This window comes from Sebastes fasciatus, chromosome 16 (genome assembly GCF_043250625.1).
Source record: "Sebastes fasciatus isolate fSebFas1 chromosome 16, fSebFas1.pri, whole genome shotgun sequence".
Taxonomy (NCBI): domain Eukaryota; kingdom Metazoa; phylum Chordata; class Actinopteri; order Perciformes; family Sebastidae; genus Sebastes; species Sebastes fasciatus.
Window position 1 is genome coordinate 20,984,351 of NC_133810.1, and position 234,429 is coordinate 21,218,779.

The following is a 234,429-nucleotide window of genomic DNA, read 5'->3' on the forward strand; positions in this document are numbered from 1 at the left end:
AGTATGTAACAATACAGTATAATCCCGAAATAAGACCATGAAATAAGGAATATTCCCTCATTATTCATATTAAACATTAATTATTTTGAGTTATTCTCAGACGGATATTGCTGTTTGTTGTGTGTAGAGGTGTGTGTTTGTGTGTCCCGCTCACTAAAACGGGGGAGATGGAGACAGACAGAAGAACATGTCAGCCTGCTGCACCTCGAAGCTTCGAATACCTTTGGAAATTTTTCACCGAAGCTTCGGAGAACCAAATGGTATTCGCGACAGTCCTTATTTAAACAGACATCTTTGAAATAAAAATATCCAATTAGTCACAAAAAAAGAAAAATATGAACACAACAAAAATATTTAATTATTGTGCACAGAAATATGCAAGAGAATGGCAACAAGGTGTACGAAGGCAAAACAATTTGTTCAAATTAGAGGAGTTTCATGACATGACATACAACTCTAAACAAATTATAATAAAATGTTCTTAATTGAAGGTTTAAAAGTAGTGATCCTGCTTGAAAGATACTTTGAGAGAAAAAACAATATTATAAATTAAAAGCTTCCTGTGACTAAAAGGGTTTTAAAAACGCATACATTGCAGATCCAGCAGATTTCTTTTATCTGTCATCATCTACCGATTCGCAACAGGACACAAAAGAGAGCACATTATGCTCTTGAAAACAGTTTTAGAGTAAACAGCCTGGGAAACGGTGGGGAATTAATCCTTTGGACATTCAAGACAATATCGAAACATCCTCTTTGAGAGAAGTATGGTTAAATAAATGTTATTTATCTAGGGGAAGTCTATTTCAATCAGCCACTTCAAAAGATAAACAACACATTCATGTGACTGATGTGTCAAAGTGAGCTGTCTCATCTGGGAGAGGTCTTTTTGTAATTCTTCATATTATTATTTCCTTTATGCCCCAAAGTTAGGGTCTAGTAAAAAAAAAAATTGTAAATTAATTGTCCAATAATATTTAAAAATTAAGCAGTATGGACAATTTGCCAATAAATTACATTTAAACAACTGATTTTTATGTCTTCTCTAAGCAGGCCCTCAGAGTAACATTTGCGCCCTCAGAAAGTTGTGAGAAATGTTAGCAAGACTGACACAATGACAATAATCATGTCCTCAAGGGCAGAAGTGGTTCTCAAAGTGGGGTCCGGGCTGTCCCCAGCAAAAAGGGCAATCATTTATTTTCAATGTAATTCCATCCATAAATAACACAATGACATAATGTATGACTATTTCAGTCATGGATTTCATACACTTTCTGTATAAGCAAAAATCCTATCAGATGGGGGACCCTGGGACAAAATCTTATCAAATGGGGGTCCGTGGTCTAATTTGTGTCAGTTTAGGGGTCCATGACATTAAACAGTTGGGAACCATTGCTCAAGGGGATAATACATTTAACCGATGATAAACAATGACTAAGGAGGGCTTTTTTGTAATAGTAGAGGGGAAATCGACCATGAAGAACTGACAAAGCCAAGTTCCAGTAAACATAAAATAAAAATCGACATGTGTGTAGATACCCACTGATTCCTATCATTTATTTGTCTAAAGATAACAAAGGATCGTTAGTTAGTCCCACTTAAAAGCCTGTCTACAATACTAGTACAGAATGTGGTTGTAAATGTGATCATATCAATGTATTCTGAGCAATAAAGTGAACTGATTGCTACATTTTCTGCAGGAACTGACAATTTGAAATTCAGATCGTCAGGCAAGGCATGTGGACACATGGACAGTACTTAATAGTTCATTTGGCAGGTTATTTTTTAAAATGTATTTATTAATTCTAGCAGTAATTCTAGCAACCACTCATTTTAAAAAGTAATGGATTAAAAGTATTCCTGACTCATTTATTCTGGCAGGCCGATGATTTGTAGTCACCTATGCAGGTCCATCAGTTGTTGTTGAAGGCAACAGTCCAGTCACTGCACTTTTCGGTACCTCCCCTCCTTGTACATGATATACTGTATGATGTCTGGTCCCAGTGAAAATTCATTGTACTACGCTAGTAGGATAATAAATAAATTCAGCAGACACCCTTCTAGATCATCAACATCCAAACATCCTGGCAGAGTCCTATTTTGCAATCTAAGATGATCCAAACTTTACAGCTGTTACCTTCTACACAATATAAAAAAAAGTTAAAAATACAATTCAAACAACATACATAATAGTATAAATAAAGCGATAATCCACACTGCCCAGCAGGACACAGTCTGTTCAGACACGGCCACCAGAGCCGATCTGGCATGAATAACATACATAACAAATAATAATAAATTCCTCCGTCTCTTGACAACGTAGTTTGTTCATCACTGTGCGTTCATCTCTTCTCTCCCTGCCATGTCCCAGTTCATGGCAGTAAAGTCCATGTCTGTGAGTGTGACCGTGAACGGAGCCTCCACTCTCTCGGGCTCCATGCGCTCCGCTACTCTTGCGGTGTTATTCAAGTTGTTCACCCTCCAGGAATTCAGAGGTCGAATCGATTTCTGGAAACGCTGCAAAACGAGAAGCAAGAGACAGTCATATACCTTCCTACACAGGCCATTTAATTTACCAATGTTGTATATTTAAACAGGTACAGCAGTACGAGCTCTATGGTTAGTGTGATCATGTCACAGGTGCAACCAGACTTCACAGTGATAGAGTGACATTGTGGTGATACTGACTTCTTTCAGCGTTCCAGTTTCATTGCAGATTGCCACAACGGCCCAGATGGGGATCTGCAGACAGCAGGTCGTGGCCATGCACACGCCCAGCGCTTTACCCCACAGTGGATACACATAGGACCCGTAGTGGAGCGACGTTCTGTACATCTCAATGAAGATGTAGGTCAGGATAAACTACAGCCGCAAGGGGAAAGGCACAGAGTGAGCGGAGGAATGTGTCATCAGAACAACAACAAAAAGCCACAATGGTGACAGAAGGGTGAATGAGAAGGCCAGCAGAGAAATGCTACAGGGGGGACACAGATTGAATGTCAGTTTCTCCTCTTGAATTATTCACAACTGCTGTTTTGAAGATTTCAGCACAGTTGGCTTCATTTCAAAGTAGTGGTGTTATTTTAGTTTCCTCCTTGGTGGAACTTATGTAGCAGCTGATAACTGAGTTATCCCACTTTGTTCTCCCTCAGTTTAGGATAAGTAATTTAACGGGATGTTTTTAACTCACTGGGACCGCACAGTGTCTCACCCCTCATCAAATTACGCTTTGACTGTAAGTGCAACATTTCTAGATCAAGTAGCCATGCTGTAAATGGAGCGGCAGAAATAATACAGGGAGTGACGTTGTGCAACTGATGCAAACAACAATACTGTAAGGCTAGAATATGAGCTCAGCAATAACACTTCAGCTGGTAGTGAAGGTCATTGCTTTGATGTAGTCAGAATTCTTAATTTAGACAGACTGACAGACAGACAGACAGACAGACAGACAGACAGACAGACAGATAGACATTCTTGTGTTACAGCAGCAGGTTATCCAGGCAATGCACAGGAACAGTAAATACACAGTAAATATACATATTAACACTAGAGTAAAATATCTACAGTATACACACTATCAAGAATATATTACAATACAGTATAAATATACCAGACTACTACAACTGGCTTAGAAAATATAAAATATAAAAACATTGAATAAAAATAACAAACTATATACAATGGTAAAGTGTGCAAGTTACAATTTTTGTTTTAAAATAAAAATCAAATGAGGGTTAAATGAGGCAATTTGGCAAAAAAAAACCTTGACCATGAAAAAATGATCATCCTTAGTGCATTTGGATTTTAGAAAATAGATAGATTCTGAAAAGGATAACCAATGCTGATGTCACATTGTACCTGCATTTACTACCAACAAATATCAATATTAGTACTGATGTTCTTACTCACCGTCAGAAGAAATGGAGTGCAGAATACCCAGCATGCTTTGAAGTAAAGCAGCACTTTGATGCACCATGGAGGGCAGGGGCAGATCATATCAAGTATGTCCTGACAAAATTGGTTGACTCCTAATGGAAAAGTTCATTAAGAGTTGCATGTTAGGAACCCTGGAACAACAAAGATATCATCGAGACAATAGAGCATAAGATAACGTGTTCAACGTGTTAACAAAATGGTGAAAACTCAAACAATGAAGGTCAACACAGCAAGTCAAGTTTCTCCACTTTTACAACTCGCTAAACATGACGTGTCCTGGATGACTGAGACTCATATGGAGGAATGACGTGGTGTTAGAGGAGTTTGATGTGAAGGCTCAGGGTGTGCGATGGGCTACCGTAGAAGAAGGAGATGCCAATGCACATGAAGAGGGTGATGATGATGAGGCCGAAACTAGTGCTGAAGGAGTCAATGAGAGTGAACCAGTAAATCCCTCCCTATGGAGACACAAGACGGCATGGGAGATGTGAGAGGGATCACAGAGAAGACACATTTGTCACTTACTACCGCTATAGACACTCACATCAGTCACCAACAGGAGACCCATCAGGTAGAAGGCAAAACACAGAGCGCCCAAGAAGAAAGACTTGTGCAGCGCGTTTGCCCTGAGGTGCGGAAACTCATCCAGCACGGCCGTACAGATGCCCTCCATATTGCCAAACTGTGAAGAAGCAGAGCAGAAGGTTTCAAACAAACGGAGGCGGACTCTTTATTTCTGCTCATATCTTTGAGTGGTGTGTGGCCTTACCAGCGTATCGATCCCCAGCATAAAGAGCATGATGAAGAACATGATGGACCAGAACACCGAGCCTGGCAGCAGAGCAAGGGCCTCTGGGTAAGCAACGAAGGCCAACCCCGGACCTGAAGGCAAATAAGAATACATCAAGTTTAAGAAGGAAAAATATGCATATATGCATGGAAGTTTAATACAAAATGCAGTATTAATGTAAGAAATTAAGTTAAAATTTGTATTTGCTCTGTAATAGAGGTCGCTTTACACAAAGAAATGGAGCTAGAAGTAACTAAAAAGCACAAAAGTTACAAAGAACTAACAGTTACATTTAGAAGTATTTTTTACAGACACAAAAATGCACATATATCCCATAAACACCATTTCCAGTCTCATTTTAAGATTTTTAAAAATTGCACATAGTTAAGATTCAGATTATTTTTCAAAATGCTTTATTCAGCCTTGCTGGACGTCTGTATTAAATAGGGATGGGGAACAAAAATTGATTCAGCATAGTATCGCAATATTTTGCGTGGCAATACTCTATCAATACACGGACGTCAAGTATCGATCTTTTATTATATAAACTATTAACATCTTAATCTGACGGCCGCTATTCTGTCTTTCAGAGGTTGTAGCGGGCTCAGTCTTAAAGCTAGAGTGAACCAACCATGTCATGTTAGCTTGCCGGAAGAACGCTAAATAACACTACAAAGGTAAGCTAAAGTTTGGCGAGGAAAAACTGGCGTGGCCATTTTCAAAGGGGTCCCTTGACCTCTGACCTCAAGATATGTGAATGAAAACTGTGAGATGAACAGAGTGTAAACTGTGTCTTATTAGATAAAACGGATGTTGACAAAACTGCATAATTTGCAGTTAAAAAAAGGTAATAAATTGCAATATATCACAATACTCTTATCATATCATAAAATGTTTAAAATTGCAATAAACTCATATTGTGACTATCATATCGTGTAATATCGTATCGTGGGGCCTCTGCTGATTCCTACCCCTAGTATTAAAGAAGATCCACAGGATTACTGAACAAAATGAGCACAGTAACTACCTGTATCTGCCACCTCACTGACAGGCACTCCCTTCTTCCATGCCATGTGGCCCAGGATTGAGAATATAGCAAATCCCGCAAAGAAGCTGGTGGTGCAGTTTCCTGTGGTGATAATCAAAGTGTCCCTGAAATCAAAAGAACCAGGATCAACAGACTGAACCCATCATGGCTGCAACAACAGAACAAATGGTACGCCGGAGCACAAATTCACCTGATGACATTGTTGTCAAACTTATTGTAGGAGGCCATAGAGAGCAGCCCTCCAACTCCAATACCTAATGAGTAGAAGACCTGTGAGGCTGCATCATTCCACACCTGCAATGTATCAGATAGAAAATGTCTTAAACAATGAAAATATCGTGTTATTTTTAAAGCAGCAACACATCATTGGTTCACAGACTCCTCAGCCTCATAAGTGCCAGTCTACCATCAGAAGTACCTGTGCGTTAGCTAACCGGCTCCAGTCTGGTGTGAGGTAGAAAGCAATGCCCTGAAGAGAGCCCTCCAGTGTGGCACCTCTGATGATCAAGACAATGAGCACAAAGTATGGGAAGGTAGCTGTTACATAAACCACCTGAAAACACAGACAGCACACACACATTAGACCAGATATGGCAGCAAAGGGCAGGATTGTGTGTGTGTGTTTTGTGGGAGCTGACAATAACAACATTGTGTCGACTCACCTTGCCAGAGCTGCGGATGCCCTTGAGCATACACAAGAAGATGATGATCCAGGCAGCCAGGAGGCACAGGGCCAGGGGCCAACGGACAGGGCCCGGGTCGTGGAGGCCCTCGCTGTTCACTACACCCAGCACACGCTCACTGCAAGATACACAAACACAAACATATAAAACAGCATGCCTCTTACCACACTTACTGCCACACTTGTAACACATTAACTGACGCACAATAAACAAGGCACAACTGTTGGGTTGTATTTATTAATGACTATTAAGACATCTGTCTGAAGAAAAAGGCCATTATTCATACTAAAAATCATAGCTTTTAGGATTTGTAAAATTGGCAACATTTTAGTCCACAAGTTATAGGGCATTACACATATGATCATAATACTTTACAATGTCAAGTTTAACAATAGACTGTATATAAGAAGTGGACGTAGTCACCATGACGTCACCCATTGGTTTGTGGACTGCTGTTTTGAAGCCTAGAGTTTGGCATTTTGGCCGTCGCCATCTTGTTTTTTTGCAACCAGAAGTGACACGAGAGGGGAGGTAAGTACAACCGAACGCTGAATAAGACATTTTTAGGTGACCAAAAAGGTTATAATTAACTTCCCTGAACGGAAAACACACTGTGAAAGGGTTACAGTTGAAAGTTGCTTTATAGTCTTATCCTATTTTACTCTAAATGGGACCATAATTTACTAAATGAACACCATACTGTTTTGAAGAAGACTTGAAACTAGTGATTGAGACCATAAACTCATGTTTACAATGTTTACTGACGTAATAAATCAAGTGAGAAGTAGGCTCATTTTCTCATAGACTTTTATACAATCAGACTTCTTTTTGCAACCAGAGGAGTCGCCCCCTGCTGGCTATTAGAAAGAATGCACGTTTAAGGCACTTCGCTTTGGCCTCACTTTTCTGACCCGGAGTTGCCCACTGAGTGTAACAAATGCTTATAATTGCTTAATCAATTTTTACATGAAAAGTTCTAAAGTCTTCTGGTTGTAACATGTTGTAATTCCTTCATGACATCTCATTGTCTTCTTAAAGGTAATTAAAGCTAATGTTGTAGTAATATCTCCATTGTGTTGTTTTGGATTAGCAGCTTTTCAGCAACACATCAACATACTGTATACAGTATATTCATGAATATTGTCATGTGTTACACGTTGCTTTGCAAACTATGATGCAGTATGAGGGGAGGAGAGAGATAGTCAAGGCCTATTGAAGGAGGCTGGGACACGGGTGGACACGGGTCTTGGGGTATGGGGTATGACACACGTGCAGTGTAACTGGAGCTGCAGTGGTGCGTTGCGATTGGCTAAATTTCGGCAAGTGCAGACCAGATTTTACTGCGCATGTATTGTACCCCGAAGATATGACGCGTTGATGACGCGTGACCCAGCCTCTTTCAATAGGCCTTGGAGATAGTCAGGAAGCAAGGTATTACTGTCGTCATAAGCATTCAAGTTTGTGTAATCTGTTCTGACGGTCCCACGCAATTCATTAGAGATGTTCTAACAACAAGGCTGTGGTTTCTGTTCTCTTTGTGCCGCTACACTTCTATTCATTAAATCAATCAATCAATCAATTAAAACGTATATGCAGCAGAGCATACACATGTCAGTCAGTAGTGGGAAGTGGGAATGGGAAGATTCACAGAGGAGAGAGTTCACTAGAGAAATAGCCTTTCTCAACGCCTGCCATGCTTTCTGAGAGTAGGCTCTGGTGATGGGGTTAACAAACTGACATAGATATTGTATATTGCCTCAGTCTGGTTTGTTTGCTTTACATCAATAATCCCTTACTTTCACTTGAAGCAGACAGTAAGCTGTCATTGAGGCATTGTGTTGCTGAATAACACAAATTTCACCACGTTCACAATACCACACAATCTGTCACGCAAAATGTATTCAGAGAGCTGAGGAGTAACTGTGATACTTAACTTGTAAAGTATTACAGGTATAAGTTCTTACACCTGTTACAATCATAAGGATTTATATTGGCAAATTGGAAGTCTTATGTATTATGTAGGTATTATATAGTATAATGAATTATATTTCCAGGCCACATGTAAGGTATTGCAGGAAAGTTTTGAGTCCTATTAGCTGAAAAGGTGACAGTTGAACCAGTTTGAAGAGTTCAGTCATTGTAAAGAATAGTTGTTTGTTAAAGGAACACAAGGTATTTGAACAAGGTTTGTGTGCAGCATACTGCTAGAGCCATTTACAAGTCTGTTAAAAAGCAGTGGACAAATATGCGATATAAAATACCACTTACATGAATATGAATAAAGATAAAGATGCATGGAGATGTACAGTAGACATTTCACAGTCTAAAGAAGTCTACGGTAATGGAACACTTTGGGTTATTTGTTTGTATACATTTTTTTTTTACAAATAAGAAAGACAAACTTACTTCCAGAACTTTTCTGTGGGGCTGAGGGTTTTACCAGTGGAGCTATTGCCAATGGTGGTGTTTCCACAGAGAAGTGCATTGGCTACATGATCACAGGACCAGGGCAGAGGGCTCTGGAACGAGCTGCCCAGGTAGTAAAATGTCCACGCTATAATGATGTTATAGTAGAGACACACCAGCGTGGACACACACAGCATCCCGATGCCAATACCTACAGGAAGAGACACCACAGCCTTAAGTATCTCAGACAAAAACAGGATAGACATTATTGTGTAATGCTACCGTATGAGATATCAGTTGGATCAATTTACAACTGTAGCTAGTAAGGCTGTGTATTGGCAAGAATCTGTCGATATAATACAGGGGTTACGATTCAATATATTGCAATATATTGAGACACAATAAGGAAGGCGATATATTGCGATTTTTTAAAATCTAATTTTAGGAAAACTGTTATAGTATAAAGAACAAATCATTATACTGTATGCATAAAATCAGAGTAAAACAATGTTAATTTTTTTATGCAATTAGAACAGTGGGATCTGCATTTGCCTTCATCAGTCACTGTAACATCCAGCATCATAGCACTACTTTGAGAGGGCACATACAGCGAGACGGTACATCTCTTTGCATATGAAAAAAAATAATAACTGAGTTCATCTTTGCATGTAAACTATTAAAAATCAATTTGTCTTCTCCGAATGCATGTTTCAGCTCCTTCCACAGATGTTCAATAGGATTTAGATCAGGGCTCATAGAAGGCCACTTCAGAATAGTCCAATATTTTGTTCTTAGCCATTCTTGGGTGTTTTTAGCTGTGTGTTTTGGGTCATTATCCTGTTTGAGGACCCATGACCTGCAACTGAGACCAAGCTTTCTGACACTGGGCAGCACATTTCGCTACAGAATGCCTTGATTGTGTTCAGATTTCATTGTACCCTGCACAGATTCAAGACACCCTGTGTCAGATGCAGCAAAGCAGCCCCATAACATAACCTAGCCTCCTCCATGTTTCACATTAGGTACAGTGTTCTTTTCTTTGTATGCTTCATTTTTGCGTCTGTGAACATAGAGCTGATGTGACTTGCCAAAAAGCTCCAGTTTTGTCTCATCTGTCCAAAGGACATTCTCCCAGAAGCTTTGTGGCTTGTCAATATGCATTTTGGCAAATTCCAGTCTCGCTTTTTTATGATTTGCGTCCTCCTCGGTTGTCTTCCATTAAGTCTACTTTGGCTCAAACAGCGACGGATGGTGCAATCTGACACTGATGTACCTTGACCTTGGAGTTCACCTCTAATCTCTTTGGAAGTTGTTCTGGGCTCTTTGGTTACCATTCGTATTATCCGTCTCTTCGATTTGTCATCAATTTTCCTCTTGCGGCCACCGTCAGGGAGGTTGGCTACAGTCCCATGGACGTTAACTTCTGAATAATATGTGCAACTGTAGTCACAGGAACATCAAGCTGCTTGGAGATGGTCTTATAGCCTTTACCTTTAACATGAAGGTCTATAATGTTCTTTCTGATCTCCTGAGACAACTCTCTCCTTAGCTTTCTGTGGTCCATGTTCAGTGTGGTACACACCATGATACCAAACAGCACAACGACTTCTTTTGACCCTTTAAATAGGCAGACTGACTGATTAAAAGTTTGAAGACACCTGTGATGCTATTTACAGGACACACCTTAGTTTAATATGTCCCTATGGTCAAATTATTTTCAATCTTTTCTAGAGGTACCATAATTTTTTTCCAGGCCAGTTTCATTAGTTTGTTTTTTAAAATGATTCTGTTGAACCACAATTCAAAAACAATAGCTGATTTTCATTAGTTAATTTTCAGTGAATTTTTATTTATTATTACTTTTGTCAGTTTCAACTTATTTCAGTGACCATTGTGGGTTTTTCTTTCTTTAACGGAAGGGTACCAACAATTTTGCCTACGTGTGTATATATATGCTGTGTGTCACCACTTAAATACAGCATTACTGTTGTGCATGTTAACCTTAAACTGTCCATTTCCTTTTTGTAACTCCATCTCAACTCTCTCATAATTCAGCATGCTGCTGGCATTTCCAGTTTAAAATAAAAACTATGATAAAATCTTTAACAGATGTTTATATTTAGCAACAGAGCTGCAGAGCTCTCAGGAATTCTTTGGGTTAGCTACATGACGTATTTCACTGAGGTGGCAAACTGAGACAGTTATTCCTTAACTATATGTTAGTCTGGACTGACTGGTGACACAGGTATTTTGCTTACTTCAAACTGGATGCTCAAGATTACTGGAAAGTTAATATAGAACTGTGATCCAATATTTCTATCCTATCTAACACTATCTAACTAATTACATTAAGTCACCTCCCTGACATAATTATCTCTAAAAGGTTTCAAGGTTGTGTCACTGAATTACAGTGTGTGTGTGTAAGTGTGTAGATACTGGGATAAAAGCATGATGATAGAGGAGGTTGTTACCTTTGAGCAGAGGGCAGCATTTCCACACAGTGATGGGGCCAGCTGCTCCGTACTGGCCTAAACTCAGCTCCATGAGGAACAGTGGAACGCCCGTAACAAAGAGCATAATGAAGTAGGGGATGAGAAACACACCTGTGGAGAATGGAAATACGGCAGTTTAAGGGAGGTGTGTGGTGCTGAGGGAGACATCCACTGCAATTACTTCTTTTGTGCAGCTAAAAGCAGACGGCCTGTAGAGGCAGGTTAATTTATACAATGTCTGTCTAGGTGGCAGCTTCACAGACCGATGTAATTCCGCTTTACTTTTAGTCAAGCTCCAACATGTTTGATTTCAGATGGAGATGCATAGTGGGTTAGGCTAACAGGCAGACCTTGTGTCTGGTGTGTAATCAAGGAAAACTTATAGGATTAGTACATGTTTTGAGTTCTAGCTTCCAAAGGCTGCCATGGAGAGCTCTGGAGTGTGGAAACTATGCCAGCATGAATAGGAGGAGAGTGCACACCCAAGGGCAGGACGGAGAGGGCCTCTTGCCCAAATGAGTGTAACAAATTACTATAGACATATGTTAAACCCAGGCATTTAAAGCATTTGAGACTTCAGTGAATAAGCTTGTAGACTCCTCACCTCCTCCATTGCGATAACAAAGGTACGGGAACCGCCACACGTTCCCCAGTCCCACGCAGTATCCGATACAGGAGAGCAGGAACTCATACTTTCCTCCCCACTGCTCCCTCGGGATAACCACACTTGGAGCAGGACTCGGGGTACGGGGGTCACACTGTGGCGCAGGCGTATCTGTAGAGTTGTGACCATTTTGAGTGAAACTATGCCCGTTCAAGTGAACTGAATTCTAGAGAAAATAAAATAAAGAGTTAGAGAGGAGATACAGTAATACAGATATCAATTCAATTTGCTTTTTCATGACAAGGTAGTGAAGTTGTTTATATGTGGATTATATGGAATAGTGCAAAAACGATTAGTCGATTATTCAATTAGTGAAGCAGCACAAAATGAATCAATGACAATTCTAATAATTCATTACTCTTTAAGTACATTACCAAGTAAAAACACCAAACATTTGCTGTTTACAATGTAAATATGACATTGTTCCTTGGTCAAAATAACCACATATTAGTATGGCTGGAAAATCCAATGGAAGTAATATAAATAACACTAAAACTGTGTCAAAATAACACTTTTTTTGGGGCGTGATTAGTGACCCAGGGGTTTTATGCTAATGGGTACTGGGTAAGCTTTACCAAGTACTGGTTCGGTACTAGATTGACCCAGTACTGGGTACCACGATTGACCCAACTTGGGTTAAAATTGACCCATTACACAAAGCTTGTTTTACAGTTGAAACAATTTTCAACTGTAAAACAAGCTGTGTGTGAGGTTTATCAAACTCGTGAGGTATTAAAACCACCAACTGCACTTCTTCTTCCTCTTCCTTCCTGCAGGCCATTAATCTCTAAACAAGAGAGGAACTATTTTCTCATGTCTCTTCTCAAAGTCAGATTAATATAACAGCAGGGCTTCTGCCGTGCCATTACTGTGTTTAAAGATGAATAATTCATCAATTATTTCAATGACACAAATACATTAACCATAGTTTCATTAAAATGATGCTCAATTTTTCAGTCATCTAAAATGTAATGTCTTTCTGAGATTGCTTGCATTCACAAATTTTACATGCACAAAGATGATATATGTTAATATGTAACATATGGAGGCATTTCAAAGTAGCACCCAGGAAGTTGAGGTACTGCACAATGTAGTTGTGTTGACAAGATAACTTAACAGAGGAATGTTGCAATGCCAAGAGGACTGAATAAGATTCAATGAACAACATGTGCTAAAAGAGCAAAATACTATATTCATCATCATCTGGTAGAAGATCGTATGTAAATGAATAATTCAAGAAGCATTACATCTCTACTAATTTACGATTTTTAAAAACATTTTTTAAATTATTTTCTCAATTATTTTCTTTATTAATCGATTTAATCATTAAAATATACAGATAACTTAATTCAATCGGAAAAAGGCCCAATTGAGATTTAAAATCTCGGGCAAATCTCCTGGCCAAGATAGCAACACTACAGAAAATATATAACACAGAGAAGCTGGAGCTAGGTAATGTTTGGTATTAATGCTTGAAAAATGACTGCAACAATTAATCAACTATTTAAATTGTTGGGGATTACTTTTCTGTCAATCGACTAATCGATTAGGCAAATCAGCTATCAATAATTCCATTTACTGAGGACTTTCTATAATTGCTGAAAAAGGACCACAATTACATAAATAAAGCTATATGAGAAAACCCTGAATATTGTAGAAAAAAGGCAAATACTGCTATTGAAGTCTGGTCAGCATTATCGATAGACCTATCTATATGGCACTAAAACTAGGCTTTCACCTTAGAGAAGAAGTTAAACTCAACTAGGGGTGTAAGAAAATATTGATACACATGAGTATATATTAGTAGTAGATATTACATTGTGTGATACTGTATCGATTCTCCAAAACACTATACATTTTTTATTAACCTAAAGCTATTCGATGTTTTGTAGCGGGCTCAGTTTTAAAGCTATGAAGTTACTGGCATCCTATAATCATCATATAAAACTACCAACAATGTCATACTAGCATGTCGTGAAGGAGGATAAATAACGCTCCAAAGTTATGCTAAATTTTGACGAAGAAAAACTGGCATGGCATTTTCAAAGGGGTCCCTTGACCTCTGACCTCAAGATATGTAAATGAAAATGGGTTCTATGGGTAAAAATATGTAGTTTTTTGCATACAGTATACATTTGTTGTTTTTGCCTATTCAAAAATGGTGTATTTCTGGTGTGTTCTTTAAACTATGACGGTTTTCCTAAAATTAAATTTTAAAAAATCACAATATTCGCCTTGCTTACAGTATCGCAATACATCGCAATATATTGAATCACTACCCCAGTATCATGATACCAATCATATCGCCAGATTCTTGCCAATACACAGCCTTAACATGTTAAACTCAAATCACTGTAATGCCAACATGCCTTGATGTTGAATGTAACATGATTAAACCAGCAGCACCAATCATCATCTGTGTGTCTGTGGAGTAAACACTTGAGAAAAGTCTGGACAAACACATGTGTTGAGTAGGTCCACCGGGGCTCAGGCTTTATCTCTATACTGTCTAACGTTATGTAGGCCAATAGACAGAAGAGATCAAGTATGTACACTATGTAGACTTTATAGAGTGTAACTGCATTGGTGTAACTAGGACAAGCCTGAGGGTTGAGAGCAATGTAGACGGACAGGTTGGACTGCTTCATTAAAGGTTACCTGTCCTTTCACGACCAGTAGGCTGCACCTCTGGAAGCCCCGGAAGATCAAATTAAAGTCTAACATGAGACCAGTCTTACACCCACACAGAGAGATATGTTTGTTGTGGACCTAGTGGTGAAGAGTCTGACTAACAAACCTCCGTTCTTACCTGCGCTGTGGTTGCACTTGCTACATCGGGGCTCCCGAGTGCTGCTTTGCCGCTTTGGTCCTGCATTTCCCCCGCGGGCCGGCACAGGTGGTGCTTCTCTGTTTTATCAGTCTCTCGTTAATCCATATTTTACACACTGGGAGAGTCCTCTCAGAAGTACACCATGTTGCTGTAGTTTTAGTGGCTGTTGAAGGAGTACACGGTCGGTCGGTCGGTCCGTCGGCGTTAACCGAGTGTGACACGGCAGGGAGACATCAGCGATGACGAGATAGGACACAGGCCGGTGGGCGGTGAGGTGAAGGACGCAGGAGGCAGGGCGCAAGTGCAGCACAGTGACGGAGGAGGAGAAAACCTCCTCCTCCTCCTCCCTGACCTGCTTTGCTTTGTGTGAGATGATGAGGGTTGATTCAATGTTGTTTTGGGAGGAGTCATGGGGAGCTACCTGGGGCGGGCAACTTGATAATTCCGTGTTCTATTTCAATGTAATATTGTTTCTGTTTCACCTGGAATGTCTTTTTGGAATAGTGTGTAAACAATTTATGTTGGAAAAAAGTTTGGACCCTCCCACAAAAATACTTTTTGGTAATATAAGGTCAAAGAAGTGTCATTTAAAATCATTCATCAATTACCCAATCAGTTACCCAGTTAGGTCATTTTTTGTTAAATTCAAACATGATCTTGATTTAAGCTGTGCTCTTTGTGTGATTCCCATACTGAAACTACTGTCCATCTGTTCTGGAAATGTACACAAATACCCGTAAACTGTGGCAAGATATTTGTAGATTTATCTTTGAAAATATTATCTGTGACTTTGAACTTCTACTGGAAAATGTTTGTTTTTTTTGTTCAACACAATATATGAGAAAGAATATTTTCGAGTCAATCTCATTATCATTGTCGCAAAGTTTTAAATTCATAAATATACACTTGCAAGAGTTAAACCTCACTTTAATGTTTTCAAGAAAGAAATGGAACTCTTCATTAAGACAATATCCTCTGCAAAAAAACAAAAAGACTAGTAAAACAGTGAATTTGTGCTCCCATTTTAATGTTTTTACTTAAGTTACTATTACTTATTTATTTATATTAACCCCTGGCATGTTTTGTGTTTTATATTAATTTTTGTATTAATTTATTTTATTTTTGTTTGTTTTAATTTTTCCCTTTATTTCATTTATATACATTGTATACCTATGTAGTTATTTAATTGTTCTTTGTATTTTTTACAAATTTATAATAAAATCTATTAAAAAAAACAAAACTTGATAATTCATAAACTTAGGACACGGTGTTAGCCAAATATCTTTTTTTAAGATCACATTTTGAAAATGTCAACTGCACAAATCAGTATATAGCCTAAAATAAATAGATTATTGATCTTTTACTGAAGATATAAAAGAAACACAAATAGCCTATCCATCTATGTATAAAAGGCCAGACTTGGTGTGAACATACATGAACTCTATAATAGATGCCCGACAATTTTCAGCTGCTTCACAGTAAAAAGATTTTGTGAGGTGAAATGTAACATCCCAAAAAACATTACATGCTACTGTAAATGCAGTCTCTTTAACACCCATGTTCAGTTAGTAGGTCAGTTAATTTAGTGTCAGTGGCTTCAATATAACTATATATTTTTGTAGTTATTAGTCAGTGTTAAAAACAAAAACAAAGAAGCACTTGATCTTTGGGGTTTGGGCAAGTAAGGAGAAGAATTTTAGGTTTCACGTGGCTGTAAGGGAAGCTCTAAATCTTGTGTTAATCTGCTTGTGTGTTGTGTGTGTGTGTGTGTGTGTGTGTGTGTGTGTGTGTGTGTGTGTGTGTGTCTGAGAGAGAGAAAGAGAGAAGCATTAATCTGCCCACACTTCTCAGCACCACTTCCTTGGGTGTGACGCGTGAGTCAGGTAGGCCTATATTTGAAAACAATCAGCCACAAACATTCCGCAATACAATTTAATATGAGAGCCAAAGAAACTAGCTGCACAATAAAAGAAATAGCTCCCAGCACCAAATGAACATAAACTGATATAGTAATTTCCATATAGAGGATAATACACATCTCATCTACCAATTACAGAGAGAAATTGCTCCTTGGTTCGCTGATTGTAGACTTTAAATGTCCTTGATAGCAATGTGACATATTATATGACTCAACCAAGGCTATTACTGTGGTTTTCCTATAGGTATATACTCCATATTAGTTTTGGTGGTGTGATGTTGAGTGGCTCTCTTTCTTTCTTAGTAGCATGGACTCTTTAATCCACATAAGCTCATGATGCTTCTGTAAATCCATCCAATCTGTTGGGTGTCTATACTTAACAGCCCTACTCAGCAAATCTGGGTCAATAGATGGAATGGTGAAGCTACACAGTGGCTGGTTGTGCAGAGCAAAGTTACCACAATTTTAACTTTAAAGAATCACATTTTTGAGGATGAAGATGAAGATCTAACATCCTCATTATGGAGAGGTGAGCTGGAATAAAAACACAACTGGACGAGAGCTCAAAGAAGTGAAAAGATCTGAGAATTTCATTGAGAAAATGGAACTCCAAAACCAATTGACAGGCGATTGGAGACGGTATTTTTGCAATCAGCCACCAGTGGAGTTTGATACAAGTGCAAACCATCATCTTCTCTGCAAGGAATTGAAAAGCAGCTCTGTAAGGCTGGAGGGCAATTCAGATCCATACTACAGCGTCTGGACGGACGCTGAGCGAGCAAGGGTCAAGAGTTGCAACAATCGCTCATTTGCCATGGACGCTAGAATAAGACTAGATAATTTGAAGTCAGGGTGTAATAATTCGCCTTGCTGTGCCACGGATGGGATGTTGTACAACTACAACTGTCAAAAAGACCTCTGGGACAGGGAAGAGTCACAGGAAGAAGAGTCTGCTTTGGACTTGGTAGAGCTCCTTGATGTCGAGGATGATGTGCAGGATGAAGAGAGCTGGTAGGTGCCATCAGATCTTCAGTAATCTCTGAGAGTGGGACTTGAGGCTAGAGAGAACTATTTCTTTTTTACTTAGTAAGGGTGGGACAGTGTTAAATGTAAAAAAAGACACAATTGTCCATGTCACCAGACACTTTAAAAGAGTGGTAATTGAGGTGGATGCTAATCAGGAGTGCTAACTTCTCAATCTGATTCGTATTTGACATGAAAACTCTTCTGAACAGTTCTGGGTTTTTTTTATAGAGCAGGAGTGAGATATGTTCATAGTGAATGAAGTGTTCCTCACAGGTTATATGAGTCTCCAAAGAAGCAGGTGTTTGTGGAGAGAAGTGAGTCTGCTCTTAGATGGTGTCGACACGTCCTGGATAACCCTAGTCCTGAGATGGAGTTGGCATGCCGATTACTGATAAACAGGCTGGATCAAAGTAAGCAAGCAGCAAAGACTCACTCATTGTCCTGCTATAACTTTTTGATAAGAAAAGATTCTTCTAAGAGTGGTCAGTTTTGCTCAGAGGTTTACCTTATGTCCACTCTATTGTCAGGATCAAGCGGCCATTTCTACAGAGGTTCTGCAGTTTTCCATCATGTGGGCTCCTCTATGGACAAAACATCTGTCAGCACAACACACAATATCTCTGACAGTTCAGGTAATATAATAATGAGCACTTTAAGATCTTCTCAACTTGTACAATACGTAGAAATATTGTTTTTTTAAGGGCAAATTCATTTCTACACAGAAAAAAAAAAGTAATATCGGATATTTTAGTAGTACATGTTTTGCATTCATTAATCTGCACAGATAACTATGAGCTGGGCATCTTCCATGACTCCATGACCACAAGCTACAGACTGCAGGACACCACAGATGTCCACTTTATGGCTCGTGTACAGGAAGCCAGTGAGTACAGATTGATGATGATGAATGATTCAATGAAGGTTGGATTGAGATAACCTTCCATATCTTTCAGGTTTAAGACAGGACTATGTTCCTACGCCTGCCAGGAGAAGGCCTGAGTCACCGGTGAAGTTTCCATCTTATTTTAACAAATATGTTAAAATATTTATAATAAATAATAATAATGAGAAGGAAATAAAGGAGGTAAATAAAACTGAGGCTTCAATCTTCCTCTTGTTGGCAGCCTGGCCTCTCGTCATTGAGCGCTTCCCCTCGCCAGTCACCAACACCAGTAGCTAAGCGGGGCTGTCCAAAACTGGCCCGACTTCACCAGCAAGTCACCCAGTTCAAGCTGCTAAAACTCGCTCAGAATCAAGGTACACCGAGAAGGCGAGAACACAGTTTTTCTACTTTATCTGTATTTTTGGTCTGACAGCTACAGACATTATTAATTTCCTTGTGTGATTATGTGAGGAAAAGTGAACTTTCTCTTCTTCTGTTGAAATAAAGATACTGAATCACTTCAAAACACAGGATATTAAATTAAAAAAGTACAATTAATGAATATTTTTTACAAACATACTTTCAACTCCGATTCAACTTTAGATTCTCTCTAAATTAGCAGCACATCAACAGTACTTGCAGTTTAAATTGTGTGTGTGTGTGTGTGTGTGTGAACTAGATATGACCCTGATGTGTTTTGCAGCAACATCACCAGGGAGGACCAGGTCACCTCTGCGGACCAGCCTGCGCTCCCTCCAGGCTGTTAGGAACAGCCGAAGTTTAGACACCGACAACTGCCCATCTGCTGACCAAATCACTGACCCACCATCAGGTTTGGATCTGTTTCCTCACATTAAAAAAAGAAAAGAAACCCAAGAGAACATAATAGACTGCAATGTCTTTTATACCTTGTATGTCTGTCCAAGCAGTACAAATTGGTCCTAATTGTTTTTTCAGGTGCATCATCTGTCAAAAAGGGGTTGAGTTGCTGGTCTCCGTCACTTTGTGCAGCGCCCATGAACTCCAATGGCTCATTGCACTCAGCAAGAGACTCCTCAGACCGGGCGACAGCTGTGAGGAGACTGCTGAGGTCTCAGTCTCTCAGCCCCTGCAGGATCCCTCACCTGTCTGTTCATGGACGTGTTTTTGCCTCACCTGATAGGTCGACCAGTGAAGCTTGGGGCAGAAATGTGCCATCCACTCAAAGATGAAAGGTGTCACCAGTGAATCCCTGATAGTAATATGATGAGGTAGAATTAAAACATTTATGTCATATCTTGTTTTAATTTACCTGTATGCTTGCCTGCATAATCTTATAAATGGCTTTAGATTGTGAAGGAATTGACATCTTTATTAGAATCATTTATAGCATGTTACTCTGGATGAAGACCATCCACCCATCAGATGGGCCAGGATCTGAGTCGTCTTCATATGAATCAGATTGTAGATAAAGACGCCAGAATGTGTTGCTGGCAATGCTGTGAACAACACCTGACAGAAGCATTCTGGAGGGCTGGAGTTTATATTACCGAGACATCCTGTGCAGTGAAGTCAGACAGTGTTGTGTTGTTTGAACAAAAATTAATGTGGACAATTGTAAAAATGTAATGTATACATGTCAGGGGATATTTGGCTGTTGTGCAGATAAATCCACCTGTCTGAGATACTCTTAAAACAATGAAAAATAATGCTCTGTGCTTCAGCAGTCATTATGTGCTACTGTACCATCAGTGGTTTTGCTGCATTGCAACTTCTTAACAATCCACATTGAGGTACTGGTACAATGTGAGGAATTCAGAGTTTATCAGCATGGGTGATATGTGATTCGTGTAGATTTCAATGCTCATTTCAATGTGGAAGTGCAGTCAAACTTCACTTTAGTGCGGCTGATTGCAGAACAGGCTGTTTTTTTTGCAGAGTTGTTGCAACAGGAAGTGTGAAGTTTGCCTTCACGTAAGCACAACAAAACAGATTACCTCTGCACAATAGGAAGTGTGCACGTTACCAAGAAATAGGTGTGGTTTTTGTGCAGTTTCTTCCTTAAACAGATTAATCGTCATGTGTTCCAGCACGTCACCTGACGTCAAATGCTGTTTACTTTATTGCTGTAGTTTCAACGTTTCTTTGATTCATAGCAAATCAATCAAAAGTCAGTTTTTGTTCAGCTCTCTTTGATCTCTTGAATGAGATTCATTAACATGCAGCACAAAGGAAATGTTTAAGGGATGAAGTCATTGTACAGATGTTTATCATGGTGAATTGGTAAAGAAATCAGAAGTTCAGATGATACATGTGGCATTTTTGAACAAAATAACCAAAATGTAGTCAGTCCAGAATACTTTTGGAACCGAGACATTTAATAGTCTGTATACTGGCAGTACAGTTTGGTGTTGGAGTACCCTCTGCTGTTCATAATGTTTGGAACATGTTTTATTGAGTTTTGATTATGAATTTATCCAGTGACTGATGCTGAGATGGTCTGACTGAACTCTAGACAACATATGCTTCCTTATAACTGATGATAGAGAAGAAATATCTGTTCATATCTTACACTTAGAAAAACTGTGAACATTTGTTTATAAGAAAGTGATGAAATAAGCACAAGGAAAGCTCAGGTGTACCTAATAACATTAATGATGGCTCCTTTCCGTTTAAGTGTCCCAATGAGAAAATGAATCTGCAACAATTTTGATAAGAAATTAATTGTTTAAGTTTTTCTGTTTAAATCATTGTAAATATCTTTGGGTTTTGGACCAATTCATTGAAAATATTGATCAATAGTCAAAATAATCTTTTGTTTAAGCCCAGGCCAGCAAGCATAATACCCTATGCTCTGGAGTTGGCACTAAATAAAATGCAGCCATTAATTACATTATTATGTACACCTGTGTTGCCATGTCAGAATGTCTGCCCTGATTTTCAAGACCACTGTCAATAAAATCCTAACCCAACCCAGTCGTGTTTTAACATATCTTTTGTTTGTTGAGATTCTGCGAGCCTTGTGGTTTGTTACCACACCTGCACACAAAGCATGTTACAATTTGCTTTAAGGTGTAAATAAACTGAGCTCGTCTCTAGTGGTGTGTGTCTATTTTTGATAAAACATGTCAATATGGAAACTGAACTGCATGGACCTGATCTACTCCTGACTGAATCACTGAGACAAGAGCAATTTTCCATAGACCAGAGTTACACCTTTAAACTAAGTTAGTTAAACTAAACTCAATGAGGTTTTAGAAATTGGAGAGTTAAAAAACTATCGAAACTAAATACAGACTGTTCCTGTAATGAATGTCTCGTGTAAATTTCAACAGAGGAAGAGGAAAATGTTTTATGATCGTTAACTGCAGCTCATTGTCTGTTCGGAATAGCTTTTTAAAGGAAGAGCTGTCTGTCAAAGCAGCAGTGGTTAGAAATGGAGAAAATATGATTAAAAAAGTTATTGTTATAAAACGGTCCCTATATCCTGACAGTAGTGCATGAGACAGGTAATCTGAAAAAAATCATGTGCTTCTGTGTCCTCTGGTGCTCTTAATGGCATCTGCAAGATTTCACAGACCTGGAGCCTGCCGTTTCTGAGCAGCTGTCAATCACTCGCAAACTCCAATCAAATGGTAAAACTAGGCAGCGCTGATCAAATATGAATCAATATTCTGTTTTCAGAAACACCTTGTAATGTACTGTTTAGCTGTAAAATGAGAAAGTTTATGACCTGGCAGCCATGTTGAGATCAGTTGAGGAAATACCAAGCACCGCCTACCAGCCGGCGCACAGCCAATAGGAACGCTCTCTCTGAAATGCCCTGTGATTGGCCAAAGACTCCTGTCACGGGCTAGATTTTTTAAAGCCTGTAAATTAGAGCCATGAGGAGGTGCAGAAGTCTAGTTTTCTCTCAGAGCTCTTGAATTACAATATGCTGAAAGGTTATTATGGAATTTTTGCCCAATGATGACAAAAACCTTCTGCCTACTGCAGGTTGAAACTTCAGTGTGTTTATTCTATTTTTTAATCAGGCACTGGGATAGAAAAAGCAGAGTTGCTGAACTATTAGTGAGCGCAGGATATGATTGAGTTAAAACGGTACAAAACAACTGTACACACACACACTTCCATGACAAGATACATCATGGTACATAATATTCATTGAACATATAAAAGGCAAACTGAAATTTACAATGTGCTGCATGTCCCTATACTGTAGGTACAACAGAACTAAGTAGAGCAGGAAGCTATAAACATTAACTATCATTTACAAAATAAGTATGTACAACATGTTTTCCTTCTCCATTTTAAAACTGTGATCATAGACAGTGTTTTCTTAATACTGCGGATGAAAAATGTCATTTAACTAGTTGTCAGAGTCCATGTCGCTGTCTCCCCCTATAGATCTGAATTCTTCGCTCTCTTCGTCTTCACTGAGCTGAACCTTGGAGAGCACAGCTGGGCCTCTCCTCTGTGCTTCAATATCCTCATCTTCATCCTCCTCTTCGCTAATGCCGTAGTCTTCTCCGTTTCCCATGTTCAAGGGCTGCATCTGACTCCGGCTCTGTGTCTCCTCATAGCTGCCATAACTGAGACAGAAGAGAGGGAAGTCAAACGGGACGCCAAGAGGTTTTTTAAGTCATAATCCTTAACATCTTCGTGAAATCGAACCCTGGTTTTGAAACTATTTATAGTTGGCATTTTTAAGCAAAAGCCATTCAATGTATTTACATTCTGCAATTAGCTCTCTATATAGTTATTGTTAGTGGTGAAGTCCGCCATTCCTGCGCTGGACACAAATTACCTACCTACACATGTTGGAGTCATAGGAAAAGATGAATGCAAACCACCATTACTGTCTGTATTTTTATCTCATTGGTGTTTTGCTGTTCATGCTCGTAACGAGGTATGAAAGTTATATCAAGTTACTGCTTATACAAACTGAACATTTCCTGCTGCTGCTTCACATTAAAAGCATTCAGCTGGTGAAACATGGAGTGGCTTTTATTGTGAACCAGTCACAGGAAACGCAATGGATATGTGCGGCTGCTGAAAGAGTGTTTGCTGTAGTATTAAACTGCATTTTCTTATAACGCCAGGACTGAAATCTCAACAATTCCAACTTGATGTGAACATCAGTGCAAGCCATGTGATGCAGGTATAACTGTAGATTACCTGAGATAAGAACAGTTTAAGACTTTTAGCTAGGGCTGCCAGTCAATTGAAATATTTAATCGCGATTAATCTCATGATTGTCCAAGTTAATCGCAATTATGGTTTGTATATAGAGATTTGTAAATACGGTGTTTTTTGTACTTACCTATTTATCTATCTATCTATCTATCTATCTATCTATCTATTCGCGCACATTTTTTTTCTCACAGGTACTGCATTTAGCATAAAAAAATATGCTCAAATCATAACATGGCAAACTCAAGCCCAACAGGCAGCAACAGCTGTCAGTGTGTCAGTGTGCTGACTTGACTATGACTTGCCCAAACTGCATGGTATCATCAGAAAGTGGGCATGTCTGTAATGGGGAAACTTGTGGGTACCCATAAAACCCATTTTCAGGTCAAGGGACCCCTTTGAAGATGGCCATGCCAGTTTTTCCACGCCGAAATTTAGTTGAAGTTTAAATTTGGAGCGCTATTTAGACCCTTCACGACAAGCTAGTATGTTGGTACCAATGTATTCCAGTTTTTTTAGTTTCATTTGATGCCAGTATCTTCACTCTAGCTTTAAAACTGACCCCAATACAACCTAAAAATCACAAGTTTTAATATGCTAAAGAAATTAGTGGCGTTAAAACAAATTTGTGTTTACGCTGACAGCCCTACTTTTGGCTACAAAATGAGGCTTCCACCAATATCATAAAGAAAAGGACCATCTACTCTGAGGCGGCAAGTATTATTTTGTTTTTAGCAGATGAAAAATGTAACTAAATTCTTACTTTCCCTGAAGAAAAATTCCTTAAAGAGTAACTTAAGTAAGTTCCTTGTAAATTTTTTTAATGTTTCAGACAATTAAATCATCTGCATTCTGGAGTACTGTTTTAGAGTATTATTGGGCTGTTGTACCTGACATTACTGTCTTCCATGTGAGGCTCATCAGGCCCGTCCGCTTCATATGACATCATGCTCTCGTCCTGCTCCATGCCCATGCGGGCCGTCTCTTGAGCTCTCCGTGGAGGTGCAGGTCGCACGTCCAACTCTCTGTCAGAGTCGCTACCACTCTCCGACAGGTGTATGGCTGGAGGGGGTACACAACCAATCAGGACAAATGTCACACAGAGAGGACTGGTTAATGATCAATATCTGCTCACTGTCAGTTCATATTGATTTTTGTCTATAGAGCCATTCTCAGTTATCTATATTACATAGACAGAACATCAGATATACACATTTTGTGTTTTTGCCATTAAGTGAATATTTGCAGCACAATACTGCTGTCATGTTATATTCTACACTCATGCTTATTTTCTGTATATATATTGCTTTATTCTTTAGTATAGCTGTGAGAATTTTTTGCCGCCACTGCAGGTGGACTTACAGGAGAAAGGGTTGTCGCCCTCCTCTTCGCTGGCGTCGTCCTCTCCGTCAGACATGAGCAGGTCCTGGTACAGCACGCTGGCTTGGGGTGGATGGTTAGACATCCCGTCATCTTCCTCCTCCTCCTCCTCTTCCTCATGGTCGTGCATCTGTCTGCGAGGCGGCAGCAACATGTCCTCGTCATCATCGTCGTCCTCTAGGTCTCCGTCTGCGTCCTCTGCCTAAAAAGACAGGATAGAAAAATGTCTCATAGATAAATAAGTAAGAAGTAACCAAGCTGAAATGTAAGTAAATATACAAGTAAATCAAGAACAATAAATACTTTTTTTAAAAAGTACAAGTAAATAGTGCAAGAGATGTTTTGGGAACATTCTGTCTGACAAAAATACAGAAAAAAGATGAAGTAGTGGAAAGAAATAGATTGTATCTCCAAGAACAGGGTGAGAATGAAATAAAAACACAATTCATTTGTTGATAAAAGAATATCCCATTTCAACTCAACCACGGCATTCAATTCAATTCAATTCAATTCAATTTATTTTTGTATAGCGTCAAATCACAACAGAAGTTATCTCAAGACGCTTTATATATAGAGCAGGTCTTAGACCGTACACCATAGTTTAGAGACCAAGCAAGATCCACCAAGCGCGCCAAGCGGCATCCAACTACAATTCTGAAATGAGCAGAATGGTATGTACTATATACTTTTTAGAGAATTTTAGCCTACAACAATGGCATGACCTGAAATTAAAGTAATTCTCATATAGTTACTTGCATAAATAAATGTACTTGGTGGCTAGTTGGTACATTTTCATGCGGTGACCTCATATCAGCTACATAACCTTCCAATAAACCTGTCTTTCTTACAGGAGCAGGAGTTTTGGGTTTGCCATCATCGTCCTCCTCAAAGCCTTCAATGTCCACATCTGACTCTTCCTCCCCGGGTCTTCTGCCGTGGCGACCCTGAGGGGCAGGACGATAAAAGTCTGAGATCTCTTGCCAAGAAGCAAAATAACTACACTCATTTTATGCTGTAATGTTATCTGTAATGTTCCGTCGTCAACACGACTAGGTATAACAAAAGTCTGCCATCAAGCTGGGTGCTCTGAAAATAGTTTGAGGAGAGGTGACTGATGTGGTTGCGAGCCTTATTTCTGTCTCTCTCCATACCTGCCCCCCTCTCTTCTCTGGAGCAACCACTAGAGGTCCCTCAGAGAAAAGGCTGCTGGTCTCTCTGGGCAGACTCCCTGAAGCCCCGCTGTCAAACAGATCAGCAGGCTGGCACCAAACAGAGCGCCACACACAAAGGGAGAGACGGGACAAGACGGCAGAAGCGAAGGGGAAAAACAGGGTGGGAGAAAGGAGACACTAGAGTGAAGAAACTAGATTGTAAAGATTAAAGTCTGGAAAGGAAAGTTAGTGCAGAGTGAAGAAATACAAGGGCTAGGAGAACTGCTGGGAGTGGCAAGGAGACTACTGCACGTAGAAACGTTTAGACTACCTGGAGAGTAGGTGGAGGCTTAAACTATATTGTCAACATAGCAAGAAACCCAGGAAACCACCATTTGCCAAGGTAGTATATAAAAGCTGGGCCCTGGCTGCTCTCCTACCTGCGGTGTGTACGGCCCGGGCGTCATTGGGTCCAGACACTCCAAGTCTGCTGCATCCAGAGCGGCCTCTTTAGCAGTAGAGATGTCCTTCTCCAGTTGGGTCAAGTGCTCGTCGTACTGGAGGCAAAACAGGTGATTATTACAACGCTGATTCATGTTTTTCCTGCTCGTGCTGTCATATTCCAAATGAAATCTAAGTAATCTGGCGAATTATGCAGCAATTTAATAAAAGATGTACAACTATTTAATATAATATATATTATATAATATATAAGTACAACCCTCCATGTTGTATAATTCTACACTATTTTCTACAATATTAGGATGTGAAAAACTGGAGGGATAACTATTCATTAGATGGATATAAATGTACATCTTTTAAACTCATTTTACATTGTTCCCTGCTTTGCTTTGCAGCTGTTCTGATAATATGGTAAAACCCAGTCATATGTAACTTACTACTAACATTAACATGACCCTTGCCCCTTCATTAAAAAAGGCCAAACTAAAAGGCAAAAACTCAACATACCTCTGCCAACGTTTGCTTGCACACATTGACAATATCCAGGGCTGTCTTGGTGTAAGGACTGTCTGGGCCTGTGAAAGACACACGGAGATTAATGGTGCTTCAAACATCTTTACTTAACTATAGAACTCTAGAAATCTTATTTAGTCACATGGTTTTTAAGGGCGCTTTCACCAACATTTAGTCCTTTTTAATCAAACTCTGGTGCGGTTCGACCAATGGTGCGGTTTGTTTGGGCAGTTGTGAACGCAGTAATCGTACTCTGGTGTGGACCAAAACAACCAGTCTGGGACCGCTTGCGAGGGGTGGTCTCGGATCGTTTCCAAGCACACCAAAACGCAGGCATTTAAGTTGGACACAGTTAAATGGTTAACATGAGTAGGAGAGGACTGACTTGGACTTCTGCAGAAGTCTGATGTTTATAAAATCATTCGAGATGCGCACAGTAGATCAGTGCCGATCAAAGTAAAAACAGCAATATATCAAAGTCCGCGATTCCCTGCATAGAAGTGGCAGCTCTCAAGACGAAAAAGATAAATTTGCTTCTTCGTACACGCCCCTCAGCAAATTAATGTTTTTAGTTGGTCCGCTTTATCTGTGCACTGTGGAACCGAACCAGACTAAATAGAAAACAAACCAAAAGTATAAATTTCCTCTGATTTGAACTAGCCAAACAGACTATGGCTTGTGAAAGCACCCAAAGAAAGACCGACCTCAGAGGTCACGATAACAGCGATGTTAACACAATTACCATTGTACTTGATACTGTTGGCGTGGATGAGACTGACGTCTGAAAGGAACGCATCTCGGTTCTGGTATTTGTGTTTGGAGATATACTGTTGAACCATGAAATGAAAACACACAAAGGAGGCACAGTTTCTGTTATTCGGATATTGAAAATGAGTACAGTTGTTTCAAGGGTGACACTTTGTATGACTCTCACCTTGCGGATGCTCTCCAGATCCATGGGGCTTACGATCACCTTGTAATAATCGGGCACAAACTTTTTGTTGACAGGATGGTGAAACGGCCATGACTATAGTGAAGGGAGGAGTTAAGGAATGAAATCATTAACTTATTCTGCACGTGAACTGATCAGTACTCTCACATTGATTGAGAAGGGGCGACTCACATCGGGAACCACCATCATTTTCTGGGTCACAATGTTGTCCAGGATGAAGGAGAAGGCCACCTGATCATCGTCATCCAGCAAGGGGTTGATGGCTTTCTCCAGCCTCACTAGCCTGTCCTCCTTCTGCACACACACACATACAGAGGTTTAATGGTTAATGTGAAAAGTGACAAACGGGCAGGAAGATGTGAAATAAGAAAACATTTACATTAACACTCACCTCTTTCAGTTTAGCGTCGCACAGGTCCAGCATGGACTGTGCTACCTGTGTGATTGGATGTTTTGCCCCTGGTGGAATAAAAACAGAGAGCCGCTTTGTAACACTTTGATTTAGATTAAATGTCTCAGTGAAACCAGAGTAAGACTTGAGTCTGTTTTCAAGAGAGGTGGTTAAACACGTTCCTATAACTTTACCGTTGTAGGTGGCGCTGTTTTTGACGATAACTTCCACTGCTTCACGGTACTCCTCCCTTGATGGGTACATTCGCTTACGTACATTCTCCCTCAGCGTCTGCAGGTCCATGGGCCGCGTGATGATCTTATAGTAGTCCTTCACTACCTTGGCATTCACTGGTGTGTGGAATGGATATGTCTACATAGAAGAGGCAGAAGTAATAAAGATGAGACAGAGCAGTAAAGGAGGTGAATGTGAACAATGAAATGTTGTTGAGGTGGATGAGTGTGTGCCTGCAGATCTTACATTGGGGTGATCCCGCATGTCGTTGATGATGCTCTCTAGCACAGAAGACAAGGTAACCATGGGGTCAGTGCGTCTGCGGTGGATGGCCTTGTGTGGTTTCTGTGAATGTTTGACGAAACATAACAGTGTCAAAGATCAGCTATATTCATATACAGTATATTCAAATGTTTTGATTGGGTTTTCAAACCTTTACATATTGTACATTATACAGTATGCCAACATCAAAAGTAAATAAAATTATTATTATCAATAATAATAATAATAAATATTTTAAAGAATATAAATAAAATAGGGATACAAGAAAAGAAGAAGAAAAAAAAAAAATCACATGGTAAAATAAATTGATAAAATAGATAAAATTCTACAACAATTCCATATGGTTATCAGTTACAGACAGTTATATTTCTTGTAGTGTCGACATTATTATAGAGTCCAGGAATGGTTGGCATTTTTTTTTGAATATATTAATCAAGCCCTGAGTGTTATATCTGATCTTTTCCAGCTTCAAATGAAACATTACCTCCTCAACCCAGCAACTATGTACGGAGGGGTGAGGGAGCTAGACTTCCAATTATATATCATATATTATATAAAATGAGGCGTCTTGCTAAAAGCAGCGAGAAAGCCACAGCGTGGGCCTGGGATCAGGAGAGATTCAGAGTGTTTCAAAAACCTTAGCCCAAAACTGTCTGATATTTTGGCAGGCCCAAAATGAATGAATAACGGTTGCTAGGTCTCAGTTGCACCATTGATAGGTTGGGTCAAAATCTGGGTAGATTTGGGCAAGCCTGTTAAAGGGACTCAAAATATATTAGAACAGGCTGTGAAACATTGCTTACATTGAGGTAGTCACAGTGCACAGCGTTGCCCACACGTCTCTTCTTCTTTGGTGGGAGCTGTTGCTTGGGGAACTTGAGCACTAAAGACTTTCTGCGCACCTCATCAGCACTGTAAGAGAAAAAAACATTAATTTATTAACCCTGTATCAGAGTGACTCTTGCTGTCCATGGACCCAAATTTAGAAAAATACTGCGGTAATTTATAACTGGAAGAATTTTGCAGCACATGCAACTGTTAGCCGCAACTCTTTTCAATGGTAACAGAAGAGGAACGAGGACAATCCGTTACCTCTCAATGAGCTGTTTGCCCAGCACGATCTTGGTGCCCTCCACCTTGATCAGTTCCTCGTTGTCGTTGTGGATGACGGTCTTCTCCAGCTCCTCCTCCTGCTCCTCTGTCATGGCGACAGGGTTAGAAGGTGGGGCATTGGTCTGATAGTACAGCGGGCAGAACTTGTTGGTCCTCATGTGTCCAATGGCGCCACATGCTCCGCACTTTAACTAGGGAAAAGAGGCAAACATTAAGGAACACGACAAATAATCTGCCTGTGCTTTATGATAATAATACTGAAAGAACAAATTTACACAATATCTACACCAATGGAAAGCCACAGGTTTGCATTTAGCTGGGTACCAAATTATCTGGTGAGGAAAAGGATAGTAAAAGAGAGGAGAATAGTACTGAATCGGCAAGCTTACTTTTACCTTGAGGTCTGGCCTCTCTTTGACCTTCTTGGCCTTCTTCTCTGGAGGTCCCTTGATCTTGTCCTTCTCTTGGTTCCTCTTCAGCCTCCTCAGCTGCTCCTGAATACGCCGGCGCTCCTTCCTCATCTCTTCTCTGTGCTGCTCATCGAAGAGGGCAAACTTTCGTCTGCAACCACAAGGATAAACAGTGCTGGCTGTTTTACATTCACTGGTTCAGTTGTGATTTTGTTAGTTTGGTTAAAAGTTGCAGAGATATGATGTATGAACATTATCATTGCTTTCTTTTTATTAATTAGACACTGCTCAATAAAGAGCAGACTTTTAAAAATATTTTTTTGAACTATAACATTATCACCATGGTATTAAACAGTCTGATGGTTTACTTCCAAGAATCAAATACCCACTGTAAGATTAAGAAAGCTCACAGTTTGATTTCTGAGACTCACATGAAATCATCATCCTTGGTGTTTCTGATCCTGGTGTAGGCGTCGATGACGGAAGCCTTGCGTACCGTCTCGCAACGGACGTATTCCTTACCGTCCTCGTCCCTGAAGGTGCGATAGATCTTGAGTCGCCGTCCCGTGGCCGAGGAGTTTAGGCTGGTGACGGAGGACGTGTCGTCATCCTTGTGGGAGCTGGTGGATAAGGAGCTGGCTATAGAGTGAAGGGAGGTAAAGTTTACAGTTAGAGACAAACATTTTTCAACCTTACACAGCTAATACAGACTTGTCCTTAATACACCATAAAGATCTCTGACTTTCAGAAACTCACACAAGCCTTTGCGCCGTTCCTTGCGTCCCTTGTGGTCCCGGTCGCTCTCCTCGCCCATCAGCATCCTCTGCAGCTCCTTCCTCTCCTGCTCCTCCCTCTCGCGGGACAGCTGGGAGCTGGTCTTCTTGTTCTGCAGCATGTTCTCAATGTTCTTCCCCATCTCCTCAAAGTCACTGTCCTCCGCTGAGCTGCTGTCCGTGTCTGTCGAGAGCACCTCTGTCGACTCCAACACTCTGTGGTGGGGGGTGCGACAAGGAAAAGGACTCAAGGTGTGCTCAGACAGAATCTTGAATAACACATGTAAACCTAAGTAAGAGTCTCACTTGTTCTGCAGGTCAAAGATCCTCTGGCACTCCTCCTTGTAGCGCTCCTGGTGTTCCGCAACGGAGAAACGAGAGCCTCTGGCAAACTTGCTCATGGGTCCCTCGCCTGAACGCGCCTGCTCTGTGGACATGGTTCTCACCACGTCAATCACCTCCCAACGTGAGAGCTTCTTGATCTAGCACACATACAAGACACGCAATCACTTTAACAAGCCTGAAAGATGAGGTAGAAAAAAAACTACCCTAAAAGTAATCCCACATGCCTTTCCTGCATTTGTCACCATTAACAAATCTCCAAAAAAGTATCAACCCTGACTTGCAGAGTGAATAAAAGATGGGAGAATATATCACCACCGTGGACTTACCTCCTCCTCTGGAACACCAAACTTGCGCAGCAGCTGCTTGGCATTCTTCAGCGAGAGTCTCCTCAGGTCAGCATCGGTCCCCGTCACTGTCTTCTTGGCAGGCTGTGGTTCTTTGTCATCCTGAAAAAAAAGAAATGCACAGAATCTAAGATTTCATCCTCTATATTTACATAAAGCAGAATATGGGGTGGCAGACTTTTGCTTTAGATATTCAGACCTTCTGCTGAGTGGGCTTGTTGGGCACTTTGACGTAGGAGAAACCCTCTCCACAGCCTGTGGGATCGGCCACGCCTGTAACTTCCAACAGGCATTTCCCCTTCATCGCAGAAATGAAGGCTCTTGTTGTGTTCCAAGGGGCTGTCCGCACCTAAGATGTGTTACACTGGATCAGCTTGGTGTAAATTTGAATATTTTCTCACCTAACTTTGTTATGAGGAAGCACATACCTCATCGTCAATCTTCATTTGAAAGTCCTCTTCGTTCTCCTCCTCTGGCGCAAAGAAGGATTTCTCACCATATCCAGCGTCCTAACGGAGTGAAATAACTTGTAGTGAAGCCGCCATGTCACAACACTCACTTGTGTTAAGTTATCTAGAGGGAAATCCATTTACCTTGAGTCTCTGCTCCGCCACCAGCATGCTATAGTAAGCGCAGCACTGCTCTGGAGACACCATGGCCCTGATCTCTTCCTCTGTAGGCAATCTGAAGTCAGGCTTCAGCACCCACCAGTTAGAGTCCATCCCTTGCACGAAGACAAGACACTGTTAAGACATGTTCTCGAATCTGCAACCTTTCTCTTGAACACAAAATGCAGTATTAGAAGCAAAAAACGTGTCTTTGTCAGAGTTTCCTATAAGGCCCAGACACACCAAGCCGACATCAATGAACTAGCAGTGATGAAGGCCGAGTGTTGCGTCGCCTCACGTCGCCTTTGTCTTGGCCGATTAGTTGCATTTGAACACACCGCAAACACTACAGACGACGGCCAGTTAGCAAGTACGTTCTGCGCCTGCGTAAGGAAATAACTCTCCACACCAGCAGGTGGCGGCTGTCTGTATTCGTCACTCAAAAAGAGAAACCGGAAGACCAAGGATGGCAGATATACAAGCTGTTATTACAAAGAACATATATTGCCAAGAAGTGAAAGTCGATTGTTTGTTCCATTGCAGCATCAGCACCCAGCAGCAAAGCTACGCTTCCGCCATTTTGGACTGAAAGCGACTACCGGACGCTAAACATCCGCTTACAAAAAGCCATACAAAAGTCAAACAAAATTATTTCTTTTCTATTGTCATATTCTACCGAAATGGCCTGTGTTGAAGAATAAAATATTATAAATATAATTAACATTTTCAGCCCAAAAATGGCGGCTGTTGTAAAAAAAACACTGGCGTTTTGTCTCTTTGGTTGTTATGATACGTACATGAAATAAAAGGGCATCTACCGACCATTTTCACACCACTCTCGCTCACCACTTAGCTTCATTCCAGATGTCCATGTCGTTATGAAAATATCCGTGTATTGGAATGATCAGATGAGATGAAGATGAAAAATGAGACGAGCCTTCTGTGTTTTTGCTCTTGACTTTACTTGTTGGCTTGCTTTCCTCACTTTCATTTCTCTTCTCGTGCACTCATTTACATAAGCTGAACAGCCAATAAGAGTGATTTCTCACTCATTTCTCGCTCTGCCGGCAATTTAAGATGCTGAATCGGCCAAAAAGCCTCCGACACGGGCAGACTAGAGCCGACGGTGTGGGACACACAGAAAAACCTCAGCCGACAGACGCTCACTGACAGCCCCAAACTGGCCGACAGCCGACTGTTGGTTTGGTGTTGGCCTCTATAGGTACATGTATGTTAGACATTGTAGAACAAGATGTTGATGTAAATACTGTCCTTATACTGTCCTTAGACTATATCTTACCTGTAGAGTTAAATCCATAGTAGGTGTAAATAGCTCTTTTCCTGCTCAGATTCCTGTCTGTCAATTCAAGGCACACACACTGCTGAGCTCATGCACACAGTATATCTTTATAACCTCAACATTTCCCTGATATAACACAACTGGGTTAGTCCAACAAATCCTAATGAGCAATGAATGTTGTGCGCAAAGGGTTAATGAATCAGCATGGTCTACCTGTACGTTTGAAGTCAGCACAGAGTTTTAGTCGTTTCCTGATGCTGCTCTCCGAGTGTGAGGGAAAAGCTTTCTTTATGTCCTCCATGCGGATTCTCCGGGGCCGGTCCTTGCTCTTCCAGAACAAGCGGTAAATGAACACCTACAGAATATACAGACGTGACAGTTGAGCGTTTGCAACGACAGCGGCTCAAGTTTCAGGGAAAGTTCAGACACATAAACACACCTGTAGGAAGTCTCTGATGTGAGTGTTGGCTCGTTTGGAGTTGGGCCCTGGAACCTCAAATAAGGGACACTGCTGACCAGCTACAACTATGTCCACAATCTCTCTGATGTAGAGGCCGTGTCGCGTTCGTAGTACCAAGAAATCAGTCTCTGGCATCTTGTGCAGGTAGATTGGAGCACGAAAGAGGTTGTTTTCAAATGCCTAAAAGGAAAAAGATATCTCACTGTTTGCCATGATAACAGACCAGGGATGTTTCATACAATTATCTAATCTGAATACTGAATATTTTAATGTGACGGCGCTGACCTGGAGCAGCTGTCCTGGATGAAGAGAACCAAGGAAAGGGGATGTGTGGCAGTACACGGTCTCTCCATATTTGCAGTCCGGTGCTCCAGGATCCTTTCCAGGTTTCTGAGGAATAAAGTAACAACGCCATATTGTATTTGAACAACTCATCCAACAAATATGGGGTCTACAATTTTCATTAAGTTGAATTTGATTAGCTGACATTAACACCAGAATGAAATACAAATATAATACAAAAGACTGCAAATTGAAATAAATATGACAATAGTACACCTATTTGTATACAAGTCTGCATGTCTTGACCATAGACTGTATATAAAGATGGACGACATGACAGCTCCCCAAAAGTGAAGCCAAAACATCTTGATCACGGCTGGCTGCAGTATAGGTCATAAATTCCGCCCCCTCCATGTTAACATGCTAGCAAGCTGGGGCCGTGCTCGATCACTACTACGCAGACTCTGGCTCCAAATGATGTCAAAATCACAAGATAGCAACTCCCATATCCGGGATATTTTGGCTTCACTTTTCTATAGTGGGAGGAAGTAGAGATGTGTCGTTCATCTATATATACAGTCTATGGTCTTGGCTAAAAAAATGCAAAATCATGAGTGGAAAACAAAGACTAGACTCACCCTTTTGTAGTAGTTTTTGATCTTAGTGGCCATGCCAACTTGCATGATGAGAGGGGCGTATTCCTCACTGTACTCTGCCAGGATCAGATCTCCATCTTTACCGGTCAAGTCCTGCGGGGTTCGCATGAAGAACATGTCTCCTCCTCCTGATGCCTGCCGCTCCTGCTCTCGCATCTATACAAAAAAAAAAAAAAACATTAACACATACACTCATTAACCATTAATGTACAAAAATGGCAAAACGTTACAAGGTTATCTGAGTGTTCATAGAGTAATGGTGCTTGTTTTGAGCAGTGCTCCACCTTGGCCTTCTTCTTAATGTGTTTGAGCAGCGGCTGGACAGCGTGGGGACCCGGCTGAGCCAGAGCTCCAAATGAGTACTTCTTCAGAGTCGGTCGATGAAACTGGCGCAGCTTCATGGGCCCCATGTGAGTCGGGTAGAAGGGCTGCCTCAGCTCCAGTGCTGGGATAGAGTGCTGTTAAAAACACAAAATTGACTCCATTAAATTATACAACTTCTACACTTCAGCTGCTTATTTCACAGGTTATGGCTCAGTGTCTGCTCTATATGAGGGTGCAACAATATTTACAGTATAAATTACATTTCAAAGCAGATTATGTCCTGTCTGCTTTGTCTTTATTTTTATGGGCTACTGCTTACCTGAATGATGTTGCCACCGAACGTCCCCCTCAAGCCCTGCTGTTTAGGATAGTAGAACTCATCATTGGAGAGGTTCCACGGGTCCTTCATTTCAGGCTGGGACATGTTCTGAGTTGAGAAAAAACACATTTCCCACTGAAAGTAATGTCTTTTTCCTTTGTCCTTTTCTATTTTTTTAACAGAACTGTTAAAATACCATTCTCAGCCTAAAATTTCACAGTTACTGCTCTCACATGATGCTTTGCAAGAAATTTGTAGCCTCAGGTACCAAGTATTCTGTCTATTTCATTTCACCATTATCTGCTCCTTCATTATGTCGCCTTGATCTTCCTTATTACATCCCATATTTTACCATTTTCTGTTTCAAATGACTCACATCTCCACTGAAGAAGCAGACCATGTAATCTGACCATTTCATATAATCAAACATGTAGCTTTGCTTGCCCTGGAGATGCAGCATACCTGCTGTGGCTCATCTTTTATCACCCCGGTCTTCCCCAGCAGGATGCGGCTCTTTTTGATTGCCGTTTCCTTCTTGTTCTCCTTTGATGGGGAGTGGGAAGTCAAGTCCTCCTTTTCATTAGGGATTTCTACAAAGAGACAACAGTTTGTCAAAATAAGCAGACTATCATCTGCCTCAGTGCCCTGACAACATTATTTTTATTTTTAGGTCCCAAATAATGCAGACCCCCGTATTCTTCACACATACTGGTCTACAGGATTTGCATTTTTACTTACAAACTAAGATTAGATGCTCTGTTAAGATTATATAAATTACACACAGTCACATAAATCTGATAGCTGCTGGAAGTGTTTAAAGATTTAAACGTAAACTTAAAACCTACCTAGTCAACCAGGCCTTTGATTAAGAATGGTTATTATTTTATTCACTTATTTTACTGTCTTTAAGTTGTGAAATTGAAAATGTTGTCTTTTTTGTTGTTTTTGTGGTTCTGTCTTACATTTGGCTTGTCAGTCATCTGTGAAGCACTTTGAAAAGCATTAATCTGTATGAAAGGTGCTATACAAATAAAGTTTGATTGATTGATAATGAATTAAACATGAATACATATAACAGCTGTTTTGTGTTCTCCTTGTTATTGTAATTATTCAGCTTTTTAAAAACATGACCATAAGAACATTTACAAACTTCAGAAAGGTCATACGGTATATTGTACGTCAAATTCCAATGAAAGATGTTAATTTTGGAAAAAGCAAAGCAGAGATGAATACGTAGTCTAATAAGATGGGAATTCTAAATATACCTAGGATGATATTTTCATCATTGGGATCCAGCGTAAGAACAGGTGGCATGAGCATGTGATCCATCTCCTGGTCGTCCCAGATGATGTTATCTTCCCAGCGGCCATACACCAACTCCTCGCTGTCAATAGGGAAGATGGAGAACCAGGGAGAGTCTTCTTCATGAGAGGCTGCGAACAGGAACAAAAACAAATGAAGACGATACAGAAAATGAGAGGTTAGCCTGAGATAAAAAAAGGTCTGGTGAATCTATTATTCGTATTGTGACCTAAAAATAAACTCACCTTGATTATCGTGGCTGTTTTTTTCCCGCTTAGAGCCAGAGATTGAAGAAAGTTTGGGCATGGGTGGAGGCGTAGGCGGCACCAACTGGGAATTACTTCTCGTCAGACCTGAAGGATTAAACAGATTGTTATATTTCTTTTACACACATTAAATATTACAGCCTCTGTCTCTATCAAGTTTAGTAAGCATCACCCGGGTATATTTTGAGTACACAAAAAAAACATTGCAAGAGTTACTTCTGTATTTTTTTCCTGGTGTCTTACCCTGCTGTGCATTATAAGCGTTGGCATTGCGGGTCATGCTGGAGGGCAGCCACCCTGCCAGGCTGGCTCGCTGAGTCTTTGTGCCCTTATGTTTTACGTCCTCCCCATTCCAGATAATATCGTCCTCCCATTTCAGTTGAGTGACCATCAGGAAGAGCTCATTCTCAAGGGCTGATCTGTCCTTATCTCCATCATCATTAGCATCACTGTCGTCGTCTTCACGCCTCAGAAACTATTGATATATTACACACAATATCAGTAACACAATCAGTATAATGTTGGTGTTATGGCTACACAGATGTCCATGTCTGCATACCCCATGTGCAGTCTCAGTTATTTCCTCAGGCGTGTCCTGTTGATGAGGCTCATCGGTCTGCTCTTCTTTTAGCTTGAAGCCGTAGTTGAAGTTGCTTCCATCCTCAGTGACACCTAGCATGTCGTACCAGAGCTGGGCTGGACCGTATCTCCATTCTGCTACTTTAGGTCGAGACTCTGCCTCCTTGTCCCCATCACCACAAGTTTGCGAGAACTTTGATTCTACTGGAGCCATCATGGTTATCTGGATGGCACAGAAAAGCATGTGAAGTGCTGGAAACATCGAATGACTTATTGCCAGACTACTAGAAGCTGACATTCGAGCCTAGAATAGCCTATAGAACTTGTAGATTTACCTCATCATCAGAGAGACACTGCTCTGGGGGTGGAGGGAGTGCATACTCGTAAAGCCACCCAGACTTTTTCTCCTGGCTTTGCTCTGTGGGCTCTCCTTCCGGAGGAGGCGTCCCAGGCTGAGGGTCACGGTGCTTTCGCTTCTTCTTCCTGCGGGCACTCCTCCAAACTGATGGCATGTTCTTTCCAGGACCAAAAAGCCGTAAGAACCGAAGCACCTGGTAGTAAAGCCAAGAGACAGTTGGTGTCAGTACACTCCTTGATTTTAAAATGATGATAAAATAAACCTTACGCATGCGTAATGATAAATCTCAGTTCAGGACAGTGGATGTAAAGATGCTTTACCCTTCCAGGCCTAAACTCTGGGAAGAGCTCTGTGACACCTGGCAGCGCTTTGGCAGCATCTTTCTGCATGATGCCAGCAAGAGGGAGGGTGAGACTATCTGGGGGGCCTCCAGCCCCCGAGCCCTGGCAGGGACGGTCGGTTTCTGACTCAGAGTCTGAGGAGCTGCTGAAGTCGGCCTTATCAGCCGTAGAGGATGGCGCGATGATAGAGGGCAGGATGATGCCGTCACCCTCTTCTCCAACTGTGAGGAGAGACAGTGACAGATCACAGTAGCGGCAGAGACAATCAAATTTCATCTATCTTCATCAATACTTGAACCTAACCTGAATTGAATTGCTGTTGAGTTTACTATATGATCAAGTGTAGTATTCAGAGACAATCTAAAACTCTCAATAACATCTACCCTGATGAACTACCCGTAGCAATGTCCCTTCCTTATAGACTCCAGAGTTGCAGCTTAAACCTCTGTGGAGGAGGACGAGCCAAACATAATCATTATGAGTAAACATGTCTTTACCATTCGTGCCCTGAGAGGAGGGCTCCTCTTTCTTAGCAGCTGTAGGAAGAGTTGGTGGTGGCGGAGGAGGCATGAGCTTAGAATCAATATCCTCGCAGTCAGCATCATAGTCATCCTCATCATCTAAGATCAAGGAATTTGAAAATGTTGAAAAATGTTTACATTAAAGTAAATATCAAAGTAAACAGTCCAACAACGTTTTGAAGATTGTGGTAAGAAGGTGTTGTTTTGACACAATTTGGGGAATTTGGGCATTTGAATTTGTTGTATAGAAAAATATTTTATTTATAAAGATTAGATAAATAAAAAAAATATATACATCTTAAGAAAAAAATATAATAATAAATAATAAAAATAAAAGAATATAAATAAATAAAATAATTAAGACTGAGTCTAACAACAATCAAACACAAATAGGACTCTAAGGAGCTGCAAGTTGATCACCTGTTGTCCTGCTGGGCTGCAGTGACCCCATAGCCTGACAGTACTTCTTTGTCTCATCCTCAGCAACCTCATTGATGTCAGAATAATCGACTGCATCTTCCGTGCTTTTCACCCAACCTGGATGAGGAGAAATATTGAAAATGTCATTCCATCTTGTTCCTGGTTAAATTAATGCAAAGTTACTTTTTGTTATAGTTAAACTAACCATCTTCATCAACACTACCAGAGTCTCTGCTCTCATCTTGATCACCCTCCTCATTGGCAGTGATCTCTGTGATGAGTGAGCCCAGACCCAGAGTACCCAAACCAGCCAAATGCTTTTTGGACTCCTGGGTGAGAAGAAACAGCAGAAACAGAACAGAAAATTGGAATAGGCAGTGAAAATACATAATAATATATCATATAGAATTTCCACCATTAATTTAATCATCTTAGTTTAAATAATATGCATAATGATACTAATTAAAAATACTCTTAAATGTTGCTGTACAAAATAATCTTTAAAACACCCACATTGTCCAGAACACTGTCGTCCTCCAGCTGTCCATCTTCGTTGATGTTTCCAAAGAGGAAGCCAGTTAGAGAGAAAGGGCGATCTTGGTCCTCGTCACTGTCTGAGTCTGACATACTAAATAGATAACATTTATAATTATTTACAACATTTGTGAGAGGCATCACTGTGATCCTTGAATGATCATGAGTAATGCATTCATACTGAGACCCATCAAGGACTACATGTCAAAGTTATGTTTTTGGCTGCCTGTGTTTGTTTGTTTGTTTGTTTGTGAATTCCATGCCACCATTGCCTTTGATTTGCTGACTCCCTATGAGCCTGATTGCGGCTTGAGATCCTCTGGCAGGACCAGGTTCCAAAATCCAAGCTTGTCAACGAAGGTGACCGGGTTTTTGCTGCCCGGGGCCCTCAGCTGTGGAACTCCCTGCATGAGGATCTCTTCCTTTAAAATCTCTTCTTAAGACTCCTTTATCTTATGACTTTTTCTTAACTGATGGTATATTGTTGTAACTATTTATATGATTTTATCTTGTTTAGATCTAAAATTCTGGATGTTAGGTGCAACATAAAGCAAGTTATTATTGCTTGATAATGAACTGTTCTCATTCAAATATTTCACAGTATCTTACATTTAATACAAGACACATGCACATCTTTTGACATGTATTTGTAAACATATGTATGTCTTCAAATGTGCAATTGGTGTGTAGTGTGATGATGTTGCACATACAAATCCCCTTTGTTTTTTTTTTAGTGGGTGTGTGCCAATCATGCTCTTGTTTTGAAGCTGGTAGGATATGCTTACACAATACAATAATAAGGGGACAATAATGATAAGTAAATGATAATAAACAACAAACTGCTTTACTGACCATTTGGAGTTGAAGCTTTGTAAAACACAAACCAACTGTAATCTGTAACGGTACTGCGACGAAGAACATTACAGCGTTAGCTAGTTGCGTTCCTTAACGTTAGCTATCTCGCTAGCAATATGATGAAAACTAAATATGAGAAATGGCATGCATACACTTACCTTTCGTGACCTAACTTCAGACTTGGTGAACTTCGGTTTCAGCCAGCTTGCTGTATCTGCTGAATGCTAGCAGCTAACCTGCTACACTTCACTTCAGCCAGGTTAGCTGAGTTAGCTAACGTTCGCTACACAAAATAACTTAGACTCATATCTATGTAAAGATCCTTTCTACATGTGCCTTTACCAACATTATGAGGTCAAAAGAAACATCACAAAAATACATTTAATGCAGTCTTTACACAGCCAGGTTCGGTACAAACTTTTGTTTTTATTTGCGAACCAGGCACAGCAGTGTCTACCGCAGGAAGCATCGCCTGCTAAGCTAGCTAGTTAGCGAGCGGAAATTCCAAGTGACCAAGGCCTAAATAAAGGAGGCTAGATCATGCGTCATATCTCCGGGGGATACACATGCGCAGTAAAATGTTGTCTGCACTCGCCGAAATTAAGCCAATCGCACTGCGCATGTGTTTTACCCAAGACCCATGTCCGCACGTGACCGAGCCTCCTTTTCATAGGCCTTTCAAGTGAGCCGGATGGACAGGTTGATGCGTTCAGGCACTCCCCGTAACGTGGTAAACTGTCGTGTTTGCCACAAAGAAGCGGAATCTTCATTATCCAGTATGTACAATTTTGCCGTATGTAAGTATGCATAACAGAGCGCCGCTGCCAATGTAATTATTACATTGTATTGCATTAAATTATAGTGAGTTGCTGCTCCTAATTTCCCCTTAAAATCTTAAAAGTTCTATTTCCTCTACTATCATTGATACTGTTGGCTGCCGATGTCCTTCCCTCAGTTTTGTAGCTAGTAAGCAGTTTATGTTCGATGCCCAATGAATTATTAACTTACATACATTGTTCATATGACTCACAAGAAACATAATGTTTCTTATGCTGGACCATTCTCGCCTCCTTCTTGTTTGTCAGGGTCATGGTTAGGGTTAGTGCCAGCGTTTGATAACATTTAGGCATTGTTTTGCTCAGTGTTATCCACACTAACAACTTTAACAGCTGTTTTTGATTGTCTTGAAATTCTAACTTGTACTAATGTCTTTTCTATGCTTATGGTAGCCCATTTTAAACCAACTGCCAAATTCAAGCATCACTCCCCAATTAATTATAGATTAAGGTTTTGCTTTATTTATCCTAAATAAACATGTAATAAATTAAATGACCAATTCTTCGTGAGAATTGTACTTTTGTTCTTGTGGAAATTAGCTGTTAACTTGTGAGGACCAGATATTAAATATATTATGGTTTGTTTGTATTGTATAAATTAAAAAAATTAAAATATATTATCCTACCTATTCAATTAACCTCTCTAGACTGAAGACTGAGACGATTTAGTAGTACTATATTAATTGATAGTAACTGTGAGTGTCTTTATATAAATATAACTGTGAGTGTCTTTATATAAAGTCTTTATATAAAGTCTGACTTTTATCAGGGTGGATTTTTTAACTCTTCAAGCGAACATTCAGTATTCATATGACAGGATGTATTGTAAATACAGCTGTCAATCGATTAAAATATTTAGTCTTAATTAATCGCATGACTGCCCATAGTTAATAGCAAATGAATCACACAAATTTTTTTTCTGTTCAAAATGTACCTTAAAGGGAGATTTGTCAAGTATTTCATACTCTTATCAACATGGGAGTAGGCACATATGCTTGCTTTATGCACATGTATGTATATATTTATTAGTGCTGTCAATCAATTAAAATATATCATTGTGATTAATAGCATTATTGTCCACAATTAATCACAAATGAATCACACATTTTTTATCTGTTCTAAATGTACCTTAAAGGGGGATTTGTCAAGTATTTAATACTCTTATCAACACGGGAGTGGCAAATATGCTGCTTTATGCAAATATATGTATATTTATTATTGGAAATCAATTATCAACACAAAACAATGACACATATTTTACAGAAACCCTCACAGGTACTGCATTTAGCATAAAAAATATACTCAAATCATAACATGGCAAACTCAAGCCCAACAGGAGAGAACAGCGGTCAGTGCGTCAGTGTGCTGACTTGACTATGACTTGACCCAAAACTACATGTGATTATCATAAAGTGGGCATGTCTGTAAAGGGACTCGTGGGTACCCATAGAACCCATTTTCATTTACATATCTTGAGGTCAGAGGTCAAGGGACCCCTTTGATAATGGCCATGACAGTTTTTCCTTTTAGCGCAAGGTTGGAATGTTATTAATCTCCCTCGCAACAAGCTAGTATGACATGGTCTTCACTTTAGCTTTAAAACTGAGCCCGCTACATCCTAAAAATCACACGTTGCGTTAATGCATTAAAGCAAATTTGCGTTAACTTTGATGGCCCTAATTGTAAAACACCAATAACGTAAAGAATAGTAAGTAGTGGTAATCCTTCAGTGGTAAAACAGGCTAATACATACCCTGTTATGTTACCTCACAGATGATATCATAAGTTCAGTTAGGTCTTGGGGACATCGAGATAAAAAATGATCTCATTGATGGACAAAATGTGGTTGAAATGTGAAAGTTGATTTGACATCTACATTATAGATATTTCCTATATTAATACTATTATAATTATAGATGTCCCATCCGTCTAAAATGTATACGTTTAAAAGGTTAAACAGTTAAATGGTCAATAAAAACAAACATACAGTAACAGTTTAGCCAGTTTTAATAGTTTTAAAACACTTGGTTTGGAAAAAAGTACAAAAGTGATCCTGGACGCCACAGTATGAAACCAGCCCAATAATGCAAGGTGATAGGTGTGTTCCTTTAAAAAGCATCTTCTACAGACATGTTAATTTCAACTGGCCTTACCATACACATACTGTACTCACTAAAACAGATACAAGCAATAGTTTAAATACAATGGCTGACCCCAGTAATACATTTACAAGTGATTCTTAAAAAACTAATTAAAAGGGAGGGAGGAAAAAAGAAGTCTGACCACAATGCCAACCGGTGTCTGGCAGTAAAATCATGCAGTATTACAATCGTTCCACTAAAGAGAAACGGCAAAGCACTACAGCTGTCACACAGTGAGAAAGAGGGCAGCCAGGAGGTGTCTATCTGTCAGACAGCCTTTTAAAGTGTTCATTGGTTGTTTTATGAATTGTTACTGAGAGGGTTCTGTATTGACGAGCAGCAGCTCAGTCAGTGGTCGCCCTTCCCACGTTTGCATACATTGTAAAGTTGCGCCGGATCTCCATTGGAGGAGAACTTGTCTTCCACAACCGCATAAATTTAGAAAAATATAACTAATTGCTATTGAAGAAAACCCCTAAATGTGGGATGTTCTTGTAGTATGTTGTGAGGAAATAAAAAAGCTAAGAAATACAGTTGAATAAATAAATTGCATGACGTCCATAGAAATTAAGTGGATACACTGAGTTGAAAGAATGCTATCCACAAATAAACACACCATGCTTTTTTGTTTTGGCCCGGCAGTGTTTAAAAACGAGGGCTCCGTCCTCCACTCCATCCAAAAGTCACATCCTATGACCCAGTGGAAAAGTCGCCATAAAATATCTAAAATATGCTTGACATTAAGAGAAAGGTTTCTTTGATTCAACAATTGATTTCCATGTACAACATGGTCTCTGGCTTTACCAATTCAGAAGTAATCGATGTTGATGGCAATGAGGGAACACAGGAGGGAGACTTTCACAGTGTTACAACAATGAAGCCGCTCTGTGTTGTTACCCGTTGGCCGGCCTATTGTTAGGGCAACAGCAGTGAGCTTCCTGTCCGGTCAAACTTTTTTCCTTTAGAGAGGGCAGCCACTTGCTTCATCAACTCCCTGTTTTTGCCCTGTGGAAACAAAATGATATAACGGTGTTAGAAATCAGATGGGTAGTTTGGAAGTTTTTTTTTTAACACATTTACATTGCAATTTACCTGAAATCTTGATTGTGATTTTAACGGCAGCAAACGTACTAACTGGCTTTAGGACTTTTATCACTTTTATACTTCATCATTTGCCCGACGCAACAAGCTAAAAGCCAAACATGGGCTACCTTCAACTGTTTATACTGTACTGATAAAAACACCTTTAGTGCATCAAACATGTCAGCAAGAGTCACAATTACAAAAAACAGCAACCATAAAAAAAAAACAACAACACCAGAGTTTGACAGGATGTGGCTCAACTGACGCATCGTATCCATAACAACAGACTGCAAACTTATGCAACAAGTAATGAATCATCCCTGGCACATATATGACACACAACACAAGCATGATATGGGCTCAGAAACTGATTACCATTTTTAATCAATTATTTCCTGATAGCGATAGCTATACAACCTGAAACATTGTACAACCATTTATGAAATCATGTGGGCATTTCTGAATAAATCACAAACAACATTAACATAAGGGTCATTATACATTGTTTTTCCAGCATGCCACCTATGTAATGTTATGTATCTATATAAACAAAAATGCTAATGTATGCAATATTCAGATGGAACTGGTGTGCAGGACAATGCGTGTTGAACAAACAACAATTGTGATTTTAATCATTTCTAACAGTATTACTGATTACAGATCAGTTGGCAAACTGATATGGTTTTAAGTACAAATGAGACAATAATCTCAGGAATAGAAATTTAGATGGAACTTATTTTGCTTGAGGTTATTTCTATCTGGCTTTTTCTTCAAACCCATATGACCTCTTTAGATACCAAGAAAAAAGTATAAAGTATATATTAATATATTAATCAACACACAAAAGTGCCATTACAAACAGATACAGTGAACACAGTGTAACCACACCACTAGATAGCTGGAGGATGTTTTAGAGTGGTGGAAATAGAAAAAAACAACAACAACACAAGAACCTTTTCACAAAATATTTCAGAGCAAAATTTTAAATGGAGACCAAATGTGGTATTGAAACTGACTTTTGTGACATGTCACTTATACATATACGGTTTCCTACCTGCTGCTGCTCCATAGACTCTTTGTGCGATTTCTCCATTTGGTTCATCTTAACTCTCATGTTGGATTCCTGGTACTGAAAGTCTGCTTTGATCTCCGTGAGCTGGAGGGGAAATGAATAATCAATACATCAAATAAATTCATGCAACCAACAGTGATGCGACTTTGACTCATTGGCGCCGGAGGTTGAGCGAGGCTGATGATAACCCACCTTTCGTTCCTTCTCCAAAATGGTTTGATCCCTCTGCTGCAGGAGTCTCTTCAGTGACATCACTTCCTCTTTCAGCTGGCTGATGAGAATGAAGTTGTCTGTTCCTCCAGAATCCATCGACTGGGTGATGGAACTACTGATGGGAGAAAGGAGAGAGTGTGACATGTTGAAGAAAAAAAACATATTCCAAAAGGAATGACTATTTTTACATGATCAAAACGAACAATTACAACCCTTATCATACCTGTCCCCGTTGGATGGCTTCATCTCCAGTTTTGGTTTCTTCTTTGGAGTCTCCTTCTGGATTGAAGACGATTTATGGCTGCAAAGAAAATCAAAATTGCAATGTAAAATTTGGCCCCAAATACACAATCAATCCATTGTTTTCTGATGTACTGTATATCACGCAGTTCAAATGAGAAGGAAAGTTTCACCTCTGCTTCCACAGTCCCTGCTCCTGCTCAGGACTCAAGCTCCCACTCAGTCTGCAAAAGATAAGTTAAGCCGTCAGAGATGTAAACAACCATATAGTAGCATAAAACAGAAACAGATTGTTTCACTATTCTGTGTTAAGAAATCAACCGTGACTCAACAGGGGCCATACTTGTGATGAGAGCTGCTGTGTCTGTGTTGGTGGTGGTGATGATGGTGAGGTCTGGAGTGGTGGTCTTTCTCGCTCAGGGACGAGGAGTTGGAGGAGCCAAAGCCCTTCCTCTGCTCCTTGGTCTTCTGCAGGACACGGCGGTAGGACAGGGTACAGAGCCAGCACAGCAGTTTCCCATCCACCTGTAAGACAAGACGAAGACAGCAGCTCATAAGACTTGCTGTTATACACTCCCAATCAAATTAGACTGCACTATATGGTGTGTGAGGTTTTACCTTTCTCCTGCCCTCCTCCTTACGGTCAAAAGCGCACTGCTGTTTGCACTGCTCACAGGTCTGTGGAGGTCCATACTTCTTCTCTGAGTTAGTACAACGCTGGCACTTTGTCCCGATGAAAGCGGCAATGATGTTACAGTACTGGCAAGGTTTGGGCTGTAAAGGCAGACAAAAGACAATGTTAAAAGTGGATTTACACATCATGGACTGTAAAGAAATGTACAAACAAGTGCAACTTGATAAATACAACTGGAGGAAAAAACTGGAGAAACTTGTTACTCACTGTTCCAAACTGTTTGACGTTCTGAGCACACTTCTTGCAGATTGTATTGGTTTTACTGGAAGTAATTAAACATGGGTTTATATCCAAAACAAATGGCATCAAATGCAAAGACATTCATTATTAATATAAAGCATAAATAAATGCATCACATATCTCACCTTTCCTGCTGAAACTCAGATCTGCAGTATGTGCACTTCACGATTGGATGCGCGATGCGACACTCCTATGGCAGCAAAACAAAGAAATGTTCTCATGAGCGTGACTTGGGCTAATACAAAGAACACATCAGAAACAAGACTGCCTCGTGACTCGCTGTGTTTGCAACACACCTTGAAGTATGTTGCAGAACATCTCTTGGCTACAACATCTGAGGAAATACCAACACCTGACTATTTGGTGTATAGAAGACGTGAAGACTACCGTGTGTTATAACTGCTTTTGTTCAGTCATTACCCAATACATTATTGCAGTAGGGCTGGCCAATGTTAGGAAAAAGTAAGCACAGCTAACCAGAATTATTGTTGGATAACTAGGTGGCATTCTTTCATATAAAAAAAATAAATCTAACTGCCTTATAGTTTTCATCAGTTGACCTTGTGCTTTAACTATCCTGTGCAAAGAAGTTTTCAGAGAATGTGTGTTTACAACGTGATAACACTGTCCATTTTGTCTATCAGCCTTGTTTTGACAAAATATGAATCAGTGCAGACAGTGAAATAAAGAAGGGTGGGAACAGAAGGTAACAACTTTCTTTTAAAGAAAAAAAATGTTTCTCAGCTACAAGAGCAACAAGTTGGCAAGTACGTACAAAGATGGCAATTCTTTAAAAGTATAATTCTTTTAATCCCTCATGAATTAATGTTCAGCGGGTAGAGATGTGGTATGAACGTGTTATTACTTATTTCAGGATCGTCGTACAGAATGATCTCAAAGGATTACAGTGAGTGTATTAGCGCTTCCAGGTTGGACAGATAAAAGCTGTTACATAATCTGAGCCTGCCCAACTTGTCGTAACACCATCACACCCTGTCGGCAATAACACTCGCAAACATCTACACTCTTAACGCTCGGGACTGTTTTTGTGTCTTGTTTGCGGTCATCCTCGATCACACACACACACTCGGATAGAACGTTACCTTGCACAGCTGCTGGCCCTGCGACAGCTCCTCGAAGGGGTACCGCTGGTTACACTTCGTACAGGCGTACAGAGCCGACGTTGCCATTCTCGCCCAACTAATGTCACCGAGCTAGAAGAGGTTCGCGGAGTCCAGCTGCAAACTGAACGGATTAACGGCGCTATTTCCTTTCTAGCCGCTTGCTAATTGAGGACTAAGAACACACAAACAGTGTTGGCATCCAGTTTTAGCTAACGTTAGCTAGTGCGGCTAGGTAGCGTAGGGCAACACAGGAATAGCTTAGCTGTAGGGGAGCAGGCGAAGAACAATAAACTCCAAATATGTGTGATCTTTCACTGCTCTCACGCATTCCAACCAGGCGAACTCGAGATCAATACTTCGTTATTCCGCCACATAAGCAACCCGTTAACATATATCTGGCTATTTATATTAAGTTTCCACTGTTCTCGCCAAGAAAGGTATTTTCCTGTTTTCCTTCTCTCTTTTTTGTATCAACGCCGTCGTAGTCGTCATGTAACCGGAAGTGGTCGACGGCTCCAGAACGAAGAAGAAAGGAAACCTATCGCGACACAACATCCGTCCGCGGGATTCACATTTTGAAATGCGCAGAACCAATCACATGTCTGTATTCACTCAACACAGCTTCAGCATCATCTATAATCACTTTTTTGTAAACTAGTTTAATCACGAAAAAGTCAAGACTACAATAGCACTGGAGGTTAATATTATTACTCCACCCCGTTTGCCTTTTGAAGATATTTTCATGTGCAATTATTGAGTCATTAATGTCAGGTTACATCATTTCAAATTGAAACCATCCCCATTCTTTTGAAGACTTTTAAAGCAGTGGGTAGAAATGAAGCAAATATGGTAACTATATCCTGACTGGTGTCCTCCGGTCGGTGAAAGTTTGTGACCCGGCAGCCATGTTGAGATCTGCTGAGGAAATACCAAGCACCGCCCACGAGGCAAACTTTCTCATTTTACAGCTAAACAGTACACTACAAGATGTTTCTGAAAACATTTTAGGCGAGAAATAAGCATTACAGTAACAGAATATTGATTCATATTTGATCAGCTCTGCCTAGTTCGACCGTTTGAACGGAGTTCGCGAGTGATTGATCGCTGTCTCCTTTGAATGAACAGCCAACAGAAACGCTCCCCCTCTGAAATGACGTGTGATTGGCCAAAGTCTCCCATCACAAGCTAGATTTTTAAAGCCTGAAAACAGAGCCATGAAAAGTGTAGTTTTCTCTCAGAACACTTGAATTACAATATGCTGAAAGGTTATTTCGGAATTGTTGCCTAATGATGCCAAAAACATTCTGCCTACTGCAGGTTTAATTCTCAATTTTCTGCAAATGTTTATAAAAGGCTTTCATGTAACTCATCCCAGTTTAATCAACCATGCTACAGGAGGGTCACAAAGGTCCCGGGGCCCTAGATTGTCAGGAGCTCCAGAAAGTCACAAGTTGATCACAAGCCAAGATAAATTTGCAACATCTCTTAAATTAAAATAAAATGTGGCCATAAAGGATCATTACCAAAAGGACGCCAGACCCTGAAACAAACAATGAGTGGCTACACTGTAACACAGAACTGTTCATTTTGTACATGCTAGATACCTGTACTGTTGATTCATAATTTGTTTTTTAAGGGTTTTTGTAGAATTATATTTATAATTTAGTCAGCGTATGGCATAGCTTTTGTAAATATCAATTTGGCCTTTCCTAACAAGATATCATGTACTGTATATGGTGTTCAGTATCATATTAACAACAGTTATTTGCAAATCAGTGTTTATTCCAACTGATTAGATCTCAGGTCTGAACATTGTGTGACATTTTTTCAATTCAATTCAATTTATTTTTATATAGCATCAAATCATAACAGAAGTTATCTCGAGACGCTTTATATATAGAGCAGGTCTTAGAGAGAGAGAGAGAGAGAGAGAGAGAGAGAGAGAGAGAGAGAGAGAGAGAGAGAGAGAGAGAGAGAGAGAGAGAGAGAGAGAGAGAGAGAGAGAGAGAGAGAGAGAGAGAGAGAGAGAGAGAGAGAGAGAGAGAGAGAGAGAGAGAGAGAGAGAGAGAGAGAGAGAGAGAGAGAGAGAGAGAGAGAGAGAGAGAGAGAGAGAGAGAGAGAGAGAGACTAATAACAAAAATCAATAATCAATAGCAGTGGATGTAAAAGAGTGATAATACAACTATCGGAATTGATATTTGGATCCAGGTGTAACCCCGATCCATGGTTACCTGCGAGACAAGAAAGCACAAGGACTCCGGGGAAGAAATTAAGTTAGTAACAATGAATGGGACATGAATATATACAGAAGGAGAAAGGAGCTTAGTGTGTCATAGGAAGTCTCCCGGCATTCTAGGCCTATAGCAGCAGAACTAGGGGCTTGTCCAAGGCAACCCTAACTATAAGCATTATCAAAGAGGAAAGTCTTAAGCCTACTCTTAAATGTGGAGAGGGTATCTGCCTCCCGGACTGAAACTGGGAGCTGGTTCCACAGAAGAGGAGCTTGATAGCTGAAGGCTCTGGCTCCCATTCTACTTTTGGAGACTCTAGGAACCTCAAGTAACCCTGCATTCTGTGAGCGCAGTGCTCTAGTGGGCTAATAGGGTACTCTAAGCTCTTTAAGATATGATGGAGCCTGACCGTTTAGCGCTTTGTAGGTGAGGAGGATGATTTTAAATTCTATTCTGGATTTTACAGGGAGCCAGTGTAGAGAAGCTAATACAGCAGTCATATGGTCTCTTTTTCTAGTTCTTGTCAGCTCACGTGCTGCAGCATTCTGGATCAACTGGAGAGTCTTAAGAGATTTATTGGAGCAGCCTGATAATAAGGAATTGCTGTAATCTAATCTAGAAGTAACAAATGCATGGACTCATTTTTCTGCATCATTTTGACACAGGATGTGTCTGATTTTTGCGAAGTTACGTAGATGAAAGAAGGCAGTCCTTGAAGTTTGTTTTATGTGGGAGTTAAAGGACATATCCTGATCAAAGATAACTCCCAGATTCCTTACGGTGGTGCTGGAGGCCAGGGCAATGCCATCTAGAGTACAGTAACTATATCATTAGATAATTTGTTTCGGAGGCGCTCAGGGCCAAGTACAATAACTTAATAACTTCAGTTTTGTCTGAGTTTAACATCTGGAAATTGCAGGTCATCCAGGTTTTTATGTCCTTAAGGTATGCTTGAAGTTTAGTTAACTGGTTGGTTTCGTCTGGCTTGATCGATAGATATAATTGTGTATCATCTGCATAACAATGAAAGTTTATGGAGTGTTTTCTAATAACATTGGCTAAGGGAAGCATATATAAGGTGAATAGATTTGGTCCAAGTACAGAACCCTGTGGAACTCCATGACTAACTTTGGCGTGCATGGAGGACTCATCGTTAACATGTGCAATCTGAGATCGATCTGATAAATAGGACTTAAACCAACTTAGTGAAGTTCCTTTAATGCCAATTAAATGTTCCAGTCTCTGTAATAGGATGTGATGGTTATTGGTGTCGAAAGCAGCACTAAGATCTAACAAGACAAGTACAGAGACAAGTCCTTTGTCCGATGCAATTAGAAGGTCATTTGTAATTTTCACTAGTGCTGTCTCTGTGCTATGGTGCACTCTAAATCCTGACTGATAATCCTCAAATAAATGATTGTTCTATAGAAAGTCACAGAGCTGACTGGCGACTGCTTTCTCGACGATTTTAGAGAGAAAGGGAAGGTTATATATAGGTCTATAGTTGGCTAAGAACTCTGGATCAAGAATGGGCTTTTTAAGAGGAGGTTTAATTACAGCTACTTTAAAGGACTGTGGTACATAGCCTGTTAGTAAAGACACATTGATCATATCCAGTAAAGAGGTGCTAACTAAGGGTAAAACCTCTTTAAGTAGCCTAGTTGGGATGGGGTCTAAGAGACAGGTAGATGGTTTAGATGAAGAGATCACTGAAGTCAATTTGTGGAGGTCGATGGGAGAAAAGCAGTCTAAATATATATGAGGTTGTACAGCTGTTTCTAAGGTTCCTAAGTTTGAGGATAAATCGGTACCAGTTAAGGGTAGGAGGTGATTAATTTTGTCTCTAATAGTTAGGATTTTATCATTAAAGAAGCTCATGAAGTCACTACTACTGAGGGTTGTAGGAATACATGGCTCAATAGAGCTGTGGCTCTCTGTCAGCCTGGCTACAGTGCTGAACAGAAACCTGGGATTGTTCAGATTTTTCTCTATTAATGATGAGTAATGGGCTGCTCTGGCATCACAGAGAGCCTTCCTATATATTTTAAGACTATCTTGCCAGACTAAATGAAATTCTTCCTGTTTGGTGGAACGCCATATCCTTTCCAGTTTCCTCGATGCAACGTTGTCAGAATGAGGTTTTTATTTGATAATTTCTATCAGGCCCTTTTGTTTTCTGTGATGTAGCCAATGAGGGTGTTCCTGGGTAGCCTGGTTTCAGGCAAAATTCGGACTCAGGGGAAAACTTTAGACCTTTACTTGAACAGCTATAGATTTATTGTGATGTTTAGATAGATACTAAAAATATCGAATAATGTTACTATACTAATTCATTATACCCCAAAATAGGTTACAAAAGGCCCCCAAACACTTAAAAAATATGCAACTCAACTATATACTACTTACTGTGTACTTCTACTTCAGAGGAAAACATTATAGTAATTCTGCTGTAATAGTTGTACTATTAATAGTTAATAGTTTTACTTCAGAAAAAAAAGTTTTGAGTGGGCCTACTTCTTCTACCACTTGCATAGCACCATTCCCAGTTAGAGAGAGGATGAAAACGCAAGACGGCGTTTGCCTGGGGCCCCCAAATCACTAAATCCACCCCTGAATTTGGTGCAGAAGCTACATTGTCTTGTTCTATTATTTTAAAAGAACTTTAACATTTGGTGTGCTATCAGAAGCTGTAATGGTAAAGTAAGGGGTGGGTAAACCCTACTTTACTGTACCTCAGCTGCCTCGATGGAAGGAAAGCTGGACCTATCAGTTTCAGTTCCTGTCTCTTTTCCTGTCCCCTGAATCAATTCAACGTATGTTTACTGCCTCCACTTTCGCATGCTGCTCGTTTCTGTCTCCTCTCTCATGTCTTTGTGTGTCTACTTGGAATCATAATTAACAAAACACAAACAGGTATATATAATAGGAATAGACTTTCTAGATCACAAAGAAAACTCAGTGGACAACATATGCAAATAGTGTTTCCTCAAAAAAAAATGCTTTTACTAACACAATAAAAAAAGGAAGTTCACCAAAGGTTGACTACATAGTATCAGCACTTTTATTTATTAAACTTTTTAATATATTTAAACAATTGCTGTTGCCTGCAGTATATCAATATCCAGAAGCAGTGAAGTGCATACAGCACAGCAGCCTCACTTCAATCGTGTGTAAAAATGGTCATACTTTAATAGCTGTACATTTTTAAAGGGAGAGTAATGCAATTTAAGTGGCAATTTAAATACATTTTAAGTGATGGGCATAAATTAAAGTCGAGGGAATAATTACCCTGTTAATGGGTAAAGGACGCCTTAAAGCCAATGTATGGCTGTCATCTAATATTTAGGTATGAGAGTGAAACAGCTTCAATATGACCATGCTAATGTTTTCAGAGCCACTGCAGTCTAATACTACCCTCCAGCACTGTAAATTGTAATAAAAGGCACTTTTTTTCCTTCTATTTTATGGAAAGACCATAATCATAACAAGGCAAAAGTGAGCATGGCTCACATATCCCCGCTCACTGCTTGACCCCTGCTAAAGTAGGGCCAACGTTTTTTGCCCTTTTGGAAAAATGTTGGGCACCCTGGACTTCTAACCCCCAAAAGGCACAACTAAACCACACTGTCAACCATGATACCAAATTTGAAGTTCCTAAGTTAAATAGTTACAGAGTTCTGCTCCGGAAACGAAAGTGTGACACGTGAACGGACGGAAGGACGGATGGACGGACACGCGGAGCGCTATATACCCCCGACTACGTTGTCGCGGGGGTATAACAAGAGATAATTAATGCTAATGTCATTGGGGTTCTGCTATCATTTGAAACACCACTAGGTAAATGCATTTATTTTTAATTTATTTTTATTGCAAGTATTCACATACGCAGTGGAAAGGCTAGCTAACACTGTATTTACCAGTTCACCTTGGCAATTCAAAAACTGTGCACACTTTCCTCTTGTTATTCTCCCAATCAGTCATTCAGAGCAAGGCACAGATATTCATTAAACTAAAAAAAACACCCAAAGCAAATTATTAGCCGTTACACATTCTGCTGCCTATTAAAAAATAGAGGCTGATACTAGCTTTAGAAAGCATCTGTAAGAAACGTCCACACATAACATTTTAGCAAGTAGTCGACTATCAACTGGGACAAAATTAACTGTTGCATATTCTGTGTAGCTTATTAATATTGCATGGGAACATCTCTTATCAGTTTATGACATGAGTGTGTATTGTGATCCATAAATACAAGACTGGACTGAAAGGATAATAAATAGTTAGAAAAAATGAAACTTACAAAACTGAAATCACTCAATGGTAGGAATGCCGTACATGACACATTATGTATTCTTAACAAAAAAAAAGGATATTTGGCCACAACTATCTAAAAGCATTGACTTGTGAGGACCACCTGCCTACGTTTTTAATGCACTCTATATCTATAGTTTACATTAGAAGAAGCTAACATTACAGCCCTTTAACTACATTTAAAAAGAAAAAAACATTTAACAACTCCCGAACCATTTAGTTGGTTTTACTAGAGCTCAAAATAAGTTTTGCAGCAATTGCTTCAGCGGTATTGCAATATCTAAATATTTGCAGTGTAGAGGAATGAAATGAGTGTTTCTATGAAGTGTATAAGGCATACATATTTTACCAGAGTAATATTTTAGTGTACTTCCAAAAAGATCAACACTGATTGTAGGTAGGTCGATACGCTAAACAGTACTCGCTATTCTGGTTACATGTCCTCTCAACCCTGCAGGGAAAGTACAGTATGGCTGTAGTAAAGCAGTCTGAGACAGAAACTCTTCTGTTGCCAGCAGAGTCTACATGACCTGTGAGAGGTGCTAATACATCAGACTTTTGGTGGTAGTGTATTAACGCAGTGTGTCACCCAGAGAGCCACACAGGTCCTTCGTGGCACCGGGTGTGGCCTACTGATTACTATGGCACCTTCTCACAGGTAGGATTCAGCTTCTGCAACCGTTATCATGAGGGTCAAAGTTGTGTCAAACAAAGGTCTGCACTGGAGTGATGGAGCGCGTGGGGGAGCCTGTGCGTTCAGATGAAGAGGAGACGGATCGATTGGTCACCTCTCGCTGTAATTCGTCCACTCTTTTCTGCAGCTCAGCGCGCTTCGCCAGCAGCTCCTTGTAGCGCTGATGAACAGGTTCCTGACAACAAAAGCAACGTGTAAAGCTCAAGTTCAACCACTAAAGTGGCGCATGTATGGAGTGCAAACTATTTCCTTTGAAAACAAGAAACAGGTTTTCTCAAGATACCTGAGGCCTCATGCGAGGGTTCCAGCGGATGTAGTAGCCAACCCAGAGCTCCAGGTGGCGTAAGCTGACTACAGGGAACAGCACATGGTTGGAGTAGTTCACATATAAAGGATTGGTAAACTCCTCCAGCTGACTGTTTATATACGACCACAAAGATACTGTCCTCTTGGGAATCTCCTGTAAAATAAAAGGTGTGGTCGTCATGACAATGAATGCACAAAAAACCAAACAAACTTTCTACTCGAGCTCTGTCCAGTATTATTACTTTAAAAGGATAGTTTGGGTTTTTTGAAGTGGGGTTGTATGAGGTACTTATTCATAGTCGGTGTAATACCTACAGTAGATGACGGACGGCACGCCCCCAGCTTGGAGAAACAGGCAGTACCGGCACGAAGCAAAGCGATGTACTGATGTGGACGGGGCCGCCAGCAAAACATTTAGCACCTAAAAGAAAGGCCCACCTAAAAAAAATCTGTAGGCTAGTTTAAGTGTACGCTCTATTTAGAATGTTTTTGTTTACCTTGCCGTGAGACAGCTATAAAGTCTATATTTCCGACGGGGAACTGAAGCTGTTATATATGCTCTCACTGAAGTAACCAGACTCCATTGAAAAAAAACAGGTGAATCCACACTAACCAAAGTCACACAATAACACAAACAAATGAACTGATCGAAGCAACGGTAGACCAGCAACCCCCGTGTTCTGCAAGGTAAAATTACTGTTATTTTCAATGGAGTCTTGTGGCTTTGGCGAGAGCATAGATGGATACAACAGCTGCAGTTTCCCGTCGGAAAGGGCTTTATGATAACAAGGTAAAGCGGTGAAAATATTCTAAATATAGCGTACACTTAAACTGATATTGATTTTTTTAGGTGGGCCTTTTTTTTAGGTGGCTAAAATATGTTTTGCTGCTGGCCCCGTCCACAGGAGGGCTTTATTTCCATGCGGTAACTCCTGTCTGCTTCTCCAAGCTTGGGGCGTGCTGACCGCCATCTACTGTAGGCAATACACTGACTATGGATAAGTACCTCATACAACCCCAAAACACCCAAACTATCCCTTTGAAATGTCTAATTTTGCAACAGCAACATAAAATGCTGAGAGAAACAAACTGCTCTTACCTCCTTCAACCTCTGCTGTTCGCTGTTGCACAAGAATGTCCCAAACAGGCAGCTGTACAGGTGGTCCAGGATGGTGACCAGGAAGTATTCGTTAAACTCGAAGGCAGCAGGAAACTTAAATAAAAAACAGCCTCATTAGTGTCCTTGACATACCATGTTATTCTGAAGATTTTTTCCACAAATCAGCACCACTTATTCCTTACCTGGCGAGTCAACTGCCAGACACAGTCGATGAACTGTATAAAAACAGGTGAGCGGTCTGCGTCTGTGTGGTTCTTATCGCCATGACCGATACGCTTAAAGAAGAAAAAAGGACAATCAGTGATGGAACTAGAAAGGACTACGCACCTCGTGTGGTTTCCTAAATGTCAAAAGGTGTATGAAAATGTGTTTACCAACTGGAAGCGGTGACCAAAGCTCAGCCACTCTTTCTCAAGCAGCACCTCGAAGCCGCGAATGGTGCGGTAGTAGCCGTCCAGCATGAGCATGGCCAAGGACGTGAGCTGGGCTGTGCGGTCCCAGCCGTCACTACAGTGCACCACCACTGACGTTTTCCCAGACTCCACCTTGTCTGCAATCCGCAGTGCTCCTGCCAGGATCAGCTACAAACACACACACACACACACACACACACACACACACAAACACCTTAATCAACAGCCTGGGAATTGGCTCATCTTCCATTTTTTTTCTCAATCACAGTGATGCATCATAATACTCACCTTGATGTGCTCGAGCCAGTGAGTGGACTCCAGATTGGAAAGCCAGTGGGAGTCCGCGATGTTGGGGTAGATCACGTCCTTCAGCTTGCGGAGTGACTCTCTCATCACGTGGATATTGTGAATATCCAGGAACACCAGCTCAGCATTTTGATACGCATCCTCACTTTCATAACCACCGCCTTTCATCTGAAGAAAAAAAAAACAAACACAGGTGGAGACAGAATGGGTGGTGAGATGGTTCATCCATTGAGCAAGGAGAGTTTCCTTAAATAATATATATTAAAGGCGCAGTGTGTAGGATTTGGTGGAATCTAGTGGTGTGGTTGCAGATTGCAACCAACTGAGTACCCCTCCGCTCACTCCTCTCTTTCCAAGACTGCAGTAACGTGGGTCGCCGAGTGCGAAACCGTGGTAACACCGTTCGCCTCACTAAGAGGCCATCCTTACCATTATAACACTACTTTAGGAGCAACGGCAGTCGTCTGCTGGCAGTGCCCTGGTTTTGCACTCTGCGGCTCACGTTACCACCATTTCAAAAGCGTGTTGAAGAACTACAGTGGCCTTCAGGTAATGTAAAAACACGAAGGGCTCTTGCTAGAGCCAGCGTTTGGTTTGTCCATTCTGGGCTACTGCAGAAACATAGCGGAACAACATGGCGGACTCTGTGAAGAGGACTTTGGTTTGCGTCCGAAATTCCATACCAACATGTTATTTAGTACACTAAAACAGTATGTGAGATTTTTAAGTACGTCCGAAGCCTTAGTATGAATACTATGTCCAGGTGAAATATTACAGTATGCAAACGCTGGACACTACGGCGGCATAAATATCCCACAATGCAATGCGCTAGTGACAACAATGTTCATAACAGACATTGACGGACAGCTCCGTAACATCAATAATGCGTAAATTTAAGTGTACGTGTCTTTGATTCTCACAAATCGTCATTTTGGTCACATGAGGTTGGCACAGGTTACCATGGTTACACGTCGCCAACCGGCAAGGAGGCTCTCGTGAAGTGCAGACGTAAATTACTGCTAAGTGCGTCTAAGATACATACTTCTGTTTATTCACACAAAAGTACGTTGAGCGATAGTACACACATTGAGTATGTAGTGCATAGTATGCGATTTCGGACGCAACCTATGTAGATATGAAGGGCTCATTCTAAGCTAACAAAAACACAACGATTCTTTGTTTCAGGTGATTATACACCAATGAAAACATAGTTATGAATATTATATTCCATTTCTCCTAATAGATCCCCCAAAATGTTACACACTGTTCCTTCACAATACTTTTTCTTTTTTTAAAAATGTAATAAACCTTGTTGGCAGCAGCGTTGACACTGGGCCTGGCATCAAAGATGAAGAGTTTGTGGGACTGAGCATTAGCATCCATGATCGCCTGGAGGTATTTCTCATCCTCTTTGCTGCGCTTCCCGTTTACCCCAACCATGGGCTGACTGCAGCGTGTCACTGTTGCCTGGCTCTCTGGATGGATCCATGACAACACCTGCACACAGAGTAAAACAGAATAAGACCACAGACAGTCCAACGATCGAGCAGCACAGGAGAAGATTCATGCGGAAGACCGCTCACTCACAGGTATCCTTCCTTTTGCTCGGAAGGCAGCGACTCTCTTCAGCTCCTCGTCTGGTATGTTGACAGGCGCCGCCAGAGTTGATGGGTAGGTGTCACAAACCTCATAGTGATCGTTCACTTTTGTTATCCTCCAGCTTTCATTGGGTATACCCTGTAAAAAACACACAAGCAACCAATGTAATAAGCTTCCTGTAACATTAAGCTAAGCAGTCGGACCGTGGCGTTTTTTTAAATACCTGTCTTTTGTATTCCGAGACAGCGTCGTACACCTTCCATCCATTTTCGGGAAACACTTGCCCATACTCAAAGGAAAAGATTTGCTGTGGGGAGCGAGAGAGAACTTCATCAGTCGGTAGACAGTGCAGAGCTACAGTGTCAGAGACAGTGTGGCTGAATCACTCACCAGCCCGTTGGAAACAGGAAACGCAAATTTCACCAGCACTTCAAAAATGGACTTTCTGAGTGTGTCCTCCATTTGTTTGTGTGCAAATCGTAGATTACGCATATCCTGCAGAAAGATAGAGCAGCAGGTCATGGTCAAACTGAGGGGTCAACAGCTGTTTGTAATATGATTTCATAGCAGTAAAGCAACTACGCCACGTAAAAGTATGCTATGGACATAGAGGTTGTTCATAGGCTCACTCTTCTTAATGACTAGGATTTATGATAGTATTGTTTACACAGCAGAGATGAGAGGAGGTTCATTCTCTATGCCTTAGCCTGTTCACTGTATAACTGTCATCTACTGTGCTGCCTGTATGTTCTTGCATCTGTAACCTGTGGACATCTGCCATATAAAACAAGTGTACTTATTTCAGACCGTTTCCACATCATACTCACTTTGCAAACTAGCCCGTAGGACACATCACCGCGGCTCGATGCACTTCCAATCCTTTCCACACGACTCAGCACCCCAAGGGGCAGGTCCAGCACAAATGCTGGCTCCTAGAAATACAACAACACATTAACAAACAGAGAATGAATCTTCCAAATAGTTATAGTGCTTTTTTTTTTTTAATTCTCAAAGCTTACCCTGTCCATGCATTTAAAGAAAAGTCTGTAGTTGGTAACGGTCACTGTTCCCCTCAGTGCTCCAATGAAGGGACAGAAGTATGTGACATCTTGGGCTGCAGAATAAAACAAGAAAAAAAATCTAAATTTGGCAAAGAAACAACAAATATATTGCAAATTGTTTTGATGTTGGAAAAAAGCTACTTTGCCTCGAATGCATGTACGCTATTTCGATTAGAGTTGTGATTGCAGTAAAGATAGAACCTACCCATGTCTTGCACAGTTTCATTTGGAAGTAACTGTGGCTCTTCTTTTTCTGAATCTCTAAGCACCTGCTGGAAACATTAGATACAAATTAGACATGAATGTGGATCTGAATGTGGACCTGAACCCATGAAACTTGCTAAGGTAGATTATCATAAAGCACTATTTAAAGACACGTGTTGGGTAAGTATGTAATGCATGAGATGGCATACCTTGGCAACAATTTTGGGCTTAACCTGAAGGGTGCAGAAAAGAGGAGAGTTGTGCTTTGGTCATTATCATTAGTAATTAATGAAGCAGCAGGATGTCAGTGAACTATGTGCAGGCTACTAACCCTGAGCTCTGGGGAGAGCTCTGCAGCAGCGGCTACAGAGTGAGAGGACATGGCAGAGGTTGGCTTGGCCTGCTGGGCAGACCGGTCAGAGCGAGAGGTGGAAGTACTGAGGAGAGATAACATGACAAAGGAAATACTTAGTCTTAGTAGTAGGGTGTTACCACAGACATTCCTCAACTCATTTCACTTGTGTTGAAACCAGTATTTGATTAAATAACCAATTAACAAAACTATTGCATTAATATGAATCTGATTTTCATCTGAGTAACAAATTTGGGATATTTTCAAGGAACTTGAATGCATCACCTTGGGGTCTAGGAAATTGTTATGGTAATTTTTTTATTATTTTCAGATGTTTTGCAGCCCAATCATTGATTCATCGAAACCATTATGGACACTTCAGTCGATAATGTATGTTAGTCAGACGGAGTGTGCAAATATCTGACATTACTCTGGACTCTGATAACTTCTCAATTATTCTAATTATAAGGGATAATGGCCTATAATTGTGCACTAATTGACTGTAAACACCAGTGGTAACCACATGACATTATTAGTGGTTTCATTAACGGTCCCATCTCAAGGGTTCACGTTACAGAAAGTGCATTAAGATTAGACATGTTAACTAACGTGATAACACATATATAAAGCCTGCTGTTAGTTTCTAAACTTTGAGCTAACGCTAGCTTAAAGAGCGAGGTGTTGTGGTGGGTTTGGCTACCTGGACAATGAATCAACACTTGGCTGTCGAGAAGAGGAGTGCTTCGAACCCAAACTGTCGATGCTCCCGCTCTTCTCCATGTTCTCCTGCTTCAAGTGTTTGGAGAACTGTCAGTGTGAGCCCCGAGTATGCGACGGAGATCCGTGTATCTACTGGAGAATGTCTTTAAATCCCCCGTCGGAGTACAGTAAATCCCCACCAACAAAAGGAAGCTGCCATGTTTTCCCAGCAGCCTCCCAGATCCCTGTCACAAGGAAGCGATAGTTGGAGATGGCGCCCCCTGCCGGCTTGACTTGTCGCCTGCTGCCTTCACTGCTCCTCGTACGTTTTGGTAATAACTTTTGTTCAGAAACGGTTGTTACAGATATTTGGTGGGTAATAAGCCAAAAGGAATACCACGGATTTCTGTCCAATTATGAAATGGGATAATATCATATTTATTAACTATTTTGAGGAAAACATCATACGTACACATACATTGCTTTGCAAATCTTTGTACATTCCCCAAGATCCCAGCTCAATAAATGCCACATCTCTGTAACGTCATTGTTGTAGTTTTACAGTATTTATCTAGCTACAGTGGTGGTAGTAGTACTCAGATAGTCCTGCATTCAACATTTTACTTAAATACAAGTACAAAAGTTTTAGCATCAAAATATACTTAAAGTACTCATTATGCAGAATGTCCTATTTCAGAATCATATACATTATATCACTGGATTGTAATTATTGATGCATTAATGTGTTCATCACTAATGTTGCAGTTGGTGAAGGTGGAGCTAATTTCAACTACTTTATATATTGCTGGGGAGCTTAACCTATAATAATAGATCATAATTATTAGTTGATTATATATTAATAATCTAAATCTGTAAAGTAAATAGTATCTAATGTTGTCAAATAAATATACTGGAGTACAAAGTACAATATTGGTTTCCAAAATGTAGTGCAGTAGAAATATAAAGTAGCATAAAATGGCAATACTTAAGTAAAGTACCTCAAAATTGTACTCAAGTACAGTACTTGAGTAAATGTTAGTTACATTCCACCACTGTTTATCTACTTGCTGGAATAATTTTAAGAAAAGAAAACAAAAAGACCGCACTGCAATCACTGCAATATACTTGAATGTTGCTTCATTCTGCGCTTATTCCTGAACATTTATATCTTATTCATATTCAAATATTAAAGTTTGAATGTGCGCATTTAAACATTTAAAATGTATTTCCTAACATTTTAACAATAAAGAATATAATTTAAGTCAATTGTAATAAATCATATTCATGTTGGAACATAGGTATTTATTGCACTATAGCATCACGTTGTGGTGGTAATTACATTAGCACAATGGCTGTGAGACAATAGGTCTAGATGGAGTAAGAAAAGGAGGAAGTTGTTCTTCCCCACAAAAGTCCCTAAAAGACAATGTTGTTGTATTGTGTTGAAATTGTTCACACTATTCTGGATATTGCTTAGTATATTGTTGAATCAAATAATCTATGATTTGTAATCAAATTCCAAATTGTAAAAACATGATGTGGTTAAAGCAACATGATTTTAATGAGATTGTGATTATAGGTTGCAGTGAACCCAAACTGGGTTTTATACCAGCACTCCTAATGGTGGAAGGTCACTAGAACTCCACCAATCTTTACCTTACTAAAAAAACAGTAGAGGAAGAGACTTAAAGGGATCTTCCTAATCATCATGTAAATTTACTTCAGGTGAGGGAGTTCTGAAACAAAGCTATACACACGACTACCGATACCAATATAGGCCAGAAAAAAAGATAAAAAAAATAACCTGGTTTTTAGAATTTGAATGTTAGTCTTCAATCTGCGACAGTCCATATTTTGAGTATGAAGTTTGCTTCAAGATAAAAGGCAGACAACCTAAAATCTAAACTTGCACCTCAGATGACATTAATGAAATTAGGTATCTTGATTCTAATTTTGTGTATATGTAGAATATTCTTTAAAAAGAAGTACTTTAATTTTACAAGGTTCATTAAAGTTTGTTTTTATATGAATGTATTAAACCCATTCTGTTAAAACTGTTTTTAGTCTACAATCATGCTCAATGAAAACTGCAATAAATAAATGCAGTACCCAAACAAGATAAAATTAAGAAAAGGGTAGAATAAATATTTGAAAAACAAAGCTGTGAAGAGATAATTCTCCACGACATCCATTTTTCTCAAATGAATTCCTGTGAGCCATTTTAAACACAGTCTTAAGTCTTTGTTTATTGAAATTCATTATTTAAAAAAAACTACAGAAAGACTCAGATGTTCACATCAAACAATTTCATTCAACTTTTTATAAGCTTTATTCAAAGGATGTTACTCGTTTATATACAACATTTTATGTGTTGACTGTACAAATACTAATGCATTTGAATACAGAATGTATTTGAATGCCATCTATCATCCTTGGAACAGAGGGCAACAGGAGAGCAGAGACCAAAGAAATGAAATAAAAAAACAAACAAACAATAAAACTAACAAGTAAAGTAATAGTCCTTTACTTTACATATTTCTCCATGAATTTCTTGTGGAACTCAGAGCGCAGTGTGTCATTGACAAAGCGTTTCTCCTTACGTGCTTCGTCCACTCCTTTGGCGCAATTCTTGAACACGACGTCATCATCCCACCTAAAAAGATATTAACAAATTAATTGTTGATGATGAGTGGAAAGTGAAGATAACGTTTTTCTTCAAATACAACACAAATGCTGTGTATACAAGTGTGTGTTTGTGAGATACCTTCTCTTGACTCTGAAGGTATTCTGAGTCTGGGTCATCTGCTGTTGCTGTTGCTGCTGCTGCCCTGCCAAATTGATCAATGGATTGCCACTCAAGATGTTCTCCATGCGAATCCTCTCCTCCTCTGCCTTTTGCTCCCGCTCCTAAGATGGGAAAAGAAACAAAAGTTACTAAATGAGGTAACATTTGCCTCCTCACAAATGAAATCTGTATCTTAATTTGCCGATTGTGCTTTCAGCCCGGTTCAAACGTCATGTCAGTCTGAAATGATACTTTACTTTGCGTTCTTGCTCTTCAGCCCGCTCCTTCTTGATCTTCTCCAGTTCTGCCAGGAGAGCCGCAGTGTCGTCGTCATCACTGTCCTCCTCAGAGTCCTCGTCCTCATCATCCTATAAACAACCAAGCGTCGTTGGTGAGGGAGTTCAATGAGTGCTAATCACCACTAAGTGTACAGTGCAAGCACTTACATCAGTGAGAGGGTCGTCGGCATCAAGGTTGGCTGCTGGGATCTGATCCAGTCTGGGCCTCTTTGAAGATGATGACGAAGATGATGATGATGTGGTGTGCTCTGGAAAATTAGGGTCAATGCAGTATTTAAAATATTTGTGTTCATGGGTATAAACTGAGGTTAGAATAAGGAACTTGGTCAGAAATATACACTAAAAAGCATGTTCAACAAACACTAAGTCTGTACAGAAAGACCAACCTCTAGGTCCCCTTTCTCTGGTCTTTTCACGTGCAACTACACGCTCCCTCTCCTCCAGCTCCCTACGGAAGTCACGGGCACGCACCTCCTCTGGGGCATCCTGGGTAGGTTGCCTGAAGACGGGAAAACAATTGGTAAAAAAATATATATACTTTTATTTTTGCTTCCAGCATATAGAATAGATGGAAGGTGCAGTAGGAACAGTTCAGAAAGTATCATATTAGATGTAAATCAGTGCCTGTCTCACCAGGCAGCAGTGCCCTCAGCGACACACTAATTACAACCCAAAACTCAATTCCATTCATGTTTGACAAACTAACCTGTACTTGATCTTGGTGTGACCCGGAAGATCTCGACTGGAATACTGCTTGGACAAGGCACTCAAATCACCTCCACCCTCTCCTTTTCCCCTCCCTCCTCTCGCCGGCTCAAATGTCGGTCTTGCAGCTGTAGTCATCTTCGATTGGCTCTGCTGTAACAACACATGAAACGAGAAAAAACATGAACTGAAAACCAAGTTTTGTTCAGAACAGTGCACACCAAGACCTGAGAACAATAACATAGAGTGGGAAAGCTCGAAACAGGCAGCTCCTGACACAAATATCAAGTCAAATCATCAATAATGAGGCAGCAGTCCCCTCCTTTCAATCAACAGCATCCTTTATACTAGCCTTGGTGTTTAACCCAGCAGTGAGTAGTACGGTTATATTAACCATGCACAAATTGTCTGCAGGGGAAGGATAGAATCTTGTAAATTACAGATATGGTTGTGTGTGTATGTGTGGCAGGCTAATGTATATTGAGTATTTATGATTCTATCATTACAGTTGGGAGATACTGAGAAAATGAGTTAAATTACGGAAATGACCAATTTCCCAACTGAGGCATGGATTAAAACTCAATTGTTCATTCATCTGTAAAAACACAACCAAAAACAAGCTAAACAACATATTAAATCTGCCAAAACGTTTATTGGCATATCAGATTAAAAAAGCATCTGGGTTATTATCTTTGAGAGATATGTACCCTCTGATGATATTAGGCAAATAAGGTGTTTGCTAGTTATTGATAAAGTACAGAACACAAGCTAGCCAGTTAGCCACTACAGCTAATAAGTTGCTAGCATGCTAACCTAACGCCGTTGAGAAGGAAAACAATGCTATTTCGCCTCAGCGGCCTACTGTGTACCGTCAGACACAAACTATTTCATAAAATGTTTTATTTAAATAAAACCAAAATTCAAATTATGGGCATTTTAGAAACTAATTTTAGAGCAATAACACTTACAGAGCTGCTAGCACACGAGAAACGGAAGAGCCGATACAACGAGTGACATCACTTCCTGTAGAAACCTGCGTGTGGAGAAGATGCATTCAAAAATACTCGGAAATTAGAAAACATAAATCTACCTACTAACTTAAATGATTATAATTGAAATATATTTGACTAATTAATACACAAAATGCGTTGTTGTCATCAGGGATTATAGTAGTCTTACTAAACAAATATTCTTTGCTTGCAAGAATAAGTAAAGTGCCTTCATACGAATTTGCAATGTTGTAGTGAAAAAGGTAGGAGGCAGATAGTATCAGATGATGCACCAAAACTCAACTTGCCTATAATTTTTTTGTCATTTGAATGCCTTGAAAGTCACATATCATGTTTTGACTGCCTAATTACCAGATTTTTAAAGATTGCATTATGTTTACATTTCTACACAATGTGCAAACTATACAATACAGAAGCAGTACTCATACAGTATCAGTAATACAGTGGGGTGGAGAATGGCCGGGGACAGACTTAATAGGCACAGACTTTAATTGTTTCTAATTATTTAATTTTCAGGCCTATGTAGACATCTCAAGATGAGGTCTCATAATATCAAATTTTTATTGCCAGTTCTCAAAACTAAAATGTAAATGAATGACAGTGTAAACAGCCAAACCAAAATGCTTACAGAAAAACAAGGCTGTTATCTGTCAGTGACTTTCAACCTAAACATAGTTGTCTCCAAGGGGAGCTTCGTCTTGCAGTCAGGTGAAACACAAAACACACACATACATGAACATAAGAATCATAACAAAAAAAAGAGTCAAATTCCTTGTATATGCACACATACTTGACCAATATAGGTGATTCTGAAAATACATTTATAAACATAAAAGACAAAGCACACACACATTTGATGTTTAAATTTGTATTCTGCTGTGTGTCATGATACTTGCAGGGCAGTCTCAGATTTGATAGTAAAAAAATACTTTGTGTTTTTAATACTTTTTTAAAGACTTATAGAAATGTTTTTTTTTTTTCCTCTCTCTTTTCACCTCACCCCTTTTGAATGTAGGCTATATGACGAACATGCAGTTAAGATCAGAATGTACCCTCCTGTTTACGACTATTTTCATTGAGCAATACACCTGCAGTGTTCTCATTCCACTATGCCGGTTCTATATGTACTGTATGTTAACACTTTGACGACTTCTGTCTTGTTTTGATAATGTACTGTAGGAATCTTTCCTGAACATGTTGTTGGCTGGGGTTCAAGGAGGCAAAACAAACAACAAAGGAGGTTCTGCTGGATTCCTCAAATATGATATGTCTGAAAGGTCTTACTTTGCATTGTCAAGTGCAAATGCTCCCATTGCCCCAGAAAAGTGAAGACACAGTGTAGAATTTCTGCTAACAAACCTACAAACTATTCACAGTGGGATTTCCTGCAAGCTATACAGTGACCTCTTTGTTTGATGTGATCTTATTCAAAATATACCCATGTGTGCATGTGAGAGCGAAATAATGTGTGCTATTGCCTTTATAAATATGCCTTTATCGGGGCATATATTTTTAAGCATCAGCTCACCCAAATGATTAAAAAAAAGTATTTTTCTCATTTGCCTCTGTATCAAGCCATACAGATCAGTTTGGCTGCAGGTTTTGATATATCTGTCTCTCAAATTACATTAAAAAGTCAGTAATAACGTCTCTCTACGGAGACAGCGTCCCAGATACTATGAGAGCATTTCAGTTGATCAAAATGTAAAATTGAAAATTAAATGAAAAGAGTGAGGTTTAGTTTTTCGTTGTGCCTGTTTCAGTTTCACTGGAGAAGCTGCACATTTTGCTTGGATGATACTGAAAGGATAAGGCAGTAGATTAAATTCCAAGTAGTTTAAGATCAGGTCTCTCTTGATTCCTAGCATCCCCCAACTGGAACAGCAGGTATGTGAAGGAACATCTGTCTTTGGAGCCAAGAAGGAAATAACACTAATAGGTTTCTTATGAAATATCTTCAGCAAATGAGCTGCAGGGTTTCATTTATGGCCACATATAAAGTATTGATACACAGCTAAGCACTAAATTACTGGTTTAAATGGTGTAAGGTTGTCTCACACATTAGAAAAGCAGTAAGAACAGTGCATGAAAAAGCTACATTTGATTTTATGGAAAGGGTGATTGTGAAACTCTGGCGTCTCTACAATGTAACATTTCACACTTGCTGAAACACAAAACTATAAAACGATGGCACCTGCCTGGGTCTGCCCACTCACATAAAAGCAACCCACACTCCCACTCGATCAACCTGCACAGCAGTATCCAGGTGTGGCACCTCACACTAACAGGTGGTGTAACCTAAAGTGACAGGGGGGTGGGGGCTCAAGATGAAGTGAGTCTACCTGTCTGCCTGTGTGAGATACAGACCCAGACTAGGCACGACACCACTCTGCACTGACAGCGCTGACACAGCTGACCTGAACAGGTGAGAAGAACACAATATGGTGCAAGAATGTACTTCATACATTTCTGATTTCATGCTCACTGGCTGTGTGGGGGTAAGGGCTCATTACAAAGTCAGAATTGCTTTAATTTTCTATGCATAATGGATTTGACCTGGTTAATTGGCGCTGGCACATCTCCAGTGAGATTCATCATGGGAGATTAAAGCTCTGAGTGCAGGTCAAAATGTTAAGAGGAGCTCAAAGAGAATACAGAAAGGATGCACAGCGTGACAGGACATGACACTGTAAACACAGGGAGACTAATATGTGGATTAATACACAGCACTGTCAGGATGACATTGTTTACTCCAGAGTGACATTTTTTATTTTAACATAAATTGTGGTGAGCTCTGAAAAAGCATAAAAAAGTTACCTAAATATGTAATTTCAATGTTTATCAATGCTCCTCAATTCAACAGAACATATTGTTCAGAACAGTTAGTACTGTACCAAATGATAAATACTTCAATGTCACTTTTACATCCCGGGTGAGTTGTGTGCTGCAGAATGCAGTATGACGGGTTGTGTACGAGATGGTGGGTCATCAAACATGTCAGTGGGGAGAATATAGAAAGAGTAAAAGAAAACAATAAGAAGATACAGTAGATTACAGTTTTATACACCATTTGTATAGAAACATAAAAAACAAACCTTGAATACATTTTAACTTTTTCATCTTTAAATAATTTCATCAGGTTGAACATCTGAGAAAATACTAGCATCATGTCAAAAGGTAAGTCACACTTGAATCCAATATTTCATCCTTTTATAAGATTAAACAAGGTATGCAGGAATTCTTGGTGCCCCGTACTGACAGAAAATGTGTGTGCGTGTGCGTGTGTGTGTGTTGTAGGGGCTGACAAAATCAAGGTGTTTAAAACCACCAGGGTGCGGACTACGCTGAAGAGTGATGGCTTTTGGATCCAGAAATTAAAACAGGAAGATGAAGAGCAAGACAAAGCGAGGTATATTCTCAGCAATTAAGATGCAACATCAAAAATGAAGTGTTCATTAAAAGCGATACAATTATTACAAATTTGAATCTGATGCTATCTTGCTTTCTTGCATTTCACCAATAAAGGCATTGTTACTGTATTTTCAGGTCCTCTTAAGTTTAGTTTAGCTTTTCTAATTGTCCTACAACACAAGCACTGACTTGAGAGAGAAATGGTGCAACAAAGATGCTGCAAATTCACAACTTTTACTTGTCTTGCAGGACAGAGCATGTCTTGGAGACCAGACCTTCTCCAGTCAGACAGAATTCATACGTTCTGTCCACAGCCAAGATGTTCGAGTGAGTATCAGAGAGATGTCGCCACTGTGTTTAAGAACAAGCAGAAAAAGCAGTAAAACCACTGGTATTCTCACATTTAATATATCCATACAAATGCAATACCTCGGTTTGGCCAGCAGATATCACAATTTTTGACAGAATCAAATGCTTCGAAACAGTGAATCATTTTCAACACAAGTGCTTCATAGTGTGTCTAAAAGTTTAGTTTCCCACATCACTAATAAACCTGAGGTATGATGACGTAATATTTAAAAATAATATGTATCATTTGCCACTTCTTTTGTAGATTTAATTAAAAAATAGCTTATTTTGGGGTTGAAAAATGCAATAAAGCAAAAAATAAATAATTAAACCCTGTGATGTTTAAATATTAGACCCAAGTCTGCAACATCGCCAGTGTTTATATTATAAAATGTGTTGCTGCCGAGACCCATTTTGATACGAACAGTGTGGGGGCAGCTCTGCAAGTCAAACTGGAATACTCCTTTGACTTTGTTGTGTCAGTGAATTACAAAAAAGTATAAAGGCTTCAGGCAATAATCACCATCTGTGATATCAACATACATAAACATTAACTTAGCCCTGGGCAGCTCTGCTGCTGCATCCATAACGACCCACAGTGCACTGCAGGCTGACTTGTGCTTTAGCTGCTTGATGAAGCATTGATCTGAATACAATTCGTACTTGAGTGTTTCCCCTCAAGGCACACAGGAACAAACAACCACTTTAACACCTGCGTATTTGCCCTTCAATACCAAATGAGTCCTCTCGGCTTCCTAATGAACATTATAAAAATATAAATCCCCAATTTGAGCTGTACAAATATTTGACCAGCCGTCAATTTTTAGTGATCATGTGTGTTAAATACTAATGTCATTGTTTTGCTGAGCATAAAAAGTAATTATCATTTTCTGTAACTTGGTATTCAATAATCATTAAGTCACATTCATATACTTTATGTTTAAATAGATTGTAAAGATGTTCTGAAACATTCATTGACTGTTGACAGTAATCATAATCATTAATACATGCAGTAGTGTTCCCCGCCAGCTGTATTGTTGCCAGCTGTATCTATTGCATTGACATTACATCACTCAACACGTATATGACACGCACGCACGCACACACACTAAAACATCCTTTAGTAAATTATTAAGCTTATGGACACATTTGTGATGCAAACATTTTTCAAAAATACATTTATTCTGTTTTTTTCTCCCTGAGATCATACTGTAGGGTCCATTCTTCAGTGTGAATGGAAAGCATTACATATATGAACACATTTATGTTTATAGACACCCCTCCCCAAATTAAAAAAATATTTTTTTGTTATTTTAGACAACATATTCCTTTTATAACTACTTAATGGGCCAAGCACATACAGAATACTCAAGCAAAGGAACAATACGATTCACGACAGAATTGAGTTAGCTGTTTCAAAGACATGTTATCATTTCCCTTCTATCAGGTAAAAGATAACAAATAGATAAGAAAAGATAACAAAGCTATTCCCTATACCCCTCTGTTCTCTCAGTTTGTGTCACAGCAGGCTTGAACATCACGAGGAAGAAATCACTTACATGTACATCTTTTTTGCAAATATTCTGCATGAATACTGGACCATAATAAATCTTACTAAACCTCAAAATCGAATACATTTTCACAATGCATTTGTTGCCGTAATTATGGAGAGTCACAATCAAGATAACACTTGACAATGTGGCTAACTCTTAAATCTGTCCTTTTATCTAAATGTTAAGAACAATGAGGTGAACTTGTTCTCATGCTTTAATATGTTAGCTGAATACACTTTGAACTTGAATCATGTTTGCTCAGTCCAGAATAGTGTTAGAAAGCTAGCTCACAAAATATACCTTGTAGACTGGCACACTGCTTACTACACCAAAATAGAAATGAAACACAACTTTGTCTGTATTCATATTGCTCGATGTAAGTTAGCTTGACGAACTGGCTGGCCATCAATCACTAGACAAAATGACAAAGCTTGAGTTTAAAGCTACAGTGTGTAGGATTTGTCGGCATCTACTGGTGTGGTTTCAGATTGCAACCGAGTACCCCTCAGCTCACTCCTCCCTTTCTAAGACTGCGGTAACATGAGCCGCTGAGTGAAAAACCGTGGTCATGACGTTCGCCTCGCTCAGAGGCCATCCGTACCATAATAACACTACTTAAGGAGCAACGGAAGTCACACGGCAGTTGGCGGTACCACGGCTTTGCACTCTGTGGCTCACGTTACTGCAGTTTCACAAGCGTGTCTGAGAACTACGGTGGCCTTCAGGTAACGTAAAAACATAAAAGGCTCTCTCTAGAGCCAGTGTTTAGTTTGTCCATTCCGGGCTACTGTAGAAACATGGCGGAGCAACATGGCGGACTCCGTGAAGAGGACCCGCTCCTTGTGTAGATATAAAGGGCTCATTTTAAGCAAACGAAAACAAAACAATGGATCCCCCGAAATGTTACACACTGTTCCTTCAATTTGTTGTACAGCAGTACTCAATCTTTTTGGCTCGTGAAGAAATGTCTACTTTCGACCTCCTGTCACTGGTTATGGCCTTATTGTGGACATGACTGTCTCCGCTTGTTACATTTGAATGATTTTTTAGAGGCCTGTAGAGGTGAAATATTTTACAAGAAAAAAGCAATAATTAGAGAAATCTTAGCGAAAATAAAACACAATTTCCCAGGTTGGGAACTGCTAAATCTGAGCACAACGTTGAGAAGTAATTAATATCAACACACCCCTTTCTTCTGACAACAGAGCACTCTGTGAGAAGTTTTGGGGAGGTGGTGTACAATACTAAAGCTGGAGTGTAAACAGTATTTCACATGACAGAACTAGCCAGGTTTTGTTAAATTATGTTAAATTAAGGTACTGATGGCTGATTCTGATAGTCTTGGGCAGTTATGAGTCAGGAGGAGGGTCCAGCAGCTGTGAGGTCTCCTACAGTGTGCAGCCCCGGTGCTGATGTGGACAAAGAGGATCCAGCTGCTGGGCCCATGCTGTGCGATGGCATTAAATGACCCTCGTTGATGGCAAAGTGGTTCAGCGGGTAGATGCCACATTTCCTAAAACCTTCCGTCACAATCCGGACACCCTCCTCCTCCTTCACTACTTGATACGACCCTTTAAACACACCTGAGAACTCTTTCTTGCTGACTGCAAAGTGTGTATCGGTGGCACAGCCGTCGCCTATGAGTGCTGCGAAATGCTGCTTCAGGAGAACAAAGAGACCCGCGTCGAGTGGCTGCAGGATGTGAGAGCAATGAGGCGGAAGGCACAAAAGGATGACGTCCTCCTTGCGAGCTGATTCCACCACCTCGAGGTTCACGGGAGACTTGTGGCCGTCGAAAATCAGCAGCAACGGACGGTCCTTTGGTGCGTGCAGGAGGAAGTGTTTGAGGAACCATTTCTTGAAAAGGTCAGAGTTGATGCACCCTGAGTCTGACCATCCATAGAGGGCATTTGGGGGCCCTTGAGTCTTGTAACATACTCCCCCTGGGTATGCCTTTGAGTAGGTAATAAATGGGGGAATGTCCTCTCCAGCTGCGCTAAAGCAAGCCAGGACGGAGATGTGGTCCCTCGAGCCTGGCGTTGGCTTGTAGCCCAGACTGGCAGATTTGGGGAGAATCACCCTCTTCCTGCCCAGCTGAAAGCCCGTCTCATTGCAGTTGAAGATTTGATGAGGCTTGTCTGCGAGCCCATGAGCGTCCATGACAGTGCTCAGTAAATGTAAAAACTGATCCACTGCTTCCTTTCTCACACACACTGTCCTCCCGCGGACAACATTGTCTGCTGGCTGAATGGTGATATTCTTTTCTTGCCTTTTTCTAAAATTGAGCCACCAGGTCTGGCCTAGTTTGGAAAATGCCACCCTCCGATGCTGCCGCTTATAAATGGATGAGGCAAAGGACACCAGCTGTTGCTTTGTCAGTGGGAATCCGTGCTTGGACATGTATAAAGAGAACTCCACCAACAGCTCCTCGTCAGCAGATGTTATAAGCTGAGCTGGCCCGCTGCGACTCCCCGGTGTCACCCGTCCACTGACTCTGTCCCCCAGTGAAGATTTAGGCACTCCAAACTCTTTGGCAGCCTGCCTCACAGTACACCGTCCCGACTTCACCTCGATCAGTGCACGCTCCATCGCCTCCTCTGTCCATTTCTTCTTCTTCTTCCTCCCGATTTTATCAAGATGATTTCTCGATGGCATTTTTTTCTAGGATGACACAGGAAATGAAGGCATGAATAACACATTAAATGATTATGAAACACACAATTAGCCTAATCACGCAAATGTGTTACAGAAATCACATCACTTAATTGAAATGAAACCTGTTCAGACAGACTTAACACCTTCACCCTTGATTAACTTTAATATTTTTATAACAAAAAATTATTTCCTCCAGCCAGAACACATGACTTACGATCTGATGGGGTTTTAAACTGCCTTTACACTTTCCATGTTCATCTAATCCTGGTTTACTTGCATTTTTGGTCTAGACTTGGTCGTTGTCTGTTTCCAATCTTAAACAGGGTCTAAAACAATATTTGTAAATGTTGTAACTGTCTGAAAATAAGTGGCGTAACAATGGAACCCCAGCAGAGAGATATTAGCTCTGATGTGATGATGTTTCTGTCGCGTTTAGGAGGCTAACTCAGGTTTGTAACTCAGGTTCGTAATAGATCTAGGTTGGGTAACGTTAACTTACTAAAGTGATACTGTACTTGTAACGTTACTTTCTGTCACGAAGCTCTCCTTATCCGTAGGAACCCTGTTCAAATACTAACTGACTTACTGGTCTTGGGGAGTCGTCGTACTAGTTTTAGTTAGTGGGGGACAGATGAGGACTTGTCCTGTGTTGGTTTAACCTTACTTTGTAAACTAGCGTTAGTTAACGTTACAATAATGTGAAAACGGGTGTTTCTTTAGACAAAATTACGCTTAAAAATACAAACCAAGTGGTAGTGTTAGTCTCCAGTCTCCGCTACATGGCTGTCGGTTACATAAAGTTTAAATTAGGCAGTTATGTCTGATCAGAACCGCACATTAACATGTAACAGCTAGCATCACAAGCATGAAGACAGCGGAAGAAAACCGGAAGTTAAGTGACGGTGTGTTCAAAATAAAAGCATTGAAGCTCCTGTTACAAAAAAAACAAGAGTCCAATTTTACAGATATTCAGATAAAATCTATCAATTGCATCACAATGCAGGGAAATTTAAGAACAGCAAACAACATAAATAAAAAGCTTTCACTTTAATATAATTATAATATATAATTATATTTACATAATATATAATATTCTATATCGCTCCAAAATTATTGTATTTTTCTTTATTGGCTATTTGTGGATATTATTTAGTGTAACCCCACTTACCTGATAAGATATATAGCACATTACATCAAAAATATTCATGTCCTTTTCCATGACAGCTTAAGAGAAATCTTTATCTATTGCCATTTCTGGGGACAACACCATGGCAATTCATTTATCCCAGTCACATCTTTTATTTATTTTACCTTTATTTAACCAGATAAGTCAATTGAGAACCAATTCTCATTTACAATGACGACCTGGCCGAGAGGCAGCGACAGAAGACATTAGAACATAAATACGACTAGTGCAATAAAACATTAGACATAATTTAAATATCACAATATATACAGTATATACAACAATAGTTATACGTATGTGTGTTCCAGAGAGGTAAATTCAGAGGCAGGTGCAGTGATCAGAAAGCTTGTAATGAGTTATTCAAGGAGGGCAAAGGAATGAGGGTGTGGAGTTTTAGCATCTTTTGCAACTCGTTCCAGTCACTAAGAGCAGAAAACTGGCATGAGTGATGACCTGATCACATTTGGAATGACCATACTAATGAATTTGCTGGAATGTAAATTGTGGTTACTGTTGAATAATGAATGAAAAGGTTCCCATGCTTTATTTTCAGTGGTGGACCATTACCTTACAATCTATCAAGAGTTACATCATAATCAAGATGTTTTGCTACTGCAAGCATAATTGACCCAATCCAGTTTTGCGTGCCTCTCATCTGTTACCTGCAATGTCAACAGAGGAGAAACACAAACTGGGATCAAACTGACTCATGCATGTAACTGGATCACATTCCTTGTTCAAGAAGGCAGCTCCAGCTCCGCACTTCAGTGCAACGTGTTTGGTGATATTTACATCGTTAATAAACATTGTGTTGACATTTAAGGCTCTATTTGTCAGCTTTGCTTCATCAATCAATGTAGCTGGCCCTTTTTTTGCACTCAGCTTATCTGCCGGTGTCCTGTATGTGTGATTTGTTGTGCTCATCCTCCGAAGCAGGTCGGAATCTTTTGTGCAACATTTTTGTCTCCTACACCTCATCATCCCTTGCTCATAAAGTTGTATTTGTTGACATTATATTCAGTAAGACAGTAGTAAGTTACCTGTCGTAATATTGTACATGTACATTATCCCTTGCACAAAAGCCTCTTTTAACTATCCCAATATGGATCATTTGGCTTTAATGGCCACTTTGAGCTAAAGTAGTTTAAAGCTGATGAAATCTCTCATTGATTGTGAAGCCTTCATTTCCAGGATATCATTTGCTACTGTTTTGTTGTCTGCTTTAAGGTTATAAATACCAAGGTCCTTTTCAAGGTGTGTTTCATATTCCTACCCTGTAGATCAGTAGATTGTCCACTGAGCCCTCCTCACCATAAGACACAGTTTGCTCCATCTGAAGGGTATGTATGTGCTGAATTTTAATTGAAAATGCATATGAGCAACCACAATCCACTTGTCCATCCAGGTCTGCATTATTACTGTAATCTCAGTCTGAACATTTAAACCAAAAACACTGAATGTTATAGTGCCAAATGTATATATTTTGCAAGTTTATTATTCTCTGTTCTATGTTTTAGCGATTCAGCTAATCAGGCAAATGGTGAAGTAATTCCTCCCCTAAAAGATGCTCAGCCCGAGGGGTCAACAGTGGAGACCACAGACGATGCAAAGTTAGTATATGAGAGCCTCTTTCTAATGACTGCTGAGTGTAGGGAATTGCATTCATATGTTTTTTTTTTTTGCATAGTTGGGAATAAGTAACTCCCTCTGTTACAGGCCCCAAGCACCCACTGAAGAACTTATCCAAAATGATGAGGCACAACCAGAAAAATCAATTGCCGACAATGTGGAACACAATGACGGGGCTGCTGAGGTCTCCGCAGAGATTCATGTTTCAGAATGTATCCAAAATGGTGAAGCACAACCTGAATCTTCAACAAAAGAAAATCCAGAGGCAGTGCCAGCTGAGCAACCAGTTGCCAACGCAACTGCAGAAAACAAGGGAGAACATGCTGATGCAACAGTTGACCAGTCAAACATAGAACACAATGAGGCCAATGTCTCTGCAGATGCTCATGTGGAAGATCCCGTTGCAGAAAGCTCCTCTGCTGTTGCTGAAGTCCCTGCCTTGCCTGCAGTCGAACTGACACCTCAAGAGGAACCTGCAACCGAAACAGAGCCGGCAAATGCAACACATTTGGAGGATGCAGGAGTAGAATCAACTGTTAAACCTGAAGAGGGCAGTTGTGAGGCATGTCCTCCAGAACAGGCTGCAGAAGAAATTGTTGAAGCTGTAGCTGAGGTTGTGGCACAGTCATCGCCTGACACGAGTGATGTTGTTGATGCAACACCAGGAGAAGAGGATGCTCTGCAAGACAGTGTTGAAGCTGTAGCTGATGTTGCTGTGGCACTTGAGACCCCTGCTACGACAGATGCAGCAGGAGAAGAAGCTACTCTCCAAGACAGTGTTGAAGCTGTAGCTGAGGTTGCTATGGTGCCTGAGACCCAAGAAGCTGCTCTCCAAGACAGTGTTGAAGCTGTAGCTGAGGTTGCTGTGGTGCCTGAGACCCAAGAAGCTGCTCTCCAAGACAGTGTTGAAACTGTAGCTGAGCTTGCTTTGGTGCCTGAGACCCAAGAAGCTGCTCTCCAAGACAGTGTTGAAGCTGTTGCTGAGGTTGCTGTGGTGCCTGAGACCCAAGAAGCTGCTCTCCAAGACAGTGTTGAAGCTGTTGCTGAGGTTGCTGTGGCCCCTGAGATGCCTGCTGTAACTAGTGCAGCAGGAGAAGAGGCTGCCACCCAGGTCAGTGTGGAATCAGTCCCTGACTTAGTGGCAGAAATTGTATCCGAACTGCCCACTCAAACTGCTACTGAAACTGCTGCAGAGGGAAGTTGTGAGACAGGTCCTCCAGAACAGGCTGCAGAAGAAGTTGTTGAAGCTGTAGCTGAGGTTGCTGTGGAGTCAGCACCCGAGACCCCTGCTGTGACTGGTGCAGCAGGAGAAGAGGATGCTCTCCGAGTCAGCGTGGAACCAGTCCCTGACTTAGTGGCAGATACGATGTCTGAATCGCCTCCCCAAGCTGCTGCTGCTGAAACTACTGTCAAGCCTGTAGAGTGTGAAGTCGTGTCCACGGTCTCAGCAGAGACAGTTATAGAGACCAGAGCTGAAGAGGTAGTTGAGTGTGAAATCCAATCAGTTGATAACGCTGCTGTCGAGCAAAGTGTTGAGCCAACACCTGAGAGAGCAGCAGACGGTGTGGTGAAAATCGAGGATGCTGTTGAAACTGTAACAGCTTCAGATGCTGAAACTGTTCAGTTCTCTGACAGACCCGTTGAACTGTCAGAAGCATTAGATGTGGAGCTGCCGACAACTGAAGCTGCTCCTGAGCCTCTGGAAGATCCAAAACAATCCCCCACGGAGGAGACCAAGCTGATCACCAACATGTGAGTAAGCTCTCATAAAAAAAGGAACCACCTCACATTTTTCATATATTCACATTTTGAAAATACATCTTATTGTTTGCTGATTATTTTTTGTAGCTCTGACATGCTTCAAAAGTACAAAGAGGAGCTACAATCCAACCTAACTCCAGGAATTACCTGGAAAAAGACCAGGTAATGTCTCATAATGTAGAATTTCAAACAAGTTATGTAAAGAAATTACTTAAAGTCAACAACACATTTGTATCACATAGACCCAAAGTTTATACACAAAAGTTATCATTGTTGGTGTTCTTTTGGTACACTTTCTCTCTGCTGCAGGAATAGGAATGTTTGTTCATTCTGTGACAAAATAATTGATGGAAATGTCAAGATCCATCTCAGTGATCCCGAGGTGACCTGCCACCCTGACTGTCTAAAGGTTTGTTCAGTTGTCAGCTAGGAAACATACCGTACATACCGTCTATCTGCGGGTGTTGACTGACAGGCTCTTGTCATTGCATAATTATAATATTGAGTATGTTTTTGCAGTGTGGTGTGTGTGCCAAGGCCCTGGGAGATATGCTGACTCCCATGTTCTTTCATGGCCAACTGGTCCAATGTGGGCGCTGCTTTGTGAAAACTCTGACCTGAAGCTTAACTGGGTCAAATATGTTGACGGAGAAGACTCAAAGCATTAATGTGCTGTTTGGACCGAGGACCTCACCACTGTTGCCCTAACTTTGAGTTGTTTTTTGCACCAATTTCCATACTGAAAGCTTTTTTTAGGACATTGGGCTTCATAGAGCAACATTCTCTTAAATTTCTCTCATATTTTCTCTTAATTTGCTGTTACGAGAAAAAAAAACAGAAGTCAACTCAAGTAAACCAACTCCAGATAACTTTATTTGTGTACAGCTTTTTGAACGGCACCCTTCCCTCATGTTCCCATGAACTGTATTCCTATAATCAACAATTCCACAATCATTCGACTCAAAATAACTATTAACTCAGATCTCCTATGTGTTGAACATCTCAGTTACAGTTTGGTTTAATTTACTGAGGTTCAGTGATATCGAACACTCTGCCATCTCATATTTTAAAGTTGGCACCAGAACAACTTAAGAATGTTGTTAAAGGCTTGTTTTTATCTGCTCAATTTTTTCCTTATGGATTATCTCTGTAAATTGATTACTAATAATGAGTTTTTATTGATGAGATATAATAATGTGAATCTCAATTCTATTTCATCACTTTGTCTCATATGGATGTCTGCTAGTGTGTGTAATCTTATCTTTTTTCTTCTTCTCTATCTCTTTACCATCCTTTTTTAATATTTTATTGTCTTGTTATAACGGATTAAGATACGCACTGGAGAGTGCCCTGATCAAACCCCTCTGAGTTTTTTTTTGCACCTCTCCATCACATTTGTTGTTGTTGTAATATCAACTTGTACCTTTTTTTATATGTGTAAACAAATAAAATCTAAATCTAAAAAAAAAATTCAGATGCACCAAACATTTGTAACCATCCATCCAAATCTGCTCTTACCCAGGTGGGCTGAATTATGAATCCCACTTGATCATAAATTGGAGGCATGTGGTCGATTTGTTTATTATTAGCAAAGGTAATGCCCCCTAAACACGATAGGGCAGTTGTTGTGCCGTGTGCAAATACGCTGGCACATGCCAAAGAATTAGAGAGATGCTACCAAGCACAATGAACTTTTGTATGCTTTGATATAGTCATAATTCTTAATTTAGATAGATAAACAGACAGACAGACAGACAGATAGATCAAGGTACTGTTAAATAAACGTAAACAAAGTAAACATGTGTACAGAAGTAATCTTTAAAGTTATCAATTTATTCTTTTGGTAAACCTTTTTGTCCTTGGTATAGTTGTATTTCATATTTCTACACCTCAACTGATGGAAACCAGATGTGCTGCAGTCCCTCTTGCCCTGGACAGGTGTTTCACTGATATTACATGGGGAGATCATGCAGGTTTCATGTTAACGTGTGATCAGTGCATGGCTGCTTGTCAACTGGTCAGAATGATGATGACTTTGAATAAGTTAAGTAAGTTGACCAATGGAAAGGGTTTTCTTTGTCTTGGAGAAAAGTATATAACCTGTGTGATATCTTGGAGGAGACGTTCCTCTTTGGTTTCTGGTGTCTTGCGTTAAGGTATTATGTCTCCTAATTGCAGAAATATTCTTTAACTTCAACCTCAGTGTTTTGTGTGTTTATTCAAAGTGTTTTACAATTCTCCATAACGATGTGATTTTCCAGAGCCCACAAATTGAATAACCCAATCTTTATCTTTCTATATATTTTCTTTCTTTTCTTGGTAAGTAAAGAGTGCTCTCGGACACTCGTAATATGTTCTCTAAGAGAAGAGCAACAATAAGAAAACATTGGTGAGTCCCAGAGATCGATGGGTACTAACAAAAGAGGAACAAATCGTGGATACAAACAAAAATAAGAGGAAATTTGTTCGTATGTTGCTTCTTGCATGAGACCTATTGTCAGAATTAAGAATTAAAAGCTTTGGCAGCATATTATTTCTGCTAGTGATTGCCAAAGGTGCTTATATGTAATACAATCAAAATGAAAGATTTTTTATTGAGACATACTGCATATGGTTAAATAAAGTCACAAATTACTGCTTCAGATTTAAATGTTTTAATCAGCCTTCATTAAAAATGAGCACACACACAACACAATCCAGCTTGGTAAGTAGCAGGGCTACACATCAAACATGAGTCACCTGGAGGCACGTTATTGAAGCATCAACACCTCGGTAACATAAAAACAGCTTATTTTAAGCAGTAACCCAAAAACATCCAGAAAAAATGGATACGTGTCTTTGTTTCCCCTCCTACACAGTGGCATTTGAACGAAGCAAAAATGCATTATGAGTGAATGCAAAGTACATGTATTGTGAGTGAAAGCACAAAAGGAGCTGGGAGGATACACCTAACCCATACAGAGAACTTTGGTACATTCAGCCTCCCTTTCTTTAGTTCACACGATGTTGCTAGACAAGATGGTGATAATGAGGCAGCAGCAAAATCATATTCAGAACAAATATATGCATCAGTAAACACTGAACGGCGTGCATGCAGTTATGGTTTGCGAGGTGAGCTGTCATTGCTCTTAATTATTCATGAAACATCATGTATCACAATCTGACAACAGCATCAGCACCAATGAAGCTTCACAAAAAGAGAAATGCGACCTGTGAGAGGAGAATGAACAACAAAGCTAAGAGAATCATCTGAGAGGAGGATTTTGTGGAGGAGGAGGCCATAGCTCGCTGCTGGGTGTGAATTATCTTCATCTCTCTGTCTGTTGTTCATACGAAACAGTGATGAGAAACATTTGTCTGTTATTGGCCACTAAAGAAATACTATAGCAGGTGATCCAGGTTTGGAAGATGCTGTTTCCCAGAGGATGAATGGAAGTCTAGTGGTGACTGTCCATCTCGTAGCCAGAGATGGGGTTGACTGGGGACGAAGGTGTTGCACTTAGCGGACCCCTTTCCTGCCCAGGAACCGCAAGACTGCGTAGTTGTAGGTGGTGGCAGCCAGATACAGAAACTGCAAAGGAAGACATTGCGATGGAGGTGGGAAGAATGGAAAGAAAGAAAGAGTTGACCATAATATGTGCTGGGATAAACAGCACAGTCAGGCAGTTAACATACATTTGGTGCACTACAAGTGTTTGAATCATCTTTTTAAAGGATCGATTCACCCAAATTACAAAAAAACATATTTTCTTTCTTGACTCGAGTGTTATCTATGTAGGTAGTTTTAGTTTGGTCTTTTGTTTGTGGTGTGCACAGCACTGAAAACTGACCTTGACAGGTGTCCCTGTCCGGATGATCCACATGCTTTGCTGTGAACAGCGTTTGTCAGAACAATTTCTTTGGTTGAAAGTAGTTCCACTTAAAACTGTTCATAGCAAGGTCTTGGAAGAGATGCTTTTTCCCTTTCCTTTAGTGTGTTATATAGTTTTTTGTGCATGTAAAAGGTCTGCAAGTTACAAAGCCCTATTTACTCTCCTCCACAGAAACACTGCTCCTGAGCTGACTGAAACGCCTTGCTTGAAGACCCGCCTTTTCTTCCGTAACATAGTGATGTCACAAAATAAGGAATTTGCATAATACCTGCCTAGTGGCTAGTTAGGAAGGAGGGGTGCAGGAGCTTTTCGGACAGAGGGTGACAACCGTTATGAGAAAAGTAAAGTGTTTTTTGAACATTAAAGCATGTAAACATGTTATAGTAGAAATCCAAAATACAAGTATGCACCTGAAAATAAGCATGGTAGGTCCTCTTTATCTTCCATTGTAATGGGATGGCAGCAATAATCTAAGAGACAAATGTCTCAAAACCTAACCAAATAAAACCCAAACTATCTGCATGGCTAAATATGTCTTTTTGTAATTTAGATGAACTGACCCTTTATATGTGATTCAACTGGTAGTATTTACAAGAGTAATCTTAAAGGGACATTGTGTAGGATTTGGTGGCATCTGATGGTGTAGTTGCAGATTGCAACCAACTACCTATCCAATCACTCCTCCCTTTCCAAGCGTGTCGCAGAACTAAAGTGGCCTTCAGGTAACGTAAAAACAAGGGTTTTGTCCGTTCTGGGCTACTGTAGAAACATGGCAGAGCAACATGGCGGAATCTGTGAAGAAAACCTACTCCCTATGTAGATATGAAGGTCTGATTCTAAGCTAACAAATTCACAACGATTCTTAGTTTCAAATGATTATACACTAATGAAAACGAACCATATTATATATGAATATTGTATTCCATTTCTGCTAATAGATCCCCCAAAATGCTACACACTGTCCTTTTAAATGAAATATTGAATCTGACCAGAAAGCATGAAAATTGCCAAAGCAATTGCTCACCAGTGCCAAGAGAGTGATCCCGGCACCAGCAAATGCAGCTATGTACAAGTCATAGGTGACGTAGAACTGTAAGACACATCAAACACAGGTTAGTTCAGGAAATATTCAGAGAACTGAACCAATTCCTTGATTGTTTGTGTCATTCAATTATATAAAAAATGTCTGCTTACTTACTCATCCATTTAGAGTAGATTTTACATTGATTCTGCACACTGATTTTAACGTGAGGATGCTGATATGAAATACTGAACTGTGTGAAAGGGAATATTGGATTCAGCTACTCACTTCGCTGGTTTTGCAAATAGATGCCAAGGTCATCCCACAAGCCTTGCCTGGCATTGCATTCCAAGGAAGCAGACCTTAAATGAAGACATGACGTAAGTATCTCTTACCATTGCTGCTGAATCATGATGAGTTATGACGCAGCTAAGTTCCTGCTTGCATACAGCGTATCAGGGACACAGTCGTGAAGAAATAAAGATAAAGGTGTGGTTATCTTCATTATTTCATAACAAATTCAACAAGCACTTTTGCATCCACTCCCCGATGATTAATTCATGGCTTTCATTTGACACATTAACATTCTCATCAGGAGGACATGCGCCGGTCAGTCATTATAAGAACAACGCACCATACTGCCTGGCGTCCATGCAAATCCAGCCGTGCTGATTAATGCTGGGGGTTGTTTCAGCCAGGATGTTTATGTTGTGGCAGGTCTGCTCCATGTTGAACAAGAAGAAGACCGGGATAGCAGTGAAGGCAAACACTGCCAGCCAGATGAAAGCCAAGATGTACGTCACTACGATGAACTGTTGAAATAAAAAAGTGCTCAGGTCACAGAGATTTCACAGGTTTCAGTGTGATAAATGTGGCAGCTATCAACCGTAATTCATGATTCTAGAAACTGCTGAAACAAAGAACATTTCTTGAGCTCAGGAGCTAAAAGAAACCAGCATTCAGCATCTTAACAATGACGTCATATTTCCCCTCCCTCCTTACGTCCCTCCTCTCTGTTCTCACCGTTAGACTGAGGCAGCGGCCGCAGTGGGTGCTCCTGAATTCACCAAAGGTCTGCTTGACAGCGCTTGTGGTGTAGAAACCCTCAGCCAGCAGCAGGATACCATAGAGGAAGAAAAACGATGCCAGGCCGTAGATCACGTACTGGAAGTATTTGATACTGGGATAGTCACAGGAAGAGAAGTCAGGTCAAACAGTAGAATGAAACGATTCTTGAAAGGTTAAAAATAACAATTTAGAGAATTGATTGAAAGCGTCACTCACAAGGAGGCCATGACCGCAAAGTCTTGAACGTTGCGGGCAAAGTAAGTCTCAACGAGGACTTCGGTCTGGGACAACGCTTCATGCCCGCAGCCGCAAAATAACGCCATGCCGGCATAGAACAGCAGGGTGGCCACCAGGGATGGGTAGGGCACTGCCCCAATGCACCGGATACAGCAATCATAACAACCTGAGGGGGCATAATATATCAGCACACAGGCGGCACACACCGCACATATAACCACACAGCACATCTACGCCACGGTGGGGGAACTCTTTTACCCTGTGGGGGAGCTATGAAAAAGGGCCTCGCTCTTTCTGCAAATCCATGAGCATATACACCAAAAACCCCCCCAACAGGCAAGAAAGCAACAGAAAAAAAAATTAGTGACAAAAACAAGAGTTCAAGCAGCGATTCCCAATAAAGCGTCCAAAGTTAAGCAGTCACCACTGACTTCACGACAATCTCATGCACTTCTTCCAGTGTAAGCTGCGGTGTTGAAGCAGGTAGCAAATATCCACAGTGTTAATAAATGCATTGGCAGAAATGGGATAGAGGAAAGCACCTAAGGCTTTGCAAAGCCAAGGCTGCCTGACCGGAAACATTTGCTGCTTCTGATCCTGTACTCCACAAACAAGAGGGATCCCAGTGCCAACCAGTGATGTACAGTGCTGCCTACAAGCTGTCGCTACAGTAAAATAAGTCTCCGCGCTGACTTCATCTGTATGTGAACGCTCCTCTGCTGGTACCGACACCTCACAGCTCGGCCCCTACTGACTCTGGTCCTGCCCTCTTTCTCCGGCGGTCACACCAGGCGAGGGAGAGATGGTAGTGAAACGTTGGCTTCAGGGGCCTTAAGAAAGAGCTTCTCTTTGTGGCTGCAGATACAATATCCATTGTCTTTGTGCCACTATCAGGGAGGAACAAAGGGAAGCGATGTCAAACAAACAAAGACCCTAGTGCCACACTACACACACACACACACACACACACACACACACACACACACACACACACACACACACACACACACACACACACACACACACACAGTAGTGTGGCAGAAGGGGTCACCAGCACCGTCTCTACACCACTATGTCAATATAACTACTGAGGCCATCTCCCGTACCATGGCACTGAGTGTCAATGGCGGTGGGGGCTGGGGTCAAGTGTTCAGAGAGTGGGTGGAAGCATAATGAACGAGAGGGGCAATTTGAATATCTTCATAACAACAACAACCCCCACTCATATTAGAGTTTTGTCGCTACACATTTTGAAATCCTTAAACTATCTCAGTACAATAAAACACTTATATAATTTAAGGTTATGGTTACTTTATTGTCTCCCATGGGAGAAAATGGTCTTGGATTTTGGGAAATTTCTGCTCCAAAACCAAATATCACAATAGGGTCAGTAGCGGCATGGCTCGGGAGTAGTGTTGTCACGATACTGGAATTTCTAGCTTCGATACGATACCTTGAATATTAACAATATTCAATACCATTTTCAATACCATGGAGAAATATTCACACAACATTGATGGCATCAAATTTGAAATTTTTATTAAAAGATATATAGCAGAGTGTTTGTCAACTTGCTGTCGGAGACACGAGAGAGCAGAAAGCGCAGCTGGTACCCGTGTATTGATACTGCTCTATTGAAGAGAGTTGAAACCCTTTCAAATATTCAGTACTAATATGTATTGATATCATACTTCGATATTTTTGACAACACTACTCGGGAGGTAGAGTGGTCATCTATTGGAAGGTTCCTGGTTCGATTCCCTGCTCCTCCAAAACGTCCTTGAGCAAGACACTGAACCCCTAACCACTGCTGATGAGCAGGTTGCCTCCTTGCATGGCGGCATCTGCCATCAGTGTATGACTGTGTGTGTGAAAGGGTGAAGGCTGGCATGTGTTGTAAAGCGCTTTGAGTGGTCAGTAGACTAGAAAAGTGCTGTATTAATGCAGTCCATTTATCTCTCTCATGCCAATTTCACAAATTGAATTTTATTTGGAAGGAACGGAGGCTGCGAGTTCAACAAACTGCCACTAAAGTATAAATAGTAACAGACTGCTAGAGTCCCAAAAATGATAGTGCCTGCAGACGCCCACGCTTCAGCTGTGCCCTGCTGCAACAGTGGTTACAGTGATAAAGTGATACAGGCCATCGTAGCCTCTATTTGAATTGAGTGCAAAAGGCATCAAAACATTTAGAGAAGATGGCAGATAATCAATCAGCACTCAAAAGCTGTTAAAAATGTCTGCAAGATAACAGTTTGTAAGTGAGAAAAAAACGGTTAGCAGAGGTTGTTTGGGTCCACAGTTCTCATGGAAATTTGCTAATTTATGGGAGTATCTGACCTCTTTTCACCTCTTTGACCTGGTATGGCCTTGGCATGATGAGAGTCAATGCCCATCTGTGTCAGCCACTCTGATTCCACTCTTGTTTGTTGGTTAAAAGGGGATAGAGTAGGTAACGAGGAGTTCTTTCTTTATTTAAAAGCAAGCAATCCTGGATGAGCCCATGTGCTGCTTCCTTTTCAGTCTTCTGAAATCATCATTGTATGTTAAAATACAGTATATTAGGAACAAGCGGCGATAAATCTATGATCCATCTGTGGATATCAAAATACTTTTGATAAATGAAAACACAGGATTAGTTTGCAGCAAATCTTGCCCACAGTGCACAAGGGCAACATGATGTCTAAGGACAGAAAGGATATATTAAAGGCAACATTAATAAGTTATTGAAATCCACATTTTCAAATCACATAAATAATAGATGATAAGAGTTATTAAAGATTCTGTGCACTCACCCATGTCCAGAGAGAAGTGCGGGGGTTATTGAAGTTTTGCTGGGTCGCTTTGTGACTGTGATATGAGGATATGAGGAGTTATTCCCCGCCACTCCTATATGAATCTGAGTCGCGCTTTTGTCTCATCAACAATAGATAGACCACATCTCCCCGACTCACATCTTAAAGTCACAAAGTCCCATTTCAGCTGCCAGTCATTATTTATGGGGCCATGGGTTCAGTGGTGGGGACAGAGAGTGGCTTATAAATTCTAATATGAGTTTCTTTTTTTCTTGGTATTTGGTGATATCCACTGTATTTGAGCTGTTCAAATCCGTTGATTACACTAAAATATGTCGGTAATTTTGTAAGTTTTGCGTGCACACTTTATACAGTATAACAGCCACGAAGATTACAGATTAAATCAGTTTATACATCCAGTCGTAAATAGTTTATATTACATTTTTAAGGGCAAAGTTGCACAGTTTTCTTTACCTTAATATGCATAATAGAAATGAACACAACTATCCAGAGATTTTTTAACACGTTTTCACCTAAGAGGTGTTTTGTAGGGTGCATTTCATTAACTTTCAATAATTCATCAGTTTGTCATCAACATGCATGTGTTGTCTGTCTGCACACACACATGCTAGACGTCAGCAGGATACAATAAACATGTCTGAGCAGTGTCCTCAGAACACACACAGAGATAAGAGGTACGCACAGACAAAAGAGTGAAATAAATCGAAATGCCAGTGACTGACATCGATGAAGTTGACTAACAAGGGTGACATTGACGGTCGGGTCCAGCTGCTGCCCTCCTTCCCTCCCTCCCTCATGTTTGACCCAGTTGATGTCAAAGCTGGGTTCAGCACAAAGGAGCCAGTGTGGAGCGGGAGAAAACACCATGCTATCTTTTTTTTTTTTTTAGGAGAAGCCCCTCATCCTATTTTTGCTTCCCATTTTAAGGCCATGACAAACTGGCCATAACTGTTATAAAAATACATTAATAATCCCTTCAATATATTACATTATATTGCGTTTAAATGAAATACTATCAATATTTGTAAGAGACTACACCATCACTTGCTGAGGGAGCTACATACACACTGCCATTTTACCAACTGGGCTAGATAATCCACATAACAATCACTTGCTCCCCTCACAAATCAGCACATTTGAGAGACTGATCTGTTGTTGAACATAAATTCGCTCCTCTTAAGATGATGTGTTCACAAAATAATACCCTTGTGGATTGGTAAATTGTTTGATTTGAGTTTACACTCTGTAGCCTAGGGCTGTGTATTGGCAAGAATCCGGTGATAGGATACGTTATACAGGGGTTACGATTCAATATATTGTGATATAGAGCGATACTATAAGCAATGAGATATATTGTGATTTTTTATACAATTAGATAGATAGATAGATAGATATATATATAGATAGATAGATAGATAGATAGTAACTTTATTGATCCTGAGGGAAATTCAAGTTTCCAGCATCTCAGTTCCATAGTGCAAACATATTAGTAAAAAGGCAATAGTAAGTAGTACAAAGTATAAAAAAATATACAAGATATAAAAATACCAGAATATGAAGAAACTGTTCAAAATTAATATAGTGCAGGATTATACAGTTATCACGGTCCCTGTAACATCCAACATCATAGCACTCCTTTGAGAGGGCAAATACACTTTGCATGTAAACTATTAATCAAAAATCGCTAGACTTTTTGAGAATCGATACAGTCTCACAAGATATAGTATTGCGATATTTGATATTTCTGATATTTTCTTACACCCCTACTGTAGCCTTCTTGTCTCATAAAAACCAAGAGCAATAACACATCAAGTAATTAGCATGTAGAAAGGATTAATGACATCTGAAAGTGAGAATGGAGAGAGGAATGATGCCTTTGAAATCTCTGAGAAAACCATGCGAGAGACAGAAAAAAAGAGACACGAGGAGCATTAATTAACCTCGGTACTGTATGTAAGAGTGTAGAATGGTTGTCAGCTTTACTTCAGAGATGTGAATTAGCAATAATGTTGACAATCAAAGGATGGGATTAGGGGGACGAGTTTTAGAGTGCTTTCTGGCTTGGGTTACATGAAGAGAGCAATTCATTCATTTATGAATAAACTATATTCCACAAAAGCTGGTGCAGATGGTGGTCGGGGATGTGAGCAGCTCAGATGATGAATTATTGGATAACTCTTAATAAGACTGCCTAACAGTTATTAGTTAATGCATGAACTGATTTTGAAACACCACGTTACTCTCCGAGCAGGTTGCAAATGCTGGATGCATATATCAATATATGTTTTGCATAATCACATAGAAAATTGTACCTATATCATGATCAGTACCATGGACAGCAGTTTGTGAGTGTATTATATATCAACGTATGTGCAGTATGTATATGTGATGGGGCACAGTGCTCTATCTTTGAGTCATCTTTATGTTTGCTGTGTGATGGATACACTCGCCAATATTTACGCACTGTGAGTGGTAATATGCATGTGTTTATACAGGGGAGGAGGGGGCCCTGTAAAAATATTTGCACCACCTTCTATCCCCGTTATGGTAATGTGTGTTATCTTGTGACAAAACGAACAAACAGGCACCAAACAAACAAACAAACAAGCACTTGGAGGACAAAAACATGTCAGGCATCAGTCAGAAGTGAATTCAGTGGCCATGATCTCCCGTGGTGAGTGCCTAAATTATTTGTTTTACGGCATGATGAAGCAAAGGGAGGACTGTGCTGTTCTCCAACAGGGTTGTTTATTTGCTTGCGTGTTTGATTGTCTTTCATGATAATCTCAGACTCTGCTGGCTGAAGTGTTTGAAGCCTGGGGAAACTGCAACCAGGCGCTGTGTTCCAACATTTTTAAAGATTTACCCTAAAACTGCAGGAGGAGCGGAGCAACAGCCGTTAGAGGCACAAGTGGAAGATTAAGGGAAGATGGAAAAAGTAGACTGTGGTGTTGCTGCAGGTAGATAAACATAAAATTGTAAGTGATGAGCTAATACGGCAGAGAAACTCAGTGAGGTTTGGATAGTGCAGTCATTCTCTGATAGCCTCAAAGCCAGACTATGTAACTTTTACAGCAGTCACTTTGATCACAGAGACAATTATCCTACATAGCCTACAGTAATGGATTCTCTCTAATATCCAGCAGGGGGCGACTCCTCTGGTTGCAAAAATGTAGTCTGATTGTATAGATGTCTATGAGAAAATGACCCTACTTTATTACCTCAGTAAACATTGTAAACATGAGTTTATGGTCTCAATCGCTAGTTTCAAGTCTTCTTCAATACAGCATGATGTTCATTTAGTAAATAATGGTGCCATTTAGAGTCAAATAGACGATAAAGCAGGGTATGCTTTAGGGCGTGTCTACCTTGTGATTGACAGGACACTACCACGGCTTTGTTTTACCCTTTCACCTAAAAGTAATTAGGTCTTATTCAGCGTTCGGTTGAACTTGCTCCAACCTCTTGTGTCACTTCTGGTTGCAAAAAAACAAGATGGCGACGGCCAAAATGCCAAACGCAAGGCTTCAAAATGGTAGTCCACAAACCAATGGGTGATGTCACTGTGACTACATCCACTTGTTATATACAGTCTATGGTTACACAGCATTATACTTTGAAAAGGTAGCTAACATTAGAAAATAATAAGCTAACATCTTCCATCATAAGCTACTGGTCATAGCGGACCAAGTATGGCTGTAGTGGTAAACCCCTATTGCTTAATAATAAAGTTTGTAAGAGGAAAAATTATATCTTTTTTCAAAAGTTACATAGTCTTGCTTCAACCCTGATCCTAAACTACACCTGACCCAACTCCCATTTATTCCCAATGCAACCTAATTCTGTTCACGACATTAAAAGAATACTCAATTTATTTAGCATTGCACTCCCACAACATTGTCAGATTCATGATGGACAGTTAATGGAGATGGAGATCTCTTCTCTTTTATAATTCCATGCATTCTTCTTTTTTTTTCTCAAAACCTGGTGCCTACCTCATCCACAATGCCACTAAACTGCAGACAGTTCTGTCAGAAATCTGGGTGCGCTAGTAGCAGCTAATGTAGCTTTGAATCACTAACGTCATCATGCAGAGATGGGGAGCGGGCAACAGATGTCTGGTAAGCTCACTTCTTTTCACACCCCCACATCTTTTTCCAGATTTATACGATTTTATTATCAGCTCCCTCTGGAGTCACAAACAGCTTGATACAACATTTTTCACATATGCTGTAATACTCTCCATGACCTGTACACAGACTTTGATGTTTCATTATCATGCATTAGCATACATGAGAGGCACAAACTGGGGCTAATTTAACTTCAACTCTAACCCTGACCCAGACACTGTAGTATCCCTTTTGAAGACACATTATCATCACAACTTTTGACAAGACTCATCTTTAGTTCCAAAAATCTTTTAATAGGCGTCTCATTTAGATTAAACAACATTATGATAGATTCAAAGAAATCAAATCTCAAAGCTTCATGTCCATCATGTCCGTTCAGTAAAGAGTGACCCCTGGATATATCTTGGTACGAACGGGGTCCAAACCACTTGGAGTACAGTAGGTGCAATAATCTGCTGCACGACAACTCTTTTTAAAATGTGAATAATTGAGTTGGTATACATACAATTACAATGTAATTACAGTTATCTTTCCGAAGACCTTATAGTACTCATAAACAAACGACAAATGAAATGTTGGTCTAAGTTTATTCTGTACAAAGAAGCCAAGCCAAAAGAACCATGAGCTGGTTGGAGTAGGAAAACACATTTGAAGCAATTCTCTTTTTATAGTAAAGCAGAAGTTATATTCCTACAACGTATTAAGCAAAGTTGTAGACACGTGAAACAAAAATATAGCAAGGATACTCAAATAGACTACAATAGATTACACAACACTACATATGCAAATCTGAATGGTTAATTTCAAACAATGCCTAATTTACATTTTTGTAACGCACTTCTCAGCACACACCCACACACTCGCACCAAATCACACCCCCACACACACAGGAGTGCTATATTTTGCACTCCCAGTTAGAAATATTTTGGCTAAACTGGACATTTTCACCACATGTGACCAGTATTTGAGTAAAATTTCAATTTGTTGTTGTTATGATTCCACAGTAATTCCTTATGTGAGCGAGTTACAAGGCATTTTAAAGTAATTACAGTAAAAATACATTTTCATAATAAGCAATGTACCATGAGAAATATGTATAAAATTGCTTGAATAATAATAATAATAATAATAATAATAATAATAATAATACTGCTTTTCAGCTTTTTCCAGATCTCATCTCTGTCCACCATGAGATGTAATGTCACTTCGTTCCACGAGATCAAAATAGATATCACAGAGTAAGAAAAAGCTTCCCATACAAATCCAACTGTATAAACATTATACTAAGTTCTTGCTAGGTAAAGTTCCAAAAAAGCCAAAGTGGAAAATGAAATGCACTTTTTCTTTTTGTCTGCCTTTTGAAAATGATTATTATAAAATGACTCTGCAGTTAGACTTCCTATTATGAGAGAGCAAAGGCAGGATGTTGGCGGTTGTACACTTTTTGGAAAAGACATAACGAACATATTCAATCCTATTTTACCTACACATCCTAAATACAGCTTTACATTTCCATGTTTTATGTACGTCACGCTTCTCCTTCACATCTCCTCTCGTCTCCTGCCAGGCTATACCCGAGTGGTCGAGTGGGTGCTGGGCAGGCCTGCGGAGCTGTAACCAGCGGGGAAGGTGCTGTATGGACTCATGTTGGAGAGGCCCATCAGGGAGTTGGGGATCATGGTGATGTTGTTGGGGGTCATCAGAGGGATGTCGTCGGGGGAGCGGCGCTGGCTCAGTGAGTAGTCCAAGCTGGGCGAGACGTGAAGAGGATTGTGAAGGGCTTCACACTGGTTCCTCTGCTGGGACAGGGTCTCGTCTATGGTGGTGGTGTGGCTCACGTTGTTGCCCTTGCTGTCACGCTGGGGGCTGGGCTGCTGGGACGTGTCCTGCCGACTGCGCTTGTCCTTGCGGTAGTACAGAGCGGCGAAGGCCAGGACGTTGAGGAAGAGCAGTGACGCCCCCACGGCAATGGTGACACTGAGCTCTGTGGAGTAATCTCTTGGGTTCGGCATAATCAGAGGGCCCATCTCCCTCCCGCCTTCGCCGTTGTGGGCGGTGGATACAGGGGGCCGGCCGGTGCTGCCGGCCCTCTTGCCATTAGACTGGGTGGGATCCAGTGGGGTGACCTTGGTGGTGGTGGAGGAGTAGTGGAACATGTCGTGGAGGTTGTAGAGATGGGGCACGAGGTGTTTCCAGAAGGCCACCTTGGTGGCGCGGTAGTGATCACGGATGCGAGGCTTCAGGCCAATGTGCAAGTACAGCTGGTCGTAGGGGTCGTACTTGGACCAGGCCACCTCCTCAAAGCGGTTGGCCTTGGTGTGGATGAATTTGGTGTCCTGTGGCACTGGTTTGTTAGGATCCCTGCAGACACACAATAGACAGAAAAACTTGAGTCATGGGCAATAATTCAGTCTTACTGTTAATCAACTTTCAGAATATCATCATATTGCAATCATATGATCTCATCAAGATATCTATCTCGAAACATTGTTGTCCAAATTGATGATTCAGAACAAGCTGTAGCCTAATAAAAAACAGCTTGTAAAAAAAAGCAAATTTGTCATTGATTTTTCACAGTTCCTTGCTTTGAACATTAGTTTGATTATTTCATATGTGATTTTACATTTGCCATACCATGATGCAGAGGTTGGATTCAAGTCACAAGACTCAAGTCCGACTCGACTCACAAATTTGATGACTTTTTGATGACTCGACTTGACAAAATCAAAAAAGACTTGCAACTCGACTTGGACTTTAACACCAATGACTCGTGACTTCACTTGGACTTGAGCCTTTAGCCTCGAAAATACTTATAAAGATTAAAAAGTATGTTATTTAAAAAGTGTGCAACAAATCAATTCATTTCCCTTCATTTCCCGAATCAACTAATGTTAACGCTATTCATTCCCAGTAAGTCAACACTTAATTCCTCAGGTTCACTTTGTTTGAACCAATTCAACAGCATCCAAGAGAGAACCATCAAAAACTTTACATGTTACGTTACATTAGTGAGCGCCAATTGGAAAAAAATATACCAAAGATAATTTTGTTTGCGTACAACAACTACGTGGTGGTCAACAAAAAAAAGAGTTGCAGAGCGCATTGTGTCTTGTTTAAGACTCGAAAACCCAAAGTTTAGGACTTGTGACTTGAGTGCAAAGACTTGAGACTTACTCGTAACTTGCAAAACAATAACTTGGTCCCACTTCTGCCATAATGTATATTGTTATTGGTTTGTTTGTTGGTTTGTTTGTTTGTCTGTTAGCAGGATTAGTCCAAAAGTCTGCGATGGATTTGATTGAATTTTTTGGAGGGTTGGGGTGTGGCACAATGAACAATCCATTCGATTTTGGTGGCGATCCGGACCATAAGCTGGATTCAGGAATTCTTTTAAGGATTCCGATCAGCCAGAACATTAAGACCTCTGAGTATAACACATGCGCAGTGTAACTGATGATGCGTTGATGACGCATGACCCCGCCTTTTTTCTTCCGAGAGAAAGACAGAGAGAGAGCGGGGGGTGGGGGGAAAACTGTAGATTCAGCGTTTTTTTCACATTAAACTCAATGAAATTACAGTTGAGTTCGACGAAAGCACACTTGGTGATTCTTGGAAAGAGTAACAACGACGGTTTAGGTGAGTTTTATTTTGTTTCTGTCGAGTTTGAGTGAAGTGTTTTACGATGATCCGCTACGTACAGCTGATCTCAACCTAAACAAAAATACACGTGGATGATGGCGCTAGCTGAACGGAGAGGGGGGGGCAATGGTACTCGGGCACCTTGTGCTCTCCGAGTGCTATTCTAGTTCATATTGTGATACTGATTTCCAACAGTATAAATGCAATATTGCCGTTCCAAATGCAAATCAAAATAAAAGGCTTGTCTGTTAAATTGTAACTTCTTTGACATACGTCAACACAATGTAATATCACCGTCTTTCCTCAAGGGCTCAGCGTTCCCTCATTCCTACACACTAAAACAACAGCCTACTGTGACCTGTGCTGTGCTTCGTCTACTGCTGGAGTCATCATCCACAAAGACTCATTGCAGCTATGCATTCAATATGCAACAGGGCAGCAGCAGTGGAGTCCTCAGTGCAACTCACTTAGGTGTCTCTTATCTTCAAAGACACACAGCAAATCTGTGCCTCTGTATGACAAATTGTAAAACAAGCTGTCAGGTGCAGAGTTTCACTCTGTTGCACTTTCAACAGCATGTTTCCCCAGTGCTGAGTCACTGTTAGTGTAATATCAGGTCAACTGCTGAAAACTTTGTTAAGCTGAACACGTCTCCTGTCATCCTAGGAATACTTTAAAATGTCACTGCTTTTAATGATAATCCAAAGACAGCAACTTGAAGACTTCATACTCAAATCTACACAGTACCTTCAATAAAGACACCAACATTTGCTACCAGTGTATCAATATTGAATATTGCAAGCAAACATGGGATATATACATGATATTTCTGTACTGTTTATTTGTGCCAGCCCTACTTGAAAGTCCAACTCACAGTAAAGCTGGCAGAGGTTTACGGCATGCTTCTTAACTGCCTCCTTGAATTTTCTCTTCAACTTAACCTCTTTGTTAAACAGCGAGTGACTGCTTTAAACATTTATGTGAATTAAGCTGTAAATTTTAAGATCCATCACGGTCAGGAAGTCTGCCCAAAGTGATGAAACTTTGTTATATGCGTAAAGAGAGGTTATACAGAAGCCTGAACTGGCTCTTTAAAAAAAGAGACAACACAGCTTTCATTAGATGGTGTGTGCTCATTTAATGTGACTGTACAGTTAAGCATCACCAAAATTGTTAGCATTTTGCGGGTAGTGTAGTGTGCACAATTAACTATCTAGTGACTGCAAGTGTTAAAGTTAACTGAATAAATCTGTGCAAGGGAGAGCAGACCTAACTTACAGTAAGGAGTGTGCATTAATGATAAAGGTAATCTATAGATTTTGGATGTTAGAAAATTTATATTAATTGATAATAAAAACTGAAGCACCACGTTCCATATGAGAGTTCTTGTGAACTAACAAAGGAGAGCAGTAGATAAAGGCTGGGAGACACGGCAGTGGGAGTTCAGGCTGCACTTAATTAGGAGGCACTACTTAAGGCTGAATCCTACAGTCCTTTAATCAGCGTGATAAAGGAAGGGTGAATGTAGCACAAGTTAGAGGTGGAACATCTCAACACAAATGAAGTCTGCACAAGTGAGGTCAGTTATATTATACCGCAAGAAAGGAGTGTAAAATGGGATATAGAATGCACTGCAACTTTATGTAAATAAGTCATATTAATGATAAAGAGGACATATTATGCTTTTCTCTTTCCTTTAGTGTGTTATATAGTTTTTTGTGCATGTAAAAGGTCTGTCGCCAAAGGGAGTTACTCTCCCCCACAGAAACACCGCTCCTGAACTGCCTGAAACGCCTCGCTTGAAATACCGCCTTTTATACTGTTACGTGGTGATATCACCAAGTACCACATTTACTAGTTTGGCACGCCCTCAAACAAAGCTAGTTAGAGCGGAGTCTGAAGAGTTTGGTTCGGTTGACCAATCACAACAGAGTGGGCCAGCTGACCAATCAGAGCAGACTGGGCTTTTCGGGAAGGGGGGAGCTCAAACAGAGCATTTCAGACAGAGGTTGAAAAGAGGTGCTGCAGCATAGCCGGTATGAGAAAAATAAAGTTTTTTATAAATTAAAGCATGTAAACATGTTCTAGTAGAAAACCAAGATACAATATGCACCTGAAAACGAGCAAAATGTACTTTGGTTTGTCCCTGGATTTGCTGTTACTCACCCACTCTTGGCGAAGTTGGTCCAATAAGTCATAACCACAGCGCTGAGCATGATGTCGTTCCTGGAGAAGTTACAGGGGAAGAGGTCAGTTGGGCCCACCATGGGGATGCCAAACACATAAGGCACCTCATCTCCGTGCGCTGAGTCTGACCACACTGGCTTCATGAGGCTCTGGCAGTGGTGGTAGAAGGCGTAGAAGTACGTAGGTGAGCCGTAGCGGGCGTGTAGGTCAGCCGTCACCACTGAGGGCTCCACCCATTGGTGGTCGGTGAAGAGGGCCACCAGGGTCTTCCTCCTGGTCTCTGGGTTGTCCTTGTCGGCCCAGTCTGTGTACATGAATTTAATTGTCTCCCTCAGTGTGTCCTTCCCTTCTGGATAGCCATACAAACTGTCCACAAAGTCTGACACAGCAAAGTCAAAGTCGCTGCCAGACACGCCGTCCTCCAGATCCATCACATTCTCCACAAAGCGTAGCCCTTCTCCCTGATTAACACCTAGCATTATATCGTAGTTGAGGAACTCCCCCTGCTCCATCAGGATCTCCGGGTCGTCCGGGATGACGTCTCCGTCAATGACGGGACCAAAAGCCACACGGTACCGGGCAGGCTGGATGTCTTGCTCCACCAGCTCCCTTGCACTCTTCTTCTGCAGGCAGGAGACCATGTCCACGGTGTCTAGCACATTGCAGCCAACCCTCTCGGCCAGCATGCGAGTGTACTTGACTGGCTGGTAGTTGACAGCCCAGCTGGACAGGGCTGAACCGCTTTGGATGATGGCTCTGTGGAACAAACCTTGGGACGCAAAATTCAGAACAAAGAGACACAGAAGACAACAGAAGAACCAGAGAGCAGTGGTTAGCATTAGTATTCTTGTTATTATATGTTATTCCTATGGTCTAAGACAGTCCAGAATATTAGTAAACATGAACAACTGTCTCGCAAATCCAAAAACTAGAGTGCTTTAACTCAAATTTGTGATGTCAAAGAGTATAGAGTCTGGAGCTGCTCCACTCTTTAGACAGTGAATGAGGAGCGATGTTATAGATGACACTGCGAGCATCCAGGGGAATGATCTGAGTATATGAGAACATTTTCTGTTTCACAACTGAGAACACTACAACAGAATAAAGCTCATTTGGGCCAAGTTCACACTACACGACTTTCAAAGTGGTCAGGTCGCTGTACTGTTCATACTACACAACTTGCTGTCTTGTAATCGGGAGTCTTTATGTCGTTGTGGTTTTCACACTACATGACTGACCAGCGACAGGGTCTTACACCGGGAGGAATCCCTGATGAGGTCTCCAAACTATGTTTTGTCACGAAAACACACACGAGAAATACACAGTAAATGATGTGATACCATGCGCAAGACACATTGCTGATGTTGTGTTCACAAAATAGCCTGTTTCTACACTCTTTTTTTACTATTATTCCTCTAAGTGCAACAACAACTTTGCTTCGTGCAAATGCAACACATACAGTAAGTTCCTATTCTTACAGGCGACCTGTCCTCCCCCAGGTTTTCCCTCAACCCGTGTCTCGCACTCTCATTGGCTGTAGCTTGTGGCCGGAGTCCCTGACAGATCCAGATATTTAGCAAGCTACATATCTGGAATATGTCTGCGAGGCATCGGTGAGCGTCTCGGCTTGCGTCTTTGAGCAGTTCACACATGACACTCGAACACCAATGTGTGAGCGGCGAGCAACGCCGATTTGCCTCTGATCTGGGGATTTTGAGAGAAATCTCCCAAAACTGTCGGGGAGATCAAGGAAAATCAAGGCTAAAGTTTGAGACTTACTTCTCTGGTTTCTGGCTTTGAGAGAGAGGAGCTCATGTTCACAAATATTGATTGACCTTGGACACTTGGAACATTGGAATTCTTAATTTAGGTGGTGTTCCCCTTTAAGGATATGATTCATGATTGCATGATTCACTTTACACTAATTGCTATTCACAACTAGAGACCATCTTGTGATGGGATCACACCAGCCACGCACCAAATTGTGCCAGGATTGTAAAGTGGGGGGGCAAATGGCCCTTTCGCCCCTCCCACCCCCCTCTTGCTCGGACTATGCCCATCTTCGAACACAACCTTCAGTTTGATTTCAACTACTCATCTGTAAAGTTTCTTGACTGTATCTTGCACGGTTATGATGCTATTGTGTGCACAAAATCTGTCACACACACATACACAAGGTGAAAACAATACCAGCGTCGCTGTCCTGGCTGGTAATTAAATCCGAGGTTTGTTGACACACAACATTTAGGTAGATAAAAGCAAACAAGCCCACATGTGATGTACTTGGAATACTAGCCAGGGAGATAAAGCATTAGAGTAAAAGAGAGTGAAAAGGCCAGATTGAGCCTGGCTGATGAGAAGCAGCTCAGAAAAGCAGCTGGTGGAAGAAATGAGCTGCTAATAGGATGCTGTCCCATTCTATTGTTATTATAATGATGAAAAAATACAAAAATACTTGCTTTTCTCTGTTGATCCCCTTATTTCTTTCATGTGGTGTCATTACTATATGCGGATGACAGTGAGTCCAAGTCAAATTAATGATTTGCAGCATTGTTTCAGTGGAGGAGGTTCTCCTACGCCAGTTATTCACACACACAAATCATTAATACTGTGTGTCTAACAAGCTGCACAGCTTACATATAGACTTCTGATGCCAACTGTGCGGTGGAGGGTCTGTGCAGGGAGATTAATATGCAGTAACCCTGATCCTTCAATGTTGATACAGTAAACACGATGCTGTGTTGAATTGTTTATATGCAGTGCGTCACCTCTGTCTCTCGGGATTTTGTATCTACCACCTAAAAATGACAAGCGATATGTATCAAGTCAAAAAATACTCTGCTGAGGTTAAGGCATATAGCAGTCGCTGGAAAAAAGTGCAGGGACAGTGTCACTTTCTCCTTCCTTCGCTGTCATTTATTTAAATTTTTTTTAGGGCAGCAGCTAGCTAGTCTACTTCAAAGACAGCCGGAGGTCTTTGTGCATTCGCTGCAGCCGAGCGAGGGCATCAAATACAAACCTCACAAAGGACAGTTGCCGCAGCCTCCCTGGCATTGACGAAAACACACAATTTGTGCCCTTCTTGTGTCTTTGTCCAGCATCAATGGGAGAGCCGGGGCAATAATACGGCAAAGATAAGAGGTTCAATTCCCCGTGGGCCGCCCATAATGAAATACGCACCTTTGATTCTTGCAAGGAGCTTTGGATAAGTGTTTAACAAATGGCATGATATCCACTAAAAAGAAGCGGATATCAGATACCGGTTTCCTTCGGGTAATGTTTACTCTATACACAGGTATTTTAATTGAATTCCAGTTGATTTATATTGTCATTTCAAAAATAAGTGGAAGCTGGATTAGAATGTGACATTTTCAATTAAAGCTGCAGTCGGTAACTTAGAACAAATGATAAAAAAAGTTATTTTTATAAAACGGTCACTTTATCCTGACAGTAGTGCATGAGACAAGTGATCTAAAAAAAAAAATCATGTTCCTCTTTGTCCTTCTAGCGCTCCTAATGGCATTTCAAGATTTTACCAGCGAAAGGAAAACAACCAATCAGAGCCGAGCAGTCTCTACAGCAGCTGTCAATCACTTCTTGCGAAACTCGTGAACTCCGATCAAACGGTCAAACTAGGCAGCGCTGATCAAATATGAATCAAGGTTCTGTTACTGTAATGCTTATTTCTGGCCTCAAATGTTTTCAGAAACATCTTGTAGTGTACTGTTTAGCTGTAAAATGAGAAAGTTTGCTCCGGCTGGAGTTTGTGCTTGGTTTTGGCTCGACTGTTTTTAACATGGCGGCTGGGTCACAAACTTTCTAAAAAATATGTTTCTGAAAACACTTGAGGCGAGAAATAGGCCTTACAGTAACAGAATCTTGATTAATATTTGATTAATGCTGCCTAGTTTGACCGTTTGATTGAAGTTTGCGAATTTCACGAACAGTGATTGACAGACTGCTTGGCTCTGATTGATTGTTTTCCTTCGAGCGCTGTGAAATCTTGCATTGTCATTACGAGCACCGGAGGACACAAAGGAACATATTATCTGTCTCATGCACTACTGTCAGGATATAGTGACAGTGTTATGAAAAATAACTTTTTATCATATTTGCTCAAAGTTCCCGACTGCAGCTTTAAACTGCCAATATATGTTGGAAAAAAAGAAAATATCCAAAGAATTTGGCTTTTTTTTCTGTTCCTGCATCATTCTCATACCAACCTTGTCTTTAGTAAACAGTGTCTTCACTCAAGGCTTTGCAAATACAGAACGACAATGCAAAAAAATTTATGGTGTTTTTTTTGCATTGGTATTTTGTGTACAAACTTTGAAACTTTTCACCATTCACACTGTATGTAGATGGGTGGAAGAGGGTAAACAAATCTGACACTGAAAGACTGAAATATTAGTCAGCTGGAATGGTAAAACACTGATGGACGCAGGTGGACGTGATGGCATGGTGAAAACTTTATAATGCCAGTAGGCTTCTTCGAGAGCTTCACATTTTAAGAGGCAAAGCTTTTAGGCTGATTAGATTGAGTAGAGGGGTCACTTACGCAATCACTTACTTAACGAATACCCCCTTTACCCTACTCCCATATCATAACACTTCATCTCCCTGACAGACCATTTGGAGCTGCGCTTGAAACAAAGAACAAAATTCCAAAATGATGAAAAATTATTGTTCAAAAAGTAACATTGACATCTTTGAGATAAGGCATTAATACGTGATTGCGATATGAAAATTGTGGATTTTGACAATGCTTTTAAATGACTGCATTAATTACTACTTTAACTTTAATAACAAAACTGTATTGGTCAAAGTCAGAGATAACTGAGGTGGTGATTCTTACCCTCTGAGTGGTGGGACAGGGTTAGCAGACTGACACAGGAAGCACCGATTCCAGATCCAAAAACTGTGATGCGACCCGGGTCCCCTCCAAAGTAACCAATGTTCTTACTGATCCAACGGAGGGCTTGAATCTGGTCCAGGAGTCCGTAGTTTCCCTTTGCTGCCTGGTCACCAGTACTGAGGAAGCCTGAAGTGTACAGAGAGACATCAGAGCCAGTGCCGAAGTAGAGATCTACAGTATATGTCACAGCTTTGATCTAAAGTTGTAGCCCAGCAGGCCATCTGAGTGAGCTGACACCGTTTCCCCCTCAGGTGCAAATATGCCTTTGCGCTCCCACAGTGTCTCGACTACTTTAGTCAACTCCTAGCATAATAGTCTCCAAGCAGGGAAGTGATCAGGGCTCTGCTCATCGAATCTGAATTCTCTCCTCGCTTTTGACTTCATAAAATTCAATGTGCATAAATCTTTTACTTGCGCCTATTTCTCTAAATGAATTTCATAAAACCTGCACAGAGGTCAGTGGTGCTCTTACGATTGATCTTATTACTTATTCCCTTGTCTGGTCTCATCTAAACAACGCACTGTTTTGAATGTTAAACACATGGGGACACTCTTGACCTTGTGAATGCTTGTGAATGCTGCTTCCCTCCATACTGTATTTTAATCATGTTTTTTCTTTCAAGAATGGCAAAGGCTGATGATCTTGTACAGATTAGATAAATCCATCTAAAGGAAGATAAATTGTCTTTTCAGAATGGGTGTAAAACAGCTTGCGTGCAACAAGGACGGACCATGATAAGTATTTGCATCGCTTTTCCTCTGAGGACAACATTTGTATGCAAATCAAGCTATGCCATTCCACCAAGATCTTACATTTTTCTCTCATGTCTATTTTTTATAGGTTATAACAACAACACAAGTGGAAATTAATGACCATTATAACCATTTATCCTACCACATTAAACGGTCTAAGCACCCCCATTTGAAACACCATTAAAAGTTAGTCATCACCTAATATTCCAATCCTGTAGTTGAGCGTGACGACAACAACGTTCCCGTAACTGGCCAGCACGCTACCGTCCATCATGTTCCCAGTGCCCTCCATATAGGAGCCTCCGTGGATGTAGACCATCACGGGTCTGGCTTCGGAGTCCCTTATATCTGCAATGTCAACACACACACACATTTGCTGAGCAAACAACAGCCGTGGCAACAGTAATGAAATGGAGAATTAATGGAGCGCTGTTAATAAAACGTTATATCAACTGTATGAGGTATGAGTAAAGACAGCTTAGAAATAAGGTGCTTAGAAGCAGTGGTGGGCTTGTGGTTTGGAAGCTGTAATGACATTTAGAAAATGCATGGTGTAAATACACTCCGACAGGGGGTGTATGAATCAAAGGGTCAAATGTAATTAACAACAGTTTTTACAGTGCGTGTAAGCCCACAAGCAAGGAAATCTGAAATCTTATAGATTAGAGGTAGAAAGAGAGGAAAAATCTATTGATTTGACTCGTGGTTTGATGTCGGTCGAGAAGAAAATTCTGTAATGATGGAACAGTTGAAGATATAATATGCATGCACAAGCATAAAAAAACATGTTTTATGTGTGTAGACTTGGACTGAAAAGCACCACCGAGCTCTTGTTAGTACGAGCTAACAGAATTATATATTTTTTCAATAAAAATAGAAAAATGATGTTGTGGACACCAATTTGTTATATTGACCAACGATTATGACTAATGCAATCTGTGGATCAATGTGCATGGTTGGAAGGATTGCTGCAGAGCTCAATTCAAGACACTAGGTGCAATAACAGAAATCTAATGTAATCATAAATACTTTTTTTGTTATTCCACTCAAAATAAAAAAAAAACCACCGTTCTTCAGGAAAAACTAAGAATTGTAAGATCTCCATCCATTAAACTCAAGCTAAAAGAATCCATGCATCAAGACGTTGAGGTCTTAAAAAAATACCTTCAGATATGTGCGTCTCAGCATGTGAGAAAGCCGCCCCCTTTTTCTTGTGTTGGCCCCCTGGGATTCACATGAGAAAAAAAGAAGTTCAAAATTCAAAATAGCATGATTGACTGTGCCTCTTAGTTAATATATGATCCAATCAAACAGGAGACAAAAGATCCATAAATTATACTCAAAAAGAAGATCAGCCCATTAACATACTGTACAGCATGTTGCTCTTTTACCTGTGATTGCTTTCTGACAAAATATAGATGACAAATCTTTAGAGATGTATGACATAATTACATTATGAGTTAGAGTCGAGGTGCAAAATAATCAGTGTTTGTAATTGTGTATTCATCAAGTAAACACATTCTTGTTCCCTGTTAGATGTTTGTAGGAAATGGCACAGTGTGTATATGCGCCCACACACATGCACACACACACTGTTACCTTTGAATGGTTTATTATCTGTCGTTATATTGATCCAGCTGCCTCGGCCTTGACTGGAGTAATACATCTTTCTTGGTTCATTATTATCTCGCCGTACAATTATATTTTGAACACAAACTGTCATGTCGATTCTTCAGGTAAACCACTGCAGGACAGTTACTGAAGATATGAGGTGTAGGGTTTATTGATGAAGGATTAATAAACTCTTACTCGAGGGGGGCAAAAAGCCACAAAAAAAACATATTATAGTGGAAAATTTCAATAACACATTTTTTAGTTTTGGCATTGCAATACTAGAGATAAGTAAAAATGAAAACAGCAAAAGTTTCACATCAGTGGAACAAATAATAAAGTAAGAGAAAGCCCGAGGTGCATTTTAAATAAACAATGACATAGTGTAAAGAAATAAAAAATGTATAGAACGGATGTTATTTCCTTTGAAATGTGAATGCAAGTGTGAGATTTAATTAATCTGTTTGTGTGGCGGCTGAGGAGGCCTTTAGGCAGCAGCGCTCCAGAACAGGAGCTTTATAAAACATGGGCTGCACCATTTTGGACAGCTACCTCTCAGGCAGGCTGTTTATCTGTTGCTACGCTACCATAGAAAAGTCGGTCAGAGAGTGGCATGTTACATACAAAGGCTGAACACGGTCCAATTTTGAGTGCTGAATGTTTTGTGTTACACTGAATGCTTGTGAGGAGGTAATATATTCTAGATATATTCTATTAGAAATTGTAATATTTTAACAAACATGGAAAGCTGGCACTGCTAGTTTTACTAGATCTCCTCAGTAATTCTTCAGGATTACGTTTGATGCCCAGTGGTGACAGCCAAATATGCTATAGGCTCATCATTTTAAAGAGGACCCATTATGCTCATTTTCAGGCGCATACTTGTATGTTGGGTTTCTACTAGAACATGTTTACATGCTTTAATGTTCGAAAAAACACTTTATTTTTCTCATACCGGCTGTGCTGCAGCACCTCTTTTCACCCTCTGTCTGAAACGCTCTGTTTGAGCTCCTGCTCCAACCTCTCGAAAAGCCCAGTCCGCTCTGATTAGTCAGCTGGCCCACTGTTGTGAGTGGTCAACGAACCACTCTCTCCACTCTTCAGACTCTGCTCCAGCTCCACTCTATCTAGCTTTGTTTGAGTGCGTGCAAAACTAGTCGCTAGGCAGGTATTATGCAAATGTGTTACTTGGTGACATCACCACGTTACAGAAGAAAAGGCGGGATTTCAAGTAAGGCATTTCAGGCAGTTCAGGAGCAGTGTTTCTGTGGGGGAGAGTAACTCCCTTTGGTGTGGACTTTAGGCTTCATAACTTTGCAGACCTTTTACATGCACAAAAAACTATATAACACACTAAAGGAAAGGGAAAAGCACAAAAGCATAATAGGTCCTCTTTAAATGCTGAAAATGATTTCTTAGTTTAGGTGGACCAATACTTGAACAACACCTTAACTCAGCGATATTTCACTGGATGTCTATTCCGTGGGAAAACAAGCACATAACCCGGTACATTTATTTTTAGTTGTGCCTCTGTGTGTATCTATACACATGCAGAGGCATCAGGGTATCTTCGGTTGTCACAACTACCAACATAAGAATAAACTCCTGCTTATCAATGGGCACATGATTGTAATTTCAAATGAAATAGAGAGCTCCAGGGATGACATATTTTTGTAGGCCAACCCGGAAGTCAGCAACGCCCTGGTTCCCTCAACAAAAAGCCAATGGGATTTTTCCATTGGGTTTTGGATTATTGCAGAAAATAAGCTGAGTGGCAAACACACGTTTATGATATTTACATGTTTTGTGCAAGTTAATCCTCACAAATGAACAGCACTTTTATGATTTTTGAAGCGCAAATGCAATCGCCAGAAGTTAAAAGCTAACATTAGGCTATAAATAAACTACACCTCTGTTGCATGACTTTACGTCAAAACCACTAACTCATTTCTCATTTCTGCAGCATTCTATATGATTGCAACAAGTGGAACAATAATGCTCTGGATGGTGAATCAGCTCTTGGTGGCAGCAATGACATGAGGAGTGTTCGCACACATCATGCTTTATGATGAAAACAGTACGATGTCGATAATAATGACCAACAGACATGGATAGTCATTGCTGTCCATTTTACCACACCAACTCACCATCCTCTGTCGGAGCGTAGATGTTTAGATACAAACAGTCCTCGCTCTGATCCTGAATGTATGTGGCTACCGTGTCCAGGTTATAGGTGAACCATATGGGCATCATGATCTCTGGCACGGTGTTGTGGATGTTCTGAGGGCACACGGGCATGAAGTGGGTGGCGTTCTTGATACCTGACCAAGAGGAGGGCTGGTCTGGGGGCATGAAGCGCTTCTCACCCACGGGCGGAGCGGCATAGGGGACCCCCAGGTACTGGTCGACAGGCCGGAGCACCTCGCTGGGCACAGGGACCCTGAGGCCTCGCAGTTTCCCGAACTGGGTAGTCACCGTCGGGTAGAATTTCTGGCTTGTCGCCTTGGTGAATGACCAGCAGGAGCATAATATCCACCAAAGAAGAGCACAGTGGGTGATGGTTACAGTCCCTTGATGGTGTAGCAGGTGTGCAGGCAACAGATGGTCTCTAAATGTAGCCAGCCACATGGTCTGGGCCTTGCACAGCACAAATGCACACTGTAGTGTCCGCTCAGTCTCTCAGCACTGAGCCCGTCAAACAGACATCACTCACTGTGCCTTTGACTGTTATCAAATCCAAATACACCTCAGCCAGGTATGGACCACCCACACAAATCTGAAAACAAGACGAGAACACATCAAAACCATGTGAAAATAGTCCGAAATATCCCTATAATTGACTAAGTTTTGATAAAAGTATTATCTCCTTCCTGTATCTTGGGGCGCTAAAGACATACTTCTATATAAGCTTATAATCAGTATGCCACATCCACTGTAACGCTTCAATGCTAATAACCTTTTGGGACAAATTGCTGTCTTAAAAGAGCAAATTTATGCTTTGACATGTACAAATCGTTGAATACTGATCTCTGTGTATCAGTGGGGGAGGAGATGGGAGGAATCTGAAAAAATCCATCTGCTGTGATGTTGGAGCGATGCTGCGAAAAAACATCTCGAGATAAAAGGTGTTAAGCACCCCTGTTCTTATGTAAAAACGACAAAGTGAACGGCAAAGACGGACAAATCTTTAATATGCATTGAAGAGGGATTAACTGGGAGAGGAATATTTGACTTGTGATGTTTCAGTGTTTAATATATTTTAAATATCTCACACCATGTTCAGGGAATGTTTGCATGTTTTTATGTCTTACATCTAAGCAACACTGTCAGCCACTGACCATAAGATTCATAATGGAAGTGTCCCAGAACAAACATGTCTGATGGGACCAACCCCTCCTCATAAAGCAGAGTAATTGCAGGTTAATTGAAAGACTTGATGAAGGCTTATAGACAGCGAAAGACCATTTGAGTTTAATAGAAAAGAGGAAAAGGATCCTTTGACACTTCTTTTTGGGGAAATTGATTTGTGGAAGTCTTCGTCTGCTCCCTGCAATCCATTTTCCCCCCACTTTTCACTTCTTTCGACAAACACAAATGGTTAGCCTTTAAAAGAAATGGAGGGTTTTTATTCAGCTTCAAGCCAAAAATAAATTCCTGTTGATTCCACATTTTTTCTCTAATTTCTAAGTAAAAAATCCCTCGTTAATTATTCCAGTAATATTGATGCCAAGATACAAACATTTATCTCTTTTCTAACCCAACTGCATCCACCAGAGCTTCTCTGTGATGATAGTTTGTCTAGTTAGTGGTTCACCGGTGTGCGCGCTTCAGTAAACACATTCACCCCTAATCACATGTCCATACTGTATTCAAATAAGGTATCAAGTGTAAGCTCACCCATGGAGAGCTACAGAGAGCAAATTGTGTTGGTGCGTCTTCCAATTAACTCCTTTGTTATCCCAAAATGCATCCTGTCTTAGTCCTTACGGTCTAGGATAGCATAATATGCACAACATCAGGCTCTCACTGGCTCATCAATGAGCAAAGCAAAACCGAGCTTGTTAACCTAATCAAATCTATTGACGAGTACTGCCTCGAGCATTGCGAGAGACTGCAGCTAAACAGCTCTCTTGTCAGTCTGATGAACCCATCTATTAGGACGGGGGGGACAATTTCTTCCTCCTAATATGAGAAACTAATTAAGCATGGATGTGGTGCATTGGCTTTTCTCTTTCCCTGCAACATTTTGTTTACACCAGCAGGAACGTACACCGCAAATAAAGGCTGCTCACTCTCTCTTTCACAGGTGGAGCACATATGGACTCCATCAGAGTAATATGGTTCATTTGAGAGTTATTGTACATCGCTGCCCTATAGGCCGGCTTTGTCTGTATTAATTAACACTCATGAATGTTCCTCATAGCCAGAAAAGGACAAGACTTGTTCAATCCCCACTATCTGCTATATGACAATGATGTACGGCCCCCAAGACATTAAAATGGAAAAGATAGAGAACCTGATTTTTTCTTGTAGATCGGGGCACATCTCCTGGTTTGGAGCTGACACTGATAATAAATCATTTGGAGGTAGAAAAATCCTCTCTGTTCACAGAGTACTTGCTGTGAAATCATTGTCAATTATCAAATTAGCACCTACGGGCCGTATAGTGGGCATCACCAGACTTGCTTAGTTGTCTGTATCGCCTGTCACTGCTGGATCTGCTGGAGATCAAAGGGACGCTATGAATTCTTAAAAAAAGCGGCATTTCCTTTTAAATTGCACATGCATTCATGATATTAGTATCAATAGGTGTGCTTTTATTTTGCTATCTAACATTAAATCACATTTCCGAGGCTATATAGGCTACTGTTTTACTGATTGTACTGCAGACTGCCAAAGCAGCTGAATACTGCCTGGGCTGCAGAGTACTCTTTTTTTCAAACTTGTGGTCTGCAATGGGACAGATGTGGATAAAAGCTTTATAGCTTACATCAAATGGGCCCTGTAATAAAAACGAGCCATCACTCAGTCCAGTTTGATACACTGCAAGTTTTTTTGGGGCAATTTAGACTGGCAACACGCCCAGCAACAGGAAAGGAAGGAAACATGTGTGAAATATGCCTTGCCAATTAAATGCTTGCAATAACTCTGTAAGTGATAAGTTCAAAAATCAAGATGTTTTACAACCATAACATATTATAGTAAATAGACTATTTTGCACCAGCCAGATATTTATGCATCACAGAGGAGGTTTGGGTCAAAAGGTATTTCCTGGGACCAAAATACTTTAATTTGGCTGACTTCTTCGCAGTTACAGACCTATTAGAATGATTGCTATAATTTCTCTCCGACCATTACTATCTCTACACCTACATCATCGACAGGCACACAATTCAACACCAATTCACCACTAATAAAAATCTCTGGGACAACATCTTATCGATTAGGTTCTGGTAGCCTGGGGGCCCTTGACATGAAAGCATTTGAGAAAGGAGCACTATAGTATGTCAGACAACAGTGGGCTCCAAATGCCCTTGTAATTCGACTGGTGTGGATCAAACCCGTTCTAGTTGATTCCCCAAATCCCCCTTAATTTAGCAGAGCAATAAAGAGGAGCAGGGATTGACGCAGAGGAGACTATACCTTATAGAGAACATGCAGGTAGCACTCAACATAATGACCAGTGCTTTATAAATGAATGCAAGGATCCAGACCCAGAGAGAAGCCACAGCCCAGATAGCATCGACAAACTGCTGTAGTGTGTGTGTGTGTGTGTGTGTGTGTGTACTGCCTCACGTTGTGACTGAGAAGCATATTATTTAATCTAGGTCTAGGACGGTGTAATATTGGATAATATGGGGAAGAAATAGCGAGCCAATAAATTCCCCACAATTAGTCTATCGCTAAGCTTTAAATGAAATCATTAGCTTAGATGTCAGTGATCAATCTGAACAAAGATTCGTTCCACAAATAAAAAAACAATACCCAGAATCATTAGGTTAACTCACCTGCTTTTACAGAAGCTGATACGCGCTCCATCTCGAGATTTCCTCCATACCATGCCCGTCCGTTTCTCTAGGAGACAATGGGGCTGCTGCTGCTGCTGTTGTGTGTGAATATATTTCCCCCGGTTTCGGTATCAAACACACGGATCTTTACTCTTATCTCCTGCTTTGCACAGTCTGTGTGCTTTGCGCATATACGACGCCAAGGTCAGGAGCGCTAACGGTTTTAATGGAGCGCCCACCATAGAGATCTCTCTACGGCGCCCACTGCCAGCGCGTTACTAGGCAACCACCGGGATACGCCAGTGCATTTAATTCACCCTCCAACAAACCGACGAAATCCCAATTTAGAAACCATTAAGTAACCACCGTAACCTCGGACAGCACTCACGCGCTTTGTGCTGGAAACAATAACCCATCTACCTTTGACCAGATTAACAAGTGAGGCTATTGAAGAAGAAGAAGTGTGCAGTGCAGGCCTGCATGGAGAGAATATGTGCATTAGGGATGCATTACATTTCCATTGGCATAAGCCTTTTAGCAAATTGTGACAGCCATAACAAAAATTGTAAACCAAATCTCCAATATGTTTTCCCCACTGGCTTTGTAATGCATTTTAAATTAGATTCCTAATCAACTCATCTCCTTGTAGCAAAGTCTACACTATATGAATTTACTAATGAAACGTCTGTTCTCTCATCACTATGGGAATTGTATCTAAAAAAAAAAGCAGTGCTTAGAGCCTTGCAGTGACAGCTCTGAAACATTACTCCCACACTTGTTTAACAAGCAGATTGGACTGGCAATATAAGGAAAGACCTCCCCTATTAAGCCACAAAAGCCAACTGCTTTGAGGCATAAAATGACCACAAGTGGCAGGAAATTCACGTAATTCTATGATTTGACTGTTATCAGGCCATAAAATGGGCGTTTTCAGTCACTATATGCACCATAGATGTTGGTCAGTAGGGGCCTACTACACCCACTAGTAGGTCTTATCATCAATTCACATGGTAGATCACCGAAAGAAGGTATAAAAGAACACTATTTTTTTTGTCTAACCCAAGAAATTGTAGTTTTATTGCATAACTGTTTCTTTGACCTAAACCTAAAGAAGCCGATTTGTTTGTGTTCAAAACGTGACGTTTAGTTGTGACGTGTTTGTTGATGTTGTCAGAAATGGCGGAGGCCATGGAAGTACATTTTTCGGTGCATAATAAGTTAATATATTGTAATTTTAGTCGTATTTTGTTTTTCTTCGTAATTTTATAATATGTCAGAGGAAAATGTTGATGTTCCCGACGGCCTCATCTTTTCCCTCTCTCATTATGCCTTTACATTTACTGCATTATGTTACAAACTTGCTAGCTTGCTAAATTGCTAGCCTCTGTGGCTTCTAGACACCTACAGTAACGTTAATTTCGCCGTTGCTTAGCAGCGGTGTTCTAACGACTTAACCACTTGAACGCCAAGCATATCGTGTACAAGACTTCCCTTGTTGTAAACACGAGCTCACGACTTTCATTTGAAGGCACCATAACATGTTGTAAAACTGAATGAAACGTCACGTTTTGAACACAAACAAATCGGCTTCTTTAGGTTTAGGTCAAAGAAACAGTTATGCAATAAAACTACAATTTCTTGGGTTAGACAAAAAAAATAGTGTTCTTTTATACCTTCTTTCGGTGATCTACCATGTGAATTGATGATAAGACCTACTAGTGGGTGTAGTAGGCCCCTATTGACCCACATCTATGGGGCTTATAGCGACTGATACACCTATTTAATAGCCTGGCAACAGTCTAATCGGCTGGGAAATTAGTCCAGTGCAGGAACGTGAAGGTTGCTCCTCTCTTTATGAAACACTTATCCTTGAAACTGAAAATCATTGGAATCATTGTGTTGTTGCTGTTGCTTCATATGCTCTCTCCTGCAGCTTGCTGGCTGCTTACATAAAGTATTTCTAGGGATTTGAGCTCAATCTTCTGTTGCATTCTCAAGTTGAATTTGAAATCAAAATGTCGCACTGAAATCTGCCCACACTAGAAATCGACTTGCATATGCAGTATGAGTTGTGTTATGAGGCGAAGAAGTCCAGACAGTTGCTGACAGAGCAAAAATGTTTTCTCACGTATAATGCCCAGTGGCGATAGCTGTAATGCTGTGATCAGAGCTGAGGGATCGTCTTTTTAGGAGAGATGCTGCCTAGTGATGTCTGTTTCAAGCTGAACTACCAAACCAAGGGAAGCTTTCACAGAGGAAAAAAAGGCCTACACTTATTGTCTGTTGATGCTCATGCAGGGAACAATCTCTGTTTGACACACATAGTGGGTTTCTAAAACATATATAATAGATCATATGTAAATGCATGGAGATTATTATCTCCCTTTAAGCAAGTTAGCCTTATAGGATCATGCATTACCAGTCACCTGTGGTTTTAGCACAGCCTTATACTGAGTTTTTAATGAGGGAATTTTTCCGTGTGTGTGTACTGGACTTACCGGTATTACCCTTGTGGCATGTGAAGAGTTCAACAAGCACATTTTGAAAGGAAGACATTTTAATTAAAGACACAATTTCCTGTCCAGATATTTGCAGTCATGGACAGTTTCTCCACATGAACCCTACAGTAAGCGTGGGCTGAGTCAGCTTGATTGGGGACAAATAAATGCAGTTTCCGTGGCCATCGATGTGCCAGGATATTCATTGTCCTTAAGTGAGAGTAAGAGAAATAGTTTCATTCTCTGTCATAATGAAAAGATTCACACCTATAGGGTTGAAATGTAATGGGTTGAGGATTGTCAATGGGACTGATCCCATGGGCATGACAAAGGTAAGTCAATCTGTCTGGCACCATATATTTAATTTCTGCATATGTATTCCATGTACCAAAAACTAGTGTGTGTCAGTCTGCCAGGGATCCCACCTTCACCCATCAGCCTGACTATTGCACTGAACCTTAGGCCAGACCAACGTCCCAATGCTGAGCCTGACTGGGCCCCATGGTTGCAGAGCAGCTCTTAGGCGAGTGTCGGTTGACCCACAGGCCTTGCTCGAAGAGGGGATTTTTGGGTCGGGCAAACTCACACATTCAACACATCAACATATTCTCACTCCCGACTCGTCAAATACTGCCACTTAGCCAGTGCCCCTCAGCATCGGAGACCAACGCACGGGATACCCCTCTTGCGTTACTTTTGGACGGACCAGGGATGGTGTATAAATATACGCTTGTAACAGTGTTGTGTCCTTTTAAAATATACTTTCGTTTTCACAGGAAGTTAGGGTTAGGAAACTTCACTGACTAGTGACTCATGTGACTTACAGAGCTGACGATACTAACGACTCACATGACTAGCGACTCACATGACTCATGGGACCGACGATACCAACGAGTCACATGACTGACTGACATGACAAAATAAGTCAATGTTACTTTTAGTTTCACACGGGATGCGCGGTCTCCTGGTTGAAAATCTTGTGTTTGTTTGACCCATTCACCACCCCTCTGCCCGCCCTGAGTGGACTCTCGCGCTATTAATACTATGTCACTTGCTCCGACTGCCGAATAACACTGCTGGTGGGTTTACATTGGAGTTAGTTGAAAGCCCGGTTCGTCACATACTGATGCTAAAGGGTGCCTAATTGCATCAGTTTCCGAGGCACAGGGGCGCTGCCCAATCTCGGCGCTGCATAATCGGCGGTATTTGATGAGTTGGGAGTGAGATGGTTTGAGGAGTTTGATGAGACCATGGCTATAGTTCTAGACCATTTCAAAAGGGGGGGGGGGGCAACTATTACATACCTTACTAATCGGAAGGTTGGTGGTCCAGTGTATGAATGTGTGTGTGAATGGGTGAATGCTGACTTGTGTTGTAAAGGGCTTTGAGTGGTTGCTAAGACTAGAAAAGCGCTATATAAATGTGATCCATTTACCACCCTCACAAGTTGGGTTCTCCAAAAGACTATCAATACACAAATAACAATAAACACAACTCTTTCATAATATACATTTTATTACTGTTGAATTTTTACATTTTCCCCTCTGTGGGGATACATGTGGGTTGAAAAATTTATGAAAATATTTGCCACAGTCAGGGGGGCCGGAGGGAGGTCCAGGCTTAATATTATAGGGGGGGGGGGGGGCACTGGCCCCCTCTAACCCCCCCTATAACCGCCCCTGGGCCATGGAAAAGGTTAGAAAAACCTGCCAGATGGGTCAGGAAGCAGGGGTAGAGAAATGCTGACCTGACGATATAGTGTAGTGGTGGAAGGAGAACTTTGAGGAATCAAACTGACACGACCTCTGTGGTCACGAACACTCGGTAGTGACTGAAACAACAATGCTGTTACAAGTGGCCAAGGTGAGCTTCTGTTGCAGCGTGTCTGAGCTCACCCTAAGGATTTACATGAGGAGAAGATTCGAAAGTAGCTGTGAATTGAACTACTTCCCCCTCAAATTGAAAGGAACCAGCTGAAATGATTTGGGCACCTGATAAGGATGCCTCCCAGGCACATCCAACTGGGAGGAGAGCCTGGGGCAGACCTAGAGCACAATGAGGGGATTACATGTGACCTGGGAACTCCTCGGGATCACCCCAGAGGAGCTGGAGGACGTGGCTGAGGAGAAGGATGTCTGTGCCATGTTACACATTTTTGGTGAAAATTCACAAACCTGTCTCAATCTGCTGTCTGCCTTTTTCAAACTGCTATTTTTAGCTGTATGTTTTAAGCAATATAGGCAGTGAAGGTCCACCTTGATTAGCTCTTAAGTATCCTTTTAAGAAACAGAGCTGCATCTTAACTCTGCCCTCTCTCTGAAAAGGGTCAGTATTGTCTTTGTTTTCTGGATTCCCGTTGGCTCCAATCCTTCTTTTCCTCCGCTTTGTTCTTCAGGACCCGCTGCAGTGTCTGTCGAGTGCTGAGAGGATACAACACCAACATGCCCAAATAATGCACAGCACTCCCACTGTTCTCCTCCAACAACCACTTCACAAGGTCCACAGTCTTTCATGCTGTACTGGCATCAGTTGTCTGCCTTGGCAATGCACCTGTATTTTTATACATCTCTTGTCATTCGTTGAAGTATTTATGTAGCCATCCCCTCTATTCTTTATTTCTTTTATGTTATTGTATTGTCAGGTTGTATCGTTATATGTGATTATTTATGTCAAAATCAAACTAAAATGCCTCTGTGTTCATTGAATACTCCATAAATAGATTAGATTATATGAAACTTTAATGAACCCCTGGGGGAAAGTGGGTCATGGCAACTGTAGAGAGAGGAGGATATACTTTAGGTAAGAGCAAACAGAAATAGCTGCTGAAGATATCAGAGGAAAATAACACAAGATATGATGGTAGTTGTAGTGATTATAGCCTTCTGAATTGTGAATATACTGCCAATCATATGACATCAATAAATTCAGTCCTTCATTTGAAGGTGAGCTCATGTTTGCTGTTTATAGATTTACAGCACAAATGCAGTGTGTGCAAAATGTGCATCACTGCAGATAGAGTAAAATAAGCTCACAGAAAATCTGTCAACATATGCAAATGACTAATGTAAATTAGTCATATATTGATAATTTTACAGTTAGAGGTAACATATTTATAGATGCACCAAACCACAAACTCAGTTACATAACCAAATTATCACCAATTACCATTCAAAGCTGCACTTATTTGCTGTCCCGAAAGCATGCTCCGTGCTCCATTTTCTGCAGAAATGGAAATATCATGCAGTAATGGTCTGGTTGTCAGATACCCCTGGGTGTTCTTGAGGTGAGGGAGTCCCAGGCAAAGAAAGGATTTCTTAGTTTCAGGTTATAACTTCATTATGCACGTATACACTGAGTCCCTTTCCCACTAGTCATCACAATAATATCTCTCAATATCTCAATGATATCTGAATGAAATGCCTCATTCAGAAGAATAAAATGGTACATTTCCCATAATTAATTTGACATATGTGAAATTATCCCCATCAGAAACCTCCTATCATAGAAAACATGTGTCAATCAAACTCACATGCTCCACCCATGTGCAACAAAACACTGTTGTTGAGTTTTTGTTGTCCTGAACGTAGTCTGCCAGGCAAGCTGATACCCAGGTTGTGCACTGGACTTGACCTCGCTCTGCATGGATGTATAAAAAGAGAGCCCCCCCCCCGACAAACTGCACCAGCCAATATATAGCCTATGATAAGAACCAATGCAGAGGTCTTGCTATGGAGGCGAGATTTGAGAGCCTGGGCGGAAGAATACCCTGTCCGACAAAACTCAGGGAAACAAATACCCATCTCTTTCAGGTTCCTTTCACTTCCCCGTGATGCACTGCGGGATTATATTGTGTGGCAGTTATGTTCGACAAATCATTTAATCTGTATTAAGGTCATAAACTAACATATATATTGCCTTGATGCTTCAGGTATTTGCAATTTAACCGACGAGTAAATTAAGCATCAAAAGTTTGCCAGCTGAAATGGCCCAAGCAGAGAGATCCGCAGGTTGCCGTTGTAACCCGTAACTAAGGCAACCGCGAATGACGTGACTCGCGGGAGTATAAACGTAAAAAGAGCCCCCAAACAACCCATACATCCGTGAAACAACCCGGACTGCTTCCCTCTAGTTTGTGACTTTTAGTGACAGCTTTTGTGTAGAATATGGAGAGACATAACGTGGGAAAAGAAAGGCTTATAGTACCTACTGATTTTACCACACCAGCAGTTTCAAGTAAGTTTCTTGTTGTAGTCGTCTTTTTGGTTTACAATTGCTCCTAACTGCTAGCTAACGTTAGCCTACAATGTTACCTAGCTAACTTGACACTTTAACTTAGCTAGTCTGCATTTGTCAGCTCTCTAACTAATTGGCTGTTAACAAGAATATGTTGTATTTAGGGGAGGGAAGTTGTCATGTTTATCTTGGTAACTTTCTTGAAAAGACTCTAACGTTGCTTAGGAAACATGAGAACTATACATTGGAATAGGACTAGATATAGCTAACGTTAGCCTAGGTAAGGCATGCACACACATAAACAGAAATTAAGTTGTTTTTCCTCACCCGCTACTGTGGCAGGTCCCTGAACAATTCTACTGGACGCACACTTCTAAAATCGATCTCAAATGCTTTTAACTGTAAACACTGGGTCAGTGATACCAGACAGTAGATATGGAATATATCATGTAACCTTAATCCCTAAATTTTGGAATTTCTTTTTAAAAATAAGATCTCTTAATATTAGGACCTATAAACTGACCTGGAATCTTTCCCTGCCACAGCCAACATTTACCCTGTATTTGGCAGGTGGCAGGTGCTAATTTCATTCCTTGCACATAAACAGTTTGTCATATTCTGTAGGGAATAACCAGGAGGAGCTGGTACCTCCATCACATTTCGCATCAAGTGCCCAGTCTGCTGGTGCACACAGAGGCGTTCAAATCGCAGGTACACCGCTACCCATCTCCTGGATAAACCCAGGTGTAACATCAGTACCATCAGGGGATCCCAGTCCTGCCAATCCATGGCTCGCCATCACTCAGGCCCAACAGGAAATCTTGGAACTGAGGAAGGAAAATCAGAGGATCATGGTGTTACAAGGAGACAGTATAAGAGGAAGGATCCCTGTGGATCACCCGTCAGACCTTAGGGCGAGGTAGTTTTATATAGAATTACCATTATTGTCTGTCAGTTAGGTGGCATATTGGGTACATGAATAGCTCCTTTTCCTCAAACAGATGCGCAGAGAGAAGTGAGCAGTGGTCCAGACGGGAGTCAGAGTGGCGTCTGGAGTCAGAGAAGCACAAGGCCGAAGCTGAGAGGTTGAAGGGGCAGGTGGAGGCCCTGAAGGAGACTGCAGGGAGACACAGGGAAGAGATGAGAGAAAGAGAGAGCACCCTCAACAGGTAGAAGATATGCTTGTTATGCAATTGAGTAATTTTACAGTTTGTAATTTCAGAGATTAACAATGAGTAATTTTGAACAAGCTTAACATGGCATACCCTTTGTACGACAGACAGAGCCATGAGTCGGAAGCAATGCGTGAAGAGCTATGTAAGGCTAAGACTGAGCTCAGCCAAATCAGAATGGAGCTCACCCACAGCAGCACACAGAAGGATAAAATAAGCTCACAGGTAATGTTATTTACTAACAAAACATTTCATTTCGACTCTGATGTTGACGAAGATCACCTGAGAATTACTGGCATCTTGTACCCAATTTTCGCTGTTTTTGTCTGATGTTTTAGTGCAGTCTTGTAGTCTTAATAATAGCTTGCCTTACAGTTACCTAACAGTTTTAATTTAGCAAGTTTCACTATGATTAGTTTCATATATTCTTAACATCTTTGTTTCTTGCAGCTCGAAAGACTAAAGGGAGAGTCTGGTGAGGAAATTACAAAGCTGAGGAGAGATGTAGTGAGGAGCAAAGAGGAAGCCCAGGCGCTCAGTTTGAAGGCTGAAATGGCCAGGTTACAGGCCGTGGAGGAGGCTAAAAAGCAAGCTCTTACACTGTCAGAACAATTGGAGGAAATGCAAAAGAAGCAGGAGGAGGAGGTGTGTGGCAAACATCTGCAAGGAAATTTAAAACATCATAAAGTTTGTACATACTGATATGCACCCATGTCAATAAGATATTACATTATTATTTGTATGCATCTTAAAATTTCCATTATTTGGCTCTCTTTATTTTCAGCTGCAACAGTTGAATGCTTCCCACTGTGCAGAGGTGGGTGCTGCAAGAAATACAAACAGTGAACTACAGGGCAGACTTCAATCGATGACCTCAGAAGTGCTGCAGCTAAAAAGCACTCTGATGGAGGTCTCTACTGAGAGAGATGGGCTGAAAGAACATTTAAGGTGCCACATTCAATCTAAAACTGAAGAGAGATAAACATTTATAGCACTTTGTAGTCAGATTTACTGATTTCTTTTGGGGGGATGTGTTTATTTTTCAGCCAAATGGGACAAGCTTTTGAGACACAATCGGCAACGCTGCACAGCCTCAGAAATTACATCGGCCAGCTTGCCCCAGAGAAACGGGAGAAGGAACAATTAAATGAAGCTGTTGAGGTGAAGACAATATAAACAGTATTGATTGCAATCAGCCTACTGTAAAGTAATTGCACAGAAAAAAACGTAAAGGAGGTTAAAGACAGAACTGAGGGACAAACAAGTGCTAAATGTATGAGTTAATATGCCTATTATAACAATTAATCCTTTTATGTATACTTTTTTTTTTTATATTGTCCATTTTGTAGAGACTGAACAAAGAGAAAGCAGCTCTTCAGATGACTACAGAGCTTTTGACCATCAGGTTTAACTCTGTGAGTGAGATACTTGCCCTCCAAGAACAGAAAATTGTGAAGAAGGTGAGTGTCACACATACCTATGCTGATAACATATGGTGAGCAGTAGCACTGCTGCTTGCAGGCTTCCGTAGACCAAGCTGCTACCTATCATCATTGTGTGTTGTTGACTTTTAGGCTGTAAAGTTTCCAACCATAGTCTTATCTCAAAAGTCTTAAAAAACATAGTCTAAGTGTGGATGCACTTCATGGATCTTGAAGACGCTCCTCCTGTCGACCATTTTCCAAAGGAGACCACAGGGTTTAAGATTGATGATGGAGCAGCTCCAGACAGGATGGCAATGCCCTGCAGGAGTAATTCAGTTGGCTGAACACTTCACCTGAGATGCTGTATCCAAATGTTGTTTGTATACAGTATGCACTGTGGGTTTTCACTTTTGAACATGTTTTTCTTACTTTTAAAGTACATTTTGGTTAGTTTGAATAAATGTCAACTTGCAGAAACTTGAAAGTTGCTTGAAATCATTAGTGGTCACAGTAAACAACTTGTATCCTTTAGTTTTTGGCAGAGGTTGCACGGTGGTGCATTTGAGAGCAGAGGCTGTATTCTCTGATAGTTATTAATATACAGTAGCTGTGGAAAGAAAGGAAAAAAGCAATCATTGTTCTAAAAGCTTTAGTATGCGTTGAAAAACAAGGCTAATATGTATGCAATAATTACATGCTCATATGAGGCATTTGCTGAAGTGGTGTGTGCGTTTATCATATGTGTGTGTGTTTCAATAGACCTCGACAGACCCACTTGTGAAGAAGGGATCTGAAGGCCTTCGAGTGCTTCAGCTCTGGAGGGACAAAGTGTTCAAGTTATGCATCCAGCTTCGCTCGAAGGACATAGAACTAAGAGGAGAGAAGGACAAACTTCTTTCAAAAGTATGAAAACCATCATCTGGTAATGTATCACCGTACAAAGAAGTCCACTGTATTTAAAGTGTGGTACTGTATTGCTGTGTTTTAGGTCAGAGTCACGGAACAGCAGCTCCAACAGGAGCAGCACCGGGCTAGTGTGCTTCAACACAGTCTGGATGACATGATAGCTGAGCTGGACCTGGAGAGAGTAGAAAAAGAGGTTAGTACCAGAGTAAGTCATGTGATTTACACAGCTGTCTGAAATTTTGATGATGCACAATAATTTTGGGGCTGCTTAGGAAACACTCATGCATTTTTACCACAGCAGAGGATGCTGACTAAATAAACTTTGCTAGCCAGGTTTTAAGAACAGCAGCTGGGGACGAAGACATTCTCAAAACTGATCATATTTGTTTACGATACTCTATTATAATATGGATGTGTGATTTTCCTCCCAGACACTGAAACAGCACTTGGTCCAGGAGCAAAAGGAAAACTCACAGCTAAAGTCACAGAGCCAGAAGGAAGAGGCTGAACTAAAAATCCTGACAGAGGCAGTGCGTAGGTAAACACATTTATCTGAATTCAATAATGAGAAGATTAGGTTGGTAAATTAGAGGAATAAAAGGGAAAAACAAAGCAATTGTTGTCAATGTTGAAAGTTTCATTACAATTAATGCTGTATTTTCAGACATTTTCTTTGTGCCTCACAGGTTCAGTCTGGCATTTGATAACAAGGTGGCAGAAGTGGACGCAGCTCAAGCAAGGCTCAACACTTTCACCCAGAGGCTAACTTTTGCTAAAAGACGAGTGGAGACAATCCAAGGTGCAGACACTGGAGGTCTATGCACTGGAGTTTGAATTGCATATTTCTGGTAAAGAAAGTACGTCACAATGTTTTTGTTTTTCAGGTTTGATGATGAGGAGGGTGGCTCTGCAGAAAGTTCAGCAGGCCAGTAAACAGACAGAACAAGCTGCTGACAGGTATTTTTACATGATGCACCTAAACAATCTTTACCCAGTGCTTCTTTTTGTGTCTAGTTTTACAAATAATTTAGTCAACCATTACTTTAGAAAATATCCTTCTAATCTAAGTGCTCACATGAGACTAAGTGCAAAGACTTTATAAATGGCTGCAGTTGTGTATGTATATGTGTGTGTGTGTGTTTTTCTTTTCACAAATATATGAATATATATATATATATATATATATATATATTAATATTAATTGTTCACAGTAATTTACTCCGTAATGGCAAAAGTAAAGCCAAATGCACAATGTGCATATTCCAAAGCCTAAATTGATGTCTTAAAAGTGCTAACCTATTCTGATCAACAGCCCACAAAACCCAAAGTACTCACATTATAATGTGAAATGAAGAAAGTCTAGCATCTCTTTGCATTTTTTAAGCTGTAAACAGCAGATGTTTTAGCGCTTTTACTTGTCAAGTGATTCAAATGAATCATTACTGATCAGATTTGGAGTGCATTAATTATGAGAGTAGAACCACCGGCATTAATTCAGAGAATTAGTAAGAATTGTTATTATAAGCTTAACCTTTACCAAATAGAGCAGGGTAATATGGTTGAAATCACTATTGCAATTTAATTAATTAAATTAAATGAATACAAATATTTTTCTACACTATATCAATATGTCATAATATGATATTTGTATGCAAAGTCAGTCTTGTCAGTGGTTGGCTTCTTTTGTTATACACCGAACAGTTGCTTCTTCACCTCTCTGCTTGACTTTTTGCTCCTTTATTTGCTCTGCCATCTTGTCTGTGTTGCCCTGCAGCATCACAAACCTTCAGACAGAGCTTAGCTTGGTGTGTGAAGAGAGAGACAAGCTCACACAGGAGCTCAAAAGAACCCCGGAGCTCATCGAGAGAGCTCTGGCTGATCTGAAAGAACAGTGTGAGCACCCTTACGACACACAACACCTTATCTGTTGGGCATCCATGTTTTGGCGATGTATGTGTCTCAGTTTACCTTTTGTACATCTTCTTCAGATGAAAGCAAACTAAGGCGGCAGCAGCAGCTGGCGCTGGAGCAGAGCTGGATGGCTTTGGCTGGCAGAGAGGAGGCCGACCAGAGCCTGCAGCAGATCCAGGCCCAGCTGGAGGAGAGCAAGGTCAACTTGGAGAAACTCCGCTCTGAGCTGCTCAGCCAGCAGGAGCACAGCGAACGTGGTGAGGCAGCGGCTATCTTAAGCCGCATGACTGTTTTTCAGCCTTGACTTATCCAGGGAAAGCAGACTGAGCAATCCTGCTCTATTTTAGAAATACCTGGCCACTCCGGCCTCCTCGGTAGCTTCACCGGAGCAGTTGGGGATTAAGTGACATGTTCAAGAGCACCTTGACTGTAGTTGATCAGGGAGAGTTACTGAGTTTCTCTGATACGTTTTTCCAAGTTGGTTCAAGGATTCAACCTACCTTCCTTTGGAGCTTCTTACCTTTAAACCTACGTTAAAGGATAGGGTCACAATCTTTCAAGTCTGTCTTAAAACAACAGTCAGGTGGCTTATATGAACATTGAAACAGGGTTTGCTTGCTGCTCATTCCTCCTGTTCATACTGACCATTAAAAGAACCCTTACTAATGCACTTTCAGTGTAAGTGATGGGGGACAAAATCCATGGTCTTTGTTTTCTTATTTGAAGATAATATGAGGCTCTAGTTAGGCAAATCATCTTCTAAAATTACATGTTAGATGTATAACATTCCTATGTTTCCCTGTTGAGCTCCAGGGATGGTAACAGAAAGAGGGAATTGTGTAATGTTTACTAAAAAGATTAACTTTGGAAGATATCCACTTCCTTTGACTAATTTGGATGACTGAAGCTTCATATTGGCTCCAGATAAAATTTGGAAATAATCTTTGCACAGAACGAGGACTGTTGATTTAGTCCATCATCACTTACATTGAGAGTGCTTTAGGAAGGGATCTTTTAACGGCCAGTATAAACAGGAGGGATAATTAAAGCATGCAAAAACGGTTTCAGTGTTCATGTGGGCACCTAACTATTGTTTTTGTTAGGGCTGACCCAAATGCTTTGATGTTTCTAAGCTTCGACCGTTGCCATGGTAATCAAGCTCCAAGTCAGTATTTGAATGCTTCGTTTTATTTTTTTAATATATGTTATAATAAAGTTTAAATCCCCAAATAGCCTATGAAATAAGGAATAATCCCACAATTCATATTCAAAATGAATCATTATTAGATATTCTCAGATGGATATCGCTGTTTTGTGTGTAGAGGTGCGTGTGTGTACAGTAGTGCGGCAGCGGCACTGTCCCGGGTACTGAAACGAGGGAGATGGAGACAGACAGAGAGAAGAACATGTCAGCCTGTTGCACTGTGCCGCGCTGCGAAGCAAAGCTTTGAATACCTTCGAAAAAAACTCACCGAAGCTTTTGAAGCCCAAAAGATGGTATTCGGGACAGCCCTAGTTTTTATACAATCTTGACAAATTGTAAACCTATGCTTTACCTGATTGTTTGTCCACTTGGGGGCAGAAACACGTTGTAAACACAACACTATCACCTTTTAAGTTGATATGGCAAACTTGTTAGCAAACAGTTTTCTGTACACACACATCCAGCAGTCACAGGGCACCGTTAGCATTGATTTGTAGTCGTGTTTGTGTCCACCTGATGAACACAAGTCCAATATTAACTGTCTTTTGAGCTCTGTTTTGTTTTCCACCAACTCCTGAGGGAAATATCTGAGTCTTTAGCTGCTAAATGCTCCACTGTTTCCCCCAGCCGCTAACTATGTCTGTCTGCCGTTTGGTGCTAGACTGACAGAGTACAGTTGGTATCAAAACGAAAAAAACAAACAAGCAATGACCTGAAAGTTGAGGGTAACTAGAGTTGGGTGATACATTTCTCGGTGGGAATGTCATTATGATCGACTCCTTTCATACACATGTTGTCATGGGATCCATTGATAATATAAAAGTATTGATTATAGCTGCTTTAATGATGCAGACATCAAATCCACACTGTTGGATTTATTTTACTTTAAATTCCAGGTCTTAGGCTTTTCCAATCCACTCCTCTTTTTCATAGACCCATTTTTGTCTTTTTTAGGGGGGACGGGATCTTTAGAGGGAGATAGCAGGTCAACAGTAGATATTACATACATAGAAGTGGTGTACATCATCTGGAAAGCTGGGAACTTGAAGATTAATTTGAGATGCAGCTCAGTACTGTGTGTCAAATTGTTCTAGTCATAGATCAGAAATAAATAATTGATTAATTTGAATAAATAGTAAAAGTGTATAAGGGCTTAGAACATTATGATAGAAGTATATGATGACCATTCCCATGCTCTATTATGTCTCATAAGTTGTTGTAGCAATTTTTGGGTTGATACCATTTGTTACACAGATTTGGTGCTACATTTAACCATTTTTTACCACTCGAGAATTGACAAAAAAATGATAAATAATCCCTCCAAAATTCCTCATTAAAGCAGCAGTGGGTAGAATTGGAGCAAAATCATGTGCCTGTGGTGTCCTCCGGTGCTCCTAATGGCATCTGCAAGATTTCACAGACCGGAGGAAAACAACCAATCAGAGCCGAGCTGGAGCCTGTCGTCTCTGAGCAGCTGTCAATCACTCGCAATCTCCGATCAAACGGTCAAACTAGGCAGCGCTGATCAAATATGAATCAATATTCTGTTGCTGTAATGCCTATTTCTCTCCTCAAATGTTTTCAGAAACATCTTGTAGTGTACTGTGTAGCTGTAAATGAGAAAGTTTGTGACCCGGCAGCCATGTTGAGAATAGTTGAGGAAATACCAAGCACCACCCACCAGCCGGAGCACAGCTAATAGGAACGCTCTCTCTCTGAAATGACCTGTGATTGGTCAAAGTCTCCTGTCAACGGGCTAGATTTTTTAAAGCCTGAAAACAGAGCCATGAGGAGGTGCAGAAGTCTATTTGCTCAATGATGCCAAAAATATTCTGCAGACTGCATGCTAGCATGACATGGTTGAATAGAAGTGTTTTTTTCTGACCTTTAGACTACCGCCACCTTGCAGTGTTGCAGTCCTCTATCTGCTATCGTGGTTGCATCATAATAATTGATAAATCTGGAATTGATTTATTCAGCTCGAATTTTTGGAGGTCTTGCTTGTCTAGGAAAATTTGCAAACAGATGCAATAAAATCCAGTTTATCCCCAGAGGCATATACAAATACGGCATTAGACTCTGTTTCTCAGTGTGTGAGATAGTGTATTGAGGACTGGTGCATTTGTTGTTCCCCTTCAGCCCTGCAGGAGAGAGTGTCTGAGATCGAGGACTGCTGTGCTGAGAAGCTGAGAGCGATGGAGGTTCATGTCAATACTGCCAGGAGAGAGCACACCAAAGCAGGTAGCAGGATTAACGCCATGCTACCTCAGCCAACAGCAGCTTAACAACGGGGGTGGGAGGGGGGTGTTTGGGGTGAAGTCATATCTGTAATGCAGACTGTGATCTAATATGATTGGAATTGTTTACACAGTATATAGCAGCATTTCCCCGTGGCTTTCATCTGTCTGTATTGTCTCTTGCAGTTATGACTTTGCGGCAGTTTGAAAGAGAGGCGGCAAGGAAACAAGATGAGATGAGAGAAAATCAACAACACACAAAGAGGGAAGTCCACAATAAACAACTGAAGGAGATGGATACAGACAGAAAACTACAGCTGGTCAGACTTTTTAAAGCAAAAGACAGTTGTGAAAAATGTTGTTTCTGTCTTCATTTCTGCTGATGACTTCCTATGACCTGAATCTGTTTCAGGCCACCGTTGCTGAGAGAAGGCTGACAAGTGAGTATACAAGAGCTCACACAACAGCGCTACAAAACTCTGCTGCTCCCAGAGAACATGGAGAAAAACACTCAGAGAGGAGTCGCTCTGTGGGAACCAAAGTCCAAGTACCTGCAGACGGTAAGTAGTGACTCCTCATGCGTCACACACGTCCTTACAATTTAACGCACCCTCATACAATGGTTCATATGGTATCTTACGAAAAGTTATTCCTCCTTTTCCTACGAATGTCCAGCAACATGTGACGCACGTGTCAATTTCCGCTCGTTACATGCATACAATCTTTTCAAAATAACCTTTCCATCTTCAAAGGAAACAACGTAATTAGGTTTAGGAAAAGATCATGGTTTGTGTTAAAATAACACCGGAAGTGGCGTAACTTAAAGGGTAACTTTGGTATTTTTCAACCTGGACCCTATTTTCCTATGTTTTTGTGTCCAAGTGACTAATAGAGACAACACTTTTTGAAATTGGCCCAGTATTGAGTGAGAACGCTGCAGCCGCCAGCCGCTAAACGAGCTGTAATGTAATCATTTGGGGCAACCTGGTACCGTCAGTTTATGTCCACTAAAGGTGCTTGTTTTTACCACCGACAGGCTCAGATTGTTATAAGTGTCTGACAACATTATGGAAAGGACCCTACAGAGAAATTAAATGTTTTTCTTACCTTACTCTTGATCCGGTCTTTTGTTACTATGTCTTGCTCAGAGAAGTCTCGTTCTGAAATCTTGCATTGCATCCACATTGTCGAAATCAGCTAAATATTCAGCTACGACATTGAAAAAGTTTGAGATAACACTAAGCTATGCTTTTTGTACTCCAACACAACAAACTCTGACAACACCGATGCTTCCACCGTTGTTTTCCGACAAGTCACATGACACAATGACAAACAGGAAGCGAAAGGTAAGAAAAAAGTCAAATTTTTTTCTGTAGGGTCCTTTTCCATAATGTGTTCAGACACTTATAATAACAATCTGAGCCTGTCAGTGGCAAAAACAAGCACTTTTAATGTGCGTAAACTGACGGTGCCAGGTTGCCCCAAATGATTACATTATATCTCGTTTAGCAGCTGGCGACTGCAGTGTTCAAAATTGTTGTCCCCATTAGTCACTTAGGCACAAAACATGGGAAAATAGGGTCCAGGTTGAAAAATACTGAAGTTACCCTTTAATTACGGAAGTTACGGGACAAAAAAATCTAAATTGACTTCTAGTTTCACATGAACAGCAGTCTCCTGGGCGAAAGTCTGGTGTTTTTTGGCCCACCCATCCACCCCAACCTCCTCTCTATGTAGTGTTTGTCACTCTTTATACTTCCTGGTTCACAGTTACGTGGATTACATATGAATTGATTATGTGGGATATATACAAATTACAATGCATTACTTTTCGTTGGTATAACTATGAACAGTGTAAGAGAACATTCTGAACATACACATGACTAATCTGACCATTGGCCTGTCTGTATCCTGTCAGGGAGACTTCTGTCTGTTTTGGAGGAGCTCCATTCTCTGAGTGCTGTGGTGGTAAACAGCTCTGAGGACTCTGTGGAGGAGGAGGAGGGACAGAGTGACAGCGTGGGACCATCCATAGGCAGTCTGCACAGCTGATACCTGATGATGACTCACCGGAGCCAGCGAACGCACCTTTCATTTGTACAAAAGGTGGGCAGTGTTGAAAACACACAGTCAGTGGAAACAATTTGTTTGAGCCAAACATCAGACAACCACGCATGTCACAGTGCTACTGGGTGTATAAGAAGAATGATGACTGTCCAGTGCAGACACACAGTATGTTTGAATTTAACTCAAACATAAATTTAAGTTTATCAAATTCTTCCAATATGTTTGCATCTACCTCCAGGATTACTTTTAATTACAGAGAATACTGGAAATACATTGATGGACATAGTATTTAACTCAAAGTGGAATGAAAGGTTTAAAGTGGTACAATACTTAGTGATATATTCAGTAAAATATTATGTTCACAAAAAAATCAAGAAAAACAGAACAGAACATAATGATAATAAAAAAACATAATAACAAAATAATAAAAAATCCCAAATAAATAATAAATAAAAAGACAAGCTAAAAAAGGAAAAGAAAAAAAATAATTGGCTATCAGATATATATATATATACAATTAAAAACTTGCAAGACAAAGAGAGCCATATTAAGGGAAATGGCTAATTCAGATTTTTTCTTTTTGGAAGTCTGTTCTGTTGACTTTGATCCTTGAAGTTTATGTGATGGTCCAAGTATTCATTTGTTATGCAAAGATGTGTATTACTTTTCAGTAGAACTTAATAAAGTATTTTTTATTGCAATTGTGGCATATTTTGGGAAATACTGATAAAGCAATTCATGATTTGATATGACTCTCATTACTCACTGCTAATATTCTGGGAATTAAAATACACAGGAGATTGTCAAGATTATAGTTAGCTGAGAATGTGGACTTTGTTCTGATAAAGCAGGTTTAATGCAATTGGTGCATCTGCCTTCTTTATATATATATATATATATATATATATATATATATATATATATATATATATATATATCTTTATGATTTCATGTTGAAGAAATCAATATTTTCCATTTGAAGTTCCTTTATAGAGGTCAATTTTAAAATGACAATTGTAGGATAGATGATGATAAACATCATGCTGAACCAGATAATTGTGCTATTTGTCATGTTGTCATGAGTGCTAATAAATTTTGCAATAGTTCAAAGTTCCAAGCCTCTAGGTAAAAACATCTCACGGAGAACCGAGGCAGAGCAGAGAGAAAATAGAGTAGGGAAGTCTAGACTTTATTAGTGTTTTCAAAGAACATCAAAAATAATTTGCAGGGACACACTCATTGCTGAAGAGGTGATTCATCATAGCAAGCAGAGGATGAATGCATCAAATTAGATTTTTTAAAAGGAAATTATTGGATTTCAGCAGTGCACTCTTGCTTATATCTGCTGCTTAAGAGTTTGCAAAACAGCACAACACATTTTTTACATTAAGTCTCTGATACAATCAGTAATGTCATCGATGTCACAGTGAAGGAATTATGTATGGTCTAATCTTAACATGCATCATGATGGATCATTTTAAAGGAATGAGCCACCAAATTTAATATCCCACTTTGAACAGGTGTTTTTGTGAGATGTACTTTAGATCACATCAAGTATCGCATCGTACATTCAAGTCAGAAGCAGTGTCATATCAATATCACTGTTATATTAATAATTGTGAGTCATGATAGCAAAAAGTAGGTCTACTGCTGAAGGAAAAAGAATTATGCAAAGCAAATCATGTCCTCATCCAGCAGAGGGCGATGTTGTCAAAGGTGAGAGCAGCACATCCAGTGATCTCAAGCATTCTTCTGGGCTATATTTTAAGTGCTGTTTCTTCATTGGAATATTATTGGAAAGGCTGAAAAACAATATGATTTTTATAGGATATACAAGTGGTTCTTACTTCAACCTCAAACAGGGCAGTGAACGAGGGTTGCATATGTGCACACGTGAAAAGGAATCTACTATCTGTATTATCAGTTCTTAATTCTTGAATCAATCTGAAACAGGAAACCTGTCCTGAACCATTTAATGTTGTACTGCGTTTCTTCACAAATGGCAAAACAAACATGAGAACAGGATTTTGGTGAAAAACTTTCAGGACGTTGCAATTTCTTTACTCTGTTCTACATGTGTTTTTCAAAAAAAATTAATGCTAAGATCTACAGCCCGAATAAATGCATTTATACATCTTCACTGCTTCAGCAGTGTGGAGAGAATTGCACAGCAGCAAGTGAACACCGCGGTTAACCTGATGAATCATTTATTTAGTCGAGCATTGCAATCCAGACAAGACATGAAATTAATGAGGTAATAAAAACCAATCAATAAGCTCCCGACCGATTTTTATTAAAAATTCAGAATTAATGGCATGTAAAATTCAAACAAACAAAGTGAGTGCCAACCAACTGTGTTTTTACATATCTGACTCCGGGCAGCACTAACTTGGCTTTTAGAGTTATTGTCTTTTTATTGATAGATTGCTTAAGTGTATTGTGTGCTTGTGTATGAACCCTCCTCCCTCTGGTTCTGAGGCTGATACTGTGCTGTCAGAGTGTGTGAGCGTGTCAAATCTGAACATCTGCTGTCATTGGCCCAGCCTGTCATCAAGTGTCTGCGTCAAGGCTCACTTCTATACTTCTTTTTCTGCCCAAACTTGCCGATTCTTTCCACTATTTGGATGCTGTGGAAAGAATTTTTCCCTTAATGTTATTAATTTTATTTTCAACAAATGATTAATGGCCTTGCTAAACCTTGTATCAAATATTGATGAGACAACACATAGAAACCAACTCTTACAAATACCTTGAGATTGGAAAGAGAGTGCTGTGTTGTCCACCACATTGAGAATTGCAAGAGGTCAGGTGCAAAACTTCTCCATGGTCCAGATGACCAGCTTCCTATTGCTATAGGTTATGTTTATGATATTCAAGGCACAACTAGCTTTACTCTGAGCTATCAGATTTTTTTTATCTGTGCTATCCTCAATGGCCAAACGTCTGCATTGCTAACTGGCCATGGCCAAAGTCAAACTTCACATATGTGAAGTGTTGTGGAAACTTAATCCTCTGCCTGTGATACGTTCTGTTACACTTTGCCAAATGTCCCCAAAGTCGTGTCCTCCTGGGTCCAGTCCTCATTCAGGTTCGCTACCGCCAGTGACTGGAATATGCTACAAAAATCCCTAAAACTGGCCAAGTTTTACCACTGTATATTAAATCAAGGACATTATAGCTCTTCCTCAAACATGTTGTAAAGAACATCCTGGTAATCTGCCTTGTTATTAGCTGCCCCTAATATTTATAACTTCTTTTATAAAAATTTGCACTCTGGAACGCTTACTCCTGTGTGCAATTGTTTTTAGTTTAGATTGGAGGATTACAAGCTACAAAAGAACATCACATCCTCAGTCCTCATCTTTGAAAAGTTCTTGCAGGCCGGAGGTCAGAGCAAACTTGAAGCTGAAGTTGATGTGATCCAGTAAGTCAGGGGTGTCGACCACCAGTGCTGCATGCTGCATCAGAGCCTGGTGGATGGTTGTGCACTGCCGTGGCAGGCCATGCTACGGGGTAGAGCAGCAGCCACGGAGGAGCAGTGCAAGGAAATGCAGCCAAGTAACCCTATTTATAGATGCAGGCAATGTGGGGCATTGTTTGGGGGGTTGCAGTGGACCGAAGTGTCCAATCTTCAAACTACAGCAACAGTCAGTATCTGCAGTAACTATACTCCTGTTGTAGGTGTAAATGAGGCAGAATTGTATCATTCTTTTTTATATAAAAATAAGTGATACTGTATTGACCTCTGAGCACTGACAAAAATAAATGATAAAAATACTCTAAAAAGTACTCAGGGTTCTGACCAAGAGCATCAACTATTGAGATTTATCATAGAAGAAAACTCATAACCGTTATACTGCACTGCATATGAGTTTCACAAACACTTCAATTTATTCTAACATTTCAGATCAATTAAAGAAAAAGAGCTTGAAGCCAGACCTCTTCTACAGAAAACATTACAAAGCGATATCCAACATATGGTTTCTTTTCTAAAAAAGTTTCGGTAAACATGTTGTCATCCATGCCTGATGAGGTCTCCGCCTGTGCCAATCAGTCACCTCGTTTGCGGCTGTAATTGCAGTTTCCCTTTGGGATGATCAGTGTAATTTGGAATGCAGCGGTGAAATGTTGGCGGTGTTTACCAGATGCGTGAATCAATGAACAAACGTTTTAAAGGATATGTCTTATTTTGTTTCATTAACACACTGCGACAAAAGAAAAAGGCTCTTGGCCTGCATGTGTTTTACCTGCTCTAAAAACTAAAATAGAAAAAAAGTGAATCAGACAAAGTCTTGATTAAAGTCATGATTAGTTGAAATTATGATTGGTGACTCATTTGGAAGTAGCGGTGTAGATATATGCACGCTACTGTGGGTGCAGACTAAGCTATTGTAATCAACGTATGTCAAGAGTAACACCTGCACAGGAACTTCAATTCACAAGTTTCCTTAAACTGGTTTTGCTAAAAATATGCAAAAAATATGATTTGACTTGGTGTGCAAGTCATTATTCTTGACATTAATATATTGACTTATAGGGTAAACAAATGTGTGAATTATTTGCCATGCACTTTTTACTAATGCTACAGTTTTTTAAGTTAACCATAAGAGCACTCAACTGCTTGTTCTGATATAAAAAACTTTTCCCTTTACCTAAATTTGACCTGTTTTCCCCTTGCAGACTTGCAGCCCACCTTTTATAAAATAGATTTTATTAAATAGATCTTAGATTATCTTATGTGATAAAAAATAGTGTGAATCCCTCAGTCTAAATATAAAAGTTATTTGTATCTGTGTAGGTTGCAACCAGCATCATATTTTTGCCCCCAATTTCTGCTGTTTAGATCGTTGTCAGACCATTAAATAGGCGTAATCAGTCGCTATAAGCACCATAGATGGAGGTCTATAGAGGCCTACTACCCCCAATAGTAGATTTTATCATCTATTCACATGGTAGGTCACTAAAAAAAATGGTATAAAAGAACATGAAAGCCACCGTAGTAATTATGACAGAAGCAGTAGCTGAAGTCAGGCACTACACAGTAGTATAAACTGCCTAGAACTGGCAGTAGAGGTTGGAGGCGATGGATGGGACACATTCATTCAGTTTTACGTGTTAGAACGTGTAGCTTTTAAGTTTCGCTTTCACTTTTACAACACAGTAGGCGGAGTGGGCCCCTAATGACCCACATCTATGGTGCTTATAGCGATGGATAATCCCTATTTAATGAACAGTCAAAACGGGTGCTAATTCATCAGGCATCAGTATCTTGCTATCTCCATCAGTGTCACAGATGCCTCCTGTTCACCATTTAAGTTTTAGTATTTACTGAGCTTATACATATATAACCTCACTGAGCATTTAATATGCATTTAAAAAAACATCAGAGGTGCCCTGTTTCTTTGTGTTTGGGGCATTGGTAAATGTTGGCAGTAAACATTGCATTCAGAAAGTGCTTTGCTGTTTGATGAGATTACAACCAATTTAGACTGGGATCTGCTTCTACTGCATAAGCGGAATGGAATAAACCGCAGCACTTTCGAACCATATTCACAATTTGTTTTCCGAATATTGTAATTGAATATTTGACATAACAATGAAACATTAGATTATCACATGAAATACCCTGCAGTGTGTGGCCTAAAGTTTCCTCCACGGTTTTAGAGGTAATGTGAACTATGGAGAACATCAATGGAAAGTCAGCCAAAGGTCAGAAAGTCTAATGTTAGTTCTGTTCTTTAAAACATCTGTTGTTGAGATCTCATCAGGCAGAAACAGAGAAAACAGAACATCGATAATTAAAATTGCCAGGCTAATTTGTTTTGTTCTGTAAGCGCTTTGCCTGTGGGATATTCACTTAAACGTGGGAACGTTTTAATGAAATTTCCATTAATATTCTGTGCTGCGGCACCATAGCTCCCTCTGGTTACCAACATGCAGTTCAAATAAGACTTCCTAATTGCCAGATTTTTTGAATTTCGTTTCATCCTTTTCTCCATTTGTGAGCAATCTGTTCTACAAAATATAATTTGATTCAGTTGCTGCTCTGTTTGAGAGGATCGCCATGTGACAGTTTAATTACATACTCAATATAGTAATGGACAAGTGGACTTTTCCCCCCCAGTGGAATAGACTCTTTTCAATTGTATTATCACAGTTTTTCATCATGCCAAGAAGTAGTAGTACGCTGAAGCAATTCTGCCATCTGCAAACAATAAATACCTTTCACTTTTTGACTTGAAGAAAATGAGCCTAATGATTACAAAACACTGTGTTCATTCCTCTACATAAAAACATTGCCTTGAGCTTCCCTTTTTAAAACAGATATGCTATAATGTTAGGTATTAGGAAATATAAAATGGCAGATAAACTCACCCAAACTGATTTTTACAAATGCTTTATCTTTATGATATTATCTCATTGAAAAGCTGTTCATAGCGTATGCAGGTTTTGGAGCACAAAGTTGACTACAAATGACTTTCCATGGCTGGAGACCCAGTCATATACGTCATAACAGGTAACATTAAACCGTATGTTATATGAAGATACAGTGGGATCTTTTAGGGAATGAAGCATAAAGTTGTGATTTTCTTACCATGTAACAGATTGTGTTTGTCTATACTGTGTGAGTGATTTTAAAGAGCCAGTGTGTTGGATTTCGGGGGATCTATTAGCAGAAATGGAATATAATATTCACAACCTAGTGTTTTCTTCTTTTTAGCTTAGAATGAGTCCTTCATATCTACATAGGGAGTGGGTCCTCTTCACGGAGTTCGCCATGTTGCTCCGCTATGTTTCTACAGTAGTCCAGAACGGACAAACCAAACACTGGCTCTTGTGAGAGCATTTCATGTTTTTACGTTACCTGAAGGCCACCGTAGTTCTCCGACATGCTTTTGAAACTGAGGTAACGTGAGCCACAGAGTACACACTGTGGTACTGCCAGCCGCTGTCTGACTTCTGTTGCTCCTAAAGTAGTGTTATTATAGTAAGGATGGCCGCTGAGCGAGACAAACGCCGTTACCACGGTTTTGCACTTGGGGGAGGAGTGAATGAAGGGGTACACAGTTGGTTGCAATCTGCAACCACACCACTAGATGCCACCAAATCCTACACACTGTACCTTTAAGTGAATGTAGATTTGAAGTTTGCAGAACAGATACAAACTAGAACGTCATAATCAAGCAAGCATCAATGTGACTGCTATGCCAACAGTTTGGAAGAGTATCTAGATTTTGTTGTTACAATTAGAGCTGAAAGAATTTGTCAATTATTTGATTTTGTAATTTTGTCATTTTTTAAGCTAAAATGACAACTATTTGCTGGTTTCAGCTTCTCAAATGGTGAGGATTTGATGTTTTTCTTCATCATACATTAAAGTAAACTGGATACTTTTGAGTTTTGGACTGTTAGTTGGACAAAATAAGACATGTCACCTTGGGCTGTGGGAAATTATAACGGGCAATTTTCTGACATTTTATAGACAAAACAAATGAACGATAATTCGAGAAAATAATCAGCAGATTAATCGATAATGAAAATGATCATTAGTTGCAGCTTAAGTAACAGTATCCTTACTGAATGGGAGAGCATGTTCGTCATGCAGTATCAGCATCTGACCTGGAATGAATGGAGTAGCTAATGGGCCTTTCCTGGCTCATTAAAGTATTTGCCTTTATTGAAAACTAACACAGAAGTACAGTATCTCATTCAGCTACATGTTCAATTCTGAATATATTTTATATGGAGCAGCTGTTTTGTGTTAGCTTGGTGTATTTGAAGTTTCAGATTTTTTTTTTTTTTTTTTAAGTTATTTTTTTGGGGGCATTTTTCCATTTTTATTGAGGACAGTGGATAGAGTCTTGAAAGGGGGGAGAGAGAGAGTGGATGCGGAAAGGGCCACAGGCCAGATTCGAACCTGGGCCGCCGCGGTCAGGACCAAGCCTTGATACATGGACGCCCGCTCTAACCCAGGCGCTGAAGTTTCAGATTTCAGCTTTGCTCCAGCTTAGTTAAGATAGATGTGGAGGGACTGTGATCTGTTACAGTATCTCTTAAGTCATCCCGAGTCTTCAGTGAACGTCTTATCAGAGCTTTAGCCGGGTTATTCAAGGATATTCTAAGTCTTGCTCATGCCTTTGTCACAACCTGTTTAGATTATTGTGATGCACTTTCTACTTGCATAACACAGTCGCGCCTAAATCATGTTTTGAAATTCTGCCGCCAGGCTTCAAGCAAAGTCTCCTTACTAAGACTCATATTTGTCCCGTTAAAGCCTCTTAACATCGTCTCTCAGCACATTTCAAATTGATTTTAAAATCCTGTTAATTATCTGTAAGTACTTCAATGGCAGAGCTCCAAATTGTATTCTACTAATGTACAGTATATATATTTATACAGATTCACAGTTTGAAATTAAGCTTTAACACCTAAGAATGCAACAAAGTGAAATGTGGGTTAAATACTTTATGAAGGCATATACACATCATTTACTGTATTCAACTTGTCATTAAATCACTGAGCAGTAGTGCACACAGCTTGGTAATTATCTTTGCAGTAAATTTGCCAGGTGGCATATACACACTTTAGTTTCTTCATTAAGCCCATAAACAGTGATACTGAGTGTCCAGTATTTAGCAGATTACGCTGCCTGTGCGAATACTTTCAAGACTGGGCCACCATTTGTTCCATTCACTAAATCACCTATTTGCTGCAGAGTGTCTTTTTTTATTGGCGGCTTTGTTTTTAGCCATGGCCCTATGGGTGGCAATGCTATTCTATCGGTCTGTCCGTTAGTTCTGAATTTTCCTCTGGTGCCACCATGTCAATACTTTGGTTTATGACTTACAGATTAGGCGTATTTTCAGGTAAATACATCAAGAAACGCTTTACTTTTCCCCCTCCGGCTGTGCTGCAGCACCTCCTTTACCCTGAGTCCGAAACGCTCAGTCCGAACGTTGCTGTGGGGGAGAGTAAATCCCTTTTGCGTTTGTAACTTTGCAGACCTTTTGCATGCACAAAAAAATATAATAATAGGTCCTCTTTAAAATCTTCAAAATTAATGACATTCCCATCAGCCTCAGCTATACTCTGTGATAAGTGCTAATTAGCATGTAAGCATTCTAACATGCTAAACTAAGTTGTGAACATGGCAAACATTATACCTGCTAAACATCAGCTCGTTAGCATTGTCATTAGGACCATGTTAGCACGCTGACGTTTGCATTTAGCTTTACAGCCTCACAGAACCGCATAGACTCTAGTCACAATATTTTCTTCGTAGGAGTTTAGGCACATAGAGCAACTCTTACATATGCAATACAGTAATACATGAACGATTAATGACACGAGTTACTAATATGTCTCCTTCTGACCAAAATTGCATTATAACACATGCAACCCTGTCAGATAAACTGAAGATTATGGAAAAGAAATTAGAACAACCTCAAAGGAAAAAGTTTTGTTAAAAGGTATTGCAACCCCTTGCTATCCAAGTGTATTTGAGCAGAGATCTAATTGAGAAGTGAAAAAATAAAATCAGACAGTACAATAATTCGTACATTAATTATATTCACAGTTGCCATCTTCCAGGAGGTTCGACAAACACAGAGACTTCATCTGCTATGGATACGCTGTAATGGATTGATTACTCAGTGCTGTCAGCTAAAACCGCTGTCATGGTAGGACACAGCTGCACTCACTTCACTGCTCTTGTCCACTCAACTGCGCCAGAGAAATACTTTTTGTTGGCTTCCTTCTGCCCACAGCAGCCTCTGTACTCAACACTGTAACACTTTCTTATACTGATGAACTCACTGGCTCTGTACACAAATTATCACTCTTATCTGGTTTGTCTGCTTGCACTTCCTAAGTGGTATTTCTTCTGTTTGTTTCTGCTCATAAACACATTTGTTTTCGGCTGTGTCTCAACTGCCTCTGATGATGAGAAGTAAAAGACATCATTAAATAAGTGTTGAATGGTGAAGATCAGACAGACAATCTCCAAGTGAAGAGCAATAAATTGACAGCCTGTATTGTAAGACGTGACATGTTGAGATGCCCGGAGCACTCACTGTAGCTGAAACTCTGTGTTGAACCATAAATACAGGCAATTTACAGGAAGCCTTAGGAGAATGAAACATGAAAGGTTTTATCGTGAAGTTTTATAGCACTCAGCAGCGTGCTCTTTTTTATCTCCTGAACTCTCTGGGTAGCTTCAGACCGCTTACTGCAGCCCTGACCTTGGGTACCATAACACAAAGTACAGTATCATCATTTCATCTCAAGAATTTTACAGGGCATTACTTTTATTGTTAAATTACACGTAAATCCTCTCTTGGGAGCCATTTTTCCAGGCAGGCAGGCATGTTACATACTGTCCGTGCTTTTGGTTTTGGCTCTGGCTCATGTGTTGTTAATCCCAGTTAATCCACTGCACACTATTCCCTCAGGTCGTCTCTCTGTGTATGATATTGGCTGAAAGAAAGTTGTGATAGCAAAGTCTGCTGCAGTCTGATCTGCCGAGCATCCAGGAGACCAAAACGTTATCACGCTTTATTAGATTGTATTTGCTCCCTCTTAATCCCTGACCAAGAATAAATAATAGCTCTGCTTACACAGTCCACTGTTTGGTTTTGAAGACATTGTTTACAACTGGATTTCTCATCTTTAATTATCCAATGGAAACCCTCATTTACTTTATCTGCCTGAAGGAAAATGAGGCCGCGCATGCATCAAAGCACTTCTGCTGTGCACTTTTCAATTCTCCCAGCAGGCTTTGGCCCTAATGTCATTTTAAATGTGACATGCAGAGCCGCGCACGTGGCTGCAACGTTTCCACATCCAATTTCACAGGTTGCAGCACTGAGTAATGACACTAAAACAAAGACTTTTACTAAATAAACAGGAGGAGTTCCAATCACTAAAGCATTAACTATATGAATTAATAAATTGTTAAACAAAAGGAGTAAAAAAATACATAGAAAATACAAAATAAATGCATACCTAGCTCTGCTTTTTACCTGACAAATGCTACAGAAATTATGATCAGCTTTTTGTGAAATTATGTTAGCTTTGACAAATGTTCACACTTATGGAGGACGGAACCAGACAAAATAAAAAATAAATCAATAAATAGATGACTCAATAAATAAACAAATATGTCATTAAATGTAGCAAAAATAGTATAAAAAATAAATGTACAGTAGCCATTAATTAATTGATAGAATGTGACATAAATTGATACACACACATGATGAGACACGTTGAGTGACAGCCCCTCTCATTTACATAATGAGGCAGAAATGCATAAAGAAATGTAAACAGAAATGTATACAAAAATAATACAGAAATAAATAAGTTTGGGGAAATCATTAAGAAAACCATTCATAAATACATAAAGAAATTCATGCATTTAAAATGAAATATAAAATAATGCAAAAATGAATAAAACATTTTTATGAATTAATTTAAAAATTAATAAAAATAAATACATAAACAAATAAAAGGGGGATATTAAACAGAAATAAATAAATAAGGGAATTACAAAGATAAATAAATAAAGAAGCAAATTAAAACAGAAATATAAATGTATGTCATATTTTATCAACTAATTAATTGTTTTTGATATTATTTTTGCTACATTTAATGACATTTATTTATTTATCGAGTAATTTATTTGGCAGGTTCCGTCCTCCATACACACTGACTTTTAAAGCATGATTACAACTGATTCAAAATCAGTAGCCTTTTTGATGATTTAATTACTGTGAATGTCTGATGTTTCTGATTGTAACTGCATGCTCTCCGCTAACAGCGCTATGCACTGTCTGTATTTAGGCCACTATGCTCCCTCAGGCTTACAACTTGTGTGCATAATTCTGTGGGTTATAACAAGCAATCGCTATATATAAAACAAGGTTAAGTTCACAGACTTCGATAGATTGGCATTGACGAGTGATTGAACATGTTTGTTCTGTGATATCCGTGGTTGTTTTTACGTGTCACACTAGACACATTATTTTAAAACCAACCTATAACCACTTACAACAGTGCAGGGGTTTATCTTCACATTGTTCATGTTAGCCTCTTGGACTAATGCCAGAACAACTCCGTGCTATTAATTGTGCACCCCATATGGTCGACACTTCATAAATGCCATTTTTACTTAAACTTCATATGAAGTTCTGGAAAGAACCTGCTGCCATTTACACTCAATTGAATCTTGCTAAAGAGGTTGTGTATCAGACAGAGAGTGAGAGGCTCCCTGAGCGGATCTCATTTGCCACGGTGGAAAGTGGGAAGCATGCCCAAGGTGTGCTTAGGAGGCAGTGTGATGGTAACTTCAGTCCTCTCGTAAAGACTTCTAACACTTATTGAAATGCTGTCAGAGAACTTCTCACTTAGGGAAACTGTGTTATCCTGAAAGTCACTGTCTTCTATTGATCCCAGAGAATCAGAGGCTGCAGTCACACTCTCATAAATTACCATCGAAACCAACCCATTAAGAGGCAGAGAGGAAGGTATAATAACAATGGCAAATAGATCCTCTTCATTCAAACAAAGTTTCTCTCTTCATGTCACTTTCCCTGCACTTTTGTCAGAACCGTCACACGTTAGGGACTGTATGAAAATGATCAGGGTGGGGAGACTGGATCAGAAAGGGGGTGGGTATTGTTATTTTTAGCAGGCTTACTCACCGGATGTAGAGAATGTAAGAGAATGCTGCGTTTCTCACGCGGCATTCTCCTCCCCTTCCGCTATCTATTTTGCAAGGGCACCTACTTAGTTAGGTTTAGTAAAAAAACATCATGGTTTGGCTTAAAATGACTATGTTTGATACGTTATTAAGATATGGACATAAATTAAAATCAGTGAACATTGATATTTAGTGAGACGAACAGCAGTGTCCTGGGTGAAAGTTCTGTGTTTGATTGACCCATCCACCAACCCAACCTCCTGTCCTCCGTATGTGGATTTCCGAATACTATCATTACAAACTCTTTTGTGATACGTCAAAAGCAAACATAACCCGCGACAAAATATGTTTCCCTTGAAACGTAATTCACAATGCAGTTTCGTTGTATGGGAATGTAATTTTTAGGTGACAGGGTTGGTAGGTCTGGCTATGCGAGACTACGTTAATAGTTATATCAAGATGACAAACTTTAACTTGCTCATAAAGGTTCATAAAGGTGCACTTTGCCGTATGCAGAGGACAACAGTTCTGTCTCCGTATCAGGATTTTATTAATGTGGTGGCACACATTAGAAGTTCCATTAAGATATTGAGGTTTAATGTGGCGTATGCAATTTAGCAGGTGTTACCAGTCTAACATTTTTATACTATTTTGACATGTTGTAGTTGCGTTTTTATTTTTCAAAGTCAAGAGAAGGACTCAAATAAATCATGTTTTGGGTTGCAAAATACATCTCTAGGATGCGCTGCGATGCATCATTAGTGATGTTCCTGGGGTCATCGGGGGTTTTGGGTCTTTCAACATCATACCCCCTCACCCAGGTGACCCATCCGGGGTTGATCAAGTCCCGGATTGCATCCCAGCAGCAACAGTCCACGGGCTTTCTCTGCAGCTTCAGTGATGGTACGTATGGCCCCCCTCTTTGCAACTCCGGTTACTCCAAGCCCTGCCAGAGCTTTACAGGTTGAGTGACCAGCAAACCCCCGGCAGCCCACTTCAATCGGCTCGCAGAGAGCCCGCCAGCCCCGGCCTCTGCACTGCTCCACTAGCTCCTGGTATTTGGCGAGCTTCCTCTCATGAACCTAATCCATGTGTTCTTCCCAGGGCACAGTCAGCTCCCACATAATCACCTGCTTGGTGGAGTCTGAGAAGATGATCAAGTCTGGGCGGAGTCTCGTGTGTATGATGTGATCGGGGAACTTTAGTTGTTTTCCGAGATCCACCCTCAGCTGCCAGTCTGGGGCTGTGGACAGGCGGCATGGTCTTGTCTGTGGTAGGGAATGGGGCTTCTCTCCAGCCTTGAGAAACGTGATGGTTTTCTTCCTGGGGGCGGTGTTTGCTGGACTGAATGGCTGTGGTGACAGTTTCCACAACTGTCTTGAGCACCTGGTCGTGGCGCCAGCGGTAACATCCATCAGCCAAGGCTTTAGGGCAGCTGCTGATGCGATGTTGAAGGGATCCTCTACCAGCACACAGACGGCAGGAAGGTGTCTCATCTTTGCCCCATGTGTGAAGGTTTGCCGGACTTGGTAAGGTGTCATAGAATGCCTGGACCAGGAATCTGATGCAGTAGATGTCAGCCCGCCAGAAATCCGACCAAGTAATCTTCCGCTGCAGTATGTTTTCCCACCTTGTCCAAGCTCTTGCTGACTGAGTCCCACCATTTTTCTGACTCGTACCTCCTAAACACCTGCACGCACTTCTTCCTGGAGGAGATGTTGTCGCTCTCTCCCTTTTGCTTTGCTGATTTGGCAGCTTGGAAAGTAGCCCAGGCCTGATCGCCCTTTTGCCACTGTCCCAACAAGGGCCTTCTGCCTTAGCCGTGCCTCTGCCACCTGCAACTCTCTGGCAGCACTCCACTTTCTGCCTGTGCGGACCTCTATGCCAGCTGCTGCTACTTTGGGGTTCCTGGAGTCTCTATACTCCATGGCTTCTCTTGTTCGTGTCACCACAAATTCTTCTGAGAGGCCGCTGAAGGGGACCTGTAGGGTGTTGGTGGACCCGTACAGAGCAGCACTGCTTAAGCTCCTTGGGAAGCTAAACTTAATAATAATTACCAACTTAATAATTATAATAATTGATAAATCCCTTTTTCTACTAAGTACAACACAAAGTTCCACACCAAACCAATAATTTTTGCACAGTCCCTTATCTTCTGGAGGACGGAACCTACCAAAGGTTCAGCGGCAGCTAGCTGGCCAGCATATAGTCTATGCACTCTGACCCCATGACACATGTTGAGTGACAGCCCCCTCATTTGTAAAGTGTAAATAAATATAAAATAAATAATAAATAAATGCAAAAATAAATAAATACATTTACAAATTAATCAAAATAAATACATAAATAAACTAGAAGTGCACTCGGAGAGCGCAGCATCGTAAAATCACTTCAGTGGAAGTGGTCAGAAACTAAATAAAACTAACCTAAAGTGTTGTCGTCACTCTTTACAACAGTCACCAAGTGCGCCATTCGTCGAAGTAAACTGTAATGTCCCCGTGTTTCATGAGGAAAGCTGGCAGAAGGAGAGAGCTGGGTGACGCCTCATGAACGCGTCATCAGTTACACTGCGTATGTCTTAAAGCCTGTGGTGTTAATGCAAAGGCTGAGCGAAGTTATTAAAATTCCTGAAGCTGGATAATGATCCGGATCACCACCAAAATATAATGGATTGTTTATTGTGCTGCACCCCACCCTTCTAAAAAATTTCATTCAAATCCATTGCGGACTTTTGGAATTATCCTCCAAACGGACAAACCAACAAACAAACCAACAAACCAACAAACCAACAAACCAACGCCGGTGAAAACATAACCTCCTTCCTAGGCCTTCGGCCTTGGCGGAGGTAATAAAAGAGAAAATTTAACAGAAGAGTAAATAAATAAGGGAATACAAAAATAAATGAATTAATAAGCAAATTAAAACAGAAATAGTAATTTATGTCACATTTTATCAATTCATTAATGGCTACATTTATTTTTAATATTAGTTTTGCTACATTTAATGAAATATTTATCTATTTATCTATTGAGTCATTTATTTATTCTTGATTTTGGCAGATTCCCTCCTACATATATAGTACATAGCATGGAGAACTTAGTTAAGTGTTTATTGCAGGTAACACCTCTTGTGTTTTGCAAGAATTTCATTTAAACAATCAGAGTTTATGTTGTAAATAGACTGAAACTAATTGAAACATCCTTCAAGTGGCAGGGAACTCACAACAACAAATGACATACTAACAGTGGTGTACGTCTGCAAAAAGGTCATACCATCCAGACATTGTTGTCGTTCATGAAATTGAACTTAATTATAGTGCAATTGTTCGACTCGCTGTGTCCTGGGAAAGATTAGAGTTGTATGCCAAGCATTAAATCACATCCAGATCAATAAGCACGGGCTCTGTAGCTGTTCTGCTGTGCTGGTTCTGCAGCAGTCTAAATAGGAAGCTGTAATGATTTTTACCACTCCAGCACCCATATATTCTGGATATATACAACACACACACACATACACCCCTGTTCCAACAAATCACACTTTCTGAGCATAATTGATATTGTATTGCTCAGTTGATCTAATGGAATGTAAGAGTGAGTAAGCAATACTGAAGTGGATAAAGTGATTTAACTTTAATGTCTTGAAATAGATAAATGATTAAAGAGAATGAACTTCAGGCAGAGGAGTGGTCGTCCTTCAGAAACAGAGCTCAATAACTGTATTTACAGGTATATCACATTCCTGTACAGTACTGCAGTGTGGAGTACAGAAAAATGTTTTAAATTACAAATTACGGTATGATAAAAAGCCCTATGAAATGTCAAAGACTGAAAATCAGCTGTAAACTTGCTCAGGCGGTGTGATTTGGTAAAACCCTACATGCTGCATTTAGAACAGGCTGCAGACATTACAGTCTATTGATTCAGACAGAAGTAAACAGAGCTGCAGTGCTGTGAATGAGAAGCAGTAAAAAAACAAAGAGATAACAATAAGTTTATACCAGTTTACACCAAACCAGGCAGAACTGCCTTAGTAGAATTGTATCCACCGTGTCATTACTGGAGCATGTTTTGAGATTAGCTGCAGGTTCATTGACGTCGTTAAGTATTAAGGCCACAGATTACCTGGCAATGAACTCATAGAGATGACTGCGTGCTGCGGCGCTGGTGCACACTGATGTTGTCCGTGATTCCCATTCCTTTCAAGCGAGTCTGATTGCCAGGCGGAGCGCAACTTCCCTGTCACATTGATGGTGTAATAATTGGATGGACCATGTTGAACCACAAACAGTTTAAGTCTCAACACGCTCAAACATCTGTCTGCACTGCTCCCGCCCTCGTAGACTCTCCGCTGTCTGTCTGAGATTCAGACAGTTTAAAGACAAACAACTAATTGTGTGATCATTAAAGGAACAATGTATGTCATTTTGGAGGATCCATTAGCAGTAAGGCTGTCAATCGATTAAAATATTGAATTGCGATTAATCGCATGATTGGCCATAGATAATCATGATTAATCGCAGATTTTTTATCTGTTCAAAATGTACCTTAAAGGGAGATATGTCAAGTATTTAACACTTATCAACATGGGAGTGGGCAAATATGCTTGCTTTATGCAAATGTATGTATATATTTATTATTGGAAATCAATTAACGACACAAAACAATGACAAATATTGTCCAGAAACCCTCACAGGTACTGCATTTAGCATACAAATACATGCTCAAATCATAACATGGCAAACTCAAGCCATACAGGCAACAACAGCTGTCAGTGTGCTGCCTTAACTATGACTTGCCCCAAACTGCATGTGATTATCATAAAGAGGGAATGTCTGTAAAGGGACTCATGGGTACCAATAGAACCCATTTTCATTCACATATCTTGAGGTCAGAGGTCAAGGAACCCTTTGAAAATTGCCAGTTTTTCTCCGCCAGAATTTAGCGCAAGTTTGGAGCGTTATTTAGCCTCCTTCGCAACAATATTCAATTCAATTTAAATATCAATATATTTTTATGTAGCGTCAAATCATAACAGAAGTTATCTCAAGATGTTTTTGAAATCCTCCCTTCTTTCTGGGGTCTCAAGGTTGGCAAGTATGCTTCCATTGCTCCGAAAGTAGTGTTGGTAAGGATGGCTTCTGAGTGAGGCGAATGGCGTTACCACGGTTTCGCACTCGGCGGCTCACGTTACCGCAGCCTTGGAAAGGGAGGAGTGAGCGGAGGGTTATTCAGCGGGCTGCAATCTGCAACCACACCACTAGATGCCACCAAATCACACTGTACCTTAAATGTGTTGAAACGTCTTTTCACCGATGTTAGTGAAAAAGTAACCCATTCCTATATCTCAATGATGAATGAAATTCATTGATTATTTGGGAAACTTATATCAGAGAAAACATATTTTATGCCACTGTCGTTTTTTTATTTAGATTTTTACCACTGAGAAACACACCTCTACAGCATGATGAGAGATGGCTCTCAGATAAGTGCAACAAAAGTAAGTCAATTAGGATTCTAATTTATAGCATTAGTGAGGCCACTTGGCAACCAGTGATTAAACAGTGATAAATAAATGCATTAGCTCCCCACATGTACAGCCTCTGCACTCAAACACCTGCAGGGGACGGCCTGAGATTATATTGCTGGTATGTAGGACTACTGCTGCATGAGTGCGGCTACACATCTGATCCAGGATCTGATCACAATAGGGAGGGAGACGAGATGAATCTGAGAAAAAAAGATACATAGCTAGATAGACAGACATGGCCTGTATACACACATTGCATATAAAGTCAGCAGTGTACTATTGGTCCATACTAAGATGCTGGTCCGTGCTGCTCTGCCTTTGCACCACACACACCAAAACCCAGCAGAGGCTACACACCGCCTCACACACACCAACTCCGCAGTGACGTGAGGAGGAAGACGGGAGGCTGCTCTTATTATAATTCAACGTCAGACCAAGTTTGATAAACGCCCCCTCCAACCCCCTCCTCCCTCCTCTTCTCTTCCTCTCTCCTTCCCTCTCTCTGGCCCATTTCAGTGGTCCTCATCCACAGTGAGGATATCTGCTTTTCCTCTCCTCCGCCACCACCATCTTTGAGATAAAACACTGGCTTTAGGTTTCCAGCAGCAGCAGAGGGCTGGCGCTGCAGTTGCGCTGGCACACATTCAACGTGGGTGCACACAGTGAGTGAGAGAGAGAGAGAGAGAGAGAGAGGCGCCGCATCTTGTGGATTTCTTTGCGTACCAGCCCGTGTAGCTACATGGTTCTCCCTGCTCTCCCTCTGTCACATCCAGACCCGGAGTTGTTGATTTCACTTCTCGGAGAAAAATGTGGCATCGCGTAATAGCGACAGTCCTTGTTTTCTTGTGTTTTTTGGGGGACTCGCTGGCAGGGTTTCCGAACCAAATCAACATTGGTAAGTTCAACGGGATACTCTGACTACACATAGCCTATATGTCTTTGTTCACTAAATAGGACACGTCTCCGCAAGTCGCACCGATTGGGTCATTTGCATAATTCATTACCAAGTTCACTCCTCTCATACAGCACAGAAGGTTGTGGGATCCTGCGCGTCTATGTAGGCGGTTTGGTAAAAATAGAGTTGATCCAAATTGTGAAAATGTTTCATCTGCAATGCATTATTTAGTGAGTGGTATAGGCTAACATTCATTTCTTGGCTTCCTTTCTTTAAATTAACTTATCAATCATCGTGCGTAATTGTGCAGCACTGCCCCCACTCAAAGTAAAAAGTGCATTCTTCATGTATGTTGGGAATGAACCAGAGCACTGTTACATGTCACATTTTGTCTCCTGTAGGTGGACTGTTCATGCGCTCTACGGTGCAGGAGCACAGCGCCTTCAGGTTTGCCGTCCAGCTGTATAACACCAACCAGAATGTGACGGAGAAACCCTTCCACCTCAATTACAATGTTGACAACCTGGAGTCCTCCAACAGCTTCTCTGTCACACACGCCTGTGAGTAGTTATATATACACAGTGTATAAACTGGTTGATAAAAAAACCCTCATGAATTTCACTGCTTTTGGTTAAAAAAATTAGGCAATTATATATATTTTTTTTCAAATTGTAACCAGAGGTAGGCTCCAGTCTAACATACACACACACACACACACACACACACACACACACACACACACACACACGCGCGCGCACACACACACACACACAGTAGGTTAAATACTATATTTTGCTGTAATTGTCTCGTTGGCGGGCCAATAGGAAAATTACACAGATGTTTATGAGCTGAAATTGGGTGTTGTGATAAAATGGATCGGGCTTAAAAAAACACCTGCCAAGTGTCTGGCTTGATACACAAACTCTCCTCAGTCACTCCATCCAAAACTCACCAGCTGGATGATGGAGCATGATGGCCTGTAATTGGCCAAACACAGTGATTTTGTAAACCGAGTAATTCAGTAATTCCAGAGACGCTGATTATGTGCAGCACTTTAGATGACTGTACTTGAAAAGCGGGGTAAACAAACATTGCTAATCTGGTTATTGTAGTATCTTGCTGTGACATCGGATAAAGGCTTTAGGTGGTGGTCATCAGTCAGAAAGTGTATTGTGATGGCGGCTACTGGTTGGTTGTATCATGCAAATTGTTGCATTTGACCTTGTCTTGCTGCTGAAACGCCCCTGTCTCTCCACTGTTAAATGAAAACAAAAATCTTCATTTGTCACCACTAGTCAAATATAAAGCAGAGGCTGGGCGATATGGAGAAAATATAATATATAATATAATAATATCACAATATTTTTTACTAAATACCTCGATAGCGATATTGTAGCGTTGACTATTGGTTCTTTCACAAAATATTTACACAATTAGATTTTTGATGAATAATCATCAGTAATGTGGATGTAATGACTCAGTAGGTGAAGGCAAATAATAGAACAGCTAGAACAGTCTGATACATTCAGAAAATGATATCTACTATAATGCAGCCTTTTAAACCAGGAAAAGACAACACTTGTGCCATATTATGATATCCAAAAGACGATATCAAGTCTCATATCACAATATCCATATCGATATCGATATATTGCCCAGCCCTAATTAGTAGCCATCTTTTGGCTGTTACCCATTTGTGTTTGGGTCCAAATTAGGGCTGTGTATTGGCAAGAATCTGAATATACGACACGTATCACAATACAGGTGTTATGATTCAATATACTGCGATATATTGTGATACTGTAAGCAAGACAATATATTGTGATTTTTTTTTATCTACTTTTAGGAAAACTGTCATAATATTAAGAACACAACACCATAATGCACAATTAATCGGGATTTTATTGAAATTGTAATATGGCTTATTACAATGTTCAAATCGCAGTATTTGTTTAAATCGCAATATTTGTTAAAGGCTAAATGTGTGTCAAAATACCATTTAAAATTCAATATTGTGGTGCTGCGGTCCTGGCCTACACATCATATTCTGCAGCCTTAAGAAAACATCTTTGTTTGGTACAGAATGATCCAAGCAAAAATCACACCAAAATCATTTAAATATGTTTTTCAATGAAAATTAGCATAATGATGTAAAAATCATTCCCTTTAATATCGCAAATATCGTGCAGCCCTAACCATATGCATAAAATCTAAAAGAGAAAATTATTACAAAACATAATATCGTGGTACTCAAGTGTATTGTTATTTTCTTACAGCCCTAGTCCAAATCAGAAAATTTGATTGTCAATAAATACAATCTATTCAATTTAAATATCACATTACCAACAGCATAGTGGTGTACATTCTTTTTGCTACACCTTTGGTGTATGAATAGCCTGCTGTATCAACTGTAACATGCTGTAATCCATGTAGTCATCTCTCCAAACATGATGGATTTGATAGGAAGGGCTGTGGAGTGTGAGATGGCTTCATAATTGGTCTACCAGTCACTCCTTCTGCCATGTAGGGCACCGAGCTCTGCCTGGAGAATTAATTTGTTATCCTTCTTCCCACCAACTGCACTTCACACTTCACGCTTAAGGATCAGCTGCGGCTCTCCCAACTCTGTCAGGTGCCGTAGAGACGGCTGTGTAACCTAATGAAGTGAGAAAAAGGGCCAAAAAGGGAAAGGGAAATTGAACACAAGTGTACCTACCTCGTACATCTAGGGCTCGGCTATGATAAAAGGAAGGGGGAGAGCAGCAGCCTTGGGGAGAAGTTTCAGTGAGATGCAGGTTTACTCACTCACACCTTGACACTGTTCGACCACAGCCTTGCACTGTCGGCTGCTGAGTGATTACACTGGGGCGGCTGTGGGGTCAGTGCTTAGCTCAAGGGCACTTCAGCTGTTGTCGCTGAGGAAGAGATGAATATTACATGCTTGGCTTGTCCAGATCCTGTGTAAAGCACAAACTGTCGTACTTGGACCTGTTTTTCATTACGAGGAGGCCAAAAGCAAACCATTATGTAAAATTACTCATCCAGCAGAAACATTTCTTGTTACAGTGTCAACGAGCTACAGTATTTTCCCTCTAGTCATCTTTAACCCACGGGTTGTCTTTGGTCCTCTGAATTAATTATGCAGGATGATGCTTCTAATGTTTAATTTTTGGATTTATTGTCACCTCATCTTCCAACAAGTTATTGAATGGAACTAAAAAGATGCCACATGTTGAGCCCTTTAGAGTTAAACAGGGAAAATAGAGGCCTGTTGATTTAAAAATGTATATTTTTGGATCATGCACACACCATTGCCAGGATTCTTTTGGAGTAAACCTGAATCCATTGTTTTCAAAAGAAGCTTAAAGTTTTTCTTCCCACAGGATAAGCATTAAAACAAGATAATCAGGAGGATTAATTTTGCCGAGATAAACTGGTGCAAGCTAAGCTAGATGCATCCCAGTTGAAAAAGACCAGCGAGCAGCTCATTATACCGACCAGCCAGCCAGCTTGTGACTAAGACATTTCTTGAAAATGCACCAAACTCCATTATTATTCTTATTTTAGTAGTCTGGATTGCATAATGCCCTGCTTGCCTGGCAGGTGTTGATGTAGCAAATGAATGTGATGATTATGGTTTGACACATTTCTATTCTGGCAGGAATGACAGTCATTGCTGTGCTTTCCCACAGCTCACATTGTACATTTTTTATAAAGTTTTAGATTAGCAAGTGTTAAGATGACTGAGATTTTAAATCTGCTTATTGCTTGTGATCTTTGGGATTGTCTGCAAAAACTTCCAGTTTTATATATTGTATAAATGAAAGGACTTTTTGCTCAGAGCTCATTTGTTGCGTTTGTTGTGCAGACCCTGAATGGAATAAAGCAGGACAACACTGCTGTCCTCCAGCTGGGTCAGTATATAATGATTGTTACAAATCCCTGATGGCAAATGACTGTGTTATTGGCAGCGTTGATCAATAGGTGGAAGGCTGTAGTCCAGCAGTGGTGTGTGTGTATGTGTGTGTGTGTGGCTCCAGTTTGTTCTCCAGTATGGAAAAATCAATTCCCACCAAGCTTTCATTTTCTCTCTCTCTCAGTCCCTCTCTGCTAATATATGGCTGTTCTCCAACTTCCCCCTGGCCAGAGACACTGAATCTTCAGGGTGATGCTTGCATAAAAACAAACAAACCTGTGAACAGCCAATGACGCATCGCAGCAAACTATTTGCAGTCGTCGCAACTTGATTGAATTGATTCCGACAAAGAGGACTTCACTGTGCTGTTGTGTTTATTATCTCACCAATTTGTGGCTGGCTGGAGTGAAGCTGCAGGATGTATTGATGTGACACCATGCCCCAGGCCAGGGCAGACTGGGTGCATAAATGCATAAATGTGAAGGTTATATCCATTAAGACTGAGGTCAGGGCAGGAAGAGACACCGGACACAGAGCCCCTGTTCCGGCTGGACATTGAGAGAGGAGTTCAATCAAGTACATGTGGGATTGTAGTTTTTGGATATGGTGACAGTGCGGGAACAGATTAGGGCTGCACAATTAATCGAAATTTTATCGCAATAGGGCCTACTGCAATTTTCAAATCGCAGTATTTGTTAAAATCGCAATATTTGTTAAAAAAATACCATTTAAAAAAATATGTATTGCCACAAAAATAACACCATAATCATTTTAATATGTTTTTCAATGAAAATGAGAATAATGATTCAATTATTATTATAATAAAGAATATCATTCCCTCTAATATCGAAAATTATATCACAATTGCAATATCAGTCAAAATAATTGCAATTAGATATTTTTTCAAAATTGCAGCCCTAGAACAGATCATTTCAAATCTTTATTTCCAAAGCATTTACTCAGTGTACAATTAACTGTCACACTAATTTACATGAATGCTTGTAAATTAATTTTAATTTCTGAGCACATATTTAGTTACAGTAGATGTTGCCAATCTATGCAATGTAAAAAAAATCACCCTAAAAAGCAACTTCATGCATTTTTAAAGACTCACTTCTCTTGTTTAAAGTGAATCTGTTCAGACCAGAATTGTTCCAGAGACGAACTTTTGATTTGATCAAATGTCAGTATGACAGTGTGTTTCTTATTAGAGCGTCTATTATAGCCACCTATCCTCCCTCTGCTGTGACTCAACCAGTGTGATGCTGCTCAGACAGAGGCTAATGTTAGAGCACTTCACTGTGTAGGCAACGGACAGTCCTACTAATGCAGCATAGACCAGTTCATGTAGCCAGATCTCCTCCTCCTCCACCTCCTCCTCTTCTTCTTCTACTTCTTATTCTTTTGCATTATTAAGACTGTGGTGGTGAATACATTGACTCATAAGCTGTGTCCAAATAAGGACATTTTAGTTTATGCAGTGCTTGTATGCAAATCTAGTGAAAAAGTATACTTAAAGCACTGATGGTATGAGCTAGAACTATCCTATTATTTTCTGCCTTATTATCTGCAAAGAAACAGCGCAGGCAGGGGATAGAGGAGCAGCAGCACACATAAGCACATTCCAAATGTCTAATATGTCATTTAAACAACTTCATGATAAGATGTGTTTCAGTAAAGCAGAAGGGGAAAAGATCACATTCACCTTGTGTGAAAGTCATGTTTTTCATAGTTGGCTGGGGATACTTGATTATAAGATCTGATGGTGTAGTATTCAATACATTATTTAAAGGAATAGAAAAGAATAAAATAGAAATATTGTGAAATATGCATATTCGCTCTCTTGCCAAGAGTTAGATGAGAAAATTGATAGCCGTTTCGTACACTAAATATGAAGCCACAGCCAGCATTAAGACAGAAAACAGGGAATCAACAGCTACAATAGCTTGCTCTGTCTAGAGGTAACAAAATCTGCCTCCCAGCACCTCTAAAGTTCACTTATTAACATGTTGTATCTTATTTGTTTAATTAGTGCAGAAACTGGATGCAAAAACGACTCGTGGTGATATTATAGGGGGGTTATGTGCAGGACTATTACTCTGGCTCCACGCAAACACTTCCTGGTATCTTCTACCTCTCTGTGAGGTTGCCAGGCAACTAGCAAAATCTTAAAGGTACGGTTGGTAAAGATTTTAGAAACATTTTTTAATATATTAGTTGAAATTACATCCCAAAAGCAATCAATAATTCAAATTCTCTGACAAAAAAGAAAAAAGGACTACCTGCCTGCCTGTGCGCACTCTGCCCGTGCACTCATTGTGCGTCACTGGAGTCTTCCACAAGCTGCTAACTTGACAGCTGCTAACAATAACAATGTTTGTTGTTTGCGTTCATAATGATCATTTTGGGGGAGTGACTTTGGAGGGAGGCCTGAAGGGCCTGAAGGGACTGTGAGTGTTGGCAACGTTCTCGCTAGATTTAGGGTCTTTTGGAGCTAGTGCTGCTCGCTGCTTTTTAGATTTAATTTTTTGACACATATAAAAAAGGCAGTGCATACCTTAATCAATTATAAAAAGAGAATCAAATGTTAAAAAGAGATAGAGAAGAAGAAAAAAAGATAAGATTACACACACTAGCAGACATCCATGTATGAAAATAAACAACGTTATGAAATAGAATTAAGATTCACATTATTATATCATCAATAAAAACTCATTATTATTAATCAGTTTACAGAGATAATCCATAAGGAAAACATTGGGGTGATAAAAACAAACCTTTAACAGCTTTCTTAAATTGTTCTAGTGCCAACTTCAAAATATGAGGTGGCAGAGCGTTTCATGTCACTTTCATTGGAAAAAAGTTGTCAATTCTAGGTTGGGTTTTTCATTTGGGTCATTTTTAAAAATCTAGTGTACTCTTGCCAGTTTCTCAAGATCGCCGACTCTGCCTTTAACATATTATTTAGTAAGTTTAAGAGATGCTGGTAGGTAGGTTTTGTTCCCCCCTGTTGCCAGTCTTTGTGCTAAGCTAAGCTGAACGGCTGCTGGCGGAAGCTTCAGAATTCATTGTACAAATACAAGAGTGATATCGATCTTCCTCTCTAACTCTCATGTTATAGATAGAGTGCACTTTAATCTCATGCAAAACATATTTCACAAAATGAAAATATTGTAATATCTAAAGGTAAATGCCAATTTGGCAATGCTTTACATAGTTTTGCTGTAGTTACTGTAGTAAAACAAACATGCTGGAACGTAACCAAACAATACATAACAACCTTGGATCCATCATAACTCTGAGAGCTCATTTAAACCGACAAGTCATGAATGATGCATGAGCACCAGAGACAAGGTTGTCAAATTGTTTGGCCTGAGGGAGAGCATTCTGCATGATAGTTTCTATCTTAATCCACACTCTTTGGCCAGACTAATAAATGTGTGTACACACACAATAAACTATTATTGAAGCTAGCAGCATCAGAGTCAGTGAGGTCACTGATAATCAGAGGGAAAAAAACACAGTGCACGGCTAGATTAAATTATCAAAACTTGTTCAGCATGAAAAACATATTCACCACCTCCACTTAGATATTTGGACAACCAGACATCTTGTATGTGTGTGTTTCGTTTGAAAGCTTTAAATGGATCCTTTCAATTTGGGAGCCCTTGAACAGAAAGCATGTCCTTTTATCACGATGCACTGATAAAAATATCTGAGCTACTGCTACGGCAGCCAGAGTCCTGTCAGTTTGGATGACCTGCCCCAAGTTGACAAGTGCTCATCCTCACATTTGTCATGTCGTTGTCAGTGGGGAGCATAATAAAAAAACATAAAAGCTTTCAGAATGTCTTTAGTGTAATTGCACCCAACTAAAGCGTCATTTCACTTGAGGGCAATGCCGTTTACTAACCGATACTTTCGCTGACATGAATACATGGTTTGACCCTTAGTTTAATAAGAGCTTTTAGGGTGTATTGCTATGGGGCAACACGACACTCATGGGTCATCGTGCAGCATAAATGCATTCGCTTCCTTTGAACAAGGGAGCACTGATGCTAAAGAAATGGCCACAACTACAACAGAGGCTTTTAAATATCAGCTGCCTGAAGACATCAGTCAGTGCAAAAAGCTACATGTTTTTGGCCAAACAGGCTCACAGCTATTGTAAGAAAGACTCTTATTTTTCCTCAAATGTTCATAATGCTGTAAAATGGCGGACTAGCACTGAATAGGTTCGGGGGCATGCCACCGGAGATGTGTAGTTAGTCTTTCATCCTGTGCATCAGAATGTGCGTACATGTTGTCAGCGCTGTAACGGAGCGACGGTGATCACTACTGACAAGCTACAGTGATGCTGCAGCAGTTTGTTGCAGTCTTACACAACGTCCTTCAGGGAGGCTGCCGCCTCTGAAAGCTCTGCTGCTATTCACTAAATGTTACCTGAGATTAACCAAGGACAACAAGCTGTGAACTACACAGAATAACACGAAAGAAAACCAAAGATGCCGTTGGGGCAGTGAATAATTTAGGAGGGGCTGCTTGCTTTCATAGAGTTGGAGAAAGTTGTATGCGCCTCAGCTGTTGAATGTAGAGGGGCAAAATCACGTCAAGCGCATCAGTGTTTTGAATTTACTTGAAACAATTTATACTTTATTAGTTTGTTATTCATATTTTATACTATTTTCTGTCCATAGTGAGACATTTGTGTCATGCAACTTTACAAGACTGAGCACCAGAACAGATGATTAGAGTTAATGAATTGTGAAAAGGTTAAGAGTTGAGTTTTATGATTCATTTTAATCCATAAAACTAATTAATTTCTAGAATGAAGAATATTGACGAGTTAATTGAAACTACTTTGCACACAGTCATAACATTTTCCACTTTGCTCCTTTTCTTGATGTATTTTTAATGTGAATCCGTGTTCTAGTGAGGTTCTGCAGCATTACAGCCTTTTTAAATTGAGTGTGCTGTATTCCTCTGTCTCTTGTAATAGTGGTCCTTGGATGATGTTTTTGCAGTATATGCAAAGCATGTGTAGGTGGAGTGTTAGCAGCGCTTTTACTGCGGTGCAGTGAAATATTAAAGTGTATTCTTCCATAGAAGACTCCAGTAGCCACAGGCCGTGTCTGTGTATTGCTGCTGTAGATTTCCTTCTGTCATATTCTTTTAGCATGTGGGTTGAATCCAGTTGTATTTCTCAGATTAGGGCTAATCCAGTAGTGTTGCCCCGCTTTTTGCGTATAATGAGCATCTGCAGGGGGTAACCCGCTGGAAGAAAAACGTGTGCTTTTACAAAGCAAGTAGAGAAGTAGAGAAGAGGGAATTCCAGCCAACATGCAATCACACTGCCTGAGGAGAAACACCTACTCAAGCTTCAGTCGCTATATGCCCTCTGCTTTCTCCGTGGCTGGTCAACTGGGAGGAATTGCACAACAATGCAGACTGTAATGCAGATACAAATATGAAACGCTTAAATGTCATAACATAGAGATCATTTAAACCTTGTGCACTTTGCCTTCAGTCAGATTTTCATTTGCTTTATGGTGAAATTTAACTAGCCAATCTTAACAAGCCTTTCAGTGGAATGAGTGCAGTTTATTAAACTCAAAATAGATGAGATGCTGTGAAGAGTCACTACTCAAAAGCTCATGTGCAATTTCAGAAACATGCATAATGTATTTGGTATCTTTTTTTATTAGCCATATTAGTGGCTCTATAGTTTTGCATAGCCAGACATATCTCTACAGCACTGTGTCAGCACTAAAGAAAGGTCTGGCTTCACACATTATCATTCTGCTATAGGGAAAATAACACACTGGCTTGTTTGTATTTCTTTAAATCAATCACAATCGTCTTGGGCGGTGCTAAGCACAGGATGCAGCAACGGTGCCCTTGCAAAATAGATTGCTGGCGTATTTTTGTAGGCCAACCTGGAAGTTAGCATCGCTCTGGTTCCCTCGACAAAAAGCCAATTCCAGTCAGTGATGTTTCCATTTTATTTTTGACAATCGTGATGCATTTTTAAACATGAAAATAGCATGACTGAAATTTACTTTTAGATTTGTCCCACATCATAACTTACATATTCTGACTATCTTCAAAGGCTTGAAGGAGTGAGATGTCCAAATGTAATGGATCAAATCCTTTGTATCACAGCGTTGTTAAAGGTCAAACACTGTAATGGATTCACATGGAAGTTATTGGAGGATTTTAAGGATCGGCGCAGGGCAGAAATCTAATTTATGCTTTGGAAACAGTCATCAACCATGGTTAGGGCAGGGAAGTGCACCGGTTAACAGAGAGTTTATGTCTTTAGTGACCTTACATATGTATGTTTTCAATCTTGGCCTTTTATTTGACACACGGCCACTCTGCTATGCTAATTCAAAACCTTGGCTGCTTTATTCTTGCCATCCTGAGGAATATTGAATTACAGACTTTTCACCTTTTTCATGTCTTTCTGCTGAGACATTGCCTATAAATAGAGTGCACTTTAATTTGTTGATGACAACATTTGCATCGGAGAGTTACCCATAGGGCATTCATTAAAATAAAAACATAAAATGTACTTATCATGGTTATAAATTATTTAGGTTTTCCTGCATTATGAGCTGTAAAAAAAATCTTGTTGTTGAATGTTTGCCACTCACAGTCCAAAGACTACACAATATAGTATGATTCTTATGAATACAATGCCAAACACCCACAATACCAAAAGTGGGTATATATGTTTATCCAACCTCTTCAATGTCTAATTACCTCCTGCCCAGTGCATGCTGGGAGGGCTTGAGCCCCTCCATGCCTCTGTTGAAGGGTCATGTCTAGAAGGTAACCCCCAAGTTGCGAAGCTCTTTCGAGTTGGTTATGATCTGGCATTGACCTCAAATGGTTAAGGTTAGGATAGGTTGTCGGGAAGCAAGTCTTCGCACGTTTTCGCAACTTGGGGGTTACCTTCTAGATATCACCCTGTTAAAGCCTTAGACTGTATTATAAGAAGTAGATGTAGTCACCATGACGTCATCCATTGGACGTCATCCATTGGTTTGTGGACTGCCATTTTTTTCATCTTGTTTTTTTGCCGTTGCCATCTTGGGGCAGCTGTGGCTCGGAGGTAGAGCAGGTCGTCCACCAATAGGAAGGTATGCGATTCAATCCCCGGCTCATCCAGTCACATGTTGAAGTGTCCTTGAGCAAAGGGTGTGAATGAGTATTTAGATTAAATCCTGATGGGCAGGTTGGCACCTTGCATGGCAGCCTCTGCCATCAGTGTATGAATTTGTGTGTGAATGGGTGAATGCTGGCATGTACTGTAAAGCGCCTTGAGTGGTTGGAAGCTTAGAAAAGTGCTATATAAATGCAAGTCCACTTACTATTTACCATTTGTTTTTATGTAACCAGAAGTGACACGAGAGGGTGGGGCTAAGTACAACCCAACCCCGAATAAGACATTTTTAGGTGACCCAAAAGGTTATAATTAACTTTCATGAACTGAATACACACTGTGAAAGGGTTAAAGTTGTAAAATGAAAACACGGATAACTCCCAGCCGTGGTAGCTACCTGTCAATCACAACGTAGCCACGCCCTAAAGCATACCCTGCTTTATGGTCTATTTGACTCTAAATGGGACCATGATTTACTAAATTAACATCATGCTGTATTGTAGAAGACTCGAAATTAGTGAAAAAAAACTCTATGTTTGTAATAAATCAAGTGAGAAGTAGGGTCACTTTCTCATAGACTTCTATAAAATCAGACTTCTTTTTGCAACCAGAGGAGTCGCTCCCTGCTGGCTATTAGAAAGAATGCAAGTTTAAGGCACTTCCCCATTGGCTTCACTTTTCAGACCCAGATGTTGCCCACTGGTTAAAGCAGAAACTAAATTATTGAGGGCGAAAATTGTTTCTTAGTGAACTTTATGATCTCTGATGGTAACATGACTAAAGCTGTGATAGTGTTCGGAAGCACCTGCGACCCACGTGGAATGCGTCGTCGCTCAGGTGTCAGACACAGAGAGAGTCCTGAGATTATTCCCACAACATCCCTGTACAGCCTATCCAGCTGACACACTAAACAGCTGCTGGCAGAATGTAAAGAAGGCATGTTAACCTGGAATAACAGGGGAGCAACGTTGGCTATGTGCCGTGACCCTGCAAATCATAGTTCAGTACATCATTCAGTAGACGGCACAGCATAGCAGCCCAGCTCGTTTCCGCGAAGAAACACTCAATCTGCTGAGTGTCTGTCAGTCAGCATTCTCAGTCCAGCCTAGTAATGCTGTCTCATTAGATGGTCCCCTTTAAAACATAAGTGGAAAGAGATCTTGATTACTTTTAAGTTTTTGTGACACAACATTTTCAACCTGCAACTAAAAATACAGTATATCAATATTGTTGGTTTGGCAGAAATAAGCCATAAGTAGTGTAGTGAACTGGCTAAAGCTAGAGACAATCTGTGTGTCCTGATGGGAGAATTCATCACCTTGATTTACAGTTCATAGCTCTGTCCATGGTTGTAAATCATGCAGAGGTTCCATAACAGACATCAGGGGTTAATGGTCTCACATGAGACCTGATGTAAGAACCAGTGTGACATGACATAAATTATTACAGTATGAATTTGACATTGTGATTAATTTATGGTAGGAAACCAACAGTCAGATGAGATTGAAAAGTCTACACAGATCCAAATGAAGATAGGTATTTCTTTGTGTTGCATTAAATAGAGACTTTAACTTTTGCTAGATGCTTCTGCTTTCATGTACTGAAGAGCTAATTTATAGCTAAATGGGTTTACTTACCTACTTGCTTGTAGGCTTGTGATCTTCATCCTGTCCAAGCTTTTGGCCTCTCCAGTGTTCAGGTTCATTCAGTGTCTTTAAAGTAATTGTTCGGCAGAAGACGCCATGAAATGCAGTCATCATGACTGTCTGGCTGACCTTTGGTCCAGACTGAAATATCTCAACAACTATTTGATAGGTTGCCATGACATTTTGCACAGACATTAATGGTTCTCAAACAATGACGTCTAATGACTTTTGTGGATCCCCTTTTCCTTGTGGCCTTAAATGAAATGTCTCAACAAGTATTGGATGGATTGCCATTGCAATTCATGTCCCCCTCAGGATTAATTGTAATAACTTTGGTGATCCCCTGACTCCTCATCCAGTGCAGTCAGAAGGTCAAATTTTCAATTTGTCCAATACTTTGTCGATACACCTACTTAGCATCAGTATGTTAGCACTGTTATTGTGATTGTGTATTGTTACCATGCTAGCGTTAGCATTTTGCTCAAAGCACCACTGTGCGACAGTGCATCCTCACAGAGGTTGACTCTTGTTAATGATTCATGCTATTATATGTTGAAAGGTACAAGTAATTCAAATGTTTTTGAGTGCAAGGGCAGTAAAGAGGCTTTACATAATATAGTTAGTATAGTGTATATGGGGTATTTACTGTGTAAGGCTTTGAATGGATGTGAATGGTCTTCGTGCTTAAAGACAGAAGAAACATGCTCCTCGCTTGTGTCTTCTGTTTTCGATTCCACGGGGAAAAATCAACACGACATTGAGGGCATGAAATTTTCGATTTTTATTAAAAGATAAACAGCAGTGCATTTTTCAGCCTGCTGTTGGAGAAGAGAGAGCAGAAAGCACAGCTGGTACCTGTGTATCGATACTGAGGAAAATATTGGAACTGTTTAAAATATTCAGTATTGATGTGATTAATATCAATACTTCGATATTTTTGACAACACTACATGCCTCACAGTAGCTTGTTTAACTGACTGCTTGGTCATTGCACATTCTGCACATTCTATATTTGCTGAATATATTCAGAGTTTCTCTTTGACCCCATCCTTTATAAGTTGGTCATTTTGGAACAGCAGCTGCATGTCTGTGCCGTGTCCTCTGCCTTCTTTTTTTTTAATGACCATGTGACCCTGGGACAGGACAGGACAGGTATTCCCGTGTGGCTGAGACCAACAAGGCCTCCCTCTCCCTCAGGAAAACAAACTGCTGCTCTCGTCTTCTCTAGTATCGCTGCAGGCACTGCTCTCAGACAGCAGTAGAAAAATAACCTCCCACCAGGCAGCAGCACGCGCATAAACAGGTGATTTGTAATTGTCACAAAAAGTAAAGTCGTTGTCCTCACTTTGTCCAAGTGCAGTATCCAATTCCCTCAAACCTCAAGGATCTCACCAATGACTCAATCCAAGAAAACTCATCTCCTCTATCCTTTTCATCATTCTCACTTTCTTATATGCAAGTTCAATTTTCTCACTGCGTGCGGTGTTCCCTTTTCAGGCAAGGACAGCAGCTCTCCTCTATTCCCCCTCAGCGATAGAGCTTTAAGAATTCACTTTGTAGGCTCGGCTCTGCTGTGCACATACACCACATGTTCATCCCTACATCAGCAAGGTTTATGATAGACTCAAAAAAAGATTCCTTCAGCTGTCTGCGGGAGAAACCCTCAAAGCTGCAAAGCCCCGAGTTTCGGGAAGACGCAAGACAGCGTTGGTACTACTGGAGCTGCTGCATCTACCTGTTAAGTTTGACGAGACGGCAAGAGCTAAAGAGAAGCAGAGAAATGGATGAGGGAGAAAAGGAGAAAGCAGCAGTGATGACAGACCGATGTGGGTGTTTGTTAGGTGATGGCCGGAATTAGATGGAAGTGGACTGAAAGGGAAGAGAGGTGGATTTTTAATCATGCATAAAAAGTGTGTGTTAGTATTCTGAACAGAAATGCACAGAGGCCGCAGTGCAAATAAATAGTTCCTCCACTTCCCCTCTGAAATAAAGTAAATGATGCGTATCTTCATTGCTGACCATGATCAGGGGGATTTACCATAGTTGACTAGTGTTTACTGCTTCATGAGCCCAAATATATGATGTCATTAGTCCTTTAGCAGAAGGTGCCGCCTCTTTAACCTTGACAAACAAAAAGCTATTGTTCCCATTTGGAGAATAGAATTGTATGATATTAGATGAGCTGAGAAGTGTTAATTTTATTGCTGCCCTCTATTCCTTTTTTTGGTTAACATGAGCTGAGCTGAATGTTGCCTGTTGCAGAAGAATTTTGTGAATCTGCAATTTGAGGAGGATTAGTGTTGTGTTGAATAATGTTATCCGCTGAAAGAGCTACTGTGAAGCATGCTGAATCCACAACTGAATAGAAGATAATCCGCTCTGTTATTTTTCTGTTTATGAAGGGGGAGGCTTATTTAACTGTTTACGAAAGGCCCATAGTGTCTTTGAAATGAAGCTGAAAAATTATCTGTCAGATATAAAACAATGGTGCAGATTTTTGTCCTTGATTACAGCTTCATCTTTTACCAGTGCAGGTTTTATTTCTGTGGATGCCTGTGTTTGTTTAGTATTTAAACCAGTGTTACCCTGGTCTTTTAACACATATCAGCAGATCTGATGTGTGTGCTGAGTTAAGATGAAGGCTGAGAAAATGGAGGGACAGAGGAATAATAAAGTGACTGAGGGAAAGATGACTGAACCAAACTCTCAGTGTGTGGTTGAATGAGTGGTTGTCTGAACAGCTGAACAAAATCAACTGTTCAAACATCAAACATACAGCACTGAACCCCAACTTAAAGGGACTGTTTGTAACTTTTTAAGCGTATAAATGTAGCGGTCGGCACACATGCGCGTTCGCATATGCGCGCTCGCGTGTGGCCGGAGCCTCGTCTCCGCTGCCTGCTCTCCTTCACTCAGACAGCGCGCGCGTCCTCCACCTCTAGATGTGAACGCGCGCTCACTACACACTGCAGAAGAGTTAGTTTAGCTCTGAGAATATCCAGTGAATGCACAGGGGACATTTGTGCAGAAATAAATGCTGCAGCTCCTCCAGACCAACAGAGCTTTCCCGTGTCTTGTGAAGTGACGGGGCTCTTCAGAGAGTTACGTTGTCTTCTCGTTACCGACCGGGTGCCGGCGTCTCCTCTGCTCTCTGCGGGCGGAGAGAGCAGGGAGACACGCTGCAGAGCCCCGCTGCTTCAGCCTGCACTTAGGCAGGAAAAGCCAACACTAGGATCAGATCTAAATCATGTTCATGGAGAGACCTTCGTCTGGTCAGCTAACATTACTGCCCAGCAGGTGAAATATAGAGTGATATTGTGCTTTTAGCTGACGTGTGTCGCCTCACTGTTTTGAGCGACGCTCGTTCAGGTATATTTAGAGCAAGCAAGCGCGAGCCCGAGGCTGACTTTCGTTGATTTCACGGCCACAGGTGTCGCTGTTAACAAGCATTTCTGAAAGTTACAAATAGTCCCTTTAACACATGGAGAAATCACTAGAACTGTGAAATTAGTTTATTGTGTTGGTCTTTTGATTTGACCAGTCTTATCTAAAGTGCAGTTCCGCCTAGCCAATGCAATTTTTCCCAAAAGTGGTTACTCAATTTTTTTAAATATAATGATGATGATGATATAAACTCAATAATGATAAACTCATAATTAGCAAAGAATTTCATGTAGTGAATGTTCAATAAATAATTTGCAACTCAGTATCCGGATGTGACCTGAATTAGCATTCATTAACTGATGATAAGCATTAAAGTCTCTCTTACAAAATCCAAAGCATTAATATAGCAGCAAACAACTAGGCTATTTGCTATGTAAAGATGTCTACCTGAGCAGAGAATGAAGTCGCTCTCCTTCTGTATGTGTTGTAATCCGAGTTTCTCCGTACTTTGTTGACATCGCCGGGCCGGCCGCACAAGATTTTAGTGCATGTGAGCGTGCCCCACTGGCTAGCTCATGGCCGGCTCTCTGCAATGCTCTCATACGCCGTTTACAGCCGACCGCCAGCGTCGTTGCTGATGGGTAGCACCAACCCTCCGGTGTCTTTTCAGGTAAACACTCTTAGCTCTGTCAGCACTTATGCCTTTCTTTTCACTGTTCGCAACGTTAGCAACTTTAGCTGCAAGCCGCCGGCTCAGCCGTCGCCATGTTGAGAGTCGTGCAGAGGCAATAGAAATGCCTCCAATCTTGCATTTGACACCTTTAAGTGACTTGATAGTGTCTTCACCAACACCACTGATTTTACTCATCAAAGTCTGTTTGTAGGGGTTGGGGAGTACTACTGTGAAAAAGGTTGTATAAAGCCTTTTGTGGGTCCAGAGGAGTGATCCTCGAGTTACATTGTGGGTAATGCTTAATGTGGGCACCAGGTCAGTCTGGTTCTGCTGCATCAATTTTGATACTTGTTATGCCTCCGCGCTGGCGATAGCCGTGGCCAGAGGCATTATGTTTTGGGGTTGTCCGTCCATCCGTCTGTTTGGCACAAGGACTCAAGAATGAACTAATTATAATTTGGTGGTCAAGGTCACTGTGACCTCAAAAAACAAGTTTTTGGCCATAATCTAGAATTCATGTGCTAAATATGACAATTTCACACACATGTCTAAAAAGATAAAATGATGAAGTGATGACATTTTGGATAGACATGGATCTAAACTGTGACTTGACTGGGTGGTGGAGGCATACAACCGAGAGGGGGTACTTTTAGTTTTTAATCTGTCCGTCATGAATCAGACAATGTTCTAGGAGTGCAATGCTAAATCAGTAGAGTACTCTTTAAGCATGTGTTTCGTATCTTTACAATAAAGTCTTACCAGAAATTCATACAGTATTTTACAGGGTAGACTTTCCTCAGAGTGGATTTCAACCTACAGATTCCCCCAAAACACACCTCATTAAATCCAATCAGTAAGATAATAACATAATGAAACATTGATTAGAGATACTGAGCAGCTTCAGTGAACAGTGTTGGATTCAGGGTCAGAAATATCAGAGCAGCTCTCCTGGTTTGACCAACATTCGCTTCAATTATTACTAACACCAAGACAAAGGCCATATCCCTGATTCAGTCCTGCGTGGTGTTATTAAAACCATTTATTATGTACAAATAAAATCAAATGGCTAACGCCTTGTAAGACCAAGTGTCTGATGCACTGAGCGTTTATGGCCGTAGCTCATTTCCATGGGCCCGCAGATGGCGGCAGATCGGGCCTGTTATAAATCTTTTATACTGCAGCACAGCCCGGCGCTTGCACATTTGCATGCTCATGTTTCAGGGTATTTGTCTATTAAAGAGCTGTGGCCAATGCACTGATTTCCCCATTATTTCTAGTTGATTACCCAAGCAGTTGCATTTAGACCAAGGAGAAGTGAAGGGCACCAGGCAGCAGAGCATGGCCATGGGGAGCAGACATCCCACATGGCGCCCATTTATTCAGATCGCCACTGCTTCACTCTGAAGATTAATGCCATCATGAATTCCCCCACATCTCAACCTTGCATTCAAATTTTTAACCCTACATTGGCCATAAGTGGACTCAGCTATTTTAACTTTCTGTTTGTTATGACATTTTGACCTTAATATTGTTTGAAAGGCCAGTTTGTGCCGTTGGCATCCCTCCTGACTGAAGGAATAGCTGATCATAAATGACTCTGTGCTTGTCCCTGACCTGAACCTGCTCTCTTTCTCCCGCCACCAGTCTGCTCCCAGTTCTCCCGAGGAGTCTACGCCATCCTTGGCTTCTACGACAGGAAGTCCATGAACACGCTGACCTCTTTCTGCGGGGCGCTGCACACCTCCTTCATTACCCCCAGCTTCCCCATCGATGCCGACGTGCAGTTTGTCATCCAGATGAGGCCCGGTTTGCGAGGAGCTGTTCTCAGTCTGCTGGACCATTACAAGTGGGAGAAGTTTGTCTACCTTTACGACACCGACAGAGGTAAGAGTGTCCCTCTGGGAAAATAAAACACACTCACAGCTATGGAAACGCCACGAGATTTCCGTAGGTGACAGATGAGTAGCGCAGAACATCTCGTTGCTAGAGAAAGTGGGAAAAGTCACGCCAAGTCCTGCTCATGCAGAGGTGTTATTACACAGTGTATGTGATCAGTCTTTAATATGTAAATTCCTCATCCCCAATCTTCATTCTAAGTGGTCTGATACATTTTAATCTATGCCGGTAATGATCCTAAATTGCTTCACTATGTGGCTGAATGCTGCTCTCAGAGGCAGTCAATAGCTCCTCGCTTCCGAGGAATGAGTCATTCACAGGTGCTGCTGATCCGCCGCTGTAGTACGACTCCAGCCGCCTGAGCCCCTAATCCTCTCTGATTATCATTTAGCTCTAATTGGATTATATAAAGACAGAACACAACATACTGTAACTTCTGCATATGCTTCGTGGCCTCCCGCTCCCCTCATGTAGGCCAACTATTTACGGATTGGGTCTTTGTCATTCTCCGAGGTCAGCATCTGGAGAGGCTGAGTTAAGAAAGAGAACAACAATGTCTGTAAAGATTGGACCTCAGGCTGGCCATAGATAGCAGCAAAGATATGTATAATGTGATTCCATTTGTGTTTTGTTTTTTTTAACTCATGTTACTTGTATAACTGCTCTATACTGTAGATGTAGAGATGTTCTGGGTGCAGTCTCTGCTGGTAAATGTGCCAAACTGTTCAGAACTGTGCATTCCAAGTATTTTTAAACTGGCATTTCTAGGACAAGTGCACTCCTTTTCACTTCCCCCGCCTCACTTTATATATCTCCTGTTCAGGTGGGTGTCTAAGGCTCAGTTGTGAAACTTGATTCTCACAGGGCCAAACATTTTTTGGGGCAGTTTTTAAAACAAATGTACTGTATATACAGCGGGTAAAATAAGTATTGAACACGTCACCATTTTTCTCAGTAAATATATTTCCAAAGGCGCTATTGACATGAAATTTTCACCAGATGTTGGTAACAACCCAAGTAATCTATACATACAAAGAAACCAAAACAAATAAGTTCAGAAATTAAGTTATGTGTAATAATGTGAAATGACACAGGGAAAAAGTATTGAACACATGAGGAAAGGGAGGTGCAAAAAGGCAAGGAAAGCCAAGACAACAGCTGAAATATATCAGTAATTAGAAATTAATCCGACTCCTTGTCAGTGCAAATTAATATCAACTGTTTCAGTATCAACTGATGGCCTATAAAAAGGTGTCTTATTACCAAGGTGTCACACAAGAAACATCTCATGATGGGTAAAAGCAAAGAGCTCTCTCAAGACCTTCGCAACCTTATTGTTGCAAAACATACTGATGACATTGGCTACAGACGCATTTCTAAACTTCTGAATGTTCCAGTGAGCACTGTTGGGGCCATAATCCGGAAGTGGAAAGAACATAATTTCATCATTAACTGGCCATGACCAGGTTCTCCTCGCAAGATTTCTGACAGAGAAGTGAAAGAATTATCAGAAGAGTTGTCCAAGAGCCAAGGACCACTTGTGGAGAGCTTCAGAAAGACCTGGAATTAGCAGGTACAATTGTTTCAAAGAAATCAATAAGTAATGCACTCAACCGCCATGGCCTGTATGCACGCTCACCACGCAAGACTCCATTGCTGAAGAAAAAGCATGTTGAAGCTCGTTTAAAGTTTGCTGCACAACATTTGGACAAGCCTGTGAAATACTGGGAGAATATAGTCTGGTCAGATGAGAGCAAAATTTAACTCTTTGGATGCCATAATACACACCATGTTTGGAGGACAAATGGCACTGCAGATCACCCTATAAACACCATACCAACAGTGAAGTTTGGAGGTGGGAACATCATGGTGTGGGGCTGCTTTTCAGCATACGGTACTGGCAAACTTCACATAATTGAAGGAAGGATGAATGGAAAAATGTACCGAGACATTCTTGATAAAACTCTGCTGCCATCTACCAAGATGATGAAGATGAAACGAGGGTGGACATTTCAGCAAGACAATGATCCCAAACACACACAGCCAAGGAAACTCTCAATTGGTTTCAGAGAAAGAAAATAAAGCTGCTAGAATGGCCCAGCCAATCACCTGACTTGAATCCAATTGAAAATCTATGGAAAGAACTGAAGGTCAGAGTTCATAGAAGAGGCCCACGGAACCTTCAAGATTTGAAGACTGTTTGTGTGGAAGAATGGGCCAAAATCACACCTGAGCAATGCATACGACTAGTTTCTCCATACAGGAGGCGTCTTGAATCTGTCATTACCAACAAAGGCTTTTGTACAAAGTATTAAATAAATATCAGTAAGCGTGTTCAATACTTTTTCCCTGTGTCATTTCACTTTATTACACATAACTTAATTTCTGAACTTATTTGTTTTGGTTTCTTTGTATGTATAGATTACTTGGGTTGTTACCAACATCTGGTGAAAATTTCATGTCAATAGCACCTTTGGAAATATATTTACTGAGAAAAATGGTGACGTGTTTAATACTTATTTTACCCGCTGTATGTCCTGCACAAATTAAGTAATGTATATGTTCAGAGCCATGTTTGACCTTATTAACTATGGATAGAGGTAGATGATTGGACGTTTTTACACTATCATTATCGGTGGAACTGAGCTCTGATAGTGGCTGGTGGCTGCACAGCCGTCGCCAGTCACATGGGGACGTACATCACCGTTTTGCATGGAGGCTCCATACACAAAGTCAAGGTCGAGTGGAAGAAATAAAGATATCTCTCGAATATACAGTATAACGCAACACTATAAGTTCTTTTACCAGGATACAAGACAGGCAGACATGGAGGAAAATAAATCATTCAATGTTATTTTAACTTGTTTACTGTTACAATTTGGCATTCTCTCTTCCAAATAATCCAGCCACGTAACCAGGTAAACCAGCTAAAAGCCGGCACATGCCGGCTTTTAGCTGGTATGACGTGTAGTTCTCCGGCAGATTAAATGATCAATGGCCAAAATGTCTGTTGGAAAATATGCCAAATAAATAAATTAATGAATTAATAGTATATTAAATAGCTTAATATTGTAAGATATGTTGCCAAGATAACTTACAGCCCTACGAGCCACACAACACTATTTTGAATTTGACAAACGTGGAAATCGGACCAAACAGCATTTTATTTTTTAGACCGCTTCTTCATTTAACTTATTTTCAACTTATGTCAAATGTAGGCTATTGTATGGCTATTTAAAACATATGTCCGGTAGTTGTTCTAAATGGCCGGAATTCTGGAATATTAACGGGCATATTGGCCGTCCAAAAACAAAAAGTTTAGCGTGAACCCTGTGAGGGCTTTGGTTTAGGACCCAGAAGCAGACACAGACACAGACACAGCTGGATGGTGGTTGAAAGTCAGGTGGATTTATTATAATTAAAGGTGGTGAGGGCGCTGGAGAAGGCAGGGGACAGGCAGGCTGTTGAGCAGGGTGGAGCAGCTGGAGGAATGAGCTGCGGCGGCGTGAGGATGGCTCGATGGGAGGCTGGCACTGGAATCCAGAAGACAGGAGAACACAAGGTTAGATATCAGAAGCACTAGGAAACATAAGAATAACTCTGGTAAGTAGAATACAGAGCGGCCGAGAAAATACCAACTGCTAGGCAGAACAATCTGGCGAGTACTGGCAGGAAAGCTGGTGTTCTTGTACTGTGGGTTGATTAGGTGATTGTTGACAGGTGCAGAGTGCAGAGTGGAGAGTGAGACCAGGTGCCTGATGAGGAAGCCGCGCCCCTGCCACACCCACAGGCAGGGGAGGGGGAGACCCAGGGAAAGCAGAACACTGAAAAACTCCTGGAGTCAAGGCCAGAGACGTGACAAACCCTGCATGTAACTATCCATTTATGAAATGAAATCACACACTTAAGGATCCTCCTTACCCTGGGAATATGCACAAACATTAATGGTTTGCAAGAGTGGAGTTTAACAATTTCCTGCTCCAAACTATCATTGTTACATCGGCCTTTAAAAATCCACTATCGGTCGACATCTAACTAAGGAGGTTGTTAGTGCTCTCAAATCGGGAGGGGACCTCGGTTTCACTGGCTGCCCGATATGTGTCTGTGTTTTGGTGGCAGCTTGTAGAAGCTGATAATTGGTCGGCCAGCGTAGTCGAGATAAAATGATTAAGCTCGTTTATAGCCTCTCTTGGGCACAATCAACCTTCTTAGAAGTGCTTCCTGATGTGGCCCTTAGAGCTCTCGACTTTTCTGGCCTCTCTCACCTGCTGCGTCGAGGCTGACGGGCCACCATCTGTAACACTCTGCCCATTTATACAGTGTAAACACTGTCGTTTAGGATGGATTCCCACATGCTGCACAGCTTGTGTTTGCTGAGAGGCTAGTTAGCTGTCCTATTTTGGCTGCCATTCCCAGCCCTGCTCCTCCCCGTCAAGGCTTTGGAGCAATATTGCCAACGCTCATCCAAATATCAGTTTAATCTTCATTATAGGAAGAGGGCTCCATTTAAGGCCAGGGAGGGACTTTAAAGGGGGTTCTCGAGAGACGTTTGTGTGAGTGACTGTTGATAGTTTGTGGGACAATATGACAGTAATAGGCTGTCGAGGCATTTTACAATGATACGTGTCCCTTAACAAGACACTTGCCACATCTGAACAGAGCCTTTTATCAGAACAAAAGCAAAGGCATCTTAGCGTCAGCTTGAAATTGGAAAAATCATTAAAATGAAACAGTCGATCCCCTGCTGTATATCTCGGGGAAGTGGACTCTGTCTTTCCTTTCATCACACAACATAAGAGGGATTTTTTTATCATAGCCTGAAGGCATAACTACCATCAGAACGACATCTTTATGATAGCATTTTGACTGTAATAGAAAATAAAATGCCCAAAGATACCACTTAATGTAGCCATGCATAAATATTACAGTAACTTTCCACATGTATTTCAAATTGGAAATAGTTTCGCCATGAAATAGGTTGAGCTTCTCTTTCATGTTGGAGATGCCTTCCTCTGACAGCAGTATTGTACTGATTTAAACTGCTTTAACTGACATATTATTCGTAATAGTGATCAAATAACGAGTGGAGTTCGTTTCCCGCTGCTGCCTCGTACAGAGCGGTAGTCTGTTACTGCTTCATGCAGCCCACGTCTAATTAGAAGAATTAATTGTTTGACAAACATAACTGATAGAAAAGGGGAAACTGAAGAAACCACACAGATCCAAGAAAAGCACAACACTTTACGCCTTCACACACTCGGGTCATTAAATACATGTTTATCTGCCGCAGTGCAACATCACCTATTTATCCTGGATGTACAGGCTATGAAATGTCCTCATTAAACAGACTGATGGCTGCTGGCAGAAAAGACCTCTTGAACCGAGGAACATCTGGGCATTACCAGCTGGCCACTGAAAGTAGGACAACACCGTTTTTTTTTCTTCATATTTACACAGTCTACTACAAATTTCATATACTACTTACATAATTTACAAGAATTTATGGTACAATAATAATGACAATTTACAAAATCATCTTAATAATGAAGGAATACTTCTTGGTCAAAAGCAGTTACAGTGTAAGAATGACCAACACAAGCTGTGTATAGAAATGTGTTTTGGCTCCAGTTCTTTTAATGACCTCTACAGTCTGGCTCTAAGACAACAAAGACTGTACTGATGTCAAGCGAAACATCAGCACAGTCTCAACAGATAACATCACTTTTTCTAATATGTGTCTTGGGGGTGATTTTGAGAACTGTTGTTTCATTAAGAAAATATTAAGAGCAGTACAGTACGTTCCCCATTTGATACTTAAGGAGATACAAACTGTAATGCAATACAGCAATATTGCATTACAGTTTGTATCGCCGTCCTTGTCCTCTCCTCTATGACGACCTCCATATATTCTGACTAACACAGTCATGTTATTAAACAGTTTGCTGATGTTGTTGCAGTCCTAACGTCTGATACCTACAGTACTACATTTGAGAAGCAAATTTTAAAATTTTTATATGTAGCATTTAATGTATTGAGATGATGGAGGTGGAAGAAGTACTCGGAGCCCTTTACCAATACAACAATGTAAAAATACTTTATAACAAGTAAAAGTACATAATGGCACATTTCCACCAAGCAGTCCAGTTCAGTTCAGTTCAGTTCGTTATACATTAGAACGGTTATTTTTGCTTTTCCATTAGTAAAGGTTGGAAATGCAAAAGATGCATTTTTAGATGGTTGTGTGCAGAGCTATGGTAGACTATCATTATCTGTCACCAGTCTATTCATCTGTCATCTGTCAATCGTTCATCATCAGAAAGTACGTGCGAAAGACAAATACCCATATAAATAGAAGCTGACAGAGACAACTTCCATATTACAAAATGGAAGTTAGTTAATGATATTGATCCTTACTTAAAACGACCTTGACAGCTTTCCACCTGTTACAGTCACTGATGTGTTTTGGTGTTAGTGAACACCTGTCAGCAGTTCAAAATATGTTAATCTTCGGAGGCCCATGTTTAATTTACATGACATTTGACATATGCCATTAAGATCTACAAGCCAAATGCCAACTACACAATCATCCGGACAAAGATAAGCAAGCTAATGTTATGCTAACTGAATGATAACTAAAACTTTGGCTAATACTGCATAATTAATCTACCGGTATCTTGCAAAATGAAACCCATAAAGTTAGCCTACCTTTGTGTCTGACTGTATACTATATATACTACATTTCATCTTTTGAATCTTATTCACTGTGTGATGTTTTGTGTTAGATCAGCAGTTCTTTTTGACACTTGAAGTAAACAGCCAGCGGATGGAACTCTTTATCCTCCAAAAATGTCCAACTTGCTGTTGATGACATCACATTCCTATTCCCTATAGGGACTGCAATTTTTAATTCACCCAACCCAGATTTTAAAAAGTGGCAGCTCGCAAAACTACACCTTACACTACACCGGACACACTATACTGTACTTATGGTGGCTAAGGTTAGCTAACTTTAGATGGATCTAATTTAGCTAGGGCTTTCCTGAATACCATTTTTTGGGCTTCGAAGCTTCGGTGAGAAATATTCGAAGGTATTTGAAGCTTCGGGACAGTGCCGCTGCCACGCTACTGTACGCACACGCACCTCTACACACAACAAACAGCGATATCCATCTGAGAATAACTAATAATAATTAATGTTGAATATGAATAATGTTGTGGGACTATTCCTTATTTCATGGGCTATTTTGGGATTTATACATTATTATTACATACTTATATATTAAAAAAAAAAAAAAACTAAGCAATCAAATAATGATTTGGAGGTCAGTTACCATGGCAACGGCCGAAGCTTTGAAGCATTTGCGTCAGCCCTAGTTTTAACAATTACATTTAGCCCATAATGCTACATAGTCTATCATTAATCTATAGCACATTAATGCATCATATTATATGAGCTTATCAGATGTATGTTTGTAAAATCTTAATATGTAGAGTAACTGTCAAATAAATGTAGCTGATTAAAGAGTATAATATTTCCATCTGAAATGTAATGGAGTAGAATTCTTACTCAAGTAAAGTAAAAGTACATCTAAGTTGTATTATGTACAGTACTTGAGTAAATTAAAGCAAAAGTACTTGTGTGAGATCTCACTGTCTTAATGTAGTCCTCCCAATTCATGAACTCTACGTAACGCAAACTAGATCTTCATTTCTATTTGTTGCCATTAAAATGAAGGACTACAATCTAACAACCTTAACTGTAGCTCTTTTTCTGCATTCTCCTGCCCCTCTGACAAATGGGGATGGTGGAGAATTTGCATTCGCTGTGTAATCACGCTGCCCTGCTGCTGAATGTCTGGTTGGTTTCGTCTCCACAAGGAAACGTCTGATTAATTGCACACCGCTAAAGAGCTGCTCTCAGCAGTCAGGCACACGGGCTCATTAACAGAGAGTGGGAGAGAGATAGAGAGTGGCCGAATGGCACAAAGCAGCTGTTCCGCTCTGTGAACACCTTACTGCACCTTCACTTGGAGATGGACATGTATCAATAGGCCTTGACCCCCCCTCTGTGGGTAAACACTGTTTTCCTCCCAGTCCCTAATATTGGGCCTGAGGCAGGGATTTATCAATCAATCTCCTCTGCTTCAAGAGAGCTCTTATCCTCCCTGTTCAAGGACTCTATTGTGCCTCATAGAGAACATAGAGCAAAGGAGAGCGTAACTGGGATACACATGTAACAGAATATCTAAGTAGTGCCTGAAAGGTACTTTTTTTGTAAGGGTTTCAAAGGATGCTGAAAAACATAGAGATGCAGATGAGAAAGCACGAGGCTGACAACTAAAAAAAAAACAATTCTCCAAGGTTAGACAGGACTGTGTCAAATTTAATAAACTCTCAAAAGAACAGTGCCTTTTTCTGTTGTTTTCTTAAGGAGAGCATGTTTATTTGGCTCCATGTTGTTGAGAATCCTCTCTGAGTCAGTGTTGAATGAATTTAAGAATATCTGTGGGAATCCGATTGCCTTTAGTTTACATTTGGGAATGGAGCGTGTTGGGAAAGGCACTTTAGATGCTGTGTGTGTGTGTGCGTTGACGTCATTGGTGAAAACCTCAAAGAGCGGTGTGCATTCGCCGAGAAGATGCAGCTGAGGCGTTAGCTGTAGTGTTTCTGCATGAACCAAACCTCCTCTGTTATCAAGCGCTCCCTCCGCTCTGCCAGACGCCCAAAATGGCACCGATTGATCCGTGCACATCCACGCATGCAGAGGCAGTGCAGCTCAAAGACAACATCACACAACATGTAAAGCTGCAGACTCTCTGCTCCACGCTGCAGTGTCAAGCCCATTGTTTATCTACAAAATCATGTATGTAAATTATTAATGCAGAATACCAAACATTTTCCAGCGAGAATTGATCAAATCTGATGCTTTTTCTTTCTCAGCCTGGGCAATTTGTAAGTTGCAGACTCCAGAGAGTTAAACAAACACAGTCACTTGTTATGGGCATTCTTGCTTTCAAACATTAAGACACATCTTCTCCGTTGAACAGATTGGCCAGCAGGCTTGCATTGCAGAGAATGTAACACACTACTGTAGCTACAGCAACGTTCAGAAAGACATTACATAACTTTAAACAGTTGCATCACTTTGTAAATCTTTGTTCTTTGCCTGAAAAGGGGAGTTGCAACGCTTGGCCTCATTACAGTCTGTACTCTGGGCAGCGCTACGTGACCAGCTCAGTATGTATGAACAAAGTCATTACTGCACCAATCGAGGATGCGTGCATCGCTAAACTGGCAAAAGTGGACAGAAAATGTACATTTGGATCATTTCTCTGTGTCCTTTTACACAACTTCCTGGTAGTTTGCTTAAAGCAGCCACTATTCCAGTGTAAATAAAAGGGCACCCGTCTCAGAGCAGACATCATTGTTTCAGGACTTTGGACAGCTCCTACATCCCTCATAGCTTTCTATGCCTTCACTTCTGTAAGCTGTATCTCATTTATTTTTATGCCTCCGCGCCTGCGACAGCCGTGGCTGGAGGCGTTATATTTTTTGATTGTTCGTCCGGACGTCTGTCCACTTGGACTCAAGAGGAACGTATTAGATTGTGGTGGTCAAAGGTCAAGGTCAAAGCGACCTCACGTCCATACCTTTTTCGTGATATCTCAGGAAGGTTTTGAGCAAATTTCTTCAAATTCGGCATAAACGTCTAATGGAACTCAAGGATGAACTGATTAGATTTTGGAGGTCAAAGTTCACTGTGACCTCACAAAAGGTTGTGTCTAGAAGGGAATCCGCACATTGTGGAAACCATCCGTGAGATGGTTAAGGTTAGGCATTGACCTTGAATCTTGCGAGAGTTTTTGCAAGTTTTTGCAGATCTCAGATCAGATTTTGCAATTTGCGGATTACCTTCTAGACACGACCAAACGTGGTTTTGGCCATAACTCAATAATTCATATACTAATTATGACAATGTCACACAAATGTCTAATAGGATAAAATTATGAAGTGATGACATTTTGGACAGACGGGAATGTCTGTTTTTGGCTTATCTAGCAAATTAAATACCTGACGAACCAAAGTACCTCATCAAAAATCATATACAAAATGGAGTATTGCCATAAAGCAGTGTATATTGTCTCACAGAATGAATTGTTATATTGTCCAGCCCTACTTACGTAGACATTTAATGTAGTTTAAATTTGTCATCTGAACATCATGGCCCAAAGGTACTTTCTCTTGATCACCCTGATGTATGGTTATTAGGAGGCAGTATGAGGAGCTGTAGCCCACACAGATCTCCCTTCACCTATTAATGACCTCCAGGGGACAGACAGGAAGTGAGAGGTGGAGAAACAACTTTTTGTAAGATGAGTATCTGATTGTTAAATGTGTGTTGTAATAACTATAGAGACAATTAGGCTTTTACTGTAATCTCACTAATTTGTGTTTATTATGGAGGCATTAAAATTAATTTGAGACCTGAGACATCCTAAAATCTTGTCAATAAGCAGCCTGTAGCTTGATCAATCATATTTGCTGTTACTATTAACAACATACAATCAATGCTTTTCCCCCCTCACCTCTCTACTCATAATGCTGCCACTTCAATACTTCAATACACAAGGTAATTTCAATCATTGATTATCTAATCAGTGATCTGTAAGGTGTGATAACATTCTTATTTTAAATGTCTATAAGCTCCTGTTGGCTCAAGGAGAACCCAGGGGCGAGCAGTTCAGGAGTAAGAGGGTTTATTCCGGCTAAAGTAAAGATTTCCCCCCTCAGCTAAACATTGTTGTCTCAGCTGCTCGCAGATAAAGAAATAGCCAAATCTTCAAATGAATAGAAAAAGAAAATGAAGCTGTACGGAGACGAAGAGTGAGGGAAGGAACAGAGGAGTCAGCAAAGCCTTTGTGCCTCTCCTGCGTCAGAAAACAGCAAATGGCACATGGGGCCAAGCACTGTCAGACATGCTGTCAGATGCACCGAATGTTTTTTACTCCGTGTATTTGGAGCCCCCTCCCCTCCTTTTTTCTGTAAGATCCAGCTTGTCATATCTAATATGCTCTAACCTCGCCACTTTACATGGCCGTGTTAGAAACCAGGTGACTCCTATCATTACGTATGTTCTTTGTATTTGCTTGTCTCCATTTTGTTTGCCCTTAGTTCCTAGTTTTGTCTGTTTTTGTTGTTATGTATAAAAAGTGAGGCATGATAAACACCCCACAAAGTTTGTATCACTGACATGCACATGCTTCTTAATAAAAATATTTGAAACGAAAAAAAAAAAAAAAAGAAACCAGGTGACTAACAGAGCGCCCCTCTGCTTTATAGGCACTGTTCGGTTCATGTCTCTGTGTTGTTCAAACGTCTCTCGTCTATTTCAGGACACTTGCTTTCAGGATAACACAAGGCCATTACAACAGTAGTCCTTTTGCATTATGAAAGAGATTGATGTGATTTGCGCTTCCCTTTTTTGCCCAAGAGAAAACGCCATTTTTATTTGCTTAAGAGTTGGGAGGATGTTTTTTTTTACAGGGGAGCTGAAAAAGAACAGGCAGTTAGTGCAGCTCTCACTGAGGGGCACGAGCCAGCCTGTTCCATTTCTTTTTATGTGGTTCAAATACAAATATCTGCGCTTTATATATGTGTGTGTTTTTCAGTCTCTGGCTCTGTCTGTTTTTATGTTGTTATGACTTCAGAATCGGAATTATCTTTAAATGCGCTAAATGCGATATTCAGAGCATTAATATAGCAGCAAACAACTATTTGCTATGTAAAGATAAAGAGGAGTAATTTCTACCTGAGCAGAGAATGAAGTCACTCTCCCTCTGTGTGTGTTGTATACCAAGTTTCTCCTTGCTTTGTTGACATCGCCGGGCCGGCCGCGCATGCTTTTAGTGCATGTTTGTGCATGTGAGCATGCCCCACTGGCTAGCTCACAGCCACCGCTCTGCATTTCTCTCATACAGTGGTTACAGCTGATAACGCCATCCTGACCGACAGCGTCATTGTGGAAGCGATCTAGGGCTGTCATAATAACCACAATATTGCAATACCGCACTATTGACAAGCCAATCGCAGGGAATGACAAGGAACTGCCACAACCACTATGTTCATGTTCATGTTCATGTCACACTACAAATGCCAGCAGCGTAATGAGGTGCTGAGCGTCTATTCTGCACTCAGCGCTGCGTGTTTGGTGTTTCTTTTCTGGATGCCCACGTGTCCGTTCTCTCTCCCTACGTGCTTCAGCCTTCCTCTTATCCAGAGCAAGTACTCTACCTTGTGCCAACAGTTTTACTCCTGCAGATATTCCGTATCATAGCAAACAGACGCAAGCAAAGAGTGTCATAAACGCTGCGCCTCATTGCCCTTTTGTGTTCTGCATTTCACAATAAACAAGTATTTAAATAGTTTTAAAACTATCATCTTTGTCATTTAAGATGCAACAATATACCTAATAATAGACCAACAATAAAGCTTATTTATATAGCACTAAAATCAGGATAAATTAAGTGATTTGCAAAAAAAAACAATGCTATAATACCGCATATCGCGATGTTGAGTCGCAGATTCCTTCACTGCGAAAGCCCTAGTAGCACCCACCCTCCGGTTCCCCCCAGGTTAACACTGTTATCTCTGTCAGCACTTTCGCAATTGTTTGCACTATTTAGCACCGTTAGCTATGAACTGCCGGCTTAGCCGTTGCCATGTTGAGAGCTGTTGAGAGGCAATAGAAATGCTCCCAATCTTGTATTTAGCACCTGTAAGTGCAACAAAAGTTCACAAATGATAAAATATGAATAAAACTTAAATAAAAGGATTAAAAGAACCACAAGGAGAAACTCTGCAGCTGTCACTAGATGAGAAATAATCAGTTTGATTAGCTCTGATCAGGGATTTGGCAACAGCGAGTGGTGTGGGGGTGCAGGGCTCTTTGTAGTTCAGCTTATTTGAAACAGGGAGCCGTTATGTGCATTGGTGTGCATTGGGAGTAGGCGTTGTTAGGCTAATTGTACTCAAAAGTGTCCTTTCACTGTCATTTGGCAGCTTTAATCCTTTTTATTTCACCCGCTCTGTGAGCATTGCCCACTGAAAACAGTCCTCTTTGTGGAGCCACGGATGAGCTTTGAGATTTTTTTGAGATTTCTCTGAAGCAGGTTCAGTGGCTTCGCCCGAGTCCCCTTTAGTGTCGCGCTCAGCTACGGGCAGATGCCTGCAAGAGAATTTTAAAGAGGTCACCTTCTCCGGGGAGGGGAGGGACGACTGAGTCACAGTTGAGACCGCTGCGTACACCACGCTCAGCCGTCATGTGAGCTGCTGCCCAAGACGGACGAGAAGAAACACACGGCCATGTGCCAGCAGGGCATCGGTCCGTCTCTTTCTTCCAACTCTGGCTGTCACATCTCTTGGTAAATGTTTTATTCCTTCAAGGTTTAAAATCTAGACTTCAGTTTAGCATATTTTTTTAAGTCAAGTAAAGAAAAACAAAAACTATACAATTTACCATTTAGAAGATGCTCTATTCTAACGAGTTATACATGGCTCTGAGTAACCTGTGATGTTATTTTGTTCAGAGTTGAACCCAATAGTGTTGTAACCCCTCTATAAAACCAATCCTCTGAGCTGCAGAGAACACCATATCAGAGGAGTACATACTGATCTTCTGGGCAGCGCTGTGTGGGCTACTAAGCTCCTATATTCAGGACAACGCCGCTTTGTGTTGCTCACTCTAACAATTGCATCATCTTTAGGCATTTCTTTGGGTGCATTTCGTGCACAAACTTCAAAGCAAAGTGTGTGTTGTGGACTTGATCATAAATACGGTATGGGACATAATCTCAGCGCTGTGCTTATAGTATGATAGCTTGAAAGGAAAACTTTTTACACTGCCACTTTGCCCCTCTGCCTGACTGTCGTTGGTTCGTGCACTGCAAATGTCACGCTCATTTGCATGATATTAAAACTATTTAACCATCGTCACCATGTCGCAGGTCTGGTTCATGTCAGCATTTACTCTCTTCAGGAGAACAACTGTTGTCTCTTCTTTCTCTTTGAGAAGAAGCCAATAAAAAACTGATTTCAGTTGTGAGTTGATGAAAGAGCAGGCTGTCCAGTCGAGTACTGGTGCAGAAGGAACCGCAGAGGAAACAGATGTTGCAATAACTCAGAACTTTGTCTTCCCTTTTGTTTTTTGCCTACAGGTACTGTATGAGTGTGTGTGTGTGTGTGTGTGTGTGTTTCTATCTACTGTACTTCTGACTTCAAGGTGCTTGCATCACTTTATTAAATGTCAAGAAACATTACATCGGATTTCAAAAAGTACAATTATGTAAATGTGTCTTTGTTTATCAAAGTTATTCTTGACTTTCAATATTTATTTACTTAAACCTGCAATAATTACTGACAATTGCTTATTTACACATCCAGCAGCTTTATTAGCATTTATTTGGGGCCGTGTTTCTGGTCACCTGGTGAAGTCCAATATTAACTCTCTTTTGGCTCTATTTTTGTTCTCCGCAATATTCTGAGGCAAATATCTGACTCTTTAGCTGCTAAATGCTCTGCTATGTTTGCTAGCTAGTCGCTAACTTTGTCTGTTTGTCTTTTGGTGCTAAGCAGGTAGTATACAGTGGGTTTTTAGAGCTTTTTTTTATGAAAACAGCCGCCTGTTGGCCAAAAAAACGACACTGATGAGAGCTGAGAGAGTGAACCAAAAAGGGCCGGAAAACCAAAGAATACGCTAAAGTCGCTAAAACGTTCCGTAGAGTTGCGTCGGTTGATAATTCTCGTGGGTTCATCAGTACTAGCGACCCCTTTTCCATAATATTAGTCATGTGATCCATTGTTAATATGAAAATAGCAGTTCTAAAGTTGTCGTGTCTAAAGGGAATTCCCAAGTTGCAAAAACGTGCAAAAATTTTCGTGAGACTCGCTGCACGACTACCTGTCCTAATGCTGTGTTCACACTTCGAGCATCACTTCAACATCCTACAAGTCATTTTCAATGGAAACCGATGACATGAAGCTATAACCTGATGGCCGCCTCTTATCGCTGCGTGAGCGGCGGGATAAAGTTGAAGTTAAGCTACAAATATAGTTGAGCTGGTCTCAACTTTTTTAAGTACTCAAATGATGCGGTGAAGCATCAAACATGTTTTTGTTTCACCCTGTTGCGTTCTATCCAAAACAATGGCGTTAGCCAGTTCCCAGGTCAATGACTAACCTTAACCATCTCACTAGAGTTTCGCAACTTGGGGATTATCTTTTAGACATGACCCTCTAAACCAGGGGTTCTCAAATTTTTTGGGGACAGGAGAGAAAATTTCCTGTAATAATCGTAACACTGATTAAGCATATGCTCACTACCATTTTTACTCTTAGATGCCATTGCAACTATTTCTATTCTAAAACTTTTCAACCTAAATATTTTAGAAATGCTTCATAGTGATTTACAGAAACACATTTCAATTTGAATCATGTTAAGATAAGATGAGCTAATCCTTTTTTAGTCCTACAGCGGGGACATTTTTTAATGTTATTGAATGTTAATACCACATATCTTTAAACAGGGCAATTTTATTCAAACCGCATTTGGACTCAAGTGGACAGCATTTATAGTGTACATTTCAAGTAATTTATCTTAAAAGCTCTCAGAAAATGAACAGTAGCAAGACTGGCACTGTCCTAATAAATCCAGATATTTATAATTACCTGTCTAAAGCAGACTTTAAGTAAGTGATTCAACTTAAAAATAATGAAGTTATTGCTGTGTGTCACAATCATATCAGAGTTTCTATTGGCCCAAAACTAACATGGGTGGGAGTAATGGACACAATATGCTTGTTTTATTGGCGCAAATGGTCCCCATCTGTAGATATGGACTTTTTAATGATACAGCACAATTTTATAATTAATAGCAAATTATTTTTTGGACCCCGTGACAGAGTGCCATGTACCCCTTGGGGTCCCTGTACCCCACTTTGAGAATCGCTGCTCTAAAGTAGCATTGATGGCCATCGAGGACAGAAGAACTTCTAAACAACCTGACAGACATAAATTTGGCTAATGTATTAAGCAAACAGTTGCCTGTTTGCACATCAAGTAGACACACAGCAACATTAGCATTCATTTGGAGTCGTCTTTTTGGACACTTGACAAATGTACGTCCTTGCCTGATAACTGAAGTTTAGCACCACTACACAGCACTTAGACATCAAGGCTGTCTTTGTAAAACATTTTACTTGTGCGAGAAATTAAATTGTTTTTCCCTGCTATATATAGCCTTGTGACAATATGCTCCTGATTTTGAATATGTATTATTTTTCAGGACGGTGCTGAATAATTGACTCTGTTGAATGCCCTTGATGGTTGTCCTGCCTGCTGGCTGTTGTAAAACGTACCATCTGTTTACAAAGTCAACCAAAAACTCTTGTACCAAAAGACTTTGTCATTTGTGCACCGACTGATAAATCACACCAGTGTTAATATTCACCAAGAGACCTTGGATGTCCTTTGACATTCAGATTTCACATTTGTGGTTATTGAAGTTAGAGTACACTAAATGTCACACGCACATAATTCCCTCAGTTCAGGACTTTCAAGCTTTTTTTCCCCACATACAGTATCTTTAATTGTAAGCGTACTAAATAGCTTAACATCGACAAGCTCACACAAATGTTTAAATCCAAAATATCCAGCTTAGTTTAGTGACAGCAAAGGAATGAAAATAAAACTCTCAGGGGAATCATTTGTAAATCCCCCTAAATCCTTATTCTTAAGCAGCTACTAAAATGTTTCAAAGTGTCATGCATATCCCAGCTTATGGTGTTCAGTACTATGTGACAGAATACTGGGAGGAGAGCTGACACTCAGCTTCTGCCTTTTCATTTCCCCTCTGCCACCAGAGAGATACACTCTGCTGGATTCTTGTGTTGATATCTTGGAGCTGTTAAAAAAAAAACATGTTTTCTGCCTGTTTGACCTGATAAAGTCTGGATGATGACAGAGCCGGATCCAGTCTGAGGTCAGCTCAGCAGCTTCTTATCAGACTCTTCACAATGCTCTGAGACGGGACAGTCGCACTAACAGTCCTTTTGAATTCCTTAACCTCTGTGAGTGTCAGACATGTGGACATACATCCTTGCCTCTTTAGACTGACTGTCTGATGCGGTGGCGCCCAGCAAGAGCCACTTGTCTTTAAAGGCCATACCTGATCTGAGTACTGTCTGCCGAGCTCTTCACTGTGAAGGTCAACAGCGGGGGAATGGAGGGCGGACGTGTCAGCTGAGTCGCTGTGCTCTGAATACTTAGGAGCTGTATTGGGAACATGTCAGCTCACATGTCCATCAGTGCTGGTCACTAGTGAATGGTTGAGAAGAGCCAATTGTTTTTGCTGTGAATGGATGATTTAGAAAAAAAAAATAAAATTCAGATTCTTCATTTAAAGGGACTGTTTGTAAGATTCAGAAATGCTTGTTAACAGCGACACCTGTGGCCGTTAAGTCAACGAAAGTCAGCGTCGGGCTCACGCTTGTGTGCTTTAAATAGACATGAACGAGCATCGCTCAAAACAGTGAGGCGACACACGTCAGCTAAAACCAAAATATCACTCTATATTTCACCTGCTTGGCAGTAATGTCAGCTGACCAGTTTGGTCTGGAGGAGCTGCAGCAGTTATTTCTGCACAAACGTCCACTGTACATTCACTAGATAATCTCAGAGCTACGAAGTCTTCTGCAGTGTGTAGTGTGCGCGCATGCACGTGAGGTGGAGCGAGCTAAGTGAAGGCAGACAGGCTGAGGAGCAGAGGAGCAGAGTACAGCAGAGACTCCGGCCCTGGAGACCAAAGCTACGGTCTCCCCCGCTAATACGACCGCGGTCAACACCGTTTTGCACGACGGGCTTCACTAGATATAACTTTGCGGTTATGGTGCTTCCGTGTAGTTTGTGTTGGAGTCTTGTCTGAACAGCGTAGCCACACACGAGCGCGCATATGCGAGCGCGCATGGGACACTGTCCCGGGTGATTTATATGTGTAAGAAGTTACAAACCCGCCCTTTAAGAATCAGAAATTGCTTGTTAATAGTGACACCTGTGGCCGTTAGGTCAACGACAGTCATCGTCCTGTTGCTCGCGCTTGTGCTCGCACTACGTAGGGGTGGGGGCTTGTCATTTATTGGAGTTAGCAGACTCCATTTCTAACCGAACATTAGCTATGGTTGCACACTGTTAGCCCTGAAGCGAAGCTGAAAATAAAGGCACTCACGAGCGCGCATGACGTCACATCCGTTGGATTTTCCTGGAAAAAACGTCCCGCATTCTTCACATTAAAAGCAGTCTACAGGCTGATAGAGGAAACCCAGAAAGGAGCGGAAGGTCTCAGTTTTTAAGTAAGGTGACAACCTATTCACACATTGGCAATAAAAAAATATTTTAAAACATTTATACGTGTAAAAACGTACATACAGTCTATTTAAATGATGCACATTGTCTTCTTTTTACTCTGGGTTTTTTGCACATGAATGCTAAAGGCAAGTCTAAAAGCCCTGCTAGTGGCCCCAAAATGACCATGCTGTGAATACTACTACATCTACTTGAATACTACAAGTTCCAAAATGAAAAAAATCTTGGGATGTGGACTTAGAAAGAAGTGAGCATACTAGACCTCTGTAGCATCTCTGCCTTAAGCTAGAGGCTCAAGGCTACATTAGCTGCTAATGGCATACACACACACAAATCTCCAACCCTAACTGTCGGCGGTCAAATTGCATTGTGGGTAAAATAGGCGCCAGGTTTTGACATGGAAGAAGATTGCATGAAATAAAAATGATGATACCAGAGATATCATCTTTTTTATTTCATGCAATCTTCTACTGCATCAATTTTGATCCTTTTTAAAAAACTGTCCATGTGAGCCTGACAATGTTATAGAAGCGCAATGATAAATCATTGGAGTACTCTTTTAAAGATATTCTACAACCTTGTACACTGTAATGAAACTAAATATGAGTTTAGCTGTGAAAAAAAAACGAGTCGTTAATTGTTGAAGTACAGTGAAACACTGATGCTAATCTGAGCTAATCTCCCTTCTGAATCTACAAGAAAACCAGTCAAGAGCAACTCCACGTCCTCCCCATGTAGTTTGACCGGATTCATCCGCATCTGGATTTGACAAATTACAAGGAGATTTACATAAAGCTGGTCCTGTTGAGATGCATACTGATTCAAAAGGATGCAGTGTCTATAAATTAGTTTCGGCAAACATTTAAAAGTTTAGAGAAACACCTAAAATCCCCTACAGACATGTTTAAGACATTTAAAAAAAGACTCTGAGACTTTGAATAATAATTTGTGTCTAATGTGTTTTTCCACAAAAAAAGTTATATTGCATTCGCCCTTACTCTATCAATATGCAAATATTATTAATTTCAAAAGTGTAACTGCTGGACACAAGATGTCTTCTACTTTACTGAAAAGTCCATTCTCAGTGTATATGTACACCGGGGGCTTCAGGGTTCCACCTCACACTTGTGTAAGTTAAATAATACTGGACAACGATCGGCCTCCAATCTAGCTGTGGTGTCACAAAGTCATGCTTGTACATACACATCTTAAAAACAGAAACTTGCCTCCTTCAGCAGATGAATGTGAAACCAGACTTCTTGCGTACAAACTCTGCACACGCATCACTCAGCACAGTGAAGGTCAAACATCCAAGTGAAGTAAAAATAAGCATAACACATTTCTGAATCGAGAGGGACTTTAAAATTCAGGTCTAATAGCAATAACAATTTAATAATTCAAGAAATGAGGAACTCTAATATTAAAAGGGCATGTTCAACAGTCTAAGGGCCTCACTGAGGTTTTATAATACCCGTACCTTTACAAATAATGCATGGATAGCTGTGTAAGTATTAATGAGCACTGACTTCTATGCATAACCTAATAAAGCATACATACTGGAGGTGATATAACAGCCTCAGCAGCCATGATAGTTAAGAGCAGTCTGGTCTGTGCTGCAGGGAGGTGGTGCATCGCTTGACTGTGATGCAGAGTGAGAACCAGTTTCCATTTAGCCCGTGTAATGCCAGCTTCCAGTAGAGAGGCTCTGTAGCTGACGTGTATTTACATAAACACATTTTACACCAGCTTATTCAGCACCCAGTAATAATAGCCCTTATTTTATGGAATCAGCAGTTTTATCCCTGCTCTGAGAGAAAAAGGGTAACGCAGCATGTGATGCTGCTTTGCTCCGCTCATTTAGTCCAGTCGGCTGCAGTGTGTCGGCTGTGGTAAACCATTTTAGTTATGACCCAATACAGCACGTAATGAGCTCCCGCCACCATGCATTGTCACCACCACTCAAGGTATTCTGTGCACTGCTCTTCAGATAATGGAAATATGCAAATTTATGATGTAAGTTGTCATTATCTGTCTTGGGAACTGTTATATATTCTGCTGTTTTTGTGCTATTTTTCTGCTTGATAAGGTGTTACCTCGTCAAGGTTCATTGGTCTTCCTACATGATGCATTTTTTAATGGCTGCAATTCATCCCAGTTTATACATCTGGTCTCACAGCCTCAATAGACAATGAACTGGATTTTTTGAAATGCATACATTTTAAAGTAAAGTTGCTTAGATAGAGGGATTTGAAATTGACATTAGATGCCAGCTTTCAAATTTCACTTAACTCAAATAACAATCAACCTGAACTCAAAAGACCTAAAGAAAATGCTGTTTCAGCACAGAGGGATTGATCACTTTAAAAATCCACACGGCCTTGTGTCTGTGGCAGCGACCTATTTTTCTGTCAATCAGCCAAACGCTAAGTTCATAATAATATTGTACCTATTGCTCACACGAATAAACATAATGTAAATGCAAATACATAACCTATTTGTATGAATACACCTAATTTATTCATACTGTGCATAAAAGTTTAAAATTAACTATTGTGACAACACGTTCTCATCCCAACTCGTCACATGCTGGCGCTTTGTCAGACCCCTCGACGACACTATTCGGTCGCAGTAAACACATTAAGCAAATGTTGTGAATAAAACTGAAACCCTTGCTTAGGATTACACAACAAAACCACTTAGTGAGGTTTTGCAAAAAACAACATGGTTGGGCTTAAAATTACTGTATTTTTACAGTGAAGATGTGACTTGATGTTGTGAACATGGGACATGAATGACCAGCTGATTGTAATGTGAATGTGAAACATAACACACAGGACACAAACAGCGGTCTCCTGGATGAAAGCCTTGTGTTTGTTGGACCCGTCCACAACCTCTCCTGTTCGCCCTGTATGTCTCTTTTGCTTTTAAAACTACGTCACCACAGTCACTTTCCCTGAGCGTTTACTGTTGCCACAGATGGGTTTACGTTGTAGTTAATGGAAAGCCTGGTGCGTTTCATACATAATAATACAATGGAAAGCCTGGTGCGACTCATACCGGCGCTAAAGGGTACCTTGTGCGTCAGTAACCAACGCCAACGGCCGTGACAAAGCATTGGTATTTGACGCCATGGGAATGAGAATGGGCTGGTTGTGATGTAAAATGGCCTGTTATACTGTTGTGTTACAGTTATTTTGAAGCTGTTAAGGTTTGTCTGGTAAGACTGACAGGAGCAACACTGCTATACACTTTTGACTGTAGACTTAGAAACGTAACTAATTTGTTAATATTTTACTAATTAAGATGGATAACACAAGTAGTTAAAAAGTGCTTTGACTATAAAATCTGAATTGTCCCATGTTTCTTAAAGTGGACATATCACAAAAAAATCACTTTTTCAGTTTTTTGTGGGCTACCTAGATCCGAAAAAATGTGATTCAACAAGCCATTCAGATTTGGCTCCCCTTCTTATGTCACATGCAGGCTCATTAGAATATATCACCCACAGCTTGAGAGCTACCTTTGCAAAGGTGCACCATATTTTTCTCACCAGCCAATCAGAGTAGACTGGGCTTCTCAGGAGAGGTTCTTAAAGAGACAGGCGCTAAAACAGAGTAATAATAATATAGTAATAAATATAATGTGTTTTTTTAACATGTTAGCATGTAAACATGTTCTAGTAGAAACCCAAAATACAAGTATGAACCTGGAAATGAGCATGATATGTCCCCTTTAACCTTTATTTTATTTTTATGGGACATCTTCCAAAGCCCAAGACTGGATTTTATTATCCCATATGGTTGTTGTAAGAATCTATGACAGTATGTGTGAGAGTGTGTGCGAGCATGTCATTGTGTTTGTCCTCACATGAAAAGCTTCAAATAGCTCAGCAAGAGGTTCTGGTTTACTGGAACAATCCCAGATATCAGACAGTTCACCTTCACTTCCTTTTAACTACATATCGAAATGTACCAATACCACCCAGTAGCTGACAATAATTTCTCAGATTTTACTGTAACATCAGATTAACGGATAGAAAGCTCAGTAGAAACAAAACTTCATCAACAAGCTGTACAATTGAACGTGCGTAAAATGACCATGACATGTTTTTTCTGAAAGGAAACTGAAAGGCTGGTGGCTGTACTTGTTAATTTTTCAGCCAAAGCTCTTGTTTGTTTTCCCAAAGAGTATGTAAAAAATTCCTCAAATGACTTTCCTCACCTTAACAAGCTTTTTCTTTTCAGCTAGATGTCTCTCTTTTCGGCTGGTTTAGAAGCTGTCTTTATGGCCCATCATGACTGCTGATCATGTGTACTTAACCCCCTTAGTAAACTATCAGTGGAACCATCCAAATTTCTGCAGGTGTACTGTGGATTTTCAGCATAGCTGCTCAGCCAGGTTACTGTTAGCTCAGCTTCTTCCTTTCATATCTACTGATTCATCCCGTGGCACAGTGAGCTCTGCATTGTGCTTGCTAAACTGCTTCTTTAGCAGTCCATTTCACTACATTTGCTAGAGTATGAGCTACACGTCTTATTGTCGTGTCTTTGTTCCCTGCTTGTGTCAACTCTAGCCTTAAATTTACAAGTTTGAATTCCTCAGTGAGGCAGGAAAGAGATGAATGATGTGACCTCCTGTGACACGCTGCTAAGGCAGCATGGGACACAGCCATTTCCCAGTTAATAGTTAGTTAATTACGCTCTGTAACCTCTCCATCTTTCTCACAGGCGCCACAGCTTTAACTTAATCTTTTGTGGGTACATCGACATCTCTGTGGACTCTTGTTCCATTTTGTCTTTATTCCTGAATTTTGCGTGGTTGAAGTTTTCTTATTCCTAAACTTTTGTCATGCTTCTCTGATATTTGCTCTAAAATGAGTCATCAATCGTGAATCTAGCAGCAGTGATATATAAATATTAGGACTGTCAAAGTTAACGTGATAATAATGCGTTAAAGCAAATTTGTTTTAACGCCACTAATTTATTTTCTAGATTGTCGGGAAGGAGGCTAAATAACACTCCAAACTAGCACTAAATTTTGGCAAGGAAAAACTGTTATGGCCATTTTCAAAGGTGTCCCTTGACCTCTGACCTCAAGATATGTGAATAAATAATGGGTTCTATGGGTACCCACGAGTCTCCACTTTACAGACATGCCCACTTTATGATGATCACATGCAGTGTTGAGCAAGTCATAGTCAAGTCAGCACACTGACACACTGACAGCTGTTGTTGCCTGTTGGGCTTGAGTTTGCCATGTTATGATTTGAGCATATTTCTTTATACTTAATGCAGTGCCTGTGAGGGTTTCTGGACAATATTTGTCATTGTTTTGTGTTGTTAATTGATTTCCAGTTATAAATACATACATTTGCATAAAGCAAGCATATTTGTCCACTCCCATGTTGATAAGAGTATTAAATACTTGACAAATCTCCCTTCAAGGTACATTTTGAACAGATAAAAAATGTGCGATTAATCGCGATTAACTATGGACAATCATGCGATTACTCGCAATTAAATATTTGAATCAATTGACAGCCCTTATAAGTATACTTTCAATTTCCATCTACTCTAGCAACTGTCCATATTCCTTTGTCAAGAGACTGTTTGAATAACACTCAAAGGGATTCAGATCAGACCTGTTATATTCTGAAACCACTTGATACAATACCTTGTTTACCTGCTGTATACATTATCTGCCGTCATTTATTTTATTTCTTACAAGGGAATTTTTTTTCAGATAAACGTTTCATTGCTGCATTGTGAGTTTGTTAATAGTTGTAATAAAAAGCTGCTCAGACATTAAACATGTTGCTAACCGTAGTCGAAAGCCAGAATACCCTCGCAGCTCTTCTTTACAACAATTCGGATTCCCATCACGGCGTTTACCTGCTGGTGTGCTCTAAAAACAGACAGTTGTCTGATGGAGCTCTTCTCCCTCTGCTCCTCCAGGTTTTGCGATCCTCCAGGCCATCATGGAGTCGGCTGTAGCCAATAACTGGCAGGTGACAGCTCGCTCGGTGGGGAACATCGTGGACCCCACAGAGTACAAACAAATCATCGAGGAGATGGACCGCCGGCAAGAGAAACGCTTTCTCATTGACTGTGAGGTGGGCCGGATCAACTCCATACTGGAGCAGGTATTGAGCCAACACACACACTACTAGTTTAACCTGCTTTATTTGTCCTTAAACACATTTATTCATGCTCATGGAGCTGCATGTTTCTAAAGGAGTAAACATTGTCTTTTCCTCGCTTTTTGCCTTGAACGTCATCTCCATCTACACACTCAGTGACACTCTCCTGCCTTTGTTTGTTCCCCACTTTTCATTTATTTGTTGTTATTACCCTAAACACACCTGGAGTGCATCATGATTGCCTCAGATCTCAAGATTCTCATTTAGAGGATGATGGTAAAACAGGCGAGACGGGTGCATTCAATTAAGGCTTGTTATTCGTTGTTTTGTGGCGCGCACATTGTTTGAGGTCACCTGGGCTTAATTCACGTGGAGGAATTAAACAGCCTCCTCGTCCTTGTTTCCTAGGTGATCATCTGCTACAGTTTTCCCATTGATTCAGAGTCAGTGTTTGTTAACGCGTGCTGCTCACTGTGGCTGCACCGTGGAGGATACTTTATTGTCAAAACCTATTAAATGAGGGTTAACTGGGAATTTGATTACTTAATCAGAAGATCATTAGTGTTCATTTGGAGGATTGGAAGCTGTTTTGCACATGTGGTCACATTTAATTTTTAAGTGTTTATTTATGCAGTTGAATAGATGCCTGGATTTCTCATCTGTTTTTCTTTTGATCATCGGTCTACTACACTTCAAGCAAATGGAGGGAATTTTATTTGGATAGTTGAATGTTGATAATATCTCAATAGGGGTTGTGTATGTGAGTAAGTGTGATAGAAAGATGAATGAATGTGATAACACTTGGAAGTGTGATACATTTATGTTTTATGTATGTGAATGTATCCAAGTTTCATGTTAGCCTGTCACCTATTTATGATATATCTTATCTTATATTTCAAGGCATTGCTCTCTTTAGGTAGTAAGAGATTGCAAGCAAAACCCCCTGGTGGAAGGCATGCAAATTTAGTTCATTCACTCATAAAGTAATTATGTACACTGTCTTGCCTTTTTTCAATTTTGCAATGTTTTTCTTTGCTCTGAATCAAATGTTTTATGGTCACGAATCATCTCGTAGCAGGTTGGCTTGGTTTCATGCTTTTTATATAAGGATTTTCTGAAATGTCGATGGAGGAAATAAATGGGAAATTCATTTCCAGAACTGGAGATGTTCAAAAAGTGGGCGGCCACTGAGCACTATAAGTTAAAAGGTGTATCTACACTAGACTAGTTAAATGCAAGACTGCTCTCGCCAGAAAAATGACAACACTGGTCACTTAAACCAACCTCTGTTTACAATTTCCTGATCAGCGGCGTCTTGCGTCCATACTCATAATTACTGTCCTCTTTTAGAAGGAAAGTGGTGTGACATTGTTATACTGCTGCAAAAGAGAGCTTAGGGAGAGGTTAGAGGTCAGGAGAGAGGTGGATTGTTGGGTATATAAAGTATTGAGTTTGACACTGGAAACTACAGTTCATGTCCTGTCTCTTATTTTAATCAAGTAGTTTTAATTGTCTAAACCAAGCCTTAAACATGCAGTAGAGAGATTCAAAAACGCTCACATGAGTCGTTTTTAACGTCACTGACAAATGGACGATCTTGTTATTAAAGTATGAGGACTTGTTGGCAAATAAAATGTGACCTATTCGACAGCTTAAAATTGTGTGTTTCCCTTCAGTTTGGGTTATTGCAGCTACTGTACACACAGCTGCTCAGCAGAGTAATGTGTTATAAAAACCGTTAAGCCCACAAGTTTGTTTTTTGTGTGTGCTCATTTGAACCATTAATCCCGAGCACATCTTAACCTTCTGTTCTTTGCTGAAATATTTGTGTGTAAAGGCTTCTGCCCTCTACGTAATGATCTTCATTATTGCCGGCCTTACGAGTTTTACTCTGACCTTCACCACAGATCTGTTTTCATCTGACGCGGGGGAATATTCTTGGTGACAGCACAGAACATTTTCATTAATTAGGAGAAGTTTACTTTTCTCTGCCCTTCACGTTGACGCAGAGGGTTTCCTCAAATGTTCTCAAATTGCCTCCATATTAGATTTGAGTTATCGAATCAGATAATGGCGGTCACTCGGTGTCACGTCAGGCCGATCCGATCATAATCTCTTTTATGTGGCGCATTAATGCGAGTGGTGGCCTTGTAGGCAGCATGTGTCAGACGAGTGTCTCTCCAGCTGCTTGAGAGCGGCAACACTCGCCTGCGTCTCCAGAGAACGGTTCCTTATGCGAGCTGTGACATCAACACTTGCTTTAATGTAATATGAGCTTCCAGTGTAAGTAGGACACACTGTCCCATAACAGCAACAACAATGAGCCTACTATAAATAGCCTACCCTCCTAGCCTGAGGGAAGATCTCTCACAAAGGCAGGAGTGAGCAAACACAACCGAGATCACTCAGGCATCAGGAAGCAACCATTCTGGACAGGATTTATTTTTTAACCAGTGTTTAGGATTTGACCTCATAAACACTATAATAATCTAAATTAAATTCTTTTTATACCTGCATTTAGGCTATTATCTTTACCCAGTGCATTTATACGCAGATATCCATCATTCATTTTGTGCTAATTATCTTTGTCGAGGTAGTTTCACTTGTAACAGGGCTTCATTTGTTGATGAATGTGCTGTGGGGTTTTTCGCTCCCCTCTCGCCGCCTTTAAATGTATCAGTGTGCTTATCCCTTCACTAAAGTAAAGGCGGAGTGATAAACACCTTTAAGGCTTCTCATCAATAATAGAGGCACAGTGGCTTTCTAATCGCTGCCAGAGGACCTCCAGCCTCCTCCTGCACAGTGGACAGACAGTGAAAGAGTCAGAGAGAGAAAAAAGAGAGCTTGTGGGAATTGAGCCATTTACTGTGAGTCTCCCTGTCTAGTGCTGTGGAGGGAAATAGGAGAAGTGCTGAACACCCAGAGGTGCACTGGAATTCCACACCCAGTGAGTAGGGTAGTAAAACAAGATTCTACGTTAAGGATGAGATTACATCTGTGTGCATGTTATTTAATCCTGTGTGTGAATTGTAGTTTTTGTACGTTGCTTTGCGTGGGCATTGATTTTATAGACCATGACATAACAAATGGTTTCTGTTGCATAAATATTTTCTCCGAGTTTTTTTCTAAACTTGGTTGTCTGTTCCCAAATATACAGTACTGTATATTTAAACTAAAGCTGTGTCTCAATTCGGATACTTCCGTTAGTACACTTCCATGTAGTACACTGTGCACACTATGTACTTACTTGTGTAGTGCGTGGATTTCGACAGGATAGGGTTGTCTCAAATCGCACACAGCTGTTTTGCACTCACGGACATCACGCCGTATCGGCAGTAATTCAATTCACACGGATAAATTAACCCAATAATGGCTTCTATCCGACTTCAGTATATGGTACTTAGTGAAAAGAACACATGTTTCACTTAAATTTGTATAGTATGGTGCTTCCTCACCTGCCATTTAATTTTCACCATTTGGTGGTGGCAATGTGCTATAAAGGTTACAATGCATCAATGAAAGAGGAGAAGAAGAAAATTATGCAAACGATGCAGTTTTCAAAACGCTTAAAAGAGATTTTGCTAATGTTTAAAGTGGTGGGAAATGCATTCAGTGTGTTCGTAATAGGGATGTCACGAGAACCAATACTTCGGTACCAAGTCGATGCCAACATTTTGAAAACGTGCCGGTACTCGTTTTCTACAGTACCACAGATACCGTAGGTACCATCATGGCTCAAGACTTAAGACGTTCCATTGTCCTGGGGATGATAGAAAATGTGTTTGGGACACAGACCCTATTTTTTCCCTGATAATACAACATGTGAACAACAAATCTGTGTTGAAATCAGCAGGCGAGAGCTAGTTATCGTGAGCTGTTAGCTCGATGCAGGGCTGTCCTTTTATCAGTTGCTATCGTTAACTAGATCTCGGCCTGCCGATTTCAACACAGGAGGTGCAATTGATTTACATTATGATGCGTTCAGGCTCCATTAAAAAAAAAAAAAGAATATTGGGGCAAAGGTAAATTATAACGTTATCATGATGTGTTCAAATGTGGTTTTGGGCGAGAAACTTGAATAGATAAAGTTGTTTGAAGGAGATGTTTTCAGCGCAATGTAAAATAGATAATAGAGAGGGAATTATAGCCTGTTTAACTTCATAACAAAAAACAGTATGTAAATGGTAATAAAGGAGTGGATGTTGAAGTACATGGGATTTATTGTTTTACTTATGTTTTTTACTGGGTATTGAATATTGGGAATCATCGAATTTCACTGGTATTGGTACCGACTACTAAATTTCTGGTACTGTGACCTCCCTAGTTTGTAAGACTTTAAAGATACACAACGTGCATTTTGGTGAGGGACGCTAAATGTAAAGAAGGGCACATTTGATCATTTTAAAGGAAGCAGTGCACCTTTCTAGATTACTGTCACTACACAACCAAAAACAAACTAAAGACCAAGGAACATAACAGTCAGTACTCTGATAAGTTGACCTCAGGCTATAATAAAAATAATGGATAATACTCCTATTAGGGACCATTTTCCAAGCTTTCCTTGCTAGTTTACCATATACTATATGAGACCTCACCTTGAACTGCAAATACAAATGTGAACGAACAGCATGAACTATAATTCCCTGCAAATACACCACAACAACAAGACAACTATGTGTGCTTAGACCTGTATTTCCTTTTTTTCTTTACTTCCACTATAAACAAGAAAACATGGCTTCTGAAAAAAGAAAAACATTGACTGCAAAGAGGAAGTTTTTGTAGAGTCCTCTTTGTAGCCCAGGCATCCAAAGGAGACCCTAGAGAAGTCTGAGTTAAAAGCAGCCCAAAATGAAAAACAACATCAAACGTGCGTAAGCAGGAGAGCTGGCAAGTGCACAACTGCAACAAGGGTAGTAAGGACATTACAACTTCATACACATTTTTATTTTGTTGAAATTGGCATTCAATAAGAGAACTGTGTTCAGAAGTGTGTAGCTGATGGCGGCTGAAAGCGGAAGAACCATCAGACGACACATAGTCATAGGAAAAATACTGGCAAAAAAAATAATAATTCTAGCGTTTGTATTATACTGAATTCATTCAATAAAGAATGAAGGTGTTTTTACATATAATAACAATTGAAATATTAATATCTAGAACTAAAATCTGTCTTTATTGTGTATAATATGCAGACAGAGAGAAGTTTCATAATGAGGCACAACTACTTTCCATTCAAAGATTGAGCTTTGTGGTAAGGACTGGTGGACAATAGAGCATTTGCAGCAATGTTTGACTGATACACAGCCATGTCCTTCCTCTGCTATATTTTTTTCTTTAATGCACTGCTTTGACAGTTAAATCCCTCCTCACATTATGCCCTGTTTTGAGTAGCGCAACAATAATTAATTGACTGGTGAAAGGGGACAGTCATCAACCTTAGGATGCCCGTTCCAGTTCTCAAGAAGGCAGATGACAAATCACTGTAACAAAGAGAAACCTCAATCAGTGGGAAGAGAGTCAAATCCTCTTGAAGGCACTTGGGCAGACATCCAGCTCTGCACAGGACTGTGGCTCCAGTCTGCTTAATTAGAGTCGATTCCCGCTGGAATATTTAGGCAGATCGTCCCACAGCACGGCCTGGCTCAGGCCTGCTTCAAGTGGCACAGCACAGACCTGCTTGTCCAGACAGGCGGGCAGGAGGAGCCCTGAGGATGGACCAATAGTGATAATTGAGACCTGAGAAAACCTCTTTCTGTCTGTCCCTCCTCCTGTTTCCTCCACAGCAGAAGGAGATGGGCCCATATTTCTGATTATATCCTCCACAGAGAGGTGAATACTAATGTAAAGATGTAACATGAGTCTGTGTGCTGGGTTTATTTGGCTGTGAGCTATGATTCATTTGATTTTATTGCACTTGTGAGGGTTGGAACATAATGTGCTGTGTTTTATTTTTAACTGCAGAGTTTAGGACACAGTCCTGGTTTGAAGATTGGACAGTTGATCAGAAATGTGCATCACGTCGCTTGCGTGAATATATGTCAAGCAAAACAGGGACCCACACTTTAAGTCATTGCTCCATAGAGTTACTAGTGATCGAAAATTCCACAGGGTACCTTTAAATTGAAAATATTTATCAAAGTTGTCATTTTCTCAGTCAAAACGACATGCCATGTTTTGTGCCCATCATAAAAACCAACACATTTTGGGAAATGCTTATGTCATTCAACCTCCTTGGTTGGACTCATCAAAGATCCACTTTGGACTGAGAACAATAACTGTAAGAAAATATGACAGGGCATGGCACTTAGACTATCCTTTCCATTCAATGAGCATTAAAAATGTAGGAGCCAGTCAGTACAATCAGTGCTGCAGGTTCCTTCTCGCTTACAGGTCTTCTTTTCCCTCGAGCTGTTTGAAGAAGCCGTTTTGTGAGAAATGGATTTTGACAGAGAGGAAGAACTGAGTCCCGTGACAATAAAAGTGGCGCTCTCTCGGTGACGGTAGTGCCTGACCTCTTCCAGGTTCCTGGTGGTTTCACATGCTCACAAAAAGCGATTATCCCAGGGGACCATGAAACTGGAGCATCAGGATCCTAAAAATATTTGTTATGCCCAGATGCTTTTTCCAGAACAGCACTGCAAACAGAGGAATGGAGCAAATCCCACAGCAAATCAAATGAAATAATCCTTTACAGGAACATGTGTACTGCTCATGTAGCGGCAGAAAAAAATGCTCTCGGTATGTAGCTGTTTTTTTGAAGGTCATATTTTTCTGATTTAGTTTATCTTCAGAGAGTTTACTTAAAGGGTCAGTGTGTAGCATTTCGGGGATCTATTAGCAGAAATGGAATATAATATTCATAACTATGTTTTCATTAGTGTATAATCACCTGAAACTAAGAATCATTGTGTTTTTGTTAGCTTAGATTGAACCCTTCATATCTACATAGGGAGCGGGTCCTCTTCGCCATGTTTTTACAGTAACCCAGAATGGACAAACCAAACACTGGCTCAAGAGAGAGCATTTCGCGTTTTTACATTACCCTCAAGAGAGAGCCTTTCGCGTTTTTACATTACCCGAAGGCCACTGTAGTTCTCCGACACATGAAACTGCGGTAACGTGAGCTTCAGAGTGCAAAACCGTGGTACTGCCAGTCGCCGTCTGCCTTCTGTTGCTCCTACAGTAGTGTCATTATGGTGAGGATGGCCTCTGAGCAAGGCGAACGGCATTACCGCGGGTTTGCACTCGGCGGCTCACGTTACTGCAGTCTTGGAAAGGGAGGAGAGAGCAGAGGAGGGAGCGGAGGAGTGAGCAGAGAAGTGAACGGAGGGTTACTCAGTTGGTTGCAATCTGCAACTACACCACTAGATGTCGCCAAATCCTACACACTGTACCTTTAACAGAAAGATATTCATGACCTAATATTTTTAAGAACTTTGGTCAACCAATCAGTTGTGAAGTCTAATTATGCTAACATTTATTTATTTTACGAAAGCTGAATATTGCCACAATATACAAAGTTTTCTGATTGTAATATGTTGTCAATATGATAAATTATATATAACTGCATTGTATATTTGTAGAAATTATTATATCAGTATGATTTTTAGATGTTCACAATGAAAACACAATGACTTATTATGGAAAACCAGAGTGATAGCAATTTAGAATTTGAAAAAAAAAATAGTAATTTGGTGGAAACTGAACATTTTGTGTTAGCTTTTCATAGCTTTTGCATCTATCAGGAATTTATTTGTTTCCCTCATGGTTTAATCATTAAGTGTTCTCACTATGCACTGTAGCTACACTACAACCTATGCATGTCAATCAGAGCTTGTGCAGTTTTAAGTCTGGTGTTGGCTCACTGATCAAACAAGAACCACCTCCCGGTGTCATCCAACCAGATATCCCGACTTTAAAGTAGTTGTCAGTCTCTGTCTTGCTGCCAACCAGATGACTACCAATGCGGCTGTCAGGGGAATTTCTTTCTTTTTTTTTTGTTCATGCAAGTCAAAACATTTTCATGTTGTCTTGAAAAGAAATAGTTGACACGAAAGCCAAGTGGTAAATCTATCAACGAGATGTGCATGAAAGTATATAAAATCAACAGTGAATGACAACATGACCATTTAGATGCTAAAATGCATTTGCTTTACATCACAGCTTTTTATTAATTACATTGAATATTTGAATCATGGCTGAAGGAGCTTGTAGCATTTAACACTAGGCTGTGGTTTAATAAACCAAGAAACATACGATGTGTTTATGAACTTCCTTGGCATTCCATATAACTTTGACCTTTCTTGTTCTCCAGTAGACTACCAAATGAAATAGAAACTCCCACATTACTTGTTTTCATGCACCTCGTAGCTACAGTAAGCAATAAATGTTTGCAGTTGATTATTTTCTAACAACTAAACGCGGTTTCAGTCAGAAACAGCAGTTGAGTTGAGGTGTCAGTTTAGGATGCTCACGTAGAAGTGTGAAGTCTTGTACTTTCTGCCTGAGTGTGCTGGTGACAAACGGGAGTTGTAGCCAGTCACTCCAGGCACTGCAGCTTCATTAAGTGCTCGCTGTGTTGCTGCACTTGGGTCACTGCGGCTCCCTCTCACATGGATGAATAGCGAATGGAAAGCTTTTCAAGACAATTTGGAAGACAATAAGCAGAGAAGCTTCCAGGATTTCTTTGTTGGCTTATGAGGAAAACGCAGGATGTGGTGGTGGTGGGGCTTTCAGAGTCGGTGGTGAGAGGTGCAAAATGTCGAAGACAATGAAATCATTTTAGCATTTCTGAGGCAGGTAATTGGATTTATTGTTGAGATTTGTCAGAGTGTATAAGCCGGCCGGAGAGCCAACCTTGGAGCATCAAGGACGTTCCCTCTCTAGAGACAATTACAAGACATTAAGGCAAGGAGTAAGCAGAGGGGTTTAAAGTGCACAGGTGTGAATGAAAGCACAGGTGTGAGACTGCATGCACTGAATAATAAGAAACTGGACGATTGTTACATCATTGTACGCCAGACCTTAATGAAAAATATGGAAATAGCACTAGAAATGTACCACAGGGATGCGTGTCCTTGTTGCAGTGCTGCTGTAAAATTTCTCATCTGTATTCAAGTCCTCTATAAAATCTCTCCAACATGATATCACTATCACTCTGGACATTTAACATTTAGCTGATTTCAGTGCCTGAGCACACTTATATCAAAACTGTGGGGGAGTGTAGAAAGTGAAAAGACAGAGAGGGAAAAAAAGCAACTATCCACCCCCACAGTATCTTTTTGAAGCTTGGTACTCAGCGATGGAGAGTCAGAAGCGAGGGAGATATGGAGAGAGAAAGAGAGTTCGTGTGAAGAGAGAGAGAGAGAGAGAGAGAGAGAGAGAGAGAGAGAGAGAGAGAGAGAGAGAGAGAGAGAAGGTTTGGCTGGTGAAGAAGTTTAAAGAAATCAGCAAGTGGTGCTCTCGCTGTGTCTGCTCGCTCAGACAGGTGCTGTACAACGTTTTGGGTTTAATTAAGTCTAGTGTGCGACTGAGACGGGCGGAGCAGGAAGAGGCAGACTGTAGAGCATAGGCAGCTGCAGAGAGAGAGAATGAAAGAGAGAGGGAGGTTTGCAGAGCCTTGACCTTATTTTACATGTTGAAGTTAATGGAAAGGAACAAGCGCTGTCATCACAGTTTCTCCCCCACACACACACACACACACGCACACACCAATGTACAAATGTGCTCACATGCACCTTCTCTCGCCTTTGCTAATGTCGCTCTGAAATGTCTTCCTTTTATTTATTTATTTCTACCAACCACTCTGTGTTATGAAATCAAACGTCTTTGTCATTTCTGAATCTCAGCCCTCTAAGTGTTCTCGGTGTTATGAGATGTGAAAGTGACTCACTGTGTGTCTCCTCCTGCGACTTGTAGGTGGTGACCTCGGGAAAAAACAGCAGAGGATACCATTATATCCTCGCCAACCTGGTGAGAGCTCACAACATGAAACAATCCAACGAAGCCCAGAACAACACCGCTGAGTGTGATGCAATGCAGTGCAAATAAATGCAACACTCTCTGTAGTATCTCAATATGTAGTTATGATAGACTAACAATTAAACTAAGTAATAAGCAAATGATGGGCAAGCTAAAGCATTTTTTTTCTTTGATGCTAATGATCCCTCATTCCACTACCAGCCACTTGTGCTCTTTACTCTCAGGGTTTTTCCAACATGAGCCTGGACAGGGTCTTTTCTGGTGGGGCCAACATCACAGGCTTCCAGATCATCAACCCAGACAGCCCCATCGTCCAGCAGTTCCTCCAGCGCTGGGAGCGCCTGGATGAAAGAGAATTTCCAGAAGCCAAAAACACTCCACTGAAGGTCAGTGAGGCATGGCTGCCGATGCTGCAGTTAGATTTTATTTAACATCTTCAAAGACACATTTTCTCCCCCCCACCCCCACTCTGCCTCCAAGTTTTTAGGTAGTAACTGCTGAAATCAGAGAAAATATGTCAATCTGAATCTCTTCAGTGAGAGCTGCTGAAATAACTTGTCACCTGCTTGCCCTTGAATAGAGGCGTCTTTCATACATGCGCAATTTTTATGTCAATCATATTGTGAGGCTTTGATTTTATTTTTTTACTTTTTACATCACTGCTCTCTGTGTTCATACACCAAGTACTGCCACAGAGATGATAACCTTGCTTTGATAGCAGTGCAGTTTACATGATGTCAGTGGTGCGTCACTGGGGTTTCTTGTGGCCTTTGTCTCAGTACACATCAGCGCTGACCCACGATGCCATCCTCGTGATCGCGGAGGCCTTCCGGTACCTGCGGCGCCAGCGAGTAGATGTGTCTCGCAGGGGGAGCGCGGGTGACTGCCTCGCCAACCCCGCTGTGCCCTGGAGCCAAGGCATCGACATAGAAAGAGCCCTCAAAATGGTAAGACCGAGGGCATTCGCAGTCTCTCTGAACGGCTCTGCTTTTTCTTTTATTTATTCTGCAGTTTCATCTTTGGTATATACCTACAGCTTAATGATTAATCAATTATTAGATTAGTTATCAACTATTAAATTAATCGCCAACTATTTTAATAATCAATTAGTCGCAATAAGTAATTTTTTAAGAAAAAAACAAGTCAAAATTCTCTGATTCCAGCTTCTTAAATGTGAATATTTCCTGGTTTCTTTACTCCTCTATGACAGTAAACTGAATATCTTTGAGTTGTGAGCAAAACAAGACATTTTAGGACGTCCTCTTGGGCTTTGGGAAACACTGACATTTCTCACCATTTTCTGACATTTATAGACCAAACAACTAATCAATTATCGGCAATGAAAATAATAGTTAGTTGCAGCCCTGTTTATTACCTCTTCACTCTATTCTGCTTCAAAAGTTATTGTAATACTATTGTAATCCAGCACCATGTTTCATTCCATGCAGCATGTTAGAACAGTATTTTAAATATCATCTCTCTCTTCATCTGTTTGTGTCAGCAAATAGTGAAAGCAATGTTTATGTTCACTTCCACCAGTTTTGTGCACTTGCCTTAGGCCTCCTCCTCTGTTGAGTGATGGCTTCTCTACTTTGGCATAGATGGCCTCTTCCACTCCTTTTTCAAACCATCTTCACCTATCTTCCACCTACAGTGCTGTCCTGGCATACCTGCCCAGGAGATTAAACAACCATTCACACTTGACCTCACTGGACAGTAATACACACCTGACATCAACTGACTCTAACAACTCCAACGACCCATGTGGCAGTCATTCACACTAGGCATCAGCTGACTCTAACGACCCGTAACTACAGTCGTCACACCTAGGAGCACCAATGTACTGAGTGGTTTCTATATTCTTGCTAACGACCCCACAGAGGTTAAATTCCTGGGTTCCCCTACCATTCAGCCAGAACTAAAGAAGCTTCTTGGATGAGAAGTGAAACGTCTTCAAGAATCTTAACCAAGTCCAGTTGCTGCTGATTTAACCCTTACTCGGATACCATGACCTGGATGAATGAGAACCTTCACAAACGTTAACGTGTTATTATTGTGTTAACTTTGACAGCCCTAGTCCAATCCCAAACCTCACAGTCACTCCAAATTTGCCTGCCTTAACACTTGCCTCTCCAATAGACTGGGATTATGAAAACACGATGCTTTGAGAAATATGTATTTAACACACCAAAAGACGCTGGAGAGAACTTTAGACGCCATATATCAAGACCGTTTTTCACATGTTTTCATGTGGTGTTTGCTCACCTGTTGTACCATAGGAACAAGTGTTATCACTCTTTCTTTTCTTTTTGGCAGGTCCAAGTACAAGGTATGACAGGAAACATCCAGTTTGACACATTTGGTCGACGAGCTAATTACACGATTGATGTGTACGAGATGAAGACAGGAGGTCCCAGGAAGGTAAGTGAGCGGAAACATCTATCATAATTTAATTAATGTGTAATGAAACACCTTAAGCAGGATTAGCATATGATATAGATATTAGCGCTGTATGTTTTGATTACATTAACATAAATACAGACAAGTTTCAAGCAGCCCTGTGATGGGGATTTTACTTTCTCTTGGCATGTTGGCAGTACATGAGTAGTAAGGCTGGTTCTGATTTGGACAGACACTGCCAGTACTCAGTCTTGCAGATCCAGCCCAAATCATGTGAGCTCATGTCCCTTCTGAGATTTGAATCTGGAAAACATCCACTGAGAATCAGTCGAGCCCTGCAGATGGAAGCTAAACCAATCTACATCTCTGGGGAGCCGTAGTTTAGATGATGACATGGCTCAAAACTCAGAAACATCACGAACAGCTATTTAAACTACATGTTGCTGCTACTAAATGAGGCATTACTCTGCTACTGCGGGGCCTATTTATTGCCTCAAACTTATTCAGAAACAGATCACAGTCGGTAATTTAGAAGAACTTTGGTGTTTCAACTTCTACAATTTGATGCTAAAGCCGCTGACAGCCCAGCAAGTGGTGCATCTGTCCAATCAGGTGTCTGACAGGTTCATGCTGATGCCTGAATGAACTGTCAATCACAATTGCAAATGCCTATGGAGTGTAGGCACACAACAAGCAATGTGTAATTTGTGGGCTTGCTATGAAAGATTATAAGTAGCTGATATATTTTGTGTATTATGATGTGTATGTGTTTATTTAAATGTGACTTTTTGAAGTTCAGTCCAGTTTCCACCATTTTCCTTGAGGAAATTCTCCGACATGGCCTTTAAACCACCATCACAGTCAAACTCTTGATTAAACCTGACTAAAATGAAGCTGCTAGAGGTGGGTTAGCAGCTCTTGTAAGGCAGGCTTAACTGCTTCTGTCCAGACTTGCACCTGCCTCTGGAGCATTAAAGTGCACCTGAAATTAAATTGCATGTTTACTTTATGCTACAGCATGTAAATGAGATGTCCTTTGTCGTCTTTCGAGGAAATCAGTATCCAAAAGGGGAGGAATTAACATTTTTGGTCATGTAGCCAATAAAAACATTTTATTTTACACTCTATTTGAATACATATCAGCCGGAGAGAAACGAGCTAAGGACTGGGAATCGCAGCACACATTAGCTTTCAGTGTCCATTTTGTCTACAAGCGTGGACACATCATGTCTTGTTTTGCGCCCTGGCTTGCTAAACGAGCTAGCAAACAACCGGGGGAGTAGTGCACTCACTCGGGCAGAAAAGTAATTTAGCTGTTTAGCTTGACAGCTGTAACACAAGTCAATGTCTGTTAGTTTAGATGCTGAATGATTTGGTCCTTTTCTTCAATACCACTAACAAAACACGGTCTATCCCCTTATTAGCTTGTAAGCTCCAATTACCAGAACTAGTCTGTTCACAAGCATGTGCATCGACCCACCTCCTCAGAGGCTTGGAGGCTAAAGGTCATTTTTGATATATGTCCAAAGTTTTTCCTACTTTCAATAATAATGAAAAAAATATTACCAATAAATTTGAAAATCACTTTGACGATGATTTTTGACAGCAAGAATGGAATAGTTTCAGTTGGACTTTTACAATGATGTATCTCCAGATACTGGGTGACTCGCTGCACCCACATGATCTCTCAGTGTTATTGGGCTTTCTATAATTGGACAGGCCAAAGGCAAAAATAATCCTGTGTGAAATAGAAGTGTTAGAAAATATCGAAAATATTGAGTATCACAATGTTATATTTTATGATACTGTATTGATTCTCAAAAACACTGCATCGATTAGTAATAATAGTTCACACGCAAAGATTGACACAGTCAATACTTTATTTAATTTGCAAAGATATGCGCCCTCTTAGTGTATGTGCCCTCTCAAGGTAGTGTTATAAGGCTATAATGCAAGTGCAGATCCCACTGTACTGATTGCATCAAAAGTAACTTTTTTTAACTATGCATATGGTGGTGTGTTCTTAATGCTATGACAGTTTTCCTAGAATTAGATTTAAAAAATCGCAATATATCGCCTTGGCTACAGTAGCGCAATATATCACAGTATATTGAATCGTAACCCCTATATCATGATACATATCGTATCGCCAGATTCCTGCCAATACACAGCCCTAGTCTGAAAACACACTCACACCCACAATGCTATGTCTCGGCTAGCTCCCCGACCCTTAACTCTTGACAAGGTCCCCACAAAAGTTTTCACCAAAAAAGGAGGTGGCCCCACACTGTCCTCATAGTTCAGCTCACAAGGCAACATACATCACAGCGGCCCACACATCCCAACTCAGTGTGAGACAATCTGCAGTGACAACAGTGAGTGAGTATCGTGCATCGCAGCTACCAGAAGTCGGAGACTTCGTCTTGGCCGAAACCATCATAGTGTAACAGAAATAAACATAATGCAGCCACTGGAATCATCTCAGGTTCAGTAGACACAGTAGGCCAGTGTTTGTTTTTGTGTTGCTTTATACTGTGTGTCCTGCGTGTTAGTATTAATAGAACAGTACTGCACTGGCTAGATAAGGCACATTTAGACTATTAGATTTGTCTTGCTGGTATTAATTTTATCAGTCTTTGAGTGCTCTATTGGTGCTGCTTTCTTGTTATGTAAGAGGACATTTGCTGAGCCGGGAATAGCTTACGCCTACTCTGCTGAAGTGTGGCCCAGGTGAAGTGAGAAGCACCACTACAAGCTTTTTATAAAATCCTACATCAGGCAAAACTAACACTGTCTCCTGCTGTACAGATAAAGCAGACCAACTCGCACAAACTTGGAGGCTTTACTGTAAAAAAAATGTCTTTCTGCTTCTTGTAATAACTGTGAACCTTTGTGTCCTTTTCAGATTGGCTACTGGAATGAGTACGAAAAATTTGTATATATTATGGATCAGCAAGTCACCAACGAGTCCTCTTCTGTGGAAAACCGAACAATTGTGGTCACTACTATTATGGTACACTCTCAAGCAGGTTTTAAGTGTTTCACCTAAAGATTTCTGCCACTCAAGGTCAAGGTGTCCATTGTTGCAATCTGTCCTGGGAGGGTAGAATTATTTTATTTTGCGTTGCTTTCCATCCACTCACTACATGTTGAAACAGTCGATTCACAAAGAGTGTTTCAACTGTATCCGTGTGGGTGCCAAAGCATTTTGGTTTTTTTTATTACGGTGGGCTGTTGTAGTAGTGACGTCACAATAACGGCTTTGGTAATAATAACTATAGATATAGACACCATCTGTGTACACATTCAGTGCATACGTAAGTAAAAGTGTTTCCCTCTCATTAAGTAAACTGTCAATGACGGCGGGGTAAACCAGCCGTGTCTCACTGGAGACATGAAATGATCTGCACACAAGGAGGACATAAACAACCAAAGTCTGAAACCTTAGGCTGTTTATCTCTTTTTTTTCAAATTCACTTTGGCACTGATGTATCTATCGTAGGTATCTCTAAAACCAGTGCTCCCAGTTCGCCAGGCTCAGGGTTAGACACAGTGCTAGTTACAGATCACAGGTTAGAAATCATCAGCCATTTTTAAATGTAAGATAAGGTGCTCCTTATCTTACATTTAAAACCACGGCCACATTCCTTCTGACTCTGCCTATTATGTTTCCATCTTAGACAAATTCAGAATGTAATAGTCATACATTCTCATTTCAATGTGTAGTAACTCATTATCCTCACGAGCAGGCAGGAAGTACAACACCAGCGAGAAAGGGAAAACAGAAGAGTAGTGTCACCGCATTATTTTCTCACTGCCAGGCATGCCTTTGATTTGAATAAAGATTATTTTAGACACATCACAATCACGTCATGAACTCCATGTTGCTTTTATTACATCCCATAACTTTAAAGTAAAAATGCCATATTTAATGAAAGACAATCCTATTATTATAGGGTGCGCTCTGTGAAATTGCCTCCACAGACTCTTTCATTGTTTTTTTTTGTAACATTGTACACGGCTGCAGAATAGAAGAGAAAGTAAAGAGAGAGTAGTTGGAACAACAAAGGAGTGAAACTGTTGGAAACATCACATACTGTAATAGTCTATGAAGATGACTTTGATTGTTAGTCAAATAACCTCTGAAAAACATGTTCATGCCGTTACGACAAAGTAAATCACCATTGCTGAATATCCTCAAGGTGACGTTAGTTCATCAAGAAGAGGTTTGATGGCAAACATGTTTCACATTTTGGAGGAATTACATGACATTTTATTGAAATCCAAGGCACAGAGGTGATGTGGAATAGTCAAACGATATAATTAAGACACCAAGCAGATTATTTTATTGTCATGATAGTAACGAATGAAAAGAATCAGTATGACTTTTTATTTGGTCATACGACTACTCTTCTGATGTGGCTCACACATTTTCGCCCTTGATGATTGAATTAATCTCCATGTTTTTGATGTATCTCTCTGCCGTCACTGACGTTTACTTTATGAACTGGAAAAGTGTTCCATTCAGCTTGTCCTGCTCCTTGTGCCACGCTGACACAAAGCACATGCAACCCCCCGCCTATCACCCATTTCCACACATTTAGATTGCGGATGAGGCTTGCATGAGGGAGCCCTGAGATCCTGCTTTGCCTCCTTTTATACGTGTTAGATGCTTCGCTCCCCCCGCTGGCCCGTTTGGCCTCTTTTTCTCCAGCAGCGGCCCGCTTTTTTTAGTCTGTCGAGTCCCCCGATAACATGCCTGTAACTGATGCTGCGTAGATCCTTTTAACCTCTGCTCTGTTTATGTCTTTATGTCCCCCCACATCTGTTTTTGTTTGTCGCCCCAGCATGTGTGCTGCATGCTTACAGTACCAATCACAGCCTTGTATGACCCGTGAGGTCTGTGGCCACTCTGGTGGATGTGTGTGTTTCTTTACAATGAACTCAAAATGTTGTCTAATTAACAGGAAGCTCCGTATGTGATGTACAAGAAAAACCATATGCAGATGGATGGGAATGACAGATATGAAGGCTACTGTGTCGATTTAGCTTCTGAAATTGCAAAACATGTGGGGATAAGATATAAACTGTCAGTAGTCCCCGACGGGAAGTACGGAGCCAGAGATCCGGAGACCAAGACGTGGAACGGGATGGTGGGTGAACTGGTTTATGGGGTAAGTGTCAGTCCTTACCTGCTCATCTTTTATCATTTCCTGCTAACTAACCTTCAGATTTATTCAGATTATTGTAAAGCCTAGTCTTGAAATGTCTTCTACATATGAACGTAAGAGAGGTTTTTATAAAACTCACTCGGCCCATTTTTATTCAAAATTAACCATATGATGCAAGTTTATAGTGAATATTACCATGCAAAATATCAAAACTTCATCAGTTTCACTCTGTCCCTTCTCATCAGCCAAGTGAATTACTCCATGCCTAGGGGTTGTCTTTAAGCTGTAAAGATGGCAGAAGTTGGTGAAATAATGTTAAATTATTCCCCCGTGCTGTCATAATTTTACAGTTGTCCTACGCCTGATTAAAAGATAATGGTGATAATCTGTCGCCCAATTTAAAACATCGATGTTAAAATATGTTGTACTTTTAATAAAAGTGGGCTGAGTGGGTTTTTCTTCAACTGTAAAATCACCTAGACTGGTTGCCATGCATCTCATGGCTCACTCACACTTGAACTGGCTTTAACAAGACGATTTGCATCTTTTATGAGACCTCAGCTGCTGAATGAGTAATGTTAAAAATCTCACACGGCAGACTGGAATCTAAAAAGAAATCTGAATGCATACAGTGCTTCAGTGCAGGTTTCTCTATTTTAACACCTGTGGTTTCTGCTGTAAGGGCTATTTTACAGACCACTCTGCTCTCCTGCAGCCCTCCCAGTATTGATAGCTTAAACAGAAAGAGATTACTCCCTGTAATAAGCAAAATAGCCTCTGCTATATTTATTGCATCTAGACAGAATACTGGACACTTTTGGCTCCTAACTATATCTAAGATCCTTTGTAATAAATATTTCCATATTTTGAGGTTCAATTGCAATACCACCAAGCAAACGTTGTCACCACAGTGAGATACTAATTGACAAGCTTGTCAGGCGTTTGCAGAGGATCTGATGGAGGTGAATTTAACAGGCTGATTCACATTTCATGGACTGCTTGCATAAGCTCCTCCACCTCTGTCTTCCAACCCTCCGCTTGATTCATGGAGGAGATTTGGACTGAGACAAAGACATTAGCCAACACAAATGCTGAGTGACTCATTTTCAAATGGCAGATAGCCCTCTCACAGGCATTATCACAGGTCTATTCAGTATATTCTGAGCCGTCGCATTTCGCCATGTCCAATCTCTTTACTCCATGAATTCACTTTAAAGCTGAGTGCCTGGCCATCTATATGTGATTATAAGACAGTGTGACTTAGATATATATATATACTGTATATATGCTGTATATAGTCATGGTAATTGGTTTGACTTTGCGTTTATCAGTTTTTTCTTTACTAAATCAATATGTACACTTTGGTTGGTTATTTGTTCTGTAAGACTAACTCCCAGTGTGCCTGTTCCCATTTTCACAGAGAGCTGACATAGCCGTGGCTCCTCTGACTATAACGTTGGTACGGGAAGAAGTGATAGACTTCTCTAAGCCCTTTATGAGCTTGGGCATCTCCATTATGATTAAGAAGCCTCAAAAGTCCAAGCCTGGTGTGTTTTCCTTCCTGGACCCACTGGCCTATGAGATTTGGATGTGTATAGTTTTTGCCTATATCGGGGTGAGTGTGGTGCTCTTCCTGGTGAGCCGTTTCAGCCCTTACGAGTGGCATATGGACGAGAACGATGAGGCCAAAGACCCTCAGAGCCCCCCAGACCCTCCGAACGACTTTGGGATTTTTAATAGCCTGTGGTTCTCCCTGGGTGCCTTCATGCAGCAAGGATGCGATATCTCACCAAGGTTGGTTGTTGTGTGTACATTCTCCACCGCCCCTCACTTGTCCTCGTCATCTCTCTGCATTTTATAGTCCCACACATACATCTCCTTCCTGCCATGGTGCATATAGGTTATTTTGAGCTGCTGTCCACCTATCCTCCAGCTTCACTTCACTGCACTTTCCTCCCATTTCTCTCTCTGAGCAAACAAACCTCTGCTTTGAAACTGCATGTCGGCCCAGCAGTGATGCTTTGCATCCACAAAATAACTTATATCCACCATGCTGAGGGCTGTAAAATGCACAGGGGTCATCACATTTCATTCAAAGTAGCTGCTCAAATTCCTCATGACTCTTGGAGGGCTACCGTGTTTTTGCTGCATGTCCCATTTTACGGTCATCTCATCGGTGCATATAATGCATTTTGTGGGGGGAAAAAACATCATCAGCACCATAATTACATTCTGTATTTTCCCAATACAATGGTCATCCCCTCTATGTTCATCCATCCATCTCTTTACTCATCACTGTTGTGGTGTCCCCGACCTCTTCTTCAAGGATTCTTGCTTCCGTCATCCTTTCATCTGTGACTTTGGAAGATTGTATAGAAGCTGGTTGAAGACCAAGGAGAGGTTTTCACAGATTCAAATTAGTCTGACATTGAATGGAGCGATTGATGATGTGCCGCTGGAAAAATGTGGGGTTTATTTTGCATTCTTTCAGGTTTTATTCTTTCTTTAGGGAAACACACTAAGAGCAACCCTTTAAAGAGGACATATTAAGCTTATTTTCAAGGGCATTTCAGGTGTATTTTAGGTTTCTACTAGAACATGTTTACATGCTTTAATGTTCGAAAAACACTTTATTTTTCTCATACCGGCTGTGCTGCGGCACCTCTTTCCACCCTCTGTCTGAAATGCTCTGATTGAGCTCCTGCCACTGACAGTTACAGTCTTGATGGCGCAAACTAAACATACTGTAAGCTCAGGTACCTAGGTCTATAGTTATAACTATATCATAACTCTAGTCAATGCCATGAAGTAGCAAAACAAGTTATCAATCAATTAAGCAGCAAATTGGGGATCTTATTTTGGATCCAAAGTACATGCAGTTTTTGAATGAAAACTGCCGATTCTATAATTTTTTCTAACATACCGTAGATTCTGACTGCTGAAGGACAAACAAAATCTTTCCAACTTGAAAGCGCCACAAGGATAGCATAAATCCATAAATAAGTTATGAAAGACAATACATTAGGAGAAATCCAGAGCGGTACATCTGCAATGCGGTGATGCGGTGCAAATGGACCCTCGTTTGAAATGAGAAATGTGAGTTCATCTGAGAGCAGCTCATTTAGTGGAATATGTGTGTGATCGTGGAAGGCACCAGAGAGAATAGTAAACATTTTAAAATATGAACCCAGTGTTGCTCTGCAAGACACAGATTTAAAAGTCAGAGCCTTTACGCCGATGTGGAAACTGAGGAATTGGTTAAGGACCAGTGAGCAGGATGGGAGTATCTGTGTGACGGAGCGGTTTGGCTCATCACACCCTGAATTCAGTAGCAGACAGAGTCTCATGGTGTCTTTTACTTTAGACATGTTCTGTTCTCTCTGGTCTAAATTTGTGGTCGAGAGCGTTACATTTTACAACAGATGAACTAAATGTTCTAACAAATGTCTGCACCAAACACTGGCTGCAGTTTTAAACCAACCAACTGACACCAAAAGTAGATAAACTTGCTATCTGAAACACCAAAAAGACCAGGACCTGCTTTGTTTCACCAAAGACAAAAAAGTGTCACAATCTAGCAGTACTCTGGTTAATCTTTGCTAGCAACGGTAGAGAAATGGAATGGAGAGAAAAAAAAGCATAACAAACCGTAAACCGCTCACGGGAGCACAAGATCAATTGATGAAAATTTTCACCTTTAGTTGGTCATATATCACGGCTAGTTAGCAGTACAACCCAAAGTTCAATATCGCTTTAACTGTGATTAGAGGTTACTGGTGACACAGAAATGTATCCAGCGATATTTCTGTAAATTTTTTATGCGATGAAAAGAGAAATGCACCGAAGCAAAGCTGAAGATCTTACCGTTCCAAAGGTGTAGTTGTGTAGTAGTAGTAGTAGTGTGGTTGTCATTCTATTATGAAGGCAATGGGGGTGAAGTTTGACCCTGAAGTGACCATGCTTTATTTAGTTTTTCGCATTTATTTCAGGTTAAAAGCTTTTAAAAAGCACCCTTAAAAGGGAAAAAAAATCATGTCCGTGATCTTCCGACATCTGATCTTATCAGCTTGAACACACCTTGGAAATCATCAAGAGTTTTCTGCAACATTTAGGAATATTAAGCACCTATTTGGTAGCCATTTTGAAAAATGGCTGCCACGGCCCTCAGGAGCCAAATTTGTATCTATATTTTTCCATAACATATAATCCCTACATCCGTTCCAAATTTGTTGCTTTTATTGCAAAATGCACAATTGTTATGCTTAACTACCCCGCTATAACTTTGAGCCAGTGTTGTCACTGGAATTAACCCAAGTAATCTTGGACAGATTCTGGGGCATCACTCATCACAGGTCTGGCATCCTTCTGCAGGCTTTAAATGCGGACACAGTCTTATTGAGTTAATGAGGCGTATTATTACTTTCAAAGAATTCATCAGCTGTAAAGGCAGCTATTTGAGTTAATGATACTTCATTTAAATGAATGTATGCAAATAGCAAGGAACACCAGGGACATTCGGATAACATTGCAGTTTTCATCACTTGAAGCTGAAGTAGGCGAGATTGGAGCAAATATGATTAAAAAAAGTTATTTTTATAAAATGGTTGCTATATCGTTACAGTAGTACATGAAACAGGTAACCTGAAAATTAATGTGCCTCTGTGTCCTCCGGTGCTCCTAACAGCATCTGCAAGATTTCACAGACCGGAGGAAAACAATAAGAGCTGATCTGAGGCCCGCTGTCCATCTACTGTCTATGAGAGCCGGCTGTCAATCACTCGCGAACTCCAACCAAACAGTCAAACTAGGCAGCGCTGATCAAATGTGAATCAATATTATGTTACGTTAATGCCTATTTCTCCCCTCAAATGTTTTCAGAATCATCTTGTAGTGCACGGTTTAGGTGTAAAATGAGAAAGTTTGAAACGCCACCGCCATTGTGAAATCTGGTGAAGGAATGCCAAGTTCTGGTCACATGACCGGAGCTCCGCCAATAGGAACGCTCTCCCAATGAAATGACCTATGATTGGTCAAAGTTTCCCATCAGGCTAGATTTTTTCTTAGATTTTTTAAAGCCTGATAACAGAGCCATGAGGAGGTACAGAAGTCTAGTTATCTCTCAGAACACTTGAATTACAATATCCTGAAAGGTTATTATGGAATTGTTGCCCAATGATTCCAAAAATATACTACCTACTGACACTTTAATGGGTTAACTAAAATTCCTCAAGTGAAGGAGATAAGTCTGAGCTCAACCTCTGGGCTGCAGGAGACACAGCCCTCCCTATGTAGATTTGAGCATGCTCTCAGGTCTCTCTGTCTGCTCTGCTTCCTCCTCAGATCTCTGTCCGGCCGCATCGTCGGAGGAGTGTGGTGGTTCTTCACACTCATCATCATCTCCTCCTACACGGCTAACCTGGCTGCCTTCCTCACCGTGGAGAGGATGGTGTCTCCAATCGAGAGTGCCGAGGACCTGGCCAAGCAGACGGAGATCGCCTATGGGACGTTAGACTCAGGCTCCACTAAGGAGTTCTTTAGGGTGAGTGTCTCAACTGGCTGTCATCCATGCTGTCGCTGCACTGCACCACAAGAGCTGCTTTAACTGTAGTTAAAAGCTCAGAGCTGAATAAGTCCCTGGAGCTTTCCTGTGGGTTTTGATCTATTACCTGCCAGGTAATAAATCAAATGAATAATCAATAATAGAACATCTAGAACTGTATTTTCCCCCTGATACAGCACTTCAGTACATCATAAAACAGTGTTACACACCGTTTTATAAAAAGTAATTAAGTAGAACTAAAGGAGTAAACAGCTAAAAGAAAATTGCATGCATTTGTTAAGTGATTTAAAAGACGTTGCTTAGAGAAGGATAGCCAAGATGAGCTCGTATTTTGTGTACAGAGCAGAACATCAGTTCTTCTGTGACTACCACAAAACTAAATTGGGGTATTAGGCTTATGGTTTCAAATCCATTTTGTCCACAAAATTAACTGGTTCTCTCCATCAAAATAATTTTTTGAAAATTATTGTTTCTTTACACTTTCTGGCAACAGATATAATTCAGCTGTGCAACTGTGACAATTATGCTCCCTCATCCAACCATCAGTAGAGTCATAAACCAAACTTTTGATTATCCTCACGAGGCCTCCACTAATATGCAGATTCATTCTTATATCCACTACTTCATCATTAAGGTCACACACTGAATAAACGTCTTATAATAAAAAAACAGATAAAACCGTAGCCTTGAAAACACTAATAATTCAACTTCAGTTAGTGTAAGGACCATTCTGAAAAGCAGTTGACAGATTGTGTGAACTTGTGGGTCTTTTAGTAAGTGAATCATTTTTAAACTTATGCATCAATTTTCAAAATTCTGCATCAAATTGTGAAGATGATGTTCTGTCTCAGCCTCTGAGTTGCTGTCTACATCTCTGATTTGTTCATCGAAACATAAAGAATGAAGTGTAACGACAGTTCAGTCTGATTATCAGGCCAGTTCTGTTTATGTGTTTGAAGCGTTCAAGAAGAACGACGAAGATGTCATTATTTTTCCAATTTGTGGGCTTCTGTCACTAAACTGCAAATCTCAAAGAAGATGTCCTATTCCTCAGAAATGGAAAAAGGAATTCACATCCGATGTCCGGCTCTGAGCTGTATCTTTTTTTAGTCCTATAGTCGGTCGGTTGGTGTGAGAGAGTCTGAGATAAACACAAACCATGTAGTTAGACTCTGGAGTGATCAGGAAGGCACTGTGTGTTGGTTTCAGACTCTGCCTAAGTCCAGAGGTAGTCATAAAATCACATCTTACATCTCCTGTGAGATTTACAGACAGCTTGTGTAAACATGCTTAAATACAGTAAGGCTAGAACAGCTTGTTTCTGTCTGCTAGGTTTGGTTATCTGCTCCATTTCACACTCACAGCTGGCACGAGAGGGCTTTCTACTGTAGTTAGGACCGAGTCAGGCCAAACATAATCAAATAAAAGCATGCAAAGCTCTCAAGAAAAAAAGGGTGTTTAACAATGGAGAGGAATGTTTTTGCAGGGGATGTGACCGAGTGGAGGCACGTGTAACATTTCTGTGACCCAACCCAATTTATAAAGGCGTTCAAGCAGAGTGGCACGGTCGGCTGTGCCAAGCTGAACTCAGGTCTAAAAGCATTGAATTGGAGCAATCAACATGATCAGTGTGGAGGAGGTCATCTGTAACTCGCTGTCTCCTGCACTGCAGTGCTTTAAAACATTACATGAAAAAAAAAAATGTGGCTGTTCAGAAAAGATTTTATTTTGCAAAGAGAACTGCAGCAAGTCACTGATTATGAAATATAGAATTTGAACAGTTTCACAGATCTGCTTAGGATATTTAGGTAATACAACATCTAGGGGAAGGATAGTCATTTCATATTAGATGTAGTTTTCTCTAAAATCACAAAATAAATGTATTTAATAGATCGCATGCTGAGTCACATAGCTGTGTTGATTTTCTCCTCTTTTTATTGTGTAATAATCTAATCTAGACTTCTGTTATTATGACTGTAGCGACAACAGATGTGACATTAAACAGGATACTAAAGAGCAATAATTCTGTCGTCAAAACAAAAACTTTTCAGCAGACTTCTCAATTTGTCTTGTTAACTTAACGTTATAAAAGAGATGATGAAGTTAAGAGAGCAGACATTTTAGGTGATTGGCACATGCAGCAGCCCTAAAGATACCCCTTTGACATGTCTATTAAAGAAACATTAAAATGAAAATATATCAAATTGATTATTTTTTAGGCTTTCTGGTGAATCATCACATTAAAAGCAGCTCCATAAACAGCGGTGGATGTGCTAATCCACGTAACATTTGGCAGGCTGTGATTTGTCAAAGGTGCTCCTGGGGAGATAATTGACAGGCGTGTAGTGACTTCATCCCGAGTGACAAATATTCTGTCTTTCTTCCTCCAAATGTCAGTGCAGAGGAGCCTTTCTGAAAGACGCTTACTGATGATTAATGATTAATAGGAGCTGTAAATACTTTTTTAAAGAAGATCTTCTTCAAATAAGATCATAGAGCTTCCTCAATACACATTATACGATGATAACCAACATGCCTGTTTTTCAAACACCATATTTTTATTCTTTTCTTTTTGGCCGAAAAAGATTTTAAACTTTTAAAAGTCCTCAAACCACTGGACTTTGCAAAGCCCTGGGGTTATAGTTTCACTCAACATTTATCCTCAACTAGATTTCTTTATGTTAATGCAAAATTCAGATCACAATTATCATACCTGGTTCAGGATGTGTGTACACCATATTTAAAGAAAAAGCTCTACATTTTGGGAGATATGCTAATTTGCTTTCTTGACCATAAACTGCATATACGTATGTATAGACAGACGACATGTCTCCACTTCCTCCCACTGTACAAAAGTGAAGCCAAAATATCCCAGATACAGGAGCTGCCATCTTGAGATTTTGACGTCATTTGGAGCCAGAGTCTGTGAAGTAGTGATCGGGGGCTGGAGCCGCGGTATCGAGGTACCGCCCACACACCCGCCCGAACCACTCATGAGCTGAGCACTGCCGCAGCTTGTTGTGTGAATCACTTAGCTGCTACGTTAGCACCACGGTAGCTGTTTGGCTAAAAAGACACAACAACTAACTATAACTACATTTATGATCAAACCTACACATGTTCATGGGACAGTTATGGAAAGTTAAACTTGCATCTCCTCTCTCGTACAATTCCCGAGCCTCCGGCTGCGTGACTACTTCACTCAGAGCAGCTGTCAATCACAGCTGTCAATCATGCCGTCTCGCCTCCTTTTTATAGCATCAAATAACTAATTAAAACCAAACTTAAAAGAAAAATGAAGCCTTGAACATACATCAGCGTGATAAGAACTACCTAAAATGACATAAACCATCTTTAGGAAAAAATTATTTGATGTGTACTTTGACTTTTTAGTTTGACCCATGTCCCGTCCACTAACATGGAGGGGGCGGGATTTATGACCTACTGTATGCTGCAGCCAGCCACCAGGGAGCAATCAAGATGTTTTGGCTTCACTTTTGAGGAGCTGTCATGTCGTCCATCTTTATATACACTCGATGGTCTGTACGCTAAATATGAAGCTGGAGCTTGTAGCTTAGCCTGGCTTTGTCCAAAGTCCCAAAAATCAGATAAGTTGTTATATCTCATTTGTTTCTTTAAAGCACATTTTAACTAACATTTTCCAGAATTACTTTCAACAAGCCGCTGAGACTTACAACTTATTTGGATCATTCAGTCAGTGTGCTATACTGTATGATGAGGTTAAAGGGGAGACAGTGAATAATGTTAGCAGGAGTGGGAAAGGAAAGCACAAGTAAGAAGCAGTTTGTTTACTTTCAATTGCAAAATCAATTTGTGTTAGTGATAACTTTAATTACAGCGGTGCTGCTAAACGAGCCCCTCTATTATTTAGTTACATTATTAATTTGGTTTCCACTGATCATGAACATACAGTAAGTTAGTTTTAATTACATACTTCATCATGCACACTAACTAAGAATTGCATGTAGATCCAAATAAAACACCAGAAAGACTGCACATGCTTTGTTTGGCCTGTCGTCTCTGTTTCTTGGTGACAGCGTGACAGACGCACACAGAGGGCCATGAATCACTCACAGCCCTTCAGTCAGCTGCTGACAGATGAACTGGTAGCTGGAAGAATTTGAGTTCAAACCAGTTTATTTCCAGAATGGATGAGGGGCAGTAAACCCAATTCCTCACTTGCCCTGTTTGTCAGGTAAAAGATTATTGTGGCTACACAAGTCATTTATTCAAATTGATTTATTGAATAATTTGTCTTTGATAAACTGCGACTGCTGTAGTGAGAATTATGACTCTGACAGCATGAGGAGTTGCACAGATTTTGACACAACCTGCTCCTGACAAGCATGTATCTTGATGTTACCCAGAAAATAATCACTGTTTTCACACTATGGTCAGGCTTGTCATCCGCTATTACTGTCATGTTAAAAGTGTTTACATGAACACTGAACTGAACTGAAATTGTGCATATGTCAAGAATGATTCACTTACTAGCCTGAGCCCATAATCCATTACATCTGTGGTGAATTATTTACACAACACGGCCGTACACATGGCCGAGCTGACACAGTTAGTCAATTCGCTCTGATGTTTTCCTTTACTTTTACCTACCAGATGACTCACACAACTACTGAACATACAATCTGTCAAACCGGTCACACACACTTGATTTCTGTATATTTAATACTTTAAACAAGCAAGTAAATACAGGCGATCGTGCCCGGTTAGCAAGGACAAATCAAATAATTAAATGTGCAATAAATAAAGCAATACACGATACCATATTCAGAAAAATATTCTATTTCAAATTCCAACTATTATGTGTGTTGTTAATGAGAAATATATAGGACCATCAATAGATGATAAAATTAAAATAAAATGTCATATAAATCATATAGAATAATCTAATGTTCTCTGAGAACTTTCTCCAGAGTTCTGATGTCAGATGTTCCTTCACACTTCTACTTCCTGTTTGCCAGAGCGATTATGAACCTGTCATGCCCTCATCACACTCCTGACAAGCAGCCCCTTGAAGACATGTAGAAACATGGAAAGTTTCCACCCAAAGTTTCCTCTGAGGCACCTCTCCCTCACAGAGCTCAACAGAAGGTCACATTAGCCTGCAGCTCCTCTATTCTTCCCCTCTATTGTAGACAGCTGTGTACTCCGGCTCCCCGGTGACCAGCGATCAGCCTCTCGCTGGCCATTTTTAGCAGTGTACTGAGTGTCAGAGCAGGGCTGTGCAGTGCATGTCTGTAGCTGCTCCAGCTGGCAGCTGACTGGCCCACAGAGGTGAAGCCGTCAGTCTCGGAGTACGCAGGTCAAATGTGTTAAAGAAAGCGCCGTTACTGTCAAACAACAAATAGATAGACAGATGACTTTATTAATCACCGGAGGGAAATTAAATCTTCATAGCAGCCAGAAACATTAAAATACTGGACAATAAAATAAAAACACAGATTCAAATACAATTTAAATATGAATATTATGTTGGTTAATAATAAATTATTCAAGTATTATTCAATCAATGTTTCAATAACATACACTTTTTTAATTGGTATTTGACATACATACATGCATCATGTGGATTCATAAATATCATGTAAGATTAGATGACTATGCACTAATAAGTGCCAAATTGCTCACAATTTGAATCTTTTTTTAGCTTGATTGGTTTATGTTGATGTGGAATAGTAAATTAAAGGAAAAACATTAACATTTTAAGACATGTATCACCTATTAAAACAAATTAAAAGAAGTTAAACAGCAGGTCTTCTTTTCCCCAATTGTGAAGTCATTGGATACCGTGCGTAAAACGATGAAGACAATCTGTCAGCTGCTTTTAAAAACAAGTGTACTCAAAAGAGATAAGAAGAGAAAAAACAAGGATATTATATATTTTATATATCATCATACATAACATATTAAACAATAATCATTTTTAAAACACAAATTACTTATAAAACATAGCCCAAAATATATAGACTAAAATGCTAAAACAGACATTGTCCCAAAGTAGGACATCGCTGTAAAAACCTGGTGAGTTGTAGCTGTGAGTGTGTTTATGTGAAGCCTTTGCACTTAAACATTCAGTGGAAAACCAGCAGTTGTACTTGTTAATGTCTTCAATCACTGCAAACCATATTTCAAGTTATAGTATCATTAATCTACACATTATAATTATTTCAATGTTGCATAAGCACAAAAGTCAAATCAAATGGACTGATAACTAAATGTTGAAATCAATATTAAGCCGTGATGATTGTGACTCCAGCTGTGACCTGCTGTCAGGAACATAAACTGAGGATGAGTAGGTCACTCCTGTCTGTTAATATTGATACCAAACACGGCCTGCATTTAGCTTCTGCTGAGCTGCCAGATTGTCAGACTTCAGGCTGCTGGCAAAACGCCCGCTACCTCTGCTGCACTATTTTTTTATTTAAAGGGTGAATCCACTCTGAATTACAAAGAGGCAGAAAACTGTCAATGCATTGTCATCTATGTGTTTAAATCTTTAAGCATATTGCACTTCTGGCCACGCCTCAATCTGTGATGTCACAGCAAGCGCTTTAGACGTCATGGAGTGGGGCGTGGCCAGGAAGTGCAGCAGCATTATTAGAGTAATTTTTTTTTCCCAAAGCTGTTCCTAGTCCAGCCCCACTGTGCTGCGATTGGCTAATACTGCTGTGCTGTGATTAGAAGATTATCTAGCGATAGCAATGTGCTTTCCTACGCTGTGACAGGAGTGTGGACTATATTATAAAGATGAACAAGAGTGTGTGGATGAAATGATGGAGTTTAAATTTGAGTCAATTAGCAGCTGGCTAGTTAGCTAGCTAGCTTGCTAATTCCATCATGCTTTCATACGGTCGTGTCTAGAAGGTAACCCACAAATTGCAAAACTCTTGAGATGATTTGGGTTGAAATAAATCCTTTGTGGCAGAAAGCCCTGAAGGCAAGGACTTCTCCCGTGTGCAAAATGAGGTAATGAGTACTAGCCAATCACAGCACAGTAGGGCGGGACTAGGCAGAACACTCTTGTGAAAAAAATATAACGTGCCGCAGTTATTTTTCATGCGAGGGTTGCTTTAAAGGGTCAGTTTTGACATTTTGGTAAATACGCTTATTCTCTCTCTGTGGGGTATGAGAAGATTGATACCACTCTCCTCAGTAGTATCAATCTTCTCATGTAAGTATTTCCCAAAATGGCAAACTTTTGCTTTTACTCAAACCCACAGCGGCTCATTATGAATGTTTTCATGGTTTATCAAGTGCATAACTAAACAGATTCTGTCTTCTCTCTGTGTCCTTAAATGCAGCGCTCCAAAATAGCAGTTTATGAGAAAATGTGGTCATACATGAAATCAGCTGAACCCTCAGTGTTTGCCAAGACAACACCAGACGGGGTTGCCAGGGTACGAAAGTCGAAGGGCAAGTTCGCCTTTCTACTCGAATCCACAATGAACGAGTACATAGAGCAGCGGAAACCATGTGACACCATGAAAGTGGGCGGCAACCTCGACTCTAAGGGCTATGGTGTGGCCACACCTAAAGGCTCTGCATTAAGGTGGGTGGGATAATATAACAATATCCTCCATGTTGTTATAGTATTCCACCTACCCTGATGTCTCCTTTTGCCATTCTCTTCTTCCTCACTCCTTAATTCTTTTTTTCCCCCAAGTGCATCAATGAGTGAACAGTTTTTTTAATTATGAGTTTAATCAACACGTTCAGCCATTCTCTGTTCTGTCCTATGTATCTGGTTCGTGTCTCTGTTTCTTCTTTCTCTTAAGGTTGTTGGTATATTAGTCACACTCAGTAAATCCATTTGAATGTCGATGTGTCACCTTCCCCAACCTTGTTTGTTTTGCCCTTCAACCTCTCCTCCCTCCTGGTTTCTGTGGTGCCCTTTTGCATTGTTTTTTGCTAGTTACAATGCTGGTCTGTCAATTGTGATGAATGTTAAGCTGCATGCTGGATGTTCTTATTTCTAATTCAACAATGACAGAATGTCCCCATCCCGCACACTTCAGTTACAAGCAATGTAACCCTCCATGCCACCTCTCTAATATTTAACATTTTCTTTGCTGTAAAAATGCTTCTTACCCTTCCACACCAGTGAAATTCTTTACCAATTTGTCCCTTCCGTGCTCCCCTTATGAACCATTGATATTTATTATCACTATTTTTTACTAATATTCTATATTAGATTTCTCACGGACCTGTTCATTTTCTTACAAGCTATGTTTTATCGTTTCAAGAAATGCTGTTAACCTGGCAGTGTTAAAACTGAATGAGCAAGGCCTCTTGGACAAATTGAAAAACAAATGGTGGTACGACAAGGGAGAGTGCGGCAGCGGGGGAGGTGACTCTAAGGTCAGCCTCAATGTCACCAAAGTCGGGTATCCTAGAACAGAGTAATCGGCAAGGCTGTCGTCACACTGACTGTAGTATTTGGGCCCAAATATCTGTTAATAAGTTACAGATACATAAGTTTTTACATTTTTATCGTGCAACTGTGATCAACTGGGAACCCTTTACTTGGCTAATGGAGGAGGAAAAAGCCCAATAGTGTGAGACGAAGCAAAGTGCAGAAGTAGGACAGAGGAAGATCAGATTATTAAGTGCTTAATATTGAGTTTATGACAGAGTAGTTTCTATATTTTTGGCTTGTAATTATGAAAGACAGACACCATCTTTCTCTGTTTTTTATATCTACAGGCCAACATGACAGCTTTGTATGTGGCAAACCAATGCCAGAAGGATTAAAGTGAGGATCTAATTCTACCTCCGAGCCGAACAATATATGCACTCTCCAATCCGCCGCCTGGGTGTTAGGGCAGGCACGGGGAACAGCGTTGTCTTGAGGGGACTAAGCATCGCAGGCAAACGTGAGAATTCTAATGACAGTGACAACTAACGGTCCAAACTTTTTTGTCCAACATCCTCTCATCGAAATCCAGCGTAAGACTGACAGAAACCTTTGGTTGGTCTTGATCCAAGGCCAGTCAAAGTCTATCCATGGCCACCCTGACCTGGTAAACCCTGCAGTAGTAGTGTAAGATACGACCAGGGGCCCCATTTGTACAAGAGGATTTGATTTGCATCTCACATTTGTATTAAGATATTTCTTTTCATAGTAACCATAAAGCTGATATACAAATAACTGAGTGAAGATCTTAAAGTGAGACTATGCAACTTTTGCCAATGGCATGTTGAATTTTGACTTCAAAACCAATGACTTTTGACTTGAAAATACTTGATACCTTCCCCCAAGCCCAAAGATTAAAAGTGTGTTCACAAAGGCGATAAATGCCCGGGACCGGGAAGTTGGGTTTATTTACTTTTTTTACATCCTTTATTGATTTGTTTGGGAAGGGGATTTACTTGTGGGGGAAATTGTTTATTGCTGAATCCCCGAAAAGTGTTTTTTTGTTGAACTCTGGACTCTTTCTTTTTGGTGAATATTATTAGGACTTGGATTTGATGATCCTACACGCAACTCCCCAGATCCACTTTGTTTGAACCAATTTAACAGCATCCAATCAAGTTGCAGGAGAGAACCATAAAAAAATACTTTACATTACTGAGCACCAGTTGGCCCCAGTTACCCTGTTGTTAAAATAGCATTACATTTGGTGAAGAGCGCATGATGACTTGTTTAGGACTCAAAACTCAAAGTGTAGAACTTAGGACTTGACTTGGGACTTTAGTGCAAAGACTTGAGACTTACTTGTGACTTTCAAAACAATGACTTGGTCCCACTTCTGGTGAACTGTCAGTTACAATATCTATCATTTGAAGTTAGCCACCATTACCTCCTGGTCATAGTGAGGCTGTAGCAGCAAATACCGAAGCAGCAATATAAGTTTTAATTTGTAAGAGGAAGAAGTGCTATTTCTTCTCTCAAAAGTCACATAGTCTCACTTTAAATTCCGTTTTAAAACAAAGAGGAGTTCAAATATAGAAAAACTGATTATTATCGTAAAGCCTGTCTTGCTTTTTCATACTGTGTGCACATAATCTATCCTTACTTCCGCTATTTTAGAGCTGTGCACATCAGGCTCAATCAAATCTGTTGTACAACCTTTCTATAAATGAGGCCCCTGATCTTTTTGTTTCAGGGCGCAGTGACGGCCCTTAACTGTGGATCCATCTCTGCCTCTGCTCTTCAGCTTGCATCATGACCACAGTACACTTGGCATATTGCGAGAGAAGAGACGAGGCAAACTTTGCTGTTATTGACTATAGTCATCCATTCCTGAGTGAGCAGGATATGGATACTACCGGTGGGATAACACAAAGAAGCCGTCTCTTCTCACTGGCAGTTTGCCTCGACCCCTTGGTTAGAGAGAGAGTAGATGATCAGTGTAACACTGTCACTATCTGACTGCCACATTTCTCTGTCCTTATTTCACTTTCAGAAATGCATGGGTGGGTAATTTAACAATGAGATGGAAATATATTGTATGTAACTACCACTGAGAAAATATGACATTCACAGCATAAACATTAAATCAATGACATGTTGTCAAATGCAGCATTTATATTAATAGATAGTAGAAATCGATATTTTAATGTTTTACTAAAACCAAACAAAACTCCAGACAGATCGTTAAATCACATATCTACAGCTGTTAATTTCATTAATCAAAGCTGGATGATTTAAGACACTTACTTAATTTCTGTCATACTGTGTGATGTTTCTTTAATTTGACATCATGCAGTATGTGATTTATGTCCTAATTTGGCCATGATGTGCATGATTTTTTTCATGTGAATTATTTTGTGTGGTCCTGAGTGTTTTTAGATGCCGTTTTTCTTGTTTTGCAAACAGACTGAAGGATAAAGTTCTGATGCAACTTAAATCAGATGGAGCGGAGGTTAAGTCGACATGCAGGGGGTGGACACAATGAAAAGAAACACCTGTACAATATATCGAATCCAACACAACAATAAAGACTATCTTTGTGAAGCTTACAGGTCTCATAAGTACAAGGTAATACTACAACAACACAAACTACGACCCCAAAAGATTACTATAGAGGTGAATCAATGCCACTCTGAACATTATTTTTTTATTAAACTTCACAAATGTAAGATTTATAGCACTAGCTGTTGCATTGCATTGCAATGGATTGCACAGGTGTCCTTGATATTCTGTCCACCCCTTGTACTCAGTCAGAGGGTTGGATTCATAAATTGCGATTAAGATGCTGACGACAACCAGCCAGAGAGAAAAACAATTAGCAGACATCTCCTTTAGAGGTCTAATACGATGGAAATCTTATTTCATATAGTTGTAGAAGTGGCAAGTTTTGTTAGCCAGTAGTGTTAAAACATTTCAGTCACGCCCTCTGAGGGGCTTTAGTCCTCGAGAGAGTAAAGGCCCTTCAGATTAGATACATCTATCTGCTTCCTAGAGAAAATTGTGTCAAATACGCCCAGATTTGACTGAAATCCGATTGGTCAACTGGATGCATAATTAACAAGCTTTTGCATAATCAGAGCGTCGCCAGAGAGAATGCAGAAATGAGAGAAGACAGAGGCCGCGGTGGCTGATGTGAACTGCTTCATCCAGTATGCCTTGACAATAATGTGTGTGGGTTTTTTTAATGTCTTGAACAAGAGCTCCCTATTGACCTTCTAATATAGTACTTTTAAATTTCACAGTATATTCTGCCATTTAAGTTACATTTTTAAGATCTAGGCATGCTGAAGGAGCCATTGAATTAGTTACAATTAAACAGATTCAAGATCAAACTTTTATGTTTTTTTGTCACATGCTCATATAATATGTGCGGTGAAATGCAGGGTTTAAAGCCTTGTGTGCAATAAGAATAATGAGAGCAAGAGTAAAAATAAGAATTAGAAAAAAGATTATAAAGGATATAAATATAAAAAACATTGAATATATCTATATCTATATTGAACATGTATATTATATATAATATATAAACTATAAAAACATTTTTATAATTTATTTAATATTTAATCATATGTATTTTCTATGTATTTATATGTATATGTTTTGTATTATTTTGTAGTACTGTATATATATATGTATATGTATATATATATATACATATACATATATATATAGCATCATTTGTAGGTTTTGCTCTATGGGCCTGAACTGTGGACCTTAAGAGTTCAGTTTCAGTGTTACTACAACTCAATATCGACTTGTTTTTGCTTGCTACACTTAATAACATTTTGTATCTGTTGTAAAAACGTAGTTTAGTGGCAGCACATTATCATTCTTAGTCTTTGCTTTAGATTGAGCTGTCTGTTGCGGTAATGCAGTTTACTGTAAATGTAAGTGAACCCAGGTCTGATAAATCACCTTTTTTATCTGTTTGAGTTCTCTCTCCATGGACCTGTGAACTGCTATTACATCAGAGGGTTGGGACAGTTTACAGTGATTTTCTCGTTGACAGGAAATGGCAGATGGAGTTATTCTCCAATAGACTACACTGCAACAGGCTATAGAGCAACAATACTTTAGTATTGTGATAATATGTGGGATAAAATCATTACAAAGCCAGGCTGCTTTAGGGACTCGGAGGGGGTACAGATGTACAGTTTTTTTGTTTTCTCTCTGTTACTACCATTGAGTGTTTTTAACAAGCGGTCTTTTTCACCTCTGAAGTCCCTTTGATTTTTCATTTTCATTTTGTCATTTAGCACAGTACTCTTTGAATTTAGACATTAAATCTTTTATGGCCAAATGTAATTTATGGTATATTCATCCACATACAGTGATCAAATTTTGAATGTATAACCAAACATCGTCCTTCCAGCTATAATATGTTTCTTTGCACAATTTATGGGATATATGGATGACATTCTGTTTTTATTTAGGTTTTTCAGATTAGAAAAGATACAGGGACATGTTTGAGTGTTTCTAAGCTGTGAACCTGGACAGTGCTCATCAGCGTGTTATTTAAAGGTCCATGGTCACCACCTGGTGGTGTGTCTGAGGTCTTTATCTGATGACCAGCAGATTTTTTTTAGAGGTGAAGGAATGTAGATGTATAATATATAATAAGGAGAAATGACAAGTCTGTAGAGTAGATTATCCTACCCACAATGCTGTCGGACAGGGTAGACATTATCCGATCCCACCCAATCATAATCTTTAACCAGCTGTAGTTATTTTTATGTGACTAAAAGTTATTAAACTGAGGAAAGCAAAGAGTATGATGTAAATTTGATGCAGAATCAATTACCTTAGCCAAATTTGATTCTCTGATCTGGGAGGTCAAAGGTCAGCTACAGAGCAGCAGTCAGTTTGTCACACAGAGAGACAAAAACAAGATATATGTCATTAGAAGTTCATCAATAATTAACTTGTAAAAAGTACCTTTTATTGTGATGAAAATGGCACCCTTAAACAGAATTATTTTGAAAAATTGTTGATTTTTAGCTGTTGCTCCCAAATGGAAGAAAACGCCGCTCTTAAAAGCTTTTTTGTTTGCAATTCATCCTCATAGTGTCTCTAAAATGTTTCATAAGAACCCAGAGATTACATCCAAAATGTGTCATTGTCCAAATAATAGAATTACAGATCACTGTGTAGGATCTTTACTGCTTTTAGGTTGATTCATAAAGTGCAACAAGCATTTAGTTCAAAGTTTGTACTCAAATCTCTTGCTCCTCTCTGCTCCTCTGCCAAGAAAAGTCAAAAGGCAGAAACTGCAGTATTATATTTTGTTGTTGCATTGAAATTCATGCATCTAAGTTTGTATTTTTCAACACTCAAGCAAAATAATAGTACATTTGCCTTCCAAAGGGCTCTGACTGGAGAACAGGACTGCAGGTCATCCACCTAACATAATGCATGACTTCTTAATGTTTGTTTCTTTTGTATGAATTATCAGAAAACACAATTTGTATTCTATTCGACATACAAAGAACACAGTGGTGAATACAATATATTTGATGGTGTTGGATTACAAACACTGATCTTATTTCTGAAAGGAAATAAACCTGGAAATCTGTCAGTCAAGGAAATTGAACATAATGTCTTGCAAAAGAAAACAAAAACCCAATCTATGACTCCCCTTTGGTTCAGAAAAAGTGTCTTTAGAGACAACCAAATTTTCTCATCATCTGGCTGGTAGCGAATCAGAAACACCCTTAACTCTGTTTCTCAGTGTGGGTGATTTTGTGAGACATTAGCCTCTAATAGCTGTTAATGAAATTGGACTGCTGTGTTTTGTCTGTTAGTCAAGAAAGGGTTCCTGTTAGATCATCAAAAAGGCTGCCCATAGCAAACAAAATAATGTGCCCTCAGCAATTACTGCCTCTGTTTTCTTTCATTCTGTGAAAGCTATGCAGCAGCTGCTTTACTCTGCAAGTTCAAATCTTTTTTCTTCTTCATGTGATCAGTGTGTGCCGATTACTCAAAGCGATATAGGTGGGGTCTGGCATGCTAGGGTAGTCATGGATTATGAAAGGTCATATATTTACATATATATATATATACTGTAGTGTTGCTTGCTATCTGTGATGTGTTGGCCAGGACCCTACTCTATCGCTTTGCACAGTATAAAGTAGTTTAAAAAGTTTAATAACATAAAATAACATAATAAAATGTTATTTATGTTATTTCCCACGTGAAGAACTCCTGTAAACCTTGCAGTATTGAAACTCAGTGAACAAGGCATCTTAGACAAGCTGAAAAACAAATGGTGGTACGATAAGGGTGAATGTGGAACCAAGGACTCTGGAAGTAAGGTCAGTCGCTGCAGGTCTTTTTATACTGATTGAAAAATGCATTTTGACCTAACTGTTCATATGCAAACATCTAAAACATATATACATTCTCCCAGACATGTTGATCATGATATCTGAATACTAGCAGAATAGCATGTGGAAAACATTAAAAACTAGATTTGCTTCACACATAGTTTAATTTCTTTACACTCTGATCATAATTCATGACATTAACATGACTTCATTACTACTGTATGTAGACAATTCAAGATCTGTAAAATTGCAGCATGATTGCACACTATTTTTTATTCATACCATCAAATTTTGAAAAGTTGAATCAGAATTGAAACCATTATACTGCTATATTGTCATCCAAACCTTTATTGAAATTTAGTTTATCGTTGATGTTTTTCATTTGTATGCAAACTCCATATATTCCTACATGACTGGCTAGTTTCATCCTTACTCTGACAAGAGTCCAAACTGACCTTTAAATACCATCTGAGCACAAAGTGGTCAAATACTATTTAATAGTCATGTCTCATACATGGAGTGTCGGAGTAAGGAACCTTTTTTTTAATTTAAAGATAAGTCCCTTTTTAGATATAAATTTTTTTTACTACATAAAGGACTACAAAATGCCCATAAAGTTTAGAATGCAAATGGTAAAACTCACTTAAATTAATTTCAATATCACTGTTTGGCTTTTAATAGCAGCAAAATGGTTCAATTCACCCTCCACAGCTTGACACTTTGATTGTACAAATGCAGTGTGTTGAAGTTGAGCAGCTATTATAGTGAATCGAGGGTTTAATCTGTAGACCTGTACGACCACGACCGCCTTCCTCTAGAAGTGGTCTCGTAAAGAGACCTTAAAGCAGGATAGATAGCAACTCTACATTCACCTTCCCAGTTCTTTAATGGTAGAAATAACTTGAGAGGAGGAATTAGACACATTTAAGTTGTTCCAATTTATCTCACTGATAGGCTAAATTAGGCATCTATATGTCAGAGGGTTTTGTAGACACAATTAGCAGCCTCCTCTGAGTAGCTGTTTAGTTCTAGTGCAGCAGGATGTACATTGTGTTGGTGTTGGTGTACATGTTGTTTGAGGTCAGCCTCAAAGTGCCAGTTAAAAAAAGTCTTAACGGTGGTCTCTACCTCCCCAGGACAAGACAAGTGCACTAAGCCTGAGCAACGTGGCAGGAGTCTTCTATATTCTGGTCGGAGGGCTTGGCCTGGCTATGACCGTGGCTTTGATAGAGTTTTGCTATAAGTCACGGCAAGAAACAAAAAGACTGAAGCTGGCAAAGAATGCCCAAAACTTTAAGCCAGCCCCTCCGGCAAACACCCAGAATTTTGCCACGTACCGTGAAGGCTACAACGTGTACGGGACGGAGAGTGTTAAGATCTAGAGGGTATGTCCTTTACTGTTTCTTCCATGTCTGTGTCCGTTTAAACATATATTACACTGTCAAACATGAGGAAATCGAATAGAATACACTCATCTTTGATCATGAACTTGATGTAAATATATACATGTTATTCATTTCTAGTTTAACATGAGTTATTCTGACTTGAAGTCCCTGCTGTGCTGCAGCACCTCTTTTCACCCTCTGTCTGAAACGTTTGATGTTTGAGCTCCCCCGCCCATATCTGTATTTATACAACAAAAATATACTTAAACATTTTTCAATTAAATTACCAAATCCAAGCTGAAGAGGTACAGAAAAATATAGTTTATTTTTAAATATATATTATTCATCTGCCTCCAATTCCCCTTTGCAAATGTTGGTTGTATTGATCTCATATTTTATAGGTTTGTTTAAAGAGGACCATTATGCTTATTTTCAGGTGCATACTTGTATTTTGGGTGTCTACAAGAGCAAAAAGCCTAGTCTGCTCTGATTGGTCAGCTGGCCCACCCTGCTGTGATTGGTCAACCAAACCAAACTCTTTGGACTCCGCTCCAGCTCTGCTCTAATTAGCTTTTAGGGCATGCCTAGACGCTAGACAGGTATTATGCAAATGTGTTACTAGGTGACATCACCACGTTATGGAAGAAAAGACGGGGCTTCAAGCGAGGCGCTTCAGGAGCAGTGTTTTGTGACTTTGGCGTGGACTTTGGGCTTTGTAACTTTGCAGACCTTTTACCTACACAAAAAACTATATAACACACTAAAGGAAAGGGGAAAAAGCACAAAAGCACAATAGGTCTTCTTTAAAACTCTCCAGAGATCCCACTGTTTTGTAGTTTGAAGAAAACATACATTATGGAAACCTGCTGCTTAATAACTTGACTTTATTGAATTTATTATCTCAAGTTCATCTAACTTAACTCAGTTGGTTTTCTCATGAGATAATTTTGAACAATTATTCAACGTCTTTCTAAGGCTGCAGGGGAACTTGTATTTTTTAGTTAAACCAGCTAAAGATGATTAACAGTTGATTTGATCCTCATCCTTTGCACATCTCCTCTGCAGAGGTGAAACGTGACGATTCCAACTGGTGCGTCTGGACGAAACAGCCACTCTGTGTGACCCCGACACCCCGAAGCTGGCATCCTGGAGGCAACAGCCTTCTTTGTCATCAGCTTGGACACAAGCCTACAAGTCAACAAGTGCTCATTCTGGGTTGTGAGGCCCGTCACACTAACAGAGGGCAATGTCGCAACAGGACTTTTGCTTCTGGAAACATGAGATTTGCCTCTTGTAGTGCCTTATGGAGCATTTTGGCGTCATGGCAATGCAATTAAAATTGAATTCACTTGAAAACAACAAAAAAATCTGTGGAACTATAGGGCAAAACATTGCTTCAAATGATAATTAGATGAACTGTTGTAATTTCAGTTGTTTTCTATTTTGAAGAAGAAAAAAAAAGCCATGATTTGCAATCAAAACATCCTGGAGTACTTATTAAGTCATTTGAATACTTTACAGACATATTTTTGTGGTGAAATCTTAAGTTAATAAATGTTATATTTAGTGAAGTAAAGTCATTTTCTTGTTTTACTATAAGACTATTTTCAGTTTCATAATATTTAGGACAAGCATCAATCATTAGGGTTAAGCATCAATTAAAGTGACAACATTGTACCCCAGTTTTTACTCAGAAAATATCAATAATATGAAACTAGAGGTCATCGAACTGCTTAGGTGGTGTTATTTTCAAAGCCTTTTGGACATCGTATACAACTGACCGTATTCATTTAGATGCTTGTTATAAATCAACCATGTGAGACTGCATTTGTTTCAACTGCCACTATTTGGAAACAAGACCGTTTTTTATTGAAATGAGGTCAGCTTTTAATCACTTAGTGCCATATTGTTGAAACCGAAAGCATTATAAATCCTTTAGAGACTACGAGAGTGACCCCTTTTTATGTGACAGCATTTTCAAATGGTTTAACTGAGCTTATGGTTTACACTTTGTACACACTTAGAAGCCGTTCTCATGTAAATGCAGTATCTGCAGATGTGAATCTCAAAATCTTTTGGTAAATGATAACACACCATAGCTTCTTTGGTTGTGATAAGCTTTCTGTGTCTATGCATTAGGCAGAAGGTGAACTGTACATTGAGGGAAGAGCTACAAATGAATCGTTTGTCTGTTTGTATAAGTGAACTTTTTATAAACTGAAGGAAAAAAATCCTACAAATGCTACAAACCATGTACGCCTACATTTGTTTAGTATATCCAACTTTCTCATCCTTTTCTCCCCAGATAAAGTGCATGTGAATTTGGTAATAGTTTGACCAAACTGCAACTCGAAATGGACCCTGGTTTAGTTTATAGTCCCATAATGACATTTAATCCAGTTTGGTTTTAGTTTTTTCCAGTTCATTTGTAACAGTACCTCAACCATGAGAGTTGCATGTATGGACACAATGAACCTCTGTGGAGAGGTCATGTACAAAGGATTTTATTACATTTCCTTAATAAAAGCAGGTTTATATTCATCTTTTGGAATTATCATCTTTTTTAACATGTAAAAAAAAAGATTACATAAACTGTCACTGAAGAAATACTGTCAATTATCAATCTGATTTTTCTTTTCCTGCTGCAGGGCATACATGTCTTACTACAGAGTGTACTATAATGACAATCCACGGACATGCTGTTGGATTGACTACCAGGACTTTTCTCTAGACATCAGAGAATATTTTACAACAGGGAACTGAACTGGATCCGACTTATTAAGTCCCGATACCGATAGCGATACCTGGGCTTCGTAAATTCAAATTATTATATTATCAAAATAATAAATCTTGTATCAGCAACTTAGTGAAAAATCTTCACAATGAACAGGAATTACAATTCAAATGTAAACCTTTTTAATGCAGAAACAAATTGGTCAAAACTTAAACAGGAATTCAAATTTCAGTATATAATATACAATATATATAGTATATGCATATAGAATTTAATTAAATAGATAGATAGAGCCCCATTCTCATAGATACCGTATCCAGCTACTTGAGTCAGTATCGCCCGATATCCGATCCTGTATATGTATGTAATTGATAATCAGTTGTATGCACAGACTTCCGAGTGCCCATCTGTAGGTTTGGACAAAAGAGGTCTTGTTGCTGATGTTATTTGTCATAGACCGGCTCCTAGGCCATGACAAATACGGGAAAGGACGCAGTGATTGATTGTAAATTAAAGATATTTATTACAAATAAATTAAGAATATACAGAAATA

General features: G+C 40.3%; 11 protein-coding genes and 2 long non-coding RNA genes across 25 annotated transcripts; 4 read left to right on the top strand and 9 right to left on the bottom strand.

Annotated features, from left to right (window-relative positions):
- Positions 1 to 336: 336 nt before the first annotated feature.
- slc6a7 (solute carrier family 6 member 7) lies at positions 337 to 15,123 on the bottom strand. Its single transcript, XM_074610918.1, has 14 exons — positions 14,832 to 15,123; positions 11,963 to 12,188; positions 11,338 to 11,469; positions 8,867 to 9,077; positions 6,440 to 6,578; positions 6,196 to 6,330; positions 5,968 to 6,071; positions 5,757 to 5,881; positions 4,709 to 4,821; positions 4,484 to 4,621; positions 4,298 to 4,397; positions 3,913 to 4,031; positions 2,689 to 2,862; positions 337 to 2,517 (listed from the first exon to the last, which is right to left on the bottom strand). Exons 1-14 carry the CDS (start codon positions 14,895 to 14,897, stop codon positions 2,332 to 2,334), a joined length of 1,968 nt encoding a protein of 655 aa, XP_074467019.1. The 5' UTR covers positions 14,898 to 15,123; the 3' UTR covers positions 337 to 2,331.
- A 2,108-nt stretch (positions 15,124 to 17,231) lies between these two features.
- Positions 17,232 to 20,016, top strand: LOC141753312 (SLAIN motif-containing protein-like). The gene is made up of 8 exons (XM_074611850.1): positions 17,232 to 17,781; positions 18,070 to 18,206; positions 18,324 to 18,428; positions 18,581 to 18,679; positions 18,750 to 18,802; positions 18,921 to 19,053; positions 19,383 to 19,511; positions 19,637 to 20,016. The coding sequence occupies exons 1-8, from the start codon at positions 17,372 to 17,374 to the stop codon at positions 19,888 to 19,890; spliced, it is 1,320 nt and encodes a 439-aa protein (XP_074467951.1). The 5' UTR covers positions 17,232 to 17,371; the 3' UTR covers positions 19,891 to 20,016.
- A 2,633-nt stretch (positions 20,017 to 22,649) lies between these two features.
- On the bottom strand, positions 22,650 to 41,824 carry taf1 (TAF1 RNA polymerase II, TATA box binding protein (TBP)-associated factor). 5 transcript variants are annotated; one of them, XM_074611846.1, is made up of 41 exons: positions 41,485 to 41,824; positions 40,451 to 40,565; positions 40,143 to 40,266; positions 39,938 to 40,054; positions 39,494 to 39,616; positions 38,976 to 39,217; positions 38,633 to 38,848; positions 38,278 to 38,520; positions 37,962 to 38,193; positions 37,698 to 37,805; positions 37,416 to 37,583; positions 36,613 to 36,740; positions 36,151 to 36,258; positions 35,792 to 35,965; positions 35,490 to 35,663; positions 34,855 to 34,959; positions 34,549 to 34,749; positions 34,323 to 34,464; positions 32,795 to 32,925; positions 32,630 to 32,710; positions 32,401 to 32,550; positions 32,184 to 32,303; positions 31,819 to 31,994; positions 31,496 to 31,728; positions 31,171 to 31,378; positions 30,725 to 30,890; positions 30,309 to 30,520; positions 30,020 to 30,128; positions 29,181 to 29,279; positions 28,895 to 29,072; positions 28,701 to 28,768; positions 28,481 to 28,603; positions 28,292 to 28,384; positions 28,100 to 28,184; positions 27,352 to 27,419; positions 26,823 to 26,939; positions 26,383 to 26,490; positions 26,080 to 26,175; positions 25,214 to 25,433; positions 24,742 to 24,913; positions 22,650 to 23,250 (listed from the first exon to the last, which is right to left on the bottom strand). In XM_074611846.1, the coding sequence occupies exons 2-41, from the start codon at positions 40,562 to 40,564 to the stop codon at positions 23,028 to 23,030; spliced, it is 5,955 nt and encodes a 1,984-aa protein (XP_074467947.1). In that variant the 5' UTR covers position 40,565; positions 41,485 to 41,824; the 3' UTR covers positions 22,650 to 23,027. The 5 variants fall into 5 exon arrangements, with proteins under 5 accessions (XP_074467947.1, XP_074467945.1, XP_074467949.1 ...); XM_074611844.1 differs by having other exon boundaries at positions 30,719 to 30,890; XM_074611848.1 differs by lacking the exon at positions 26,383 to 26,490.
- Positions 41,825 to 44,151: 2,327 nt separating this feature from the next.
- fam76b (family with sequence similarity 76 member B) lies at positions 44,152 to 49,477 on the bottom strand. 2 transcript variants are annotated; one of them, XM_074611852.1, is made up of 10 exons: positions 48,949 to 49,477; positions 47,971 to 48,035; positions 47,813 to 47,867; positions 47,530 to 47,685; positions 47,255 to 47,436; positions 47,085 to 47,135; positions 46,895 to 46,972; positions 46,651 to 46,783; positions 46,441 to 46,542; positions 44,152 to 45,308 (listed from the first exon to the last, which is right to left on the bottom strand). In XM_074611852.1, exons 1-10 carry the CDS (start codon positions 49,033 to 49,035, stop codon positions 45,219 to 45,221), a joined length of 999 nt encoding a protein of 332 aa, XP_074467953.1. In that variant the 5' UTR covers positions 49,036 to 49,477; the 3' UTR covers positions 44,152 to 45,218. The 2 variants fall into 2 exon arrangements, with proteins under 2 accessions (XP_074467953.1, XP_074467952.1); XM_074611851.1 differs by having other exon boundaries at positions 46,651 to 46,786.
- A 5,565-nt stretch (positions 49,478 to 55,042) lies between these two features.
- On the bottom strand, positions 55,043 to 62,559 carry mtmr2 (myotubularin related protein 2). Its single transcript, XM_074610943.1, has 16 exons — positions 62,267 to 62,559; positions 61,546 to 61,651; positions 61,424 to 61,447; positions 61,216 to 61,282; positions 60,969 to 61,063; positions 60,777 to 60,881; positions 60,340 to 60,444; positions 60,173 to 60,256; positions 59,938 to 60,087; positions 59,659 to 59,847; positions 58,333 to 58,518; positions 58,006 to 58,212; positions 57,814 to 57,906; positions 57,611 to 57,724; positions 56,489 to 56,665; positions 55,043 to 56,380 (listed from the first exon to the last, which is right to left on the bottom strand). The coding sequence occupies exons 1-16, from the start codon at positions 62,344 to 62,346 to the stop codon at positions 56,216 to 56,218; spliced, it is 1,947 nt and encodes a 648-aa protein (XP_074467044.1). The 5' UTR covers positions 62,347 to 62,559; the 3' UTR covers positions 55,043 to 56,215.
- A 1,931-nt stretch (positions 62,560 to 64,490) lies between these two features.
- On the bottom strand, positions 64,491 to 67,123 carry cwc15 (CWC15 spliceosome associated protein homolog). The gene is made up of 7 exons (XM_074611101.1): positions 67,023 to 67,123; positions 66,056 to 66,207; positions 65,736 to 65,848; positions 65,497 to 65,597; positions 65,308 to 65,418; positions 65,030 to 65,172; positions 64,491 to 64,918 (listed from the first exon to the last, which is right to left on the bottom strand). The coding sequence occupies exons 2-7, from the start codon at positions 66,190 to 66,192 to the stop codon at positions 64,789 to 64,791; spliced, it is 735 nt and encodes a 244-aa protein (XP_074467202.1). The 5' UTR covers positions 66,193 to 66,207; positions 67,023 to 67,123; the 3' UTR covers positions 64,491 to 64,788.
- A 4,863-nt stretch (positions 67,124 to 71,986) lies between these two features.
- LOC141752772 (uncharacterized) lies at positions 71,987 to 75,917 on the bottom strand. The gene is made up of 2 exons (XM_074610934.1): positions 75,778 to 75,917; positions 71,987 to 75,037 (listed from the first exon to the last, which is right to left on the bottom strand). Exon 2 carries the CDS (start codon positions 75,029 to 75,031, stop codon positions 73,733 to 73,735), a length of 1,299 nt encoding a protein of 432 aa, XP_074467035.1. The 5' UTR covers positions 75,032 to 75,037; positions 75,778 to 75,917; the 3' UTR covers positions 71,987 to 73,732.
- Positions 75,918 to 79,694: 3,777 nt separating this feature from the next.
- LOC141752886 (uncharacterized) lies at positions 79,695 to 82,140 on the top strand. The gene is made up of 3 exons (XR_012590362.1): positions 79,695 to 79,769; positions 79,917 to 80,016; positions 80,127 to 82,140. It is a non-coding gene; the product is annotated as an uncharacterized LOC141752886 (long non-coding RNA).
- Positions 82,141 to 82,245: 105 nt separating this feature from the next.
- On the bottom strand, positions 82,246 to 88,767 carry plp1b (proteolipid protein 1b). Of its 3 annotated transcripts, none has more exons than XM_074611127.1 (7): positions 88,601 to 88,767; positions 85,785 to 85,971; positions 85,524 to 85,680; positions 85,135 to 85,312; positions 84,789 to 84,862; positions 84,504 to 84,569; positions 82,246 to 83,178 (listed from the first exon to the last, which is right to left on the bottom strand). In XM_074611127.1, exons 1-7 carry the CDS (start codon positions 88,602 to 88,604, stop codon positions 83,107 to 83,109), a joined length of 738 nt encoding a protein of 245 aa, XP_074467228.1. In that variant the 5' UTR covers positions 88,605 to 88,767; the 3' UTR covers positions 82,246 to 83,106. The 3 variants fall into 3 exon arrangements, with proteins under 3 accessions (XP_074467228.1, XP_074467227.1, XP_074467229.1); XM_074611126.1 differs by lacking the exon at positions 88,601 to 88,767 and adding an exon at positions 86,348 to 86,672; XM_074611128.1 differs by lacking the exon at positions 88,601 to 88,767 and adding an exon at positions 86,379 to 86,663.
- Positions 88,768 to 93,023: 4,256 nt separating this feature from the next.
- Positions 93,024 to 112,258, bottom strand: LOC141753115 (neuroligin-3-like). Of its 2 annotated transcripts, XM_074611479.1 has the most exons (7): positions 111,865 to 112,258; positions 108,004 to 108,632; positions 105,410 to 105,469; positions 104,444 to 104,593; positions 103,433 to 103,618; positions 98,557 to 99,346; positions 93,024 to 95,112 (listed from the first exon to the last, which is right to left on the bottom strand). In XM_074611479.1, the coding sequence occupies exons 2-7, from the start codon at positions 108,482 to 108,484 to the stop codon at positions 94,320 to 94,322; spliced, it is 2,460 nt and encodes an 819-aa protein (XP_074467580.1). In that variant the 5' UTR covers positions 108,485 to 108,632; positions 111,865 to 112,258; the 3' UTR covers positions 93,024 to 94,319. The 2 variants fall into 2 exon arrangements, with proteins under 2 accessions (XP_074467580.1, XP_074467581.1); XM_074611480.1 differs by lacking the exon at positions 105,410 to 105,469.
- A 4,745-nt stretch (positions 112,259 to 117,003) lies between these two features.
- Positions 117,004 to 118,027, bottom strand: LOC141752822 (uncharacterized). Its single transcript, XR_012590343.1, has 3 exons — positions 117,892 to 118,027; positions 117,528 to 117,639; positions 117,004 to 117,134 (listed from the first exon to the last, which is right to left on the bottom strand). It is a non-coding gene; the product is annotated as an uncharacterized LOC141752822 (long non-coding RNA).
- A 361-nt stretch (positions 118,028 to 118,388) lies between these two features.
- On the top strand, positions 118,389 to 129,927 carry cchcr1 (coiled-coil alpha-helical rod protein 1). The gene is made up of 19 exons (XM_074611032.1): positions 118,389 to 118,595; positions 119,220 to 119,514; positions 119,597 to 119,764; positions 119,875 to 119,992; positions 120,218 to 120,412; positions 120,552 to 120,715; positions 120,814 to 120,928; positions 121,117 to 121,227; positions 121,951 to 122,094; positions 122,180 to 122,290; positions 122,529 to 122,635; positions 122,784 to 122,896; positions 122,982 to 123,054; positions 123,872 to 123,990; positions 124,086 to 124,265; positions 127,352 to 127,453; positions 127,636 to 127,769; positions 127,862 to 128,009; positions 129,368 to 129,927. Exons 1-19 carry the CDS (start codon positions 118,526 to 118,528, stop codon positions 129,499 to 129,501), a joined length of 2,601 nt encoding a protein of 866 aa, XP_074467133.1. The 5' UTR covers positions 118,389 to 118,525; the 3' UTR covers positions 129,502 to 129,927.
- An 18,232-nt stretch (positions 129,928 to 148,159) lies between these two features.
- Positions 148,160 to 233,684, top strand: gria3a (glutamate receptor, ionotropic, AMPA 3a). 5 transcript variants are annotated; one of them, XR_012590390.1, is made up of 16 exons: positions 148,160 to 148,634; positions 149,036 to 149,194; positions 167,066 to 167,305; positions 191,686 to 191,873; positions 201,789 to 201,842; positions 202,076 to 202,237; positions 202,631 to 202,798; positions 204,168 to 204,272; positions 207,157 to 207,264; positions 209,219 to 209,425; positions 210,843 to 211,216; positions 214,763 to 214,961; positions 222,323 to 222,570; positions 223,265 to 223,379; positions 229,631 to 229,745; positions 230,894 to 231,035. XR_012590390.1 is itself a non-coding variant. In XM_074611476.1 (16 exons), exons 1-15 carry the CDS (start codon positions 148,547 to 148,549, stop codon positions 231,137 to 231,139), a joined length of 2,661 nt encoding a protein of 886 aa, XP_074467577.1. In that variant the 5' UTR covers positions 148,171 to 148,546; the 3' UTR covers positions 231,140 to 231,142; positions 232,208 to 233,684. The 5 variants fall into 5 exon arrangements, 4 of the variants coding, with proteins under 4 accessions (XP_074467578.1, XP_074467579.1, XP_074467577.1 ...); XM_074611476.1 differs by lacking the exon at positions 229,631 to 229,745 and adding an exon at positions 232,208 to 233,684 and having other exon boundaries at positions 148,171 to 148,634; positions 230,894 to 231,142; XM_074611475.1 differs by lacking the exon at positions 223,265 to 223,379 and adding an exon at positions 232,208 to 233,684 and having other exon boundaries at positions 148,173 to 148,634; positions 230,894 to 231,142.
- The last annotated feature ends 745 nt before the right edge of the window (positions 233,685 to 234,429 follow it).

Excerpts from the sequence above, each read along its gene's own strand:
- cchcr1 (XM_074611032.1), top strand. The coding sequence starts at position 118,526 with ATGGAGAGACATAACGTGGGAAAAGAAAGGCTTATAGTACCTACTGAT. Across the intron at positions 121,228-121,950 it reads AACAGAAAATTGTGAAGAAG|ACCTCGACAGACCCACTTGT; the intron begins GTGAGTGTCACA and ends GTGTTTCAATAG. Across the intron at positions 122,291-122,528 it reads TGGAGAGAGTAGAAAAAGAG|ACACTGAAACAGCACTTGGT; the intron begins GTTAGTACCAGA and ends TTTTCCTCCCAG.
- taf1 (XM_074611844.1), bottom strand. The coding sequence starts at position 40,564 with ATGTCAGACTCAGACAGTGACGAGGACCAAGATCGCCCTTTCTCTCTA. Across the intron at positions 31,995-32,183 it reads TTGGTGTTCCAGAGGAGGAG|ATCAAGAAGCTCTCACGTTG; the intron begins GTAAGTCCACGG and ends TATGTGTGCTAG. Across the intron at positions 23,251-24,741 it reads ATGGAAGACAGTAATGTCAG|TTATGGCAGCTATGAGGAGA; the intron begins GTACAACAGCCC and ends CTTCTGTCTCAG.
- slc6a7 (XM_074610918.1), bottom strand. The coding sequence starts at position 14,897 with ATGCAGGACCAAAGCGGCAAAGCAGCACTCGGGAGCCCCGATGTAGCA. Across the intron at positions 4,822-5,756 it reads CAGTGAGGTGGCAGATACAG|GTCCGGGGTTGGCCTTCGTT; the intron begins GTAGTTACTGTG and ends ATTTGCCTTCAG. Across the intron at positions 2,863-3,912 it reads GCACTCCATTTCTTCTGACG|TTTATCCTGACCTACATCTT; the intron begins GTGAGTAAGAAC and ends TTGCGGCTGTAG.
- fam76b (XM_074611851.1), bottom strand. The coding sequence starts at position 49,035 with ATGGCAACGTCGGCTCTGTACGCCTGTACGAAGTGTAACCAGCGGTAC. Across the intron at positions 48,036-48,948 it reads AGGGCCAGCAGCTGTGCAAG|GAGTGTCGCATCGCGCATCC; the intron begins GTAACGTTCTAT and ends TTGCTGCCATAG. Across the intron at positions 46,973-47,084 it reads CAGGGACTGTGGAAGCAGAG|CCATAAATCGTCTTCAATCC; the intron begins GTGAAACTTTCC and ends TTTTCTTTGCAG.
- LOC141753115 (XM_074611479.1), bottom strand. The coding sequence starts at position 108,484 with ATGTGGCTGGCTACATTTAGAGACCATCTGTTGCCTGCACACCTGCTA. Across the intron at positions 105,470-108,003 it reads CTACGCTCCGACAGAGGATG|GGGGCCAACACAAGAAAAAG; the intron begins GTGAGTTGGTGT and ends TGTGAATCCCAG. Across the intron at positions 103,619-104,443 it reads CTACAGGATTGGAATATTAG|GCTTCCTCAGTACTGGTGAC; the intron begins GTGATGACTAAC and ends TGTACACTTCAG.
- gria3a (XM_074611476.1), top strand. The coding sequence starts at position 148,547 with ATGTGGCATCGCGTAATAGCGACAGTCCTTGTTTTCTTGTGTTTTTTG. Across the intron at positions 191,874-201,788 it reads TCAACTCCATACTGGAGCAG|GTGGTGACCTCGGGAAAAAA; the intron begins GTATTGAGCCAA and ends TGCGACTTGTAG. Across the intron at positions 204,273-207,156 it reads AGACAGGAGGTCCCAGGAAG|ATTGGCTACTGGAATGAGTA; the intron begins GTAAGTGAGCGG and ends TGTCCTTTTCAG.
- cwc15 (XM_074611101.1), bottom strand. The coding sequence starts at position 66,192 with ATGACTACAGCTGCAAGACCGACATTTGAGCCGGCGAGAGGAGGGAGG. Across the intron at positions 65,419-65,496 it reads CCGACGACCCTCTCACTGAT|GATGATGAGGACGAGGACTC; the intron begins GTAAGTGCTTGC and ends GGTTGTTTATAG. Across the intron at positions 64,919-65,029 it reads ACCTTCAGAGTCAAGAGAAG|GTGGGATGATGACGTCGTGT; the intron begins GTATCTCACAAA and ends ATATCTTTTTAG.
- LOC141753312 (XM_074611850.1), top strand. The coding sequence starts at position 17,372 with ATGGAACTCCAAAACCAATTGACAGGCGATTGGAGACGGTATTTTTGC. Across the intron at positions 17,782-18,069 it reads GTGCAGGATGAAGAGAGCTG|GTTATATGAGTCTCCAAAGA; the intron begins GTAGGTGCCATC and ends TGTTCCTCACAG. Across the intron at positions 19,054-19,382 it reads AAAACTCGCTCAGAATCAAG|CAACATCACCAGGGAGGACC; the intron begins GTACACCGAGAA and ends TGTGTTTTGCAG.
- LOC141752772 (XM_074610934.1), bottom strand. The coding sequence starts at position 75,031 with ATGCCATCGAGAAATCATCTTGATAAAATCGGGAGGAAGAAGAAGAAG.
- mtmr2 (XM_074610943.1), bottom strand. The coding sequence starts at position 62,346 with ATGGAGAAGAGCGGGAGCATCGACAGTTTGGGTTCGAAGCACTCCTCT. Across the intron at positions 61,283-61,423 it reads AGCCCAAAATTGTTGCCAAG|CAGGTGCTTAGAGATTCAGA; the intron begins GTATGCCATCTC and ends TAATGTTTCCAG. Across the intron at positions 56,666-57,610 it reads AACAGCAGAGGTTGAAGGAG|GAGATTCCCAAGAGGACAGT; the intron begins GTAAGAGCAGTT and ends TTTATTTTACAG.
- plp1b (XM_074611126.1), bottom strand. The coding sequence starts at position 86,387 with ATGTTTCCGGTCAGGCAGCCTTGGCTTTGCAAAGCCTTAG. Across the intron at positions 85,972-86,347 it reads TTGGCTTTGCAAAGCCTTAG|GTTGTTATGATTGCTGTATC; the intron begins GTGCTTTCCTCT and ends ATGCCCCCTCAG. Across the intron at positions 85,681-85,784 it reads TTTGCGGTCATGGCCTCCTT|TATCAAATACTTCCAGTACG; the intron begins GTGAGTGACGCT and ends TGACTATCCCAG.